At 40.3% G+C, this 288,358-nt stretch overlaps 5 protein-coding genes across 10 annotated transcripts; 2 read left to right on the top strand and 3 right to left on the bottom strand.

Moving 5' to 3' along the window:
• Positions 1-47,009: 47,009 nt before the first annotated feature.
• Positions 47,010-62,870, bottom strand: FGF6 (fibroblast growth factor 6). The gene is made up of 3 exons (XM_003410630.4): positions 62,177-62,870; positions 60,597-60,700; positions 47,010-48,328 (listed from the first exon to the last, which is right to left on the bottom strand). The coding sequence occupies exons 1-3, from the start codon at positions 62,520-62,522 to the stop codon at positions 48,152-48,154; spliced, it is 627 nt and encodes a 208-aa protein (XP_003410678.1). The 5' UTR covers positions 62,523-62,870; the 3' UTR covers positions 47,010-48,151.
• A 38,041-nt stretch (positions 62,871-100,911) lies between these two features.
• On the bottom strand, positions 100,912-161,959 carry FERRY3 (FERRY endosomal RAB5 effector complex subunit 3). 6 transcript variants are annotated; one of them, XM_010590813.3, is made up of 14 exons: positions 161,848-161,959; positions 157,960-158,162; positions 156,412-156,557; positions 150,077-150,258; positions 145,798-145,897; positions 145,208-145,329; positions 138,028-138,134; positions 137,463-137,660; positions 136,498-136,626; positions 129,878-129,952; positions 126,127-126,329; positions 102,815-102,872; positions 102,019-102,086; positions 100,912-101,167 (listed from the first exon to the last, which is right to left on the bottom strand). In XM_010590813.3, the coding sequence occupies exons 2-14, from the start codon at positions 158,135-158,137 to the stop codon at positions 101,075-101,077; spliced, it is 1,659 nt and encodes a 552-aa protein (XP_010589115.1). In that variant the 5' UTR covers positions 158,138-158,162; positions 161,848-161,959; the 3' UTR covers positions 100,912-101,074. The 6 variants fall into 6 exon arrangements, 5 of the variants coding, with proteins under 5 accessions (XP_010589115.1, XP_003410679.1, XP_023404805.1 ...); XM_003410631.4 differs by having other exon boundaries at positions 157,960-158,154; positions 161,848-161,946; XR_010321933.1 differs by lacking the exons at positions 100,912-101,167; positions 102,019-102,086; positions 102,815-102,872 and adding exons at positions 109,543-120,915; positions 121,729-121,943.
• Positions 161,915-183,328, top strand: RAD51AP1 (RAD51 associated protein 1). Its single transcript, XM_010590814.3, has 9 exons — positions 161,915-162,398; positions 165,892-165,941; positions 168,240-168,381; positions 171,851-171,960; positions 173,302-173,388; positions 173,912-174,061; positions 176,622-176,786; positions 179,852-180,001; positions 182,199-183,328. Exons 1-9 carry the CDS (start codon positions 162,385-162,387, stop codon positions 182,336-182,338), a joined length of 1,008 nt encoding a protein of 335 aa, XP_010589116.1. The 5' UTR covers positions 161,915-162,384; the 3' UTR covers positions 182,339-183,328.
• A 3,277-nt stretch (positions 183,329-186,605) lies between these two features.
• Positions 186,606-254,531, top strand: DYRK4 (dual specificity tyrosine phosphorylation regulated kinase 4). The gene is made up of 15 exons (XM_023549039.2): positions 186,606-187,355; positions 195,550-195,643; positions 230,827-230,907; positions 231,660-231,776; positions 232,495-232,633; positions 234,523-234,686; positions 237,370-237,506; positions 237,846-237,986; positions 240,693-240,831; positions 243,495-243,576; positions 244,299-244,471; positions 246,935-246,995; positions 251,443-251,572; positions 253,512-253,687; positions 254,250-254,531. The coding sequence occupies exons 1-15, from the start codon at positions 187,318-187,320 to the stop codon at positions 254,495-254,497; spliced, it is 1,920 nt and encodes a 639-aa protein (XP_023404807.2). The 5' UTR covers positions 186,606-187,317; the 3' UTR covers positions 254,498-254,531.
• A 2,082-nt stretch (positions 254,532-256,613) lies between these two features.
• On the bottom strand, positions 256,614-282,001 carry AKAP3 (A-kinase anchoring protein 3). Its single transcript, XM_003410632.3, has 3 exons — positions 281,412-282,001; positions 273,184-275,490; positions 256,614-256,769 (listed from the first exon to the last, which is right to left on the bottom strand). The coding sequence occupies exons 1-3, from the start codon at positions 281,505-281,507 to the stop codon at positions 256,614-256,616; spliced, it is 2,559 nt and encodes an 852-aa protein (XP_003410680.1). The 5' UTR covers positions 281,508-282,001.
• Between the last annotated feature and the right edge of the window lie 6,357 nt (positions 282,002-288,358).

Genomic DNA, 288,358 nt, shown 5'->3' with positions numbered 1-288,358 from the left:
ATTCTTCAGCTGTGCAACTATTCTACCCTCCTTTTTTGAGTTGTTCCTCTACCATTAACATAAACTCACTGCTCCCTAAAGTTCCTGTCTAATCTTTTGAGTTGCTGTTTTCAATTTGATCTCGTGTACAAGTTCTTAAAAGAGCATAATGCTCAAGGCAGACATTTTTACTGGTTAAGCTAAACTATTGTTTGGTTTTAAGAAGTCTTCAGGGCAATATTTTTGGTGTAAAGTTTAAAGATTATCTTATGCAATAGTCTCAAGGGTTCATCTAGCCTCCATGGCTCCAGAAAATCTGGATTCCATAAGAATGTGAAATTTTGTTCTGCATTTTCCCCCCTTTGATCAGAATTCTTCTATAGAATCTGTGATCAAAATGTTCAGTAATGGTAATCTAGTTCCTTTGGTCTCACAGCAAAGGAGAAGGTTGTTCATGGAGGAAATTAGCTACACATTCCTTTTCTTTCTCCTATTTCTGACTCTCCCTCTTTGTCTGCTGCTCCAGGCAAATAAGACACCAGTTGTTGTGCCTTGGATAGGTTCGTGCAAGCATTTTTTAAAAAAGAACATTTTATTGTGTTTTAGGTGAAAGTTTATACAGCAAATTAGGTTTCCTTTTAACAATGTTTATACAAATTGTTCCTTGCCATTGGTTACAATTTTTACAATGTGTCGGCCTTCTCATTATTTCCATTCTGTTTGTTCTGTTTCCAGTGATCTAGCTTCCCTTCCCCTTGTCTTCTCATCTTTGCTTTTGGGTAACTGTTGACCCTTAGGTTTTATATAGTTAATTGTTTAAGGAAGCACATTACTGATGGGTGATATTAGTTTTTGAGTCAATCTATTATTTGCTGAAAGATGACCTGCAGAAAAAGCTTCAATTCCAAGTTCAAAGTGTTTCTAAGGGTGATAGTCTGCAAGCATTTTTAAAAAATAATTTATTTTATTTTTGCTGTTGTTGAGAATATACACAGCAAAAACAAACATCAATTCAAGTTTCTACATGTACCGGAAGAGACAAGGAAGGATTTTCCCTTAGAATGTTTGGACAAAGCATGGCGCTGTTAAGACCCTGAATTTGGACTTCTAGCTTCCAGAACTATAAAAGGATACATTTTTATTGTTTTAAGTCACTCAGTATGGGGTGCTTTGTTGCAGTAGCCTTTCAAAACCAACATACAACCACTAACAGCTTGAGTTTATTTGGCATCTTTCTTTGGAATGGGTCTGTGAAATAAAAACTCTTCTGTAATTCCTAGTGTGTGTGTTTTGCTTAGAGGAGTCCTGGTGGCACAATAGTTAAGTGCTCAGCTGCTAATTGAAAGGGCTACAGTTGGAACCCACCAGCTGCTCCACAGGAGAAAAGACCTGGCAATCTCCTGCAAGGATTACAGCTTAGAAAACTCTATGGGGCAGTTCTAATCTGCCCTATAGGGTCCCTGTGAGTTGGAATCGACTCAGGGCACACAGCAACATGTTTTGGTCACTACATCATTAAGGTCCCTAATGTGTCTGTACATCAGGAGACGGCACTCAACCTTGGTAACAGAACGGACTTATTTGCCTTTCTCTACAGTGACTGAATGCTCTAGAGTAAGCAAAAGGCAGGAAATAAGAATTTGCTTAGAAATTCATCAGTCTTAGCTCACTTCTAGCATGAAAACAAAACAAACCATTCTTTTTATATAACAAGGCCCATAAACACGTGCCAAACTTCATCTGACACGCAACCCAAAAAAACTGCACTGGGTGAAGAGCCGGCAGAGGTGGACTTCATGAGAGACTGCAGGCTGGTCCTCAACACTGTCCTGAGGGATCACGAAGTGCCATTTTGGCTCGGCACTCTGTCCCACACAAGCTTAATTCAATCCTCTGCCAAAAAGTGATACGCAGCTGCCTTAGCCCTAGAGGCTTAGAAGGTGGGAAGGGCGGATCAGCTTGGCGCTTGGGCTCGATCATTCATTGCTTCCTGATAGTGTCAATCTCCACTGCCTTGGGGTCTGCTCTGAAGCCAGCTGCTTTTGAGAAGTGAAACTGAGAACTAAATGGCTTTCCTCTCTAGGATTTGGGAGTCCGTGCACTATGAGAGGGGAAGAAGGATGCAGTGAAGAGCCTGCCTTTATCATGGGACAGGGGTCACGAGGTCCTGAGAACCAAAGAGAGAGATGTGGCAGAGAGAACACCTTAACGCGTTAGGAGACTAAGTGTTAAAGAGACGAAGAAGCTGGAAGGAAGGAAGTGAGGTAAAGGTTTGGTTTTGGTTTGGTATGTCTTTTTTATTTTCTGTAATTACTTCTTTTCTGTTTGATCTGAAGACTTGGTAAAACTTCTTTGGAAAATGCCAACCTGCTTGAGCTGTTCTCTGGGGCACCAACAAAAGGTTTTTGTTTGATTGGTTGGTTTGTCAAAAGGAATGGCTTGGTGGTGGGGGGGGAGCCCTAAGAAGATAATCAAACCAAACCCAGTGCCATCGAGTCGACTCCGACTCATAGCGACTCTATAGGGCAGAGTAGAACTGCCCCATAGAGTTTCCAAAGAGCGCCTGGTGGATTCGAACTGCTGACCTTTTGATTAGCAGCCGTAGCACTTAACCAGTACGCCACCAGGGTTTCCCCAAAGACTATTGTGCAGTTCAAAACATTAATCTCAGATCCAGTTGACCATGCTGCCTCAATCCCACCCCCAAAGCACAGGCTAGACTTGCAGCTTGTGGGGCTGGAATTGGGAAGGCGGTGGGGTCTGCTCCTCACCAGTTCTCTCCCTGGATAATGGAGGCAGGGGAGAGGGTTATGTAAGCAGAGGTCTCCTTTTGTGGTCTGCCCACGTAGACAGTGGTGGGGTGACTCTGGCCTTTCTCTGATTTGCTCTGGGCCTGTCTGTTGCTAGTGGGCCCAGTGACATGGTGGTCTTTGCAGAGGTGGTTGTGGTTCAGCTTCACCCCACCACCCTTGTCACTGAGCTTCCAACCTCCTCTGAGAAGCTGGAAGGTAGGGACCCAGGCAAGGTGGCTGCAGAGTTGTTCAAGTTCTTGAGACTGTAGTGAGACAGTCTCAGGATGTGAAATGGGACAAGACTTGGATTCATTTCCTTGTAGTTCTCCATTAGTGTTTAGGAAATCTTTTTGAAAATGTCAGCTTATCTCAGAATGCTAAGGGGAACCCAAAGCAGGGGAGGATTCTATTTTGTTTTAAATAAGAACTTTTTTTTTTTTTTTTTTTGTACTTTAGACGAGGGTTTACAGAACAAACTAGCTTCTCATTAAACAATTAGTACACATATTGCTTTGTGACATTGGCTAACAACCCCACAACGTGTTAACACTCTCCCTTCTCAACCCTGGGTTCCCTATTGCTAGCTTTCCTGTCCCCTCCTGTCTTTTAGTCCCTGTCCCTAGGCTGGTGTGCCCCTTTGGTCTTGTTTTGTTTTATGGGCCTGTCTAATCTTTGACTGAAGAGTTAACCTCAGAAGTGACTTCATTGCTGAGCTAAAAGGGTGTCCGGGGGCCATATTCTCTGGGTTTCTCCAGTCTCAGTGAGGGCAGTAAGTCTGGTCTTCTTTTTGTGAGTCAGAATTTTATTTTACATTTTTCTCCAGTTCTGTCTAAGACCCTGTATTGTGATCCCTCTCAGAGCAGTCAGTGGTGGTAGCCAGGCACCATCTAGTTGTACTGGACTCAGTCTGGTGGAGGCCATGGTAGTTGTGGTCCATTAGTCCTTTGGACTAGTTTTCCCTTGTATCTTTGGTTTTCTTCATTCTCCCTTGCTCCCGAAAGGGTGAGACCAGTGGAATATCTTAGATGGCCATTCACAGGCTTTTAAGACCCCAAACGCTACTCACCAGAGTAGAATGTAAAACTTTTTCTTTATAAACTATGTTATGCCAATTGAGCTAGATGTTCCCTGAGACTGTGGTCCCCATAGTCCTCCGCCAAACCAAAATAAGAGCGTTTTTTAATAGGCCCATTCCCATGGAGTCAATTCTGACTCATTAAAACAAACAAACCTGTTGCCGTTGAGTCAATTCTGACTCATAGTGACCCTATAGGACAGAGTAGAACTGCACCACAGAGTTTCCAAGGAGTGCCTGGTAGATTTGAACTGCCAACCTTTTCGTTAGCAGACATAGCTCTTAACAACTACGCCACCAAGGTTTCCTTCTGACTCATAGTCATACTCATATAAGACAGAGTAGAACTGCCCCGTAGGGTTTCCAAGGCTGTGATCTTTACCAAGCAGACTGCTGCACTTTCTCCTGTGAAGCTGCTGGTAGGCTCAAACTGTCGACCTTTCAGGTAGCAACTGAGTGCTTTAACCACTGTGCCACCAGGGCTCCTTATAGACCTGTAGATATAGCCAATATTTCAATTATGCAAAAGATCATACATCGCTTTAGAGATGTCCCATGTTTGTAACGATAACATTGGCAAAACTGAATCGTATGAACATAATTTTTGGGACAATGGCACAGTTTGAGATTGGAGCTGTCCTGGAAGATCTACAATGTGAGCTCATTTTGCCTGTGGGATACAGCTGCTTCCCTTGCCCCTGTTGCTCTGCTGGGTCCTGGGATGCCAGTACAAGGGATTTGGGATCCAGAATGAAAATCGAATATCTGAGGGCTAGTGGAACCTGGAGGAGTCCCTGGGTGGTGCAAACAGTTAAGCAGTGTCTACTAACTGGAGGGTTGGTGGTTCAAACCTACCAGAGGAGCTTTGGAATAAAGGTCTGGCAATCTGCTAAAAGGTCACAAACTTGAAAACCCTGTAGAGCAGAATTCTACTCTGGCACAGGTGGAGTAACCATGAGTTGGAATTGACTCGATGGCAACAGGTTTGATATTTTTTGATATAGTGGGACCCTGGTGATTATCTAGTCCATTTTTCAGATACAGAAATGAGGACCAAAGAGAAGTGTCTTGTCTACAGTCATGTGGTTCATGAGATATTTAGATTCAATCCATGGGAATGTATACTGACTATGCATGTCTACAGAAAATAGCTAAAAAATGAGGGTCATTGACCCAATCACTCAGGTATTTGAACTACAAGACGCTCAGCAACTGTCTTAAGATTTTTTTTTTTTTTTTCCACTAGTTGTATACAGTTGTCATTACCTCTGGGGTATGATAGCATTTTAAAGTTTACAAAACCCTTTCCTATACATGATTTCATGTAATCATGTCCACATTCCTGTATTATGGAGTATCAGGAATGCATTTGACTACAAATAACAGAAAATCTAACCACATGGCTTCAAACGCAGAGGATTTGAAGAGGGTCATGTTTTTCTTGCATAATAAGAAATCCAGAAGTAAGTGCTTGCTGGGGACATCACTGTGTTCAGTGGTACAACAGTTTCAGGGCTGACATCACTGTGATTCTTTGGTCTTTACCCCATGGTCGAAAGGGAGCTGCTCTAGCTCCAGGCATCATGCTCGTTTTCAAGGCATGAGTAATGGAGAACCAGGCAGGAATAACTTCTCAGAGCCCTCTGCAGAATTCTACTTACGTCCCATTGACCCAAACAATGTCACATGATCACATCTGGCTACTCAAAGAGGCTGAGCAAGTGAATATTTCCCTGGAGCTGGGCACATCGCTTGCCCAAGCAAAATTGTGTTCCATCAGCAGGGCAACCAACAGTGCCTGCTGTAGGTGGGCCACAGATGGTTCGTCCTTTCTCCCCTGCCTGGTAAGCTATGATGTTTGGCTTTGGTGCATTCTCATTTCCTGTTTCTGTACCAGTCTATTTTTATAATGACCTTCATTTATTCCATGATTACAGAAGAAGAAAATGCTCATTCTAGAGCCTTGGAAAATGCAGGGGAAATATAAGCAGCAAAATAACTAATAATCTCATAACCCAGATATAATGACAAATGTTAGCATTTTGGGTTGCTTCCTTTCTGACATTTTCCCACACCTATGTAAATGACATTAAGGAGCCCGGGTGGTGCGACCAAAAGGCTGGTAATTTGAATCCATCCAGTGGCTCTGTGGGAGAAAGACTTGATGATCTGCAGCCAAGAGAACCCTCTAGGGAAGTTCTCTGTCACATGGACTCACTATGAGTTGGAATTGGCTCGACGGCACCCAACAACAGCAACATGTTAAACATTTGTATTGTACCATCCTTTTTTCACTGAATAGCATGTTGTATTTCCTCATGTCATTAAAGGTTTTTAAAATAATACGTTTTATCTTTATTGTTTTTCTGATCGCCAGAGTAATACATGCTTGTTGTAAACCATTCATGGTTAGTATAGGAACACTCCCTATACTCCCACCTCAAGAGATAACCACTATAAAGAGCCAGCAGTTTTATCAGAATTTATTTGACTATTCCCATGTTATTGGACATTTAGGTTGTTTCCAATTTTTCAGTAGTAAAGATAGCATTTTGATGCACATCCTTGTACGTAAATTCTATCCACATTTCTGATTATTTCCTTTGTTTGAGATTCCTAGAACTGAAATCACTGGGTTAAAGGGTATAAACATTTTTAAAGCTCCTGATGCATATTGCCAAATTGCTTTCTGGAAAGACTGTACCATTATACTCTGACCGGCATTTTATGACCATGCTCAGTGTATTCCAGCCTCACCAGGATTTCTGATCCTCTTTCAGCCCTTTTGTGAGAAAGCAATGTGGCTTAGCAGAAAGCAAAGAAGTCAGAGGTCCAACTAATTCTGATTAGTAGTCAGAAGATCAGACTTTAAGTTTGACTCTATGTGTTACTCGTGTGATCTTGGGCAAAACACTTCTCAGTTCAGTTAAAAAATATTGTGTACTGTAGTGGGCACCTGCTCAGTCACTGTTTTGTCTTTACTCCTTTTTCACATTAAAAAAAAAAAAAAAAGTAGGCCTGATTTATTCCAATATGTACCCTTCCTCTGTAAAGCCTTAGAACTTCAGGGGACACTGACCCCAACCCTCAGTGGGTGAATGTGGATTAATTTAAAGAGTGGTTCTCAAACCTTTTTGGTCTCAGGGTCTTTTACCCTCCTAAAAAGAAAAAAAAATTTTTTTTTAAAAATTATTGAGGAATCCAATGAGGTTTTGCTTATGTGGGTTAGTTAGCACTATTGCTATTTACTGTATTTGACACAAACCAGAAAAATTAAAAAAACTATTAATTTATGTAAAAAATAACAACAAGATCCACACATCTAAAGCCAATTGATTTTCAACAAGAGTGGCAAATACCTTCCATGGGGGAAGAATCATCTATTCAACAAGTGGTGCTGGGACAATTGGATTTCCACATGCAAAGGAATGAAGTTGGATCCCTTCCTCTCGCCAGATACAGAAATTAACTCAAAATGGATCAATGACCTAAATATAAAAGCTAAAGCTGTACAACTCTTAGAAAAAAACATTGGGGAAAATCTTCAGGCCTTGTATTTGGTAATCGCTTTTTAGATATGACACCAAAGGCATAAGTGACACAAGTTATTTTTTATTTTTGTTGCTTTCTTCTATTGGATAAATTGGACTTCATCAAAGTTGAAAATTTTTGTGTACCAAAGAACTTTATCAAGAAAGCTAAGAGACAACCTACAGAATAGGAAAAAATATTTAGAAACCACATATTAGATAAGGGTTTAATATTCAGAATATATGAAGAATTCCCAAAGTTCAACAACAAAAAGATAACAATCTAATTTAAAAATGAACAAAGGACTTGAATAGACATTTCTCTAAAGAAGGTATACAAATTGCCAGTGTTGTTGTTAGGTGCTGGTGAGTCAATTCTGACTCCTAGTGACCCCAGGTAACAGAGTAGAATTGCCCCATATGGTTTTCTAGGCTATAATCTTTACAGGAGAAGATTGCCAGGTCTTTCTTTCATGGAGCTCCTGGGTGAGTTTGAACCACCAGCCTTTCAGTTAGCAGCCAAGCACTTAACTGCTGTGCTACTTGGACTCCTTCAAATGGACAATAAATACATGGAAAAGTACTCAACATCATTAGCTATTATGGTGATGCAAGTCAGAACCATAATGACAGACCACTTCACCCCCGATATTACGGCTACTATAATAAAAACAAACAAGGACAACAACAAAACAAAGCAGAAAGTAAGTGCTGATGAGGATGTGGAGAGATTGGAACTCCCGTCCATTACTGGTGAGAATGTAAAATGGCACAGCCACTGTGGAAATTTTTTTGGTGGTTCTTCAAAAAGTTAAATATAGAATTACCATACCATACCAAAACCCAAACCAAACCCAGTGCCGTCGAGTCGATTCCGACTCATAGCGACCCTACAGGACAGAGTAGAACTGCCCTATAGAGTTTCCAGGGAGCGCCTGGCAGATTCGAACTGCCATCCCTTTGGTTAGCAGCTGTAGCACTTACCCACTACGCCACCAGGGTTTCCAGAATTACCATATGACCCAGGAATTCTACTCCTAGGTATATACCCCAAAGATTTGAAAGCCGGGACTCAAACAGATCCTTGCACGCTAATGTTCGATCAGCGTTATTCACGATAGAAAAAGGTGGGAACAACCCAATGTCCGTCGACAGATGAATGAAGAAACACAATGTGGTGTAGACATAGAATGGAATATTATGCAGCCAAAGAGAAATGAAGCTCTGATACATGCTATGATATGGATGAGCCTTGAGCACACTGTAGTGATTGAAACAAGTCAGTCGGACAAGGACAAACAATGTGTGATCCCACGTACTCATCTAGAATAGGCCAATGCATAGAGACAGAAGTAAAACGGTGATTACCAGGGCCTAGGAGGAGAAGAGGATTGGGGAGTTATTGCTCAATGCATGCCGAGTTCTGTTTGGAGTGATGAAAAACTTTTGGAAATAATGGTGATTGTTGTACGATATGGTGAACGGAATTAAAACACTTAAAAATGGTTAATACGGCAAATATTACGTTATATATATTTTACCACAGTATTTTTTTTTAAATACACAGAAAAGAATAAATTCAAGGAGTAGAAAAATATTTTTAAAAAGCAAAACTGTAAACCCATTATAAAAACCAATTGCCTTCTAGTCGGTTCCAACTCCTAATGACCTAGTTTGTATCCGAGTAGAACTGTGCTCCGCAGGGTTTCAATGGCTGGTTTTCCAGATATAGAGCACCAAGCCTTTCTTTCAGGATGCCTCTGGGTGGACTTGAACTGCCAGCCTTTCAAGTTAGCGCCTTAACTGTTTGCACCATTCCGGGACTGCAACCTAATTAACATATTTTATAAAAAATAATTATGTTTTGCAAAGCCGAAAAACAAAACAAGTAGAGCAGCATTGTTATACATTTTGCAAAAGACAGCTAAATTCTCCCATATGCCTTTTCTGCCTTCAGTCTATCATTGTACTACACATCATGTAGTCTCTGGAAAACTCCATTGTGAGAGAATGATCGAGAAAAAGGCAAGAGTGTCTTAGTGTTTTTATCCAAATACTTTTGGCCTTGTGGACCCCCTGAAAGGATCTCAGAGATCCCCAGGGGGCCCAGATAACACTTTCAAAATTGTCATGGTGATCTCATTCCCCTTGCCAGTGATTGGTTTCAGGTGTGACTCAGTTTTGACCAATGAGGCATTAGAAGAGGCTGCTAGTGGGCTCTGGGAAAATTCTTGCTCTCAACGAAAGATTTAAGAAAGATGTTGTCATGATGGTATATGACGCCAGGAAATGCTACAAGGTATTTTCTCCGAGGCTGAAGATGAAGCCCGTCTTAGTAATCTATTGCTGCTATAACAGAAATACTATAAGTAGGTGGCTTTAACAAACAGAAATTAATTTTCTCACTGGAGGCTAGAAGTCTGAATTCAGGGCACTGGCTCTAGGGGAAGGCTTTCTCTCTCTGTCAGCTCTGGGGAAATGTCCTTGTCTCTTCAGCTTCTATCCCTTGTCTCTTTGGTGATCTTCATGTGGCATGGCATCTAGCTTCCCCCCATCTCTGCTTGCTCGCTTGATTGTTTAATCTCTTTTATATTGCAAAAGAAATTGATTTAAGACACACCCCACACTAATACCGAATCATTAACATAACAAAGAAAACCATTCCCAAGTAGATTATAACCACAGGTGTAGGGGTTATGACATAGAACACATATTTTTGGGGGCACAGTTCAATCCATAACAAAGCCCAAACATGGAGGAGGGCAAAGCCAAGGAATGGCAGGAAGGCAGAGCAGGTGTCTCATGGACCAAGCTTGAGTCTGCCTTACTTAAAGACTTCTCATGGTGTGAGACAAAAATGTGAGTTAGAGAAGACATATAAACAGAATTTGGTCTGAGAAAGGGGAGGTGCTACAAGTACCATGCCTTCAAATGATGAGCAGGGTGAGGGGAGGAGGTGTGGGAGCAGGGAGGGTAATCCTGCTGTTCCAGGTTGGGAAGTTGGTGCCATTGTTTTGTGGTCCTGAACCAACTAGTCCAGTGACTGCCGGTTGAACGTTGGGATAGTCATTGAGCGCCCATGGAGGGTGTAGTATTAGGAGAAAAAGGTTGAAAATTCAGGATATTGGCTTGGCTAGTTTTTAATAGCCATTAATGAAATTGTATAAGAGGGAGACAAGTTTATGCCCATCTGAAAGCAAAGAAGGAGGTGGGAATCTTACTTTTATGAAATATTGGGGCCCAGCAGAGCTTTACTGTCCAGGCCTCTCCCAGGCAACTCTTTTTAAGCTTGTCCACCTGATACACTGGACAGGCTGCAGCCAAGATCAGCTTTTTGGTGATGACTCCCTGTTTGAGGATATTATGTGAATTGCCTCTGGCAGAGGTCTTACACAGCGTCCAGGGAGATTGGTTAGGAGACTCAAAGTCTATGTCCAGATACGGTCTTTGATACATGCTTACTAAGCCATGGAACTGGCCAGAAGCAAATTGATGAAAGCTTACTAAATAAAAAAAAAAAAAAGTTTTTATTGTGCATTAGGTGAAAATTTACAGAGCAAATTTGCTTCCCTTTTGATAGTTTGTACATAAAGTGTTCCATGACATTGGTGTCGTCCCCCAAAATGTGTTGCACTCTCCCCATTTCCATCCTAGGTTCCCCGTTTCCTTTCATCCTGGTTTTCTGCCCCTTCCTGCCTTCTCATCTTTGCTTTTGTGCAACTGTTGCCTTTTTGATCTCATATAATTGTTTGTTTTAAGGAGCACGTTCCTCTTGGGTGTCATTATTTTATGGGTCTGTGTGTGGTTTGGCTGAAAGATGGTCCCCAGGAATGTCTTTAGTTCCAGGTTGGAAGGGTCTCTTAGGGCCATAGTCTCAGGGGTTCCTTTGGCCCCTGTCTTACCAGTAAGTCTGGCCTTTTTTGTGAATTTGATTTTTTGATCTACAATTTTTCTCCCACTCTGTCTGGGAGAAAGCCTACTAAATTTTAAGGTAATGATGTTGCCAGAGGAATGTCCCTAGGTGACGCTCAACGGCCAACCTAAAGTTTGGCAGTTCAAACCCAGTCAGCAGCTCCACGGAACAAAGTCCTGGTGATTTGCTTCTGTAAAGATTCCAAAAAAAAAAAAAAAAAACCCACTGCCGTCGAGCTGATTCCGACTCATAGCGACCCTATAGGACAGAGTAGAACTGCCCCATAGAGTTTCCAAGGTGAGGCTGATGGATTTGAACTGCTGACCTCTTGGTTAGCAGCCATAGCACTTAACCACTACACCACCAGGGTTTATTATGGCCCAGAAAGCCCTATGGAGCAGTTCTACTGTGTGACATATGGGCATGACGTGAGTCGGAATCGACTTGCTGGCAACTAACAACAAGTTGCCAGAGAAACCCTGATCTTGGCCAGGAAGAGACATGAGTGTTTAACTTTCACAGTAATCCCCATGCCTCTGAACATGTGATTGCTAAAGCTGAGTGCCTTCTCCAGGAACCGTCTTGAATGTGTGCATTAAAAATCCATTTTTTTTCAAACTAAGGACCCACCTTCCCGCCGAAGTCATGAAAACGCAAACAACGCCCAACATATAACAATGATAATGCAAACTACTTTCTATGTACCAGATACTTTACATACATTATCACATTTCGTCCTCACAATAACCCTACAAAACTGATAATATGATTTGTTTTGCAGGTGAGGACTTGGAGGCTTAGAGAGTTGAAGAAACTTGCTGGGTTATTTCTGACTTCGGAACCTGGTGGTTTTACTCCACCAAGCTGCCAACCGCTAGTCCCTTTGTCTATATTTGCTTATCTGAGTTCTAGTGGTACAGAGAGCCTAGCAAGGACACTGAGCACAGTGAAGTCCTCCCATCCCACAGAACCTGGAAATAAGCTTGCTCTCTAAGAGCTAAATTAAATTCGGCACATAGTGACCCAAAATATTGATTCAGATTTGCTAAGACAAAAACAAAATTGGCTGGTGCTAATAATTAATGCGCTTGGCTGCTAAACGAAAGGTTGGAGGTTCAAATTCACCCGGGGACACCTTGGAAAGATGGTCTGGTGATCTACTTCTGAAAAATCAGCCATCGAAAACCCTGTGGAGCACAGTTCTACTCTGACATGCATGGAGTCGCCATGAGTTGGAATCTACCTGACAGCAACTGGTTTGTGGTTTTTTTTTTTTTTTTGGTTTTAATGGGAAATTTATAAGTAGGGCAGTTTTCAGGCAGGCTGGCAGGCAGGATGTTTTGGGTTGGGAGAAGGAGCAGAGAGTAACTTCTGAGCCACCTTAAATCACATTACTTAAGTTGCTGCTTATGCTGTCTGTTCCTGGGAGATGCTGATGCTCGTTGACTCCAGCCCGTGTCCCTAATAGCTGCTAGGCACATGTTGCTGGTCCCGATTTCCATCACCTGGCTTCCTCTCCAAGACCCAGGTAAGATTGATCTTCAAGATGCCTGCCTTGATGAGCTCAGGACCCTCCGACCATTTGTGGGCTCCACAGCATCTAGGGCTTATAGCTACATGAAAGTAATTAGGAGAGAGCCTTTAGAAACCCAAATATGGAAGACAGATGAATACTTTATAAAGGAATTCACAGTAGGTTTCTTTTCAGAACACCAGAATTGTTGAAACTGGCTCATGGGCATTTAGCCCTGTTTCGTGTTTCTTTCAGCAGCTCTAAAAGTTGATTTCTCGAAGTGGAAAAGAAGGGACTTGGAGATAATGCCGTCCAGCCCTTCATTTTTTAGGTAAGGCAACTGAGGCCCAGGGAGGGGAAGCATTGTGCCTGAGCTCTCAGAGCTGGCCAGTGTCACAATTAGGAGCAGAACCCAGGCCAGGACATACTATTCTTTTGGCTGTTAGCCTCAACTGTCAGGAACTCCGACCCTAAACATCCCCATTATGGGAGTTTATCCATCAACTCACCCAGCCCTAATTATATTTTCAATTTATATCAACATTTGGGAGTAATGAGTTATATAGATTTACCACCTGCTAAAGAAAGTAGATAGCACTTTTTACTTATTTTTTAATTTTCTAAAACTTTTATGGGTCTTGGGAGGGGTGTTTAAATTTTTACGTGTTGAGATTTGCTGTAGAAAGTTCCTATTTATACCCTACTTACACTTGACTGGAAACCGTGGTGGCGTAGTGGTTAAGAGCTACAGCTGCTAACCAAAAGGTCAGCAGTTCTATTCCGCCAGGCACTCCTTGGAAACTCTACCAGGCAGTTCTACTCTGTCCTGTAGGGTTGCTATGAGTAGGAATTGACTTGACGGCAATGGGTTTGGTACACTTAATTATTTTGTAGACTTTGATCATATCTTTTCCTTGCCTTTGTCTTAGTATTCATTCCCCCCTCCTTAAATATCTTTAAATTTAGGGTAAGATCTAGGCCGCTCTGAAAGAATCATAGAATTTTAAAGCTAGAAAGGCCTTCAGGACTTGATCTGACTGTTCTCTAGTATTGAGTGTCCTTCCTCATAGACTTTAAAAGAGCAAGTTTACTTAGTGTACCTAAAATTTTTTTGTATGAAAACTATTTTTGGATGCAGTTTTTCATGGAGATAGCTTACACATAATGTGATGTTAATTTGCACTAAGTTGTCTCCTGGAGGTGGTCTTGTTACTTCTCCCTATGTGTGTAGTCTTCCTGGTGAGATTGGACACACCGTTAAAGGACGGGGGCATGGTCTAGCTCTGTTATATGCATAACCCCCTCCATAATCCTATCACTGGCCCGAGCACACAGGAGGTAGTTGATGAATGTTTACTGAGTAAATGGACATAAATGAATGGATGAGGCTCAATGAGTGAGATACACCCTTCTTTATGGTAAGGAGGAGGCAAAGCATGAATAACATACTAATTCCAGAAACAGCAACAAGCAACAAGGCTACCATTCCAGTAAAGAGCAGAAAAGACTCGTTTCCGGCTAGCATTTGCCAAAGTCGGTCCAGGAAGGAGGACAGCAATGACGATCATTTCTCAGAAAATGTTTTTGTCCAGGCACAGATGCAATTGCCCTGGAAAATGAAACCATGCAAAGGTGCAGAGGCCAGGGGTCCTGCTGACAACCCTCCCCTTCCCTTACCCCAACTTTCCCCCTCTTCCCACCCCTATGTGTCAGCTGTGTACCCCAGAGTGTGGCTGAGAACCTGTGGAACTCGGGAAGGGCCTGAATCATTATGACAGAAGGAAAGAGAAGCAATCTCCACAGGCCTTGAATGTCACACTGTGATGCTTGACTAGTTATAAATTCTATTTCCTTGCTAATGAAGACAGGCAGAGAGATGGATCACATGGAAAACTATGAATCTGTGTATGGGATTTTGGGAGCACTTATAATTAATTTTTTTTATTTATATATTTTTAGCAGATACTCTTTTGAGCACACTTCTGCTGATGTGGAGTAGTTCTCTACAGAAATAAGTGTTTGTCATGGGGGCTGTATGTAAGAGGCCAGCAAAAAAGACCAGTTATTCAATTTAATGAGGTCTGAGTAAAAAGTCATTGTGTTAGTGTCTGGTTAACATGGAAGAAGCCCAGGTTTCACAGCAGTTAAAGCACTTGGCTGCGAACTGAAAGGTTGGTGGTTTGAACCCACCAGATGCTCCCTGGGACAGAGACGTGGCAGTCTGTTTCCGTAAAGATTTAGAGCCTTGGAAACCATATACAGCAGTTCTACTAAGTCCTATAGGGTTGCTATGAGTTGGAAGTGACTCGACGGCAACGGGTTTGGTTAGCATGGGCCGTTTGACTTAGTTTTGATTGTTCAACAAGTTGTCTTCCTATGTGTAAGTCATCAAATTGACCATTTTATGAGAGATTTGGTCTTCCTGGATGATCTTAAGGAAGACAATCACATCTCAAAATCATGTAATTATATGAATGGATGCCTAAGAAAGCCCCAAATGTTGAACAAGTTGTCTTCCTGTGTATAAGCCATCAATATGGACATTTTATGAGAGATTTGGTCTTCCTGGATGGTCTTAAGGAAAACAGTCAAGCATAAAAATCATGTAATAATCTGGATGGACACCTAAGAAAGCCCGGAATGTTGAACTAGTCTATTGCAGACCACACTTAGCTCAATGTTTGACGATTGAGATGGAATTTGCTGTACCAACTAAGATGGGAAATGTTGAACTGTTCCAATTTATTTATAAAACTTTCAGTGGCACTAATTCTTTCCTTCTCTCCACTGGCACAGGGCTTGAAGAAATTAAGGGTAACATTTAGCTTTAGGCTGCATAGAGAGAGAAATAGTGAAAGCGCAGGAGAATTCTAGCACTTCCTGGAGTTCGAAAAGGAAGTTTAAGCTCACTAGGGTATAATTACTATAGGGAATGTTGGGGGCAGCACCAACACACTGCCTCAGAAGTGCACACGTGTGAACCAGATGTTGTTGTTGTGAGGTCTGAAAAGGAGTACCTTCACCACGTAGTTAGACGTGACTTTGAGTTATTTAGCCCTCTGTGCCTCAGTTTTCTTATCTGCAAAATGCCAGGGCTACCTAGGCTGCACATTACATCACCTGGGCAGTTGCAGAATATAACAACGTGAGGCTGCACCTCAGAAGAATAAGTCAGAAAGTCTGGGGGATGGAACCATGGAACCCAGGTACCAGCATCTTTTTATTATTATTATTTATAATTTATTGTTTCTTTGGTGACAGTTTACACAGAAAATAAGGTTTTCATTTGACAATTTCTACCGAAATTGTTCAGTGACATTAGTTACATTTTCACAATGTCCACATTCTCTTTAATTGTGTCCTGGTTGTTGCCAGCAGCTTTTAAAAGCCTTCAGGTGATTCTAATGTGCAGTCAGGGTTGCGAACCACAGGCCCAAAGGATCTCTGTGGTCCCACACGGCTATTACTTTCAGATTTTCGAGCTTTGACCAGTGCAATAGCTGAACAACGATACATGCATTGCAGTTATTCTTCCCACTTTGTAAAGGACATCTGAAAGGATACTTGTGGAGATGTGCTTATTTTACAACTGATGATGGGCAAGGATGCTCTTTTTGAAAAATTTGGAGGGCCTAGATTTAAATTTGGGCTTTCTAGCTATGTAAGTTCTTTTTTACATGGAGGACATGTACATGAATATGCTTCTCATGACTGTGAAAGTGGTATTGCCAGAAAAGCATAACAGGATAAGAAAGGTATGACACACATGCACCTCCCTATACTAGGTCAAGATTTTGTGATTGCTCTGAGAGTGGTCAGAGGGATTTTACTGAGTAGATTGAGCCTTGTGTCGGTGCTCGGGTAGATTTCTCCTGCTCCGATATTGTCAATGTTGTCTCCGGGAGGATAGCATGGGTCCACCCTCTGTACCCACGTGGGCGTTTCTGTCTCTATGGAGTCACTATAAAAAAAACGAAAAACCAAACCCAGTGCCATTGAGTCGATTCCGACTCATAGCGACCCTATAGTGACCCTACGGAGTCACTATAGTAGCAGCTAAAAGTTATGAAGTGCTTATTGTGTGACAGGCATTATGCTTTACATGCGTTGAAAACCAAAACCAAACCCATTGCTGTGGAGTTGATTCTGACTCATAGCGACCCTGATTACATGCCTTAGCTTGTTCAATCCTCCCAACCCATCTAGGAAATTTGGTGTTGTTATTATCTTTATAGGCGAGAAAACTGAGGCAAGAGGATAATTAACATGTCCAAGGCCACACAGAGGGGCAGGGGTGGCTCAGTGGTAGAATTCTCACCTGAGTTCAATTCCTGGACGATGGACCTCATGCACAGCCACCACCCGTCTGTCAGTAGAGGCTTGTGTGATGCTGTGGTGCTGAGCAGGTTTCAGTGGAGCTTCCAGACTAAGATAGACTAGGAAGAAAGGCCTGGCAATCTACTTCTAAAAATCAGCCAGTGAAAACCCTATGGATCACAATAGCCTCATCCCCCACTGATCATGGGAATAGTGCAGGACCAAGCAGCCTTTCCCTAACAGTGTGCATGGGGCCACCATGAACCTGGGCCTGACTTGATAGCAGCTAACAACAACAAAGACAACATAGTTAAGAAATGAGAGTTGGAACACCAACCAGGTCTCTCTGACTTTCGAACCATGCTTGGTTTGTTTCTCACACCGGAATACTCTGACTTCTCGGGTCCTCTCTTCTGCCTCCCATCCACATCCTGCTACTCTTTCAGGATCCAGCTCAAGGCTCAACTACCCTGAGCCCTCAGCCCACTCTTGTATTTCCCTCCAGCACCATTCACTCGACACTTAATCATTCTCTGTGCTGGGCCACCTTTTTTAGGGTTACTCAACGTCCATATCGATGATTAACTTTTCATGTCTCAGGCTTGTTTCTCTAAATGTGTCACAAGCCCTCCAAGGGCCAGGACTCAAGTTTCAAACTGATCCTCCACCATGCCTAGCTCAGAGCTAGACCTGCGTGAAGACCCAGCACATGCTTTTTGATTGATCAAATAGATTGATAAGTACTCTAGGTTCTTGCTTCAAGACAAAGAATCAACCAAAAGAGCAAATACTCGCACAGCGTTGGTTAATCCAACATGTTCATTAAGCACTTATAATGTGCCCAGAGGAGGGCTCGCCAAGATTCTCTCTTCTCTATTTTCTTATTATTGTAGTAAAAACATGCATAACACAGCATTTGCCAATTCAATATTTTTTACACGTACAATTCGGTGACATTGAATACATTAATCATGTTGGGCAACCATAACTCGTACCTGTTGCCAATTTTTCCGTTATCATTAACAGACACTCATTGTTTCCTGAATAAGAATTCCCCATTTCCCCCTCCTGCCTGCTCCTGGTAACCACCAATAAACTTCAGTCTCTATACATTTGCCTATTCTAGATATTTCATGTAAGTGGGATCATACAGTATTTGTCCTTTTGTGACTGACTTACTTCACTCAGCACCAATTGTTTTTACCAAGAAAAAAAAAAAAAAACCAAACCCACTACCACTGAGTCAATTTTAACTTATAGTGACTGGTGACCCTAGAGGACAGAGAAGTGTCCTATAGGGTTTCCAAGGCTGTAAATATTTATGGAAGCAATCTGCCACATCTTTCTCCCACAGAGCAGCTGGTGGGTTCAAACCATCAACCTTTTAGTTAGCAGCCAAGCACTTTAACCACTGTACCACCAGGACTCAGTTGTTTTTAAGTGGCCCCAAAATGTACATTCCCACCCTATAAAATCAAAGAAGCAGTTCAGTGCGTTCCATGTGTAATGAAGCTTGTTGTTTCTACCATAGATGAAATCTTAGTAAATCTGAATATACAAATATAGACACTGATGCATAGAAAAGTGAAATGAATTGCCCAGAGTCTTACAGCCATTAAATGGCAGAACCAAAAAGTTTAAGCGTTTTTGCTCCATACAATGAAGGTTGACAGAAAATGTCTGTGCTTTGTGAATGGCGATTAGCAGAGCAGGGCCTTCGACTTGTGAGCCTGGCTGGCTTTGGCCTGACTAATCTGAGCATCTCCTCAGGTCCTGTCTGATAGAGAGCACCTCATCCAGCGCTTCTACCTTCACTAAGGAAAGAAGGAGCGGAGGATTTTCCCCAGTGGCATTTCTTTATCTTTTCAACTCTGCATGGTGCCCCAAAACAAACAAACCCATTGCCATCGAGTCGATTCAATTCGCGGCAACACTATAGGACGGAGTTGGACTGCCCCACAAGGTTTCCAAGGCTATAATCTTTATGGAAGCAGACTGCCACATCTCCCTCCTTGAAGTGGCTAGTAGGTTCAAACCACAGAGGTCCTAGCCACTGCACCACCAGGCTTCCTCTGCGTGGTTTAAAAAAAAAAAAAAAATTGATGTTGAGTCGATTCCAGCCCATAGTGACCCTATAGGACAGAGTAGAACTGTCTCTCAGAGTTTCCAAGGAGCACCTTGTGGATTTGAACTGCTGACCTTTTGGTTAGCAGCTGTAGCTTTTAACCACTACACCACCAGTGTTTCCTGCATGGGATAAAAAAAAAAAAACAAGGGAACAAATATTATGTTGGGAGTTAGGAGACCAAGGATCTAGTCTCAGCTTCTGTTCTTAATGGTATGACGTGGGCGAGTTACTTAAATCTCATTTTTCTTTCTCTGAAAAATGATGGGTCTGTACTAGACTGATTCTAAGATTAATCTCAGCTCCATACATTTAACTTTAGTAGCAAATAATTGTGTCTTTACTACCTCTCATTTCTGTATTTCTTTAATGAGACAAAGTGTATAAACATGTTATAATATATTGAAAATACATATTTATAATATTTATTTCTATATATTTTATGTCACACATACTTGGGACATATTATCAGGGGGGCCAGTCCCTGGAAAAGGACATCGTGCTTGGTAAAGTGGAGGAAGATCCTCAACGAGATGGATTCACACAGTGGCAACACTGGGCTCAAACACAGCAACGATCGTGAGGATGGTGCAGGACCGGGCAGTGTGTCATTCGGAACCTAACAACAACAACAGTATATTTTATACATATAGTATGTATAGTTACCTGCACATATTGGTGACTTCTTGTATATGCATGTCTGAATCCCCAAAAAAGTAGTGATAATTGCTGATGTGTATGGATTGTTTGCTATGTGCCACGCCCTGTTCTCAGCACTTCAGAGGTATTTGTTAATTTAATTCTTAGAATAACCCTATGAAGAAGGTACTAATGATTGCATTCATTTTATAGGTGGGGAAACTGAGTCTCAGCGAGATTAAGTGGTTTGCCAAAGGTCATGTAGCTAGAAAGTGGTGGAGCCATGATTTGGACCCAGGTAATCTGTCTCTAAAGGCCATGCCCTCAGGCCCTACACTCTCCTCCCTGTCCTTGGGCACAGGGACCATGCTGAGAATATCAGGAAATAGCCTGATATGCATTGAGCTGAATGGAGAAGGATATCATATAACCCCCTTATGTGACAAACTTCCTGGACAGGCGCCCCAAGGCAGCTATGGACAGTGTCCTGAAGATGTCTAAGAACTGGTCCAGGTGTCTGGGTATGTTCAACCTTAGAGGTATGTAGGCTTGTTGGCCCCTGTAGGTGCCTTCCAGCCTGAGGATTCAGTGTTCTGTCTGATTCCTAGAACTGTTGGCTGAGAGAGAAATGCTTACGATAAACCAAAGCGTGGGACTAAAGGTGACAGGAATTGTGCGTTTGGCTTGATGTTTATCTTGTGGGCCAGCCAGCGACAGGCGACCATTTACTAGCATTTCATCAGCTGTGTGAGGCACTCCTCATGAGCTTCCTTTCCAATTACTCACAACTACTGTAAGAGGGGGGTGAGGAAATGGCATGTGGGGGAAGGGAGCTCTCTCTTCTGAGTGCCATCATGGCAGAAGGCCAAAGAGGTCTTAGAACTACTCACATGTCTACTGGCTGGACTAGAAAACCTGGTGGCCCAGGTACCCACAATCCAGAACCCAGAGCTTGGTTAAGAACACACATCAAGCATTCACGCACTCATTCACCTATCTGTTCATTGTTTTACTCTCTCAACAAATAAAAAAGGGCTCACTCTGGATATTCATCAATAATACTTCTTTTCTATCCCATCCCATATGTTGTTGTGTTGTTAGGTACCATCGAGTCAGTTCTGACTCATAGCAACCCTATATACAACAGAATAAAACACTGCACGGTCCTGCGCCATCCTCGCAATCATTGTTATGCTTGAGCCCATTGTTGCAGCCACTGTGTCAGTCCACCTCATTGAGGGTCTCCCTGTTTTTTGTGGACCCTCTACTTTACCAAGCTTGATGCTGTTCTCCAGGGACTGGTCTCTCCTGATAACATGTCCAAAGTATTTGAGACAAAGTCTCATGATTCTTGCTTCTAAGGAGCACTCTGGTTGTACTTCTTTCAAGACAGATTTGTTCATTCTTTTGGCAGTCCATGGTATATTCAATATTCTTCGCCAACACCATAATTCAAAGGGATCAATTCTTCTTCAGTCTTTCTTATTCGTTGTGCATGTCTGAATCCCCATAAGAGTTGTAATAATTGCTGACTATACATCTATTAATTCACTCCTTCAGTGCAAATTTTTTAGTACCTACTGTGGGTCAGCAAGTGGGTTTAGGGCTAGGGATACAAAGAACCATCACTCAACCCCTGCCCTGAAGAACAACCAACCAGTGGCAAGGACATAGATAATGATGGAGCAGTGTGATAAATGAGTGCAGAAAATCAAGGGAGCCCAGATGAGAGGCCTTGAGAGAGGAATCTTCCACCAGGGGTGATATTTGAGCGGGCTGTGGAGATTGAGTTGGGTGGGAAAGGAAATCCAAGAGAAGGAGCAGCTCATGCAAAAAGCAAGAGCAGAGTGTTGGGGGAGACAGTAAGCTCTGGATGATGCTGATATTGGTGCACGGGGGTGCTTTATCCATGATGGTGCTTATTATGGTGGGAGGAGTGGAGGAGGCAAGGGTGACTGGCTTCTTTAACCAAGAAGGTGGTGGTGTCATTGGTGAGGAGAGAATAATACAAAAGGAGGAGCAGGTTTAGAGGAAGCGTGCAGAGAAGGGTAGAGATGTTGAGTTGGGTATAGGACTTGAGAGGGCTGGCCCTCTATGTTTAAAAAGGCCAGGAGATTGATCCTATCATGTTCGGAGCAAAGAAGAATGAAGAAAATCAAAGATACAAGGAAAATTAGTCTGAAGGACTATTGGACCATATGAACCACAGTCTCCACCAGCCTAAGCCTAGAAGAAATAGATAGTGCCTGACTACCACCATTGACCACTCTGACAGGGATCACAATAGAGGGTTCCAGACAGAGCAGGAGAAAACTGTAGAACAAAATTCAAATTCATAAAAAAAAGACCAGACTTAATTGCCTGACAGAGACTAGAGGGATTCCCGAGACTATGACCCCCAGACACCCTGGTAACTCAGACCTGAAAAAGCCCATCTTTCAGCCAAAGATTAGACAGGCCTATAAAGCAAAAAGTATCACATATGAGGAATGTGCTTCTTAGCTCAATCAAGCGTAGGAGACCTAATAGGCAAAGCCTGCCTAAAAGCAAAGACGAGAAGGCAGGAAGGGACAGGAAACCTGGATGAACTGACATGGAGAACCCAGGGTGTGAAGAGAAGGGGGAGAGTGCTGGCGCATTGCAGGGGTTGCAACCAATGTCACAAAACAATTTGTGTATAATCTTTTGAAAGAGAAACTAATTGGTGCTGTAAATTTTCACCTAAAACACAATAGAAAATAAAAAAGGCCAAGATGAGGCACACTGCCCTGTGTCATTCCCCATACATTTACTGTCTTGCTATAGGGCCTTTGCACTTGCTGTTCCCACTTGTTCTGGTAACTATTGCCGCAACCCTTAGTGGCTCAAAACAACACAATCATTTTATTATTACATCTCACAGTTCTGGGGTTTGACTGGGGTTAGCTAGATGGTTCTTGCTCAGGGTCTTTCATGCGGTTGCTGTAGACAATTGCTGGGGCCGGAGATGTCCAAAAAGCTTCCTCACTCACATGCCTGGTGGCTGATATTGGATGTCAGCTGAGATCTCAGCTGACGTTGTTGACCACTTACATGTGGTCTCTTCATGTGGCTTGGGCCGTGGTGGCTGGGTTCCATGTGGGAGAGTCCCAAGAGAACTAGTGGAAGTTATATTGCTGTTTATGACCTCGCCTTGGAAGTCACATAATGTCACTTTCAGTAAAGAGAATGAAGATCCCATCTCTGAATGGAAGGAGTGTTAAAGCCACATTGTAAGAAGAGTGTGTGGGATGGGAGCGATGGTTGCGGTCTTCCTTGGGAAGTACAGTCTGGTTCACCACTTTACCAATAACCAACATCCTCTCCTGGGGGAGGCCTTCCTTGACCTTTCAGTCTAGTCAGGTCACTCTGTTACATATTCCCACAGCCCCACATGGCAGCTGCTTCAGTTTGGAACTGCATTCCTGTTTATGTGATTTGGGAATTAATACCTGTGGTCTTTCTCACTAGCCAGTAGCTTCTTGAGGGCAGGGTTTCAGACAGTTATTGTTCAGTATTGTACTCCTGGTATGTAGCACAGTTGTTTGTTTAGCACAGTTATTCCTACAAAATAAGGGCTCAGTAACTGTTTTTGAAAGAGAGAAAGAAAAAAAATAACAAAGAAGAAAGAGAGGAAAGGAGGGAGAAGGAAGGGAAAAGGGAAGGATGTAAGGAAGGAAAGATGGAAGGAAGAAAGGAAAGGTGGAAAGGAAGGAAGGAAGGAAGAAAGAAAGAAAAGAAGGTTGGGTAGAAGGAGGAAGGATGGAAGGAAGAGAGAGGAGAAAGAGGGTGACCAATAATTCTAGAAGCTAGGCAGGTCAGGGTTTAGACTCTAGGCCTCACTCGCCGTGTGGAAAGGAGAGATCCTGAGCTGTTGGGTGGCTGTTGTCTTTTTCTGCTCCTGTAAAGGCTGTGGTACCAAAGAAGCTTACTGGAAGAACTGGTCCTGGAGTAGGTTTCTTAAGTCCCCACCCAGTGCTTTTCCATCCAGCACTTCTGTCAGTACTACAGATGACTCTGTGGACAGGTGAAGTGTGATGGTCCTGAAAGGTCTCAGGTATATGTAGAGGCCTAGCACCTATCACCAAAGGCTTCCTGAAGGGAGTGAGCCCATCCACAGTGTTGAACGAGGTTTCTCCCCCATCGCCCTTTCAGGGTAGATGTGCCCGAGTCCAGGCTGTGTCTGCATGATGTGGCACTGATTTTCAAGAGTAAAAAGAGGGGCTCATTATTGATCTGACAGACTCCTGTAGCTGTGGGTGAATGGATGGGCTAGTCATCAGAAAGGGCTCTGGGGAAAGCAGAGGTTGGAGAGTAGCTGCAGGGTTGGTCTAGGGTGAGACAGCCAGGACCAATAACAGTGCCATGCCAAGCCATACTGAAGCCTGAGGCAAAAGGAAAGTTCAGTAATACTGATAGTCTTGGTTTACAATTTTGACATTTTGTTCATCATGGATTTTTTGCATTAATTTTGAGTTTTAAAAATATTGCATTAAAATGTTATTTGTATTGATTACTGAGTTTTTTGGTACTCCCTTAGATTTTGCTCCCAAGGCAACTCCCTCACTCACCTCACCCTAGTCATGGCCCCGGAAGCTGGACTGTCCTACATAGTCTCATTCTTTCAGCTTTGATGGAAGCAGATCACCAGGCATTTCCTCTGTGGTACCTCTGGGTGGGTTCGAAATGTTAGGTTACCTTGAGGTACCAGGGCTGAACAAACTCCTCAAAACCCTACAATGTCAGGTTGCCAGAAAGTGGCCAGAGTTCAGGCCAGTCCTCACAAGGCCTTGCTGTGAAAAGCCTCTGAGGTACAGGCAGCCAACATGAGTCCCTTCACTTGGGAAATACCTCGAGTGCAGACCCCACTGAGAAACCCACTGCTTGAGCCCAGATGTGATCACTTCCGGGCCTAGCACCTTCCCAGCACTTTAGCTCTTTCCTTAGATCTTCTGCTTAGAACAAATTCCTTCCATGGGTCAGTGCTCAGCAAAGATGCCAAGATCCCCACCCTAAGGATGCTTTCAGAAAGTTACTTAGGGTCAGGGTGACAAGTCTCCTATTTTGCCACCCCCTGCCAGGGAAGTTCTATTCTGTAACACAGTGGGTCGCTGTGAGTTGGAATTGACTCAATGGAAACTAACAAGAGCAACAGAAAGGTCCCATTTGCTCCATGTCTATATAGTCTTTTATCAATCACGTAAGTAGATAATTCTTGTAAATGGGGTGGAATGGAAGTGGGCAGAATCTGTCACTCCACAATTAGAGCAAATAAATAACTAGAATCTGCAGAGAGTAGCCCTGGTGGCACAGTGGTTAAGAGCTATGGTGAGCTTTGGCTGCTGACCAAAAGGTCAGCAGTTCGAATCCACCAGCCACTCCTTGGAAACCCTATGGGGCAGTTCTACTCTGTACTATAGAGTTGCTATGAGTTGGAATTGACTTGATGGTTTTTTTTTTTTTATGTGCAAAGAATATTCACATAGATGATCTGATATTTTTTAAGACACTGACATATTTAATGATAATCCCTTGCATGTTTATAAAACATTCTCAGTATATGGATTTATTTATCCCCATGGTGACTATTATTAACACCGTTCTATGCTTTAAGCTGGAAACCCTCATGGTATAGTGGTTAAGAGCTAGAGCTGCTAACCAAAAGGCTGGCAATTTGAATCCATCAGGTGCTCTTTGGAAACCCTATGGGGCAGTTGGAAACCCTGGTGGCATGGTGGTTAAGTGCTACGGCTGCTAACCAAAGGGTTGGCAGTTCAAATCCGCCAGGCGCTCCTTGGAAACTCTACAGGGCAGTTCTACTCTGTTTTATAGGGTCACTATGGGTAGGAATCGACTTGACCGCACTGGGTATGGGGCAGTTCTATTCTTTCCTATAGGGGACTATGAATCAGAATCAACTGGATGGCAATGGGTTTTACACTTTACCCTCAGTCAAACTGGGCCAAACTGGTAAGGGCTACTGGAGTGGAGAGCTTTTGAACTTACAACGATTTAGAAGAGAATTTAGCCATTGTGTGTTTTGTCCTTTTCGCCATCAACTTCCCATTCCCCTCCCCATATCTAATTCCTAACATGCGAGATTACACAATTACAAGAAGACACCAACTTACGAGATGCTAGTTTCACTTATTTGGTAAAAAAAAATTTTTTAATAATTTTAAATTTTTTGTTGTTGAGCAAAAACATACACTAATTCAAGTTGCTACTTGTACAATTCAGTGACGTTAATTACATTCTTCCAGTTGTACAACCATTCTCACTCTCTTTTTCGGAGCTGTTCCTCTCCTAGTAACATAAACTCACTCTCCCCCTAAAGTTACCTAAGTTGTTGAGTAGCTGTTACTTTGATCCCATATACGAAAAAGAACCTCGCTGTCGTCGAGTTGATTCTGACTGATAGCAACCCTTTAGGACAGAGTAGAACTGTCCCATAGAGTTTCCAAGGAGCTCCTGGTGGATTCGAACTGCCGACCTTCTTGGTTAGCAGTTGTAGCACTTAACAACTACGCCACCACGGTTTCCTGATCCCTTATAAAAAGAAAAATAGATAGTTCCTAAAAAAGCATAATGCTCAAGGCAGACATTATTTACTAGTTAGCTAAACTATTCTTTGGTTTTAAGAAGACTTCAGGGGATTAAAAAAAAATTTTTTTTATTGTACTTTAGATGAAGGTTAAAGAACAAACAAGTTTCTCATTAAACAGTTAGCACACATATTGTTTTATGACATTGGTTAAAAACCCCACGACATGTCAACACTCTCCCTTCTCAACCTTGGTTCCCTGTTACCAGCTTTCTTGTCCCCTCCCGCCTTTTAGTCATTGCCCCTAAGCTGGTGTGTCCCTTTAGTCTCGTTTTGTTTTATGGCCCCACCTAATCTTTGGCTGAAGGGTGAATCTTGGGAGTGACTTCATTTCTGAGCTACAAGGGTGTTCAGGGGCCATACTTTTGGGATTTCTCCAGTCTCTGTCGGGCCAGTAAGTCTGGCCTTTTTGTGTGAGTTAGAATTTTGTTGTACATTAATTCTAATCTTTCTCGAGATATTTTTGGCTTAAGGTTTAAAGATTATCTCATGTAATAGTTTCGAGGGTTCATTCAGTCTCCATGGTTCCAGAAAGTCTGAATTCCATGAGACTTCAAAATTCTGTTCTGCATTTTCCCCCTTTTGATCAGGATTCTTCTATAGACTCTTTGATCAAAATGTTCAGTAGTGGTAGCCAGCCACCATCAAGTTGGGCCTCATAGCAAAGGAGGCAGTTGTTTATGAAGGCAATTAACTGCACATTCCACAATTTGATTTTGAAATCCATACTTTGCTGTGAATATTATCATCTTCCTTTCAGGCAAGGTATAAAAAGCTCAGGCAGACGTGGAGCTGAGATTCAAACCAGGTCTTCTAAGTTTCATATTCTTTTCACTTACATACTATGCTGCTTAAATTAGTAGGCATATTTATAAATCTGTAGACTGATATGGGAAAGGGAGAGTAGGAAGGCAAGGGCTTTCCAAATGGCATGGAAGGGCATTCAGATAGGTTGCCAGATAAAATACAGAACACCCAGTTGCGTTTGAATTTCAGAAAAGCACGAATGACTTTTTAGTATGAGTATCTCCCAAATATCACATGGGGCAATTTTAAATTAATGGAACAGATTAGAGAAAGGTTAGTCCAAAGGACTAATGGACCACATCTACCATGGCTTCCACAGAACTGGGTCTAGCACAATTAATTATATGGTGCCCGGTTACCACCAATGACTGCTCTGACAGGAATCACAATAGAGGGACCTGAACAGAGCTGGAGAAAAATGTAGAACAAAATTCCAACTCACAAAAAAAGGCCAGTAATGGCCTGACAGAGACTACAGAAACCCCAAGAGTATGGCCTCCGAATACCCTTTTAGCTCAGTAATGAAGTCACTCCAGAGGTTCACCCTTCAGCCAAAGATTACACAGGCCCATCAAACAAAATGAGACTAAAGGGGTACACCAGCCCAGGGGCAAGGATTAGAAGGCAGGAGGAGACAGGAAAGCTGGTAATAGGGAATCCAATGTAGGAATGGAGAGTGTTGATATGTTGTGGGGTGGTTAGCCAATGTCATACATTTATTTGTTGTTTATCTGAAATTGAATTTTAGCTAGGCATCTTGTATTTTTATTTGCTAAATCTGGCAACCCTACATAGACAGTATTAGTTGTCATCAAGCCAATTCCAACTCATGGTGACCTATGTGTGTCAGAGTGTAACTGTGCTCTATAGGGATTTCAATGACTGATTTTTTTGGAAATGAATTGCCAGACCTTTCTTACAAGGCACTTTTGGGTAGACTCAAACCTCCAGCCTTTTGGCTAGCAGCTGAGTGCCTAACCATTTGTGCCACCCAGGGACTACAACGACACATTGTTATTATTGTGTGCAGTTGAGTTGATTCCGACTCACAACCACCCTATAGGGCAGAGCAGAACTGCCCCATAGGGTTTCCTAGGCTGTAATCTTTATGGGAGCAGATCTTTCAGGAGGTGCTGGTGGGTTCGAACTACTGAGCTTTCAGTTACCAGTTGAGTGATTAACCATTGCACCACCAGTACTCCTTAACCCTACATTAAACCCAAAAAAACCCAGTGCCATCGAATCGATTCCGACTCATAGCGACCCGATAGGACAGAGTAGAATTGCCCCATAGAGTTTCCAAGGAGCACCTGGCAGATTTGAACTGCCAACCCTCTGGTTAGCAGCCGTAGCACTTAACCACTATGCCACCAGGGTTTCCCTAACCCTACATTAGGAGTATGCAAAAAATGAGCAGAAAAGTTAACTTTTTGAAGTTCAAACATTTATGTGTGTGTGAGGATGTTACAGGTCCCAGATGGAAGGGTTAAGTTGGAGGGAAAGAGAAGTAAGCGTAAGAATTCAGCCCGAGATCCTGCCATGTCTTTAGAAGAGCTCTGGAGGGGTCACAGCCAGCTACATCTGGATTGCTCCGTACATGAAAAACACAGGCGAAGCTCAGGCTGCTCCTCCTGCCTGCCCAGCATCTTCTCCGCAGGGGAAAGAGTGCAGTGCCGCAGGGTGGAGCAGAGGGTGCTGTGACTCAGTGAAAGTCACACTGTGGACAGGGGCTCAGGGAACCCAAATCTCCCACACTGTAAGTGTGGGGCTTACTCCTCTGCCTTAAAGGGATCGGAAAACACAAACCTCCCACTCCCTCTCGGCCCCTCCACCCCTGCCGTTATGAGCTAATATTGAAAAAGAACTTGGAGCTTTTCTCAGAAAGATGCTCTATAAATATGTCTTCTTGCTAGTCAGGACTCCAGGGGTGACAGACAGATCACCAGAGGGATCCAGCTGGGGAGGAAGGGTCCCCTGGGGACTCAAATTCAGCCCAGGCAATTCAGCTCAGGCCAGTGGCTGTGAAAGCCCTCTGTGCTGTCCCCAGGAGGAACCGTCAGGGGAACACTGTTTCTTCTTTGTAATTTGGGGACTTCCCCTGCCCTCAGTCACAGACCCAGAGGACCATGGATTAATATGGAATTTTGGATACACAGTATGAATTTTTATCAGCAACTGTTGGGACATCCTCCCTTGTCCTTGCTGTGAGGTGCTCAAAACCCATTGCCACTGTGTCGATTCTGACTCATAACGACCCCATAGGACAGAGTAGAACTGCCCCATAGAGTTTCCAAGGAGAGGCTGGTGGATTCTAACTGCTGACCTTTTGGTTAGCAGCCTGAGCTCTTAACCACTTCACCACCAGAGGTGCCCAGGCTCTGCTAAATCCAGACCAGACAAGGTGGCTGCTCAGACAGACCTTACAGAAACCAGCAAGACCAGGGAGGCGTGGGATAAACTCATTTCAGAGGGCGCTCCCAATCTGACCTAGTAATGGCCACCAGGGGGTTCTGGGAGCTTTAACTTCACCTTCTCTAGTTAAATGAGGTAACACAGTAATTCTCTACCCTATCATACAATATTTGATAACAAATATTTTATAATACCTCCTTTACTATCTTAAAGTGAGATTTGTGGTTAATATAATTTACGGGTTGCTGTTGTTGTATGCCATCGAGCTAATTCCAACTCATAGCAACCCCATGTGATAGAGTAGGGTTGCCCATAAGGTTTTGTAGGTTGTAATCTTTATGGGAGCAGGTGGCCGCTGGTGGTTTCCAACTGCTGACCTTTGGGTTAGCAGCTGAACACTTAACCATTGCTCCACCAGGGCTCCTTATGATTTATGTACACTCATAATTTTAAAAGAAAAAATCAACATAATGCCTTAACCATAGGAAAAATAAAGGGAAAGTAATTTAAAATAGCCTGTATTTCAGTATCTATATGAGCAGACACAACTACATTAAGCAACATAATGAAGTAGTCAGATATGTGTACCTAGTTAAACCTAGTTACAATGAAAATATAAAGAAAATATGTAACTAAAATTTTTGCATTGCTTTTTTTGCATTTGAAATATGGGTTAAATCAGCGTATCTGTGTAAATATACACAGAGAGAATTGCTGTGAACATGGCAGCTCATAGTATTGAGTCATCAGTACAACTACATCCGTAGCTGCCGTGTTCACAGTGATTCTCTCTGTGTATATTTCCAAAACGGTTTTTAAACAAAACCAAGTACACTCTTCCCTGGATTTACACCCTACTTACCCACTCCCTATAGGGTCGCTATGAGTACCAATCAACTTGAGTGTAATGGGTTACCCATTCCATACTCCTGCCTTAGAGTCCTTGCCCCATCTAAGGCTGCCTACTGCACCCAGGATACTGGTTACGGGTTACCCGTTGCCATCGAGTGGATTCTGACTCATAGCCACCCTACAAGACAGAGTGGAACTGCCCCATGGGGTTTCCAAAGAATGGCTGGTGGATTTGAACTGCCGACCTTTGGGCTAGCAGCCAACCTCTTAACCATTGCACCAGCATGGCTCTCCTGTAAAGATTACAGCCTGGGACAGTTCTATTCCATCACAGGGGGTTGTTATGAGTTAAAAATTGACTCGAAGGCCCCTGACAACAACAACGATATCTGTTGAATCAGTTCCCGTCCTTCTCCTCTCCCACCATTGCTCTGCCCGGGTTCTCTTCACTTCATACCCTGGCCTATACAGGCCTTACTTCATGCTGCTTGTCCCCTTCTCACCAGCCTGCAGCTGCACTGGGCTTCTCTCAGTTCAACTTCTCAAGTTCAAGGTGCACATGCTGCTTCCCTTCCTGGAATGCTCTTCTCTGTTTTTCATAAGACTAGTAGTGCCTTCTTTTTCTCCAAAGTCCATTTAAATCTCCCCTCCTGGGAGAGCTCTTCCATGACCACCCTTTTCTATTCTAAAGCAGACTCTTTGGTTATTCTATATCTTAGCCCCATGTTTGTTTCCTTGCCAGCCCTCTCCATGATGTGTAATAATGTGATATTGTTGTGTGGTTATTGAATGTATGTGTCTATTCTCCATTAAAATGAGTTACCAGTAGGCAGGAGCCAAATAGCTAGCAAGTTCACTGTTCTTCAAAAGTATTAGTGCAATGCCTGATACATAAACCAAGAACCAAACCCGATGCCATTGAATCAATTCTGACTCACATCAACCCTATAGGACAGAGTGGAACTGCCCCCTTAGGGTTTCCAAGGAGCACCTGGTGAATTCAAACTGCTGACCTTTTGTTTAGCAGCCAAGCTCTTAATCATCGCGCCACCAGGACTCTGCCTGATACATAAAAAAAAAAAAAATTTTTTTTTGATACATAGTAAGTTTTAAATAAATATTTAACTAATAAATGAATTAGCAGCTTCCTTGCTTCCAATCTTTTATCCTCTTCACAAGCTCTTCCCCTTACAATAAGGTCACATCACGCCACTTCCCGTGCAAAAATCTTCAGTGGTTTACCACTACCATGTTTTTACATAAATACCATGTATGCTCTATGTTTGCTTGCAAACGGAGGACATCTTGCAGAGAGGTATTTTCTTAAGCGCCACTGTGCTGATTTTTTTTTTTTTACAGCAACATGTAAAAAAAAAATTGGCATAGAGGAGCTTACAAAAATACCTGGTGAGGGGAGGGCGCAGTTGGCAAACAAAAGTAGAAGGTATGTATTATTTGCATAAAAGTACGGTATTGTAAATTTTGAGCTCCTTAGCTTAGCATTCAAGATCTGGCTCCTACTTGCACCCTCCTCCCTACCCATCCATGCCACCCACATTCTAATACACCCTGTACCACTCACCATTAGTAAAAACAAAACAAAACAAAACCCAAATCTATTGCCGTCAAATTGATTCCTATTCATAGCAAACCTATAGGACAGAATAGAACTGCCCCATAGGGTTTCCAAGGAGTGGCTGGTGGTTTCAAACTGCCAGCCTTTTCCATAGCAGCTGTAGCTCTTAACCACGACACCACCAGGGTTTCCACTCACCATTAGTAGCTAACATTTATTGAACACTATTTGTAGGCCAAGATCTATGCAAAACACCTTAGGTACATTATTCCATTTAATTTTCACTAGGACTCTAGGCGATAGGCACTATTATTATACTCATTTTTATAGATGAGGAAACTGAGGCTTAAGTAACTTACCTAAGATCATACAGATCTTGAATTGGAGACCTAGAACTTGAATTCCCACCTGTCTGCCGTCCAAATGCATACTTTAACCTCCATATCAAACTGAACTTATCTTGTGCTTTCATACCTCCAAATTTGGAGAAAATTTCATACCTGTGTGCAAGCTCTTCTCTCAGCCTACAGTATCCCTTCCACTTCTCCATGTGCCTTTCATCTTTCCAGTCCCAGCCCCAGTGACCCTTCGTCCATGACTCTTCCCACCCAATCCACTATGGTGAGTCACTTTCTCCTCCGTGGCTTCAAATGTATTCTGATTTAAAGCAGCTGTAGCCGGACAGGTGACTGTTTTCCACATAAGCAAGGACCGTGATCTATTCACTTCTAAAATCAGCATCCAATCCCAACACACAATGGCACTCATCAAAACTTCTGCGCATTTGATGATGAAATCTAAGGATGAAATCATTATTATTAAGGAAATAACCACAAGGGGGCAGTACCAACAAGCCTTGTAATGGATTGCCCTGACTGGTCTGGGAGACAGATTTTCTGTGTTAGAGGCCCTTTATGTTTAAAACAATGGCCCTGAAGGGCAGAGGAACCAAGGTATAAAATAATTGGAATTTGATCAGCCAAAAAGGCAAACAACACTGTGAAACATGGTGGTGGGGGGGTGGGGGAGGAGGGAATGGAAGAAAGGGAGAAAAAAAATCTTTATAGAAGTTTTGGAAAACTTTTCAAATTTTTTTTCAAAAAAATTTCAAAGACATGGGTGAACTAACTTTTACTGCTGAGTGTTCTTTGATCTTCTCTATAAAATATTTACATCTTTAATTTCCCAAACCCAGGTCAAATAGTCCCTACTGCCCATCTGCCATCCCTATACTCTGGAGAATTCTTTTTTTTTTTTTTTAATTTTTATTGTGCTTTAAGTGAAAGTTTACAAATCAAGTTGCTCTCCCCCTAATATTTTATATTAATGAGACAGCACAATTCTTCTCTCCACCCTCTATTTTTGTGTCCATTCAGCCAGCTTCTGACCTCTCTGCCTTTTCGTCTCCCCTCCAGATAGGAGATGTCTACACAGTCTCGTGTCTACTTGATCCAAGAAGCTCACTCCTTACCAGCATCCCTCTCCAACCCATTGTTCAGTCCAATCCACGTCTGAAGAGTTGGCTTCGGGAATGGTTCCTGACCTGGGCCAATAGAAGGTCTGGGAGCCATGACCACCGGGGTCCTTCTAGTCTCAGTCAGACCATTAAGTCTGGTCTTATGAGCATTCGGGGTCTGCATCCCACTGCTCTCCTGCTCCCTCAGGGCTTCTCTGTTGTGTTCCCTGTCAGGGCAGTCATCAGTTGTAGCCGGGCACCATCTAGTTCTTCTGGTCTCAGGCTGATGTAGTCTCTGATTTATGTGACCCTTTCTGTCTGTCGGGCTCGTAATTACCTTGTGTCTCTGGTGTTCTTCATTCTCCTTTGCTCCAGGTGGGTTGAGACCAATTGATGCATCTTAGATGGCTGCTTGCTAGCATTTAAGACTCCAGATGCCACTTGGAGAATTCTTTAAAAAAATTTTTTTTTTCTTTAAATGTGGTTTTGATGAAAGTTTACACAGGAAATTAGGTTCTCATTTAACAATTTCTATACATATTGGTTCAGTGACATTGGTTACATTCTTCATAACATGTCAACATCCTCACTATTTCCATTTTGGTTGCTCTGTTTCCATTAATCTAGCTTCTCTGTCCCCCCAGCCTTCTCATCTTTGGTCTAGGGTAAATGTTAACCATTTGGTTTCATCTAGATGGTTATTTTGAAGAACACAGTACTCATAGGTGATATTATTTATTTTATAGACCAATCTGTCACTTGGCTGAGAGGTGACCTCTGGGAGTGGTTTGAGTTCCAAGTTTAAAAAGTATCTCAGGGCAATAGTCTGAAGGTTCATCTAGTCTCTACCAGTTCTTTTTTCAGGAATCTGAGTTTTATTCTACATTTTTCTCCCATTCTACCAAGGATACTCTACTGGGTCTCTGTTTGGAATGGTTGGTAGTGGTAGCCAGGCACCATCTAGTTCTTCTGGTCTCAATGTAGGTGATGCTGTCGTTTGAGTAGACTATTGGTTCTGTAGACAGTTTCTTCTTTGAGTCTTTCATTTCCTTCTTTCTCTTTGGCTCCGGAGAAGTAGAGAACAATAGTTGTATCTTAAATGGTTGCTCACAAGCTTTTAACACCTGAGTTGCTACTCACCAAACTAAGATGTAAAACATTGTCTTTAAGGACTGCATTATGCCAATTGACAGAGTTGCCCCTTGAGACTGTGGTCCGAAATCTTCAGACCCAGTGGACCAATCCCGCGAGGTGTTTGTTTGTGTCTAGGAAGTATCTGGAGAATTCCTGATAATTCACTGCCTTTGTCACGAACCCAGAAGGACTTCTTGGGGATCAGGTACGTAGGTGTAAGGGTTGATAGTTTGAAGTTTCTCTTTATAGACTTTACATTCTAACCAGGATCTCCAGTGAGGAATAGTATAAGAATTTCAGGCTAAACAAGAGGAGTGGTACACCTTAGAGCAGAGTATCTCAATCTCAGCACTGTGACATTTTAGGCTAGATAATTACTTGTAGGAGGCTACCCTGTGCAATGTAGCATCCCTGGTCTCTATCCACTAGATGACAGTGGCACTCCTCCCCACCCCCTGGCCATTGTGACAACCAAAGATGTCTCTAGACATTTAAAATGTCCTGGGAGTCAATATCACCCTTGGTTGAGTGCCAGTGCCTTAGAGGTAACTGCCTCTTTCACCTTCTCGAAAGAATTACCAGTAACCAGTTGCTGGCAACCCCACGTGTGTCAAAGGTGAACTGCTTCATGGGGTTTTCAATGGCTGTGACCTTATGGAAGTAGTTCATAAGGCCTTTCTCCCGAAGTGCCTTTGGGAGGGTTTAAACTGCTAACTTTTCATTCAGTAGCAAAGCACTTAACCGTTTGTGCCACTTATTGTTGTTAGGTGTGGCTGAGTTTGTTCCGACTCATAGCAACCCTATGTACAACAGAATGAAACACTACCTAGTCCTGCGCCATCCTCACAATCGTTGCTATTGTTGAGCCCATTGTTGCAGCCACTGTGTCAATTCATTTTTTCAAGGATCTTCCTCTTTTTAGCTGGCCCTCTTTTTTTTTTTTTTTTTTTCCTACCTTATCAAGCATGATTTCCTTCTACAGGGATTGGTCCCACCTGATAACATGTACAAAGTATGTGAGACAAAGTCTCACCATCCTTGCTTCCAAGGAGCACTCTGGTCATGCTTCTTCGAAGACAGATTTGTTCGTTTTTCTGGCAGTCCATGGTATATTCAATATTTTTTGCCAACACCATAGTTCAAAGGCATCAGTTCTTCTTCGGTCTTTCTTATTCATTGTCCACTTTCTCATCCATATGAGGCGACTGAAAATATCAAGGCTTGAGTCAGGGGCACCTTAGTCCTCAAAGTGGCATCTTTGCTTTTCAACACTTTATTTCTATCTCTCTCTCTTTTTGATTGTATTTTAGATAAAGGTTTACAGAATGAACTAGTTTCTCATTAAACAATTAATACACATATTGCTTTTCTGACATTGGTCGCCAACCCCACAACATGTCAACACTCTCCCCTTCTGGACCTTGGTTCCCTATTACCAGCTTTCCTGTCCCTTCCCGCTTTCTTGTCCTTGCCCCTGGGCTGGCATGCCCATTTATTCTTGTTTTGTTTTTGGATCTGCCTAATCTTTGGCTGAAGGGTGAACCTCAGCAGTGACTTCATTACAAAGCTGTAAGAATGTCGGGGGGCCATACTCCAGTCTCTGTCCGACTAGTAAGTCTGGTCTTTTTTGTGAGTTAGAATTTTGTTCTACGTTTTTCTTCAGCTCTGTCTGGGACCCTCTGTTGTGATCCCTGTCAGAGCAGTTGGTGCTGGTAGCGGGTATCATCTACTTGTGCTGGACTCAGTCTTGTGGAGGCTGTCAACATTTTAAAGAGGTCTTTTGCAGCTGATTTCCCCAATGCAATTCATTGTTTGATTTTTTTTTAACAATAACATTAATTGCTGTTAAGATTTATTATAAGATCGGCTTCATAAGGACAAAGACATGGCCTGATTTGAGTGCTTGTTTGTTACCTGAATCCCCAAGGATTTTTGCAGTGCCAGGCATACATGATTGATTGGTAGATAGACAAACAGACAGCTTATTCAGTCAACGCTGATTCATGGTGACCTTATATACAACAGAATGAAATGTTGCCTGGTCCTGCATCATCTTCACAATTGCTGGCATGTTCGAGGCCACTGTGCCAATCCAACTCACTGAAGGTCTCTTTCATTCTTGCTGGCCCTCTACTTCACCAAACATGATGTCCTCCTCCAGCAAGTGATCCCTCCTATAGCCCTGGTGGCGCAGTGGTTAAACATTCGGCTGCTAACCAGGGGGTTGACAGTTTGAATCCACCAGCCACTCCTTGGAAACCCTATGGGGCAGTTATATTCTGTTCTATAGGGTCAGTAGGAGTCGAAATTTACTTGATGGCAATGAGTTTGGATGATGTGTCCAAAGCAAGTGAGTTGAACAATGTTCTGTGGTGATCCATAGATTTTGCACTGGCTAATTTTTGGAAGTAGATTGCCAGGCCTTTCTTCCTAGTCTGTCTTCATCTGGAAGCTCTGCTGAAACCTGCGTCATTTGATTTCTTGACTGTTGCTTCTGTGGGCATTGATTGTGGATCTAAGTAAAATGAAATATTTGACAACTTCAATCTTTTCTCCATCTATCATAATGTTGCTTATTGACCCAATTGCGAGGATTTTTGTTTTCTTTATGTTGAGGTGTAACCCCTACTGAAGGCTGTAGTCTTTGATCTTCCTCAGTGAGTGGTTCTAATCCTCTTCACTTTCAGCAAGCATTGTGTCACCTGTGTGTCACAGGTTGTTAATGAGTCTTCTTCCAATCCTGATGCCACATTCTTCTTCATATAGTCCAGCTTCTCAGATTTGTTCAGCATACAGATTGAATAAATATGGTGAAAGGATACAATCCTGATACACAGTTTTCCTGATTTTAAGCCACACAGTATCCCCTTGTTCTGGTTGAACAACTGCCTATTGGTCTATGTACAGGTTCTGCATGAGCACAATTAAGTGTTCTGGAATTCCCATTCTTCCCAAAGTTATCCATAATTTATTATGATCCACAGAGTTGAATGCCTTTGCATAGTGAATAAAACATAGGTAAACATCTTTCTAGTATTCTCTGCTTTCAGCTAAGATCCATCTCTCATGAGCAATGATATCCCTGGTTCCATGTCCACTTCTGAATTCAGCTTGAGTTTCTGGCATTCTGTCAACGTACTGCTGCGACTGCTTTTGAATGATCTTCAGCAAAACTTTACGTGCATGTGACGTCAATGATATTGTTTGATAATTTCCACATTCTAATGAATCACCTTTCTTTGGAATGATCAAAAATATGGATCTGTTCCACTCAGTTGGCCAGGTAGCAGTCTTCAAAATGTCTTGGCATAGATGAGTGAACGCCTCCAGTGCTGCATCTGTTTGTTGAAACATCTCCATTGGTATTCTGTCGATTCCTGGAGCTTTGTTTTTTGCCAGTGCCGTCAGTGCAGCTTGGACTTCTTCCTTCTATACCATCTATTCCTGATCATATGCTACATCCTGAAATGGTTGAACATCGGCCAATTCTTTTTGGTACAGTGACTCTGTGTATTCCTTCCATCTTCTTTTGATGCTGCCTGTGCTCTTCAATATTTTGCCTGTAGAATTCTTTAAAATTGCAACTTGAAGCTCGAATTTTTTCTTCAGTTCTTTCAGCTTGAGACATGCTGAGTGTGTTCTTCTCATTTGGTTTTCTAACTTCAGGTCTTTGGACATTTCATTATAATACTTGGTCTTCTCCAGCTGCCTTTTGAAATCTTCTGTTGAACTCTTTTACTTCATTTCTTCTATTCATTTTAGCTACTCTGTGTTCAAGGGCAAGTTTCAGAGCCTCTTCTGATATCCACATTAGTCTTTTATTTCCTTTCTGTATTTTTAATGACCTTTTGTTTTCTTCCTGTATGATGTCCTTGATATCATCCCACAACTTGTCTGGTCTTCAGTTATTAGTGTCCAATGCACCCATTCTATTCTTGAAATGGTCTCTAAATTCAGGTGGGATATACTGGAAGGTTATACTTTGGCTCTCATGGACTTGCTTTAATTTTCTTCAGCTTCAACTTGAACTTGCATATAAGCAATTGATGGTCTGTTCCACATTTGGCCCCTGGCCTTGATCTGACTGATGATACTGAGTTTTTCCGTTGTGTCTTGCCACAGATGTAGTTGATTTGATTCCTATGTTTTCCATCTGGTGAGATCCATGTGCATAGTCATCATTTATGTTGTTGAAAAAAGGTATTTGCAATGAATAAGTCATTGGTCTTGCAAAATTCTATCATGCAATCTCTGGCATCCTTTCTAACACCAAAGCTGTATTTCCCAACTACAGATCTTTCTTCTTTGTTTCCAACTTTCTCACCCCAATCACCAATAATTATCAATGCATCTTGATTGCATGTTTGATCAATTTCAGACTGCAAAGGTTGGTAAACATCTTCAATTTCCTCATCTTTGGCATTACTGGTTGGTGTGTAAATTTGAATAATAGTCGTATTAACTAATTTTCTTTGTAGGTATATGGATATTATCCTATCACTGACAGTGTTGTACTTTGGGATAGATCTTGAAATGTTCTTTTTGACAATGAATGCAGTGCCATTTGTCTTCAATTTGTCATTCTTGGCATAGTAGACCATATGTTTGTCTGATTCAAAATGGCCAATACCAGTCCATTTCAATTCACTAATGCCTAGGATATTGATCTTTATGCATTCTATTTCGTTTTTGACTACTTCCAATTTGACTAGATTCATACTTTGTAAATTCCACATTTCTATTAATAATGGATGTTTGCAGCTGTTTGTTTTCATTTTGAGTTGTGCCACAACAGCGAATGTAGGTTCTGAAAGCTTGATTCCATCCATGTCATTAAGGTCAGATCTACTTTGAGGAGGCAGCTCTTCCCCAATCGTATTTTGAGTACCTTCCAATCTGAGGGGCTCATCTTCTGGCACTATATCAGACAATGTTCTGGTGCTATTCATAAGATTTTCACTGGCCAATTTTTAGAAGTAGACTGCCAGGTCCTTCTTCCTAGTCTGTCTTAGGCTGGAAGCTCTGCTGAAATCTGTCCACTATGAGTGACCCTCCTGGTATTTGGAATACTTGTGGCACAGCTTCCAGCATCACAGCAACATGCAAGACACCATAGTATGACAAATTGACAGACTCGTGGTGGCTGGCACTCAAAGACCCCCAAATTAGCACTACTTGTGACTGTAGCAGATGCCTTGGGGGGTTTGTTAAATGGGCCAAGTGCTAATTTCCTCCCTGGAATGTTGTTAGAATGACACCAAGACTAAGATTGGATTTCCCCAGATGGGAGTGTGACATTCTATGCACTTCTCCAAGAAGGAGGGAGAGGCAATGCCCTGTCATCCTTGGAACTACTAGTAGCCTTGCCTCATGAGGAGATATGCCCAGCCTGTTGGATGGAGACTGTTCCATTAAAACCAGATGAGAGGGGTCTTGAACTCTTAGTAAAAACATCTAATAATTAATCATTGATATTTATCACAAGCAATTAAAGTGACTGTACCTTGTGACTCTTCAACCTTCTCAACAGCCTGAGGCTCCCAAATGGCCACAGTTATCAACCTCTCTTCTCTCTTGCAGGAAAACCTCAACAGGAATGCTCAAAAGAATGAAATATCTGGGTTGCTTGATTCTTCTTAACTGAGTATCAAACTCTTTTTTAGGGGGTGTTCCAAGTTTTGTATACTTTAAAAAGTATACATTTATTCCTCAATGAACACCTTTGTCAACTTTGCAGGTTTTTTTGCAGGATTTTGCAGGTCTCAGAATTTTCATTTGGAGCATCGTTTCGTAATATAGAGACTATAGCAGAACATAGTATAGACGTTTTGACTGAGTGTGAAGAGATGCCAGAGTATCCTTGAGATCTTGTTTTCACAACAGAAGTTCAACACTCAACTGTCTCCTTTGCCATGAGACCAGAAGGACTGGAGGGTGCCCGGCTACCATTACTGAATTTTTTTTTTTTTTTTTTTTTGTGGTCATGATGTATTATCCTTTCAGTATATTGCTCAATTTATTTGTGAATGTTTCTTTTTAATTTTATTGTGTTTTAGGTGAAAGTTTACAGCTTAAGTTAGTTTCTCATTCAAAAATTTATACACATATTGTTTTGCGACATTGGTTGCGATCCCCACAATGTGACAGCCACCTCTACCTTTTCTCCTTGGGTTCCCTGTGTCCATCCAGTTTTCCTGTCCCTTCTTGCTTTCTCATCTTGCTTTTGGGCTACAGTTGCTCATTTGGTCTTGTATATTTGATTGAACTAAGCAGCATATTCCTCATGTGTGTTATCGTTTGTTTTATAGGCCTGTCTAATTTTTGTCTGAAGTGGGCTTCAGGAGTGGCTTCAGTTACCAGGGTGTCCAGGGGCTATAGCCTCCCAGGTTCCTCCAGTCTCTGTCAGACCAGTAAGTCTGGACTTTTTTTGTGAGTTTGAATTTTGTTCTATATTTTTCTCCAGCTCTGCCCGGGACTCTCTATTGTGATCTCTGTCAGAGTGGTCAGTGGTGGTAGCCAGGCACTGTCTAGTCCTTCTGGACTCAGGTTGGTGGAGGCTGTGGTTCATGTGGTCCTTTAGTCCTTTGGGCTAATATTTTCCTTGCATCTTTGATTTTCTTCATTCGCCTTTGCTCCAGACGAGATAGGACCAAATGATGTATCTTAGATGCTCACGCAAAAGCTTTTAAGACCCCAGACGCTACTCGCCAAAGTAGGATGTAGAATATTTCCTTTATGAACTATGTTATGCCAAATAACCTAGATGACCCCTAAGACTATGGTCCACAGCCTTTAGCCCCAGTAATTCCGCCCTTCAAGTTGTTTGGATGTGTCTAGGAAGCTTCTATGACTCTGTCTTGGTCAAGTTGTACTGATTTCCCCTATATTATGTGTTGTCTTTCTCTTCACCAAAGTTAACACTTGTCTGCTATCTAGTTAGTGATTTCCCTCCCCACCTTCATAACCATCAAAGAATTTTTTTTTGAGTTTTTATAATAGTGGTCTCATACAGTATTTGTTCTTTGTGATTGACTTATTTCACTCAGCATAATGCCCTCCAGATTCATCCATGTTGTGAGATGTTTTACAGATTCATCATTGTTCTTTATTATTGCCTAGTATTCCATTGTGTGAATGAGCTATAGTTTATCCATTCATCTGTTGATGGGCGCTTAGGTTGTTTCCATCTTTTTGCTATTGTAAATTGTGCTGCAGTGAACGTGAATGTGCATATGTCTATTCATAGGATGGCTCTTATTTCTCTAGGATGTATTCCTAGGAGTGGGATTGCTGGATCTTGTGGTATTCCTATTTCTAGCTTTTTAAGGAGGTGCCATATCATTTTCCATAGAGGTTGTACCATTTTACATTCCCACCAGCAGTGCATAACCGTTCCAATCTCCCTGAAACCTCGCCAACAGTTATTATTTTCTGTTTTTTTGATTAGCACTAGTAATGCTGTGGTGAGATGGTATCTTATCATCCTTTCGATTTGCATTTTTCTAATGGCTAATGAGCGTGAGCATTTCTTCGTGTGTCTGTTAGCCACCTGAATGTCTTCTTTGGCAAAGTTTCTGTTCATATTCTTTTCCCATTTTTAAACTGAATTATTAGTCTTTTTGTTGTCGAGATGTTGAAGTATTTTGTAGATTTTAGAGATTAAGCCCTTGTTGGATATGTTGTAGCCAAATCTTTTCCCCAGTCTATAGGTTCTCTCTTTACTCCATTATTGAATGTTTTGATCAAAGATTCTGTAGAAGAATCCTGATCAAAAGGGGGAAAACTTGTAATAGAATTTCAAATTCTTAATGGAATCTAGACTTTCTGGAGCCTTTTGGGCTGGATGAACTCCTGAAACTAATACCTTGAGATAGTCTTTAAATTTAAACCTTAAACCAAAACTACCCCCTGAAATCATCTTTAAACCAGAAAGTAGCATATCTTAATTAGTAAAGTGCATCTGCTTTGAGCTTTGTGCTCTTTTAGAGAATTATCTATGTGAGATCAAATGACAATGGCAACTTAAAAGTTGGGTGGAAATCCTATCTGGCAGTGAGTGTAAGATAATGGTGACTGAATAATTTGGAAATGGATAGAGAATGATAGCACAACTTGAAGAATGTAACCAGTGTCACTGAGTTGTACACGTAGAAATTGTTGAACTGGTGTGCCTTTGGCTGTGTATACTTTCATCAAAATTTAAAAAAAAAATTAAGGAAAAAAAAAGAAGAAGAAAAAGAAGTTCCACACTGCATGACCTGTTATCATCTTGTTTTCTTGGCATTTTGGCTTTCTCTTAAAGCTTAAGAAAGGAGGCAAAGCAATCATTCTGGTCATGTACTTACAAATTTGTAAAATGAGGTTGTAATGTCCCATTGTCGGTGTTCGGAGCCATCATGCTTGACCTCAGGTACTCGATGATAGACACAGGTAACAGCAGGAGAGTCTGGCTTATTGGCTGAACCACTTAAGGGACATGAGTGCTCAGACAAAGAATAGGAAATCACAACAGACTCAGAATATGGTGGAGGCACTTCTTATGCCTTTTAGGAGCATCAGGTTGGGCCTCTGAAGAGCTCCCTGGTTGAGCACGGAGGTGGCCCTCAGACTTTCTTCCATTCACTGCCACTGCTCTGTCCAGTTCCTCTAGACTGGGACACTCCAAGCACCCTCAAACTCTTTTCCCTGCACACACTCTTGCCCCTCCCAGTCGCTTTACAGAAGACAGTTGACACTATCTTTCTAAAACCCCTATCTGGTCATGCTACTTCTTACAACACACAAAGGGACTCTCTTTGTTTTTAGGTTAAAATTCAAGCTCCTTCAGTAAAAAAAGCCAGATGTGAGAAACAAATGATTCTTGATGTGTGAATAAATGAATGAATGAATTTCATGGTCACAGAAACGTGGATATCTGGCTTTAATGAAGGCAGAAGATGAAGAAGGATGCTGCCTCCCTGTGGCCTTGGGCAGCTCCCTTCTGCCTCCTGGGCTCAATTCCCATTTGTAAGATATGGTGACCCACATGATTTCTTCCTGCCCCCATAATCCACAACACCATGAATATTCCCATTTCCATTTACCTGTCTCCTGAGAGGTAGAAGAGAACTGAGATGAAAATCAACCATGATCCAAAGATTTGTTGTCAGTTTTAATAAGAGGGGTGTAGTCAAAACAGTTTCGAGAAACGTATAAAAAGACCTTTTACTTTTTTTTGTTTTTTTTTTGTTGGAACATGATATGGTTTGTGCATAGCACATACATATTAAAAAAAAAAATAGAAGCATCACATCTTACAAGCAAGTAGTTGAACAGCTTCTGGGTTTTCCTATCTGTTGTACCCAGGCTGGAGGACAGCTCTGCCCTGGGACCCAGCCTGAAGTACTTATTGATTTACAGAGAGAGAAAACCACATGAGAACACAGCTGTCTGAATGCTGGAATTCCAGTAGTTCAATGAGGTATACAAACATGGTTTTGTGTCGGCTATCTGCACAATGGACTAGATTCGGAATTTGTTTTGGGCATAATCACTCTCTGTTCCCATTCTGGGACGAGGAAACCACCAACTCAGGAGTAAGTGCAGTCAGAAGGACTTCTATCTAATCTTCTGGCCTCATCACAATCATTCCTACCTTTGAGTTTTTCTGGGAGGTAGTAGGATGAATGGTTGATGCCCTGGGGAGGGGAAGATGCAAGTATTAGACACCCACTTAGTAGGCACAGGAGTGGCAAGTAGAAGAAAATACTTCTTCAATGACAACTGATCCAGAGTCTTTGGGGAAAAGCATTGATACACAAAGATGTAGGAGTTTTCTAGCTGATGTCCGCATGAAAAGAGACAGAAGGGGACAGAGGACAGAAAGGATATTCTCGTGTCTCGCACGCCAGCAAACACATTTGGTAGTTACACTTGCACCAGATAATGCATGCACCATTTTGGTACAAAATGGACAAAAGCAATGGACATCAAACACTGGGAGAAAGGACTTTTATATTTCTGTCTTGCTTTAGGACTGTCATAGAGTGAGAACCTGAAGGATCTTGGGTCTAGAACAAGATAGGGCCCAGAGCTAGCATGGGAAGAATTCCAAACTGTCTAGGATAGGACTGGGGTCGGGAGAGAATTCCAGTGATTGGCTTGGGAAGAAACATATATGTGTAAAGAGGAGAGAGGTTTGTACTGAGTATCAGATGACAAAAGAAAATATTCTCTTTCTCAAGCCGTAGAACAACGCTGACTAGGGGCTTGGAGTGTGTGCGAGGCTATGTGTGTGTGGGAGGTTTAGGAGGTGGTGGCAGAGGGGGAAGGTTGTGAAGGATAATGATAGGGAATTAATTACAAAATTAGATGCTGCTTTCCAAGGGAGGTTCAAAAACATATGGGAAGTGGGAAGAGAAGGGGTGGTGAAACCAACATAATCAGCAACTTGTATAAGGCATTTGGAGTTTTCTGGTTTTCTATGCCATCCATTCATTGCCCTAAAGAGGGTGGGGACTTAATAAGGGAGCTGAGGCACCCCATCATTTCTGTGCTAGCCTATTCCGAGCTGAGAAGCCCATCTTCAAGGATGTGCAGATATGTTACTTTCTTCTTTATCATTTGCTCTTAAAGAGGGACTAAGTCAGCATCTTGGCTTCTGGAACCCCAAGTTTGCATGGAGCTGCCAGAGAAGGTTCAGGATAGAAGAGAGGCCAATTTGTTACTCAATTCTATAAACCAGGGACACTGCTCAGGATTTGGGGGAGGGAGGCCCAAGTCATTCTTACTAGATCCTCAGTGGGAAGGTGGGGCTTGCTCTTGTTCTATTGCCTTGGCAAAGTCTTTTGTAGCCCCTTGGATCCAATGGGGCTGGGCATGGTGAGAAGGTAGGAAACAACTTCCCACACCTGTGCACAGACACAGTCGCGGGAGAGAGGGAACTGAAAAAGCCCTTTCCTGATCTCACTCTATTCCTGTTCCTTAACCTACTTCTGTGAACAGAGATGGACTTCCTTACGCCTAAGTCACTTACAGGTCAAAGAGAAAGCCCTTGGGATAATTCCTGTGGATGAGAAGGATTTTAAAGAATCAATTATATATTCCTGCATGCAGGGATGATATTCAAAATATTCAATGACTAGTGCTACATAGGCTCTGGTACCAATTAGAGCAGGTGCCCAGCAGCTCATAGTGGATGCCGCTCATAAGCTACCAGTGTGATGCTGCCTTTCCATACTGGCTGAATATTAAACCTGCTGGATCCTAGGCATCTCATAGCTTCTCCTTCTCACCCCTAGCATGAAAAATGGAGATGGACATTTGGGTAAGCTCTTTGTCAGGATTTGGCAAGCCCTTAGAGAGATGCAGGAAAGGTCTAGCATTCAAGGCCTTGTGACTCTCTTTAAAAGATTTCCTCTTCTCATACCAAGTTGGCTCAAAGATCTAGGAAGAAAGGAACTCATGCTTTTGGGACCTAAAATTTTTTCTCTTATCTAAACCATAGTCTTCCCATCCAGCCTCCCTACAATCCCACCAGATTCCACTGGGAATTGATAATACACCTCAGATTCTGAATGCATCAGTTTCTAAAGTACTGCATTAAAGAGACCCATTCGTTTAGATCAAATCTCCTGAGAGAACAATCAGCTTTGCCCCCTGCCTCCAAGCAGACGTGTACTTTAAACCATTAAGGTAGACCAACTTTCTTCCCTTCCACTTGATCCAAAGACCCTGCCTCCCTCCAGTTTCCATCCAAGGTTTGGCCATGTCCACACTTGTTCTTGAGCTCTTACTGTTTGTTCAGTCACTTTGATATGGCCTTCTCCTCCTCACCCAGCACACATTCTCCCTGATATTTTTTGGGCAGAGGAGAGGGCCAGGATGGTGTCTCTCCCTTGCATTGCCAACATCCGTCTTGAGCTCACAGTCCCTCAGCCTAGATCTATCTATAGATGGACATATCTGCAAATAGAGCAGCATGTTGAAGATGAAGGTATTTGCAGCAGATGAGGGATTGTCTTGCAGGCAGGGGCCCCCGGAGAGTAGTAGAGGGTGTCAGGTCATTTTGTAACACCATGGTTCACATATGCCGAAAATATTTGCACCCTGATCTCGCTCTCTCTGGTTTCAGATTTAGGAACGTTCCAATGGTTTAGGAATCTGAAGGCCCCAGTAAGACAACATTTATAGTCGCTTGGGGAACCTCTGCTTTAAATACTTGCAAAGAACAGGAGGCAAGAAGCTGCCTCAGCTTGGCTTTTTGATTTCACAGGATTAACACTACTCTCCTACTGTAGGGAGAAAGAGGGGGAGAACTCTGGAGGTCATGGTGCCCATTCGACTGCATCCAGGCCACTGTGTATATGCGAATGAGGACGACTAAGAAGGAAGTGAGAATATCAGATGAGAACTTGGGTGAGTTTCCTGGACATAGTTGGAGACGAATTATCATCTGGAGTCCAAAGCCTCTCTACTTCCTTCATGCCCAATTTTGCACCTTCCATGCCTCGCCAAAGAGGTTGCCATTATTAGGATCCTTGTCATCTGAGGTTAAAATAAGACCCGGTTCAAAGTGAGAAAAAATGATGGGCAAGCAGCCTGGCCCTTGCTTGTTCCTGGAGCCACACACAGCATCGAATCCTCCAGGGAGAATGGCTCTCCACAGAACATCCAGTCCCTTCTACTGCCTCCTTCAGGCCTTCATCCACTGCCTTTGACACTGCTCTATGGGGAGTCTAGGAGTATCTGCCCACTCTCTCCCAACTCCCCAACAATGCATCCCTCACCGTCAGGAAGTTTGGGCTGCCTGATCACTATCTTTCTGGGTTGCGATTAAGTCTTATTCCCTCTCATCCTGCCCTCTCCCCACTAAGAGGACAGCTGCTCCCCACTACCCATGCTGCCCATGCAGTCAGTGACCCCTGCATGGAAAGATGATTGGAAAGAGGATGAATGGGAGCACACATTAATCCTGCTGGTTTGACAAGTGACATTCTTGCAGGCAGATTCCTGCAGCGAAGATGCTGGCAGAGAGAAACCCGATGCTTTGAAATGCCTTTGCTCTGAGAATACATATCAAGATGTATGGATCTACATCGGCACACACATACTCCCATCCTGGCCTCCTCCTGAGCACGAGGGCACATTCCACGAATGTCATCTATACCTTCCCTCCTCAGGTGAGGTCAGAGCTCGGATTCTTTGCCATTCTAGGAAGCTGGCTGTAACTCCTCACTTGGGTGGGTTCCATGCCATGCGGTCCAGTGGCAGGAGGATGGGAGGCAAAGGTGGCCAAGGGAACCAACTCGGTCTCCTCCAGGACAAGAGAAGACCGAGGAGCCATGGGGGGTATGAGGAGTTGTTCATATGTGCAAAATTCCAGTAGAAAAGATGATGCTTTCAACCTATGAGCCTTCTTTTGTGGGTCCTTATATCCTGGGAAGGAAGTGGGTGACGGTCATGATTGGGGACACCTTGTTGCCCCGCTTTACCCGTCCATATTTGCTCAATGCGATGTAGGTCCCTCGGTACAGGTCTGACTCATAGGCATTGTAATTGTTGGGCAGGAGGGTTTCTCTGAATCTGCATTCCTCTTGGAAGCTGGGCTGTGGAAGAAAGAAACAAAGAGCAGAGGCTGAACTATGAGTGAGCGGAACTGTAAAATGCAAGCTGAGTCTTGGACAGTAGGCCCCTCTGCCAGTGCCCCTTCCCTTTGCAAAACTACCACCACAAGATCTAAGCCATCCTAGGTGGACAGAATCATGAAAGGCTAGAGCTGAAGGAGACTTCAGAGCTCACATGGCCCTGGCTTATCCTCCCTCCTTTAGGAAACCAAGGCTCAGGGAAGGAGAAGGATGGTCTATGTCACTCATATTGGAGCTGAAGCTATTATATCTGGGCACTCAGTAGATGAGAAGCACTTAGAAGATAATCTATTCCATTTAGAGAAAGGACACACTAGCAGTTTTCTCAAGTCCACCATGACAGTAGTCTGGTGGAGTAAGATCAAGAGCTTGTACTTCTGCATACAGGCTTTTCCACTCCCTGGTTGTGTGACCTTGGGCAGGTTCCTCCCCTCTCAGCCTCATTTCTGTTCTATGTAAACTGTGTGTAGTGGGGGACAATGGGAGCAGGGAGTGGGAGGGCTGAAGAGACAGATGATTGCTTATTTCTCTCTTTCCCATCACTGTCTGTTAAACATGTTAGCTTTTTCTCTCTACTGTGGGCTCCCCAGTCTGCTTTTCCTACCATTCTTGGTTTTGCCTTTGAGCCCAGAAGATGCCCAGTGCCTCTTAGGCATCCATGGTTCTCCAAGGGCATGGAGGAACAGAAATGGTGAGGAGCAGTGATTTTTATGGGGAAAAGAAGGAGGTTCCCTATGTGACAGGTGGTGCCATGGAGTCTGGGACCAATGACAAATCGCCCCCTTCAGTGCTAATTTGGTGGAGGAACGTGTGTGGACCACCTGTTCAGAAAATGCGCGCTGGACTTCCTGTCACACATCAACAAGTTTATCCCCAATAAATCACCCAAGCCCTCCTTTATTCCTAGAAAAAAAGTGCCATTTTCTCCCCTAGCCTGCCTGGGTTGTTCTGAGGGTAGCTGTAGGGATTTCTGTGCTATTTGAGGGGAAGCAGCTTGGAGGGTCTAGAGGAAGAGAGAGCAAACTGGGAGCCAGGATACCTAGGATGCAGTCTTAAGAAGAAATAAAGAAGGAAAGAGAGAGAGAAATAGTGGAGTATAAATTCTGACTCCTTCCTGCTGACTGAGGCCATCAGCTATAAAAAAAACCTACTCAATGGCTGACCGGCTGTGCCAGGAGTGTCGTCTGACCGTCTCTAAAGGAATAGTAGTGTGAGTGTCCTGGCCTCGCCGGCAGTGGGGGATGGACGATTGCCTCTTCCTGTTATGAACACATGGCAACGAGCTAGCTCACTGGGTCTCCCAGCCTCCCAGAGCCTATTGTGTGTGTCTCACTGGCAGCACTTCACAACATAGTACGCAATCCCTATTGACATGCTCTTCTTTCCTGTGAATTTTGCCTTGTTGGGCATGAGATGTTGAATGAATGCTGTTTTAAAAAGAACAACACTGAGAGAGGAATCCCCCGGTGGTGCAACGGTTAAGTGCTCCACTACTAACTGAAAGTTTTTGGCTGTTCAAACCACGCAGCGTGACTTGGAAGAAAGGCTTGGAGATCTGCTTCCCAAAGATCACAGCCTTAAAAACCCCATGAAGTGCAGTTCTACTCTGCACACATGGGGTTGTCATGAGTCAGAATCAACTTGATTACAACTTTTTTTTAACATTGAAAGATATGGATACCTCCCCCCCCCATATGGCTCTTTAAATGCAGTATAAGAGTGAGAGAGGTGGGAAGTATGGTTTAGGGGAATATGGTGATCCTCTCCCCCATTTCCAGTGCTAAATGCATGTCCCTCTTTTCTCCTCTCCTGCCAGTAATTTGGAGTCCCTGGGTAGTGTACTGAGCCCTGGTGGTGCAGTGGTTAAGAGCTTGGCTGCTAACCAAAAGGTTGGCAGTTTGAATCCACCAGCTGCTCCTTGGAAACTTTATGGGGCAGTTCTACTCTGCCCTATAGGGTCGCTATGAGTCAGAATCAACTCGACGGGAATGTGTTTAGTTTTTTTTTTGGTTTGCATAATGTAAAATGGTTAACATGCTAGGCTGATAACTGAAAGTTTGGAGGTTCAAGCTCACCCAGAGACACCTCGAAAGAAAAGCCTAGCAATCCACTTTTGAAAAATCTGCCATTGGAAACCCTATAGAGCACAGTTCTACTCTGACACATGTGTCACTATGAGTGAGTCAACTGAACAGCAACTGGTTTTTGCTTTTGGTTTTTTTGCCTGTAATTTATTATTTTCAAAGCACGTTCACAGATGTTAATTTGCTCGAGATGAATATGAACGGCTTCATAGGCTACATGAATTGGCTTATGAAATACCACACTAGAGTGTTTTGGTCTTCACAAGCTTCCCTTTGTTTCTCTTGATATAGGTGCTCAGTAAATATTGGTGGAATGGATGAATGAATGATTGCCCCAAAGGTAGAGAGTACAAACTAATAAATGGGGGTAAAGAGCATATTGGCACAATAGCTTTGAAGCTGAACTGAGATCATGACTAAATCTCAGCTCATCTGTCACTTAGCTATGTGAATTTGTACAAGTTAACTTCCCACGCCTCAGTTCTCTCATCTGTAAAGTGGGAACAGTATGTAGTATGCAGTATGTAGAGTTGGAGTGGGCATTAATTGAGATAATGCATGGAAAGCCCTTGTTACAATGCCTGGCAAATGGTAAAATTAAAATACTAAGTATTACCCCAAGACTATGGCCCCCAGATACTCTGCTAACTCAGAACCAAAGCCACTCCCAAAGTCCACCTTTCAGCCAAAGATTAGACAGGCCTATAAAACAAAAAATAACACAGGCAGGGAAGTGCTTCTTAGTTCAATCAAGTATATGAGATCAAATGGGTAATACCTGCCCAAAATCAAAGATGAGAAGGCAGGAAGGGACAGGAAAACTGAACAGATGGTCACAGAGAACCCAGGGTAGAAAGGCAAAGGGCGCGAGTGCTGACACATTGAAAGGATTGCAACCAATATCACAAAAAAATTTGTGTATATATTTTTGCATGAGAAGCTAATTTGCAGTGTAAAGTTTCACCAAAAGCACAATAAAATAAAATAAAACTACACATTATTACTATAATGATTCCCCAACTGAACCATAAACTATTTTATATTAAAGGGCCCTAAAGAGTTCTTGAAGGAGCCCTGGTGTTGCAAGAGTTAAGTGCTTGAATGCTGACCTAAGGTTGGTGGTTCGAACCCACCCGGACGCTTCGAGGGAGAAAGATCTGTTAATCTGCTTCCCTAAAGATGAAAAAAAAGGTTCTACTCTATCACATGGGGTTGCTATGAGTCGAAAACTGACTCAATGGCACCTAACGACAGCAACAAAGACTGCTTATCCTGAACTGTTTCTATAACACTTGGGGTGTGTTATTGGACAAGTCAGCTGTTAAGCTCTGCAGTCATTGACTGAATGACTGGGACACAGCAAGCTTGCATGAAAAGAGCACAGAGCCAGAATAAAGGGAGAGGTAGGTGCTCTGGTGCGGTGCTGTCTCATCGAACACCTCTCTGGACCATGGTTTTCACCTGTGCACGAGATGTAGCATCAGTCACGGGGTATAAGATAGTTGATGGACAAAGCTCTGGAAGCAGTGCTTCCAAAGAGATTAAACTCAGGATGGACTGCAAAAGTTAACTGAGAAATAAAGCCACACTTATTACAACTCTGGAACAGTTCAATAGACAAAATAGAGGCCATAAGTAGATCTAAACACATACGAGAAGATAAAAGTGAATCTAAGAATGAATATGAAATAAAAGTGGCATTTCAAATTATGGGGGAAAATGTGGTGTTGCAACAACTGGATAATAGGTTAAAATAATAATAAAAAGTTCAATGCAGGACTTTATTCCCTATATCAATTTTTTTCCAAATGGAGTAGTAAATGTAAACAACCATAAAAGTCTAGGAAAAATTGTTTTTTTTTTTTTTTTAATCATTTCAAAGTCAGGAAGTTTTTTTTTTTTTTGGAATATCTTTCTAAGTAGGACACAAGGATCTAGAAACCATGAAAGAAAGAAAAAAAGAAAACCTAATAAATTTGATTTCTGCCTGGAAAAAATTAAACAAAATCAAAATATAAACAGCAAACTGGATAAAAATATTTACAATGCATAAAAAAAAAATGTCAGAGTAATTCCTCACTACATTCAGAACCCTTAGCTCAATGAAAAAAGGACAAAGTTTATGAAAAACAATTCACAGAAAAGGAGATGCAAATAGCATTTAAACATAGGAAAATATGCCTGGTATCACACATAAGGAGATAAATGTACATCAAAACTCTGAGACCCCGTTTGTACTTGTCAGATTTCATAGAGTAAAACGTTTGATACTATATTTTCATTGGTGAGGGTCTGGGCATGAGAATATTTATTTAATATCTGTCAACACCTATACTGTTAAAACCTCCATAAAGAACAATTTGATATCTTTTGAAATAAAAAAATGAATATATCTTTGATCAACAATTCTACTTTAAGAATTTATCTTACTGGTTGCTGTTATTGGGTGCCATCGAGTCACTTTTCAACTCATAGTGACCCCATGTGATAGAGTAGAACTGCCCCATAGCATTTCCTTTTTTTTTTTTTTTTTAATCTTATAGGGAAAGATCTCCAGGTGGGTGGGTTCTAACTGCCAACTTTGAGTTAGTAGCCAAGTGCTTAACCATTCATTGTGCCACCAGGGCTCTTATCTTACTGGTATACTCACACATGTATACAAAAATTACTCATTGCAGCAGCATTTGTAATATTAAGAGACTGGAAACCACCTAATTGTCTATTAAAAGGGGAATGGTTAACTCCGTTATAGCCCATGCATCCAAAGGATTATACTACGCTGCCATGAAAAGATCAAGGAACCTCTCTGTGCACTGATATGAAATGGTCTCAAAGGCCACGGTCTCATTCATGATATGAAGTGAAAAAGCAAGCTTCAGAACAAAATGTATAGTATGCTACCGTTCGTGTGATTTAAAAAAAAAAAGGATGCCAAATAAGTGTGCACAAACACGCATAGGTTACTCCTGGAATGATACACCAGAAGCTTGTAACAGTGGCTGCCTCTGGGGAGGAATTTGGAGGCTGTGAGACAATGGTGGGAATGAGACTTCATTTCCATTGCATATTCTTCTGTACCTTTCTTTCCCTTAAACTCTGTTCATGTATTACCTATCCAAACACATAAATTATTGAAAAATGGAAAAGGAATTCGGGATAGAAGGGGAACCAGGAAATGGTGTGAGAAATTGGTAGTCTCCTTGCTCTGCCACAGCCTCTCTGTGCCCACTTGCTCTCCCCTGTCTTCTCACTTTATTTATCCCTGGAGAGGAATTTGCTTCTGACAGTTTCCAGGAAAATTTATTTCTGACCTGAATGGGGCTTAAGGGAGAGATTTCGTGTGTCATCTGCATAGTCCAGAGAGGAAATAAAATCTTGGCCAGGGAGTGAGGAGAGAAGGAAAGGAAGATGAAGGGGGAGGAACTGGGCAATTTTGGCAAGGAACTCCAAGGGCATTTGTCCATTCCCCCTGTCTAGAACGCATCCATTTACAAGCCCAACCTTTCCTAAATGTCTGGGTATCCTAAGACCTTGTGTGTTTAAATGGACATGAAGGTGGTTTGCATGCACTGTACGTTGTTTTCTGCTCATCAGATTTTGATTATTTAAACCTCTCACCCTTCTTAAAGTTTCCTGCTTTTGTTTCTTTCTATTCTGTCCTTTTCCTCCAGTCTAGCTCATGTTCCTAGCCTCTCCCAGAATCCTGTACAAACCTAAAGTGAAAAAAAGAGAAATCGATGCAGCAGTTTGCTTTAGAAGACCCCTCCCTTTCCTTTGTCCCTCTTTCAGGCCCCCCCCCCCGCCCCCCATGAGGCTCAGGTGTATACGAGGCTTGTGGAACTAGGTGAAGAGGATGCATTTTTCTCTGAGCTCTTTGATGTGTAGCCTGATGCCTTAGGCTAGTGGGATTTTCCTGCTGACCAGACTGGTTCTCAGGCTTGTATCAAGACCCAGGCCCTTAATTCATCTCGATTGCATCCCTTAGCTCTGAGTTCTCAAGACTCAGGAATGTTGGCTCCTCAGCTCTGGTGAGCAAAGTCCTCGAGCCAACTGAACGCTGTGTTAACAAAAGCAGCTACCGTATATTATTACTTGAACAAGTGAAAAATAATTCCACCAGCTCACATTTCCTGGGCCTGCTCGGCTCAAGCCCCATTGTGACAATGTCTTAAATTCCATGGAGGTCTAATCAGACTTACATGGAACCAAACTCTAAAGCTTTCAGCTCTCACTATGGACAAGGGCAGATCTTTGGGTGCTTCAGCATGAGTTACCTTGGGCAGAAATGGCCCTAAAAGTCTTGGGTGGACGAGACATCCATCCTTTTGTCTTTTGTACCAGTTAACAGTTGCTCGAGCCAACTCTGACTCATGGCGACCCCACGTGTGTCAGAGTAGAACTGTGCTCCATAGGATTTTCAATGGTTGTGTTTTCATTAGTAGATCACTACGCCTTTCTTCCTAGGTGCCTCTGGGTGGACTTGAATCATCAACATTTTGGTTAGCAACCAAAGGCGTCAAACATCTGCATCACCCAGGGGCTCCCCTCTTGTCTTGTTGTTGTTGTTAGGTGCCATCGAGTCGATTTCAACTCACAGTGACCCCATGTTACAGCGTAGAAATGCCCCATAGGGTTTTCTAGGCTGTAACCTTTAAGGGGGAAGTCCCAGTAGTGCAATGGTTAAGAGCTTGGCTGCCAACCAAAAGGTTAGCAGTTCGAACCCACCAGACTTGGAAGCTCTATGGAGCAGTTCTACTTCTGTCTTGTAGGGTTGCTATGAGTCAGAATCAACTCCATGGCAAGGAGTTTGGATTTTTTTTTTTTTTTGGTTAATTTTTAAGGAAGTGGAGCCGGTGGGTGGGTTTGAACCACTAGCTTTTCAGTTAGCAGCCAAGCACTTAACAGTTGTGCTACCAGGGCTCCTTCTCTTGTCTTTAAACCCCGTTGCCATTGAGTCCATTCTGACTCGTAGCAACCCTATAGAACGGAGTCGAACTGCCATATAGAGTTTGCAAGGAGCACCTGGTGAATTCGAACTGACGACCTTTTGGTTAGCAGCCGCACTTAAACACTATGCCACCAGGGTTTCCTATCTTGTCTTTTAACAGAACTAAATCACTGGACTATTCCTACCTGTAAAGTCTTTATCCTATGGATCCCTTTGGCCATTTGCCTCTGCTACCCCTGGCTGTGGGGGTGGGGCGGGCTGGGGTAGAAGGTGGAGCAGTGAGGGAAAAAAAAAGAAAACTCTTTGTCCTAGGACTCCTTCCTTCTGCAGCTTTTGCCTGCTTCTTTTTCTGTCCATAACTGAAATGGAGAAATACCTCCCAGCTCTGAAGCTAACCACTTTTCCTAACGCACCATCTGCACTGTTAATTTAGAAGCGTTTGAAAATCGTTTTCACCTGGTGTATCATTCTTCTCATTCCTGCACCACTCTTCGTAGCAGGTGGGCCACAGGCAAAGTTATTTGTAAGACTTGTCTGCAGGGTGCCTGGAGACCCCTAATTTACAGCCCAGGCCCTTAGCATCTCCCAGCACATCTACCTGTTAACATACGTATGGATCCTTTCCCATTCCCTCAGGAAGCCTGTCCTCTGCTACATGAGAGTAGCACCTAACTGAGGGAGGGAAAGACTGGTCCTCCTGTTCCAACATAACGCCCCAGATGAGAACCAAAGGCTCTCATCTGGGGCGAATGAAATAAATATAGTGTTTTACATGTTGTTGTACTATCATTTATTAAAAGGATGTTGTGTTGTTGTGTGCCATTGAGTTGATTCCGACTCATAGCGACCCTTTAGGACAGAGAAGAACTGCCCCATAGGGTTTCCTAGGCTGAAATCTTTATGGGAGCAGATCACCAGGGCTTTTCTCCCATGGAGCAGCTGGTGGGTTCGAACTGCCGACCTTTTGGTTAGCAGCTGAGCTCTTAACCATTGCACCACCAGCGCTCCTCCTAAAAGGGTGTAGGTGTTGTTATGATTAGTAAAACTAAAATCACTTAAAAATATAACTGAAATCCTAGGGCCTTTTTGTCATTATGTATTTTTCGCAACCAAGGGATTCTAATAGAACCACTGTCAGCTGGAGATCCTTGACTTTTTTTTTTAAATGTATTTTAAAGAGGACCAACCAAAACCCGTTGCCCTTGAGTCTATTCTGACTCATGGTGACCACATTTGTGTCAGAGTAGCACTGTACTGCACAGGGTTTTCAATGGCTGGTTTTTCAGAAGCAGATTGCCGGCCTTTCTTCCCAGGTGTCACTGGGTGGATTTTAACTGTCAACCTTTTGGTTAACAGCTGAGTGTGCTAACCATTTGCACTACTCAGGGACCTAAAGAGGATCAAATCAAAACTAAACCAAACTGGTTGGTTGCTGTCGAGTCGATTCTGACTCATAGTGACCCATAGGACAGAGTAGAACTGCCCCATAGGGTTTCTAAGGAGTGGCTGGTGGATTCAAACTGATGACCTTTTGCTTATCAGCCAAGCTATTAACCACTGTGCCACCAGGGCTCCAAAGAGGATCAAGGAGGTTGGAATTTACTAATTTCTGCCTCAGTTTATGCCTGAGAGAGCAGAGATCCAGACCCAGAGAAGTTCAGTGACTTTGCCCAAAGTAAGATAAGTAGGCCGAGAGTGGGTTGGGCCTGGACTAGAACTCGGGTCCCAGTCTATACCACCAAGTGCACCTGTGCTGCATGCTTTACGTGCACTATGTGCAGAGCCCCAAGGGGACAACTCTCCGTGGCTCTACTGTCCTGGAGACAGGTCTGCATACAGATTTGACCGGACCTGACACCCTGGAGAAGTCCCAGCTATTGCAGACTTGGAGACATGGTATCTGCATCCATCTGTAAAGTGAGGATAGTGATCAAATGAACCTCACAGGGCTACTGTGAGATAATGCCTGTAAAGCACTCAGCCAGGCCTGACGAACTGCACTCAATGTTAAATAACAACAAATGAACCAGTTGCCGTCAACTCAATTCCGACTCACAGCTATCCCATTTGTGCAGAGTAGAACTGCTCCAGAGGGTTTTCGTGGCTGTGGCCTTTGGGAAGCAGATCACCAGGCCTTTCTCCCGAGGTGCCTCGGGGTGGATTTGAATTGCCAACTTTATAGGTTAGCTATTTATATTGTTGGTTCACTCGGCTATTTGCTGAGTGGGGCAGAACAAACTGCCCTGAGGTAGACATGTGGGAGGCCACTTCTCCTGGTTGGGTTTTCCCAGCTCTGGATTCTTTGACCATGGATTGTTCCCTTGTCCCCCCCCCGCCCCATTGTCCCTCCAAACATGCCCACGGTCCTCCCTCTCCCCCCTGAGAAAGCCCATTAGCGGCAGCAGCAGCTGAACCACAGAGAGATGAGGCAGCTCTGGGGGCTTAAAGTGAAATAGTGTGAATGAAATCATCACCCAGCGAGAGTCTTCCTGGCTCCGGGCATCAGTTGGCAATTGTTTTTTTAGACTGTGATAATGGGCCCCTGAGGGGCAAAAGAGGGAGGGTTAGAGAGTGTTGGGAACACCTGGTTCCCAGCCACACAGTTCTGCCGGAACCCCTGCCCAGCCCCGCTTTCCGTATAGGGCCGCCTAGAAGGAGAATGTCCCACCTTGGAGAAGGTACTCTTCCGCAAGATGCTTTGGAGAAAGGGAAAGGCGAGGATAAAGAGTGGGAGGGCCTTCTACCAGAGAAGTCCCTCTTCCTGGACTCTGCTCAGTGAGGGAGCCCTACAGCACGTAAACCCTCTCGACCCCTTTTAAAGGACCCCTTTTAAAGTCGCTTGGCTAATGGAGCTGCCAGGTGAGGGGTCAGGGGTGCCCCGTACACTATGAGTCAGTCTACACACCAAAGAGATGGCGTCTTTTCATTTGCCACTTGTGAAAACTTCCCTCTCTGTGCAGTGCTTTTTCTTTGTAGCCACTAGATTCGAAGTGGAAAATGGATAAATTTATGCTATATGTGTCCCCTTTTCCTCTCTCCAAAACTGGGTTCCTTTCTGGGTAGAAGAAATAAAAAAACTAATTTGTTAATAGAGATGGCAATGATAAACCAAAAAACCCCCAAACCAGTTGCCATTGAGTCGATTCCAACTCATGGAGATCCCATGTGTGCAGAGTAGAACCAGTCCATAAGTGTCATGGCTGTAACCTTTTGGAAACAGATTGCCAGGCCTTTCTTCCAAGGTGCTTTTGGGTGAGTTTGAACCTTCAACCTTTCGGTTAGCAGCTGAGTGCTTAACCGTTTGCGACATTCAGGGACTCTGTATATTCTGACTCCTGGCAAACCCATAATAAAGATGTATTTAATTTGAACTTCCTTCTGGGAGGTTTACCTGTTTAAAAAAAAAAAAAAAAAACCCTACATAGAGTCCCATAGCCATCAACCCCAATCCCAGGGCTGTTTGATTCAGTGGGATTCCTGGCACTAGGTAGGCTGGTTAGAAGGGGCTCTTTGGGAAGATGTCCTTCACGTCACTCCACACCGGGGTACCTGCCCCCACTGAAACCGAGGTTGGGTCCTAGGCTCTCTCTTGTCTATCACTTTTCTAGAAAGTGGTAGAAGAGCGCCTGAGCATTTTAAGTCCAATCCTTTGTTTCACTTCACCCAATCCTCGGAGGAGTTTTCGGGGATGGTGTAACTCCTGGCAAAGGGTGATTCCCTGCCCTGCAGAGGTTATGCAGCCTGGTAGTTCCCACACCTGCCCGTGCCTCCAAGACACCTGAGAAACTTCAAAACAAACACAAACCAACAAACAGATTTCCAGGCCCTTGTCCCAACCCTTCTGAATAAGACTCTCTGAGGGAGGTCCCTGGAAATCTGTACTTTTAACAAGTTACTAAGATGATACTGATGTAACCAGTCCACAGAGCTGTGCCAAGACCCACTGATTTTGATCTGTCCCTATCCCCACGTAAACCAACCCAGAAGCCTGCCTCACTTGTAGGCGTTAGTACTAAAGAGCTCAAGGCAGAGGCCACCTGGGCAACCCAGTGTAGTACGTTATAGATCTCCTCTCCAGAGCCCAACAGCCAGCACCAACCCAGATCCTCAGTCTGTCCTCCAAGGAGCGGCGGGACAGCCCTCCACACCCTCTCCATAAATAACTCTGGTATTCCCTGATGGCTGCTCTGAGGTCTTCCTTTTTAGCCTTCTTATTTCTGTCCAAACAGTTCTGTTTCTTCAACCTCTTAGGGCCATTTCCCCCAACCTGTGTTTTGAAATAATCCTAATCACAGGCTGAGAGACTCAGAAATGAGCAGGTCAAAGAAACAGCTGAGGTTTTGGTAAACGGTTTAGAAGTTTGTTACATTAACCAAAGTATGGGCATCCGCCCTCCCAGGAGTGATATATGGCTGAGTAAGAGGTGTAGGAGTGGGATGGGGGGCCAGCCGAGGGTGTGTAACGGAGAGGGTGCATCTCCAGTTTGTGGGATTACAGGCCAGAGGTCTTAAAACCTTAGCATAAACTTTCAACAAATTGTTGAAGGCAAGCAAAAATAGCCTGCATTTTTACTCCACCTGTGTAAGAAGGACCAGGGAGGGGGAAGGAAAGGGCGAAGAATGGGTCATGGACGGCAACACGCTCAGGCTGAAAGACAGGCTTGCCTTCCCTGAGCCTGACTGTGAGCCTGGATGACCGTCTTATGCCAGACGCACGTTTCCTTCCGACCCAATAGCTTTCTGAGCTACCATTCCTGTTTGATTGCAAAGGTCCAGGCAGGTGGGATTAGGAAAAATAGGGCTCATGCTGAGGCCAACTAACTGAAGCTAATGAGGTATGGCAGCGGGTCAGCAAAAAACGAAGGAAACCCTCAACGAGATGGGTTGACACAATAGCCACAATGACCATGAAGATGGTGCAGGGCCGGGCAGGGTTTCTTTCTGTTATACGTAAGGTCACTACGAGTCGGAGCTGACTCGATAGCAACTAACAACAATGAGGTGTGAGCCTGTGGCCCCTCACTTGCGCTAATAATTACTTTTAAATAGATGACATGTCTATGTCCTTTCACAGCTCCTTCTTGTCTCATTCCAGATACGTTTTCACTTCTCTACTCAAAATTTTATATTATTATCTTAAATTGTATAAGCTTCCAGCCTCATAAAACCTGGAGCATTCCCTGTTCTGATGAACTCACCGTTGTGTACAATCTTCCTTTACTGTTCATGGCAATGAAGAGGGCACTTTTCACTCCGAAGAGACTCACCACACCTCGCTCCACTGTGGAAATTTCCAGCAAACCTGACAAAGAAACGGGGGCCACGTTACCTCCGTCTTGTGCAGATCGGAGTGGGAGTCAGCCTAGTGTGATCTGAAAAGAACATCCAAGTCCATCCCCTGCTTCTAGAGGGCCAGATCCTCCATTGTCTCTTTCCTTTTCCTTCTAACTTTGGGAGATCCCTGCTGCTACTAAAAAAAAAAATTTTTTTTTTTTTTTTTTTAGTAGCAGCAGGGATACTACACTGTTAAAAACCTAAGTCTGCAAGGAAAGTTCCGACATCAGGGTTAGGGAGTGAAATGGCCACCTCGAGGTTAGCTTTGAATCTGGGCTTTCATTGTCAGTGAAATTACATGAGGTCCTTGACTTGAATAAAAAAAAAAAAATTACTGCTGATTAGACTTTTTTTTTCCTATTTTTTAATACATACTCCATATGTTTCAACAAATTCCCACCACCTGATCTCTAAAACACTATAGTCACACAAAGGCTGATGGTTTGCCTGGATGCTCCCTCCCATCCCATCCTCTCTTAGATAGGAGAGCCTATCCAGGCAGCAACTCATCAGATGGTAGCAGAGGGACCTGGAGACAGAGAGGGCAGGTGGAAAGAAAAAGAATAATGTACCTTAGCTGAAAATTTTGCAAAGCACTTGCCTTTCCTTCTCAAAGAATCAAGCTGAATAAAAATAAGCTGCTGTCTAATTTGGTTTAAGTACTATTCCTAACTTGTCCTTCCCACCCTTGCCTTATGCCTTTCTAGGTGGATGGTTCCCGGTGGTCTGTAACCGGCTTGTAATGGGCCAGAAATGCTGGAGGAAGAAACCTTGGTGGCACAGTGGTTAAGTGCTTGGCTGCTAATCCAAAAGTCAGTGGTTGGAACCCACCAGCTGCTTCGAGGAAGAAAGATGTGACAGTTTACTTCTGTAAAGATGACAGCCTTGGAAACCCTACGGAGCAGTTCAACTCTGCCCTATAGGGTCGCTGTGAGTTGGAATTGACTCAATGGCACACGACAACAATGCTGAAGTAATTAGTGCCACAGGGGCTCTGTAGGGTGACGGCCAAGGAGAGCCGAGGTGCTTGGCCATTGGTACACTGAGCCTGCAGCCAGGCAGGGTAAAATTGAGTTTGGGAAGGTAGGTATTCTTATAGGCATGTCTATGCTAAATAACATTTCTTTCCCCTTTTCTGGTTCAAACAGTTAATACACTTGGCTTTTAATCAAAAGGCTGGAGATTCCAGTCCACCCAGAGGCATTTGGAAGAAAGGCTTGGCAATCTACTTCCGAAAAATCAGCCACTGAAAATCCTGTGGGACACAGTTCTACTCTAACGCACGTGGGGTCGCTATGAGTCAGAACTGACTCAACGACAGCAACCGGTTTAACTGGTTCTCCTTTAGAGTCAGATCCCACCCAGGAGAACAAGTCCCCATCATCTTTTGGCCCTGCTTGAGCCCAAGCTCCCAAGTATCCCAACGGGCTGCAACTGCACTTACTGTAGGGGTTCTCTTCGTGGGTCCCGCGGACCCGGCCGTCGGGGGGCACCTGGAGGTGAAAGCCGATGCCAACGTTGCAGTAGAGCCTTCGCTGCCGCTTGATCCCCACCAAATAGCCGCTTTCCCAGTTCACCCCGGCAATATCTCCAGCGAGCCCAGCTCGAGACCGGGACAGCAGGGTGCCCCAGCCCCTTGAGTCCAGCAGCGTGCTGTTGGCGCGGGTGCCTGCAGGCGAGGGCACCACCATGCCCACTAGGACGCCTAGGAAGACGAGAGCCTGCAGCGTGCCCTGAAGACGTCCTGCTCCCCGGGACATAGTGATGAACAGCCTCTGTCCCAGGGCCATCCACCTTGCCTCTCAGGCACGTGGTCAGAATTAATGGCCCTAAAAATACCGCCCTTCTTGTTTTTCTCCCCTCGGCATGGCGGCAGGGGCTTATTTTTGGAAGGCAGATGAAGGCTGCTGACATGAAACCAAAGCCTGCTTCGGGCACTCGGGTCGGGAGCAGAGGGACCCAGGCTGAGCCGCGGCTGGTAGGGACCATGGCTCGGGGACACTCGCTCGCCAGCTTGCTCTGTCCCGAGTTGATTATATTTGATTTGACCTATCTTTATAGTTCAGGAGCCCGGCCCTCCCCTCCACCCATCATCACCCTGACGTCAACTGGCCCAGCTCACTGATCCGGCCTGTAACATTAACCTCCTCCTGGGCCTGGCTGCCTCCCCAGACCCCCATTACCCTCCCCACTCCCCAGGGATTCTGGGAGCCACTGTCATTCCAACTATGAGGCAGGAATGAAGTAAGCGGGGAGCATCTCTGCAGGGTGGGGGGAGCTGGCTGGGGGCCCAGGGGAAGAGGGAGGCCAAAGGCTACCCAGGACCCAAATTGGGCAGAAGTTCTTGGCCTGGCAGAGCTGGCTTCCTTATTTAGAGGAGGAAAGGATAAAGACAGGGATGGGGGAAGGCTTGGTGGTGGATGATGACCACGGCCTACAAGTTACCTCCGAGACCTTTTCATGGAGAGAGCTTATGGTTGAGGGCAGGAGAGGCCAGGATGGCTCTGAAAGGCTAACCCCTTCAGCAGGAGAGGACAGACATTCTGATTCCAAGGTGCTTTAGGATTATGAAGGGGTAGGGGGGCGGGGGGGCGGGGGGGAGGAGAGGTAGGGTCAGGCTTCCTTTGCTCCCCACCCTGGTCGTGGGATTCACCCAGCCAATGGGATGCAAGTTGTGTCTGACACTCAACATAGTTCATGGGCCACTTTCCTACCTGGGCTCATCCCTGGCATCTGACCATTATTATTCCCATTTTACAGATGAGGAAGCCAAGGCATAAAGAGGTTAAGTGACTTGCCTGAGTTATCACAGCTAATAAATGGCAAAGTTGGAACTTAAAACGTCTGCCTGAGTCCAAAGCCTGTGCTATTAACCTCTACATATTTTCCATAGCAGCCATTAGATTTCCAGGCCGGCCCACAAAGTCTATTTAACTCATTATGTGCCAACAGTACACATAGGATTATTTTGTTAGTACAAAACAATCGATTTATTAAAAAAACATTTGTTGAGTGCCTTTGGTGTACACGGGAATGTCTGCATTTGCAGGTAACGTTTGCTACGTGATATTGGTTAGAACCTAGCGAAAATATTTCTAAGTAGTTATCCTCACACCTGATTTTCTTTTCCCAAATTACTTTTAAATAGATCACATGTCTGATTGAAGTAAAAATCCTTTAAAGCAACCTACAAGTTGTTATGCAAATATAAGGTAGAAGCAGCTGTCTCTCTGGGAGTGAAGTTGACAAGGGTCATATGGTGAATTAACTTGACTCAAAAATCTAGGGTTCTTGTCTTTCAATCCAGGCCTTAATCTGTTGGTAGTATTTCAAACCTTGACTGCGGGGGGATTGAAAGAGGTGTCTGTGGAAAGGGTGAGGAGTGAGTTTGAACATCCTGTGCAGAGAGGAGCAATCCTAGGTAGCAGGCTCCCTTAGCTACACCCGGCACCACATGCTTAGAGCAAGTTCCACTGCTCAGGGAGCCTTCTGGTTTACCACTACCTCCTCTTGAATTACAACCCGGCTGCTCTGGTCTGAGGTCCCAGCCTCTGGTCCGTGGCTTCTGCTTACCTTCTACCCCTCTGCCTAGCTCATTTGGACTGATGCTTTGGTGACATTTTTCATTGAGTTGTGTGTTTCAGTTTTGCCCTGTTTTGCTCTTTCAGAGCCCTTGAAGCCCAGATACCCCTCTTCATTACCCTCAGATGGTAAAATGAGTGGGAAGGGTTATATGTACCTCCACTTACTATCACCCTTACCACTGGACTTCCATGCTTCCTCTCCATCTTTACCCTCCATTGTCCTATGTCCAACCTCATCATCACAAGCGCCCCTATTTCCCACACCAATGAGAGGCCATCACTTTGTGGGCACAGAATGGGTCTACTGAGCACTCCTTTGTTGAAAATTGTTTAAAAAAAAAAAAAGAAAGAAAGACAAGAAAAGAGGCATGGAAGCGTCTTTCTGCAGAGTAGGAGGGTCATGAATAATCCAAAGACAAAATTGTCAACAAAACACATTTTCACTTTGGTTGATTTCATGTATCTAAGCTTTTATGTATGCAGGAGAGCAGCAGGGACTTTCTCTTACTGATGTTTAGTTTGGAATCCTATGGTAATTAGCTTTGGCTTGTTGTATTCACTTAGGGAGGAGGCAGCCCAGAAACATGTTGGGTAGTAAGGAGAAGCTCCCAGAAAACAAAAGGAGAAGCTAGCCTGCCATTAAAACTTGCCTTAGAGATATCTGGTATAGGCAAATATACAGTGACCAAAGTTAATTAGTGGTTACCAGGGATGGGAGGGAGGGGGAAAGAGGGAGTCACTGATTAGGGGGCAGTGTATATATATATCTCTGTTACAACCAGGTGAATTACCATCTCTGACTCTTGTTTATTACATAATGAAGTTCAGACACCTCAGGAGTAACCATATGCATATAGATAAGTAATTCATACGAAGCTCAGAAGAGCCATGCAGGGGTAGATTGTGGTGTAGTGGGTAAGTGGGTAAGTGCTACAGCTGCTAACCCAAGGGTCAGCAGTTCGAATCTGCCAGGCGCTCCTTGGAAACTCTACGGGGTAGTTCTACTCTGTCCTATAGGGTCTCTATGAGTCGGAATCGACTCGATGGCACTGGGTTTTGGGATACATATATATGTATATATACATACACACACACACATATATATATACACACTTACAAAAAAAAAAACAAAACTTGTCTTGGATAATTGCAGAAGGACTCACCAGCAGAGGTCAGAATCTCATGGTGGAATTCTTCTTGGCACCACCTTAGAGGAGAGACAAACTATAATAGACCAAAGTCTATTGGAAAATTTAAATGGAAAATCTCTTTAGATTCACCTCACTCCAGATTCCTCTCTGCAGAAGTTGTGGTTGGTGTCCTATAAATCAATGGACCTTTGAATGAAGGAGACCTGAATTTGAATCCCAGCTCTGCCACTTATTAGGTATGATGTGACCTTGGGAAAGTTTTGTACCTCTCTGAGCCTCATATTTTTCATCTGCAAGATGAGATCGTTACATTATAGGGTTGTTCTTCGTGATAAGGTATGCGATAGGCCCAGTGCAGGGACACAATGTAACTCTTCCTCCACTCCTTCTCTGAAACAGGCTGAAGATCTCTCACCCAAATGAAGGAGGACAGACCCACAGTGAGAAGGACCATCTCTCATTTTAAGGGATGAGAGAGACACGTGGGCTTCCAGCACCTAACTGCTGTCCAGCAGAGCACACGTTGTGATGGCTGTTAACATATGCAGAAGCAGGCAGCCCAGATTCCTAAAATATTCTGAAAACCAGTTATAGCCTTGGTGTCGTCCCCTGTTAAATATAAAACTTAAGTAATTCATTCTATTAAAAAGCCTGCATCTTATTTTTATCGGGTGATGTGATGAGGCCCTGTTCGAAATGCACGTCCTGTGCCCGTCTCTATAGCAACTCCACTGTGCTCATATATCCATATATTTTTCCTGAAGGCTAATTAAGTTGACAACTGCTGGGCCTTCTTGGTTTACCAGATTTGCACTTGACCCTTCTCTTGGGGCTTAGGGACCCCTACGGATGTGAAGTGATAGAGAAAAGGGTAACAGGTGGAAGAGGCCTCTCTATGGACCCCTCTCTCAAATAGTTGCCCAGCAACCTCTGGGGCTTGTCAATCACTCCCTCTGCATGAGCCAAGATTTAGTGTAGGTGGGTGGGAAAATGTTAATGTCTTTCTCCTTCTACGACGGTGTTCTTTTCCCTGAGTGGGGCACCATGAAGTATGGATTGGTCAGATTTGGTGGTACTTAGCTACACCTACTTTTCATATCATCTGCACAGTGGAACGATCTCTGTTACAACCAGGTGAATTACCATCTCTGACTCTTGTTTATTACATAATGAAGTTCAGACACCTCAGGAGTAACCATATGCATATAAATAAGTAATTCATACAAAGCTCGGAAGAGCCACGCAGGGGTAGATTGTGAAAAATCTTTGTACTTTCTACATTTGGTTTTTAAAAAGTAACATTCATCTGTTTCTATGGATAATTCAGAGTCCCTGCGGGGTGCAAACAGCTAACACACTTGGCTGTTAACTGGAAGGTTGGTAGTTTGAGTCCACCCAGAGGCACATTGAAATAAAGCCCTGGTGATCTACACCTGGAAAATCAACCATTGAAAACCCTGTGGAGCACAGCTCTAGTCTGACACACATGGGGTCACCATGAGTCGAAATTGATTCAACAGCAACTAGTTTGGCTTTTTAAACAGATAATTTGGGAAATACAAAAAATTAGAAGGTAGAAAATAAAATAACCGATTGTATTTAATGCCTTTATATATGTCTTTTGTCTCCAAGTTTTTCTTTGTGCCCCCTTGAGATAGGGGCTTTGACTTCTCCCTTCGTCTCTCCCTCCCTCTTTCTCAGACAGGCCTTTATGCATTTATCCCTGGTGTTTAATGGTAGAGGATGCTCACTGGACTTAATTGGTATGAGATGAACATGTGAAGAAGTAAAGGAATAGGAAGGATCCCTGCCCTAGATTTGGTGCTCATGAAACGTGCCAGAAGTAGGAGGATTCAAGAGAAAAAGTTTCAACCAGAACAAAGGACTCCAGGATGGATTTCCTTAGGGAAGAGTCAGGTATTATCTGGCTAGCCGATCCATGGGTAAACACATACTTTGTACTTTCTTAATGAAACTCAACTCACCCCAAGTCTCACCCACAAAAGTGGGAGCCCATAGCAGTCATACTCCAAATTTCCTTAGCTCTTGCCTCTATGATCTCATGCAGAACTTCAACCCAGTACAGATTACCCCCTAGTTATTTCTGGAATTCCAGAGGATGGCTCACATGTGTTTGCGAACACTGACTGCTCCTGTCTGGGACCACTGCTGGGCATCTGTGAACCCCTGTGCCCACAGCCCTTCCACCTTCTGCTGGGGAGCTGATAGTTTGACCTTTCTCATTACAGCTCCAGCCCTGAAGCCTCAAGGAGCCAAAGCTGCTTTATGTTCTGTTTCAAAGCAAGGAAGAATGCCTACATCCCCTTCTTCATATTATACTCTTTAGGGGATTACCTGACCAGTACTCCCTGTGCCTTGGAGTTTTATTCTTTTGAATTTTGTTTTCAGACTTCCTGCCCTGCCGAGGACTCAGTCTTTCTTATGGGCCAAGCTCATCAAGTTGGGTTCCCTTTTCTCCAGGATGGATTGTTTCCCAAGAGGCTCTTGAACTCTTAGCCAAATAGACTTCTGCTGCTGTCAGGCCCACCAGTTGTATAGATCTGTCTGGAACCTTGGCATGAGTTCAGAGTTAAAACCCTGTTTTACTCCCTGCAACCCCTACACTGGGGAGGGTGTGAACTCCTGGACTCTCGGCTTTGTATCCCCATCTGAGCCCTCCTCTTGCTGTGTCTCTCACTGTGACTTTCTGTCTCTGGGCTCTCTGCTTTTCTTCTTTGTCTCTCTGTCTCACTCACTCTTTTTCTTCTTTCTCTCTCCCCTTCTTTTCTCCCCCCTCCCTTTTACTTTCTCTCCTTACTATTCTCCAGCCATGTATACAAGCCTGGAGCGTTAGCTAACTGCCAAGGAGGCAGCACCTCAGGGCTGGCTGATCACCATGGCTGCACATCTCAGCTGAATTTGCAAAGGGGCAGAGGAGTCAGATAACTTTCTGGAGCCTCAGAATGCAAGGGATTTTGGCTCTGCTCAGAGTTTTGCGGTTTCTCAGATTTGCTTTTCATGATCATCATCTAATAATACCTACTGCGTGCTGAGGCGGGCATGCACTCTGCAAAGCTTCATGCAAAATTATGTAAAGGACTTAGCTCTTAGTGGCAGGCTCCCCAGTGTGGCACGAAAAGCCCTCTGTGTCCTGACCTCTGCTGGCCTTTCCAGCTCCATCTCCTGCCTCTCCCTCTCTGAGAATTTTTGCTCCAGCAACCTCAAATGGCCTGCTGTTCCCTAGCATACATTGTGCTGTTTTTGACTCCACATCTTTGCTCTTTGCCTTGGCTAATTGCTTTCCAGCTTTCCATCTTTAAAGACTCAGGTTAAACGTCACCTCTGAAAGCAATCCCTGACAACCTTCCACCTGTCCATAAGCTGGAGTTGGTGCCCCTCCTTCCCTTGCACCTTGTTGAATGTTTTGCACAGGTTTCTTTCACTGCCCTTTACCAGGGTTTCATAATAACCTCCTTGTGGTACTCACCTTGATAGTTGAAGCAGCAATGGTGTCTTATTAATTTTTTCAACCTAGCACAGTGCCTGCCACACGGTTTACAAAATGTTTGAATAAATGTTTTTGAATTCAAGGTTTTGAATCCATGGGTTTCACTAGGTGAATGATTCTTAACCAAGGACCAAGTCCTTTGTGACCTGAATTTTGGTGAGGGTGAGGCATATTGATTTGAAAAAATACTTTCAATGTCGTGATTTATATTTTGGTCATTAAATTGGAAGCCTGCTTCTGTCATGATGGAGAAACTTATACTGAATTTTTACTCCCATATAACCAACAAGAAAACTGGACAAATATATGAAGCGGCTGTTTTTAGACATTGGATAACAGGCAGCACAGGACAATGATTTCTGAGAGAAAGGATGCTAGTAGATCTTCTGATCACCTTTTCTTCCTGCCTAGAGGCACTTTCCAGACTACAGAATCAGAAGAGTGAACCCAAGCAGAGCCCAGAAGTCACAGTTAGTGAGTTGAGGAGACTCATATCAGAGTTTGAAGAGGCTAAGAATCTGCAGGGCTGGTTACCAAAGAGGAGGGAGTTATGTAGAAAAACAGCTCCTGAAATCTGTATAGGTTTGCCCTTGAATTTGTTGCTGAATACTAAGCCATTCAAGTATAGGATGAAACTCCATGAGGCCAGGCAAAAAGCATTCCTGGGAATCTATAAGTTGAATAGTTCTTAGAGCACACACAGAGCTGGGAGATGCTTGTACTCAGACCAGCCATAGTGGAGAACACTAGATGCTCTCAGTTGAGAACATTCAGTAGAGACTCCAGAAGCATCACACCTTTGTAAAAGTCTTCCAGCCAAGATGTAGTAACAGGAACTGGATTTACCTTTCTGCCTGAAACAACTAAAATATTGGACAAAATAAATCAGTTTTTAAGACATTGGACATCAGGCAACAAAGAACAGTGATTCCTGAGAAATGGGAAACTAATGAGGTGAATAGTAAATCTAGGCAGAGCCCAGTATACTCTGAGTTGAGGCAATGAAATTCACCAAAGGAGATAAAGGCAAAAGGAGTTTTGAGGGCAGAGTACCAGAGAAGAAAGAGTTGCACAGAGAGAGAAAACTCAGAGATGCGCAGTGGGACCCCCTTCAGTGTCAGCAGAGTGCTGATTAGCACACAAATGAGCTACCTGACGTTGGGGGAAAGAACTACCAAAAAGAATAATAATTTGTAAAGCATTGGACTGAGTACTCAGATGGATTTCACCTCAGTGGTGGAGAATAATTATTCCCAGACCAAATGCTTCTCTGGTTCCACCTAACAAATATTAAAAGGAAAACCCAAAAGGATCAACTTGTTTTCAAGTAACTTAAATGCAGTCTGGGAAAAAGCTTAAGAAGATTTAGAAAAATACAAAAATGTCCAGCCCCCACCAAGGCAAAATTGAAAATGTCTGGCACACAATCAAAAATTATCAGTCGTGTAAAGAGGCAATATAATACTAGTCATAATGAGGAAAAAAAAAAAAAAGAATTGAAACCAACCCAGAACTAAGACAGACGGTAAAATTAGCAGGCATATACCTAAAAACAGTTACGATGACTGTATTATATATGTTCAAAAATCTAGATGAAAAATCAAACTTGTTAAGTAGAGAGATGGATCATGTTAAAAAAAGTTCAAATCAAAATTTCTACAGATGAAAACTACAATGTCCGAGATGAAAAATATCTGTGGAATTAATAAGTATAACAACAATAGCACAAAGCCCAGGAGGGAAGAAATGTATGGTTCTTATCCTACACATGAAGTGGTGTAATATAACTTGAAGGTAGAATGTGAAAAGTTAAAGATGTACACTGTAAACAGTGAAGCAATCAATCACTACTAAAATAACAGAGCTAATATGCCAATAAAGGAGTTAAAATGGAATCATAAAAAATTAACCCAAAGGAAAGTGGAAAAAGAGGGTAAAGGGAACAAAGAAGAGATAAGATGAACAGAAAACAGCAAGATGCTAGATTTAAACCCAAGTGTATCATTAATCACTTTAAATGAAAATAGTCTGTCAGTTAGCAGGCAGAGGTCCTCATATTGGGTTTAAAAAAAAAGCATGACTCAATATATGCTGCCTAGAAGAAAACTACTTTAAATATCAAGATCCAAATACATGAAAAATCTGTTGAGAGAAAGCTGGAGTGTCTATATTAATATCAGACAAAATAGAGTTAAGAGCAAACAATACTATGAGGAATAAAAGTCATTTAATAATGAGAAAGGGTCAATTAATCAAGAGGACATAACAATCCTAAATAATTATGTACCTGATAGTAGCATTTCAGAAAATATGAAGCAAAAACAGATAAAACTGTAAGGAGAAACAGACAAGTCACACGTAGTCAGAGATTTCAATACCCTTCTCTCAACAGTTCTAGAATAAGCAGACTGAAAATCAGTGAGGATAGAAAAAACTTGAATAAGACTATCAACCCATCTGATCCAACTGACATTTATAGCACTCTCCACCAACAATATCAGAATACCCATTACTTTCACGGATACATAGAACACTTATCAAGATGGACTATATTATGAGCCAGAAAACAAATCGAGGATTCAAGTCATATGAAGTATGTCCTCTGACAACAATAGAATTGACTTAGAAATCAATAATAGATATCTGGAAAATTACCAGATATTTGAAGCCTAAATAACCCACTTCTAAATAATCAATGGGGTAAAACAGTGTTTTGTATGCTTACAATGTAATGATCTCAAAATCACACATGTGTGAAATGTGTTATGTGGACTTATATGTTTAGGTAGTTTTAAAGCTGACAAACTTCTCTGTCCTGTATAATTTCTGATATTATTGCCAGCTATGTCATTGTAAGACAGCTGCTTCATTATGATAAGGTGAGACATCACCTTTAGTTTGTCTATGTTAAGAACATGCACTCCTGATAATAGACCTATGACGTAGGTTACCCTGATGCCACATGAGTCAGGTACCACCCTGACAGACCATTATCAGGCAAGACAAGTGGGACTAAAATCACATACAAAGAAACTCCAGGTTTTTGCCCCTTCACTGAGAGCAAGTCAAAGGCAATTAGTTCTCCAAGTTGGTCTGTCTCTTGAGCTCTCCAAAGACTGAGTGCTGCCGGAGGCTCTGGCAGGAATAGGATTGCCTCATCTCTGACAACCTTGAACCCTGGCACTTTTGGCAAGTGCAGCTGAGTGCAAACCATTTGCACCGCCCAGGGACCTTCTGACATCTAAAGATTTGGATTCTAGCCATTGGTCTAACACTGTAATTGTTAACTGTGATTCTTTGGTCATAATTGAATGTCTTGTGTTCTTATCTGTAGCCTTGTTATGACTACCTTGCAACAAACTAAATGAGTTTATGCGTGACAAACCCGGGCATTTCTCCAAATCGATTGCTGTTGAGTCGATTCTGACTCGTAGCAACCTAGAAGACAGGGTAGAACTGCTCCTTAGGGTTTCTAAGGCTGTGAATCTTTATGGAAGCAGACTGTCACAACTTTCTCCCAAGGAGCAGCTAGTGGGTTTGAACCACCAATCTTTTGGTTAGCAGCTGAGCATTTAACCATTGTGCCTTCAGAGCACCTTTTATAAGATATCGGGGTAGGAAACAAATTTAGAAGCCAGATTGCTGAATGCAGGGGCCCATCAGCCTATGTTTTAAGTCTCGGTCCATGGTGATTCAAGGCAGCTTCTAGAAGCAGCCTCTTTAGAGTATTGTTCCTCACTCTCTTCTGACAAGATGGCTCATTGTGGCCTGGTGAAGACTTGTGAAGCACCATGTCTGTGTAAACCCTGGATTATCCACCTTCAGGGACCAGAGGATTAGGAGACTTGAAGAACTAGAAAAAGTAATGGATAATCCCCCACCAGGAGTATTTGGTTTAGAAGCATGGTTGGCCACATACACTCAGTTGTATTTGCATGTGATCATACCCAGTCCTCACTCTACCTCTTTCCTTCCTCTCTATCTGGGGAAGATTCTCAGCGGGGTTCCAGTTAGGAGACAAGTCCTTGTGGCCGTGCCAATATGTCACATCATTTTCTACAGAATCAAGTCAAAGTCATTTGGCTGGGCTTTCAAGGATACCCTTACTCTGGTATACCCTCCTATCCACATCTCAGTGTGCCCTTTCTTCTGCTTTTGTCAGTCTGGTCTTCTTACTTTCCCTGGCATCTCCACACCCAATTCCATTCCTCAACACGTCCATGCTTTCTTCTCCACCTTCCTGTCCAAACTTGACCATCTTTCATTGTTTAATTTAAGCCCCTTCTCTGCCTCAAAGCCTCTTTCCCTCTTCACTCCCCATGACAGTCTGTACCATGGAATTTCACTGGCGAGTTCAGTCTTCCAGAATAAATTGTGAACTCCCTGCAGAAATGACCACATAGTGCACATAACAGACTGATGGGAACATCAAGAAAGCCCTAGGGTGATGTGTCAGGAAGATGCGGACACCAGTGTGCTAAAGGTCAAAGACATCACTCCTTTGTGGTGTCTTCATAATACCAACCCCTTACATGTGGATAGCCCCTTAACAATAGTCAGGAAGACCCTTAGAAAATTCCCCAGGTGGACCTGAGACCCTGAAATGGCAGCTTATCCTCAGGAAGCTGGTAGGGTCAAGAGAATGAGACTGATTTTTTGGCAAGGTACACCACAGTCCTTTGCCCACATAGGACTTGAGACCCTGCAATGCCACACATCTGTCATGAGGCAGGAACTCCCTGGTCACCTCAATGCCCCCTGTTAAATACTCAGAGGGTTTATAGATCACATACATTAGGCGAAAACGTGTCTACCTGTGTCTGGCAACTATAAAGTGAGAGTATGATGGGATGCCACCATAGATTCTTTCTGCCCAAGCAAGACAATAAAAGACATAAAAAACAACTTCCCTTGCTCAACCACCATGCTCACAGAACAATGGTCTCAGGCTGCAAGGACAATCCTCGGCCATCTGTTCCCGCTGCTGAGTGAGACAAGCCCTGAGATGAAAGAGAACACTACCTGAGGGCCAAAACCTCAAGAAAACAAAAAACTGCTATTGAGTCGATTCCGACTTGTAACGACCGTGTAGGATAGAGAACTGCCCATAGGGTTTCTGAGGCTGTAATCTTTACAGAAACAGACTGCCACAACTTTCTCCTGCAGAGCAGCTGGGGAACCCTGACCTTTCAGTTAGCAGCCAAGGGCTTAACCACTGGGCCACCATAGCTCCTCAAGCATACCTCTACTTACTATAAAATAAACTCCACTCGGCAAAGAAGAAATTAAAAAAAAAAAATTAAAAGAGTGTTTTGAATTGAGTAAAAATTAAAATTCAGCTTGTCAAAATTTGTAAAATACCACTAAAACAGTAGAAATTTATAGCAGTAAATGCCTATATTAGAAAAGATCTTAAATCAAGGACCTCAGTTTTGATTTTGAGAAAAAGACAAAATTAAAACCAAAGTAAGCAGAAGAAAGGAAATGATAAAGATCAGAACAGACCAATTTAATAGAAAAAGAAAAGTGAACATTAGTGAAACCAAAAGCTGACTTTATTATTTTTTTAAATGATTCCTGCTTTCTCCCTCCGTCCCGCATAATGACAGAAACTGTTTCTAACAACCTTTGGCCTCTATACATTTTTCCCTTCTAGATATTTCATATAAAGGGGATCATACAGTATTTGTCCTTTTGTGACTGACTGGCTTCACTCAGCATGTTTTCAAGGTTCATCCATTCCGTAGCATGTATCAGGACTTCAATTCTTTTTATGGCTGAGTATTATTCTATTGTTTTTATATACCGTATTTTGTTTATTCATTCATCTGTTGACGGACATTGGGTTGTTTCCACCTTTTGGCTATTGAGAATAGTGCTGCAATGAACACTGGTGTACATATCTCTGTTTGAGTCACTGCTTTCAAGCCTCTTGGGTATATACCTAGGGGTGGAATTGCAGGATCATGTGGTAGTTCTATGCGGTTAACCTTTTGAGGAACCACTTAACTGTTTTCCATAGAGACTGCCCTAGCAATGGAGGAGTCTTCCAGTTTCTCCATATACTTGCCAACATTTGTTGTTCTCTATTTTTTTTTTTGTCAAAAGCTGACTATCTTTTGTACTTTTTTAAAAAATTTTGTTTATTGTACTTTAGATGAAGGTTTACAAAAAAAAGAATGATTTTTGAGAGGATCAATAAAATTGACAGACTCTAGCCAGACTGATCAAGGAAAAAAAAAAAAAGTTCTAGAATAGCAAAAACAATTTCAAAAGAATAAAGCTGGAAGACTTCATTATCTGATTTCAAGACTCTTTTTTTTACATAGCTACAGATGTCAAAAGAGTATGGTGCTGGTGTAATACAGATCTATAGATCAATGGAATTGAATACAGTCCGGAAATAGATCCACACATATACAGACAACTGATTTTCAGCAAAGATGCCAAGGTAACTGAACAAATGGTGCTGGAACAGTACATAGATGTTGTAGGCAGGGTAATGGACCCTTAAAGATGACCATATTCTAATTCTGAGAATTTGGGATTATGTCACCTTACATGAGAAAAGAAATTTTGCAGATGTGATTAAATTAAGGACCTTGAGATGGGGAGATTATTCTCAAAATAGACCTGAATGTAAATCCTAAGACTAGAAAACTACCCAAATAAAACATATAAGAAAATATTTGTGATCTGGGTTAGGCAAATATTTCTTAAGTACAGCATCAAAAGCAGGATTCATAAAAGAAAAGATACATTTTAAGTTGAAGTTCATCAACATTAAAAACTTCTGTTCTTCAAAAGATAAACCAAAACCAAACCAAACCTGTTGCCATAGAGTCAATTCAAAAGATAATGTTAAGAAAATGAAAAGCCAAGCCACAGCTGAGAGAAAATATTTGTAATATGTACATCTGAGAAAGGACTGATTTCCAGAATGTATAAAGAACCCTCGCAGCTCAGTTTAAAAAAATAAGCATAATTGTACATGTAAAAAAAATGTTGAATTGGCAAATGCTGTGTTATATATAAAATACTTATATTTTACTGCAATAAGCAAGTGAGCAAAAGATTTGAACAGATAATTCATAAAACAAATATACAAATGGTCAATTAGCACATGAAAAGATGCTTAACATCATTGTTTGTCAGGGAAAGACAAAAACCACAGTAAGAAACTACTTCATATCCACTATAATGGGTAAAATTAAAAAGTCTGATAATGACAAGTGGTGAGAAGGATGTAGAGCAACTTGGAACTCTCAGCACTCCTGATGAGAATGCAAAAGGATACAACCAGCTGGCAGTTCTTATCAAATTAAACATAAACTTACTGTATGACTCAGAAATTTTACTCCTAAGTATTTACTTAAGAGCAATAAAACATATGTCCACCCAAATAGTGTAAAGTTGTACACAAAAATTCAGACCAGCTTTATTTATACTTGTCCCAAGCTGGAAATAACTCAAATATACGTAACAAACAGTGGTATGCCCATACAATGGAATACTGCTCAACAATAAAAAGGAATGAACAACTCAAATGCAGTAACATGGATGAATCTCAAAAACATTTTGCTGAGCCCAAGGCAATTTACACAAAAGAGTTCATTTTTTTTTTAAATAATTTTTATTGTGCTTTAAGTGAAAGTTTACAAATCAAGTCAGTCTGTCACAAATAAGCCTATATACACCTTACTACATACTCCCATTTACTCTCCGCCTAATGAGTCAGCCCACTCCTTCACTCCAGTCTCTCCTTTCATGACCATTTTGCCAGTTTCTAACCCTCTCTACCCTCCTATCTCCCCTCCAGACAGGAGACACCAACACAGTCTCAAGTGTCCACCCAATACAAGTAGCTCACTCTTCATCAGCATCTCTCTCCATTCTCCAGTCCCTTCCATGTCTGATGAGTTGTCTTCAGGAATGGTTCCTGTCCTGGGCCAACAGAAGGTTTGGGGACCATGACCACCAGGATTCTTCTAGTCTCAGTCAGACCATTAAGTCTGATCTTCTTATGAGAATTTGGGGTCTGCATCCCACTGTTCTCCTGCTCCCTCAGGGGTTCTCTGTTGTGTTCCCTGTCAGGGCAGTCATCGGTTGTGGCCGGACACCATCTAGTTCTTCTGGTCTCAGGATGATATAAGTCTCTAGTTCATGTGACCCTTTCTATCTCTTGGGCTCATAGTTATCGTGTGACCTTGGTGTTCTTCATTCTCCTTTGATCCAGGTGGGTTGAGACCAATTGATGCATCTTAGATGGCCACTTGTTAGCATTTAAGACCCCAGACGCCACATTTCAAAGTGGGATGCAGAATGTTTTCATGATAGAATTTATTTTACCAATTGACTTAAAAGTCCCCTTAAGCCATAGTCCCCAAACCCCCGCCCTTGCTCCACTGACCTTTGAAGCATTCAGTTTATCCCAGAAACTTCTTTGCGTTTGGTCCAGTCCAGTTGAGCTGAACTTCTCTGTATTAAGTATTGTCCTTCCCTTCACCTAAAGTAGTTCTTGTCTACTAAGGAGTTCATTCCTTATGATTGCATTTTTTTTTTTTACTGTATACTTGTTTATATATTTTTTTGAATCATGTGATTTTGTTCAAAAATTAAATTAACAAGTACAATAAAATCCTCATCTGTTACTTTAAGAAAAAGAGAGTATACGAAACTGGGAAAATATATGCACAGGTGAGTTCATTGCAGTTTATGACAATGCCTACAATGGAATACTGTGCTATGCATCTATTAAAAACAACAATGTAGATCTTAATTGACATGGAAAGATGTCCACTACACTTGGTTGAGTGGGAAAGAAGTCAAAGTTGTTGTAAAGATTAAATGAGATAATATACACAAAGAACTTGGACAATGCTGGCATATATTCTCTATAAACATTAACCATTAATTTGACTTTCTTTCACCTGTAATTGTGAAACACTGGGTATCTCCTACAATGTTATTTTTTCTTTTATACCTGTATTTGTCCATGCAGTTCTCTCTCTCTCTCTCTGTGTCATTCTCTGTCTCTTAGAACACTCCTTTTTCCTTGCCAATGATTCCTTCCCCTTCCCCCTCAAGAAAAAAAGAAAACAACTAAGGTTTTCTTGTACAGGGCAAACCCATTTGTTGTCCTCAAACATACTCCTTGTTCAATGCCAAAAACACATCATCAGTTCCAGGATCTTAAACCGTGGTACAGAAATCAAATCACGCTTTGTTCTTTGATACCAGCTGGGTAGCCAACTGCTCCATTCTTATTTACTCCTTTCTCTTCTAAAGGCAAAGGAGCCCTGGTGGCTCAGTGACCAAGCGCTTGGTTGCCAGCCGAAAGGTTGATGGTTCTATTGGGAGAAAGATATGGCAGTCTGCTTCCATAAAGATTGTTGTCGTCATTAGGTGCTGTCAAGTCAATTCTGACTCACAGAGACCCTATGTACAACAGAATGAAATACTGCTCGGACTTGTGCCATCCTCACAATTGTTGCCATATTTTGAGCCCATTGCAGCTACCATATCAATCCATCTCGTTGAGGGTCTTCCTCTTCTTCTCTGACCCTCCACCTTACCAAGCATGATGTCCTTCTCCAGGAACTGGCTCCTCCTGATAACATGTCCAAATTACTTCAGACAAAGTCTCACCAACCTTGCTTCTAGGGAGCATTCTGGCTGTACTTCTTTCAAGACAGATTTGTTCATTCTTCTGGCAGTCCATGGGATACTCAATATTCTTCACCAACACCATAATTCAACAGCGTCATTTATCCCTGGATTTTCCTTATTCATTATCCAGCTTTCACAAGCATATGAGTCAATTGAAAACACCATGGCTTGGGTCAGGCACACCTTAGTCTTCAAATGACATCTTTGCTTTCGACACTTTGAAAAGGTCTTTGCAGCAGATCTGCCTGATGCAATGTGTCCTTTGATTTCTTGACTGCTGATTCCATGGGCATTGATTGTGGATCCAAGTAAAATGAATCTTTGACAACTTCAATATTTTCTCTACTTATGATGCAGAACTATTAAGTGTTCTGGAATTCCTATTTAAGATTTCACTTTTTAATGAAATACTAGAATAGGCAAAACAAAAAACAAACCTACAATGACAGAAGGCAGATTAATGGTGCCCTGAGCCAGAAAACCCTGGTGGCGTAGTGGTTAAGTGCTATGGGTGCTAACCAAGGGGTCAGCAGTTTGAATCCACTGGGCACTCCTTGGAAACTCTGTAGTGCAGTTCTACTCTGTCCTATAGGGTCGCTATGAGTCAGAATTAACTTGATGGCAGTAGGTTTGGTTTGGTGAGCCAGGAATGGTGGGAATTTAATGCAAAGGGACATGAGGGAACTTTTTGTTTGGGGTGATGTAAATGTTTTATACCCTGACTGTGGTGGCTGCACATTTTTCAAAACTTATTGAATAATATACTTAAAATAACTGCATTTTATTCCATGTACTGTACTTTGAGAAAGTTGATTAAAATATAACTTCGAAATTTTGAGTAACAAAAGGAAGGTCATAAAATCTGATTACAAGTGAAAAGGAGTGTTGACTCCTATGTTTGAGAAATACAGGGTAGTCTCACATCCAGCTTTAATATTCTGTGACTTCATGAAATAAGATGAAAGCTCCACAAAAAAGTTTCAGGGTTGACTTCAGGAAGAAATTCCTGGCAATAAATATCAAAGAATCATTGATTTTGGAGTTAGAAGACAACTTGGTGGTCCTATTTTATGTAAGTGTTCATCCTATATAGTAATTCCCATTACAGAATCTTTCACAGGGTAACACAGAGCCAATGCTTGCAGACACCACCCTGCAGAACAAATCTTCAATTATTAGATTTTTCTGGTCTTAGTTATCCAATTTCAGTCTTCACTGTTATGAGTGAAAATCCTTTGGGGGAAATGTACCCCTCCTGTAAAAACATGAGACATATTCACCTGTGTGAATTCAGAGTGACCAAGGCAGTCCCCAGTAAAAGACTTTGCTAGTACTTGCATAATTCTTGCTACATGCCAGGGACTCAGGGATTGTTCCCCAAGCAGATTGACCTCAACTTTTTACATTTCTTACATTTCTGCACTTTGATTAAATGCTGTGCCATATAGTTATGCTGCCCAAGTGAAGTTACTAAAGTGAAAGGAAATCTTGGCATACAGCTGTGTTCTTCAGATGGTATAGAAGGAATGCAAACATCAGATGGGGTTTGACTTAGTGATCTCTAAGATCCTTTAAAAGCCCAAGAGCCTATGATTCTAGGACAGTTACATATATAGTGTTTCATGTTACTCAATTCAGAGCATCACAAATGTACGTATATTATCAAGTTTCTGAGGCAAGTACTGTTAGCAGACACCCTACAGATAGTCCTTTCTTCTTTCTGTTTTTATATCTAATTGTCTAAGTATATGCTGTGAGTTGTGGCAATCATCTTGTGACCATGAAGGAAAAACCATGAAAACTGCAGAAAAGTTGCTAAGAGCCTAGTATCATTGAGCTGCTGAATAAAACAATTCTGAAAACTCCCACCTCTAGACCCTTTCTTAACTGAAATAAATTCTATTGTTTAATTTAAGGGGGGTGTTATGTTTTGTCCTCTTTCTTCAAGCAAATGCATTCTAACTAATAAAAATTCTTAGGCCATCCTAGTACAGTGAAACCCATGAAATCGGAACTTGATAGGACTGCCTTGTTTTTCTGGGTCTCACAAGTTTTCTGCCTTTGACAGCGTGCACTCTTACCACTTTTTCATCAGTCTCCATTAGTGGAAAACATTTGAGTTTTCCTTCTCTGACAGGTTTCCCACTTACACACGTTCTGGATTTTACAGGTTTTACTGTATACTTACTGTATACAGATCCTAGACTGAGGCCATAGCTATCTATATCTTTTAGCTCTCTTGGTTATTAGGGTGGTAGGCAGCCAGTTTCTAAGATAGGCCCCATTGATCCTTGCCTTTTGATATTTACATTGTTAGTTAGCCTCCCCCATATGGAATCAGGGCTGGTCTGTGTGACCAATAGAGTATGTTGGAAGTGATGGTATGCAACTTCTGAGGCTAGGTCATTAAAGTTTTGCAGCTTTTCACTTGGTTTTTTAGATTGCTTGCTCTGGGGCAGTTCAACACTGTCCTATAGGGTTGCTATGAGTCAAAATCGACTCGACGGCATTGGGTTTTTTTTGTTTTGCTCTGGGGGAACCCAGATGCCATGTTGTGAGGACCCTCAAGCAGCCCTGTGGAGAGGCCTATTTAGATAGAACTGAAGCCCCTCATCAGTGGTCAACAGCAACTTGTCAGGCATCAGTGAAGCAGATCCTCCGGTCCTAGTCAAGCTTTCAGATGACTATAGCCCTTGATGACCTGTAGACTTACGGTACCTTATGAAAAACCTTGAGCTGTATTGCCTGGCCAAGCCATTCTTGAATTCTTAACCTAAAGTAACTATGAGGAATAATAAATGTTTTTTTTTGTTTTAAGCCACTAAATTTTGGAATAATTTATTACACAGAAATAGATAACTAGTAGATTGTAGGACTCAAATTCTACTCCTTAGTTCCTGGGCAAAGCTGCTTTCCTTGTAAACACTGAAAGCTCTACTTGATGATTTCTTAAAATTCACCTACAAATTACTCAGGCTGGGATCTTTTTTCCCTGTGTACTCAGACCATAGGTCCAGATGCTCCAAGTTGTTCCCATTCTAAAAAAAAATTACTCATCCTTCCTCTCTCCTCCTTTTCCTCCTCTTCCTTCTCTTTCTTTTCTTCTCCACTTTTTCTGATTCTGCAAATACTCTAAAAAGCTCAAGATTTTTCAAAACTGGGTCTTCATAGTATTAAATCATCTAGGCTAGGGGTCAGCAAACAATGGCCCAATGGCCAAATCTGACCTTTTGCCTGTTTTTGTAAATAAAGTTTTATTGGAATATAGCCATGCTTATTTGCTAACATATTGTCTGCGTCTGCTTTTTTGCTACAATGGCAGAGTTGAGTAGCTGTAACAGAAATCATACAGCTTGCAAAGCTTAAAATATTCACTATTTGGCCCTTTCCAGAAACAGTTTGTAGACTCCAGACTTAGGGTTTCTAATGTTTCATAATGTTTACCTCTCTTCCCAGAGCTTCCATGTTACAAAACTCCAGATGAGAACTAGTCACAACATAGGGTGTCTATTACTCTTAGTTTCTCATCTCCTCGCCTACAATAAACACCAATAACCCACAGCCCAATCTCAATTCAATATTTCTGCTTTGTTCATACTGGAGTTCTCAATCCACGTGTGAAGTTGTGGGAGCGAAGGGGATGGTTCTTTCTTTTCTTCTTTCCCTTCCTCCTTTCCTCTCAATAAAGATGGACAAAATGGCAAAACCATTTTCATTCATCATTTGTAAATTGAAAAACAATGCAAGGAGATGGGAGAATTTTAGTTCTGGAAGTACACATTCGCAGACGTGCACACATACACTCACGCACACACACACACATACACACAAAACCAGAGACGGGCAAGTTTGGCATAGAGATGTCATACCCTGGTCCATAATCACAGAGCACTTCTTAGCTGCGGCCCTTCAAAGAGGAAGAGGAACAAGGGTAATTCCAGCTATTACAGGCTCCTGGGCACCAAATGAAACACTCTGCTGTAAATTGTATGTAATCAGGGAGGAAGACTTTTATTTCTTTGTGGTTATGAATGGGACTTTTCCTTCCTCTTGTCTAGGAGGAAAGGAACTGGTTTAGATCAGTCTGGGGGAGTTTCGTTTGGCCAAGATGACCAGAATGCCCTCTGGATCCTAACAGGGCTCCTGTCCTACATTCAGGACCGGTGTAAACAGGTTCTTATGTATCTTTTCTGATATCAAAATCTTCCTTCTCCTTCCCACACAATTTCTGTCCTTAGGGCCAAGTATATCAAACTACAAGGTGGTGGAAATTTTCAGATTGTTGAAAGCGATGAGTACAGAATATAAACTCCTGCTCATCCTGTAATATTTTTGCAACTCTCTACATAAAGTCCATGCTTTCTGGGAGTTCACAACTTTGTAGGGGAGATTGCGAATTTATAGAAAAATGCTGAGTTACAGAGGTTTGGGCCCTCAGGGGATATACCATCAGATACTGCATATATTGTTTTTTCTGTGCCTAGGTGGGCTGGATGACTTTTAGAGATAAACCTTCAATGGGAGATTGATGATATCCCACAGGATGGTGAAACCCTGGTGATGTAGTGGTTAACAGCTATGGCTGCTAACCAAAAGGTCAACAGTTCGAATCCACCACGAGCTCCTTGGAAACTCTACGGGGCAGTTCTACTCTGTCCTATAGGGTTGGTGTGAATGGGAATTGACTTGATGGCAACGGGTTTGTTTGTTTGTTTTTTTGGTTTACAGGATGGTGAACATGGTAATTGGACATTGTCATGCTCTTTCTATTCCCACCTCCATACCAGGGCTGCCATTTAACGTATTTTCTCTCAGCCCCACACTGTGCAGTATACCAAGAAAGTATGAGTGGTAGACAGCACTTTTGATGGGGACATAATCTTCTGAGATGGAGATAAGAATTGCGTACACAAAACATCAAGAAATCCAGACAGAAGGAAATAGATTACTGAACTGTTCAGAAAAGAACAGGGAGTTCCTAAGAGAAGGAAATGGGCAACATGGGCTGGAAGCCAGGGAAGATGGAGCTGAGCTGCATGGGAGTGGGACGGGCAGAGAGGAGTGGGCAGGCTAGGCAAGGGGACAGCAATCCTGTTCACCCCACAGACTGGAAGTCATTCAATCCCTCCTTACCGAGTCCTCACCACCACCCTCTCTTTTTCTTCCCCTTTGTGGGTTTTTTTTTCCATTTAGCATCTAACATTACTTTCTGTAGATCATTTGAGTTTATCACTTATGTGAGTTGATCTCTATCACTTATTTTTCCCTCCATTTTTCTATTTTTTCCATTATATGACCTATTTACTTGTCAGCTTTTATTTCATATTCATCAGTCTGTCTGATCATCTAATCATCTATTTCTCTATCCTTATTTAACTTCATCTATCTGTTTTTATTTTCCTGTCCTTTCACCTTTATGTCTAAATGGTTAGCTACATTCTTTCATCCTTAACATTCCCCCTCTTCTTCAGTTTTTGCTTCTTTGTTCCCCCTACTTCTTTTCTCACCTTGAATCCACACAATAGTTCTCCTCTCTAATGGTCAACACCCATTCCTCCCCACTATTTATTTCTCTCCCATTAATTACATCCCTTAATAATAACAGCTAACACTTACATAGTACCTTCTATGTTCCAGGCAGCGTTATTAGTGTTAACATATGTTAATTCATTTAGTCCCAACAACTCTGTGAAATGGTTGATTCTCATTATCATTCTAGGTTATAGAGAGATTAAGTAACATGCCGAAGGTCCAACAGGTAATAAAAAATAGAGCTGAGGCTCAAACCCTGGCAGTCAGGCTTCATCCAGATCTGTGCTATAGACTGCTATGTCATACTACGTCTCGAGGAAGTACACAGTACTTCACCTTCTTTAAATGTGACTCTAAGCCCCATCCTGCCAATCTGGTGGTTAATGCAATCTCCATCATTATTGGGGCTCCCCATGTCCAGGATAAGGCAAAATCAGAGGAATCCTGTATAGAGCAGTATACTTAGGAGAGGTAAGTCTGATTTTTCAGTCTGCCTAGTCACAGAAATCCTGGTAGCATAGTGGTTAAGTGCTGCAGCTGTTAACCAAGAAGTCAGCAGTTTGAATCCAGCAGGTGCTCCTTGGAAACTCTACGGGGCAGTTCTACTCTGTCCTATCGGGTCACTATGAGTCAGAATTGACTCAATGGCAGTGGGTTTGGTTTTTCTTTTGGTTTAGTCATAGTTGATATACTCACTGTCCAAATCCAGTGGTTTCTTGGTGCCAACAAAAGATTTCTGTGGCACTCTCAGACATAGGAGTACTTTTTGAGGCTTGAAGTGCTGGAGCTCTAGAGCCTGGGCTAAGCCTCCTAGAGCCATACCCTCTGAGGTCCCTGCTACTCTCAGAACCAGAAATCACTGGTCCTTTGATGTTTAGGGGAACCTCCTTTACCTCTCTTCTCTCTGCTTTCTCTGATCCCTTAGGTTTAGCTTTCCCTGTCACCAAAGGATCTCTTTTCACCCCTTCTCCAACATAATCCCAACATTGAGTTCAGAATTCCTAAGACAGGAGCCAGAAGGAGAGGTTGTCCATAGGCAACTTGCTTTTAGCCCAGCTCCCTAAACTGCTTAGGCTAGGAACACAAATGTCTGGCCACCTTCTTAGAAGGAGGGAGGGAAAATATAAAAAGCACAGATCTCGAGGAAATATCCTGACATAAAGCCCACTGTCATAGATGGAGTGAGAAGACCACAGAAAGGAGGTGGAATTGTGCCCTATTTTGGCCCAAGTCCCCAAACCTCTGAGCCTCTTAGCTTGCCTCCTGTGTCTAGTTTCTTACTCTGTAGTCATTCCTGCTCTGGTAGTTATGGTATTCTGCTTGAAATACAATTTTGTTCCATCAATTCTCTGTTGAAAAATGTTCAGAAGGATATTATCTGTCTGGAATTAGATAGTGGTAATGGATGACAATCTTGTGACTATACTAAAAACCACTGAATTGCCTACTTCCAAAGGGTGAATTTTATGGTATGAGAATTATGTTGTTAGTTGCCCTTGCGTTGATTCCAACTCATGGCAACTCCATGTATGCATAGGGTTTTCAAGGTTGTGACTTTTCAGAAGCAGAATGCCAGGCCTATCTTCTGAGGTGCCTCTGGGTGGCTTTGAACTAACAACATTTCAGTTAATAGTCAAGCCCTTAACCGTTCCCTACTGCTCAAAAGTATCACCACCTTGACCTTTAAAGTTAAAAGCCTGATATTCAAGGTTTCCCACAACATGATTCTTGTTTATTTCTTCAGTCTTATCTTCCACTACTCAATTCTCCTCTCCACACCCCACACTCAGTCGTCCTCCACACCTCTGCTGATGTCATTTCCTCTATCTGAATTCCTTTTTTCCTCCCCTTCTTGAGCTTCTATCCCATACTATCTTCAAGACCAGTTAAAGTCCTATCTGCTTTATGGCCCCTTCTCTGAAAACTCTAGCCTTTATTAATTTAATCAGACTCTAAACCCCCTTTGCTTTTATAATAGTCCCACTTTGGCATAAATTTTATTAGACTGACAGTTCATTGAGTGAAGGGACACTTCTTTTGCATCTTTATAAGCCAGCAGCTGGCACAGTACCTGGCACTGTGGGTAGGCACTAAAATAAGTGAATGAGTGAATGACTACATTGTATTTTTACTAATCTCTGGATGATACATATGTGCCTGTCTTGTTTTTTCAACTAGATTGTAAGATCCTGTAGACAGGGGTTGTGTCTTTACGTGAGATTTAGCACTAGTTCAGAACAGGACACTTGGTTGACCCTTCAGCTAGTTGACTCTTCAACTGTTTGATTACCTGATGACTTGCAAAGAGAGTTGCCCTTCTACACTTTATTGTGATGGGCTGGAAAGGGAGGATACTGAACAGGCGGAGACAGTCCCCAGGATGCCTGGCTGTATGGCGGTTTCTCCACCCTTAACCACAAATGGTTCATTGTCCACTGCCTTTGGCATCCACAACAGCCTTTGGAAAGAGATGTAGCAATTTCCCCCCTGGGGCTTATTTTTAAAATTGGTGGCTGAGAATGTTTGCCGGAAGAGGGGTCAGACAGACCTGAGAGTTCTGAGCTGCCTGGTGGATGGGATGGGTGCTGCCTGAAAGGAGATACAGTGGCTGGTCCTTAATTTTGGGCCTCTACTACTTTGGGAGAAGAAACCAGACCAAAGGGAAAGGATGACTTGCCCAAAGCAGATCACAGCTTCCATGAAGGTACAATCCCCTAGTCAGAAATTATTTTCCTTGGCCCTACGGTTTTAAGACTAGGGGTAGAGGACTACTGGCTTTCCATTCATTCAGTGGAAACAATAGGTTCACTGACTGCCTATATGTGCCAAGTATTCTGCTATGCAGTAGGTATTAAAGTGTGGATCTGACATAGTTTCTGCCCTCTAGAAGCTTAAAGACAATTGAGAGAAGACAGACAAGTCAACATTAGTGTGGTAAGTTCAAAAATGGAGGAAGGGGGATAGGAAATCCAGGGAACAATTCTTTGAAGAATGGCATCTAAGTTGAGATCTGATGATGGATTGAGGTTAGGCAAAGGAGGAAGGCATTCCAGAGAGAGAATAGATTATGCAGAACTCAAAAGACGTGGGGGGTGGGGGGAGTCATGTTCACAGATTTGTAGGTAGTTCTCTTTTTGTTTTAGAAAAGCACCCACAAATGAGGGCCTTTTGGCCAAATCCAGTCTAAATAAATAAATAAATAAAAGTTCTATTTGAGCACCACCCCATCCATTCATTTATGTATGGCTGATTTTGTGCTACAACTGAAGAATTGAGTAGTTGCCACAGGGAACATATGACCCTTGATGCCTAAAATATTTACTATCTGGCCCATTATAGAAAAAGTTTGCCAATTGCTAATCTTGAGCATGTAGTTCAAGTGAGGGATATGGAAACTGGGAAGAAATGAGGGTAGAAAGTAATCAGGAGGCAGACTATGAAAGACCTTTAAACCAGGGTAAAAAATTCACCCTTCATTCTAAAAGCAACTCTAAAGTAACTGAAGTATTTTAAGCAAGAAAACAACATGATGATATTTTCTTTTTAGGTAATTATGGTGGGATGAAGAAAGGAGAAGAGGCAAAACTGGAGTCAAGGAGACAAGTTTTGGGAGGATGGTATCTAGGCAAGAAATGGTGGCCTGGCTTATGGCCTGGCACCTATGAAATGGATGGAAATGGACAGACCCGAAAGAAAATAAGGAGGATTTGTTTAGACATGGGAGTAAGCATGAGGGATGGTCCAATAGGGAAACCTTCTCCTTGGAAATTTTCTAAGATGAGGAAGAGGCAGTAGTGATCTTTTGACCCTACTCAATTTCTTTCACTTACTTGAATGCAATGCACCAGAGTCTTTCTTATCTCAGGGTATTTTTTTTCTTTATAGTCTATTTAGAATCAATATTTTACTACTTCAGTGGAATGTAGAAACCTTATCACCATACAGGCCCCTTTACCCTCCTCCTTTTACGTTGTAGATGTTTTACGCATTTCATCTACATATACTGAAAACGTCACTAGAAAATGTTACAGTTTCTGCTGTCAACCATCAAACATGTTTTAAAGAACTCAAGAAGAGAATAATCTATTATATGTACCCAGACATTTACCAATTCTGTTGCTCTTCCTTTGTTTCAAATTTTCCCCTGAAACTCATTTTCCTTCTGTCTGAGGAGGTTCTTTTAGCAATATTTCCAAACTAGGTATGCTGGCAACAAATTTTCCTAGTTTTCATTCATTAGGGAATGTCTTTATTTCATCTTCAGTCCTGAAGAATATTTTTTACTGGGTATAGAATTCCAGTTTGGCAGTTCTTTTCTTTTAGCACTTTAAAAAGATTATTCCATTTTCTTCTGGTTTCCATGGTTTCTGGTGAGAAATCTGCTGTCATTTAAGTGGTTGTTTCCCTATAGGTAATGTGCTGTTTTTCTCTGGTTGCTTTCAAGATTTTTTTTTCTTTTGTTCTTTGTCTTTAGTCTTCAGCACTTTGATTATGACACATTGGGGTATAGACTTCATTGAGTTTATCCTGTTAAGGGTTTACTGAGGTTCTTGGATCTATAGGTTCATATCTACACAGTCAGGTATTGCTTAACATCCACGATACATTCTGTCAAATAGGATGTTATGTGATTTGGAAGTTGTGCAAACACCTAAGTCCATGGGGCATGAGGCTTACAGGCGCACAGGCTTGGAGGCTGCTGTGGGGCCATTGGCCTGGGTAGCTGCCACTGTGGATGTCTCAGGTGAGTTCTCAGCAAGTTCCTGTCCAGGATGCTCCCCATGAAGGTCATGGCCCTGTGAACATCATGGCGGGGAAGCTCCGGGCAAGGCCCAGGGCAGCAGGAGAGCAATCTTGGTGACCTGGTGCCCCCTCCCCCCGGGTCCTGTTATGCCTGCTGACCTTGGGTGCTCTGGAGCAAGACTTGGTGCCCACCTCTCAAAGCAGCAGGGGCAGCTCTTCCCATGGGTGGGGAGTGGCGGGGTGATCTCACTGCCAAGTTGGGCTGTAGGCTTCCCCCAGATGGCACATGCCAGACCAGGGACATATAAGCAATCAGATGTTGCCCAAATGAATGTTGTGTGGTGCATGACTGTGTATAGATTCATATCATTCACTATATTTTGGAAGTTCTCAGGCAATATTTCTTCAAATATTTTTTCTGTACCACATTCTTTCTACTCTTCTGGGGCTCCAATGACATGAATGGTAGACCTTTTGGCATTTTCCCAAAGGTATGAGGCTCATTTAATTTTTTTCCCTCTGTTTATCAGTATAGATAATTTCTATTAAGTTCACACTGATGCTTCTCTTTGTCACCCTCATCCTGCTTCTCATCCTATCCAGTGAGTTTTTTTTTTTTTGGTGATTGTATTTTTTAGTTCTAAAATTCTCATTTTGGTTCTTCTTTAGCTTCTATTTCTTTGCTGAGTCTTTCTAATTTTTCATTCACTTCAAGAGCGTTCGTAATTATTTCATGAAGCAATTTTATAACAGCTGCTTTAAAGCCTTTGTCATATAATTCCGACATTTGTGTCATCTTGGAACTGGCATCTGTTAACTGTCTTTTCCCATGCAAGTTGAGATTTTTCTCGTTCTTTGTATGAAAAATATTTTTGGATTGTATCCAGGATAATTTTAGTTTTATATTACCAGATTTTGGGTTTTGTTTAAATCCTACGGAGAATATTGATATTTTTGTTTTAGCAGGCGATCAACTCAGTTGGTTCCAGGGCACAAGTTCAGACCAATTTTGTGGGTTGTAGCTTCAATGTCAGTTCCACTTTGAAAGTCTTTTCCATACTACTCTGTCTCACATGTGTGCCACTCAGTGGAGAGTCTGGGACCTGGCTGATGGCAAATCCCTTGGTACAGTTCTCAGTGTCTTGGATATAATGCTTAGGATCAGATCCATGCTGGCACAACTCAGAGGAAGCCCAAAAGTTCATAAACAACTTTATGGGGTAGCTTTTGAGCCCTCCCTTTCTTTGAGTTCCCTGATACTTTCCGTTAACTCCTCTTTTTGGTCCTCTAGCCAGAAATCTGGAGCATTAGTTACCCTACACTGCTGCATTCTTCCTGTGACTGCTGGTTTCTTTTTCCTCAGCCTAGGAAAGCATCTTCTGCCACTCTTTGCCTGGTTAATTACTACTGATTTTTTAGGTCCAAGATTAAATGTCATTTTCTCCTAAAAGCCTTCCCTTATTCTTGTATCAATTGTGTTCTCCTTGTTATTCTCTCATAGGACTCATCATACTTTATAATTGCATATGTATTTATTGATTGATTTAATATATGTCTCTCCTACTTGACAGACATATCTGTCTTTTTGACCATTATACAGTTTTTCCTATATTTGAAACAGTGCATGGCACACAACACATACTCAGTAAATAGATATTTACTTAATGAGTAATTCTATTTTCCTTTCATCCACTCACCCACCCCTCCATGCCCTGCCTCATCCCAAAAGTGATATTAATATCTTCATGTTCAAATATGGCCTTGCCATTAAGAATCACATCTCATGTTTTTTAAACCTGCTTCTATGAAGTAAAGAGGGAATAAAGATATGAATCATACTTATAGATAAGGAAATTGAGATTCAAAGAGCTAAAATAAGTTTCCCAAAATCACATTTAGTCAGTAGTAGAGGTTATGTGTAGGGCAAGGAGGAGGGTGAGGCAAATGAGGTGCCTAGGGAGCAAGATTTAGGAAGGTACTCCTTCTCAAGATTGTGCAAGCACTTGTGAATACTTGCACAGCCCTGAGTGGGTACCTTCTTAAAATCTGCATTTTCTACATCTTGCTTACTTCATCCTTGTCTTAGCCCTGCTGGTGGTTCAATCCAGATTTGCCTGACTCCAAAGTCTTCTTCGATGCTTTGACAGAGAGTTCTAAATAACTGTAACCAGTCATGCATTCAGATTTCACCTTCATTAGTGTCTTGATGAACTTTGGAGACACAGAGATCTGGGTTTGGGTCCTAACTCCTCTACTTATTTATTTCCAGCAAATTACTTTTCCTCAGATGGAAAATGGATACATCTATTTCACAGGCTTGCTGTAAAGATTAAAATGATATAATGTAGACATGGCAGTCTGCTGGTTGTCCTTAATATCTGTTCTCCTCTTGCACAGACACAGGATCCCCCAATTTTTAGCTCAGTGTATGGCATCCAAAAAAGGACTCCATTTTTCAGAAACAGATGTTTCTCTATTAAATCTCATTAACATGGATATACCTTGAGGTTTCTTCTATGTCTGATATAAACTCTCATACCCACCAAAGTCCCATGGTACCAGGTACAGGGCAACCTGTAGAGGGTATACTTAGGACAGAGATACTGACTTTTCCAGGACAGCAACTTCAAGTCTAAAAATATTTTGGATTTAACACCTGAAAACCCTCTATCTATAAAATCTTAGGAAGATTGAATAAAATATGATAAACGTTGTTTTAAATGCATAGCCATAAGCTCACAGTAATTAAAATTTTGAGGAGCCAGAAACAAAAACGGAACAATAAAGAAAGAGTGAACTGTCTCAACTGGGGCTCTGTTGAGAAAGATTGCTAGTTTTTATTACACAGTTATATTTAATGCCCACCCAAGGATAGGAAGATGAGGTCTTGAGCCCAAAGGAGGTAGGAAGTTGGAACTGAGATTTCTGCATAAGATTAGAACTTAGAAAGAGCTATCCTCTGAGTGAAAAGGTAGAATTTAAGAACTTCAGACATGCAGTATAGGGAGATGATTATAAAACTTGAATGTCTTATCTTGGGCTCAATGTGGGAGGAAAAGTCCATGCCACAAGTAGGTTTAGGGTTCAAATTTGCACTAATCATGGGTTTTAGCAACAACTAACTGTAAAAAAAACTTAACATAAAACTTGACTCTGGGCCAAAAATACGTTTGGGCAGCCTGAAAGAAACATATGTCAAACCTTTCTAGAGATTATACTCCTAAGAACTTAAAATAATTGAATGGTTTGACAGAGATATATCATAAGCATTTCTTAAATAATTAAAGTCATAGAAAGAACATAAAACATAAGAAAAAATGATACTATGGGAAAAGACTAGGCATATCTAAAAAGAATTTCTAGAAATAAAAATAATGTAGAATTTCTTGATGAAAAATGTTATGGTCCTTTTAAATTGAAGGTAAATGGAATCGGAATAATTAAACAGAAAAGGGACAAAAATTAAGAGAAACAGTGAACTGAAGACAGATAAAAGGAAATGACTTAGAATGTAGCAGAGATGGAGAATTGGAGGAACAGATTTAGATATTGAGAAATTCTGATGAGGGAAATGATACAATCTTGATTTAAGTAAGGCAGATGTGCCAACAGAAGGACATTACACAGAGACAGTCTGTCATGTGTGCTGCATGGATGTCTTAGCCTGGGTTCTCCAGAGAAGCAAAACAAGTAAAGTGTTGTATATATAAAAAAATCAGAACCAAACCCGTTGCCACTGAGTTGATTTCAACTCATAGCAACCCTATAGGACAGAGTAGAACTGCCCCATAGAGTTTCCAAGGCTGTAATATTTACGAAAGCAGACTGCCACATCTTTTTCTCTCTCTAGAGAGAGAGATTTAAGGAAACCCTGGTGGCGTAGTGGTTAAGTGTTATGGCTGCTAACCAAAGGGTCTGCAGTTTGAATCTGCCAGGTGCTCCTTGGAAACTCCATGGGGCAGTTCTACTCTGTCCTATAGGGTCGCTATGAGTCAGAATTGACTCGATGGCACGGGGTTTGGTTGGTTTTGGGCATAGAGAGATTTATATCAAGGAAATGGCTCACGCAGTTTTAGAGGCTAGAATGTCCCAAGTCTGTGGGTTAGGATAGAGGCTTCTCCTGATTCACATAGCTATAGGAGTTGGTGAACCCAAGATTGGCAAGTCAGACAGCAAGGCTCTTGCTCACAGGTTGCAAAGACCAATGGATCCCAAGATCAGCAGGCAAGACAGCATGTAAGCTGGTAGCTCAAGTCCCAAGAACCAGAGGTCAGATGAACAGGAACCAGCTGCAGGATCCAGAGTGAACAAAAGCCTGGAAGCCTTGCAAGAAAGTCCATTTATATTTGATGCAGCCCACACCCTCAAGGAAACTCCCTTTCAATGGATTGGCACCTCACAGTAGATCCCAGCATGGAGGTGATCACATTATATCAAATCTTATCATGGAAGTGATCGCATCATCATATGATTGCCAAGCTACATCGTAACTTCCAAACCACTGAGAATCACAGCCCAGCCAAGTTGACACACAGCCTTAACTATCACAGTGGCTAAAGTCTCAAGATTTTTCAGAAAATCCATAAATAACTAACTTTTTTTCCCTGATGACTTGGTCAACTAGCTTTTGGCCTTTTACTGTTTTATATGAATAAATTACATGCTATATATTTATTCCTTTCCTTTGAGATTAAGTTTCCTTCTTCCTGAACCAAATCTTTTAGAAGTTCTTTTAGTGAGCTTTGTTAGTTGAAAACTCCGTCTTTAAATGTGGTGCAAACAGTTAGACTCTTAACTACTAGCTGAAAGTTTGGCAGTTCAAACCCACCCAGAGGCACCTTGAAAGACAGGCCTGGCAATCTGCTTCCAAAGTGTCACAGCCTTGAAAACCCTAGGAAGAGTTCTACTTTGCTCACATGGGTTGGAACTGACTTAATGGCAACTAACAACAATATCTACATATCTATTTATCTACTATCTATCTGTCTGTTTATCTACCTATCTGAATGACCTGAGTGATAGTTTAGATGGGTATAAAATTTTGAGTTGGCAATTATTTTCTCTTAGCTTTGATAATTTTCTGGCTTCTGTTGTTGTTGTTAAGAAGACTTCCATCTTTCAAATCTCTGTTTATTCTGATTACTTTTAAGATTTTTATCTTTTTTTTGGCTGTTTTTTTTTTTTTTTTTTGTGGTGTTACCCTGAAGGGTCTAGAGGTAGATTTATTTTTACTTTTGTGCTTAGATCTCAACTTGCTTTCTGAATCTGAAGAGTCACATTTATCAGTCCTGCAAAAGTTTTAGTCATAATGTATTATATTATTGTCCTCTCTCCCTTTCTCTATATTCAAATAAAATTGGATGCTTACTTCACAAACAAAATGAATACCAGATAAATTAAGAGCCTAAATAAGAAAAAGGAAAATGTTAAAACTCTTAGGAGAAAACCTACAGTTCACTCAGAAGTGAGCCCAGCCAAGGCCAGAACTGCTGAGGTGACCCATAGAGTCATGAACAATAATCAACACTTACTGTTTCAGGGGTGGTTTGTTACTCAGCAGTAGCTGATGAAAGAGGGGAGAATAGAATTTGGGAAAGATGAAAGGGGGGAGTAGTTCAACTTTATCTGTGATGTTTTATGTTTTTTTAAAAAAAGGAGACCTAAAGCAAATATAGCTAAATGTTAAGATCTAACAAATCTAGGTAGCAGGTACATGGGTATTTGCTAAATGATTCTCCTAATGTTTCTCTTTTTTTGAAATATTTCACAATAAATAAAAAAGCAAATAGAAGAGTAAATGTGCTGGAATAGCCAAGACAGCCAAAATGATTTTAAAAAAGAAGAGACGTACTTGCTCTTTTGTCTCCCAGCCCTCTCTCCCTGACCACCACACAAAATAGACTATTGATTTCTAGGTTAGAGGTGCCTGAGTCTGATCCTCTTCTCTCATCCCCAGGATATCTTCCTCTTGCCATTTAATCCTCCTGCCAACATTTACTCCTCTTGTCTAAGTCATCTGTAAGATGGGAAACATCTGATCAGCTCACCGACGAGTTTTAAGCAGAGATGAACCAGGGAAGCATTATAGGGGCAACTTCTATGTATCTGCTATGTGGGTAGGAGTCTTTAAATTTCATAACTACTTCATATTATTGTTATGTCTAAAATCCAGACTCACCTGATAAAAATGTGATTGTCCTTCCTGCTCCACTCAAATAGTTAGTCGCCTACCCTGTGACTTCCTCCTGACATTCTAACCTGCCCCGTCCTTTGTATCTGAAGCTGTTGCCACTACTGGCACAGGTGGCATTCTGTCTGTCTGCCAGGAGGATTTGTACTTGACCTATTGAGAGTGACAAGGCTACCAGAGAATAACACTGAGTCTGTCACTCTGCCCAGAGTTACACCCACTCAATGCCAGAGAAAAGCAGGACTAAGCAGTCTGCTCTCAAGGGGCTCAACATCCCTCTCAGCCTAATGCATTGCTAATGTTTCTATTTTGACTTCCATAGCACTGTGTGTACTCTTTATTCTGTACTGACTGTATATCCTTACCAGATATAATGGCTGGTACTGAGTTACCACGTATAATCTTCTCAGCTCTATTATGCTATAAGCTCCTTGAGGACATGATGTTTTGAGTGACTTTGTATCCCTAGTGAAAGGAAGGAAGGAAAGGAAGAGAAAGGTCAGACAGAAAGGAAGGAAGAAAGGTGAGACAGGAAGAAAGGAAGGAAGGATAATAGTAGCAAATATTTATAGAAAAGACTATATGCCAGGTAGTATGTACTTTCTTATTTAATCCTTCCACATACTCAATGAGGTAGATACTATTATTAATTTTTCCTAGCTTACAGATGAGGGAACATGCTTAGAAGGGTTAGGTAATATGCCCAATGTAACGAGCCACAATAACTAAGTGAGGGTGTCAATATTGAACCAGGTTTGTTTAACTCTAGGGTCTTTCTCCTAATCCATGATGCTATACTGTTGCTCTAAGTAGAGAGTTCTGAGCACAGGTGAGCTGTGGGATTCATTATAAAGAAAGAAAACGGGGAAAAAGGAGAGAAGGATAGAAAGCAGGAGAGGAAGAAAGAGGAAGAGACCTATGAATATATTCTCCTCTTGCAAATTTCACATCTGACACATGGCAGAGAGCATGATTTCTGCTTAAGTCCTAAACATCTCCAGACAGAATCTGTTTGGTTCTTTGATAATCTGTTCCAGGTCTCATTCTCCATGTGCAAAGATACCCACAGAGAAGGCACACATATATGGACTGAAGTTCAGCCAAGTCTTAGATATATCTTAGATTTGGGTATGTCAGGAAACTTGGATTTCAGTAGGAAAACAGAAAAAGAACAGCAAGAGAGATTTGAAGTGTTTCTTAATAATCTGGGAAACCCTGGTGGCGTAGTGGTTAAGTGCTACGGCTGCTAACCAAAGGGCCGGCAGTTCGAATCCGCCAGGCGCTCCTCGGAAACTCTATATGGTAGTTCTACTCTGTCCTATAGGGTCGCTATGAGTCGGAATCGACTCGATGGCACTGGGTTTGGTTTTGGTTTTTGCTTAATAATCTTAGCTGTGTATGTTTGAATAAAACATCACAAACACATATTAGTTCTGCAGGGAACTTCAGGAGGTTACTCATCCATTCCCTTGCTTTAGCTGGGATTTTGTCTAGGTCATTCCAGATATTGTCAGCATCACAGATCATAGAAAAACTTGCCAAGTCTTCTTACCATAATAAAATAGCTCATCAATTCCATTGCCTTTGTATAACCTTCTAGAGGCTGAATCTTGCCTCGCATTGTACCTTTGTGTATAAAATGAACTTGGTAAATATTTGTTATTTATTGAATGGGATTCTCAGGGCCAACCTGCTACTTACATTGTCCTTACTTCTGCCCTCCCTTTGTAATACACACTCATGTAAATATTTCTGTCTAAAGTTATGGTCCCAAAGCTTAAGATTTGTGAACTCAGTGGTCCTTTATGATGAGCTATTTAAAGACTCTTTGCAAAAATATATTTTACAAGGCTAAGACCCACCCCCGCAGTTTAATCAAATAGCAAGGTTTTGTTTTCATTTTTGCAAGTTTGTCTGGAATTACACAAATTCAATGTGATAATCAGAAGCTCATCTCCATGGACATGTCTTTGATTTAAAAAAAAACAGATTACTTCCCAATTAATTCCAATTGTTTGCTAAGCCCCAAAGTTTTCAAAACATTTCAGGAAAATATGGGGAATATAACAGAAAGGGTCTCTGAGGGTTAAAAGACAGAAAACTACTCATCTAAATGGTTCTGAATACAAAGTACCTTTTGGAGATGTTATTGTTGTTAGCTGCCACCAAGTCAGCTCTGACTCATGATAACTTTATGCATAACAGAATGAAACGATGCCTGGTCCTGTGCCATCTTCATGATCATGGGTATGTTTGAGTACATTTTTGCAGCTACTGTGTCAATACATTTTATTGAGGGTTTCCCTCATTTTTGCTGACTCCCTACTTTACCAAACATGATGTCCTTTTCTAGCAATTGGTTTTTCCTGATGACATGTCCAGAGTAATTTTTCTAGCAGTTGGTCTTTTCTGATGACATGTCCAAAGCAAGGGAGTCCAAGTCTCGCCATCCTTGCTTCTAAGGTGCATTCTGGTTGCATTTCTTCTAAGACTGATTTCTTCGTTCTTTTGGCACTCACAGTACACTCGATATTCTTTGCCAACATCACATTTTGAATACACCAATTCTTTTGTCTTCCATTTTTCACTGTCCAGCTTTCACATGCATGGGAGATGATTGAAAAACATCATGGCTTGGGTCAGGTGAACCTTAGTCATCAAAGTGACAACTTTGCTTTTTAAAACTTCAGAAAGGTATTTTGCATCAGATTTGCCCAATGCAATATGTTGTTTGATTTCTTGACTGCTGCTTCCAAGGTCATTGATTGTTCATCCAAGTAGAATAAAATCTTTGACAACTTCAGTTTTCCTCTATTTGTCATGATGTTGTTTATCAGTCCAGTTGTGAAGATTTTCGCTTTCTTCACGTTCAGGTGTAATCTATACTGAAGGCTGTGGTCTTTGACCTTCATAAGTCAGTGCTTAAAGCTGGCAAGCAAGCTTGCTTTTTATAAATAGGTGCTGCAAAAAATTCTTTTTATTATTTCATAATTAAGATAATGATTTTTTATATTGCTGTTACCACTTTTGAGAAAAGCAGTCCAATTTCATCTAAATGGGAAGACAAGTCTAGAGGAAAACAACCATCTTCACCTACAAACTGAAAAATAGCCTTGAGGCTCTACTCTTCAAGTCTTGCCCTTTCTTTCAACACAGATCTGCTAGTTGTCCTTCAGGGCCTCTAGAACAGGAATGCTTCTGTGAATTCATCTTTCCATCATGGAACAGTTTTTCTTCTTGTGAGAATTAGCCAGGATACAGCTGATATGACACAAATGGTGGTGTGCACTGTGCCAATAAGAGCTCTGCCAACTTCCTGGAAAGCTAAGTTGTTTTCTCATTGAAATTCTTTTCCATGCATTTCTTCCATTCTGGTCACATCGTCATACTGAGGAACAGCTGGTGCCACAATTCTTGATCAATGGCAAGGTTATAGCCTTGCTTCATTTGGTGCTTTGAGAGCAGAAATGGGGGAAGGGGAAGAAAGCATGGTACAAAATGGAGACTATGGGTTCAGTGGTCCTGACCAATACAATTCATTTCCAAAATGTATTTTTAAGGTGTAGAAGGCCATACTCTGTCTTAGGAACACTTAACTGTTTATACAAATAGAAAACCTCATGCCCATCCAACACTCCCCACCAATGTTTGGGCTAAGGCCCAGGGTCCTCCCCCACCCCAAAAGACTCTGTGGTCAGCTTCTCTCAAGGTACCGCCATTTCACTGCCTCCTTTTTCTATTTCTAATCCATTTGTACCTTGTACCTAGGATGCTGTTTCTATCTATTCCATCACTCAAGAAATACCTGAAATCAACCGCCTCCAAGAAGCCCTTCTCGTACGCTCAGAAAAAGGTTATAATCTCATCCTTACCTTCCCAAACATTAAACTCCTGACTTCCTCATCAACTACTGCTATCTCTACCATTTAAACGCATATAACTGGTATTCTCCACCATTTAAATGCATATAACTGGTATTTTAAATTATATATTTGCACTCAGATTCATATTTGGTGTGTTTTCATATCAGGGATATGTAACATAAGCATTTTTTTTCCAATCTTACTGCTTCTGCATATTTCATATTATAGTACCATGTGAAAAATGGGTACTTAATAAATTTACCTTAATTTCATAGACCAAGAAGTACCTTTAAATTGCCCTAGGATGAAGGCCGCTACTTTATAAGCAACTTAATAAAACAGCTCTGAGGTGACAAAGAAAAGGTGGGGCAGCATTCACCAAACTGTTCTGGGGATGAATCCTTGGTCCTACACCCTGGTACATGGCTGCGCCTTTAGGCTGTTGGCTGCGCCCTGAGATTAGCTATAGAAATCCTGCAGAAAGGTTTGCAGTGCCTCTTTGTGAGCACCTTTTATTAATCCCACTACCCACTTTTACTTGGCCTGTCATATTACAAACTATAACAGTCCCTGACGTTGATCTAGCACACCCCTAGTTTCTGCCTCTGTCTACTCTGCTTTCCATCAGGATCAGTATCGATGATAACAGTGGTACACCTAGAAGACAATTTCTACAAGGTAGAGGATTTAAGGCCAAAATACCTAACTTCTTGGTGGGATCACCAGACTCTATGACAAAGAATTTGTAAAGTTTTAGTGTAGAATGGACAAAATGTTAGAGTGGGTGTTAGGAGAACTGGGTTCTCTTTAGGGTTGTTACTTTGACACATTTCTTCCTTGAATAGAAAATGAAGACACATTCTGAATTATGGGAAAGCCTTTTGAGTGTGAGTAGCGCTTCTGTAACAGTTATATGCAGACACACTAATAGAGTGCTTTTTGTCTCTTGAAATCAAGGCATGCCATCTCATGATGAGCCAGAGGTCCTCCACTGAATTCAGCTGGCCAGTTACAACATCCACACAACTTGGATTTGATGAAACTACTGCTTTTATAAATGTCTGTAGATCTCCCTTTGTTCAAAGTAGTCACTACTCTTAGCAAATACGTCATAAATGGGATAAATAAGTGGTGTGCAACATCTGAGAAAGTAGTACCACAAGGAAAGACAATGGAAAAGGAGGGAAAACAGAACAGAGATAGAAATGTGGATGTAGTTATCAGCAAAGAAATGCAAGGGGGAAGAAAACTGGCTGAGGAAGCTGAGAATGCAGGAAGGAGGGCAGAGAAATAAAAATGATCTCCTATGAATAGTGTGGTCTGATTGTCACAATGCTGATGAGCATTAAAATACTGCCAGATGCTGGTTTAGATTTAACTTTACATCAGGCTTGCAAATGAGCACAATATTTTCCCAGCCCATTAAATGCTATTAATAGACAGGGGCAAGGTCACACAGGAAAGATTAGACAGGGGTAAAGAATCTCAAGCTTTTTTCTTACTCTAGCTTTCAAAACCTTAGAAAGAGTACATTAAAAGCTATTTTTAAATATAGAATTTAAAAGACTAAGCACATTTGTCTCATATATTTTGTGTTTCTACCAGAAGATTTTCACAAGAAATCTACACTTGCAATGTATATTTCAATGCTTTTTAAATTACCATTTGGTAAATACAGTGGAAAGAAGATTTTATTTGCATGTTCAATTAAGCCTTGTATAGACTTGATATAATTCAAACCTTGTGAAAAGTCAAATGTCTCCATGAAAATGGAGTAATTAGTTTCCTATGGGAAATGTCCATGTGTGGAAGAGGAAGTTTTAACTTTCTAATATTTACCCATATGACATAACAATAGAAAAAAAGAAGAGATATTCTTTCACGAGATTTTTTTAAGAGTAAGTGCATAAATCTGGGCCTCATTGGTCTGCACAGTACATAAATTTTGGAAATATTTAATAGACCTATAACCATGTATTACGATTTGTGGTTTGGGTTGCATGTACACCTCCTTGGCATCTTTTGATTGACAGAGTCCCAGCATAGCTCAGTTCCTGGAGAGTTTACGGTCCTCTTCTGCCAGTACGCCAATCTATAAGGTTCTAGTGCTTGGATGTCAGAGTAAGTGTTGAAGATACTCGGAAGATCTGGGGAAGCATGTTACTAAGTTGATAAAACATTTCTTCAGAAATACTCTGTAAGAGGTTAAAAAAATGTTGCATTTGTTATAGTATCATTTTTTTTTTAAGTTTAAAAGTATTTTAAAATATGGAACTAGCTCCAGATATGGAGTGTAATATGTGAAAACTGTCTTTAATGGCTGAATTAATGGCATCTCAAAGGACAGGTGGTGTCTTTCTGGCTCCATCCTCTGAGATCCTATGTTGTTTCTTTCAAATAGTAAGTTTGATTACTAGAAAAACCCTAAAAGAACATTACTGTAATCAGTAATAAATGTACTACCAGTTTTGCTAACTTCTACAGGGTTCACTGAGTTACAGTCAACTTGATGGCAATGGGTTTGGTTTAGTTTTATAGAGAACAGAGAATCATTCTCTGCTAATGCCTTTATTACAAACTCTTCATAATTTACATACCACAAATGGGGGAAAAAATGAAGGAAAAATGAGTCAGGTTTGGTTTTGGGGACAAATAAGAGATTCCTTGAGTGGAAGATGGTATCTTTGACAATAAATCAAGTACCTTTATGGCATTCAAAGGAACCCTGGTAGCATAGTGGTTAAGCGCTGTGCCTGCTAACCAAAAGGTTGGCAGTTTGAATCCGCCAGGCGCTCCTTGGAAACCCTGTGGAGCAGTTCTACTTCGTCCTACAGGATGGCTATGAGTCGGAATTGACTCAACGGCAACAGGTTTTTTTTTTTTGTTTTGTTTTAAGGCATTCAAACAATTCTCTCCTTAAAAAATAGGAAGTCGTTAGCATTTTATTTTGTTATATTTAGGACTTTGGAGCAGGGTGCCTAACTATATCTGTGAGGAATATTATAGTAGAGATTAAATTGGGGTGAGATCTATTCAGATAACATACCTGTGGTACCAGAAATTGCACAGTCCTAGAAATTCCTCCATCCCATGAAGCCATTTCCATCATGAAACCTAAAACAGAACAATGGAAAGACTGTTGAATTGAGTTCTGGTCTTCAGACTTACCAGTCACTTACTGAGATAAACTGAGCTTTCATTATGGGGCTTCATGTCTTAACTTTTTAGATAGCCACTAGCCTGTAGGAGAGGCTAAGCCTAAAGGACAGATAGTCTTCTGCAATCCCTAATTCCTCATGCCCAAAAACCCAGTGCTGTCAAGTCAATTCCAACTCATAGCGACCCTATAGGACAGAGTAGAACTGCCCCATAGAGTTTCCAAAGAGCGTCTGGTGGTTTTGAACTGCCGACAATTTGGTTAGTAGTTGTAGCTCACACCACAGGGGTTTAACATCGTTTCAACAACGCATGCATACTTAGGATTTCTCAAGTCCTTTTTGGTCTCCATACTGTGAAGCCAAAACAAGTTATTAAAGGTTAACTAAATACGTGGCTTTTTTTCCCCTTCTTCTTCTTAAGAAAATAAAAAGGCAACAGAGAGTAAGCCAGAATCAAAGCAAAGTATAAATAACATTCAACTATCCTTGTATTCTAGGAGGGCTGGGGATTTATTTTGTGACTGGAAAAAGATAAGTAAAGAAGCTCCTTTATGAAATACTTGTCACGTGAGGCAGTAGATAACAGGGATAACCCTTGTGTTCTTTTTTCTAGGTTGCTCCACTTTCAATATTTGGGAGGAAGAAATATAGGTAGTTTGTTATTAAATATAAGGCTATGCTCACCTTTGACACACTTAAACACAAGTTCTGCTCTCCTTAAGCACCAGGGTATAGTCATTTCCTAGAAACAGAAACAAATCATATGTTTTTCACAGAACTTTGTAAAAACAAATAAATAAATACAGTCAGCTCTTAATTTATTTATAACATTGACCATCTACTTCGTGAACAGACTCAGGCAACCATTTGCTCATTACAGCTGGATTTCCTCTGGTTTGGGGGCATACAACGTCTTCCAGCTGTTAGAATGCAAACTAACTTAATTAATCTAACCCAAACTTTAGCGAATATAAATATATAAACATATCCTTAAAACTTTCCAGATAATTAATATATCTAAAAAAAAAAAAGATACATCTAAATGATTTAGGAACTCTATTATTCTCAATATGTCAGCATGAATAATTATACTAAATTATATAATACTTGCATAAGCAATGCATTAAAATGTTTTTATTATACAGTATAGGTTATTACAAAAGTAATGGAAATAAACAAACACCCCGTTCCAGATTCCTAACAAACCAACTGTATTCATTTTCTATCTCCCCTTTCAATCTTTGACCACAAGCACAAACCAGTGCCAGACCACCCCAGGACATTTACAATTTCCCATGGTTACGGTCAATGATTAGGCCATTCTAAATTCTGTTTCTTTTATATCAAAATTATTTTCCCATGTTACAAGCCTTCGTAATTGTAACCATAAAAAGTTGTCCATTATTTTATTTTGGTGATTTTCAAGCTTTTTGAGTTCTAGGATCTTTTAAACTCTTAATATTTACTGAAGATTCCAATGAGCTTTTGTTTATCTGGATTATATTTCTTGATGTTTATTAGAAATTAAAAATGAGAAAACCATAAAAACATTAATTTCATTTGAAAACAATAATAACCCATTACATGCTAACACAAGTAACATATTTTTGTGGAAAATATGTTTTTCTACTATTCTTCACTTATCAACTACCTCATTATCTGACATTTCGTATTTATCACAATAGTAAAAAATCTACTATCTGACTAATTTGTGATGTACGTCTGGCAGTAACGAACACTGAGGTGTGACGCAAGAGTGACGCTGGCTGTGATGGTTAAGGTTATGTGGCAACTTGGCTGGGCCATGATTCTCAGTGGTTTGGCAGTTATGTAATAATGTAACTTGGCAGTTACATAATGATGCAATCATCCTCCATTTTGTGATCTGATGTGGTCATCCTCCATTTTTACATAATGCTGATTTTTGCATAATGACCTGGTCTTTGGAACCTAATCATGTCGATAACTGTGTGTGTACTTTCCAAAACAAAAATTTTTGGTGAGAACAGTGACACTGTTGTATATTTCCACAAATCTCTTTAAACCTGGTTTAAAGGAGACCACTAAATTCTCATATGAGCTTTTGTATTCGATCTGTTGTGATATTACATGTCACTTAGCCTCTGGAAAACTGTTACTTGCACAAGAATGAAAGTGGAAAAGACAAATAATGCCATAGTATTTTTTTTTTATTATTATGGAAATATGTTTAACTTTGTGGATCTCCAGAAAGGATCTAGAAGACTTGTGGTGATCTTCAGAATACAATTTAAAAACTAATGTTTTATTGAGTTAATATACCAAAATTTATTTAAAGAGTCCCTTACAGCTAGATATTTAGATGATTTCCTTTTTTTTTTTTTGTTAATAACGAAGAAGGACCCGGCAGTCTACTTCTAAAAAGAATTAGCCAGTGAAAACCTTATGAAGAGCAGCGGAACATTTATACAGATATACATACATATCTTTTGGAATGATTTCTTGGGATACTTATTTCTGTAGATCAGTGAAACAAATTCAGGTTCTTCCCCAAAAGGTTATACCAATTTACATTAGTCATCAGCAATGTAATGCATCATTCAGATTCACCATATTTTCACCAGAATTTGGGCATTTAAATATTATTAAAAATATTATTGAATACAAAACATTACCAAAAATGACGAAGAGAAACTGGATAACTGGGAGCTCCTAAAAATCAAACACCTATGCTCATCTAAAGACTTCACCAAAAGAGTAAAAAGAACACCTACAGACTGGGAAAGAATTTTCAGCTATGACATCTCCGACCAGCGCCTGATCTCTAAAATCTACATGATTCTGTCAAAACTCAACCACAAAAAGACAAACAACCCAATCAAGAAGTGGGCAAAGGATATGAACACACACTTCACTAAAGAAGATATTCAGGCAGCTAACAGATACATGAGAAAATGCTCTCGATCATTAGCCATTAGAGAAATGCAAATTAACACTACGATGAGATTCCATCTCACTCCAACAAGTCTGGCATTAATCCAAAAAACACAAAATAATAAATGTTGGAGAGGCTGCGGAGAGATTGGAACTCTTATACACTGCTGGTAGGAATGTAAAATGGTACAATCACTTTGGAAATCTATTTGGCGTTATCTTAAACAGTTAGAAATAGAACTACCATACAACCCAGAAATCCCACTCCTCGGAATATACCCTAGAGAAATAAGAGCCTTCACACAAACAGATATATGCACGCCCATGTTTATTGCAGCTCTGTTTACAATAGCAAAAAGCTGGAAGCAGCCAAGGTGTCCATCAACGGATGAATGGGTAAATAAATTGTGGGATATTCACACAATGGAATACTACGCATCGATAAAGAACAGTGACGAATCTGTGAACCATTTCATAACATGGACGAACCTGGAAGGCATTATGCTGAGCGAAATTAGTCAGAGGCAAAAGGACAAATATTGTATAAGACCACTATTATAAGATCTTGAGAAATAGTATAAACTGAGAAGAACACATACTTTTGTGGTTACGAGTGGGGGAGGGAGGGAGGGAGGGTGCGAGAGGGTTTTTTACGGATTAATTAGTAGATAAGAACTGCTTTCGGTGAAGGGAAGGACAATACTCAATACATGGAAGGTCAGCTCAACTGGACTGGACTGGACCAAAAGCAAAGAAGTTTCCGGGATAAACTGAATACTTCAAAGGTCAGCGGAGCAAGGGCGGGGGTTTGGGGACTATGGCTTAAGGGGACTTCTAAGTCAATTGGCAAAATAATTCTATTATGAAAACGTTCTGCATCCCACTTTGAAATGTGGCATCTGGGGTCTTAAATGCTAACAAGCGGCCATCTAAGATTCATCAATTGGTCTCAACCCACCTGGACCAAAGGAGAATGAAGAACACCAAGGTCACACGATAACTAAGAACCCAAGAGACAGAAAGGGCCACATAAACCAGAGACTTACATCATCCTGAGACCAGAAGAACTAGTTGGTGCCTGGCCACAATCGATGACTGCCCTAACAGGGAGCACAACAGAGAACCCCTAAGGGAGCAGGAGATCAGTGGGATGCAGACCCCAAATTCTCACAAAAAGACCATACTTAATGGTCTGACTGAGACTAGAGGAATCCCGGCGGTCATGGTCCCCAAACCTTCTGTTGGCCCAGGACAGGAACCATTCCCGAAGACAACTCAGCAGTCCTAAACAGGACTGGACAGTGGGTAGGAGAGAGATGCTGATGAAGAGTGAGCTAATGATATCAGGTGGACACTTGAGACTGTGTTGGCATCTCCCGTCTGGAGGGGGGATGGGAGGATAGAGAGAGTTGGAAGCTGGCAAAATTGTCACGAAAGGAGAGACTGGAAGGGCTGACTCATTAGGGGGAGAGCAAGTGGGAGTACGGAGTAAGGTGTATATAAACTTATATGTGACAGTCTGACTTGATTTGTAAACGTTCACTTGAAGCTCAATAAAAGTTAATTAAAAAAATATTATTGAACAGTTTTACTATAATTTAACAGGTTCAAAATGGTATATCTTGATTTTTTAAAAAACATTTTAGTTTTTAGAACAGTTTTAAATTTAGAGAAAAACTGAGATGATAGTACAGGGATTTCCCATACACCACTCACCCAACTTTCCCTATTATTAGCATCTCATATTAGTATAGTGCAATTAATTAATTTATGACAATTAATGAACCAATACTGATACATTATTATTAACTGAAGTCTACAGTGTATTCAGATTTCCTTAGTTTTTAACGTAATGACTTTTTCTGTTCCAAGATCCCCTCCAGGATACTACATTACATTTAGCTGTCATGTCACCTCAGGCTTCTCTTGGTCTTTTAATGTCAACTCTATCTGTAGCAATATCCCCCCTTTTTCATTACTAATACTGTTTACATGTGGTATCTTTTTTTCTTAATCAGTCTTACCAGAGGTTTATCAATTTTATCAGTCTGTAAACCAAACCAAAACCAAACCCAGTACTGTTGAGTCGATTCCGACTCATAGTGACCCTATAGGACAGAGTAGAACTGCCCCGTAGAGTTTCCAAGGAGCGCCTGGTGGATTTGAACTGCTGACCCTTTGGATAGTAGCCATAGCACTTAACCACCACGCCACCATATCCGTCTGTAGGATTTATTTATCATTTCCATATTGTGTTTGTTTTCTAATTCATTGATTTTAACTCAGTGAATTATATTCTCCCTTCTATGTTCTTTGGATTTATTTTTACTCTTATTTTTCTAGCTTCTCGGGATGGATACTTGGCTCATTAGCTTTCGGTCTTTCTTTATAATGTTTCCCTAAGAACTGCTTTTGTTCTAGCTTACCAATTCAGATACGTACTATTATCATTCACTTAAAAATATTTTCAACTTTTCATTTTATGATTTCTTCTTTAGTGCATCTGCTATTTCAAAGGGTGCTCCTTAAACTTTACACATATGCATCTTTTCTAGTTATATTTTGATTATTGATTTCTAGTATAATTACACTGTAGCCACAGAACATAATCTGTAATTTAAATACAATGACATTGGTTCAGTTTTCAGTGTATGTCCAGTTTTTGTAAATGTCGTGTGAGCTTGCAAAGAATGTATATTTTGCAGGTCCTGAGTGAGTATAACATTAATAATGCTGCTGAAATCTTCTGTAACTTTACTGATATGAGTTGGAATTGACTCGATGGCAACAGGTTTAGTTTTTATTCTATCAATTACTCACAGAAGTATGTTAAAACCTCCCACTATAATTGTGGCTTTGTCTATTCCTGCTTATAGGTCTTCCGATTTTTTGCTTTATATACTGTTAGGCTATGTTACTAGGTACATATATTTTTGGAAACATTTTACCGTCCAGGTGAATTAAACTTTCATCATTTTAAAATGACTCTGTAGTAAAGCTTTCTGCCTTGAGGTCTATTTATCTGATGTCGATATAGTTATATTAGTTTTTTGCTTACTATTTGCATGACATATCCTTCTCCATTCTTTTGTTTCCAACCTTTTTGTATCTTCATGTTTTAGATGCCTCACTTATAAACAGGATATAGATAAATCTTTAAAAAATCTAGGCTGATAATCCTCATCTTCTAACTAGAGCATCTAGTTAATGTCATTAGCAGTATATCTGGGTTTAAATTTACCATTTTATGCTTTTTTATTTATGCCATCATTCTATGTTTCATTTTCTTTCTTTCCTTCCCTCGTTTGTTTCAGACTGAGTGCTTTATCATGACATTTCTTTCCACTGCTGTGTCTATTATTTTGTACAGACAACATTTATTTAGATTCACTCACATATTTATCGCTTTCTTTGCTTTTTTATACTTTTCTGCATACCTGCCATTCAATCTAATATCATTTATCTTTTGCCCAAGGTATGTCCTTTAGGGTTTCCTTTACTTACAATTATGCTGGTGGCAAACTCTCTTAATTTTTGTTTGTCTGAAAATGTCTTTATTTCGCCCTCATTCACAAATGTTTGTGGGGTACAGAATTCTAGGTTGGGAATTTTTTCTTTCAGCACTTTGAAAGTATTATTCTGGCTTCCACTACTCCATTCAGTAGTCAGCTATCTGGGATTCTCCAAAGCAATCTGTCTTTTTTCTATGTCGGTATTTAAGACTGGTGTCAGTACGATGTTTCTAGACACAGGTTTCTGTTTATTTATCCTCTTTAAGATTTAGCTGGGCTTCTTGAACCTGTGGATTGGTATTTTTCATCAGTCCTGAAAAATCTCAGCCATTACCTCTTTAAGTATTGTTTTTTTTTTTACCTCTGAGTTTCTCTCTCCAATTAAACACACATTAGAACATCTCAAATGCTGTGTGCTTTATGTCTCTTACCACTTTTTGTCTGTTGGTGCTACATTCTGGATCATTTCTTTCTGATATGTCTTTCAGTCCATTAATTCTCTCTTCAGCCATAACTAACCTAATATTGAAATATTTCATGGTCTTCTTAATTTTGGCCATTGTATTTTAGATTTGGAAACTCTAGATGTTATTTTTATAATTTGCTAGGCCACTTTTTAAAAAATCAGGTTTATTGAGGTACAATTTAAATAAAATTGACCAACTTTAATGGTATAGTTTGACATATTTTGACAAATGTATCCAGTTTTTTTTTTTTTAATCAAGTTATATAACTACCACCACAATTAAGATACAGAGTATTTCTATCACTGCAAAAGGTTTCCTTGTGTGCCTTTGCAGTTAATCTCCTCTCCTGAATTTGGCAACTCCTGATTTACTTTCTGGAAACCCTGGTAGTGTAGTGGTTAAGAGCTATGACTGCTAACCAAAAGGTCAACAGTTCGAATTCACCAGGCGCTCCTTGGAAACTCTATGGGGCAGTTCTACTCTGTCCTATAGGGTCGCGATGAGTCGGAATTGACTTGACGGGAACAGGTTTTTTTTTTTTTTTTTTGAGTGATCTACTTTCCGCCTCTGAAGTTTTATGTTTTTAATAACTTCATTTAAATGGAATCATACAATCAATCTTTCATGCGTGGCTTCTTTCCCTTCTTATAAAGACTTAAAAAAAAATACATCCATGCTGTTAGATGTATCAGTAGGATTTCCTTTTTATTGCAGAGTAATATTCCACTGTATAGATACACCTGATTTATTTATCCATGCAACAGTTGATGAGCATTTGAGTATATGTCTTGGTCATTATGTTTTCATTTCTCTTGAGTAAATATCTAGGAGTGGGTTTCCTGGGTTATATATATGTTTAATTTTATAAGAAACTGCCAAACCAGCAATGTATGAAAGTTCCAATTGCCCCATATCCTCAGCAACACTCAACAGTATTGTCAGACTTTTAAATTTTAGCCATTCAAATGGGTATGCAGCAGTAGTCTCATTATAGTCTTAATTTGCATTTCCCTGAAGACTATAATGTTGAAAATCTTTTCAAGTGCTAATTTACCATTCAGATATCACATTTTGTGAAGTATATGTTCAATGTGCTTTTTGTCTTTTTGATATTGAGTGGTATAGTTCTTTATATATTCTAGCACGTTTTGTAAGTATTTTTCCCCAGTCCACAGCTTGTATTTTTATTTTTTAAAATTTTCCTTTTTTCCTAATTGTGCTTTAAGTTTACAATTCAATTCAATTTCTCACACAAAAACTTAATATATTGTTATGTGGCCCTAGCTGCTCTCCCTCTAGTGTGACAACACACTCCTTTCTACCCTGTATTTCCCGTGTCCATTCAACCAGCTTTTGTCCCCCTCTGCCTTCTTATCTCGCCTCTGGATAGGAGCTGCCCACTTAGTCTTATGTGTCTGCTTGAGCTAAGAAGCATACACCTCACCAGAATCATTTTACATCTTATAGTCCAGTCTAATCTTTGTCTGAAGAGTTGGCTTTGGGAATGCTTTTAGTTTTGGGATAACAGAAAGTCCGGGGCCATGTCCTCTAGGGTCCTTCCAGTCTCAATCAGATCATTAAGTCTGGTCTTTTTACTAGAATTTGAGTTCTGCACCCATCCTTTCTCCTGCTCCATGAGGGACTCTCTGTTGTGTTCCCTGTCAGGGAAGTCTTTAGTTGTAGCCGGGCACCATCTAGTTCTTCTGGTCTCAGGCTGATGGAGTCTCTGGCTTATGTGGCCCTTTCTGTCTCTTGGGCTCATATTTTCCTTGTGTCTTTAGTGTTCTTCATTCTCCTTTGCTCCAGATGAGTTGGGACCAACTGATACATCTTGGATGGGCGCTTGCTAGCTTTTAAGAACCCAGATGCCACTCACCAAAGTGGGATGCAAAATGTTTTCTTAATACACATTGTTACGCCAATTGATCTAGATGTCCCTTGAAACCATGGTCCCCAGATCTCTGCCCCTGCTACTCTATCCCTTAAAGTGTTTGGTTATATTCAGGAAAACGACTTAGGTTTTGGTTCAGTCCAGTTGTGCTAATTCCCCTGTATTGTGTGTTGTCCTTCTCTTCAGCTAAAATAATTATTGTCTATCATCTAGTTAGTGAATACCCGTCTCCCTCCGACCCCACCCTCGTAACCATCAAAGAATATTTTCTTCTGTGTTTAAACCTTTTCTTGAGTACTTATAATAGTGATCTCATACAATATTTGTCCTTTTGCAACTGACTAATTTCACTCAGCATAATGCCTTCCAGATTCATCCACGTTATGAGATGTTTCATGTATTCATCATTGTTCTTTATTGCTGCATAGTATTCCATTGTGTGAATATAACATTTATTTATCCATTCATCTGTTATGGGCACCTAGGTTGCTTCCACCTTTTTGCCATTGTAAACGGTGCTGCAATGAACACGGGTGTGCACATATCTATTTGTGTGAGGGCTCTTATTTCTCTAGGATATATTCCAAGAAGTGGGATTGCTGGATCATACGGTAGTTCTATTTCTAGCTTTTTAAGGAAACATCAAAGCGATTTCCAAAGTGGCCATACCATTTTACATTTCCACCGGTAGTGTATAACTGTTCCAGTCTCTCCACAACCTCTCCAGCATTTATTATTTTGGGTTTTTTGGATTAATGCTAGCCTTGTTGGGGTGAGATGGTATCTCGTTGTAGTTTTGATTTGCATTTCTCTAATGGCTAATGATCATAAGCATTTCCTCATGTATCTGTTAGCCACCTGAATGTCTTTGGTGAAGTGCCTCTTCATATTCTTTGCCCATTCTATAACTGAGTTGTCTTTTTGTTGTTGAGGTTTTGCAGTATCTTGTGGATTTTAGGGATTAGATGCTGACTAGACATGTCGTAGCCAAAAATTTTTTCCCAGTCTGTAGGTAATCTTTTTACTCTTTTGGTGAAATCTTTGGATGAGCATAAGTGTTTCACTTTTAGCAGCTCCCAGTTATCTAGTTTCTCTTCTGGTGTTTGTCCATTGTTAGTTATGTTTTATATTCTGTTTATGCCATGTATTAAGGCTCCTAGCATTGTCCCTATTTTTTCTTCCATGATCTTTATCATCTTAGATTTTATATTTAGGTCTTTGATCCATTTTGAGTTAGTTTTTGTGCATGGTGGGAGGTATGGGTCTTGTTTCGTTTTTTTTGCAGATGGATATCCAGTTATGCCCGCACCATTTCTTAGAGACTGTCTTTTCCCCATTTAATGGACTATTGGGCCTTTGTCAAATATCAGCTGTTCACAGGTGGATGAATTTACATCTGGAACCTCAATTCTGTCCCATTGGTCTGTGTATCTGTTGTTGTACCAGTACCAGGCTGTTTTGACTACCATGGCTGTATAAAAAACACAAACAAACCAAACCCAGTGCCATCGAGTTGATGCCGACTTATAGCGACCCTATAGGACAGAGTAGAACTGCCCCATAGAGTTTCCAAGAAGCGCCTGGCGGATTTGAACTGCCGACCCTTTGGTTAGCAGTGGTAGCACTTAACCACTACGCCACCATGGTATAATAGGTTCTAAAATCAGGTAGTGTGAGGCCTCCTACTTTGTTCTTCTTCAGTAATGCTTTACTTACCAGGGCTTCTTTCCTTTCCATATGAAGTTGGTGATTTGTTTCTCCATCTCATTAAAAAATGCCATTGGAATTTGGATGGGGATTGCATTTTATGTATAGATCGCTTTGAGTAGAATAGACATTTTCACAATGTTGAGTCTTCTTATCTGTGAACGAGGTATGTTTTTCCACTTAATGTAGGTCTCTTTTGGTTTCTTGGAGTAGTGTCTCGTAATTTTCTTTGTATAGGTCTTTCAGGTTTCTGGTGAGATTTATTCCTAAGTATTTTATCTTCTTGGGGGCTATTGCAAATGGTATTGATTTGGTGATTTTCTCTTCGACATTCTCTGTTGGTGTAGAGAAATCCAACTGATTTTTGCATGTTTATCTTGTATCCTGATAATCTGCTGAACTCTTCTATTAGTTCCGGTAGTTTTGTGGATTCTTTAGGGTTTTCTTGTATAAGATCATATCATCTGCAAATAGAGATACTTTTACTTCTTCCTTATCAATTTGGATGCCCTTTATTTCTTTTCCTAGCCTAATCACTCTGGCTAGGACCTCCAGCACAATGTTGAATAAGAGTGGTAATAAAGGGCATCCTTGTCTGGTTCCCATTCTCAAGCGGAATGTTTTCAGAATCTCTCCATTTAGGACGATGTTGGCTGTTGGCTTTGTATAAATTTCCTTTATTATATTGAGGAATTTCCTTTCTATTCCTATTTTGCTCAGAGTTTTTATTATGAATGGGTGTTGGCCTTTGTCAAATGCCTTTTCTGCATCAACTGATAAGATCATGTGGTTCTTGTCTTTTGTTTTATTTATGTGATGGATTACATTGTCTTCCTGATGTTGAACCATCCCTGGATATCTGGTATGAATCCCACTTGGTGATGGAAATTATTTATTTGATATGTGGTTGAATTCTATTGGCTAGAATTTTGTTGAGGATTTTGCATCTATGTTCATGAGGGATAATGACCTGTAATTTTCCTTTTTTTGTGGTGTCTTTGTATCAGGGTTATGCTGGCTTCATAGAATGAGTTTGGAAGTATTCCATCCTTTTCTATGCTCTGAAATACCTTTGGTAGTAGTAGTGCTAACTCTTCTCTGACAGTTTGGTAGAATTCTCTAGTGAAGCCACCAGGGCCAGGGCCTTTTTTTTTTGTTGGGTTTTTTTTTTATTGTTTTTTTTTTTTTTTATTACCTTTTCAATCTCTTCTTTTGTTATAGGTTTGTTTAGTTGTTCTACCTCTGTTTGTGTTAGTTTAGGTGGGTAGTATGTTTCTAGAAATTTGTCTATTTCCTCTAGGTTTTCAAATTAGTTAGAGTACAATTTTCATAGTAATCTGATATGGTTCTTTTAATTTCAGTTGGGTCTGTTGTGATATCGCCCATATTATTTCTTATTTGGGTTATTTGCTTCCTCTCCTGTTTTTGGTTTGTCAATTTGGCCAAGGGTTTATCAATTTTGTTAATCTTTTCAAAGAACCAACTTTTGGTCTGGTTAACTCTTTCGATTGTTTTTCTAGTCTCTATATTTCATTTAATTCTGCTCTTGTTTTTATTATCTGCTATCTTCTGGTGCCTGAGGGCTTCTTTTGCTGCTCTATTTGTTTGAGTTGTAGGGTTAATGCTTTGATTTTGGCCCTTTTTTCTTTTTGGATGTGCCCATTTATTGCTATAAATTGACCTCTGTACACTGCATTTGCTGTGTCCCAAAGGTTCTGATAGGATGTGTTTTCATTCTTATTTGATTCTATGAATTTATTTATTCTGCCCTTAATTTCTTCTATAACACAGTAGTTTTTGAGGAAGGTGTTTTCAGTTTCCATGTGTCTGATTTTTTTCCCTTGCTTTTTCTGTTATTGATTTCTACTTTTATGGCTTTATGGTCAGAAAAGATACTTAGTTAATATTTCAATGTTTTGGATTCTGTTAAGGCTTGCTTTATGACCTAATATGTGGTCTATTCTGGAGAATGTTGCATGTGCATTGGAAAAGAAAGTATACTTGGCTGCTGTTGGGTAGAGTGTTCTGTGTATGTCTATGAGGTCAAGATGGTTGATTGTGGCATTTAGATGGTCTGTGTCTTCATTGAGCTTCTTTCTCCCCTTGACTGAAAGTGGTGAAGTCTCCTGCTATTATTGTAGAGATGTGTATCTCTCTTTCCAAGGCTATTAGAGTTTGTTTTATGTATTTTGGAGCCCAGTTGTTCGGGTGCATAAATTTTTATTATGGTTATGTCTTCCTGGTGTATGGATCCTTTAATCATCATATAGTGTCCTTTCCTTTCCTTTGTGAAGAATTTTACTTTAAAGTCTATTTTGTCAGACATTAATACTGCCACTCCTGCTCTTTTTTGATTGTTGTTTGCTTGATATATATTTTTTCATCCTTTGAGTTTTAGTTTGTGTCTTTAAGTCTAAGCTGTGTGTCTTGCAGGCAGCATATAGATGGATTGTGTTTTTTTTTAATCCACTCTCTGTCTCTTTATTGGTGCATTTACATTCAGCATAATTATGGATAGGTATGATTTTAGTGCTGTCATTTTGATGTCTTTTTTCTTGCGTTGACAGTTTCTTTGTTCCACTTAATTTTCTGCACTGTCGTTTTTCTTTATGTATTTTCTTTTCCTCTTTTTTATTGCTGTAGATTTTGTATTAGCTGAGTCTGTATTTTTTCTTATTTTGATGTATAGAACTGTTAGTTTCCTTTGTGGTTCCCTTAATATTTACTGCTATTGTTCTAAGTTTAATGCAATCTTTTATTTCTTTATATTGCCTTGACTTTCTCTCCATATGATAGATCTATGACTACATTTTTTCAGTCTTTTTTTTTGTTTGTTTGTTTTAATATTGTCATATAATGATGTCTCTGTTTTCCTGTTTTGAGCATTTTAGCTTTGATCTATTTTTGTGAGTTCCCTATCTGGGTTGATATCCGGTTGCTCTGTCCTGTGTTCTAGTCTTGGGTTGTTATCTGATGTGACTGATCTTCTAACCAGAGGACTCCCTTTAGTATTTCTTGTAATAATGGCTTTGTTTTGGAAATTCCCTAAACTTCTATTTATCTGGAAATGTCCTAATTTTGCCATCATATTTGAGAGAGAGTTTTGCTGGATATACAATTCTTGGCTGGCAATTTTTTTCCTTCAAGGCTTTATATATGTCATCCTATTGCCTTCTTGTCTGCATGGTTTCTGCTGAGTAATCTTAGCTTAGTCTTCTTATTGACTGTCCTTTGTTAAGTGACTTTTTGTTTATCCCTAGCCACTCTTAAAATTCTGTCTTTATCTCTGGTTTTGGCAAGTTTGATTATAATACGTCTTGGTGACTTTCTTTTGGAAACTACCTTGTGCAGACTTTTATGAGCATCTAGGATAGATATCTTCTCATTTTTCATGATATCAGGGAAGTTTTCTGCCAACAATCTTCAATAATTCTCTCTGTATTTTCTGTTATTCCTCCCCTCCCTGCCCCCCCCCCCCATTCTGGTACTCCATTCACTCATAGATCATTCCTCTTGATAGAGTCCCACATAATTCTTGGGGTTTCTTCATTTTTAAAAATTCTTTTATCTGATTTTTCCTCAAATATGTTGGCATCAAGTGGTTTATCTTCAATCTTACTAATTCTGACTTCCAGTTCCTCAGTTCTGTTCCTATGACTTTCTATTGAATTGTCTAATTCTGAAATTTTCTTGTTAATCTTCTGGGTGTCTGTTTGCTGTCTGTCTATGGATTCTTGCAGCCTATTAAATTTGTCATTATGCTCTTTTCTGATCTTCTTAAGTTTCTCTATTGCTTTGTGTGTGTGCTGCTTGGCTTTGTTTTGCATTTTGTCTGATATCCTTCCTGATCTCTTGAAGATTTCTGTATATTAATCTGTATTCTACCTCTGGTAATTCATCTGGAAGATTTCTTGATTGTTTTGGGAGCTTGCTAAAGCCATCATGGTCTGTCTCTGTATGTGATTTGATATTGACTGTTGTCTCTGAGCCATCAATAAGTTATTGTATTTATTTGTTTTCTTATTGTGTCCTAGTTTCTTATTTTTTGTTTTGATATGCCCAAATAGGCTCCTCAAATGAGCTAGTTTAACTAATAAGCTTCGAAGCTCTATCATCCTGTCACCAGGTGGTTAGAGGTGTTACTAGGTATATAAGCCCAGGAGTCCATTTACTTTTCTTGTATGGATTCAGCTCAGGTGTCCAGGTAGTCAGTCACCAAGTATGTGGTTCAGGCTCTCACCTACAGTCCTAGACAAGCAGGCACGATCAGTGTAGGCACGGGTATCTGGCTGCAGTAGGGGGTCACGCACTGAGCAAGACAGGGGGCTAACAACTGCCCCTGAGTGTCTGTGATGAAAGCGTGCCCCTGTTCCCTAGAGTGCGCAGGTGGGTGGGTTCTGCAGCTGGACTATAGGCACCCAAGCTGTTGGCTCTAAGGACTGGGAGGCACTGCTTATTCTTGGACCCCTGTCGCAGGTAGTTAGGTGCCATGGTTGGAGCCCCCAGTCCTCAGGCCCCGGATGTGGATAGGTGAGGACCCTACTTAATAGGCAGAGCAGTGTCAATTGTCATGAACCTACCTCTCCACCGTATAGCTGAAACAGTTGAAGTTAGACTTCAGGTATATACCGCTGTACTGTGCTAGTGAGGCCCTATGCTGTTAAAATGGGCCCATACAGGTCTATGCAGGGGTGACAGGCATTCAAAGTCTGTGGACCCCTTATGCCTGTGCCTAGGCAAAGGAGCTGTTTCTCCTCTGAGTTCTGGCTTAGGGGAGCCGGCAGATTATTTTTCCGGTTTGTTAATCTGTTTGCTCTGCAAGGCCAGGAGAATGGCTCAGGGTATGTGACAGGTCCTACATCCAGCCCAGGGGACGAGGCAATCTCTGAAGCTGGCTTGGAACCAGTGTAGAGCAAGAAGGGGGCAGGTAAGTGGGAGAGAGGTCTTTCCCAAAGGGATGTTTTTTGATCTGCACAGTAGGTTAGACACAAGTGCTTATCTTTTGCCAACTGAGTGCTGCTTTCCATAGATTCTGGAGGCATGAGTAGACTCTCCGCTGCTTGGTGTCTCCTGATGTGAAATACACATCCCAAATGCCACTGCTTGCTTCACTGCTGGTGCCAGCTGATCCTGGCCTATATGGTGCTTGTTCCCACTAGGTCAGCCCTGGCAACTCCTCACTGCTTCTGAACCATCTCTCCCTCCCCCTGCTGCTCAGTCCTATTCCTCAACTTTGCCTTTGATGTTCAGGGCTCCTAGACTGTCATAGATTAGACTCGCTTGTTTTTTTTTGGGTCTTTGCTGTAAGAGGGACCACCGAAAGCATCTGACTACTCTGCCGTTTTGGCCCCGCCTCTTGTATTTTCATTTTCTTAACACTTTTTTTTTTAATAATTTTTATTGTGCTTTAAGTGAAAGTTTACAAATCAAGTCTGTCACATATAAGCTTATATACACCTTACTCCATAGTCCCACTTACTCTCCCCCAATGAGTCAGCCTGCTCCCTCCTTCCAGTCTCTCCTTTTATGACGATTTTGCCAGTTTCTAACCCTCTCTACCCTCCTATCTTCCCTCCAGACAGGAGATGCCAACACAGTCTCAAGTGTCCACCCAATACAAGTAGCTCACTCTTCATCAGCATCTCTCTCCAACCCATTCTCCAGTCCCTTCCATGTCTGATGAGTTGTCTTCAGGAATGGTTCCTGTCCTGGGCCAAGAGAAGGTTTGGGGACCATGACCGCCGGGATTCTTCTAGTCTCAGTCAGACCATTAAGTATGGTCTTTTTATGAGAATTTGGGGTCTGCATCCCACTGTTCTCCTGCTCCCTCAGGGGTTCTCTGTTGTGTTCCCTGTCAGGGCAGTCATCGGTTGTGACCGGACACCATCCAGTTCTTCTGGTCTCAGGATGATGTAAGTCTCTGGTGCCTGTGGCTCTTTCTGTCTCTTGGGCTCATAGTTATCGTGTGACCTTGGTGTTCTTCATTCTCCTTTGATCTAGGTAGGTTGAGACCAACTGATGCATCTTAGATGGCCACTTGTTAGCATTTAAGACCCCAGACGCCACATTTCAAAGTGGGATGCAGAACGTTTTCATAATAGAATTATTTTGCCAATTGACTTAGAAGTCCCCTTAAGCCATAGTCCCCAAACCCCCGCCCTTGCTCCACTGACCTTTGAAGCATTCAGTTTATCCCAGAAACTTCTTTGCGTTTGGTCCAGTCCAGTTGAGCTGACCTTCCATGTATTGAGTATTGTCCTTCCCTTTACCTAAAGTAGTTCTTATCTACTAACTAATCTGTAAATAACCCTCTCCCACCTTCCCTCCCTCCCCCGCTCATAACCACAAAAGTATGTGTTCTTCTCAGTTTATACTATTTCTCAAGATCTTATAATAATGGTCTTATACAATATTTGTCCTTTTGCCTCTGACTAATTTCGCTCAGCATAATGCCTTCCAGGTTCCTCCATGTCATGAAATGTTTCACAGATTTATCACTGTTCTTTATCGATGCGTAGTATTCCATTGTGTGAATATCCCACAATTTATTTAACCATTTATCCGTTGATGGACACCTTGGCTGCTTCCAGCTTTTTGCTATTGTAAACAAAGCTGCAATAAACATGGGTGTGCATATATCTGTTCATGTAAAGGCTCTTATTTCTCTAGGGTATATCCCGAGGAGTGGGATTTCTGGGTTGTATGGTAGTTCTATTTCTAACTTTTTAAGAAAACGCCAGATAGATTTCCAAAGTGGTTGTACCATTTTACATTCCCACCAGCAGTGTATAAGAGTTCCAATCTCTCCGCAGCCTCTCCAACATTTATTGTGTTTTTTGGATTAATGCCAGACTTGTTGGAGTGAGATGGAATCTCATCGTAGTGTTAATTTGCATTTCTCTAATGGCTAATGATCGAGAGCATTTTCTCATGTATCTGTTAGCTGCCTGAATATCTTCTTTAGTGAAGTGCGTGTTCATATCCTTTGCCCACTTCTTGATTGGGTTGTTTGTCTTTCTGTGGTTGAGTTTTAACAGAATCATATAGACTTTAGAGATCAAGTGCTGGTCGGAGATGTCATAGCTGAAAATTCTTTCCCAGTCTGTAGGTGTTCTTTTTACTCTTTTGGTGAAGTCTTTAGATGAGCATAGGTGTTTGATTTTTAGGAGCTCCCAGTTATCTGGTTTCTCTTCGTCATTTTTGGTAATGTTTTGTATTCTGTTTATGCTTTGTATTAGGGCTCCTAATGTTGTCCCTATTTTTTCTTCCATGATCTTTATCGTTTTAGTCTTCATGTTTAGGTCTCTGATCCACTTGGAGTTAGTTTTTGTGCATGGTGTGAGGTATGGGTCCTGTTTCATTTTTTTGCAAGTGGATATCCAGTTATGCCAGCACCATTTGTTAAAAAGACTATCTTTTCCCCAATTAACTGACACTGGGTCTTTGTCAAATATGAGCTGCTCATATGTGAATGGATTTATGTCTGGGTTCTCAATTCTGTTCCACTGGTCTATGTGCCTGTTGTCTTAACACTATCTTTTGATGAACAAAGGTTTTGAATCTTGATGAAGTACAATTTCTCAGGTTTTCTTTTACGGTTTATGTTTTTTGTGTCCTAACAAATGTGTGTGTAGCTTAATGTCACCAAGATTTTCTTCTATTTTTTCCTCTAGAAGCTTTACAGCATTAGCTCCTATGTTTAGGTCTATGATCCATTTTAACTTAATTTTTGCATATGATGTGACGTAAAGGTCAAGTTTATTTTAAATGAATATCCAATTCTTCCAACACAACTGGTTGAAAAGACAACCGTTTCTTCCATGGAACTGCCTTAGCATCTGCCGAAAATCAAATAACCATACATGTATGGGTCTATTTCAGGATTTTCTATTCTGTCCCTTTGATCCATAGTCTGTTCTTTTGCCAGTACCACACTGCATTGATTACTGTAGCTTTATGGTAAGTCTCGAATTGAGGTGGTATAAGTTTCTCAACTTTGTCTTTTTCAGAATTGTTTTGGCTGCTAAACCCAAACAAAACCTACTGCTGTTGAGTCAATTCCAACTCACAGTGACCCCGTAGGACAGAACAGAACTGCCCCATAGGGTTTCCAAGGCTGTAAATCTTTAAGGAAGCATACTGCCACATCTTTACCCAGCAGAGCAGGTGGTGGATTCGAACTGCCGACCTTCTGGTTAGCAGCCAAGCACTTAACCACTGTGCCGCCAGGGCTTCTGTTTTGGCTGCTAGGTCCTGTGAATTTCCATACACATTGTAGAATTATCTTGTAAATACCTACAAAATAACGTTGTATGCATTTTGATTGGGATTTAAATGTACAGGTTGTTAAATTTGAAACTGGTATCTTAATAACACTGAGTCTTTTAATTCATGAAAACAGTATCTCTCTCCATTTATTTAGGTCTTCTAAAATTTATCTCAGCAATGTTTTGTTATTTGCTAGGTTACTTTTCATAGCATCTTTCTTTTTTACTTGAAGACATTTTAAGCTCGTCTTTAAGCTCTTTAAACATAGTGATAGCCTATTACATGGTCTGTGTCTCATAATTCCAGTCTCTCAAGTCTGTATATCTGTCTCTATGCTTGGTTGTTTCTTCTGGTTCTAATTTTCTTTAGGCCTAGTTATCTTTGACTTAATTTAAAAATTTTATTGAAGAATCATATGTAGGGATAAATACTAAAATATAACTGAGCATTTGCACCATCTTAAAATATTACTCTAAAATTTATCAGTTTTTAAGATAACGTGCATTCCTATGTTTTAAATATGTGTGACTAATAGGGTGGTCCAGAGAAATCATCTGAGTCAAATTAAAAATTTCATATATTGTTTAGAATGATGTGAATTGATGGCAAGTTTCATCAATGCTATATAGAGAACACTCCGACATACCAATTTATGGTAGGATCCCAGGATATCTTTGAAGTGATAGATACATTAATTTTCGGATGATATAAACCCTCAGATTCTGATTACTTAAACTTAATGCTGCCTGGCAGCATATGAATCTGAAAGGAGATCTAGGCAGCTGCACATGGGTACATACACGCACATCCATGTTGTTTTCACATCTTCCACACACTCACCTAGAGACTCCATCAAGCATAAGATAGATGTTTGCCAGTAGGTTTTTTTCACCCTGCCTTTTTTGTCTCTAACTAAAGCCAGCACATAGAAAGACTGGCTTTGAGCAGTTAGAAAAAGTAAACCATAAGCTTTAGAAGTCAACAAGGTCACGAGAAGATATAACTTGTTGGATGTCATCATGGATGTGGCTTGCACTTCCACAAGGAGTTCATTTCTGGGAATAAATATTAGCATATATTATACAGCAAATGGAGATACAACATAGTGAGTCAGATAACAGTACAGAAAGTTCTTGCTTATGAATTCTAAGTAATGGCAAAATGACAAAACCTAGTGACACACCTGTGAGACTACACTGTAAAAAAACTCATTGAAAAACATGAACGGGTCATGTGAAACACTTTAAACTTTGGAAATGAGGCAGAAAATTGGGTTCTACTGTTACATTTTAGATTCTAAGTGGGCACTGCACACAATAAATTCTAAGCCTATGAAATTGAAGTTAAAATATCAGTTCTGACTATAATTGCAGGTAATACCTTCTATATTAGGTTAAAGGAAGCCCTGGTTGCGTAGTGGTTAAGTGCTACAGCTGCTAACCAAGAGGCTGGCAGTTCAAATCCACCAGGTGCTCCTTGGAAACTCTATGGTGCAGTTCTACTCTGTCCTATAGGGTCGCTATGAGTTGGAATTGACTCGACAGCAGTGGGTCTAAAGTTAAAAACCATACTTTAACTACCCAGTTTGAATCTTCTAATTAGGGTAAGAATGACCTGCAGAGGTGACTAAGATTTATTTGGTATACAACTGTAGGTCTTTACTGTATGTACAACTTGAAAGTTAGACAGAAAACTTACTTTCTGAGCTCATGTACCCTTGGAGGAGATTCCAAGACTATGCTTTACTTCTCAAGTATGTGCCTCTGAGGTACCTGAAACACTTGTATTGATCAGTTTCATAATCATTACTATAAAATGAGAAATAGTCTGGCTTTGTTTCCTATTTTTCACTTTCAAAAACATTACGTAGGTACAACCAGTTTGGAAAATTATTTGGCTCTATCTACCAAAGCTAAATGTATACATATATGAAGAACCAACAATTCAACCTCTAAGTATGTACCCAACAGAAATGCCAAAAGACACATACTAGAATGTTCACTGCAACACTAGACACAGTAATCAAAACCTGGGAAGACCCAAATATCCATAAATAGTAGAATGGCTAGATAATTGTGGTCTAGTCACACAGTGGAATCATAGACAACAATGAGAATGAACAGTCTACAGTCACATACAGTAATATGAATACATTTTACAAACATAATATCCAGTAAAAGAAGTCAGACAGAAGAGTGTGTACTACGATTCTTCTTATATAAACTACAAAAACAAAGCTAACTAATCTGTACTTTTCGAAGCGAAAACAGTGGTTATTCCTGCAGTGAGGATATGGTTTAAGTGACTGGAATAGGCATGAGGGTGGCTTCTGGGGTGCCTGCAATGTCCCGGATCATGATCTGGGTGTTTCTTACATGAGTATTCAATTCCTGAAAATTGAGCTGTATACTTATGATATGTGTACTTTTCTATATGTGTATTATACTCCAGCAAAAAGTTAAAAACAAATAACCAACAACTGTTCCTCAACAACAATTACAACTGAAACCCCCAAGCCCTAATTATTCAACAAGTTAATGAATGGTAAAAATAAGAGGATCAGGAACTTAGGATTCTTGACTTGCAGGTTGATTCCACATCTAAAGGCTAGTTTGACTCTAGTTATGACAGTATCTACAGATCACAAGGATCGATAGAGATAAAACTGGTAATACCAGTGTGTCTTTCTTCTTAGTGATAGATTAATTTTTCCTCTTCATTTTTCTTTCTTTTAACCATAATTTCTACAGCTCTTTTTTCTACCATAGCACATGGACTGTTTCAGATATTATCACTGTTACCTTGCACGAGTTATCTAGCACTCAGGCTTGTTAGAGGAGGAAACAACACCTGAAAATGCTCTGAGATCCTTGCATGAAAGCTAAAACAAATACTACCTCTATATCCCTTATGCCGTTGTCTGAGATTGTAGAATAAACTCCTTGACCTGAATGGCTGTTTAAGCACAACAAATGGGAGGACCATGGCTCAATATACTTTTGTGAATTAAATTGGACACTTCGGAAACAAACTTAATGTTCTGCAGCTGGCTGTCCCAATTTAAAACATGTAACTTTTGTAACATTGTGGGAGAGGGAATGCTAGTAGTATCAGATGTCTGGAAGTAAATCTGAACTTGGTGACTTTTGTAAACACTGTTTTTGAGGTTGTTTCCCACCTACATATAACCATTTTTATAAACTGGTTAACCAGGAGTCCAGCTGCAGGAATATTTGGATGTTTCCTTGCGGCAGGAATTCATCATAAATTTTCTTTGTTACTCCCCAAAGACCCTTTTATAGATGGACTAGTTAGTGATGATAACTTAACAATGGCTAAAAATTCCTGATGGAACTAAGACTTTATAAAGCTACAGTGGAAAACAAAAAACACTATGAAGTTTGTCAAACCTTTCTGATACCATATTAGGTATGACTGAGGCTACAGAAGTGAATGGAATGAAAAATCAGAAAGTTTGATGCAGCTTTCATAGAACAGTGCCAGAATTATCTTCATCAAAACGGTAATGTTTCTGGTGTAAATATAAATGGAATGTTAAGTGGGAAATCATTTAAAATCACCTTGCCTTGGATACAATAAATTAATTTTGGGGTTTATATAGGGTATTGTTGGAAACCCTGGTAGCATAGTGGTTAAGAGCTACGGCTGCTAACCAAAAGGTCAGCAGTTCGAATCCACCAGGCGCTCCTCGGAAACCGTATGGGGCAGTTCTACCCTGTCCTATAGGGTTGCTATGAGTCGGAATCGACTCGACGGCAACGGGATAGGGTATTGCATTTAAAATGAAGCCTGTTGTATAATTACTGTAAAAAGTAAAATAAAATCTTTTAGACTGCACTTGATAGTACAGCATTTACACAAATCTTTTATTTTGCTAAATCACTTTTAATAAACAATTATCAAACTTCTTTCCTAACATTTACAATGTGCACCTAACAGTCGGCAATTTTAAAAATATTTTTTATGCCACCTCAAGACAAGCATGCGCATAGTTGCTGATATGGGCTCTTCATCACCACTTGCTTCCCTGGCCGGACCAGCCTGTACCCATTTCCTTTTTTTTGTGGCGGGGGGGAGGGGTTCCTTTGCTCCTCCAGACTATTTGAAGCTCAATTTTAGTTTCTGTATTATTTACATAGCTTATCCCCCCTAAATGCTTTTTAAGTGGGTTGGGGAGGAAAGCAGGAGGAAAATCAGATACCCTTGGAGGTTTTTTCAAATTAAAAGTGTCAAGCAAAATAGAACACATAATGAAATGAATGAATGGCTATGCCACACTTTTAACTGTAGGAGCTAATACTCTATGATCCAAAGCGCGTCCTTATAAAATTTTAAACTGGGGTTGGCTTCTTCCTGTCCTCTAGCATCTCTTCCCGTTACTTCTTCATGCACTCTCAGAGAACGCAAAGTAGTTTTAATGTTAGCCTAAGCCAACTATAGGAGCCCTGGTCGTGCAGTGGTTAAGAGCTATGGCTGCTAGCCAAAAGGTCAGCAGTTTGAACCCACCAGCCGCTCCTGGAAACCCTATGAGGCAGTTCTATTCTGTCCTATAGGGTCACTATGAGTTGGAATTGACTTGACGACAATGGTTTTTTTTTTTTCTAAGTCAACTATAAATGTGGAGGTAAATCTAGTGCTACTTAAAACAAAAATGGAGGAGAGGAAGAAAGAGAGAAGGAGAAAGAAGAAGAGGAGAAAGAGGAAGTCAGACACATGCCTTATAGAAAGCTAAAGATTATCTTGCTTTTCTAGTTTACCTGCTGTAGGCCAAGGCTATAATTCTCTGAACATTTGTGATTAAAGATTATTTACTGTTTTGTGTTATACGTTGTATTACATTACAAAACACTCCGTTTTATTAACTATACAGAAGATGCAAAGGTCCTTGTGAAAAATAGAGTGTTTTTAAAACGTAAAGGGGATTGTTATTATTACAATACAATATTGAAAGTTAAAATATTCATGTTGCTACTGTTGCTAGTTGCTGCCTAGCAGATTCCAACTCATGGTGACCCCATGTGCACAGATCAGAATGGCTCCATGTGGTTTTCAAGGCTGCGACATTTCAGAAGCAGATTGCCAGGGTTGTCTTCTGAGGTGCCTCTGAGTGGGTTCAAATCACCAACTTTTCAGCTGGTAGTCAAGCACTGAACTTTTCATGCCACCCAGGGACTCCTAACATATTCATAAAATCCTGGTATTTTTCGATCTGCTTACCTCTGACATATCATGCACCAGCAAGAGAGGAATGCTTATCGTGGTGATGTCATGCGTACAGCAAACCTTCAGTATATTTCGGAGTCCCATAATGGCAGGATCACGGGCAGTGATGTTTCCTGATTTCACATTGTCGTCCACACACAGATGGAAAGCAACGTGGATTTCTGAGAGGTTAGAATGCCGTGTAATGTAGAATTCTCCTGTGAACAACAGATACAATCATGATTTTCAAACGCATAAATCATATTCATCACTGGGCTTGATAAATAACTGTAAAGCTAAAAAGAGATAAGCTAATATAGTAGAACTAGAAGAAGTGTATTAGGAGCCTATCTGGGGCTCAGGAAGCTACTATGGTTACCGCTCTTTAATTCTTGGAAGGAAAGAGACAAAAATAACAGAAAATAGCCATTTTTGTATTAAGTTCATAAGTCGGTATGAAGCGATCACTAAGAAGTAAGTAAATCCAATGAGTACTCAGTAGAAACTTAAAACGTCCTGTGTAACTCAAACTTAATATGCAAAAACTTATTACCCCGTTAGGTGTCTTCCTCATTCCCTAAATCTGTTCTTGCCCTCTCAATTTATGGGCCCAATCTCCATCCAGTTAGTTGTTCAGGACAGAAACAGAAGAGAATTTGTCCTTAATTCCTTTCTTTTTCTTATTGCCTATTCCCCAACCACTAATCCAAGCCACCACCAAGTATCTACAGTTCTATCTCCAACAAATATCCCAAATCTGTGTGTTCTATTTTAATGGCTATCACTCCAGTTCATGCCAGCATCATCTCTCACTGAGGTTTTTGCAGTAGCCTCTTAACTGACCTCTCTCCTCCCATTCTTGCCCACCTACAAACCATTTCCTCCTAGCAGCCAAAATGACATAAATGTAAACCAGATTATATCACTTCACTACTAAAATCTTCTAACAGGTCCACACTGTATTTAGAATAAAGCCCAAACTCTTTATTGTGGCCTGCAAGCCTATATGATCTGGACCACCCTTGCCTATCTCTCCAACGTCCTCTTGTTTTACTCTCTCTCCTTGTGTTCTAACCACACAGGCTTTTGTTCATTTCTTCAAACATGCACAGTTTATTCCCAATTCAGGCTGTTGCTTGAAAGGTTTTTCTCCAAGATTCTCACAAGGCTGATTTATTTTCATCAATCACGTCTCAGCTCAAATGTCACGTCCTCAGAGATATCTTCCTGAACTACCCTATCCAATATAGGACAACCCTCCCCATTCTTACATATTATCCTGCTTTTTTTCTAAGCACTGAAATACTTTGTTTGTTTATGTAGGTTATTCTTATTTTAAAGAGATCATAATTTAAGCTGCATGATTATAGAGATTTTTTTTATTTGTCTTGTTTGATGCTCTATCTCTGCACACAGAACAGTACCTGGCTCAGAGAAAGCACTCCATAAATGTTTGTTGAATGAATGATGGATGGTTTAGACTGAATGCTGGACCGGTGCTCCTTAAACCTTTAAAATCCATGCTCCCTACAATCACTAGAATTTTTTACATACTTCCACTAGCCAAGAAAAATGTCATCAGTTTTACTTTCAATGCTTAACTTTCTTAGTCACTAGTGTACATAAGCTGCTCCTATGGATACCATTGACAGGCCTAGGCAAAGGTTCTTTTTTTTTTTTAACTTTAGCAAGATAAAGGAATTAGATAAGAAGAAAAACAAATGACAGTGACAGAGAGACACAGGCATGTATACACACACACACAAACTACATGAAGAAAAAGTAATGAGAGAATTGTGAGGAACAAAATAGTTATAATTTCCCAGGAAGTCCCTAAAAGACACAAACTGCTTATCAGAACCCTGGGGGACTACATGAGCCAATATCCTTCTGAGCCCAGTGAAGTGGATTACCTCCTAGGCTCCTATCGATAACTCAGATGATGGAAGCTGTAATGTTAAATATGGCAGTGGTCCAGCAGCAAGGCAAGTTGACTTAGCGAACAGAGTCAGGTGCTGCTAATCCTCAAATTGGCACTGATTTGCTTGACCTTAAATGACCCAACTCTTGGCCTCATTTTACCCACTAGTAAAATAGGGGACAAGGAGCTGGCAGTAGTAATTAAAATAATATGATATAGTAGAAAAGGGACTAGATTGGGTGTTAAAGAAGATCTGGTCTCTAGCACTTATTAGCTGAGTGGTCTTGGGCAACACAATTCAATTTACTGATTGACCCTCTTTTACTTCATATATAAAATGGGAAAAATAATACCTATCTGCCTTCCTCATAAGGTTGTTGTGAGAACCAGGTGATATGAACTGTAAATACTTAAATAATGACAAAGTAAACTCATAAATAAAACTATTTTTCTTAAGAGTTTAAAAAGAGTTAAACAAAAATTTAAAAGAATTGGTGATTTGGGTCTTTCTTAATCTCCTATAAACTTCCTGAGGGGTATAAAAAATTTTTTTTTTTTTATATATAGGCATCCTTTAAATGGAAATTCAGGTATTTCTAGGATACCTAACTGAAGAGTTTGGTATTCCTTTTCCAACTCAGACTTATGACATACCCTCCTGATACAGCAGTAATAACGAGGTAATGGCTTTTTTCACGAAGGTGCCAAAAAGGGAAATACTGATATAGCAATTAAGAGGTAAGTTAGTAAAGAAATCAGACATCAGTACCTCCAGAATAGATAATAAGATTGGCACATTTTAAGAAAGCTACAAAATACGGATAATTTAAATTTGGATCTATGGAGAGAACTGCAACGAATCCTGTCTCAATGAAGGTATTTTTAGATGGAGAGGAGGACGGTTTCCTGTTCCACAAAGAGGAGGAAACGGCCTGTGGTAAGGCAATCCTGGCTCTAACATTATCCACTAAGGTAGGATAGCTGAAGGTGGGAGGAAATTCGGAGGCTGATGACCACAAGCTAGCTGGCTGGGAGTGCCAAGATGAGTACCAGACACGGGTATGATATTTGCCTAGATTAAATGTAATGTGACCTATATGTAGAAGAACTGGGGAAGGAAATGTGAGGAAACTACAGGAGGACAGAAACATATTAAGATCATGGTTATTTCTGAAACTGTCAAGTTACCAATTAGTTTAAAAGGCTTTTTATACTTTACACTTACAAAGTACACAAACAGGCCTTCCTTCTTATGCCCTGATAGGCCAACACTACTAAGGGTCATCAGAGTGAATTCTATCAGGAAGAGGATCGAGAGGCTGAATTTCCATTTGATAAACAACATAACCAAGAATAATAAAGGAAAAAGAAAAAAGGAAAGCAAGAAAATTTGTGGGGAAATGGAAATAAGAAAGATTCTGTATCAGATGATCCAGGTTCTTTCTACAAGTTCACCTGTGTATATCTCTATGTGCAATTGTTTATATTTCAAGAGAATGGAAATTGTTTCTTGGCTAATTTTTTAAGAAGCTAAGAAACAAAATATAAGAGGAAATTTGAAGTAGCAAATAACTAAAAAAGGCAATGCAACTGTTTGAACAATTGTTCTTGTATGGACCACGAAAAAAGTCAGTACCAGTATAAGAATAAAGATTTAAATTAGAGAACATCTGTAAAAGTATATTATATATATATACACACACACACCCCGTATATGTAAAATGTTTTTTCTAAGTGATATACTGACATTTTAAATGTCCACCATAAGAGTTTATGTTTCAGATCTATGATTTCAATGTATGTGATTATTACAAAAATAGTAATTTAAGATAAAACAATACTTACCAGGTAAAATATTTAAATAGTTTCGATCGGTATTCTTAGTTTTATCATTGCTTCCTCCATTTCGGCTTCCAGAATCTATTCATAAGACAATGCAACATAAACACAGCAACATATGAAAATACATCATTAGTACTACTCCCAAAACAATCACAACAGTAAAAAATTCCTAAGGGCATTCTGCTCCGTGCTTTACATGGATGGTCTCATTGAATTCTTAAAAACCCCTGTGGGGTAGGTACTAATATTATCTTCATTTTACAGAGGAAAATGAGAAAACAAAGGCTTAGACAACATAATCAAGATGCATAGATAAGTGGCGGAGCCAGTGGTGACCCAGATACTCAGATTCAAAATCCTATGGTCTTAACTACATTAGACTTGCCAATAACCCTTATTTTTCATCCAGGAAGCTCAGGACATTAATTTAACCACACATAAAACAACTTCACTAGATAGTTGTAGTGTGATCATCTTTATTTTTAGAATCTGAGTCACTGTTGTTGATATACTTGTTCAGGACTACAAATTAATGGTTAACAGCACTGGGGATCACTTCACATTCAGCCCAAATTCATTATTTCTTATCTGCTAGTATATATAATTTATTTCAAAGAGATGGGTAAGACTTCGTTTCAAATGTCTTTTTCAGACATTCAATGGTTTTCCTTTTTAGAAGGCATGATATAACTCAGAAGAACAATGTTGGGAAAATAAGAAACATCTCTGTTCATCATACATTATTATGGTTGGGCACAAATTATTGTACCTACGTAAACATATTTTTAAGAGAAGATACATCTAAATTTATAAGAATTTTATCAGAACTCATAAATGCAGTATGAGTATTATATATTTATTCCAATTAACTTCAAAACTATTTTGGAATTCATTTTGGAATGGCCTTCGACATCAGAAAATAACCTGAAAACAGTCAGAACTTCAACTGAGTAAACTGCAAATGCCAAGAGAATATCATAGTTTCAAAATCGTTCTGAATAAAAGTAACTTAATATTTTTACCCAGTGACTACTTTGATGAATTGATTTATAACACTGTCTCTTATAAATGCACGTATCTTATATAAAGAGACAGGGTGACAGAAAGCTATGTGTTGCCAGAATCCATATTTAATATAATACTGTTTCTAATACAGAGCCACACAAATGCTACTGAATAAATGTCTGATAATAGCACAGATAACAACGAACAATAAATAAGGACTCTAACTGTCCACACGTGGGGTCTGAATAAACAGAGGCCCTCCTGAGTAAACAGAGAGAACAGCCCATTCCCCGTTCCACATTTTAATGGTAACACCTGTCCAATAATACAAAAAGGATGGCTATTTTTTATTTTTAAATAATGTTTATAAAATGTCTGTGAAAAATAATAATTTTTTTACCTTTTATAATGAACTGTAGAAATATAAAGATGCCCAATACAACACAGTAAGAAAAACAATGGGATGTCTTAGAATTAACAAGTACTTCCGTATCAGGATACAAATGGGTAGAACAAACACGTGGGTGTGCACAGAAAAGGAAAAGACTAAGAAAATATTTCCACAAAACTCTTCTATAACAGCATGAGGGTTCCTTTAAGAAAGTTGTCTTTTATAAACTTACTTGTCTCCCTGACTCACTTAAACCACAAAGTAGTTGCTTGAACAAGAACAAAATACCACGATGTACACGCATTGCCTTAACCATATGTGGTTTAAAAACTTCCTGTCATTTACTGCACACTTTCTAGCTGTCATGAATATACTTAGAATCTTCCTCCTTCTCCCACACCTGTCATGATCTCAATCTGTATGCTTTTAGTCACTACTAAGAAAATATTAAAATGCTTCTGATCACGTTATCGCCAGTCTGAATGAGCTGGAGGAAGCAGATGGTAGAAGAATAAGCAGGCGTGCTGTTAATTCTCTAAAAGATTCTTGGTTAGGATATGCTTCTGTGCTGATTTCCTAATATTCACCTTGGCCCTGTCACATATACCACATATTGCCACGGCAAAACCACAGTTAATCCCATTGCCATGGAGTCAAATCTGACTCACGGTGACCCTGCAGGACAGAGGAGAACTGCCCCCTGGGGTTTCCGAGGAGCGTCTAATGGATTTGAACTGCTGTAGCACTTAACCACTACGCCACCAGGGTTTCCAAAAACCACAGCTCGTCATCCTTAAAACCCACTGCCATCAAACTGATCCTGACTCAAAGCAATCCCATACGGTTTCCGAGGCTGTAAATCTCTACGGAACAGACCGCCACATCTTTCTCCTGACGGGCCGCTGGTGATTTCAAACTGTTGACCTTTCAGTTAGCAGTTAATCTCTTTAAGCACTGCACCACCAGGGCTACCCTTGGTGGGAGTATAAACTGGTGGAGCCTCTACAGGGAGCAACTGCTAATGCTGTCAAAACGATACATGTATGTGTTCCTTAAACTCTGGAGTTTCTCTCTGGGTATCTCTTCTGTAGATATGCTCACCGACATGCACGATGACACATGTGCAGGTTACTCACACGTCATTACTTATAATAGCAAAAAATTAGCAACAGATAAAATGGCTGTCAATAGGGACTCATTTAATACGTACTCATTTAACATTTTCAAACTTCATTTAACATTTTCAAACTGCAGGTAACTGAAACCACGGAAAGTGAGAAAGGGGCTAAGGGGGGTCTACTGTACCTATTTAAGACATGCTTAAACAATAAATAAAACATTTTTCAAAAGTCTACCGAGTATATAAGGAAACTATAGCAAATGCTAATCATCAAGTTAAGACTAGATAGCCACATCCTAGCTTCGGGAGAAAGGGAAAAATTCTACAAATTACATTGGGAAACTGGAAGACAGACATCAAGCAAAGACACAACAATATGTCTTTGCTTACTACAAAACACAAAACATATGTACCTAAACTACTATAATGGTGTCTTTTAAATAATACAGTTGTCGGGGGTGGAAAGAAAAAAGCATCCACAGTATGTAAAACAGATTTAAAGGCTAGACCAGCTCCAATATTGAAACCTGCCATATTTTATTTCCTGGGCAGTGTCAAATTTTTATAGGAAATAATAAATTACTGAGAATGCATTCAAGCAGACAAGAGCATGATTTGTGATTTTATGCCTGTGACATAACATGACAGAAAAATATACCTTACAAATATTTGAAAGAAAGATTACCCTCATATTTGTTGGTGCTGTTGTTAGGTGCCGTAGAGTCAGTTCCTGCTCATAGCAACACCATGTACAAGAGAACAAAACGCTGCCCGTGCCATCCTCACAATCATTGCTATGCTTGAACCCATTGTTACAGCTGCCGTGTCAATCCAATCCACTGAGGGTCTTCTTCTTTTTTTGGTTGACCCTCTACTTTACCAAGCATGATGCCCTTCTCCAGTGACTGGTCTCTCTTGATAACATGTCCAAAGCACATAAGATGAAGTCTCGCCATCCTTGCTTCTAGGTAGCATTCTGGCTATACTTCTTCCAAGACAGAGTTGTTCATTCTTCTGGCAGTCCATGGTATGTATATTTAATATTCTTCACTAACACCATAATTCAAAGGCATCAATTCTTCTTCAGTCTTCCTTATTCACTGTCCAGCTTTTGCATGCATATGAGGCGACTGAAAATACCATGGCTTGGGTCAGGTGTACCTCAAGGTAACATCTTCGCTTTTTAATACTTTAAAGAAGTCTTTTGGGGCAGATTTGTCCAATGCAATATGTCCTTTAATTTCTTGACTGCTGCTTCCATGGGCATTGATTGTGGATACAAGTAAAATGAAATCCCTGACAACCTCGTTCTTTTCTCCATTTATCATGATGTTGCTTATTGGTCCAGTTGTGAGGATTTCTGTTTTCTTTATGTTGAGGTATAATCCATATTGAAGAATATAGTCTTTGACCTTCATCAGTAATTGCTTCAAGTCCTCTTCACTTTCAACAAGCAAGGTTGTGTCATGTGCATAACACAGGTCGTTAATGAGTTTTCCTCCAATCCTGATGCTCCATTCTTCATATAGTCCAGCTTCTCAGATTATTTGCTCAGCATACAGACTAAGTATGGTGAAAGGATACAGCTCTGACGTACACCTTTCCTGACTTTAAACTACGCAGTATCCCTTTGTTCTGTTCAAACAATTGCCTCTTGGTCTGAGTACAGGTGTCTCAAGAGCACAATTAAGTGTTCTGGAATTCCCATTCTTCACAATGTTATCCATAATTTGTTAAGATCCACACAGTCAAATGCATTTGCATAGTTAATAAAACACAGGTAAACATGTTTCTGGTATTCTCTGCTTTCAGCCAAGATCTATCTGACATCAGCAATGATATCCCTCATTCCACGGCCTCTTCTGAATTCGGCCTGAATTTCTGGCAGTCCCCTGTCGATGCACTGCTACAACCATTTTTGAATTATCTTCAGCAAAATTTTATTTGCATGTGATATTAATGATATTGTTTCTTAATTTCCACATTGTGCTGGATCACCTTTCTTTGGAATGAGAACAAATATGGATCTCTTCTAGTCAGTTGGCCAGGTGGTTGCCTTCCAAATTTCTTGGCATAGACGACGAATGAGTGCCTCAAGTGCTGCATCTGTTTGCTGAAGCATCTCAATATGTTTTCTGTCAATTCCTGGAGCTGTGCTTTTTGCCCATGCCTTTAGTGCAGCTTGGAATTCTTCCAACAGTACCATTGGTTCTTGATACGCTACCTCTTGAAATGGTTGAACATCAACCAATTCTTTTTGGTACAGTGACTCCATGTATTCCTTCTATCTTCTTTCGATGCTTTCTGCGTCCTTCGGTATTTGCCCATAGAATCCTTTGATATTGCAACTCGAGGCCTGAATTTTTCTTCAGTCCTTTCAGCTTGAGAAATGCCAAGTGTATTCTTCCCTTTCAGTTTCCTAACTCCAGGTCTTTGCACATTCAATGACGTATTCATTAGAAATACCTTTTTTCAATAACATAAGCAGCGACTATACACATGGATCTTACCAGATGGAATACATAGGAACCAAACCGAATACATCTGTGGAAAGAGATGATGGAGAAGCTCAATATTATCAGTCAGAACAAGGCCAGGGGCTGACTGCAGAACAGACCATCAGTTGCTCATATGCAAGTTCAACTTGAAGCTGAAGAAAATTAAAACAAGTTCACGACAGCCAAAGTACAACCATGAATATTTCCCACCTGAATATTTCCCATTTCAAGAGCAGATGTGATGCATTGAACACTAATGACTGCAGACCAGATGAATTGTGCATGACATCAAGGACATCATACATGAAGAAAGCAAAAGGTCATTAAAAAGACAGGAATGAAAGAAAAGACCAAAATGGATGTCAGAAGAGACTCTGAAACTTGCTCTTGGATGTAGAGTTGCTAAAGTGAGTGGAAGAAATGATGAAATGTAAGAGCTAAACAAAGATTTCAAAGGGTAGCTCGAGAAGACAAAGTATTATAATGACATGTACAAAGATCTGGAGTTAGAAAACCAAAGGGGAAGAACACTCCTATATTTAGCTTCTAACTAAACAAACTTAGAGCCCTGGTGGCACAGTGGTTAAGAGACTGGCTGCTAACCAAACAGCTGGCAGTTCGAATCCACCGGCCACTCCTTGGAAACCCTATGGGGCAGTTCTACTCTGTCCTGTGGGGTCACAATGAGTCAGAATCGACTCAACAACAATGGGTTTAAACAAACTTATGGCACTAATATAATTTATAAAGAAAATACATTTTCAACTTTCATATTTCAATTAAAGAAGAGCAGAATCAGTCTGTAATTTTTGTCAGAGCTTTTTATTTTACTCATGTCTTTCCTTAACTATTTCTATGTGTAGATAGAAGGCTTCTGGAGAAAGAGGCCATGAATTTTTTCCACAGCTTTAAAAATACGTTCCAGCGAATTTCCCAAATAGTTAGAATTATATTGTGAATAAATATAGAAAAAAACAATCTTTCGGGGAATTTTTTTTTTTTAAAAAAAGAACAACCAAAAACAACTCCTGTAATTGCCTTCATGCTACTTAAGTGGCTCAAAGATGAAATAAATAAAAACTGTTTATTTTGTGATACCTCCTACTCTACGATTTCAATGTTTTCTTGGTAATAATTGTGTCCATTTTAGAGATAGAAATTGATTCAAAAGACCAACTTTCCAATGGGGGCCTACTTAGTAGTGAAATTTAAAAAACAGCTTTTGTTAAGGATCTTGAAAAAAATTACACAAAAAACTTAGGAACAAATTTCAAGCTTCTGAAGATCTTGAATTTTGTTCTTAATTTTCTTCTTCTACCTTTCCACCAATACAACTTTCTATATGATTTTAATGATGACCCATATGACCCAGGGGAGCCCTGGTGGCGCAGTGGTTAAGAGCTCGGCTGCTAACCAAAAGATCGGCAGTTAAAATCTACCAGCCGCTCCTTGGAAACCCTATGAGGCAATTCTACCGTGTCCTATAGGGTCGCTATGAGTCAGAATCAACTTGACGGCAATGGATTTGGTTTGGTTTATATGACATTAGAGTGGGTAGAAACAGAACATACTGAAAGTGAAATTTAAAAAAAAATTGTGTTTTACTAACCATGTGATTCTTTCAATTTGCTGCTGCGCTGGGTTCTAGCATAAAGTACCACCTGCTGGACAATTTCCAGTTGCTCTTCAATTCGGGGAAAATGGAAATCAGTGCATTCTTGGCAGACTGTGGCAAAATCTAAGGGACCCAAAATATTTACAAACTTCTAAATGTGAACTATCAAACATATAGACTTTGCTTATATACAATGAGATCTAGTAGGAATAGAAAATAAAACTCACAAGTATGATTTCTCATATTTGTCCTTTCAATAATTATACCTTATTAAATTAGGGTATAAAAATTTTGTTTTGATCAGAAACTTAACCTCGCAATCATTCAAAAAAGTAACCAGTTAGTAGACAAAGAAATTTTAATATAATTTCAACTTCTCTTTAAATAATACTTTGATCATATTCTGGTCCCAAAAAGTACTACAAAAATGCAAGAAAGTTGTATTTTTGAAAGGAAATAAATGCTATTCAAACTTCTTTCAAAAACAGCTATACATTTCAGTGTAACTTACCTATTCAAATACTTAAAAATAATCATAAAAAGTGAGTTGCAATAAGAGGGAACGTAGCACCTTACCTAGCACATTTAAGAAGTAGATTACTAAAAAAAATAAAAAAGCAAAATGGGTGAACTAAAATTCACCGAGCCACAATCTTCTTCTAAATTGAAAAATACATTTATATCCTGATTGTTCTTTTTGCTATACCTCGGAACGAGGATTCTCTAAGAGCGTTATTTACAATATAATGGCGTTTTAAGAAAAACTAAGTATCATGAAGCACTCTACAAATGCTAAATTATGAAACTAAAATAACTAGGGCTGGGTATGTGTGCTCTTTGGTCTACTTGAATATTGAGGTGATTAAAACATTTTTTAGTGTTTCCGTAATTCATTACTTTGTAAGAATGGTATGAAAAGGAGAAATTTAATGAAGTAAATATGGATGTTGTTAACTTACCTCTTTTAATTCCACTGTATGAATTGATTCGATTATCTACTAGTAAAACCAGGCCACAGAGAGATGTGGAATAAAGTGACAGCGCTGTTTGGAGCCGATGGAGTTTCACGCCACTTCGATGATTTCGTCTGTGCTTACAGAAGTCTAGCATATCTGCTCTCAGCAATCTCAAATTATGCATGGTCTTCAACTGGGCCCCTGAAGGTGGGGAACAGTTCCAGAAAGATACTTAGGGAGCTGCAAACATCCAGTACACGATGGAAATCTCAATGGCAAGAATCCAGAATAAATGTTGTGCTATAAATAGTGATTAAAAATAGGTCTTGTAATTTCCCATTTTAATGACTATTAATATATAACCTTTCTATTTGCAAAAAATAATTCATAAGCTAAAACAGAAAACTTACGGCCAACAACCTATAGGCTTCCTTGGAGCAGGATATAATTTGGAATTCAAAAATACCATGGGTACATCCTACTACTAGGCAAGATTTTTCTCTTACAGAGCAAAAATAAGTTCTCGCAAATTATAATAAATTGTAATTTCACAAACTAATATACTTACCTAAGTGAATGGTAAAACTTTCTTCTAACTTTCTCTGTTCTTCATAAATCCTCCCATTTGTTTCTACAGATTCTCTGAACTGACTTGGCTGGACTTTAATTTCTTCACTGAAATTAATAAAAGTTATCAATATGCTTTGTTGGTACATTTGTCAAGAAACTTTTCTTAAAGGAAGGCAAGCTTGATAATAAAATGAGAGAAAACTGAACAGCTGAAAAAAAGATTTAATTTATTCCTAAATATATCCTTCATCCATGGTGACAAGTAAGACCATAAGCACCAACAGGTTCTAAAATTCCCACTTGCTCTTTCACTGCCTCACAGTATGTAATGTATATTACACTTCTCAGCCACTATACTATCAATTCATATATTTAAAAAAATTACCATTTAATATTTCCTAATGGCCTAAGGCAATGATTAAATGAAATGACTAACTCATTACTTAACAATCATATTAGATTTTAAAACATATACAGGCATACCTCAGAGATATTGTGGGTTTGGTTTCAGACCACTGCAATAAAGTGAGTACCGCAATAAAGTGAGGCAAATGAATTTTATCGTTACCCAGTGCATATAAAAGTTACGTTTACACTATACTGTAGTCCATTAAGTATATAACAGCATTGTGCCTAAAAAAAAAAAAAAAGTACATATCTTAATTAAAAATACTTTATTGCTAAAAAATGCTAACCACCATCTGAGCCTTCAGCAAGTCGTAATCTTTTTGCTGGTGGAGGGTCTTACTTCGATGTTGATGGCTGCGGACTGATCAGCGTGGTGGTCGCTGAAGGTTGGGGTGGCTGTGGCAATTTCTTAAAATAAGACAACAATGAAGTTTGCTGCATCGATTGACTGTTCCTTTCACAAAAGATTTCTCTGTAGCATGCAGTGCTGTTTGATAGCATTTTACCCACAGTAGAACTTCTTTCAAAATTGGAGTCAGTCCTCTCAAACCCTATTTCTGCCTTATCAACTAAGCTTATGTAATATTCTAAATCCTTTGTTGTCATTTCAACAATGTTTAGAGCATCTTCAACAAGAGTAGATTGCATCTCAAGGAACCACTTTCTTTGCTCATTGATTAGAAGAAATTCCTCATTCATTAAATTTTATCATGAGATTACAGCAATTCAGCCAAATCTTCAGAGTCCACTTCTAATTCTAGTTCTCTTGCTGTTTCCACCACATCTGCAGTTACTTCCTCCACTGAAGTGTTGAACCCCCGAAAGTCATCCATAAGGGTTGGAACCAACTTCTTCCAACTTCTGTTAATGTTGATACTTTGATCTCCTCTCATGAATCATGAATGTTCTTAACGGCATCTAGAATAGTGAATCCTTTCCAAAAGGTTTCCAATTTACTTTGCCCAGATCCATCAGACGAATCACCATCTACAGCAGCGATGACCTTACAAAATGTACTTATTAAATAATAAGACTTGAAAGTCGAAGTTACTCTTTGATCCATGGGCTGCAGTAATCTCCCTGTACATTTCCATCAGAGCTCTTGGATGACTAGGTGCACTGTCAATGAGTAGTAATGTTTGGAATTTTTCTTCTGAGCAGTAGGACTCAACAGTGGGCTTAAAACATTCAGTGAACCATGTTGTAAAGAGATGTGCTGTCCTCCAGGCTTTGCTGGTCCAGTTATAGCACACAGGCAGAGTAGCATAATTTAGCATAATTTTTAAGGGCCCTAGGATTTTTGGAATGGTAAATAAGCATTAGATTCAACTTCAAGTCACCAGCTGCATCAGCCCCTAACAAGAGAGTCAGCCTGTCTTTGAAGCCTTGAAGCCAGGCACTGACTTCTCCTCCCCAGCTATGAATGTCCTAGACGGCATCTTCTTCCAATATGAGGCTGTGTCATCTACACTGGAAATCTGTGTTCAGTGCAGACACCTTCATCAGTTACCTTCGCTAGATCTTCTAGATAACTTGCTGTAGCTTCTACATCAGCACCTGCTGCTTCACCTTGAACTTCTATGTTATAGAGATGTCTTCTTTCCTTAAAGCTCATGAATGAACTTCTGCTGGCTTCAAACTCTTCTTCTGCAGCTTCCTCACCTCTCTCAGCCTTCATAGACTTCAAGAGAGCTAGGGTCTTGCTGTGGATTAGGCTTTGGCTTTAGGAATGTTGTAGCTAGTTTGATCTTCTATCCAGACAGCTAAAACTGTCTCCATATTAGCAATAAGGCTGTTCACTTTCTTATCATTTGTGTGTTCACTGGAGTAGCACTTTTTATTTCCTTCAAGAACTTTTTCTTTGCATTCACAACTTGGCTAACTGTTTGGAGCTAGATGCCTAGCTTTTGGCCTGTCTCAGCTTTTGACATGCCTTCCTCACTAAGCTTAATTATTTCTAGCTTTTCATTTGAAGTAAGAGACACTTGAACACTTAGAGGCCATTATAGGGTTATTAATTGGCCTAATTTCAATACTGTCGTGTCTCAGGGAATAGGGAGGCCCAAGGAGAGGGAGAGAAAAGGGAAAACGGCTGATTGGTGGAGCAGTCAGAATGTGCATAACATTTATGGGTTAAGTTCACTGTCTTATAAGGGTGCCGTTTGTGACACCTCAACAATTACAACAGTAACTTCAAAGATCACTGATCACCATAACCGATACAATAATAATGAAAAAGTTGAAATATTGCCAGAATTACCAAAATGTGACACAGAAACATGAAATGAACACATGCTGTTGGAAAAACGGCACCAAAAGACCTGCTCAATGGCAGGGTTGCCACAAACTTGCAATTTGTAAAAAATGTAATATCTGTGAAGTGCAATAAAATGAGGTATACTTGTAACATATCCTGTACGAGGTTGAAACTTAGGCAAAACTACAAAATAGGTAAAGAGACAACAACGAAAAAATTTTTAAAAGTTAAATAAAACAAAAAATATGGTGAAATTCATTTTGATGTAGTCCCAACCTCTATTTTTACCATTTTCTTTCCCCAGCTCCCAGCATTCTCCTCTCATTAAAGAATCTCTCTCTTTGCTCTGCTCTGTTCTGATCTTGTATTCCCTGAAGGTTTCCATGGAGACTGGTATAACTGCACAACTATTCAATTCAAATTTCATGGTATACTAAAGATGATCTAAGTCTATAATAGTCATCTGCTTCCTTGAATTCAAATATTTTGGGTTTGTCCAAACAGCCTCATTAGTCTCAGCAACTGTCTCCAATAGTAAATATCATAAATTTAAACTTAAAAATAAATTTATATTAATAAAATACCTTCACCTTAGGATGTAGAAAGCTACAAGAGAATATTGTTTCTGTCCCAACAGCTAGAAAAACTCAGATAATCTACAAAATCATAATTTTCTTGAATCCATTAGAAATTTCAGGTAACAAGGCAATCAAGTAAACTGAATTCCAAAGAGTAAAAAGCCTGTCTAAGGACAGACACCCCCACACGTTTGTCAGTCTGTCGTACTGTGGGGGCTTGCATGTTGATGTGATGCTAGAAACTGTGATGCCAGTATTTCAAATACCAGCAGGGTCACCCATGGCAGACAGGTTTCTGCTGAGCTTCCAGACTAAGACAGGCTAGGAAGAAGGGCCCCATGGTCTACTTCTGAAAAGAATTAGCCAGTGAAAACCTTATGAATAGCAGCAAAACTTTATCTGATACAGTACTGGAAGATGAGCCCCTCAGATTGGAAGGCACTCAAAATACAACTGGAGAAGAGCTGCCTCCTCAAAGTGGAGTCGACCTTAATGACATGGACGGAATCAAGCTTTCAGGACCTTCCCTTGCTGATATGGCATGACTCAAAATGAGAAGAAACAGTTACAAGCATCTGTTAATAACTGCAACGTGGAATGTATTAAGTGCGAATCAGGAAAGTTGGAAATCGTCAAAAATGCAATGGAACACATAAACATCGATATCCTAGGCATTAGTGGGCTGAAATGGACTGGTATTAGCCATTTTGAATCAGACAATCAATCCATATGGTCTACTATACTGGGAACGACAACTTGAAGAGGAATGGTGTTACATTCATGGTCAAAAAGAACATTTCAAGATCTATCCTGAAGCACAACGCTGTCAGTGGTAGGATAATATCCACACGCCTACAAGAAAGATCAGTTAATACGACTATTATTCAAATTTATGCACCAACCACTAGGGCCAAAGATGAAGAAATAGAAGATTTTTATCAGCTGCTGCAGTCTGAAATTGATTGAATATGCAATCAGGATGCACTAATAATTACTGGTGACTGGAATGTGAAAGTTGGAAATAAAGAAGAAAGATTGGTAGTTGGAAAATATAATCTTCGTGATAGAAACCATGCCGGAGATTGCATGATAGGAATTCGCAAGACCAATGACTTATTCATTGCAAGTACCTTTTTCCAACAACATAAACTTTGGTGACTATACACGTGGACCTCGCCAGATGGAATGCACAGAGAAATCAAATCCACTACATCTGTGGAAAGAGACGATGGAACAGCTTAATATCATCAGTCAGAACAAGGCCAGGGGCCGACTGCAGAACAGACCATCAATTGCTCATTTGCAACTTCAAGTTGAAATTGGAGAAAATTAGAACAAGTCCACGAGAGTCAAAGTATGACCTTGAGCATATCCCACCTGAATTTAGAGATCACCTGAAGAACAGATTTGACACACTGAATACTAAAGACCGAAGACCAGACGAGTTGTGGAATGACATCAAAGACACCATATGAAGAAAGCAAGAGATCATTAAAAAGACAGGAAAGAAAGATGGATGTCAGAAGAAACTCTGAAACTTGCTCTCGCACATTGAGTAGCTAAAGCAAATGGTACAAATGATGAAGTAAAAGAGCTGAATGGAAGATTTCAAAGGGTAGCGCGAGAAGACAAAGTAAAGCATTATAATGGCATGTGCAAAGACCTGGAGTTAAAAAACCAAAACGGAAGAATACGCTCAGCATTTCTCAAGCTGAAAGAGCCGAAGAAAAAATTGAAGCCTCAAGTTGCAATATTTTAGAATTCTATGCGGAAAATATTAAATGACTCAGGAAGCATCAAAAGAATATGGAAGGAATACACAGAGTTGCTATATCTAAAAGAGCTGGTTGACATTCAACCATTTCAAGAGGTTGCATATGATCAGGAACTGACGGTACTGAAGGAAGAAGTCTGAGCTGCACTGAAAGCACTGGTGAAAAACAAGGCTTCAGGAATCAACAGGATACCAACTGAGATGTTTCAACAATACAGTGCTGGAAGTGCTCACTCGTCAAGAAATTTGGAAGACAGCTACCTAGCCAACTGACTAGAAAAGATCCATATTTATGCCTATTCCAAAAAAAGGTGATCCAACTGAATATGGAAATTATCAAACAATATCACTGATGTCACACCCAAGTAAAATTTTCTGAAGATAATTAAAGGATTGTACAGTAGTACATGGACAGGGAACCGCCAGAAATTCAAGCCAGATTCAGAAGAGGACATGGTACAAGGGATATCACTGCTGATGTCAAGACAGATCTTGGCTGAAAGCAAAGAATACAAGAAAGATGTTTACCTGTGTTTTATTGACTATGCAAAGGCATTCAACTGTGTAGATCATAACAAATCATGGGTAATGTTGTGAAGAATGGGAATTCCAGAACACTAAATTGTGCTCATGAGGAACCTGTACATAGATCAAGGGGCAGTTGTTCAAACAGAACAACGGGATACGGCGTGGTTTAACATCAGGGAAGGTGTGCTTCAGGTATCATTTCACCATACTTATTTGATCTGTACGCTGAGCAAATAATCACAAAGTAGACTGGAGACAGGGAGCCCCCTCATACATTGTTGGTATGAACGGAAAATTGTACAGTCACTTTATTTATTTACTGAGCAGGTATCACGCCTGTATCAAGAGCTGCGCACCTGTCAAGAAGCTGGGCATACAACAGTGGAAAAAAGGTTATGAGTCTTGTCCTCAAGACAAGACTAGTGGGAAAAAAAAAAAAGTGGGAGAGACTGATATTATACAAACAAAAAGCTATTTCTAAATGTTTATGGCATGTACTATCAAATGCTGGAAATAGGATTATTATACTGTACTCAGTATATTTCCAACAAAATATAGTTTAAGATTTGAAAGAATAAAGAATTTTCAAATATATGAGTATAACCCGTTAACTAACCCATTGCTGTCGACTCGATTCCGACCCATATGGACCCTACAGGACAGAGCAGAACTGCCCAATAGGATTTCCAAGGAGCGGCTGGTGGATTCGAACTGCCAACTTTTTGGTTAGCAGCCATAGGTCTTAACCACTGTACCATCAGGGCTCCATATGAGTATATATATAAAAAAAAAAAACCCGTTGCCGTTGAGTCATCTTCGACTCATAGTGACCCTGTAGGACAGAGTAGAACTGCCCAATAGAGTTTCCAAGGAGTGCCTGGTGGATTTGAACTACCAGCCCTCTGGTTAGCAGACATACCTCTTAACCACTATGCTACCAGGGTTTCCACATGAGTATACATATTCCATATGAGTATACAACCAGAAAATAACACAAGCACTGTCAAGTTCTTGGGCAATATGAGAAACACATTTAGGACAAATGGTGCCATACAAGTTATGAATTATAAAAGTCCTACAGACTATTTCTATATACATCTCTAATACTGCACATATCAGTCTATACAGTATTTATTTATTTACAAGTTGGTCTCTATGAGTCGGAATCAACTCATTGGCAATGGAGTTGGTTTGGTTTTTGGTTTGGTCTCTCTTACTAGAATATAAGCTCCACAAGGTCAGATATCTTTTTTGTTTCTCTGGTTAGTGCTTGGCATCTAGCAGAGATTCAGTGTTTACTGCACTGAACAGAAGTCAATTTAAAGAAATAGATAATACTCAGTGTATTTAGCCATATGCTTCTAAAAGATTTTTAAGGCTAAGTTCTAGGGAGAAAATCACGATTTTAACCTAAACGAATCAAGCCTCACTTCCCCCAAATAATTCACATAAAGCCTGTAACACAAGAAGTGTTTAAAAGAAGCATAAAATTACCCTGACTTTTCATCAGCAACTTAACAATACTTAAAATTTAAAAAGTCCAATTTGTAATAAATACCAACTACTACAAAAAATTAACTTTTGTATAATATGAATTACTTTTTTTATAATACGAATTGTACATGATTAATACCTGAGTGAGGTGTTATTGGGGTTTTTGAGGTCTTGATGAAGTTTTATCACCCATTCCTGATACTCTTGTTTTTGGATAGCAGTTGATTGTTTTAATTCATTTGTCCATTTATTTTCTAAGTCCTAAAAATAGACAGTATGCCACCTGGTTAGTGTTTTTACAAAAATAAATAAGTAAAGGAAAATGTAACCATATCACCCTGAGTATGGCCCCCGGACACCCTTTTAACTCAGTACTTAAGTCACTCCTGAGGTTCACCCTTCAGCCAAAGATTAGACAGGCCTATAAAACAAACAAAACACATGTAGTTCAACCACGTATATGAGACTGAATGTTTACACACTAGCCCAGGGGCAAGGATGAGAAGGCAGGATGGGACAGGAGGGCCAGACGAATGGAAATGCGGAACCTAAGGTTGGGAAGGGGAGAGTGTTGACATGTTGCAGGTTGGCAACCGATGTCACAAAACAATATGTGTATTAATTGTTTAAAGAGAAACTAATTTGTTCTGTAAACTTACACCTAAAACGCATTTTAAAAAAAGAAAGACAATGTATCTGTATAGCTAAAAGTCAAGGTATTTCACTTACTTGTTGGGATTCAAAATGCTGAGCAGCCAGTGAGTTTACATCTTGATCTGTCAATGACTTTCCTAATTCCTGCATCACTTTTTCCATTTCAATACCCTGTCTAAAATATAAATCAGTAGATCAGACATATTCATAAAACTTTCAAGGTACATGGCTACTTTAGGTTCACGGAACAATTTGTTTTTGCTGTTGGTAATTGCTGTTGAGTTGATTCCAACTCATGGCGACCCCATGTGTGCAGAGTAGAACTGGTCCGTAGGGTTTCCAAGGCTGTGACCTTTCAGAAGCAGATCGCCAGGACTGTCTTCCGAGGCGTCTCTGGGTAGGTTCTAACCGCCAAACTTTCTGCCACTGAGTGCTTAATTAACTGTTTGCACCATTCAGGGACTCCCTGAATAATTTCTACAAAGCGAAAATAAAATTTTTATTTTATAGGAATATTTGCAGGAGTGGGGACTATAATACCTGGAAAGCACTTTAAATCCTTGGAAATGGAGATATGGAACTAATGATGACAATGTCAGATACTATCAACAATGTCATCTACATAGCCAAATTTTAATCCAAATTTAATGCATAAATGAAAGCAGTCAAAATATAAAAAAAAGTGACTTGTAAATTACCCTGTCGACTTGACGGCAATGGCCTATGGCCAATGCTTAAAAATCCAGGCCCCTTTTTATCTGCAGATTTTCTCAAAGAAGATACTCCGCAATTCCAACTTAAATACATTTTCTATTTATTCTACATGAGCAAAAGTGACTTCAATCTCTGAAAGTTAGTTTATTTTATAATCAGAAGCTGCCAATTAGGCTTTAAGAAAAAATTTATTAGGTCACAATGTTCCTTTTACAGAGGAAGGCAAAATACATTCTGAAGATATGTTAGTTTTACTTTCATTTACCCAAAAAAAGGATGTGTAGAAATTAAGAATGGTTTTCCCTACTGGAAAAACTAATCTATAGTGTCAGAAGTTCAGATAATGGTTATTCATGGGAGGAAAGGGGTAGTGACTGGGAGGACATGAGGGAGCCTCACATAGGGCTGGGAATATTTTATTTTCTGATCTGAGTGACAGTAACATGGGTGTGCTCACTTCGTGAAAATGTATTGAGCTGCACAGCTACAATTTGTTCCCTTTTCTGTATGTATGCTATATTTTAATAAGTTCATTTAATAATTTCAAATGAAAAAATTACCTTCTAATATAAAAAAAAATTTGCTCTTATACATATTTCAAATCAGCTCAGAAAGAACAAAACACAGATGTGAACTAAAAGGAATTTACTATCATTTTAGTCAAATTAAGCAATTTTCACTTAAAGTGAATCTGTATTTATTTATAATAACTGATTAAGATTCTTATAGGTATATGATAAATGAAACTGGTTCACACAGGCTACAGATATCTTCTAGTATTAAATATTCAATATTGTTTCATCCCTACTTAGTTCTAACACAGGTGATTCCATTAATTATTTAATACCTATTACAGGTCAGGTAAAGATTATGCTTGCAAGTGAGATTTTTACTTAGAAACAGAAATAGCTGCTATATATTAATAAATACAAACTTAGATATAAATATGTATTAATATTTTACATTACATGTGTTCCCTCTAGTGGATAAATAATATCATTGTCATTTTTAAAGTTTAAAGAAATATCTTGAATGTGGTCGAGATATTTCTTTAAACTTAAAAAATGACAATGATACCTTTTATCTACTTTTATCACCAGTGAAGGTGAAAAAAACTTTAAAAGTAGGATTTCAATAAATAAAACTGCTTTAACATTTATTTTACCCTAAATGTGTCAGAAATGCAAGTTAATGATATGGTTAATGATAGAACGTTTTTCCTACGATTAAGATGAAAGGAATTTTTATTATATTTCATAAGAAATATTAAATATATATTGGCTTAATATGTCAGAGGTGACAATTCTGACAACTTGCATGTTATACTGAAAAGACTTAAAGAAATATTATCTACCAGGAGGAACACAGCTTATTTTTTGTTTTCAAGCTAACTGTTTGGGCATATGAAAAATAAAGCACAAAGCTGTTTTAAGAATGATGTGTTCAAACATTATGTATATGTTTAGAAAAGAACAAGAGGAAAGCCCCATCAAGACGTACCACCAAAGGATATTTCTAAAAACAAAATAACCCCTACTAAAAAACTGTTCCACAACAGGGGTAAAAAAAAAAAGACTAAAGTACTGGTAAGTGCAGATAACTAGTAAGTTAATTCAGCTTCTCAAAAGGTGAGAAGTCATGTAGAACTGGAATCATTTTCTGATTTAGAAAAAGAACAATTACAGGAATATTGACACTTGAGAGTCCAGATAGAGTCTTCTGGGAGGCACAGAGAGTAAGCGGTAGAGCAGGGTAGCTTACCAGCACTCATAATGGCTGTTGATAAAACCAAAATCCAAACCTGTTGCCAGCGAGTTGATTCCAATTCATAGCAACCCTATAGGACAGAGTAGAACTGCCCCATATGGTTTCCAAGGAGCACCTGGTGGATTCGAACTGCTGACCTTTCAGTTAGCAGCTGTGGCTCTTAACCACTACGCCACCAGGGTTTCCATGGCTGTTGATACGAAGTGTAAATAGACAAGATGGGAATTTATCAATATACCTAAATAGGCAGAATGAGTGTAGTCCCAGAAAACCTGAGGTCTAAGAACAGATTCTGAATGAGTTGAAGCTTATATTATTTGAATCTCTGGTAGGAAAAAAAAAACAAATAAATGATATTCAACAGAAGGTAATTATTATTAAGTAATTAATTCTGAATTTCTTCTTTTCAAAATATATTCAAAATTTACTGGCTACATAATAAACATGTAGATGAAAATTAAATTTTTGCCTTCCCTGGGGCACTGCTTCAACTATTTCCTTGTAGCAACTACCCACTCTGCAGGCACCACATCTGGGAAGGAATAAACTGCCTCAATACAGCTAGTCGGCAAATCCATGCCTATAAACAAAACATCAGCGTCATTTTCTTTTAGATATAGAGTTCTAATATTTTTACTATTAGATATGAGGATAAAAGGATTATTATGAAACTTTATAAATCTATGCAATGGAATAAAAATGCCAATCTGGTACAGAGAAGACAGTATCCATCAGGAAAAATGATTAAATTCATTTGCTTATGATTTTTTTTTTTTTAAATTTCCTCATCTGTGGCAGAATAGTTGTTATGAGTAACCTGTTACGGGAATAACAGATAATTCTCATTTTGCTAGTTCCAGTTTTCTAATGGGAAACTGAGAGCCAGGAGGAAATCAGTACATCATTTAAAATTATTAATTTGGTCACAAAAAATGAATGTGGTTTGGCCCTCATGTCCTCTTACAATTAGAGAAATTTTACATCAACAACACTAAAAAATTTATCCTGATGTCACGTATACCCAAAGTCTTAAATAAGTATTCTTAAGGTAATAAATATTATTAAATTCTGCAGTATGTATTAAAATAGATTATCTAGGAGAAGGAGTGTGTCCTGAGTTCATATTACAATTTATAGCACTGCTAGGAGGTAGCCTGGAAAGCCATGCTTTAAAATAAATAATGCTGGCAATTTTTACTTACTCTGAAAAAAAAACGAATCATAAAAGTATTATTTGTGTACTGTAAGTATAATCCATGTAAAATGAATTCGTGTCTTATTAAAATTTCTTATAATAATGCAAGTATCATTTTTATCTTAATGTAAATAAACTTACAAAATGGATTGAAAGAGACTGTGGACCTAATTACATAGCAGTGCAACAAACAGGTACTGAATAGGGACACATGGTAGAGGAGTTAACAGCTTTGGAATCAGACTTTCTGGTTGCAAGTTTCAGCTTGTTCCTGTACAAGTTACTTAACTTCTTTAAGCCTCAGTTTCCTTATCTGCAAAATGGGGATAACAATAGAAGGGCTGTAGAGAGGATCAAATGACCTACGGCATCTAAGACATTTTGCACAGCTCCTGGAACTAACCAAGCCTTCAACAGATGTAGGCTCTTCCTCTTACCAGAAACAAGAATATATAACTCCAGGACAATCTATTCTGGGAAAATCATTTGCAAAGTTCTGTAAATCTATGACACTCAGTGGAAATTACAAATTTAAACATAATAAAATTTATTTCTAATAACAAAAGGTTTTTCTCTGTTATTCTTTGATTTTACCAAAAATGAAAACAAATTGTTCTGCAGGCCATCATATTTGAAAATGTAACATTTAATTATGAAATTGCAAGAAATTTGAAATACCTCTCTCGTAATTTCTTCAGCTCCACGTCTCTCTCAGCAATCAGTTCTGAGACACTAACAAAGTAATTATGCTCCAAATTTAGGAGCGTTTCAGAGGCAGGCGAATGGATCAGGTCATGGTACACACCTGCAAAATCTTCATCCCAGCTGGGCTCTTCGGGCCTTGCATGCTCTAATGTGGTCTACAAATATACACATGTTCTTATATCACAATATAGTATTTTTATCGAACACATTACTAGAAAAGTATGTATTGCATAATCCCACTTTTTGTACATCAGACATGGACAGAAAGACCATATACACATGAATATGACATGTATATGTGTCAAATAGGATCATATGAGTACAGAAAAAATATGGAAAGATAAAAACTAAGTTGGTAATGAGTTACCTCAGGGACAGGGATGAGGGTGAGTTGCTACGTGGAGGGAAGGATAGGAAGTGTCTTCAATTAAAAAAAAAAAGTTAAGTATGCTATGATCCCATTTCTGTAAAATAACCCACACACACACACACCAAGGGATGGTCAATGAAATGCTAATGGTTGCTATTTCAGGGCAGTGGAGTTTCTGATAACCCTACTTTCTTTATATTTTAATGTATAATGCAATAATTTGCATGAGTTAATTATACAATCAGAAAAAAAAAGCTTTCCATTATTAAAAACTACACTGCTAAAAAAAAAGGTTTTATAGGCTACATATAGGGTTGCTATGAGTCGGAATCAACTTGACTGTAATGGGTTGGGTTTGGATGTGGTCATGTGGTGATACACTGACCTTGAAAACCCAATTCATGCATGTAGTTGCTAGTTGCCAACTCACAGCAACCCCATGTGTGTCAGAGTAGAACTGCTCCATACGGTTTTCTTGGCTATAATCCTAACAGAAGCAGATCACCAGGACTTTTCTTCCGTGATACTGCTGGGTGAGTTCGAACTGCCAACCTTTAGGTTAACAGTCAAGAACAAGGATTTCTAAATCAATATACATGTGCAATTTTCTTATTTTGACCTTTTCTAGTATTTTGCTCTTTGTTTTTTAAATGTAAGCATGTACTTTTAAGTTTATGAGAACAGTAGCTATCAAAGTGATAGAGGGACTAAGCAAGAACTGATAAGCAAGAAAAACAGAAAATAGAGACAGGCAAAAACGGGGATGTCCTCAGCACATAGAGATACATCCCAGGAGGTACAGATGCCTGTTGCAAGGACAGCCACCTCAGTCTGTCAGACAGACAGTGTTATTAAAGATAAGAAAACTGACAAGCTGAGAAATCTCTTGCCAAAGATAATACAATTTAATGGCAAAAGTAGAAATACAACAAAGACTTGTATTGCAGTTCAATGCTTTTCCCATTATTAATGTTTGAAAGTAGACATCTGTGAAGAGCTACCTGTTCTTCACTTTTCTTACCAATGTAAATGTTAGAAACTGGGACCAATGACATCAGGTTAACAACAACAACAACAAAAAAAGACTTATAAATCAAAGAAATCTTAAACTTGGCCAATCAACAGGTAAACTTTTCCCCTTGTTCTCTTTCACTTACACCTCATCAATTCCCAGTTGAGGAGGGAAGAGTTTAAGAGGACCAGCTGAGTCTAGAACTTTGGTTGTATCTACTCTATGCCTCTGGACACTTGAAGCCTCATTCTGATAACTGCTCTACATCTTTGGAATCTGGTGCTGCTCTAGGAATTATGATCAGTCCACGCGACTTATCCTCTGTTCACAATTAACTTCAAGCTCAGGCTGAAACTTTGCCTAGGTAGAAGCTACCTATATGAGAAACGAGGCGGAGTTTTCCTTGACACTCATGCCATCCCCTCAGGAGAGAGATGATACTAGAAAGGCAATCATCACAGCTGAGAGGATTGGGGCACCAAGTGAGGGACTGCAAAGAGAAACCTATTTGGTACCTGGGCTGTTATTTCTCCACCTCTACCTTCAGGCACAAAGCCCTGCTTCTTTAAGGCTTTAACCATTAAGCACCCCTTATCTCTCATGGCCATCTTCATTTAACGACCTATCTTTCACCCATCTTCATTCCTTTAAAGCTTTGGTACCGAGTTCACAGCCTCAAATCCTGCCATCATCCTGGGTCACTACAATGTCCATATAGACAATCCACACAACACCTTGCCTTCTTAGTTTCCTGAATCCCCTGTCTTTAATAACTTCTCTATTCCACCTCAGTCATCCATTCATAGTAGCATCAGGAGCTGCTCAACTCCTAGAATTCAAACCAGATTTGAATTGCTGATATATTCCCAATGCCCAGAGCGAACCCACATACAGTATTTGTTGAATAAATAAAATACATGAATGAAAAGTAACCATTGTCTTCTTTTTATCTCCACTACCACTATTTTTTTAATTTTTATTATTATTTTTTTGCCACTATTTTAGTCCAAGGTTTCATTATTTCTTCCCTCTAACTGCAATAGTCTTTTAACCTATTCTAACTTTTCTCTCTTCCAAGCCATTCTTCACACTAACACACTGAGCATCACCAAACACCTAGAACTTTCTGAAATGCAGATATGACCATCTCATTCCCTGCTTAAACTCCTTCAATAGCTGCTCATTACCCTTAGCATAAAGGCAAAACTCAAGGTGGCTTGCAAAACTTTTCTCCAGCCATTCTGGACATCTTTCAGTTTTTCTAATGTACCATGGACTTGCTCACTTCCAGGCCTTAACATATATTACACTTGCTGCCTAGAATATTCTTTCTCTACTCCCCCAGTGCGCACTTTTCACTTAGCTATTCCCAACTTTTCTTCAGGTCTCGGCTCAATTACTCTTTCCTTTGGGAAGCGTTAGACTAGAATATGTGCACCTGCTTTGTGCCCTCAGAGCGCTCTGTAGTGTGGCTCTCTGATAGTACCCCGTCATAGTAGCACTTATCGCATTCCACTGAATTTAATTATCTGTCTCCCCTGTTATGTTGTAAACTCTATGAAGGCAAGGGTTGTGTCTCTTTTGTCTTCTGCTGTATCCCAAGTGCCTAATACAGTGAAATGGGTGCTCAAAACATATTTGCTGAATGAGTGAATACAAGAGTCTGAAGAAGACAAGAATACTGAAATGGCAGATAGGGCACCACCAAAAATAAACAGCCTACTTCACAATTTTTGGAAACCCTGGTGGTGTAGTGGTTAAGAGCTATGGCGGCTAACCAAAAAGTTGGCTCTACTCTGTCCTGTAGCGTTGCTATGAGTTGGAAGAGACTCGACGGCAACAGGTTTTTAGTTTCACAATTCTGCCAAGGGTTAGCCAGGTTTGGCTTTCCTAACTATCCAATTTATCTTTCATTACTTTAAAAAAAGAATCCAATAGCAAAAGATAAAGTAGTGATTAGAAGCAACAGACTCTCTGACAGGGAACAAGAAAAGGACACATAGAACAAAGTAGAGTGGCCCTACTAAATTGGGACTAACAGCCATACACACTTCAGTAAACCATCAAAACCTCTCCTTAGACTATACAAGAATATCAGTCAAAGTACAGCTCTGTACCTCAGGGGCAATGATCCTCTACAACTTAAATCCCTCATGTCAAAGTGGCACATTTAGGACATCTGTGCAGGGATGGGACAAACAATCCTCCCTTCTCAGTAGTTCTTTATTGTATAGTATAACTTACATTTATAGTGATGACCCTGGGTCATCAAGGAGTTAGAATTGAATTTTATATACACTGTGTTTAAGACAGCAAGGAAATGCGTGTCTTTAAAAGATCTTCACCAAAAGTGGTTCATATAAAAGTTTCATGATTTAAAAGTAAGCATGTGAAATATCTAGCAAATCTATTTCTAGAAAACTGAGCTCATTTGTTTATAGACCTAGGTAACTGGTATCACCCTAAATATCATGGTATTTCACCTTTTTATTGATACTCCAATTATTCCCCTCAAGGTTACTGAATGCTCTTTACCTATAAACTGCAGACATGCTTTTGCCCCCTTCTGTCTTACCTACTACCCTATTTTGCTTCCACTATCAGAGCGTGGGAAACCCTGGTGGTGGAGTGGTTAAGTGCTAGGGCTGCTAACCAAAGAGTCGGCAGTTTGAATCTACCAGGCACTCCCTGGAAACTCTATGGGGCAGTTCCACTCTGTCCTACAGGGTTGTTATGAGTTGAAATCAATTTGATGGCAATAGATTTTTTGTTGTTTTAATCAGAGCCTGTTGTTGGTTACCCTATGATTCTTCTATCTCCATCATGCTGTAGCTTCTAAAGTCGGCTGGCCCTTGTACCATCTATAACACAGTTCCCTCTTCTCTTTCCATTCCTCCTTTTTGGCCTTTCATTCCTACATTTGTGAACTTGTACTGAGCTGTTCGGTTTTTATAACTTTCACAGCCAGTGATAGCTGAATCAAATTTTGCAGGTATAATAACACTTGGATTTTCTCAGTTATTTTCCTGTCAGTATTTCCTCTTTTACTCTTAGAGGTAGGTCCTTTGCTTTTTCTTTCCTAGCTTCTTTAAAAACCAACTGGCTACTATGGTTCTATAACTCTGAGGTCACTAGAAAGCCAAAGTCTACATAACAAGAGATATCCTCAAAATTCTTCTGTATCTAATGTGTTTGCATAGAGTAAACACAGAGTGCTTGCTCAACAGATACGTGTTGGTTTTCACTGTAAATCTGTACTCCTGTGATTAAATGAGCTAATAGGGAGAAGTGTTATTATTTCATGTTGTTATTATTACTATTGTTAAAATCATTAATCTAGAACAGTTAAATCCCTATTTTTAGAATGGCTAAATAACAAAAGAGTAAGTAAAACCATATTTTTTAGAAATATTCTGATTACTTTTTATATGAAAATAAACTTAATAAGCATTTATTAAACGAACCTGTCGAAAGTTTTCTCTTTGGTTACAAAAAATCAGGAGAGGTTTACTTTCAGATTTTATATCAAAAACAAAGTAAATCCTAGAGGAGGGAGTGCTTTCTTCAAGGACCCTTCCTTGATCCCTCCTTCCTTCCCTCACCTCTCTATGTCCTCCACTGTATATACCTCTATCTTAACGCAAACTGCACTGTGCTATAACAGTCTGTGGATTTCTCTGTCTCCTCTTATTAAATGCAAGCTCCCTGAGGGTAGAGATTTAATTTAGAAGAGAAATTAAATGATTAGTCTATTATTACGGACTTACTCTCAGCTGTACACTCAGTTCATTTTAGAGACACAAAAAATATTGGTTGAATAAATTAAGTGGAATTATACATTTTACAGCTTTATTCCTATTTATCAGCAGAAAGATAAGTTTTTTAAAAAACTATAATTATTACAGACATATTTTAACGCAATAACTATGTTTTAAACATTTAAATTAATATGTGTAAATAGCGTCATATTTTAAATGAACTAGGAAACCTTACTGGGCGTGGAGCAAACTGAAAATTTTGAGAGAAAATTAGTTTCTTTCAAGTTCTCACAGACTGAATTTGCTTAGAGTGGGATGTAATTCACTCATGACAGTTTGAAATTATTAATTTGTCTGTTTACATAGTTCTGTAACTGGCCTTCTAACTAAAACGTAAACTTTATTCTCAGCCTGCTTGTTCGCTATTTTACCCCTGAACACCTTGTTGCTGTGTGCCATGGAGTTGATTCTGAATCACAGCGACCCTATAGTGACCCTATCATAGGGCTTCCTAGGCTGTCATCTAGAAGAGACCTGCAGACCATCAGGTGGGTTTGAACTGCTGACTTTTTGGTTAGTATCCAGGCACTTAACAGCTGTGCCATCAGGGTTCCTTCTGGCATCTTAGGCTTTATGAAATAAGGTATATTATTTAAATGAAAAAATGATATATAACTGTATAACAATGATGATAACAGGACAAAAGTAGAAAAAATCTTAAAATGAAGTACTGCTGCTGATGTATGGTTGCCAGATAAAATACAGTATACATAGTTAAATTAGAATTTCAGATAAACAACAAATAATTTTTAATATGGCTACTTATTCTAAAAAATTATTCTTTGTTTATCTGAAATTCTAATTTAACTGGGTATCCTGTATTTTTATTATTTTTATTTGCTAAATCTGGCCACCCTATGCTGGTTATAAATACAAAAATAGCCTCTCATTTTACAAACGTATTACATGAAGTATCCTGTCTTATTTGCTGTTTCCGATATAGAAAGGAAACACAGAAGCAGCAACATGAAGTATATATTACGGAATAAATTTTGATATGTGGAGGAAAGATTATATTACAGTTGTTTCAGTATTACCTCAGAGATTTAAAAATTTTCATCGAAGTCCAGAATATGCTTGAAATTTATAATCAGGCCTATTTTCTTACCTCAGCATAAGCTTTGGCCCATGTACTTGCCAGCTGATGTAAATCTACTTCTCCTGATTTCACAGCTTCTAGTGATGCTTCAGCATCTCTGTCATAATCTCTGAGGGATTCTTCTTCTAGAAACTGGCTCAGAGCTTCTTTTAAATCTACAGCAGGGACAACGAATGCCATCAACAGCAAAACCAAGACATAAATAAAGAACATTTTACCTGGCTAAGCATGCCAATGTGAAATTTTATTCTATCAAGCTGATACCCTTAATAGAATGTCCAGCTAAAATAAAATCAGCTTAAGGAGTTATTTAGCTAATTTCATAATTATTTTTCTTTACTACTACAGGTTATTGCATGGAAAAAAGTCAGAATTCTTAACTCTTATGTATCACCTTGATACTAATCAAGTAACAATTTCTTATGCTTGATTCTTCAGTTCAAAGATGAATAGGCATGAGATTTTGAGGATCTGAAGGTTACTGTACTTAAGTGACAAAGAGTTTTCTACATAACGTTTAAGGTTATATTGTTATTTTCTTTGAATTTAGAAGAGAAATTGAATGATTAGTGTATTATTACTGACTTAATTCAAATGATCTACTATTCCAATCTTAAAGACACTACCATCCTCATATAATGGAAAGGGCACTGGGATAGAAGTCAGGATACCTGTGTTCTGGCCTTGACTGTCACCATGCTTGTGACTTTGGGCCAGTGGATCTCAGTCTTTAGTGTGCATCAGGCTCCCTTGGGAGGCTCTGTAAAACAGATTACTTGGTGGCTACCCCCAGAATTTGATTCAGCAGGAATGGGGTGAGGGCCTGAGAATTTGCATTTCTGACAAGTTCCCAGGTGATTCTGCTGCTGTTGGTCAGGGTCTACATTTTGAGAACCATTGCCTTGGACAAATAATTTAATCTCTTTATGTCCCAGTTTCCTTGCTGTACAGTGAGTGTGCTAGAAAATTTACAGGTTCCCTTGTAACTCTAACCGTCTATGATCCAACATATTCTCAATTTAAATTATTTTTTCCTCATCTGCAAGACAGAACATAGAGCTTTTTATAAAACCAGTTAAATACAGGTGACTTTATGGAATTTAATCAAGGCCTATTCAAAGATTATTCCTCCTTCTCTTTCATGACATCTCAGGAACTGATGACCACCATTAAGAGGGGCAACCAGTTTAGCAATGTAATTCTATAATACCATAATTAGCGATACCTGAAATGCCTTATGAATCTACCCAACTAAATTCAGAGGTTAGGAGTTCCAATCAAGACTGTGTAACTGATTTTTCATTATATAATTTAATTTTTATAGTCCATCCTTCTATAAATAGCTACAAAGGTTATTAGAAGAAGAAAACCTTGAATAAAATGAATGTCTAGGGAAGAAGCTTTATTATTTTTGGAAGGCAAAGAGGTAAACAAACACTTCCAATTTTATGGATGTTTCTCATGCTTCTTTGGTTTGTGCTTTCTAATTTACAGGTTCTAATGGCAGCGACTATAGGAAAATAAGAAAATGGTATTACTTGGAAAATCAGCCCTCACCATTTTCAATGAAGCACGGTAAATTGTGCAGCAGCATCAGTCTTCCATGCAGATGGCCGGCAGCCTCCTGAACAGGAAATCTGAGGGGCACCTTCAGTTCTAAGCACTGACTTCCTACTTGGAATTTATAGACAAATTCCTTCTCTCTGTTGCAGAATCTTTCTCTGTTTTTCTTCATCTTCTTTGGCAGGATTTCTATAAAACTAACAAAAAAGTTGTAGGTTATATAAGTACATAAAAATCCACAGTGTTTTATTACTGTTGCACCATTTCTAGGAAGGAGGTCCATCAATCAGAGATTTTATTTGTGTGACTCTCAGCCAACTATGCTAGTATTTCCCACGTGTATCTCTGTATTTTTATCTTTGTAAGGGGAGAAAAAAAGTATTTTTCTTCATGAAAACACTAAGTGCTGCTTTAGAATTTCATTAAAAAAAAAAAGATGCGCATAAAGTACTTTGCAATTACAGGCAGTGTTCTCAAGAATAGGGAAGGAACATGGAGAGAAATGCAAGAGGGGATTTTTAAGAAGAGATACAGAAGGGGCAGACATAGAGCTTATGGAACAGTTGGTTAATATAATCAAAGATACAGATCAGAGACCAAGAAGCGATCTTGGAGATCTGAGAGGTCATGAGTAAGTGAACTGATTTGGGAGGTTGTGGGGAGGTGATGTTGGGAAGGAGAGATACACAAAATAGAAAGCACAGGACTCCCCACAGGCAAAGTGGACACTATGTAAAAGAATAAAATCTAGTTAAAGGTAGTAACAATCAACATCAACTAAAGATTTATTCATCAGGCTCCTAACTGGGCTTCTTGTCTCCAGGCTTTTTCCCCATCATCCGAGTTCTCACACTGTTCTCTATATTGAAGTCATACTAATCTTTCTAAAGTACATATTTAACCATGTTTCTCATCTCCTTAAAACCCTCCTATGGCAGTCCGTTGCCCTCAGGATAAAATTCAAAATCCTTTGAACCAGTGTATGATGCCTCCGCTTATATTTCCAGGCTCTTTTTCAGTACCTGCATCTTCTGCTCCCACCACACACAAATTCACCAACTTTATCTTCCAGCCATACTGAACCTCTTCCAATACCAAACCTCTCTTTCCATTCCCAATCTTTTTTAATGTCTTTTCCTTTCCCTAGAGCACTCTTGCTGCTGTTTTTCCCTTGGCTAACAGCTACTCATATTTTGGTCTCAGCTTATTCTCCAGGAGGCCTTATCTAACTCTCTGTGACTACACTGGGTTCCCACACAGGCTCTCATCTCAGACTGTACTTATCTGAATCATGGTACTTATGACCTCTATCTCTTGCCCCCACTAGAACAACAGTCTCCTTGAGGTGGAAAGACTCTTGTCTTGTTGTATTTCATGTGCCAGGAAGTATGCTAAGAATATAATTGCAGGTGCTAATAAATATTTCTTGAATTGTTTGGTATTTTTTATTTTATGGTGCTCACTGGAAAAATAAAGAAGAGAACAAGCAATTATTCATATTGTTCTCTAAAAAGAGGTCATCTGAAATAGAAAAATAATTCATATAATACGATTTTTGGGGGGAGGGAAGGCTGATTTCATTTTCTTTATTCAGGCTATTTTCTCAAATCTACATGTAGGCTGTGCATAAAAATTTAGTGTTTATTTCACCCTAATGCAAAGAGATGGGGTACTTGTTTCATTCACAGAATTCGTTAACTAACATTTACCAAAAGTAAGGCATTGGTAATTGGTACAAATATTTTGGAAGACTGTCAATAACTACTAAAGCTAAAGCTATTTCTACTCTATGATTCAGAAATTCCACTCCTAAAGTATATATCCAAATATAGATACATGTAATTGAATATATATTCTATGTGTAGAATAATCTACACATAGACTATTATTCTATGAGTCTTTTGGTATACCATTTATATATATGTACCATTTCTAAGATTTTTTTTACCATTTCTAAGAAGCATAAGATACATGTGCAAATTATCCTGCTGCACAGTTTATATAAACATAGCATAACACATATAGACAGCATAAGATACACACACACCAAAAGACACACAGAATATTTATTGCATGTTTATTCATAAAAGCCAAAAACTAGAAACAATTCAATGGGAGAATGGTAAATTATGGTTTATTTATACAGGTGAATACTATCTAGCAATAAAAAAATGAACCGACCACTTATAAATGCAACAATTTCAATGAATCTCACAGACACCTTGAGCAAACATAAAAGAGTATATAATGTATGCTTCCATTTATATGAAGTTCAGGCAAAGTTAATTGATAGTGAGAAATGTCAGAATAGGATTTACCACTGGGGTGGGGGGTACAGATTGGCAAGGAATTTCAGGGACTTTTATGGGGTACTAGAAAATGTCTTATATATTAACCTAGTTGGTGGTTACAGGAACATATTATGCATTATGTAAAAATTCCTCAAGCTCTTTACTTAAGATTTTCTCTTTTCACACTTCACTAAATGTGTTTTCTAACATGAAGAGAGAGGGGTCGGGGGACAGAAATTGCTTTGCTCTACTAAAGAGTCACAAATCACTAGGTTTTTCCTTTGGAAAATGTAGACTCCACAAAGAAAAGATGAAGCAACATGTGAAAATACATAAGAAAAGAGCTAAAATACAGAAATTAGCCTAAAAATACGATACTGTTCAATACAACATATATGTAGTAAAAAGTAGTTTAGGTGAATGGGAAGGTCCACATTAGAAAGCTTTGTGTTGCTCACCATCCACCAATGTGCTCACAGGAAGTCTTGACCTCAGCCAATGAAGGTGAGAATAATATACATAAATGAGATATTGCCATGGGCTCTGGGTGGCATCATCATCTCTGTTCTGGATTATATTAAACAGCCTAACTGGTTTCCTTGCTGCCAATGGACTAACCCTTCCTACCCCTCCACTTAAAACTCCCAATAGTGTTTCCCCACCGCCTCCTCCCCTAAACTTCCTAGCATGGCATACAAGGCCCTAGGTGACATAATCCCGGTTCACACCTCTAGCTTCCTTTCATCATGTCCTCGCCAGACCGTGAGCATCCTGAGGACAAGAGCTGTGTCTTACCAATAGTTGAACCATAGTCCCTGACGTGGTGCACACAGACTTAAGGCAAATATTTGTTGGAGGAAGGCAGTGTAGTGAAAAGAGAATGGGCCTTTGACTTTGTAATTCTAAATAGTTCAAATTCTGATTCGGCCATTTACTTGCCACCTGAGCAACCGTCAACTGGGGATTTAACTCACAGGACTGTCATAAAGATCAGTTAAACAACAAATACGAAGCATCTGACAAACATTAAGAACAATAAATGGAAGCTTTTTTTTTTTTTTTTAGTAAGGGTAAAATAAGCTATCTAGGAAAGTATCAGTAGAAAGGGCACAGATCACTGAGTACACATGATGAAGGCAGCGGCAGTAAAGAAACATTGTAGCAGAGACTTGAAAGTTACCGAATTATGGGTTTATGGTCTAATCATTTTCGGATTCAACACTTTCAGTAAACAAAAACCATTAGTTCCGGTTACAATCAACGCAACATTTAGATTCATTGCCGTTCAGCAAATTGATACTTAAGCCCCACTTCCCCGGTTTTTTTTTTTTTTTGGCTAATAGTCTATCCGAAGACTCTAATGTTTTAGCAGGGTAGTTCTAAACAACTTCAAGGAAGGTTTCCGGTACAAATACGGGGTGGGAGGGCTGGACGAGGCTCCTACAGCCAATCGAATGGAGGCTCTAAAGCTCAAATTAGAGAAAGGGAAGGCAGTCTCCCTGGCCGAGACGCTCCAGCCGAGGGAGGGGACCAGCCCCTCCGTTAGGGGGTTTCAGTCTGAGAGGTTCCTTGTTCTTGGTTCTGGGCTCACCTCGCCTAGTTCCAAAGTCCTGAACGGTCCACACACTCCGAGCTGTCAACCAGCAGCTGCACCAGGAACATCAGCTGACCTACCGAGCTCTTTTTACAGCCAGCAGATCCGCTACAACAGATTCGCCCACAACTTTTCCTTTTTCCTGGCACCTTGTGGAAAACTCATCGTCCAAGTGCCCTTGTTCCATCATGCCTCAATTTACTCATTTGGAAATGTAGGAAAACGTTTTTCTACTACTATTCAGCACTCCAAAAACGGCCCAAAAGCGGCTGTCGTGACGAAAGTGCAGAGGAAAAGCACAAACTCCGCTAGGGTTGACCGAAGGCGGAAGAGCAATCGCCTTGGGAAGGGCGTGAACACATTAAACTCTTCGCAGAACGCATGCGCTGCCGCAAGGATGGCTGGGAATGATTGGAGGACTGCAGGCCGGCGGGCGGAGAGCTTCGAAGTTTGGTTTTGGGCGGGAATTAGAACTGCCATAGATGCCTGGGAGAACCTGAAAGCTGCAAGTTTCCAGCCTTGAAGGGGATCAATATGCGGCCTGTGCGGTGAGTAGTTAATGACATCCGGTGGGGTTAGGGAAAAAGAAAAGGAAGACGCTGTAGGCAACTTTACCTAAACAGGATTGAGGGGAGAGGACCAAGAAGGACGGAGGATGGGGATGGTGTGTGTGGTATGGTTAGAAGGAAGGTCCTGTCATGAAGAAACTCCAGTCTCCAGTGAGAGCCACTTATTCCTCAGAAGTATACTAGCATCATAGCCTTTTCCCTCTCTTCGCAGCTATTGCCATTTCATTTACCCAGCGCATCCAAATAAGACCTTAGTAGGTTAGGGTTTGAACAGGGCTTTACATTTCACGGAGCGCCTACTTCTGTGTTATTTTATTTGTTCATCATCACTATAGTTTTTTGGTATAGAAATGTTGGTTTGCAGCCGAGCTCTTAATCACTGCGCCACCAGTGCTCCGTAGAAATCTTAGATATCCTTATTTTATAGATTAAAACCTCCTAGCTATAAAGGCCAGTTTATCTAAGTCACTTATGAAGGACAATTCTCAAACCTAAGCCATCTGACTTCGGATCCTCTGTGGTTTCCATTAGACTGTTTGAAGCTATTCCTCTGCTTAACCACAATTGAAGGCAATAGAGGCTTAGGGTGGGCCATTCGTTTGGTAAAATTATTGAAGGTACACAGGTAGCCCTGAACTTAAAATGACGGGATTTACCTTGACGGGGTTCCATTCCAAGTACTACGTGGTTAATCGGTTCTGACCTAAAGAATACCTCTTTTTTTTTTAGCTTTCATTATTATTGCCTTTTATTATCAGTATCTTTGTAAATCTGATCTTTGTCTTTGGGGTTGGAAATAATTACATATAAACTTATGCTGTATTTTAATACATGCATACATAAAATAATGCATACTTCCATAAAAACTGGACAAGTTGGCATTTTATCAGTTGCAATAATAACTCCACTTGTGGAAGTTTCTGGATCATCTGGATTATCCCTGGGAATGGGGATGGCATTTCTAGTCAGAAAATTAGAGTTGTCTCTATGGTCCTTTTATGCACGTCAACGTTTTATGTAGTACATATGACTAACAATAAGATGTATCAAAAAAAAAAGTCATAAGTGCAGTTTGTGGTAACTCAAATACGTCATAAGTCGGACACTACCTGTATTTACTTCTATACTATACTAGGTGCTAAGGCTTACGTTCCACTGAGGGGTAAAAACCTGCTGCTGTTGAGTAGATTCGGATTCATAGCAGCCCTAAACGACAGAGTAGAAATGCTTCATAGGGTTTCCAAGGCTGTAAATCTTTATGCAAGGAGACTGCCATCTTTCTCCTGTGGAGTGGCTGGTGGGCTCCAACCACTGACCTTTCTGTTAGCAGCCAAGTGCTTAACCACTGTGCCACTAAGGCTCCTCTGTTGGCAGGTAGGGGACAGAAAATAAACAGCAGTGTGATAAACAGTGTTAAGGAGGAAAATGTTACTTTAAATAGGATAATTAAGATGTGCCTCTATAAGGAGATAACACTTGAGCTGAGATGTGAATGATAAGAAGGAGCTAACCAGGCAAAAATCTGCGTAGAGGGAACAATAGAAGCCAATGCCCCTGAATTTGTGCATATTTGAGGGACAGAAAGAAGGCCACTAAACCTATAGCCTAATGAGCAATAGGGAGAACTGTGGGGGATGAGGTCAGAGAAATAGAAGGGACCAGACCAGGTTGGGCCTTCTATGCCTTAGAAAGGAGTTTGGATTTTATTCTACATGTGGTGGGAAGCCAATGGAGGGTTTTAAGTAGAGGAGAGGAATCTAATTTCAGCTTTATAAAGGTCCCTTGCTTCTGGTGGAGAACGAACGGGGGAATGCAGTGATCAAAATGGGAGCAGGGAGACTAGTTAGGAGGCTTTATGTCATTGGGTAGTGGTTTGGAATTGGATGTTATCAGTGAACATGGAATAGAAATATTTGGGATATATCATGGAGGTAGTGCTCACAGCACTTGCTGATGAAGTGGATGTAAGGGAAAAAATAATCAAGGATGACTCCACAAGATTTTTGGCCTGAGCTACTTTTAAACATCCAAGTAGTGAAGACATAACCCCTTTGTTTGAAACAGCTATTCTCAAAGTGTGACCTGTAGACCCCTACAGATAACTGGGAACTTTTCAGGAAGTCCATGAAGTCAAAACTATTGTCATATTAATACTAATATAAGGAACCCAGTGGCACAATGGTTAAAGATGTTATTTGCCTTTTTCACTGTTTTGTCATTTGCACTGTAATGGTGAGTAAAACTGCTGACACCTTAGCACAGATCAAGGCAGTAGCACCAAACTGTACTCGTAGTTATATTCTTTACTGCCACATACGCAGTCAAAAAAAGAAAGAAAAAGAGAAAAAAGCCAGTTTCACTTAACTCATCCAGCCCTTGAGTATACTTTTTTAAATAAAGACTTTGGATTTTATTTTACTGTTATTCAATCTCAGAATTTCTAAAGGGGTTTCCATATTTTATTCAGCACACAAATCCTTTGACTTCAAAGAGCAGGAAAGTAACAACAAGAGCACACTTCTTTTTAATATACCGTGTGAAGAAATGGGAAGTGTGTATAAAGCCCTTCCATATACTGATAGTAGTCTCAGAGAAAAGCACTCAAGTGATTGAGTTGCAAGCTGAACTTGCCTCTTTTTCATGGATTGCCATTTTTACTTGGATGAACGGCTGACCAACAAACTAGGTTATCCACACTTGGGTATTTGGCAGACATTTTTCTGGAAAATGAATTATGTGAGTCTGCCATTCCAAAGAAAACAACTGACAGTATTTGTTGCCAGTGATAAAATTTGAGATGTCAAGCAAAAATTAGAAATTTGGAAAATGTGTCCGTCACTATGAGCTTGACAGTTTTCCAATGCTCAAAGACTACTCCGATGAGTTTGATGGTGATACTGACAAACGTGATTTTTTGATATTGTGTAATGAAGTGTATTGGAACTTAGAAGATCTGCCTAACTAGGTGAATTAATATCATCTGAGTGACCAACAAATCATGTGTCAGACAGAATGCACATATAAAACAAAAGAACACCTACAACAAAAACTTAAAGCCCTCAATAGCAATTAAACAGTATATAGATTGTGTTAATCATATGAATTATTCTTACTTTGTGGCTTATCTGAATTAATTTTCTTTTCCATTTCAGTTTTGGTATCTTTGCCTCACACCTTCATTCTAATGTTTTCCCAGCAATTTACACCACTCACATTCTGTATAGATCCCATATAAGGATAAAGGGGAAAAGATCATTTCAAAATCCATTACAGTTCTGTTTATATGTTTATCAGGAAGTATAGTTATAATTATTTCAGCTAATGATAAATCCTTACTATGAAATGCATATTGTGTTTTAAATTTAAGTATACTTTAACACATTTTCATTTACTCAAGACTATTAAAGACTTTAAGGAAGGGAGGTGAGAAGTTGACATTTGTGTAAATGAAAAATTTCTGTCTTGGTCGTAGGCATAAGAAACCAGTTAATTACTCACAGTTTGAAGACTCTGACAGCGATGGTAAGTGGAATCATCTTGCTTTAAAGATCTGAAAACTTTTTTTCCTCAGAACATATATGGTGTTGTTATTGGTTGCTGTAGAGTTGATTCTGACCCATGGTGACCCCATGTGTGCAGAGTAGAACTGCTCCATAGGGTTTGCAAGGCTGTGACCTTTCAGAAGCAGATTGTCAGGCCCGTCTTCTGAGGTGCGTCTGGGTGTGTTCAAACCACCAACCTTTTGGTTAGCAGTCGAGTGCTTAACCGCTAGCACCACCTAGGGACTCCATTATATGGTGTACATAGCTCAAATATTGAACATATTCCCCAATTGCATAGGGCATGTTTTTGTTAGTTGCCATCAAATCGATTCTGACTTAGGTTGGTTACCCCATGTGTGCAGAGTAGAACATCTCTGTGGGTTTTTAAGGCTGTGACCTTTTGGAATTAGATTGTCAGGTCTGTTAGTGGTAGGTTTGAACCACTAACCTTTTGGTTAGTAGTGAAGCGCTTAGCCATTTGCACCACCCAGGGACTCCTCGCATTTGGCATAGGTTTAAAAAGTAATTTTCTAAGAATTTTTTATGCTGGTAATACACTAACAAGAATTATGTAGATAAGTGATAAATGAACAGGACCAGGTGGAAGTGGCTCTTTAGATCTAAACTACTCTAGATCCAAGTTTCTCAAATTAGGATTTGTCTCCTTTTACCTCTTCCCTCAAGAAGGTAAACACTGTCTTTCTGAAACACAAATGTTTTAGTAAAATTCCCATTAAGTGTAAAATAAAACAAGACCTTAAGAAAGATTAGGCTTAAGTTGTATTATACTGGGTTGTATGTTCACTTGTCTCTGCTATTAAGGGAACTTAGGTCAAAAACTTTGAGAAACGTTGCATTAAATTATGTTATACTTCAGAGTAGGTTGGTTCCTCCCCCCTCCACCACCTGAGACCACCAGAGCTTTCTGTAAGTCAAATATTTCGTAATTTCTAGGTTTGAAGAAATCTATTTTTTGCCTGGTCACAAACTTAAATGTGTCTAACACTTGAGAGAACACAGTATAGAATATAACTTACAGCTTATATTACTGTCACCAGTCTGTCACCAAATATTTATAAATTGCAAGTTATATTCTGGACACTGGGAGTGGGGAGAGAGTTGCAAAAGTTCTTGTATCCCCACATGGAGAGCATAAAAAAAACAACATATATGGTAGAACCCTTGCCTTCCACGTAGGAGACTCGGTTTGATTTCTGACCGTGGTTCCTTGTGTGCAGCCACAACTCGTCAGAGGAGGCGTACATGTTGCCGTGATGCTGAAGAGGTTTCAGCAGAGCTTCCAACCTAAGATGACATAGGAAGAAAGGCCTGGCGAGCTACTTTTGAAAATCAGCCAATGAAAACTCCATGTATCACAACTATCCCTTCTGTAACTGATCACGGGGATGGTGCAGGACTGGGTAGCATTTTATTCTGTTGTACATGGGATGGCCGTTGAGTTGGGAGCTGACTAAGGAGAAGCTTACGACAACAACAACAAATTAGGTGGTAAAGACTGCATTTCCACGAAGGTATACCTACATGCATCATGCATGTGTTTAAAAGCCACAGCGGCAGTTTTATATTGTGAAGGTCAACAGGAGAACTACATCAGTTCTGAGGACTAGTAGGACAGGAAAACCTGTGAAAAACTGTAATGGACTGGAGAAGAACATCCCTTTTCCACAAATTGAAAAGTTACATTAGTAGGATCATAGGAAGCCTATGTGGTAATGGAAAGAGAATATACTACTATTTAACAATCCTTAAGTAGGAGCTTTTTTCTCTCCCCCATGCTCTGATGCTCCTTACTTTCCTTAGCTTGATTAATGTGGAATAGGTAGTAGACCCTTGAAAGAAGATCAGTTTTTATAAAAATCGTTTCCTGCAAAGTTTCAATATGGTAAAATTCTCAAGGGAGTTTTTAGTAATTTCTCTAGTGGTTTTACAGATTTTTAATCTCTCATTTTTTCTTTAACATTTATTTACTAGCTTAATTGCTTTTGTAGTTTTTAGTAGATTGGTGTTAGAGGGAGTGATGTTTTAAAAAATAAAGACCACTAAAAAGAAAGAAGTTGAAAAATCATGAATAAGAATAGAGAAAAAATATTAACAATAATTTTTAAATTGTGGAAATTTTTTAAATTTTCTTGGATGTTAAAACTTCAGAAATACATACTGTAATGAATTTCATCTGCTGAGGAAATAATTTTCTTTCCTTTTCATTCAGGAAAAGCAATTTCATACATTCTTTTATTTTTAATTCATACATAAATAGGTGATTTTGTTTCTTCAATGGCAACTTCAAACAAGAAATCCAGAACAGACCCAAAGGAGTTAAAACGAGAAAAACCAAAACCTAAAGTGAAGAATCTCCAGGAAGAAGACATCACACTACAAGAGAAAACCCCTAAAAAAAGGTGAGAGGTAAGACATATACAAAATATCCAACATTAGGTATATTAGTTTAAAACAGATAACATATTTGAACTCTTAGTTTAAATAAGAACTCTAACAATCTTATGTTATTTCATGCATGTAGAACAGGAATGTACAATCAATCCCCTTCTGACTTTCCTTCTGACTTAAAAAAAAGAAATTCACAAACGTATAAGAAAATATCAATATAAATACAAAGACAGTCAGATTTACGGAGTGGTATATTTTTGAATCGGTGAACTATTATTTAGCCATAAAAAAGAGGGACGTATTGATCCATGCTACAAGGATGAGCCTTGAAAACATTATGCTTAAGGGTCGCTATGAATTGGAATAGACTTGGCGGTGATGGCTTTGGGTTAAGGGAAAAAGTCAGACACAAAAGGCCGTGTATTGTATGAGTCCATTTATATGAAATGTCCAAAATAATCAATAAATCCTTCAAAGTGCTTCTCAGTGCTTTTTTCCTTCATGTAACCTTTCCTTATTTCCTATCTTTGATTTTTTTTCTTCTTGCACACCATAGCACGTTAGACCTCCTTGATTGGGTTTACTACAATCTGCTTTATATGGGATAACTATTAGTATGATTATTTCCCCACCTCCCTTGTTAAACTGAAGACTGCAAGAGGGCACTTTTAGTATCCCATCTAGTGTAGTGTCTTGTAAGTGCTTGGCAAAATGTTTGTTAAAGTCTAGCTTGGGGGAACAGATGTTAAAAAATATATATATTGCCCCATATCTTATACCATACACAAAAACTAACTCAAAATGAATCAAAGACCTAAATATAAAACCTACAACTGTAAAGATGATGGAAGAAAAAATAGGGACAACCCTAGGAGCCCTTATACATGGCATAAATAGTATACCAACCATAAATAAAAATGCACAAATAGTAGAAGATAAACTAGATGAATGAGACCTCCTAAAAATTAAATACTTAATGCTCATCAAAAAACTTCTCCAAAAGAGTAAAAAGAGAACCTATAGACTGGGAAGAAATTTTTGGCTATGACATACCTGACAAGGGGTTAATCTCTAAAATATGTAGAAAACTTCAATACCTCAAGAAAAAAAGACAATCCAATTGAAAAATGAGCAAAGGACATGAACAGACAATTCTCCAAAGAAGACATTCAGGTGGCTAACAATGTATGAAGAAATGCTCGTGATCATTAGACGTTAGAAAGATGCAAATTAAAACTACAATGAGATACCATCTCACCTGCACATCAATGGCACTAATGAAAATGACAAATGCTGATGAGGTTGTGGGGAAACTGGAACTCTTATATTCCCACGGCTGACATAGAATGTAAAATGTTACAACCACTAAGGAAAACTGTACCGTACTTCCTTAAAAAGCTAGAAATAGAAATGCCATATAATCCAGCAATCCACTCCTAGGTATATACCTTAGAGAAATAAGAGCAGTGACATGAATATATATATGCACACCCATGTTCATTGCAGCATTATTCACAATAGCAAAAAGATGGAAACAACTTAAGTGTCCATCAGTGGATGAATGGATAAACAAACTGTGGCACATACAATGAAATACTATGCAGTGATAAAAAACAATGATGAATCTGTGAAACATCTCACAACATGGATGAATTTGGAGTATGTTATGCTGAGTGAAATAAGCCAATCAAAAAAGGACAAATATTGTATGAGACCACTATTATAAAAAAACAAGAAAAGGTTTACATACAGAAAAAACACCCATTGATGGTTACCTGGGAAGGGAGGAGGAGGGAGGGTAAATTACTAAATAGATAGAAGACACATAATATTGGTGAAGGGAAAGGCAATACACTATTTGGGGAAAATCAGCACAACATGACAAAGGCAAAGGAAGACACTGAAAGGAATACAAGAACAAAGGGCAGCTACCAGAATTGCTATAAAATAGACAATCCTGCAACAACAGTATAAACAAACAATAATTTATGAAGGGATACATAGGTGGATAGGTATGCTAAAGAGGTATGAAAGGGTATAAGGGAGCACACCCACCTGAAGATACAGGTTAGATTGTGGATATCTCTACATACATATTTGTAGATGTTACATATATACTAACACAATAGAGCACACAAGGGGCGCAGTCATGGAAATTTTTATGTACAACCAAACACTTCCCAGGACAAAGAGATTAGGTTTGAAGGCTAAGGACCATAGACTTGGGGGACATCTATGTCAATTGATATAATATGGTGTTTAAAAGCTTGCAAGCAGCCATCTAAGATACAACTAGTGATCTCTTTCCTTCCGGAGTGAAGGAGAGTGAAGAAAACCAGAGTCTCGAGAAAGCAATTAGTCCAAAGGACTAATTGGCCAGATGCACCGCAGCCTACATGAACCTGAGACTAGAAGAACTAATTGGTGCCTGGCTACCACTACTGACTGCTTTTACTAGGAACGCCATAGAGGGTCCCTGACAGAGCGGGAGAAAAATGTAGAACAAAAAATCAAATTCATAAAACAAGACCAGACTACTGGCCTGATAGAGACTGAAAGGTCTCCCCAGACTATGACCCTAAGACTTCCCTCTGACTTGGAACTGCAGCCATGCCTGGAAACCACTTTCCAGCCAAGCAACAGAAAGGCCTATAAAATTAACACTTGAAAAGAATGTGCTCCGTAGAACAAACACTTATAAGAGACCAAAAGGGCAACATTTGCCCAAAAGTAAAGATAAGAAGGCAAGAGGGGGTAGGAAAACCAGGTGAAAGGTCACGGGAAACCCAGGGCAGAAATGGGGAGAGTGTTGACAGTGTGGGAGTTGCAACCAATGTCATAGAACACTTTGTTTACAGTGTGTTGAATGGGAAACTAATTTGCTCTGTATACTTTCACCTAAGACACAATAAAATGTTCAAAAATATATATTTATCTCAATTTAGTATGGTCCCTGAGTAGCACAAACGGTTTGCACTCAACATTGCAACAGAAGAAAGGCCTGGCAATCTGCTTTCGTAAAGATTACAGCCAAGAAAACCCTTTGGAGGAGTTCTACTTTGGAATACATGGGGTTGCCATGAGTTGAATTTGACTCAACAGCAGCAGGACTTGGGTTTGGTTATAATAGGTGTCTAAAGGGGGGAGGTCAGGGAAGAGTCCTAAGTGGAAGTGATATTTGAGCCAAGTCTTTAAGATTGAGAAGGCGCTTCCCAGCTGGACAGAGCTGGTAGTAAGGAGAGGTGTAACAATGAAAGACAACAAGTGCAAAGACACATACTGCTCCTGTTCAAATCTGTTACACTAGGTACGCATTTAGGAGCCTTACCAACAAAGGTCAATTAATGGTGATGATTATAATTTAAAAACATTTTTGTGAGTTTAGAGAAGCTCTAAAATAGTAATTCAGGAAAATCTCAGACTTTGCTCTCCAGTTGAGACTGATATTTTAAAAACCTTATTATTGTGTGTCTGTTTTAGGATGGCTTTAGATGACAAGCTCTACCAGAGAGACTTAGAAGTTGCACTAGCTTTATCAGTGAAGGAAACTCCAACAATCACCACTGATGTGCCGGAGTCACAAGATAAAAGTAACTTTATTTTCTGTGTATTTATCTTTAAAACCCACTTACTGATTTTGTAACCGTTTCTTTGGATGGGCCTTCACGGAAGAGAGAAGTTTGAATACTCCGGGTATTAATAGAGCTGTAAGTAGAGGATGCAATTGGATTCAAACGTTTACTCAGCTGCATAAATCACGTACATACATATTATGCTTAACACCCAAAGTGAGCTTAAGGCTGTAGACTACGAGCATGGGTGTTCAAATTGTATTTTGGTATACTGTGAAAAATTAATTTATTTATCAAATGAATTGATCTGCACAATCCTAGCAACCCATATCCTGTCCAAATCAGTTGAATATGATCTAACGATGATAATCTTTATTTTTGAAAGTTAAAGGTACTAATTTGGTTAGCAGTCTCAGTAGATTTAAGAGGTTTATGACTTCCGGATTTCTCTGAATTTTTCTCCTTTGATTTTTCTGGTGACTATGCAGCAGATGGCAATATTGACATTCTGGAGAGGCAGAAATCATTCCGAGACGTGACACTTCAACTGCTAAAATGTTTTTCGGATTAAATTGTTTTGGCTTAAACTCTTTTAAGTCGGGCGTTATTTTAGTCTACTATGTTATTTAACGGTTTTGTTTTGTTCTTTTAATCAGTATTGCCTCCCATTTGAAAATAAATGAGAGAGATTAGGGAGGCTTTTAGTTATCAGGAATCAGAGTTTAAAGAGACTTGTCATGTATTGTATCTACAGTTGAAAAAATGAAATTCTTCTCATAAAAAAAAAATAGTGAATTTTCTTGTAAGCACCGCTTCTCATAAAATAGTGCACTTTATAGCACTGGGATTTAATAACACCAATTATCATGACTTGAAGGCCTCTTAAAATACCATAGATTGTTTTCAGAGTAATACAATGATTGGAGACTGCTTATATTAGCAAAAGTGTGGACTTGCCTACACAGTAATGATAGCTAGTATTTATTGACTGTTTCCTATGTGGTAGGCACTGTGATAAGTAATTTCCATGTGTGAACTCTTTAATCTCCCACAATAACCTTATGAGACACTATTTTTATCTCCACATCGTAGATGAGGAAATTAAGTCTTTGAGAGGATAAGCAACTTGCTCCTGGTCATATAGCCAGTTTAAGTGTGTCTGAGTTTGAAACAAAGTCTGATTTCAGAGCCTAAACTCAACCATACCCTAGCCCCTTCAAGTAAAATCACTGTGCAGCTTGAGTTTAGATCATTTATTTGTATCCATATGCTATTAGATTTTAGCATTAACCTTTTCTATTTCTAGACATTGTTTGATTGGGGTAAATCTAAATTCTCTTTCTTATTCCTTATATTTAGGTATTAAAAAATGTGGCAATAGTGAAACAAAAACAATCACTAAGTCTCCTCACATCTCTAATTGTAGTGTAAGCAGTGATTATTTAGGTAAGTTTTTTATATTAATAATATTTTTTATTTTCATCAATAGCACTGGTTTTTAAGCTTTTGTTTTACTTCCTGAAACTGTAGCTAGAACCAGGGTCTTTAAATTTGTTAAGGTTCTCGTCACTTCTTGACCTTTGTTTCCTTTTGTTCTAGTGTTTAGTTTTTTCTCTTATTGCAGACCCACGTTCTTCCCTGCTGGAAGGTCATGACTACCCATGGCTTCTAGTCTACAGCAGTTGATCACTGAAGAAAGGGACTGCTTCCCAGCTCCAGTTTGAAAATTCTTGGGGAAAAACTGTCTCAGTTTGAGTCTTAGACTTTTCCGTAAACCAGACTCTGTTGCCAGGGGAGTGATGCTGTAATATTGATCCAGATTGGGTCACATGGCTGGGAAATGAGGCTTATTACCAGAAACAGGGGAGGAATGGAGCTGGACAAATAAAAACAATAGATGTAGTATGTAGTTCTTTAAATATTTCATGTCACAGAACATTTTTTCTTTGTTTTCATGCTTCTCCTAAAGACTTGGATAAGATTATTGAGGAAGAGGATATTCATGAGGTTCAAGGGAAAAGAAACGCAGCATCTAAAGCTGTGCTGCAACAAAGGAAGATTCTTTTGGAAGGCAGTGATGGCGATAGTGTCAATAACTCTGAACCAGACTTTGAAACTAGTAAGTTATATCCTGCTTCAAAATTAATTCTATGGGAATTCAGTAAAAAGTTCTTGGCAGTCACTAATGTACGTAAACCATTATGCTAAACATTTGGGATATGCGAACTTGAGGAACACACAGGACAGTAAAATTTAGCCATGGCAATTAGGGGAAAAGCTTTGTCTAAGAGATGACCTTTAAGCCATGCCTTGAAAATGAGTATCGTTAAAAAAACTAAAGGGGTAAAATGGCATTCCTGGCTGATACCAAAAAAACCTGTTGCCATTGAGTCAATTCTGACTCATAGCAGCAACCCTGTAGGAGAGAGTAGAACTGCACCATAGGGTTTCCAAGCAGTGGCTGGTAGATTTGAACTGCTGGCCTTTTGGTTACCAGCTGACCTGTTAACCACTGTACCACCAGGGCCCCTCCTGGCTGATAAAAGCATAAACAATGGAATAGGCAAGTATGCATACATGGGTTCAGTGAGGCTTGCAAGGAGAATGTTGTAGAAAGGGCTAAAAGGGCAAGATGACACCAAATCACAGAGGGTCTCAGACCCATTTTAAGAAGTGTAGACTTTTTGTATAGGTAGTAGGAGTTCACGAAATATTTTGAGGTAGAAGTAATATGATAACCTGTATTTTATTATTACAGTTGTTTTCAGACTCATTCAGAAAACAGGGCAACTGGAAATCATAGTGACCTTGATAGAACATCAAGATATATTAATAAAAACTAAAGTGAATAAATGCATAAATTTATGCTAAATCAGATGATATATTTTGATAGATTTTAGCACACAATAGGCAAACAACAGATTTATTCATCAACATTTATTTAACATATATTTGAGTCCCTATTACGTACATAAAGAGCCCTGGTGGCACAGTGGTTGAGTGCTTGGCTGCTAACTGAAAGGTTGGCAGTTCAAACCCATTAGCCACTCCATGGGAGAAAGATGTGGCAGTCTGCTTCTGTAAAGATTACAGCCTTAGAAACCCTATGGGACCATTCTACTCTGTCCTATAGGGTTGATATAAGTCATAATCAATTAGACAGCAGTGGGTTTGGTTTTAGTTTATTACGTGCATTGTTTTCTAGACACACAGCACTGAACAAAACAAAACAAAAGCTCCTGCCTTTCTGGAGCTTAAATTCTAGACAATAAACAAATACATAATGTGCCAAGTACTGTGATGGAAGAGCTATGAAGAAGAGGAAAGCAGGGTAGGGGATAAGAGAATGATGGAGTTGGAGTAGAAGATATTGTTTTAGGTGAGGTGTTCAGGGAAGACTGCTTTGAGGTAACATTCAAGGGTAGAAGCCGTGTGGAGATTTGGAGAGTGTTCCATGAAGAGAGAACAGCAAATATAAAGGTCCCAAGGCAAGAAGGTACTTAGTGTGTTGAGGAATAGCAAGGCCCTTGTGCCTGGAGCTGAGTAGGGGATAAGGAAACTGATAAGAGATGAAGTTAGAAGAAATCAGACCAAGTAGGACCTACTAGGCAATGGGAGGTATTTGGAGAAGATTGTGATCTGAATTAAAAATTTAAGGGATTTCTAAAGCTACTAAGTTGAGAATAGACTATAAGGGGAGCAAGGGCAGAGGTAGTGATACCAGTTAGGAGACTATCTAAGTAATCTAGGTGAGAGGTGATGGTAGCTTGGACCAGAGTGGTAGCGGTAGAGACAGATGCTGAGAAGTCCTCAGATTATATATGTTTAATGGAATAGCGTATAGAATTTGCTGATGGATCAGCTATTGTTAAGAGAGTAAAAGGCAGGCAAGAATGAGTTTTGGTCTGAGTGACTGGAAGTTTCCAATTACTGAGATGGAAAAGACTTGATGGAGGAGCAAGTTGGCTGAGTGAAGGGGTGGTAGTGACTGGTATCAAAAGCTGGGTTTTGGACATGTTGAGACACCCCTGACATCCAAGTGGAAATGTCAAGTAGACGGTTGAATAAACAAGTTTGGAGTTCAGGAGTGAGGTCTAGGTTGGAAGATAAATTTGGAAGCATCACCATATAAATGGTATTTAGCCTTAAGACTGAGATCGCTTAGGGAGTAACTGTAGGTATAGAAGGGAAGAGGTCTGTATTCTAAGCTCTGGAATACTCCAACATTTAGAGGTCAGAAAGATTAGAAACATTCAGCAAAAGATTGAAAAGGAATGGCTAAAAATGTAAGAGAGCCAAGAGAGGAGTATTGAAAGGCCAAATGGAGAAAGTATGTCAAAGATAAGTCAGTAATTAAATGACTTGTTATCTAATAGATAAAAACAAAATTGACCAATGTATTTGGCAAGGTCAGTGGTGAGCTTGATGGAAATGAAAACCTTATCAAGCTGAGTTCAAGAGAATGGGGAGTGGTGAACTCAAAGCTGAAAGACAACTTTTTAAGGAGTTTTGCCATAAAGGGTAGCAAAGAAATGGAATATTGGGAAGAGGCTTTTTTGGGTGATGTTTCCTTCATGTTTGTAGGTTCATGGAAATGATCTGGTTAAAAAGGGAAAAAATAGATGTCAAAGAGTTAAAGAAAACTAAAAATTGAGAAAATGCTATGTAATCTATTTTAGGTAAAGATTCTGAGGATGACTCTGATTTTGGTGAGAGTGAAGATAATGATGAAATCTTCACTATGAAAAAAAGTAAAGTTAAAGAAACTAAAAAGAAAGAAGTGAAGGTAAAACCCCCAGTAGAAAAGAAAGAGAAGAAACCTAAATCCAAATGTAGTGCTCTGGGTAAGCTTGATCCAAAACACTTAATTTTATAAAGGAAATGTATGTGGCTTGTTTGCTGTATTTTTCTTATCTTTGCCTTTGTTCTCCTTAAAGTTTTGTCAATGTTTATTTCTAGCTAAAATACATAGAAGAAAGCAGGGTGGGGTGGCGAAGGAAGAAAAGTGGATAAACATGCTACCATATTTTTTGCAAATAAAGCACGTGTTATTTATTTATTTATTTTTTGCCAACTGTGCAACCACCTCCCTGGGTTATTTTCATAAGTGCACTATGCCAATTTTTTTTTGCGTTATTTGTGAAAAAAAATATAGTAAGCCCCACTATCTATGCTAGCACTTAGTGTCTAGTACTCACAGCCACCTTCTGAGGTAGCTATTATCACCTGCATCTTACTAATGAAAAAATGGAAGCTCATAGGGGCTACATATTTGTTGGAATTCTATAAGTGGAGAGCTGGAATTTGAGCCCAGGCTTGTCCATTCAAAGCCTAAGCTCTATTCACAGGACCACATTTTCTTCAGGAATTACTTGCTTTCCTGCTTGACCATCTTCAAAGCCAGCAGTGTTGGAGTCTTTCTCACATTGTGTCACCCTGATTCCCATTCCCCTGCCTTCCCTCTTTCACTTATAAGGACCCTTGTGATTACTTTAGGACCACTCAGATCATCAAGGACAACCTCCCCACTCAGAGTCCTTAACTTAATTACATGTACAAAGTCCCTTTGGCATGTAAGGCAGCATATTCCCAGGTTCCAGGGATTAGGACATGGACATCTTTGGGGAGCCATTATTCTGCCTACCACAAGCTGTAATATGAAAAAGTCATTAACAATATGAAAATATTTTATGTGTCTTTTAGATGCTTGTATATGCTTCCATACCAAGACACACTAAAAAATAAAAAGAAAATTTCAGTTTCCAAGTTGGAACTTACCAGTTAAAGTCTTTTCTTTATACCTTGGAGTAAGTTCTTCACAAAGGACATAAATACCGAAAGCCTACTGCCATCTAGTCAGTTAGACTCATAGTGACCCCACAGGGTTTCCAAGGCTGTAAATCTCTACAGAAGCAGACTGCCACATCTTTCTCCTGTGGAAGCACTGGTGGTTTTGAACTGCCCACCTTTTGTTTAGCAGTTAATGGCTTTAACCACGTCGCCACCAGGGCTCCTTAAGGAGATGAATAAAACCAAAAACCCACTGCCGTCGAGTCCATTCTGACCCATAGCGACCCTAGAGGACAGAGTAGAACTTCCCAATAGAGTTTCCAAGGAGCACCCGGTGGATTTGAACTGCTGACCTCTTGGTTAGCAGCTGTAGCACTTAACCACTAAGCCACCAGGGTTTCCAAGGAGATGAATATGTATATTAGAAGTAAAAAGTAACTGTTAAGTAGTAGGATAATGAATTAGGAAAGTGGAATATATTTCTAGTCCCACTAATAATTTATTGGGTAACCTTTGAGAGTCTTTCAGCTCACACATGTAATTTTCCCATTGATAGAGAAAATATCAAGAGCAGTTATGTCCAGTATGTTAGCTAATAGCCTATATTGTGGCTATATTTTATTTACATTAATAAAATTAAAGTAGAATTCAAAAATTTAGTCCCTCAGTCACTCTAGCTGTATTTCAAGTGCTTAGTAGCTATATGTGGCTAGTGGCTACTGTATCGGACAGTTCAATATAGAACTTTCCATCATTACAGAAAGTTCTACTGGGCGGTGCTAATCTAAGGGATACAAATGTTAACATAAAGAAGAGTATGTGGTGGAAATGTTTGTATTTATCTGCATTAGAATACCTTTTAGGTATCTCAAAGCAAGCATTATCTGAAATTGAACTTACCTTCTCATCTCCCTGTTACCTCTCTTGCTCATCCCTCCGTTTCTCCTCTCTCCTGACCACCTCCCCGCCCCGGCCAAAAAAAAAGAACCAGAACCTACTCCCATTTTTGTGTTCATACTCCGGGTAAATGGCTCGATCAGGCAACGTACGCAGGACAGAAACTTGCAAGTCATGGATTATCTTCATCACCACCATATCCAATCTGCTTTCCCTCCATTCTGCACCTTAGTTCAGACCCTTACACCTCCCACCCGGATCACAGTAGTAGCCTTCTAAGTCATCTACTTGCCACATACTACTATCAGAAAGATGTTTCAGTAATGCAAGTTACTCCTGAGTAAGAATAATACATGATTGTGAATGTTTTTCATACATCATCTGCACGGTATTTCTTTTGCCTTTCCTCCCTTTGAGATCCCTCCTCCAACTATACTGAACAAGTAACTGGTTCTGAAACTTGCCGCATTCCCTGTCTTTGCACTTTCTACTCCCTCTGCCTAGAAAACTGCCCTCTTGCTCATCTTTATGTTTCAGCCTTGATTCGGCTCAGACCGTCCCCTCCTCACTCCTCATCCTACTGCTTCTAAACATACACAGATAAACACGGAGATTGTAGGTGCCCTTCCCACTGCGCATGCTCTGTAGTCTGCCCTATCCCTTATCACACTGCATTATGCACATCTCTTTAACTTTCTTTCCTTCCCACTAGAGCCTAGTGCCTGGGCCATAAATTCCTTGGGAGCAGGATCTATGAGTTACACTCTTTGTAACCCTACAGCCTAATAGAGTGTGTCACTATTGTGTACTACACTAATTGTGTGGTGCTTATGAGTATGGAGTTTGGAGTCAGACCTGGTTTCTAATCTTGGCTCAGACATTTACTGTCTATCAAGCTACAGGCAGATTGCTTAACCTTTCTGTTTCCTCGTCTGATGATGGGAATAGTGGTTATCAGTATGAGATTTGGAGTAAGGGTTAAAAGCAATGTATGTGATATGTTTACCACACTGCCTGGCATGTAAATACTCATAAAAGATGGGTGTTGTGAGGCTCTCAATAAGTGCCTGTTTGTTGACTAATAAGAATTTTTCACATTTGTGATATTGCCTTTTTATTTTTTTAATAAGTTGTGTAACTTTATAATTTTTACACATACATGTTCGGCTTAAACTTTCTCTCCTTATGTGACAAACTTTTTTATGTATATTTTTCAAATAAGTGACTTCAGTAGACTCTGCTCCTGCTGCCATCAAATCAGAATCTCAGCCCTCACCAAAACAGGCCTGTCTGTCTTCAGAGGCCATGAGGAAGCCATTACAAATGTGCAGTCCTTCAGCCGAGAGCAGGAGACCTAAGTGGGTGCCACCAGGTATGGTATATTTATTGATCAAGGGCAGAGGCTTGGAAAATTACTCTTGGTGGATTTTGTTCCTAGTTATAAATGTCATATGTGAGCATTTGCCCATATTATTACATAATCCTCAAGACCAGGACTTTTATTTGTTGCATTTATTCATCATTTAACTATTCTTTAATACTGGGCATCTAGGTGGTTCATGATTGTTTTCAGTGTTACAGCTAAGGTTGCAATAGGTATAACCATCCTTTTTTTTTTTTAGAAATCTGTGACCACGTCTCTGATTATTTTCTCTAGAATAATAAATTCCTAGTAGTAGATTTACTGTGTCGAAGGGTATAAACATTTAAGATCTCTGGTATATAATTCTGGCAATAAATCTGTTTGGTCAGGCTCTGCTAATCTCCACAGTCTGACTGAAGCCCCTGGGCTGTACCTGGGAATTCCAGCATTCAGCAAACATCCTAGCAAACTCAGCTTCTGGCTCATACTCTGTTTTCTTTTGTTCCACAGCTGAATCTCACTGATCTTCAAGAATTCTTTCACTTTCACCCTTCTTGGCATTAAGAAAACCCTCATCCAGATCCTTTTCATTTCATACCTGAACTATTGCTGGCCTCCTCATTAGTCATCCTGTATCCACTTTCCCTCAGCCAACCATACCAACCGTCTATTTGAAACTGATACGGTTTTTTTGGCCCCTAAACACATTGTAGGTATCTTTTGCCAGGGCCTTTCTTTATCTAGTTTCCTATGCCAGGTGTGTCTTTCTTCATTTGTTCCGTCTTCTTTTCTAAGCCCTTCCAAATCTACCCAGGTTTTACCTCTTCTGAGTGGCCTTTATTGGTTAGGTTACTCCCCTAATGGTAACTTGGTATTAATAGGCAGAGTTAGGCCTGAGCTATGGGACTCCAGGATTACTTAATTCCAGTACTGTCTGGGTTGAGGGTAGCAGGTGTAATTATTTATTGCTGATTTATTATCTTTTAGAGAACAGCTTGAGAGGAGATAGAAAAGTAAACCCATCCTTTGACCTAGTGTCTTAGTTATCTTAGTTTCTGCTATAACAGAAATACCACAAGTGGATGGCTTTAAGGAACAGAAACTTAGTCTCTCACCGTTTAGGAGGCTAGATGTCTGAATTCAGGGCGCCAGCCCCAGGGAAAGGCTTTCTGTCTCTGTCTGCTCTTGGGGAAGGTCCTTGTCCCCTTTCAGCATTTGTATTCCTTGGCTCCTCGATGATCTTCATGTGGCTTAGTATCAGTCTTCCCCTGTCTTGGCTTGCTAGCTTGCATTTAATCTCTTTTGTATGTTGAAAGAGATTGACTCAAGACACACCCTACACTAATCCTGTCTCATTTATATAACAATGACAGCCCATTCCCAAGTAGAATTATAACCACGAACATAGAGGCTAGGATTTACAACACATATTTGGGGACACAATTCAATCCATAATACCTAGGAACTACTCTTGGGAATTTATTGTTACAAGAAAAGAAAAAGTAGTAAGTAGTCAAATTTCTATAGCCATGTTATTAAAAATTTAAAATGTAGAAGCAAAATGCGTGTTGTAGGAAGTTGATCAAGATGTGGCACATATGTGTAATTTAGAATGATAAATCAAGCGATTAGAAACATGGAAAGGTTTATAAATCTTGAATGAAAAAAGAACACACAATTGTGCTTATTATGAATGCACTCATCATCAACTATGAACATTTATATGGATAAATTTTGAAAATTAATACTACATAATTGCTGTGTTAGGGTGGTAATATAAGTAAATAAAATCAAGTCTTTGCAATGTTTAAAGCTATTTAATAATTGAAAAAAACTGTACTCTTTTAAGAATTTCTTTTAAAGATTCCAAATTTTAAAAAATGCATTAAATTTGTCCACCACCTTAGAAATTAAAATTGCATGCATTTCTTTATTCCTTTAGAACAAATGTTATTGGCTGCCAACCTTCTGTTTCAGCTTTCACTATTGAAGTTTTGGTGTCATCTTGGATTCTGGGGATGTTTGGAAGTAGGCAATACTATTGTCTTTCTGCTCTTCCGTACTTTCCATTCTTTTGGTATAGTTTATAGCTTGATAGACTCCGTATAGCAGAATAGTGCTTAACTACTTCGTTTGCTTCTTCTGTTTTAAAAATTAATCTTAAGAGATTTCTGACATCATCATCATGTGATATGTTTTCTTTCAGCATTATCTGGAAGTAGCAGCAGCAATAGCAGAAGCCCACTGCCAGGAGTGTCTGTTAAGTCTCCAAGTCAGAGTCTCCGCCTCGGCTTGTCCAGATTAGCACGAGTTAAACCTTTGCATCCAACTGCTTCTAGTAGCTGAGTGTGGGTGGTAGCAAAGAAACTTTTGATCAAGAAAATCACAGTTTCAAGTTTATATATTTAAGTTGCATTATTATTTGAGGAGGGGATTGTAACATAAAAGTGTCATTTAATATGTCATATAAATGATCTCAACCCATTTTGTGATTGTTCTCTGAAAACCTGTTCAGACTTCAATAAGGAAATTGTAAAAATTATCTTCTAATTGCATTTTTTTCTGAAGAGCATATTCTATTATTTCCTTGTTATAAGTCATTATCATTAAGTGATTCTCACTTTGACAAAAAAGAAGTTCAAATCACATACTGTTCTGCTTTGCTGACATAATGTTCCTTACTAGCTTTGTCTGGTTCATGGCAGTTTAACTGGCAAAGGGAAAAGCTCCCATTTCCTTCAAGGGACATTTCTAAAATCTTATAGGCTTCTAAGCTACATTGTCAGTTTTATTACAAAGATGTTTCATATTTTAGCCAATCATATTTATAGTAAGAATTCAGAATTTTTTACACTGTAAAATGGTTGTTGTACTATATATAACATGTGTCCCTACTTAGAAATAGATGCTTATTGTATAGCAGATAGAATTCCATGACAGTTTATGAAGGTTCATTGTCAAAAGCCTTAATAAAAGTGAAAAAAGTTTGAGATGCTCTTTTCCTCGTTACCATCGTATCCATCTGTGTCTGATAGTCTAAAATTCATGAGAAAATGAGAGCTTTTCAAAGAATTTTAGCCTTTGTGTTGTAAATGTAAACTGGGGGAAGGTGTTCCTTAAACATAATCACTTTTTGTTAGGCAAATGCTTTAGAGAGTGGCTCTCAAGCATTTACTTCGTCATCCCTGTTATACTAGGTAATGTAGCTTTTTAGGAAGCTTAGATCTGAATTTATTGTGAATAAAAATAGTCACGGATATTTTATGTTGAGAATTTCAACTAGCTCCTGATCATTTTCTAATAAAAAAATTTTCAAATCATGTTAACCATTAAAAATGTATAATAGCTTAATTCTTGGTTTATGGAAACATATATGTTATTGTGAAAATTAGTAATTTAGAAGTATGATTAAACTCAGCATTTGCCTTACTTCAATTGTACATTTTTTTCATATCTAATGTATGTTTTAAAGAGCCCTAGTGGCACTGTGATTAGGCACTCTGCTGCTAACTGGAAGGTCTGCAGTTCAAACCCACCTGCCGCTCCATGGGAGAAAGATGTGGCACTCTGCTTCTGTAGAGACTTACAGCTTGGAAATCCTATGGGGCATTTCTACTGTGTCCTGTAGGGTCACTATGAGTCGGAATCGACTCAACAGCAACAGGTAATATATATTTTATACTTTCATATTCCACCTCACCTGCCCCACCTTCTTTTTAAAAACATATTTACCAGTTATATAGTATCAGGGTATTGTTGCAGTTCAACAGTAAACATTTACTAAGAGCCTGCTCTGTACTAGGTACTGATACCATTGATAATCATCTAATACCAGCTTGATAAACCTGTTTTCTCTATGTTATTCATATTAATAATTTCTGTCTATTTGAAAATTAACTAAAAGTATGTTGAAAGTAGCCTTAAAAGCTGAAATCACTAATGACCTTTATGTTGCCAAATCCATTGTACATTTTTCTCATCTAATCTTATAAAAAAAATCTTATAGAACCGATTTATCATACCCTGGTTAGAACACCTTATTTCCTTGGCTCATGTGACACCATTCTAGTGTAATTTTCTCCCCGTGTCCCTGCCTATTCTTTATTATTTTGCAGCTTTCTAATCTTTTGTGTTCCCTATACCTACTCCCACCACAATATCATCTTTCGTGGTGTTGCATTTTTGTCCCTCTGCATTTCCCCCCCCCTTTTTTTTTTTTTTTAGAGCTTGGATGACTTTAGGCTCCAGTGATAACCTACATGCCAAGTCAGGATCTTTACCCCAGACCTTGCTCTTGACATAGAGTTGTTGCCTGGTCCATTGACAATTTGATGTCACTAAATTTAACAACATCTTCCCTTCCCCCAATCTTTTCCTGCCTGTATTTTCTGTTAGTAAATGGCACCACTATCAACCCAGGTGCCTAAGGCCTAGGATTTAGTCTCTTCATTCTCTTTCACCTCTCACTTTTTCAAAAAAATTTTTTCAAAACTGCTCTTTCCTTCCACTTTCTTTCTTTTACTGTAAAACATCATCACTTATTACTCCTAACAGGCATCCTTGCCTTGATGCTTAACCTACTCTAGTCTACCCTCTATACCATTATTGCCAGAGTGAGTTTCCTAAAAATAAAATCTGAGCATGAACACCCCCTGCTTAAAATCCACATACATATTCCTTAGCCCCTTCAGCTCTGAAGTTACTTTGAGATCTGACTGGCCCCTGCCTGCTTCTTCTGTCTTATCTCATGCTGCCATGTGCACCTTTGATCCCAGCCGTAACAAACTGAATGCTGGCATGAAAGGGTACCCAGCTTTTCCATGGCCCTGGGCCTTCATATAGGAGTCCCAGGGTGGTGCAAACGTTAAGTGCTGGGCTATTAATCGAAAGGTTGGTAGTTCAAGTCTACCCAGAGGCACTTTGGAAGAACGGCCTGGTGATCTACTTCTGAAAAATCAGCCATTGACCAACTGCTGCTGTTGTTGTTGTTGTTGTTAGGTGCTGTCGAGTCGGTTCCGACTCATAGCGACCCTATGCACAACAGAACGAAACACTGCCCGGTCCTGCGCCATCCTTACCATCGTTGTTACGCTTGAGCCCGCTGTTGCAGCTACTGTGTCAACCCACCTTGTTGAGGGTCTTCCTCTTTTCCACTGACCCTGTACTCTGCCAAGCATGATGTCCTTCTCCAGGGACTGATCCCTCCTGACAACATGTCCAAAGTATGTTAGACGCAGTCTTGCCATCCTTGCCTCTAAGGAGCATTCTGGCCGCACTTCTTCCAAGACAGATTTGTTCATTCTTTTGGCAGTCCATGGTATATTCAATATTCTTCACCAACGCCACAATTCAAAGGTGTCAACTCTTCTTCGGTCTTCCTTATTCATTGTCCAGCTTTCACATTCACATGATGTGACTGAAAATACCATGGTTTGGGTCAGGCGCACCTTAGTTTTCAGGGTGACATCTGCTTTTCAATACTTTGAAAGGTCCTTTGCAGCAGATTTGCCCAATGTAATGCGTCTTTTGATTTCTTGACTGCTGCTTCCATGGCTGTTAATTGTGGATCCAAGTAAAATGAAATCCTTGACAACTTCAATCTTTTCTCCATTTATCATGATGTTGCTCATTGGTCCAGTTGTGAGGATTTTTGTTTTCTTTATGTTGAGGTGTAATCCACACTGATGGCTGTGATCTTTGATCTTCATCGGTAAGTGCTTCAAGTCCTCTTCACTTTCAGCAAGCAAGGTTGTGTCATCTGCATAACACAGGTTGTTAATGAGTCTTCCTCCAATCCTGATGCCCTGTTCTTCTTCATATAGTCCAGTTTCTCAGATTATTTGCTCAGCATACAGATTAAATAGGTATGGTGAAAGAATACAACCCTGACCCACACCTTTCCTGACTTTAAACCAATCAGTATCCCCTTGTTCTGTCTGAACAACTGCCTCTTGATCTATGTAAAGGTTCCTCATAAGCACAATTAAGTGTTCTGGAATTCCCATTCTTCGCAGTGTTATCCATAGTTTGTTATGATCTACACAGTTGAATGCCTTTGCATAGTCAATAAAACACAAGTAAACATCCTTCTGGTATTCTCTGCTTTCAGCCAGGAGCCATCAGACATCAGCAATGATATCCTTGGTTCCACGTCCTCTTCTGAAACTGGCCTGAATTTCTGGCATTTCCTTGTTGATATACTGCTGCAGCTGTTTTTGAATGATCTGCAGCAAAATTTTGCTTGAGTGTGATATTAATGATATTGTTCTATAATTTCCACATTTGTTTGGATCACCTTTCTTGGGAACAACCATAAATATGGATCTCTTCCAGTCAGTTGGCCAGGAAGCTGTCTTCCATATTTCTTGGCATAGATGAGTGAGCACCTCCAGTGCTGCATCTGTTTGTTGAAACATCTCAATTGATATTCCATCAATTCCTGGAGCCTTGTTTTTTGCCAATGCCTTCAGAGCAGCTTGTACTTCTTCCTTCAGTACCATCGGTTCCTGATCATATGCCACCTCTCAAAATGGTTGAATATCGACTAATTCTTTTTGGTATAATGATTCTGTGTATTCCTTCCATCTTCTTTTGATGCTTTCTGCGTCGTTGACCAACTGCATGGAGCCACAATTCAGAATTGGGTCCATGGCAATTGGTATGGTTTTTGGGGGGGGAGGGGAGAGAGGGTAGTGGGGAAGTTTGGGCCTGCCTATGGGTTCATACTTGCCTTCTTTACATGACTGACTCCCACTTGTTCTTGAAGACTCAAATTAATTTCAGTTCTTTCAAAAATCTTTATTCGAATGTCTGTTTTCCTCCCTAGACCAGACAGTGAACTTCTTCAGGCCAAGGTACTGTCATTCATCTGTAACTTCCCTTACTTATCATGCTTTCCTAATACCAGGTACAGAATAGGTGCTCAAAAGTGTTCACTTGATAAATTATATCCAGAATTTTTGCTAGGTGCTTCTGATAGCCTTGTACCTCTCTTGAAGAGGGAGTAGGGATAATTTCATGTTTTTGGTCTGCTCAGCCAACTCTAATCTCTGTCCTCAAGACTAGATTCACTTCTTGTCCTAACCTTTAAAGAACTGGGGCAAGAGAGTAGGGGTAGGAGGAAGGGCGATGTGTTCTTTAGGCTGATGTGAAAGGTGGTCTGGGACTGGACCAGAGCCTAAGCCCTTTCAGCTCCGGAGTCACAAAAAGGGCAGGAGTAGTTTCTATAGCAACGGAGGGAGGGTGTGGTCCTCCACCTGCTAGACTCCACAGATTATCAGTCCTAGCTCCCTGCAGCAGCCGGCCTAGCAGGCTGCGCCAGCCCGATGCAGCTCCTCCCACCTCTTAACTACACCGGAACCAAGTAAGGACCAGGGAGGCGCAAGGAGCTCGCCATAGGGCGCAAGTCTGAGATTACTGGGTCTGACCGAACCCTTCAAGGGGAAGTGGCATCTGGGGTAATGAGGGGTGAAAGGGGGGAGGGAGAAACTAAAGAAAGGTGTATGAGTGCAGAAAAGTAGAAGGGAGTTGTGGGACAAGGGGGGGAAAAAAGGAGGTGGAGAGTGAACGGTTTGTGAATGCAGAAGAGTACAAGGTGGTACGAGTCGGAGAAGAGTGAGAAAGGCCCACAGTGTGGGTGCAGAGTGAAGGAAAGCACAACTGTAGATCTTGCTCTGAACAGCTGCATCCTTAGAACCCAACATCAGTATACTTTTCTGTTAATGATAGAATGTTGCATCCCTGGCTCCAGCTGAGCGCAGAGAGGGGAGAGATGGATTTTAGGGAACTCGTAAAACCTATCCTGAAACCGTGCCTCCAACACCTGACGCCGACAACTTGGGACATGAGACTTTTCTTCCTCCCTTTATTTTCATGCATGTCCTCTTGGTAGTCACAGGTGGGACTACCCTCACATGCCTCACGCTGATGAGGAGCTTGCCTGTACTAAGCATATTCTTGCTCAGCCCATATGCCTGTGGTCCTCCGCCCTCAACTAGAGCCCAAACCCTTAGACACAAAAGCACGTTAAGGTGCGTGAGGATCATACACCGGGAGCAACACTTTCATCTCAGGGTGGTACTTGCTCCCACTCTGGGGTGATTTCCAACATTAGCAAATTTCTCCTTAAAATGGAGTTGAACTATCCAAATTTTGAGAAGTTTTTAAAATCTGTAGTTAATTAGTGGTATTTCAAAACCACTGCCGTCGAGTCGATTTACTATCTTTAAAACGTCCATCAGCCCATTCTGGGCTTAAATAACTTGTGACCCTTCTAAGTTTTAAATGACTCATGTAGTAACCAATCTTAATGCAGGCCTCACTGTTAAGGCTTAATGGAGACTTGGCAAAAGTATGAGGCCCTTTAAGAATGGAAAAGCTCAAAATGTGCAAACCACAAATGTAAATGTCCTTTGTAGTCGGTATTGAGGAATTTAATCACCTATATGTGGTAGGTATATAAAATCCAGGAGTTCAGTGTTTCTTCAAGCCAGCTAGAATATGTCTAACTGGATCTGTGAATTAGTCTGTTCTTTCCCTTCTGCGTTAGTCCTTATCTAGAGGAAAGAGAGAAACCTAAAGGGAATGTCAAGCAGTATGCCACACTTCCCTGTCTTTGGCTTTCTCCAACTCAATATTTTTGTCAGCGAATTTGCCAGAATGCATGTTTCTCAAAGTGTGAAGGGCCCTGTGCTGGGAGAGTTGGTTTTAGCTGACTCCAAACCCAGTCTGAGTGTGTTGTAACAGCTTGGCTGCATTAACAGAAATACAGCAACCAGATCAAGGGATGTGAAGGTCTCACTGCCTGACTTTGTATTGGTCAAAACATAATCTTGATTCTAGAAAACTGGAGCCATTTTAAGAGGGACCATAAAAAAGAAAAAAAAGAAAAAAAAAAAAACAGCTAGAAAACAGAGAGTGACAACAAGGATGTTCTCTCCCCACTATGCCCGGATGCTCTATCACATAATAGGGGTTTGAAAAAAAAACAAAAACTGCAGAATTCCTAGAGATGAGCAGATTCAGGGGAGTGAAACTTGCTGCAGTTCCAAATATTCAGGTAACAGAGAGGGTAGGTTCGTTGTTCTGCAGAGGATAGATAATAAGGATCAGTAGAGGAGGATATTTTGCTCAATATGATTTATTCTTTCAGTAAACATCTATTGAACACCAAACATATGTACAGGAACAGCTGGGTGTGGAACGGGTTACCTGGAACAATGGAATCCTGGTGTGGAAATATTCAAGCAGAGCAATTGTCAGGAATACAGCCATCCCTCGGTATCCAAGGGGGATTGGTTCCAGGAACCCCCCCACCCCCCACATACCGAAATCCCTTCTATAAAATGGCATAGTATTTGCGTGTAACCTATGCACATCCTCCCATATACTTTAAGTCATCTCTAAATTACTTATAATGCCTAATACAATGTAAATATATAGTTATTTAGGGAATAATGACGAGATGTGAGGCGAACAATGCTCAAACAAGGAATGCTAGAGAGAGACCGAGGGTCTGTGAGATGGCAGGAGGTTACAGCATGTTATTGGCGTGGATTCAGCATAGTGCTTGATACACATGGCAAATGCAAGTTTTGCTTTTTGGAACTTTGTTTTTTTTCTTTAATATTTTTGATCTGTGGTTGGTTGAATCCGCAGATGCAGAACCCTCAGATATGGAGGACCTACTGTATTAAAGAGAGGATTCCTGCCCAGGGTAGAAAAAGGGGCAAGATGGCCTCTAAGACTTCTCCAACTCTTAGGAGTTTGTGTGTCAGGGAACAATTAAGAGTTTCAAGAATAATATGTCAATCCGAGGATTTCTCTTTGGCAGTTGTTAGGTGCTGTCAAGTTGATTTTGATTCAGAGTGACCCCATATGACAGAGTAGAACTCCCCCATAGGGTTTTCTAGGCTGTAATCTTTATGGGGAGCCCTGGTGGCACAGTGGTTAAGAACTCAGCCGCTAGCCAAAAGGTTGGCAGTTCAAATCCACCAGCTGCTCCTTGGAAACCCTATGGGGGCAATTCTACATTGTCCTATAGGGTCACTATGATTCGGAATTGACTTGATGGCAACAAGTTTTTTAATCTTTATTGGAGCAGGTCACCAGGTCTTTCTCTTGCTGAGCTGCTGGGTAAGTTTTAACCTTAAACCTTTTGGTTAGCAGCCAAGCACTTAACTGTTGTGCCATCAGGGCTCCTTCTTTTTGGCAGAAATGAGTGCAATTAAAGTCTATTATCTGCTGTTCACATAAATGCAAAGGGAGTGCCTGCAAGCCCTGCACTGCCACAATGTCTGCTGAAAGGCAGCCCCCGAGGACATAGAGATCAAGCTACTGACAACAGCAATAGAAATACTGAAATCATAACAGGTAAATCTCAAAAGATATGTTTCCTTTCTAGACATCGAGGCACTGTGTACATAGATGATGCATAGATATCAAATACTATGCAATGCAGTAATACTAGCACCACTCTTTGTGGGTCTCTCTTGCCCCCAGACTTTGAACTCCTTGAGAGTAAGATTCTTATTTATCTTTGAATCCCCCATGCTTAGCACAGGACCTGGCACACAGTTGATGTTCTGAATATCCTTGATAAATTGATCTTAGATTTCTCTTCCTTTGGCAAATTTTTGCCGGGAGCTATCAATTGACAAGACACTGTCCTGGCTTCTCTGAGGAATATAGAAAAATACAAGCTCACCATCCCTGTCCCTAAGAGACAATCAGGATGATACAAAAAATATATATACCCAAGATAATCAAGTAACACTAAAGCTATCGACCAAGTGACAGAATGAGTCCCAGAGGCAAGAGTACTGTTGAAATCTAGAAGAAAAGGATTGCTGTGGGCTGGAGAGATAGAGAAACTTTGATCTGCATATAAGGAAATAAGGAGGAATTTAAAATATTTAGTTTCAGTTCTCAAAGCAACATTCACTTTAGCTCTGGGTAGTTTATTAGTTCTCTTCAACCTTCATGCAACAAAGTCCCCCAAAAATCTTTTTAAAACCCTTTTCCCTTATTCAACATTGTGCTAGAGGTCCTAGCCAGAGCAATCAGGCTAGACAAAGAAATAAAGGGCATCCAGATTGGCAAGGAGGAAGTAAAATTATCTCTATTTGCAGATGACATGATCTTATACACAGAAAACCATAAGGAATCCTCCAGAAAACTACTGAAACTAATAGAAGAGTTTGGAAGAGTCTCAGGTTATAAGATAAACACACAAAAATCACTTGGATTCCTCTACATCAACGAAAAGAACATCGAAGAGGAAATCACCAAATCAATACCATTCACAGTAGCCCCCAAGAAGATAAAATACTTAGGAATAAATCTTACCAAAGATGTAAAAGACCTATATAAAGAAAACTACAAAGTACTACTGCAAGAAACTAAAAAGGACCTACTTAAGTGGAAAAACATACCTTGCTCATGGATAGGAAGACTTAACATAGTAAAAATGTCTATTCTACCAAAAACCATCTATACATACTATGCACTTCCAATCCAAATTCCAATGACATTTTTTAATATGATGGAGAAACAAATCACCAACTTCATATGGAAGGGAAAGAAGCCTCGGATAAGTAAAGCATTACTGAAAAAGTAGAAGAAAGTGGAGGCCTCACTCTAGCTGATTTTAGAACCTATTATACAGCCACAGTAGTCAAAACAGCCTGGTACTGGTACAACAACAGGCACATAGACCAATGGAACAGAATTGAGAACCCAGATATAAAACCATCCACATATGAGCAGCTGATATTTGACAAAGGCCCAATGTCAGTTAATTGGGGAAAAGATAGTCTTTCTAAAAAATGGTGCTGGCATAACTGGCTATCCATTTGCAAAAAAATGAAACAGGACCCATACCTCCCACCATGCACAAAAACTAACTCCAAGTGGATCAGAGACCTAAACATAAAGACTAAAACGATAAAGATTATGGAAGAAAAAATAGGGACAACATTAGGAGCCCTAATACAAGGCATAAACAGAATACAAAACATTACCAAAAATGATGAAGAGAAACCAGATAACTGGGAGCTCCTAAAAATCAAACACCTATGCTCATCTAAAGACTTCACCAAAAGAGTAAAAAGACCACCTACAGACTGGGAAAGAATTTTCAGCTATGACATCTCTGACCAGCGCCTGATCTCTAAAATCTATATGATTCTGTCAAAACTCAACCACAAAAAGACAAACAACCCAATCAAGAAGTGGGCAAAGGATATGAACACGCACTTCTCTAAAGAAGATATTCAGGCAGTTAACAGATACATGAGAAAATGCTCTTGGTCATTAGCCATTAGAGAAATGCAAATTAAAACTACGATGAGATTCCATCTCACTCCAACAAGGCTGGCATTAATCCAAAAAACACAAAATAATAAATGTTGGAGAGGCTGCGGAGAGATTGGAACTCTCATACACTGCTGGTGGGAATGTAAAATGGTACAACCACTTTGGAAATCTATTTGGCGTTTTCTTGAAAAGTTAGAAATGGAACTACCATACAACCCAGAAATCCCACTCCTTGGAATATACCCTAGAGAAATAAGAGCCTTCACACGAACAGATATATGCACGCCCATATTTATTGCAGCTCTGTTTACAATAGCAAAAAGCTGGAAGCAACCAAGGTGTCCATCAACGGATGAATGGTTAAATAAATTGTGGTATATTCACACAATGGAATACTACACATCGATAAAGAACAGTGAGGAATCTGTGAAACATTTCATGACATGGAGGAACCTGGACGGCGTTATGCTGAGTGAAATTAGTCAGAGGCAAAAGGACAAATATTGTATAAGACCACTATTATAAGATCTTGAGAAATAGTATAAACCGAGAAGAACACATACTTTTGTGGTTACGAGGCGGGGGGGGGGGAGGGAGGGTGGGAGAGGGTTATTTACTGATTAGTTAGTAGATAAGAACTACTTTAGGTGAAGGAAAGGACAATACTCAATAAACGGAAGGTCAGCTCAGCTGGACTGGACCAAAAGCAAAGAAGTTTCCGGGATAAACTGAATGCTTCGAAGGTCAGTGGAGCAAGGGCGGGGGTTTGGGGACTACGGCTTAAGGGGACTTCTAAGTCAATTGGCAAAATAATTCTATTATGAAAACATTCTGCATCCCACTTTGAAATGTGGCATCTGGGGTCTTAAATGCTAACAAGCGGCCATCTAAGATGCATCAAGTGGTCTCAACCCACCTGGATCAAAGGAGAATGAAGATCACCAAGGTCATACGATAACTATGAGCCCAAGAGACAGAAAGGGCCACATGCACCAGAGACTTACATCATCCTGAGACCAGAAGAACTAGATGGTGGCCGGCCACAACTGATGACTGCCCTGACAGGGAACACAACAGAGAACCCCTGAGGGAGCAGGAGGTCAGTGGGATACAGACCCCAAATTCTCATAAAAAGACCATAGTTAATGGTCTGACGGAGACTAGAGGACTCCCGGCGGTCATGGTCCCCAAACCTTCTGTTGGCCCAGGACAGGAACCATTCCCGAAGACAACTCATCAGACATGGAAGGGACTGGACAGTGGGTAGGAGAGAGATGCTGATGAAGAGTGAGCTACTTGTATCAGGTGGACACTTGAGATTGTGTTGGCATCTCCTGTCTGGAGGGGAGATAGGAGGGTAGAAAGGGTTAGAAACTGGCAAAATTGTCACGAAAGGAGAGACTGGAAGGGCTGACTCATTAGGGGGAGAATAAGTGGGAGTATGGAGTAAGGTGTATATAAGCTTATATGTGACAGACTGACTTGATTTATAAACCTTCACTTAAAAAAAAATTTTTTTTAAGCTCAATAAAAATTATTAAAAAAAAAAACCCTGCATATTTCACCACATTTTGAGGATGAAAAGTAGTGTTTGCAAAGCTTTGAGTACAGGCTAAGTGTTTTTGTTGGAAGGCAGGTTGAACCCATAAAGAAAGAAAGGTAGAAAATAGAGTCTTTGATAACCACTGAATTATCCAGGGGAGGGGAGCTATGGAGTAAGTCACAACAGAATGTTTTGTTTTCATTGTGATAATGTCATGGATTGAATTGTGTCCCCCCAAAACATGTGTCGACTTAATTAGGCCATAGTTCCCAGTATTATGTGGTTGACCACTATTCTGTGATTTTTCTATGTGATATAAATCATAATCTCTGCCTGTGGTTAAAGAGGATTAGGATGGGATGTAACACCCTTTCTCAGGTCACATCTCTGAGCCAATGTAAGAGGAGTTTCCCTGGGTTGTGGCCTGTACCACCTTTTATCTTACAAGAGATACAAGGAAAGTGATGCAAGCAGAGTTGGGAGCCTAAGAAAGAAGCACCGGAACAGAGCGCGTCCTTTGCACCTGGGGTTCCTGCGTGGAGAAGCTCCTAGTCCAGGGGAAGATTGATGAGAAGGACCTTCCTCCAGAGCTGACAGAGAGAGAGAAAGCCTTCCCCTGGGGCTGATACCCTGAATTTGTTCTTCTAGCCTACTAGACTGTGAGAAAATAAATTTCTCTTTGTTAAAGCCATTCACTTGTGGTATTTCTGTTATAGCAGCACTAGATGATTAAGACATGGTATTTTCATGGAATTCAAATCAAAGAAGCTTAGAATTAGAAGGGACTTTGGAGGTCATCTAGTCCAGTCTCCTCATTTATAAACTTGCTTTAACTCTATTCCATAAAATGAGCCGACTTGTTTTTTTCGTCTTACAGTGAGTTGAATAATTATAAGGCTGTGCTCTGAATGAAGGAGCCCTGGTGGTGTGGTGGTTAAGAGCTTGGCTGCTAATCAAAACGTTGGCAGTTCGAATCCATGAACTGCTCCTTGGAAACCCTGTGGGGTGGCTCTACTCTGTCCTAAAAGGGTAGCTATGAGTCAGAATTGATTCCACAGTAATGGATTTGGTTTTGGTTTGGGCTCTGAATGAAGAAGGTGCAAAAAGGCAGAATTGTCCCCCTTTCCTTTTTCTATAGGCATTAAAACTGTCCAAGTAGCCATTCATATATGTATGCTTTAGGGAAAAGGGTGTTTGTGGCAAGAAAATGTGGTTTATATTGCATGTAAAAAAGCCCTTTGCCATCGAGTCGATTCCGGCTCATAGTGACCCGATAGGACAGAGTAGAACCGCTCCATACAATTTCCAAGGAGCACCTGGTGGATTCACACTGCCAGTGTTTTGGCTAGTAGCCGTAGGTCTTAACCACTACACCACCAGGGTTTCCAAATTGCAGTTAGCTAGGGGAAATAGGTCTTTTTGCTTGGTGTCCTAAACTGCAAACTACCTCATTATCTCATCTTCCTTTCCCTGCTCCTGTCTCTCCCTCTGCCCTGAGCACAACTGCCAACATGTCCCCTCACCTGACTTCATCTGACTGCCAGAAGGGAAACAGAAAGAGAAGCAGAGACTCCTCATTGCGTGTGGGCCTGCCGCCTTCTTTCCTCCAAGCCTGCCCTACTTTCTTCCCATACCTTGATGTGTCGACCACTGTATTTTACTTCTTTTGCCAACTTATTTTTTATTGTCCCTCTTGCAGGACTAAAATGGACACTAAAAAGCCAAGGAAACCCAGTTTGACAACCTTTCCAATTTTGACAGCAAGAAAGAAACAAAATTTCTCTTCTGTGAAGGTAAGGATCCTTGAATTTTAGTTGGAGAAGAGAGGCCTCATCATGACTTGGGTTCCAGGACTCAGTGGGGATTGTTGTGCCCCAAGCATGTTTGTCAGCTCTTTGAGGGACTGGTATGAAAGGACCAGGCTGTTTGGCAGAGCCAGGTTTGGGCGAGCTTGGAGATGAAAGCAACTAGAGTGCCTGAGTGTAGTTCCTGAGCTTCAGAACTGCAAGGCCTTACTTTGACAGGTAACTTGTACTTGAGGAGCCCCTGGGTTAGTGTAGGAGCCACAGTGCAAATGGTTAAGCACTCGGCTGCTAACTGAAAGGTTGGAGGTTCAAGTCCACCCAGAGGTACCTTGGAAGAAAGGCCTGACACTCCACTTCTGAAAAATCAGCCATGGAAAACCCTATGGAATGCATTTCTACCCTGACACATGTGGTGTTATCATGAGTTAAAATGACCCTATGGCAACTGGAAAAACAAAAAGCAAAACTAGGCTAATGTATCTTCCATAGTATCTTATATTCTGCTCTCTATATCTGGAACCACACCTGAAGTTTCCTGGAATAGTTCTGAATAAGTATTCAAGAGCGTTTCCAGAAAAGGTCTTTTTTTTTCCCCCCGACACGGACATGGGGGTAGTATTAAGTGTCCATCTTTTCACTCAGATTGTTTTAAAAACTAGCCAAGTGCTGCCACTCTGAGGGTAATATTGTGATGTAGTGGTTTGAAGGTGACCATTTATAAACTCATCTTCTGTTTCAGGTGTATTTTTAATCTATCAGCCCTCAGTCTGAATTTCACAGATTGTTCAAATGATCATCTTGTTTGACATCTTCCGAAAGTTTTGCAGCCAACTTTAGCCCAAAGAGTTCAGGTTTGACTTTCTGAATCCTGCCTGCATCACAGTTGGGAGAGCTGGACTGAGAACCATCTCAAGGCCTGGTGAAAATTCTCCTTCCTGTAGACTACACGCCACTCCTTAAAATGATGAGCCCATGTCACCTCCTCCAAGCGGTGTTCCTGATTTAACCCCTCAAGGGTATAACTCATAAAAATGGACCCTAATGCAAGTCCATGTTCCCCACCTCTACCCCTGTCATCACCAGGTACAACAAAAAAAGTTTATTTTACCGTTTGTAGATGCAAAACATTATTAATACCTAAAACATATTTCTTTGGATAAAACAAAAAAAAAAAAGTCCGTAAAACATTTGAAATAGTGAATTTACAGAAAAACATGCTAATAATAAAGATAACACTTTGTTAGTTCAAATTTTTAAATAGTATGCAAACAGATTTTCATCATGACTTTTCTTTAGCAAAATCATCAAGGGTTTTGCAGCTTGCTTTTTTTTTTCCCCAGCTGCTTGAACTCACATTTATTGAATGCCTGTATGACCCTCACATGAACCTTAGGGGCAAGCCCTGTATTATCCTCATTTCACAGAGAGAGAAACCGAGATACAAGTGAGGTTAATTAGCCCAAGGTCATAAGCCGGTGAGTGGGGAACAGAATTCAAACCCATATTCTTAGTTGCTCTATTCCATGCCTTTCTGCTGAGTAATGGCAGCTCTGTTAAATGTTGTCCTATAAATTTCCTTAATACATTTAAATTAATTTTAAGGAAAGAAAATTCTGCTGCAGTTATAGTGACAGGAATTGTCATAAATAAAATAAAAACACGACATTCATGATGTTCTATTGTTATACTTAACCAGAAAATTCACAATATCATTATAAAATAACCATTTAAGCTTATGTCTATTGTCTGTACATTGCTAATTATTCTTTTTTTCCCGTCTTTTTTTTTAATTAATTTTTATTAAGCTTCAAGTGAACATTTATCATTCCAATCAGTCTGTCACATGTAAGTTTACATACATCTTACTCCCTTCTCCCACTTGCTCTCCCCCTATTGAGTCAGCCCTTTCAGACTCTCGTTTCGTGCCAATTTTGCCGTCTTCCCTCTCTCTCTATCTTCCCATCCCCCCTCCAGTCAAGAGTTGCCAACACACTCTCCAGTGTCCACCTGATTTAATTAGCTCACTCTTCATCAGCATCTCTCTCCCCCTCCGCTGACCAGTCCTTTTCATGCCTGATGAGTTGTCTTCGGGGATGGTTCCTGTCCTGTGCCATCAGAAGGTCTGGGGAGCATTGTCTCCGGGATTCCTCTACTCGCAGTCATACCATTAAGTATGGTCTTTTTATGAGAATTTGGGGTCTGTATCCCATTGATCTCCTGCTCCCTCAGGAGTTGTCTGTTGTGCTCCCTGACAGGGCAGACATCGATTGTGCCTGGGCACCAACTAGTTCTTCTGGTCTCAGGATAATGTAGGTCTCTGGTTCATGTGGCCCTTTCTGTCTCTTGGGTTCTTGGTTGTCGTGTGACCTTGGTGTTCTTCCTTTGCCTTTGCTCCAGGTGGGTTGAGACCAATTGATGTATCTTAGATGGCCGCTTGTTGGCATTTAGGACCCAGATGCCACATTTCAAAGTGGGATGCAGGATGTTTTCATAATAGAATTGTTTTGCCCATTGACTTAGAAGTCCCCTCAAACCATGTTCCCCAGACCCCAGCCCCTGCTCCGCTGACCTTTGAAGCTTTCGTTTTATCCCCGAAACCTCTTTGCTTTTAGTCCAGTCCAATTAGACTGACCTTCCTTGTATTGAGTGTTGTCTTTCCCTTCACCCAAAGCAGTTCTTATCTACTGATTGATCAATAAAAAACCCTCTCCCTCCCTCCCTCCCTCCCCACTTTGTAACCACAAAAGTATGTGTTCTCCGTTTTTTCTATTTCTCAAGATCTTATAATAGTGGTCTTATACAATATTTGTCCTTTTGCCTCTGACTAATTTCGCTCAGCATAATGCCTTCCAGATTCCTCCATGTTATGAAATGTTTCAGAGATTCGTCACTGTTCTTTATCTATGCGTAGTATTCCATTGTGTGAATATACCACAATTTATTTACCCATTCATCCGTTGACGGACATCTTGGTTGCTTCCCAGCTTTTTGCTATTGTAAACAGAGCTGCAATAAACATGGGTGTGCATATATCTGTTTGTGTGAAGGCTCTTGTATCTCTAGGGTATATTCCGAGGAGTGGAATTTCTGAGTTGTATGGTAGTTCTATTTCTAACTGTTTAAGGTAACGCCAGATGGATTTCCAAAGTGGTTGTACTATTTTACAATCCCACCAGCAGTGTATGAGAGTTCCAATCTCTCCGCAGCCTCTCCAACATTTATTATTTTGTGTTTTTTGAATTAATGCCAGTCTAGTTGGTGTGAGATGGAATCTCATCGTAGTTTTAATTTGCATTTCTCTAATGGCTGATGATCGGGAGCATTTTCTCATGTATCTGTTGGCTGCCTGAATATATTCTTTAGTGAAATGTGTGTTCATATCCTTTGCCCACTTCTTGATTGGGTTGTTTGTCTTTTTGTGGTTGAGTTTTGACAGAATCATGTAGATTTTAGAGATCAGGCGCTGGTCAGAGATGTCATAGCTGAATATTCTTTCCCAGTCTGTAGGTGGTCTTTTTACTCTTTTGGTGAAGTCTTTAGATGAGCATAGGTGTTTGATTTTTAGGAGCTCCCAGTTATCTGGTTTCTCTTCATCATTTTTGGTAATGTTTTGTATTCTGTTTATGCCCTGTTTTAGGGCTCCTAGGGTTGTCCCTATTTTTTCTTCCATGATCTTTATCGTTTTAGTCTTTATGTTTAGGTCTCTGATCCACTTGGAGTTAGTTTTTGTGCATGGTGGGAGGTATGGGTCCTGTTTCATTCTTTTGCAAATGGATATCCAGTTATGCCAGCACCATTTGTTAAAAAGACTATCATTTCCCCAATTAACTGACACTGGTCCTTTGTCAAATATCAGCTGCTCATACATGGATGGATTTATATCTGGGTTCTCAATTCTGTTCCATTGGTCTATGTGCCTGTTGTTGTACCAGTACCAGGCTGTTTTGACTACTGTAGCTGTATAATAGGTTCTGAAATCAGGTAGAGTGAGGCCTCCCACTTTCTTCTTCTTTTTCAGTAATGCTTTACTTATCCGGGGGTTCTTTCCCTTCCATATGAAATTGGTGGTTTGTTTCTCTATCCCCTTAAAATATGACATTGGAATTTGGATTGGAAGTGCGTTATATGTATAGATGGCTTTTGGTAGAATAGACATTTTTACTATGTTAAGTCTTCCTATCCATGAGCAGGGTATGTTTTTCCACTTAAGTATGTCCTTTTGAATTTCTTGTAGTAGAGCTTTGTAGTTTTCTTTGTATAGGTCTTTTACATCCTTGGTAAGATTTATTCCTAAGTATCTTATCTTCTTGGGGGCTACTGTGAATGGTATTGATTTGGTTATTTCCTCTTCGGTGTTCTTTTTGTTGATGTAGAGGAATCCAAGCGATTTTTGTATGTTTATCTTATAACCTGAGACTCTTCCAAATTCTTCTATTAGTTTCAGTAGTTTTCTGGAGGATTCCTTAGGGTTTTCCGTGTATACGATCATGTCATCTGCAAATAGTGATAGCTTTACTTCCTCCTTGCCAATCTGGATACCCTTTATTTCTTTGTCTAGCCTAATTGCCCCGGCTAGGACTTCAAGTACGATGTTGAATAAGAGCGGTGATAAAGGGCATCCTTGTCTGGTTCCCTTTCTCAAGGGAAATGCTTTCAGGTTCTCTCCATTTAGAGTGATATTGGCTGTTGGCTTTGCATAGATGCCCTTTATTATGTTGAGGAATTTTCCTTCAATTCCTATTTTGGTAAGAGTTTTTATCATAAATGGGTGTTGAACTTTGTCAAATGCCTTTTCTGCATCAATTGATAAGATCATGTGGTTTTTATCTTTTGTTTTATTTATGTGATGGATTACATTAATGGTTTTTCTGATATTAAACCAGCCTTGCATACCTGGTAGAAATCCCACTTGATCAGGGTGAATTATTTTTTTGATGTGTTGTTGGATTCTATTGGCTAGAATTTTGTTGAGGATTTTTGCATCTATGTTCATGAGGGATATAGGTCTATAATTTTCTTTTTTTGTAATGTCTTTACCTGGTTTTGGTATCAGGGAGATGGTAGCTTCATGGAATGAGTTGGGTAGTATTCCGTCTTTTTCTATGCTTTGAAATACCTTCAGTAGTAGTGGTGTTAATTCTTCTCTGAAGGTTTGGTAGAACTCTGCAGTGAAGCTGTCCGGGCCAGGACTTTTTTTTGTTGGAAGTTTTTTGATTACCGTTTCAATCTCTTTTTTTGTTATGGGTCTATTTAGTTGTTCTACTTCTGAATGTGTTAGTTTAGGTAGGTAGTATTTTTCCAAGAATTTATCCATTTCTTCTAGGTTTTCAAATTTGTTAGAGTACAATTTTTCGTAGTAATCTGAAATGATTCTTTTAATTTCATTTGGTTCTGTTGTGATGTGGTCCTTCTCGTTTCTTATTCGGGTTATTTGTTTCCTTTCCTGTTTTTCTTTAGTCAGTGTAGCCAATGGTTTATCAATTTTGTTAATTTTTTGAAAGAACCAGCTTTTGGCTTTGTTAATTCTTTCAATTGTTTTTCTGTTCTCTAATTCATTTAGTTCAGCTCTAATTTTTATTATTTGTTTTCTTCTGGTGCCTGATGGGTTCTTTTGTTGCTCAGTTTCTATTTGTTCAAGTTGTCGGGACAGTTCTCTGATTTTGACTCTTTCTTCTTTTTGTATGTGTGCATTTATTGATATAAATTGGCCTCTGAGCACTGCTTTTGCTGTGTCCCAGAGGTTTTGATAGGAAGTATTTTCATTCTCGTTGCTTTCTAAGAATTTCCTTATTCCCTCCTTGATGTCTTCTATAACCCAGTCTTTTTTCAGGAGGGTATTGTTCATTTTCCAACTATTTGATTTCTTTTCCCTAGTTTTTCTGTTATTGATCTAGTTTTATTGCCTTGTGGTCTGAGAAGATGCTTTGTAATATTTCGATGTTTTGGATTCTGCAAAGATTTATTTTATGACCTAATATGTGGTCTATCCTAGAGAATGTTCCATGTGCACTAGAAAAGAAAGTATATTTTGCAGCAGTTGGGTGGAGAGTTCTGTATAAGTCAATGAGGTCAAGTTGGTTGATTGTTGTAAGTAGGTCTTCCGTGTCTCTATTGAGCTTGTTACTGGATGTCCTGTCCTTCTCCGAAAGTGGTGTGTTGAAGTCTCCTACTATAAATGTGGAGGTGTCTATCTCACTTTTCAATTCTGTTTAAATTTGATTTATGTATCTTGCAGCCCTGTCATTGGGTGCGTAAATATTTAATATGGTCATGTCTTCCTGATCAATTGTCCCTTTTATCATTATATAGTGTCCTTCTTTATCCTTTGTGGCGGATTTCAGTCTAAAGTCTATTTTGTCAGAAATTAATATTGCTACTCTTCTTTTTTGCTTATTGTTTGCTTGATATATTTTTTTCCATCCTTTGAGTTTTAGTTTGTTTGTGTCCCTAAGTCTAAGGTGTGTCTCTTGTAGGCAGCATATAGATGGATCGTGTTTCTTTATCCAGTCCATGACTCTCTGTCTCTTTATTGGTGCATTTAGTCCATTTACATTCAGTGTAATTATAGATAAATAAGTTTTTAGTGCTGTCATTTTGATGCCTTTTCATGTGTGTTGTTGGCCATTTCATTTTTCCACATGCTTTTTTGTGCTGAGACGTTTTTCTTAGTAGCTTGTGAGATCCTCATTTTCATAATGTTTAACTTTGTGTTTGTTGAGTCGTTACATTTTTCTTGGCTTGTTTCTTGAGTTATGGAATTGATATTCCTTTTTGTGGTTACCTTATTATTTACCCCTATTTTTCTAAGTAAAAACCTAACTTGTATCCTTCTATATCGCCTTGTATCACTCTCCATCTGGCAGTTCAATGCCTCCTATATTTAGTCCCTCTTTTTGATTATTTTGATCGTTTATCTATTGATTTCCATGATTTCCTGTTATGTGTATTATTTTGTTTATTTATTTATTTTTTAGAATTAGTCTTAATTTGTTTGTTTTTGTGCTTTCCCTATTTGAGTTGCGTTGATATCAGGACGTTCTGTTTTGTGACCTTGTATTGTGCTGGTACCTGATATTATTGGTCATCAGGCCAAACAATCTCCTTTAGCATTTCTTGCAGTCTTGGTTTAGTTTTTGCAAATTCTCTAAGCTTGTGTTTATCTGTAAATATCTTAATTTCGTCTTCATATTTCAGAGAGAGTTTTGCTGGATATATGATCCTTGGTTGGCAGTTTTTCTCGTTCAGTGCTCTGTATACGTCATCCCATTCCCTTCTTGCCTGCATGGTTTCTGCTGAGTAGTCTGAACTTATTGATTCTCCCTTGAAGGAAACCTTTCTTTTCTCCCTGGCTGCTTTTAAAATTTTCTGTTTGTCTTTGGTTTTGGCAAGTTTGATGATAATATGTCTTGGTGTTTTTCTTTTTGGGTCAATCTTAAATGGGGTTCGATGAGCATCTTGGATAGATATCCTTTCGTCTTTCATGATGTCAGGGAAGTTTTGTGTCAGGAGTTCTTCAACTATTTTCTCTGTGTTTTCTGTCCCCCATCCCTGTTCTGGGACTCCAATCACTCACAAGTTATCCTTCTTGATAGAGTCCCACATGATTCTTAGGGTTTCTTCATTTTTTTTAATTCTTTTATCTGATTTTTTTTCAGCTATGTTGGTGTTGATTCCCTGGTCCTCCAGATGTCCCAGTCTGCATCCTAATTGCTCGAGTCTGCTCCTCTGATTTCCTATTGTGTTGTCTAATTCTGTAATTTTATTGTTAATCTTTTGGATTTCTACATGCTGTCTCTCTATGGATTCTTGCAACTTATTAATTTTTCCACTATGTTCTTGAATAATCTTTTTGAGTTCTTCAACAGTTTTATCAGTGTGTTCCTTGGCTTTTTCTGCAGTTAGCCTAATTTCATTTGTGATGTCTTGAAGCATTCTGTAAATTAGTTTTTTATATTCTGTATCTGATAATTCCAGGATTGTATCTTCATTTGGGAAAGATTTTGATTCTTTTGTTTGGGGGGTTGGAGAAGCTGTCATGATCTGTTTCTTTATGTGGTTTGATATGGACTGCTGTCTCCGAGCCATCACTGGGAAACTAGTTTTTCCAGGAAATCAGCTAAAAAAAAAATGCAGTCAGATTCCTATCTGAATTCTCCCTCTGGCTCAGGGTATTCGGATGTTAATGGAGCCGCCTGGGGAGGGTGGGGGAGGGATCAGAGAGCTAGGAGTGTAACACCTCAGAATATAGCGCTGATCCCCGTGTTCACGCCCCACCGGTGCCCGCCAAAATCCCGGTGCGACGGCTCCCCGGCTGGGACGCTGCTCTCCCCGCTCTGAGACCAGTCACTTCCTCCCAGCGACTTCTCCCTCTGGTGCGCCGCACCGCTTGTGCGAACTGGGTGGGCGTCGCCCGCATGAACGGCTGGTCCCCCCCTCGGGGTCAATTCAGGGGAATATAGCTTGTCCCCGCGCTCACGCCCCGCCCCATTGCTAATTATTCTGATGGGCCCAAATAAATGTCTTTTCACTGTCTGTCCATTTTCCCTAATGGACTTCTCATCTAGTGGACCCAAATAGGTTTAAATACGAAAATACAAACAAATCAATAACTGTCCCCAGCTCTTGACATTTTGGGTTACAATGGACAGTTATGATATTAACTGGAGGATGAAAAGAGTGAATTATTACCCTTTCACCTAAAAACCCACTGAAGACCAGAGAGCTATGGTTCTCAACATATCAACAGTTCCAAGTAGGTGTTGAAAAAATATTTTAATTATCATTGAATTTTGGTAAAATTTCAGCTATAAGGGAGTTTTTTTTTTTTAATTTGATTTAAAAAAATTGATTCTACCTTTTTATTCCTAGGTTCCTTGGCGACGGTGTGTATCTTCCCCTCTGTTTGTGCTTGCTTAATCTGCTCTTTTATATCTCAAAAGAGATTGATTTAAAACACACCCTATACTATACTGCCTCATTAACATAACAGAAAAGTCGTTGCCAAATGGGATTATAACCACAGGTTACTGGTGGTGTAGTGGTTAAGTGCTACGGCTGCCAACCAAAAGTTCAGCAGTTTGAAGCCACCAGGAGCTCCTTGGAAACCCTATGGGGCAGCTTTACCCTGTCCTACAGGTTCACTGTGAGTCGGAATTGACTCACTAGCAATGGGTTGGGTTTGGTTTGGATAGAAATTAGGATTTAAACATATATTTTGGGTGGACACAATTTAATCCATAACACTTTCCTTTAAGGCAGCAGTGTGATCCTGGCCATATTAATATATGGTTCTTTTAAAAGTGCCCCCATTCTTTTGGTTAAAATGTAGTAAAATGTTAAAGAGCCTTGTACCACTGAGAGAGTCTTTGATACCTATGGAGATTTCCCACGCTTCTAACTTAGCTGGCAAGGATCAGATTGCTCTCACAGTGGCTCTCAATTACACATGATCACTCTGCACTGCAGGAAAATGCTTGACTGTTGTAGTTTATTATAATTGCCAGCAGAGGGAACAGTGGCCCTGTCTGGACCTCTACTATTTCAGCTACTAAAATGAAAGATTTTTGGCTATTCTGCAGCTCAATTCAAAGAAAAGATGTCCTAGTGTCACAATGGTTAAGAGCTTGGCTGTTAACTGAAAGGTTGGAAATTTGAACCTACTAGTTGTTGCTCCAAGGAAGAAAAGACCTGGTGATTTGTTTCTGTAAAGATTATAACCTAGGAAACCCTATGGGGCAGTTCTACTCCGTCACATGGGGTTGTCATGAGTCAGAATCAACTCAGGGGCACACAACAACATTCAAAGAAAGCAGTGTTGCCTTGCAGCCAGTTCTTCAGGAGCCAGCAGAGCTCCAGCCAGGGTCTCAAGTTGGGCCATCCCAGGAAAAGACCTTGGCAGAGGGCCCCAAGAGGAGAGCCCTTTAATTTAGGATGTTATTTTACAGAGTCTCTGGCAATGAATGAGTAGGTACTACAAAGTACGTCCTAAAGCATACTAAAGACATATTTTCTATTTTCAATACTGGAAGGCCAGATACTTTTTCTCTGTTTTTTCTCTTATACCCTTGCCATGATTCAGTTGCTGAATTTTGTCTCCTTAGACAGGCCTTCCTTCACCACCCTTTCTAAAATAACTTACTTCAAATTCTATTGCTTGGGTGTTTGTTTACCTTTTTATTGTCTGTCTTACCCTCTAGAACCGCACTGCCCAGTACAGTAACCCCTGGTGGTGTGAGGCTATGGTGCACTTGACACGTGGCTAGTCCAAACTGAGGTGTGCTGTGAGTGTATACTATGCACCAGATTGCAAAGACTCAGTGCTAAAAGTGAATGTAAAAATCCCACTCAGAATTTTTAATAATTGGGTGAATTTTATAGTATGTCATTTAGTAGTTCAATAACAGTGGTAGACTTTTCACCTTCCACACCGGAGACCCAGGTTCTATTCCTGGCCAGTGGACCTCATGCACAGCCACCACCCATGTGTCACTGCAGACTTGCATGTTGCTTTGATGCTGAAAAGGTTTCAGTGGGACTTCCAGACTAAGATGGACTAGGAAGAAAGGACTGGCAAACTACTTCTGGAAATCAGTCAGTGCAAACCCTAGTGGTCCAATCTACAGTCAGTCATGAGGGTGGTGCAGGACCAGGCAGCATTTTGATCCTTTATATGCATGGGGTCACCGTGAGTTAGGGGCCAACTCAACAGCAGCTAACAACAAAGTTGTAAAAATATTTTTTATATCGATTGCATGTTAAAATAGGATTCTGACTATATTGTGCTAAATAAAATACATTATTAAAATTAATTTTATCTGTTCCTTTTTTAATTTTTTTAATGCGGCTACTAGAGAATTTAAAGTGACACACAGGATTTATAATATATTTCTATAGGACACCGCTGCTCTGGAATGGAAGCTCCAGAACAGCAGAGATACTTTGGATCTGATTCAGTGCTGGATCCCCAGCACCTAGGACAGTGCCTGGCACAGATATGCCCTTGCTATGTGCTTGTGAAATAAAAGCCAAGAGAGTGCTTGTTCATTTATTCCATCTGTAAGTACTTATTGGGAGTCCTGATGGTGCAGCAGTTAAGCGTTGGGCTGCTAACCGAAAGGTTGGCAGTTCACATCCACCAGCCACTCCTTGTAAACCCTATGGGGCAGTTTTACTCTGTCCTGTAGGGTCACTATGAGTTGGAATCAACTTGATGGCAATAGCTTATAGCTGTAAGTACTTATTTAGTACCTACTCTTCTCAGGCCTCGTTCTAGGTGCTCAGGATACAATGGAAAACAAAACACCCTCATGTACCTTAACATTTGGATTCTTTGTAGGAAGACTAGATGTTGCAGTTAAATACTGAGAATGGTGATGGCCAGACCTCATTTTCCTCATCTGTAAAGAGTTGGAGTTAAACTAGACAAGTGGTTCTCACCTGCGTTTGGACAATAGAATCGCCCAAGAGATGTTAAAACTCTTGATTCCCAGGCTACATTGCAGACCACTGAAATCAGAACTGGTGGCCCTGGGGGTCACGGGCATTTTTTAAAAGAAGTTATTTTTAAAAGACATTTATTTAGATATCAGCTGTGGGACCTTGCTTGCTGTTGTAAAACTGGAATAATTGTGCCTACATTCTTTGATTGTGGTGGGATTAAATAAGAGAACATGAGCTCTCTGGCTGGAAAATGCTGGAAATTCAATAAATGTTGGTTGCTTTTGCCTTTCTTCCTTCTCTCCATTTAACAGAAAGGGGTTTCCTGTATGAGACAGGCTTATAAGTGACTCACACAGAAAAGGGTCTCTGAGGATCATTTATTCTGTCTTGTTTCTGTATCTCATCAATACCTTCCCCCCCACCCCCCACCCCACACACGCAAAATAATCTGACCGTTTGGTATTGCACAGGAATCGAGTAAACAGCCAGTTACAGCTGAGGAGAGAACCCAAAACAGAGATTCCAGTGGCCAATTTTGTCTAGGCTTTTAGTGTGATACACTATTATTTATGTAACGAATTTATCTTTTAAATGCAAACGGAGGCTCAGACTGAAAGAACTTGCATGGATCACAGAATTAAAATACCAAACCATTTAAAATATAGCCATAAGCAGCCAATCTAGAATCGGTGGCTCAATGAAAGATAGGCACATAATACCGTATATAATAGCTATGTTTGGGGACGGATTTGGTGCATTGTTGGCAGGTCTTTTTAAACTAAGAGCATGCAATTTTCTTATGAAACAAGTAGCACACCTTTCCCTTCTTACAGTACACAGGCTTTGTTTGGGTCCTGAAGGAGAACACTTAGATACTTTTTTCCATTCTCTCCTAGGGCCCCACTCTTCCTCCTGAGGTCTACATGGTAAGTACAAGTTTCTTTGTCTGCATTCCCACTGGTGCTCTCAATGTGGAGAGAAGGAAGAACAAAGACTTGAGATCTGCCTTCAATCATTGGAAGCAAGCAAACTAGGGGGAATGCCTCTGAGGACTGGAATTAATGGCAGATCGGCAAGATACTTTAGATAAAATCTTCCTCAGGGCATGAAAAATAAAATCTACCTATTTGGCATTGAAAGTGGGGATGAGGAGATGTTTGTAATGCAAACCCATATGATAAAGTGTTTAGCTTTTTACATTTGCTCCTTTCAGCAATGTTGAGGTAGCTATCATCCCCATTTTACAGAGGTGGAAACTGAGGCTCAAAGAGATTAAACAAGTTACCCAAAGTCACTCTGCTAATAAATGCTGAAACCAAGATTCAGATTTCATCCTGTAATTCATTAATCCTTTAAAACAAAGTTTATTATTAAATGTTCAGCCTACAAAAATAATATTTAAGGAATATGTGTAAGATATTAAGAATGTAATACAGTGAATACCCTTGTGTGTACCCAGCACACAGTTTAAGAAATAAGTGCCCTCTGTGTCCTTCCCCCTTCTCATTGTGTCTCATCTTGTTCATTGTCCCTCTGAGGTAACCATTCTCCTGACTTTTACATCTGTTATTCCCTTGCTTTTTGTTATATGTTTCTGAACTTCTGAACTATGTATTGTTTAATTTTGTATGTTTTGTTATATGCAAAATTAAATATACATGGAATCTTACTGTTAAATATTCTTCTGCAACTTCCTTTTTTTTTCAGTACTGCATTCCTAAGCTAGCGTGTACTGCTTCAGCATTCAGCCGACTTTCACTTGGACGGATCAGCCTACATTCTTTTTTTTTTTGATTGTGCTTTGGGTGAAAGTTTACAAATCATATCAGTGTCTCGTACAAAAACTTATATACAACTTGCTATGTAACCCTAGCTGCTCTGCCTCTAATGTGACAGCACACACCTCCTCTCCTCCCTGTATTCCCCGTGTCCATTTAACTAGCTCCTGTCCCCCTCTTCCTTGTCATCTCCCCTCCAGACAGGAGATGCCCATATAGTCTCATGTGTCTACTTGAGCCAAGAAGCTCATTCCTTATCAGTATCATTTTCTGTCTTATAGTCCAGTCCAATCTATGTCTGAAGAATTGCCTTCAGGAATGATTCCAGTCTTGGGCTAACAGAGGGTCTGGGGGCCATGACCTCTGGGGTCCCTCCAGTTTCAGTCAGACCTTTAAGTCTGGTCTTTTTATGAGAATTTGAGGTCTGCATCCCACTGCTCTCCTGCTCCATGAGGGACTCTCTGTTGTGTTCCCTGTCAGGGCAGTCATTGGTTGTAGCCAGGTACCATCTAGTTCTTCTGGTCTCAGGATGATGTAGTCTCTGGTTCATGTGGCCCTTTCTGTCTCTTGGGCTCATAATCGCCTTGTGTCCTTGGTGTTCTTTATTCTCCTTTGCTCCAGGTGGGTTGAGACCAATTGTTGCATCTTAGATGGCTGCTTGCTAGCGTTTAAGACCCCAGACGCCACTCTTCAAAGTGGGATGCAGAATGTTTTCTTAATAGATTTAATTATGCCAATTGACTTAGATGTCCCCTGAAAGCATGGTCCCCAGACCCCTGCCCCTGCTACGCTGGCCTTCGAAGCATTCAGTTTATTCAGGAAACTTCTTTGCTTTTGGTTTAGTCCAATTGTGCTGACCTCCCCTGTATTGTGTGCTATCTTTCCCTTCACCTAAAGTAGTTCTTATCTACTATCAAATTAGTGAATGCCCCTCTCCCGCCATCTCTGCCTCCCCCCTCTCATAACCACAAAAGAATGTTTTCTTAGTTTAAACTATTTCTCAAGTTCTTATAATAGTGGTCTTATGCAATATTTATCCTTTTGCAACTGGCTAATTTCACTCAGCATAATGCCTTCCAGGTTCCTCCATGTTATGAAATGTTTCACAGATTCGTCACTGTTCTTTATGGATGCGTAGTATTCCATTGTGTGAATATACCACAATTTATTTATCCATTCATCCATTGATGGGCACCTTGGTTGCTTCCATCTTTTTGCTATTGTAAACAGTGCTACAGTAAACATGGATGTGCATATATCTGTGTAAAGGCTCTTATTTCTCTAGGATATATTCCAAGGAGTGGGATTGTTGGATCATATGGTAGTTCTATTTCTAGCTTTTTAAGGAAGCGCCAAATCGATTTCCAAAGTGGTTGTACCATTTTACATTCCCACCAGCAGTATATAAGTATTCCAATCTCTCCACAGCCTCTCCAACATTTGTTATTTTGTGTTTTTTGGATTAATGCCAGCCTTGTTGGAGTGAGATGAAATTTCATTGTAGTTTTGATCTTCATTTCTCTAATGGCTAATGATCATGAACATTTCCTCATATATATGTTAGCTACCTGAATGTCTTCTTTAGTGAAGTGTCTATTCATATCCTTTGCCCGTTTTTAAATTGGGTTATTTGCCTTTTTGCAGTTGAGTTTTTGCAGTATCATGTAGATTTTAGAGATCGGGTGCTGATCAGAAATGTCATAGCTAAAAACTTTTTCCCAGTCTGTAGGTGGTCTTTTTACTCTTTTGGTGAAGTCTTTGGAGCTTCCAGTTATCCAGTTTTTCTTCTACATTCTTAATAATGTTTTGTATACTGTTTATGCCATGTATTAGGGCTCCTAACGTTGTCCCTATTTTTTCTTCCATGATCTTTATCGTTTTAGATTTTATATTTAGGTCTTTGATCCATTTTGAGTTAGTTTTTGTGCATGGAGTTAGGTATGGGTCTTGTTTCATTTTTTTGCAGATGGATATCCACTTATGCCAGCACCGTTTGTTCAAAAGACTGTCTTTTCCCTCATTTAACTGTTTTGGGGCCTTTGTCAAATATCAACTGCTCATATATGGATGGATTTATGTCTGGATTCTCAATTCTGTTCCATTGGTCCATGTATCTGTTTTTGTACCAGTACCAGGCTGTTTTGACTACTGTGACAGTATAATAAGTTCTAAAATCAGGTGAAGTAAGGCCTCCCACTTTGTTCTTTTTCAGTAATGCCTTATTTATCCGGGGCCTCTTTCCCTTCCATATGAAGTTGGTGATTTGTTTCTCCATCTCATTAAAGAATGTCGTTGGGATTTGGATCGGAATTGCATTAAATGCATAGATCGCTTTTGGTAGAATAGACATTTTTATAATGTTAAGTCTTCCTATCCACGAGCAAGGTATGTTCTTCCACTTATGTCAGTCTCTTTTGGTTTCTTGCTGAAGCGTACTGTAGTTTTCTTTGTATAAGTCTTTGACACCTCTGGTAAGATTTATTCCTAAGTATTTTATCTTCTTGGGGGCTACTGTAAATGGCCTTGATTTGGTGATTTCCTCTTCGATGTTCTTTTTGTTGATGTAGAGGAATCCAACTGATTTTTTATGTTTATCTTGTATCCCGATACTCTGCTGAACTCTTCTATTAGTTTCAGCAGTTTTCTGGAGGATTTCTTAGAGTTTTCTGTGTATAAGATCACGTCATCTGCAAATAGAGATACTTTTACTTCTTCCTTGCCAATCTGGATACCCTTTATTTCTTTATCTAGCCTAATTGCTCTGGCTAGGACTTGCAGCACAATGTTGAATAAGAGTGGTGATAAAGGGCATCCTTGTCTGGTTCCTGATCTCAGTGGGAATGCTTTCAGACTCTCTCCACTTAGGATGATGTTGGCTGTTTGCTTTGTATAAATGCCCTTTATTATGTTGAGAAATTTTCCTTCTATTCCTAGTTTGCTGAGAGTTTTTTTTCATAAATTTGTGTTGAACTTTGTCAAATGCCTTTTCTGCATCAATCGATATAATTCATGTGATTCTTGTCTTTTTTATTTATGTGGTGGATTACATTAATTGTTTTTCTAATGTTGAACCATCCCTGCATACCTGGTATGAATCCCACATGGTCATGGTGAATTATTTTTTTGACATGTTGTTGAATTCTATTGGCTAGAGTTTTGTTGAGGATTTTTGCATCTACATTCATGAGGGATATAGGTCTATAATTTTCATTTCTTGTGCTGTCTTTACCTGGTTTGGGTATCAGGGATATGGTGGCTTCATAGAATGGCTTTCGGAATATTACGTCCTTTTTTATGCTCTGAAATACCTTTAGTAGTAGTGGTGTTAACTCTTTTCTGAAAGTCTGGTAGAACTCTGCAGTGAAGCCATCTGGACCAGGGCTTTTTTTTTTGTTGGGAGTTTTTTGATTACCTTTTCAATCTCTTCTTTTGTTATGGGTCTATTTAGTTGTCCTACCTCTGTTTGTGTTAGTTTAGGTAGGCAGTGTGTTTCTAGGAATTCATCCATTTCTTCTAGGTTTTCGAATTTGTTTGAGTGTAGTTTTTCATAGTAATCTGATATGATTCTTTCAGTTTCAGTTGGGTCTGTTGTAATATCGCCCATCTCATTTCTTATTTGGGTTATTTGCTTTCTCTCCTGTTTTTCTTTTGTCAGTTTGGCCAATGGTTTATCAATATTGTTGATTTTTTCAAAAAACCAGCTTTTGGTCTTGTTAATTCTTTCAGTTTTTCTGTTTTCTATTTCGTTTAGTTCAGCTCTAATTTTTATTATTTGTTGTCTTCTGGTGCCTGTGGGTTTCTTTTGTTGCTCTCTTTCTATTTGTTCAAGTTGTAGGGATAATTCTTTGGTTTTGGCCCTTTCTTCTTTTTGAATGTGTGCATTTATTGATATAAATTGGCCTCTGAGTACCGCTTTTGCTGTGTCCCAAAGGTTCTGATGGGAAGTGTTTTTGTTCTCATTGGATTCTCTGAATTTATTTATTCCACCCTTAATGTCTTCTATAATCCAGTCTTTTTTGAGCAGGGTATTGTTCAGTTTCCAAGTGTTTGATTTCTTTTCCTGTTACTGCTTTCCACGTTTATGGCCTTATGGTCAGAGAAGATGCTTTGTAGTATTCCAATGTTTTGGATTCTGCTAAGGCTTGCTTTATGACCTAATATGTGGTCTATTCTAGAGAATGTTCCATGTGCACTAGAAAAGAAAGTATTGGGTGGAGTGTTCTGTAGATGTCTACGAGATCAAGTTGGTTGATTGTGACATTTAGATCATCTGTGTCTTTATTGAGCTTCTTTCTGGATGTCCTGTCCTTCACCGAAAGTGGTGTGTTGAAGTTTCCTGCTATTATTGTGGAGCTGTCTATCTCACTTTTAAATGCTGATAGAGTCTATGTATGTTCCAGCCCTGTCATTGGGTGCAAAAATATTTAATATGGTTATATCTTCTTGGTGTATTGTCCCTTCAATCATTATATAGTGTCCTTCCTTATCCTTTCTGATAGATTTAACTTTAAAGTCTATTTTGTCGAAATTAATATTGCCATTCCTGCTCTTTTTTGATTGTTGTTTTCTTGCTATGTTTTTTTCCATCCTTTGAGTTTTAGTTTGTTTGTGTCTCTAAGTCTAAGGTGTGTCTCTTGTAGGCAGCATATAGACAGATCTTGTTTTTTAATCCATTCTGCCACTCTCTGTCTCTTTATTGGTGCATTTAGTCCATTTACATTCAGGGTAATTATGGATAGGTATGAATTTAATGCTATCATTTTGATGCCTTTTTTTGTGTGTTGTTGGCAGTTTCCTTTTCCCACTTGATTTTATGTGCTGAGTAGATTTTCTTTATGTATTGTCCTTTCCTCATATTTGTTGTTGTTGATTTTGTTTCTGCTGAGTCTGTATTTTTCCCTTGTATTTCATTTTGATGAGTAGGATAGATTGTCTCCTTTGTGGTTACCTTATTATTTCCCGCTATTTTTCTAAATTTAAAACTAACTTTTATTTCTTTGTATCGCCGTATCTTCCTCTCCATATGGAAGGTATATGATTACATTTCTTAGTCACTCTTTATTATGCTAATGTTGTCTTCTTTTATATAATAACATCACTGTTACCCTGTTTTGGGCTTTTTTTTTTTTTTTTAATAATCTTGCTTTGTTTTTTTGGATTTCCCTGTCTGGGTTGACTTCTGGTTGCTCTGCCCAGTGTTCTAGTATTTGGTTGATACCTGATATTATTGATTTTCTAACCAAAGAACTCCCTTTAGTATTTCTTGTAGTTTTGGTTTGGTTTTTACAAATTCCCTCAACTTGTGTTTATCTGGAAATGTCTTAATTTCACATTCATATTTAAGAGAAAGTTTTGACGGATATATGATTCTTGGCAAGCAATTTTTTTCCTACAATTTTTTAAATATGTCATCCCATTGCCTTCTTGCCTGCATGGTTTCTGCTGAGTAGTCCAAGCTTATTCTTATTGGCTCTCCTTCGTAGGTGACTTTTCGTTTATCCCTTGCTGCTCTTATAATTCTCTCTTTAATTTTGGTTTTGGCAAGTTTGATTATAATATGTCTTGGTGAGTTTCTTTTAACATCTACCTTATGTGGAATATGATGAGCATCTTGGATAGATATCTTCTCATCTTTTACAATACCAGGGAAATTTTCTGCCAACAAACCTTCAACAATTTTCTCTGTATTTTCTGTTATCCCTTCCTGTTCTGTTACTCCAGTCACTCGTAAGTTATTTCTCTTGATACAGTCCCACATGATTCTTAAGGTTTCTTCATTTTTTCAAATTCTTTTATCTGGTTTTTCTTCAAATATATTAGTGCCAAGTGATTTATCTTTAAGTTCAGAAATTCTGGCTTCTACTTGCTCAATTCTGCTCTTCTCACTTTCTACTGAGTTGTCTAATTCTGTAATTTTATTATTAATCTTTGGTTGCTGTCTGTCTATGGATTTTTCCAGCTTACTAAACTTTTCATTATGTTCCTGAGTAATCTTTCTAATTTCTTCAGTTGCTTTATCTGTGTGTTCCTTGGCTCTTTCTGTGTATTGCCTCATTTCCTTCCTGATGTCTTGAAGGGTTCTGTATATTAAACTTTTGTATTCTGCATCTGGTAATTCCAGGAATGCACTTTCATCTAGAAGATCCCCAGATTCTTTGTTTTGAGAGCCTGTTGAGGTGATCATGGTCTGTTTCTTTATATGACTTGATATTGACTGTTGTCTCCGAGCCATCTATAAGTTATTATATTAGTTTATGCTTGCTTACTGTGTCGTGGCTGCTTCCTTTGTTTTGTTTTGGTTTACCCCTATGGGTTGCTTGAGTGAGCTAGCTTGATTATTTTCAGCTTTGGAGCTCTGGTGTCCTGTCTCCAGCTGGCTAGAGCTGTTATCAGGTATATCAGTCTAGGAGTCCTTTCAGTTTTCTTGTATGAATTCAGCTCAGGTTTCCAGGTAGCTGATCATCAACTGTGTGGTACAGGCTCTGTCCTACAGTCTTAGAGGGGCAGGGGTGATTGGCGTATATACCAGTATCTGATTGCAGCAGGGAGTCATGCTCTAACAAGGCAGGGGGCTGAGAACTGACCCCCAAGTGTCTCTGAGGAAAATATGTCTCTGTTCCCTAGAGCGTGCTGGTGGGTAGGTTCTGCAGAGGACCATGGGCACTCAAAGTTTTTAGTTGTAAGGACTGGGAGGTACCAGTTATCTTTGGACCCCTGTCGCAGGTGGCTTGGTGACCTGAGTGGAGCTACCAGTCCTTAGGCCCCTGATGTGGGTAGGTGAGGACCTTGTTTAATAAGCAAAGCAATGTCAAACATCAAACACCCACCTTTCCACCACACAAGGGAAATGGTTGGAGTTTGTCAACAAGGGCCTATTCTCCCAAAATAGGCCCACACAGGTCCATGCAGAAGGGAAAGGTGCTCGGGGTCCATGGACGGTTTATGCCTGGACAGGACCCACTGCTGTCCTGAGCTCCCCTGGTTAATGGAGCTAGCAAATTAGCTTTCCCCCCCAATTGCAAATTTTTTCCTTCCCCAAGGCTGGGAGGATGGCTCTAGATGCTCACCAGGGTCTGTCTCAGGCCCAGGGATTCAGCTGCTGAGGCCAGCTTGGGAGTGGGGGGGGCACTGTTAAATATACGCAAGTACTTAGCTTTTGCCGAGAGCACCGTTCTCCTCAGGTTCCAGAGGTGTGAGTAGGCTGTGTGGCTGGCTGCTTCTCTCTTAGGAAACTGCGGCAGAAAGCTAGTACCAGCCTGCCGCTGCCGCTGCTGCTGCCACTCTGGGAATGCTGCCTGAGGGCTCCCCGCGATTCAGGTCCGGTAACTCCTCTCCACTTCTGAATGGTCTCTCCTTCCCCCTGTCCCTCAGTTCGTTGTCTAGGCTTGCCTTTTATGCTCAGGGCCCCCAGCTTGTCACAAATATATTCATTTCTCTTGTTTTTTCTGGTCTTTGTTGTAAAGAGGGCTCCCTGGAAGCGTCTGTCTATTCTGCCATCTTGGCTCTGCCCCCTTCTTCTTAACTGAAAGTAGATAAACTTATGGTATGCACTTTTTATCTTGTTAAAGAAATAATTCCCTACTCTGAAATCAAGAAGTTACAGCTTTTGTCTTCTGAAAGTTTCATAATTTTGCCTTTCATCACTTATGAAAAATTCTCCGAGCTATTTGTCTTTATGTCTGCCATATTCTTTCTTTCCTTCTGAAACACTAATTGGATGTATGTTGGACCTTCTCATTGTATCCTCCATGTCTCTAATCTCTGACCATATTGTTCATTTCTTTGTCACTGTGCTTTTTGCTGGATAATTTCTTCAAATCTGTATTTTCCAGTTCATGAATTCTGTCATTTGCTTTTTTAAAAATATTATTAAGCCAATTGAGTTTTAAATTTCAGTTATTAATTTTTTTATTTTTGAATGTTCTAATTTTCTTGTTTTAAAAACTGGTCCTTTGTGTTATAGCTTACATTTTGCTCATATTTTCTGTCTCTTTTATTTCTTTACACATATTAGGCATAGTTATTTTATATTAGGCATGGTTATTTTATAACGTGTACCTGATAATCTAATATTTTTGGACCTGATTCTGTTGTCTATAGTTTCTGCTCGTTCTCATTCATAGTGCCTTGTTTCCTCATGTATTTTTGTAATTATTTTGTTTGTTTACTCTGAGGTTACTAGGATTGTTTTGCAGAAGAGGAAACAGCCTGAGAAAGGGTAAATGACTTGCCATGTTCACACAGCTAGCAAGTAACAGAGCAGGAATTCCAACCAAAGTCTGTCTGACTACAAAGTCCATGTACTTTTCTCTATTCTGTGATGCCTTAGAGGCTCTTGAGTAATGAATTCTTTCACAAATCATTCCATAAGTGGTTATTGAGAACCAACTTTAGACCAAGCATTGTCCTTGGCGCTGGGGTGCTCCTTTTTGTAAAAAATGGATAGTCTCGTAGGGGTCCTAAACATGTAATTAGACAAGTGACAGTAAGGCATGGTAAATGTACTCACTGAGGTAGAAACAAAGCTCTCTGGGAGCCTAGAGAAAATTTTCTTCCTCCATTGACTAATGCACAAGGGGCTACTTCATGCTTCACTGAAGAACGAGTTAGCTACAGTACCATCACATGGCATAGTTACAGGGTGTGCTATTCACATTCTCTTCTAAGTAAATGGTGCTTCCTGGAGTTGTGCAAGGAGACTGCCTGGTGGGCTGGAGGGAGGGAGATTCAGGCATAAAGAATAACATATGCAAGGGCATTAAACTACATTATTGAAGAGCAACTAGACTAGTGTTTGGCCAAACCACTGGAAACCATAGCCTAGCCACACTGGCACATAAAATTAATCAATGGGAGTAGAGATTTATAAATAATCTAATAAAACCCTCCTACATGATGCATAAATTTACTTTTTATTACAGGGAATTTGGTGTCTAGTTTATAGAATAAATACTTGCTTTCTACATGTTTCTATTGTTAACTCTATTCAGGCACCATCAGAATAAAAGCATGATTCTCTTTGCGGGGGAGTACTTCCTAGTACCTTCCCTTTCAGCTTCATGGCAGAACACAGAGGTCAGAGATCATCAAGTGGCATCATGATTTAGTAAAAAGGTACTAAGGGGCTTAGATTCCAGACTCAGGTTTGCTACTGTTAGATGTGTTATCTTGCACAAGTCGCTTGGGCAACCTTATTAGCCTCCCTTTCTCCATCTGTAAAATGAGGACATCATACTATAGATTCCCTAAGGTCACTTCCAGCATCATTATTTTCCAAGATCCATTTGTCAGAGGTGCAGAAGGAAAGTGTCTCTGCCAAGGCCATGCACTATGTGCGTTAGAAAATGGCTCAAAGTGTCTGGACTTTCAGGCTTGTGCTCTTGCCTTTCCCTCAGGCCCAAAGGATGGCCAGGGTCTCCTTCCTTCACCTCCCTGAGCAGCAGAGCCTGGTGGGCAGGACCTGAGGGAGGACACTGCATGAGTGAAATGAAAACCTAGCCCTCCCAAGTGGCTGGCCAGCTTTCATCCTGCTAATGGGTCTCCGGAGTCCAGCTTTGGCTGTGTGTGTAATCAGGAGGCAGCTCCTCCCTGTCTAGGAAGCCTGGGCTTCCTCATGCACATCAGAGAAGCTCTGTGTGGAGACTCTGCTAGAAGTGGCAGTGGAAGAGATGCCGTGGTTTGACTAAGGTCTGTGGCAGGGATGGTAGCTTAATCCCTTAACTGGGGATGTGAGAAGACCAGGAAAACCCTTCTATCTTCCTGCTCTCTGCAGCTCTCCACTGGGCCTAATTGTCTAACCTGTTGTGTTCTTTAGAGTCTCCCCAAAGATTTTTCCTCTCTCTCCTCACCACACCCCCTCCCTGCATTAATGCATTTGTTTTGAACTCTTGGTCTCTCTGATCTCTTGGAAGGAATTATGGAACCTGCAAGAAGGAAGCTGTGATTTGGTATCACAGAACTTGAGCTTTATCTGCTCATCCAACCCCACGCAGGCACTGGGGGATTTTTTTGTTTTAAACAGGGAGGAGGAAAAGACAAGGGAGGAGCCAGCTGAGAAAATAGGAAGGTAGCCTGTGAGGTATGATCGAGGCGGGGCCATTCAGTGGAGGTGTGCCTTTTTGAAGGGGCGGGTGGCAGGGAGGCAGGGGACGAGGGTAGCCCTGGTGCCTCCTGAGAGTCCAGTTGCTTTCCCGTCAGCACTTTTCAGATGAGAAGAACATCAACAGCCCTGTCCAAGGTATTGAGGTAGTGCCACTCGGGGTTCTGCTCTATCTAGCCCTAAATAAGGACGAGGAATATTATCCTTTAGCTATCAGAGTGAGGGGGCAGGAAATAGACTCCCCTGTGACCTATGGGCAGATGGTACTGAGCTTCTTACCCAAGGTAAAGGAGGGGCAGGTGCCTGTTTGGGGTAGGAGCCTGGCATGACAAGAAGGCATGAAAGGGGAAAGGAAGATAGAAGTGTCCCAGGTGAGGGGACACTGATCTAGGACACAGGATTGGAGATTTCACCCTTCTGTAGACCTCGTTCCTCCTCTGTGACATAGAGGTGACATGGTTGGGTTGGCATGATTCATAATTGGGATGGGATCCTACTTGTTTGAGGATCTTCTCTTTTGTCTAGTTCCCCAGCGCCTGAAAGTCTTCCATGAGTAGAGATTTATTTATCTGGGACAAAGTGTTTCCTATTCCAGGCATTCTCTTTGAAAATGCAGTTTCCTTTGAGAGGGAGGTATGGGCAGAGGGGATTCTCTTGAGTGAATTAACCAATTAGGAGGCTTTCTTTCTAAAGGAAAGTGCTGGGGGGCAAGAGAGTACTGGTCCCTGGTGGGAGTGGAAGCCATTAGGTGTGGCAATGATGCTATACTGGGGAAAGGCTGGACTAGCAACTGGAGGGGAATGCTTAAGTCAAAGCTCAGCTGTTTCACAGTGTGACCAAGAATTGTACTAGCTTTTCAGGATAAGAACTATGGCTTTCTGTTCCCTCTCTCAACTCCTCCTTCTTTCCTTCCCTCATGTCTTTGTTCTTTCCTTCCTTCCATTGGGAAACCCTGGTGGCATAGTAATTAAGTACTACAGCTGCTAACCAAAAGGTCTGCAGTTTGAATCCACCAGGTGCTCCTTGGAAACTCTATGGGGACAGTTCTACTCCGTCCTATAGGGTCACTATGAGTCAGAATCGACTCGATGGCAGGGGGTTTGGTGGTCTGGGTTTCCTTCCATTAGCAACCATTACTTAAGTGCCTATTATATGTGAGATGGAAACCCTAGTGGCATAGTGGTTAAGAGATACGGCTGCTAACCAAAAGATCAGCAGTTCGAATCCACCAGGCACTCCTTGGAAGCTCTATGGGGCAGTTCTCTGTCCTATAGGGTCACTTTGAGTCTGAATCGACTCAACGGCAATGGGTTTGATTTAATTTGGCTGTATGTGAGATACCATTTAGGCTTGGGGATTCTAGCATAAGACCCAGGTCTTTTATTAAAAAGTCTTATAGTCCAACAGCAGAAGACAGGTGTACAACAACTTTGTGCAACAAGCCTTTGCAAGTGCTATGATAGGAGCGAGTACAAAGTATGGGGTAGTGGGAGGGTTAGAGATGCAAGAGGGAGTGGTCACAGAGGCTAACGGACAAAGTGGCACCTTGTCCACGACTCAAATGTGGATACATTCACCATGTGAATGGCAGAGGCTTGAGGTGGAGGAAGTAGTTGTGGGGTGGATAATAGAGCATTCCAAGAAACAGCAGAAGCAAAAGTGCTGAGATGTGAAACAGCACGGTATTTGAAAACTATGAGGCATTTACAATCTCTGAGGCAGAACCTTGGACAAGGGATGAAACTGGGGAAGGGGGCGTTTGTGTGCCAGGACTTCTACACCCTTGGAAGACACAGATGAGTTTTAAGCAATGCAGTAACATGATCGGATATGCACGTTTACGTTGTAAGGCCACTTAGGCAGCAGAGTAGAGGATGGATGGGAGCAGGGTTGGGGTAACTGCTCAGGAGACCATTGTAATAGCTGTCTGAACTAGGGATACAGTAGGCAAGGGGCCTTGAAGGAATATCTTCATTTTCACAAAATGATGTTACTTATGGTGAGAAATTGTGGTGACAATTTTCACGTTTGGAAAAACATTCTCACTCTCACTACTGAAAGTGAGAGGGTTGTGCTTAGCACAGTCAGTTTGTTTTGGCTAATCTGGATTTGCAATTGAGGCGCTTCCCTATGATAACTTCCCCAGCAAGGAAGATAGCACTTAATGAAGTCCCCAACCCCATCTCCAGAAAAACTCCGGACACCCTGCAAATCCAAGGTTGACTCTGGAGGTGGTCCCAGCCCAGTACAGGCTCTTGTGGTAAGCCCCATAGGAGCCCCCAGATGAACCAGCCAAAGGGTCTGCTCTTGAGGTCCCAGTGCTAGCACATCATGGACACCTAGTGTTTGTTGCCATAGAATTTCATGGGGGCAGGCGAGAGGAATTCGTAAATAATTAGGAGGGATACACAAACATCAGTGGCATAAAGGAAAATAAAAGTTCAGAGGTGGGTGAGATTCATTCTAAAGGAGAATAATGCATTAGATTGTGCCTCCTAAACCAGGTTACACAGAAACTACTTGGAGCTTTAAAAAATACAGATTTCTGGACTCCACCACTAGGAGTCTGGGGTCACTTCTGAGACCTTGCATTTTCAAAGCTCTTCAGGGAAATTTGGAAACTACTGGACATGTGCCTTTCTGTGCTTGGCATACTGCCTGCCACTAGCTGTGCTTAAAAAATGTTATGAGTGGCTCTCCAAGGTCCACCCCACATCTGTGATTCCATGTATCCTGGCTTGGGGAGGTTGGAGGGGGGATGTTGCTGGAAGAATCCTAGAGGCAGTAATAAGAGCCAGGCCCCAGGAACCTGTAAGTGAAGCAGTTTGGCGCGTTGGCAGCTATTTTGCACAGATGCCAGGTATGTGCCTGGGAGACAATGGGGAGCTGGTTTCAGCTTTCTCACCTTTCTCCTAATCAGCTTTTAAACTGAACTCTGCTTCTGTGTGAGAAAGGTGAGCTGGCTTTTGCAGAGCATTGAGATGGAATTGCCATTTTGGGCTGAGAAAACAAACAAGGTATGCCCAGTGAATACTAACAAGCCAGCTCAGAAGACTAAGGCCAGGAGAGGCTGAGGAGGGGCCCAGGCTTAGGACTTGAGACTCCAGGCTCTGATCACCTGGCTTTGTCCCAGTGCCTGCCAAAGCAGTGTCACCTAGTGATGGCAAACACAGCTGGAGCCCCCCAGGGAAATCCCTAGATTCAAATGTAGGCATAAATGTGGGAGAATCTTTATATTTTAATAACTTATTTTATTTTTGTTGTTGAAAATATACACAACAAAACATACACCAATTCAATAATTTCTGTGTGTACAATTCAGTGGCGTTGACTATATTCTTCAAGTTGCGTCACCGGTCCCATCCTCCTTTTCCAAATTATTCCTCCCCCATTAACATCAATTCACTGCCCCCTAAGCTTCCTATCTAACCTTTGGGGTAGCTGTTGTCAGTTTGATCCCATGTGGATAGTTCTTTAAAAGAGCAAAATGGTCAAAGCAGGCTTTTTTTTTTTTCACTAATTAAGTTAAACCATTGTTTGGTTAAAGGAGGCCTGGATGCACAGTGGTTAAGTGCTTGCCGCTAACGGAAAGGTTGGCCGTTTGAACCCACTAGCTGCTCTGTGGGAGAAAGATGTGGCAGTCTGCTTCTGTAAAGATTTACAGCCTTGGAAACACTATGGGGCAGCTCTGCTCTGTCCTATAGGGTCTCTATGCTATTGACTTGGTAGCAACGGGTTTGGTTTTTTATTGTTTGATTTAAAGAAGACTTCAAAGGATATTTTTGATTTAACGTTTAAGGTTTAAAGATTATCTCAGGGCAATAGTTTTGAGGGTTCATTCAGCCTCTATGGTTCCAGAAAATCTGGATTAATGTGGAAGAATCTTAATGACCTGAGCCTACTTCTGAACACGGGGGTTTCCGGTCCCTTCTTTTGATCCTATCCCTGCTGTTACCATACTAAGGCCCTCCTCAGCCTAGGTCCCTTGATACCCTCTTTTAAAATGTAATAAGTCATTCTGCTCCAGGCTCTGATGGAAAAAGAAATTTTCCTGTTATTGTCTTTTCTCCTTTTCATTGTGTTGAACCATTTATTATGATCTGTTATACTATTTTCAGGTTTTTTTTTTTGCTTTAAAAAAATTTTATTTTGTTGTTGTTGTTGAGAATATACACAGCAAAATATACACCGTTCAACTGTTTCTACATGTGCAATTGAGTGACATTGATTACATTCTTCGAGTTGTGCAACCATTCTCACTCTCCTTTTCTGAGTTGTTCTTCCCCCATTAACATAAACTCATGGCCTCCTAAGGTTTCTATCTAATTTTTTGAGTTGCTGTTTGCACTTTGATCCCATATAGTTTTTTTTTTTTTTTTATGTAGATAGTTCTTAAAAGAGCATAATGCTCAAGGCATTTTTTACTAGCTAAGCTAAACTATTTGGCTTTAAGAAGACTTCAGGGGGTATTTTTGGTTTAGTTTTAAAGATTACCTTGGACAATAGTTTTGGGGGTTCATCCACCCCCCTTGGCTTAAGAAAGTCTGGACCCTGTGAGAATTTGAAATTCTGTTTTCCATTTTCACCTTTTGATGAGGATTCTTCTATAAAATCTTTGATCAAAGTGTTCAGTAATGGTACCTGTGGCACCATCCAGCTGTTCTCATGGCAAAGGAGGCAGTTGTTCACAGAGGCAATTAGCCTCACATTCCATATTCTCCTCTTATTCCTGACTTTCCTTATTCTTCTATTGCTCCAGGCAAATAGAGACCAGTTGTTGTGCCTTGGAGGGCTTCTTGCAAGCTTTTAAGACACCAGGCTGTATGCAACAAATGAGGAGGTAGAACAGAAACACTAAACAAGTTACTAGGCCTATTGACTGGGATGTCCCATGAAACAATGACCCTAAACCTCCAAACCAAGGAACCAAAGCCTGTGAGGCTTTTGATTGTATATAAGCAATCTCAGCAGCTACACTTTTTTTTTGGGGGGGGGAAGCTCATTTTTGTTGTTGTAAAGATATCTATTGTACTTTTGCCAATTCAACTCTTTACAGGTGTACAAATTCTTGACAGTAATTACAGTAAATGACTGTGCAACCGTACCCTTAATCAATGCAATTTTTTCCATCACTGCTAACCCCCTTTCCTCCTCCCTGCCACCCCTGGTAAGAACAAATAAACTCTGGTCTCTATACATTTGTCTTTTTATATAAGTGAGGTCATAAGAACATTTGTCCTTCTGCGACTGACTTATTTCACTCAGTGTAATGTCTTCAGGCTCCATCCATATTGTAGTGTGTATCGAGGCTTCATTTCTTTTACTGGCTGAGTAGTATTCCATCATACGTATGTACCACATTTTGTTTATCCATTCATCTGTTGATGGACATTTAGGTTGTTTCCACCTTTTTTTTGGGGGGGGGCTATCGTGAATAGTGCCTCATTGAACACTGGTGTACAAATCTGTTTGAGTCTCTGCTTTCTAGCCTCTTGGGTATATACCTAGGAGTAGAATTGCTGGGTCATATGGTTGTTCTAATTTTAGTTTTTTGAGGAACTGCCACACTGTTTTCCACAAGAGTTATATCATTTTGCATTCCCTCTGGCAGTGGGTAAGGGTTCCAATTTCCCTACATCCTTGCCACCATTTTTTATTTTCTGTTTTGTTTTGTTTTTCAATCTCAGCCACCCTAGTGGGAGTGAAATGGTATCTGACTGTGGTTTTGATTTGTATCTTTCTGATGGCTATGATGCTGAGCATCTTTTCCTGTGCTTGGGGGCCATTTGAATGCCCTCTTTGGTGAAACGTCTGTTTAAGTCCTTTGCTGATTTTATGATTGGGTCATTTGCCTTTTTGTTGTTAAGTTGTTGAAGTTTTATACGTATTTTGGTTCTTTGATTCTTACTGGATATATGGTTTTCGAAGATATTCTCCCAGTCGGTAGCTTACATTTTCCCTTTTTTGGTAAAGTCTTTTGATGAGCAAAAGTTTTTAATTTTTATGAGGTCCCATTGATTTGTTTTGCCTTTTGCCATTTGTGCTTTTGTTATTGTATTAGATAATACATTGTTAAAAGCTAGACCCAACAGCATTGCCCCTGGATTTTCTTCTAAGAAAATGCTGTTTACGGTTTACATTTAAGTTCTTAATCCATTTTGAATTTGTTTTTATGTGTGGTGTAAGGCATGGATCCTATTTCATTATTCTGCATGTGGAAATCCAGTTTTCCCACCGCTATTTACTGAAGAGGCTTTTTGTTCCTCATTGAATGAACTTAGCACCCTTGTCAGAAATCAGTTGACTGTAGATATGTGGACTTAATTCTAGACTTCTCAATTCTATTCCATTGGTTTATGTGTCTATTGATACACCAGTACCAAGCTGTTTTGATTCCTGTAGATGCATAATATGCTTTAAAATCAGGGTATTTTTAATTTTTAGTTTTTTTAGTTTTCAATAATGGCATTGTTATTTTCTGGATTGTAAAAGCAGTACATGCTCAGGTAAAAAGGTTGGAAATAAAGGTACTTCTCAGTTGAGTAAAAGAGCCCTGGTGGCGCAATGGTTAAGTGCTTGGCTGCTAACCAAAAAGTTAGGAGTTTGAACCCACCCACCCACCCACTCCATGGGAGAAAGACCTGGTGATCTGGTTCCGTAAAGATTACAGCCCAGAAAACCCCATGGGGCACTTCTACTCTGTTACACAGGGTAGCTAAGGGTAGAAATCTACTCGATGACACCTAACAACAACACAGTTGAGTGCAGGATGTTTGGATGCCTCCGAGATCTGTGGTTAAACACAAAAAAGAGTCCTGATTAGGGCGCTGTTGGCTTCCTGTGAGACCCCGCTTTCTTATCTCCCATGCCCTCCATAGGGCCTTCTCCAGCCACTGTCCAATGCCCAGGTCCTAGGCAGTACGGGAATCACCACCTATGCTGTGAATACTTATGAACAAAATCTTCTCTTTTTTTTTTTTTTTTTTAAACATAGACTATTATACATTTGACTACAGAGCTCAGCACTATTAGAGATTCCTCTTATGTCAGCTCAGAGGTCAGTGAGGATATCTCAGAACAATGTCATGAAGCTGGCTGTGTTAAAGGAAAAATTCAGTTTTGCCGTTGTTAGGTTGGAAGATCACATCCTCTTCTTCCTGCCTCCTGGGGATGCTGTGGTAGAATGAAGTGTTGTTATGGAGTGTGTCATATGTCTCTTGAGGAAGCTGCTGGAGACAACAAGCAATCAGCAAATTCATGAACTTATGCAGCATACTGGTATCTGAGGATGGGAGATGGACGTGCAGAGACAGAGAAGACACCAGTCATTGGGGTGGCCTGGTCGAGCCTGGGGCAGCTGGAATCCTGAGCTAGTGGCACCTGGTGTGAGCTGCCTCCTTTCTTTAGCCCAGCTTGCTGCTATACCAATATTATAATTTTCTGTGTGTGCCATGATGTGCCAAAGGTTGAGAAGGACTGTTCTAGAGCAATGGCTCTTGGCCTTGGTTTCCCAAGAGGATCAAGATCGTATTCAAGATACACTCCCAGGGGCACATGAGTGAATCTTAGAGGCAGATGGGACTTTGGGAGGTCACATCTTTCCCAACCCCCATCCCACGCACATTTCTCACAGACGCTTTTCAGGTCTGCATTGGTGCTTCAGTGATGGGATCTTATGATCCCACAAGGATCACATCCATTTTATGACAGGGCTAAGATTTAGAAAATCCTCTCTCTTATTGATCCAGAGGCTTTGGCCTGATTTTGTCCTTTGGGCCATGTGGAATAAGTTTATACTATGCCATAAGAGACAGCCCTCTGACGTTGTTCCCCTTCTGCAGAGGTTTTTGTTTATTTTACTAACAGACTATTTTTTAAAACAGTTTTAGATTTACCAAAAAAATTGAATATAGTTTTCATATATCTCTATCCGCACCCTGCACCCAGTTTTCCCTATTTTTATATAAAAACGGGTTGCCATCATGTCAGCTCTGACTCATAGTAACTCTATGTGTGTCAGAGCAGAACTGTGCTCCATAAAGTTTTCAATGGCTGATTTTTTAGAAGTAGATCACCAGGCTTTTCTTCCGAGGCACCTCTGGGTAGACTCAAACCACCAATCTTTCTGCTAACAGCCAAGTGTGTTACCGTTTATTTGCACTACCCAGGGACTAGGTTAATGAATCAATATTGATACACTGTTATTAACTAGCATCTATATTTTATTCAGATTTCCTTGGTTTTTACCTAATGTTCTTTTTCTGTTCCAGGATCTCATCCAAGGTACCACGTTACATTTAGTTGTCATGTCTTAGGTTCCTCTTGGCTGTAACAGTTTCCAGATTTTGCTTGTTTTTGATAACCTTGAGGAGTACTGGCTAGGTGTTTTTAAGATGTCCCTCTGTTGGAATTTATCTGTTTTTTTCATGATTAGACTGTGGTTATGGGTTTTGGTAGGAAGACCCACATAGATACAGTGCCATTTTCATCATATTACATCGGGAGTACATCATATCAACAGGGTTTATGACTGTTGATGTTGACCTTGATTGCCTGAAGTAATGTTTGTACAGTTTCTCCACTGTAAAGTTACTCTTTTTTTCACCCTTTCCATACTGTACTTTTTGGAAGGAAGGCACTATGCACAGCCCACATTTAAGGCGTAGGGAATTATGCACCCCCTCCTTTAGGATGGAGTTGTTGTTGTTGTGTGCCATCTAATTGATTTTGACTCATAGTGACCCTATAGGACAGAGTAGAACTGCCCCATAGGGCTTCCTAGGCAGTAATCTTTATGGGAACAGATTGCCAGGTCTTTTCTACCATGGATGCGCTATTGGGTTTGAACCACTGACCTTCTAGTTAACAGCCAAGCACTTAACCATTGTGCCACCAGAGCTCCTTTAGGATGGAGTATCTACATACTTTACTTGGAATTCTTCTGCATGGGAGATTTGTCTCTTCTCCCCCATTTATTAATTTGTTCACTCATTTATTTAGATCCGTACGTACTCAAGATTATTTATTTTATATTTTGAGTTATAATTCAATGCTATTTTATTTATTTGGTGCTTAAATTATTCCAGCTTTAGCTTTTAGGGGCTCTTTCAGTTTGCTTCTGTGCCCCTTTGACATACTCCCATCAATGCGGTTTTGTTTTAGTACTTTTTTACTTTCAGTTTCTACAGATGTTCTAGATACATCTTTTGTATTTTCTGCCCCAGTCGTAGAATCAGCTATTTCTCCTAGGAACTTTTGTCTCTTTTATTGGAGAATGGTATTAGAAACCAAGATCTGGGTGCTAGGTGTACTTGTTGCTATTGGGATATAGTTTCTTGTAAGCCCTCTCAGCTGGTAAAGAAAAGGAATAGTTGTGTGTATAAACACACATATATAAATATTTCTATAGGCAGCCATCTGTATCTATATTAAGCTAAACATGAGTTCTTACTGATGTCTCCAACTCTAATCCATTACCAAGTGGAGCACTTTAGCCTCCTTCCCTTCCTGATCTGTAAATTTCTACTCCATCAGTGAGAAACCTGGCTCCCACCATCCACCATCCATTTATTTGTTAAATTCCAGTATACATGTATAGCAATATCAGAATTGTTAACTCCCCAGTAGTTTTCTTTTTTCTCAGATTAAACATCATCAACTCCTTTAACCATTTTAGGAACCACATTATCATTCTCATCTTCCATCAATTCTGAGTCCATGTTTTTAACTGTGTCATTCACTTCATTTTACAGATGAGGAAAATGAACTTTGAGAAGTGAAAGAAAATGATAATAGCACATGCTTATCTTTAGCACATGGAAGCACTGCTTTAAGTTCTTTATATGTATTAACATTTAATAGTTAAAAAAAAAAACCCTATGAGGTTGTTTTTTTGTATAAGCCCCATATTACATATGAGGAAAGATTAATAACTTGGCCAAGATCAAACAGTGAATGAGTAGTGGAGCTGGAATTTAAAACCAAGGAGTCTGGCTCCAGAGTCCATACCTATGAGCACTATTTTTTTAATGCCACGCTGTTGCTAGTGGGATCTTTCCGAAACGTTGTTTTGCACATATGACTCCCTGCCTTACAAACTATCAGTGGTTCATTATTGTCCATAGGATAAAGACCAGTTAGCTTAGCATTAAGTACTTTTAGGGTCCACAATCCATGTTCTGCTCTAGTTCAACCAACATGAGCAGCAAAGGTCCCTGGAGCACGCCTGAATACTCTTGCTTCACGTAATTAGCATGTTCTCTGCCCTTCCTCCCAACTAAAGCCCAGACCAAAACCCACCTCTCCCAGGAAGTTCCAAAACTCCCTCCGGGCTGACAGCATTGACAGTGACTCAGAGTCCTTCCTTGGTGACACTCATTGCCTATATCATTTGCTTGGCATTTTAAAGTCTGAGCTGTATTTTGTTAATTGAACTTTTTCTGTATCTATCCAGTCTTCCCAGCTCATGCTCAATGCCAGCTTGTTATTGATGACGGTTGTTGTTGTGTGCCATCAAGTTGATACCCACTTGTAGGGAATCAGTCTTGACCTCCTGACAGGGAGGTAGTCTTGGGGACATTGTGTAGACAATGTTGATATCTGAGCAAATCCTGCAATCTCAAATTTTGGTGTGAATCTCAACTTTACATCAGGTTGGTTAGTTGGAATTAAAACCTATAGCCATCATCATCATCTGTCATCTAATACAATAGACAGCCAGATCCTGCATGTAGCGCATCTTAACCAATCAAATTAGCTTGGTTCAAAGCCATGGCGCATACTCTATGCCATTTCCTTGCCCCAAGACCACCTCCCTATCAGGAGGTCAAAATCGACTATTCTAAACATTCGCATCATTACAACTCTGTAGAGTGCTTGACTGATGCTGGGTGATATTAGGTTGAGGTGTTGAGCCCAGATCCTATTCCAATGTGGCCAGTTGCATTGAGTTTTACAGAGGTGGGTCTGGCCCCAGCTGGGTCTCAGCTTTGGATAAATGCCTTTTAATTCCCTGGCGGAGGCAGGGGGGAGGGAAGCTGGAAGGGGAGGGCTTCAAAGAGCAGAATCTAGATTTGAGCTGTAGCCTGTTTTCCACCACACTTTAGTCATTCTAGTGTACCTTTATGATTTTTGCCATAAATGCATTGTACTCACATTCCGTTTTTTTACTTAAATTTTAGTCTCTCATCAATGATAATAACCACAAAATTACAGCTTCATTGTGCTAGTTACTGTTTTTCAAGTGAATGTTAAAATAAATTCATGACAATTAAATGATTTTATCTATATACTGTAAACAATTAACTCACATTCCTCCATGATGTATTTACAATACTTCAGGACACACTGCTCTAGTGTTTTGGTCTTCCCCTCCCCACTCCTTTCTAGATGCGAGGTCTCTTCTTATCAGGTCACTAGTATCAGGCTGGGTTCCTATATTCCAATGGGTTCCACTAAGTCACCTTTGGGGACACTGTAAGGGTGAAAAGAATTCCTTGGGCAAGTTCTTTGGGCATTATCTTCTCTTCAGCAAGAGCAGTTCTGCTTTTATCTCTTCCCATGTCTGGAGCTTTCATGTAAGACTTTATTTGAAGAAAGGCTTATGTGGAGAAAAAGTGTGAAAGTCATAGTACAAGTTAATTGAGAATTAACCCTGCTGGAAAATTCATTTGGGTGTTCATTAATTCATGTGTTCATTCAGTACTTCCTTGAGATTCTCTTAGCTATTCCTTGCTTTGGGATCAGGAAAGCTGACTTCACAGGTATTTTTGTTATACTGGAACAAAATAAATGTCCATGTGACTTGGGGTGAAGCCATGCCAAGCATTATCCCAGTTCTCTTGCACTTGATTCAGGTTGAGAGTAAACCTTTGGTTCAAGCCCAGAAGCCACCTTCTAAGGTCAAGAACCTCAGAATGACCCGATTCTTGCATAAGGTAGGAAGTGATACTTAGTACCTTTTGTCTAGGAGAGAATGGGGGTAGGGGGTGGGGGTGGCTAGGGCAGCTTTTGACAGGCAATTTTGGTCTTTTGGTCAACTCAACATAACATACTCCATCCACATCACCATGCCTCATCTCCATAGAATTTTAAGTTGCTATTAATTGATAGTCATACTACCTCTCCCCTCACCAAAAATCAACACATAAAGAATTGAAATAAAGCAATAAAGGCAGGGGCCAGGATGAGTACTTGAAATGAGTAGTTCAACTCAATAATGTAGATTAGAGGACATGAGAGTTTCTGCTGCAGCAAGGAAGATTTGTATGTGACAGGAAGGACTTCCTCATGTTGGGGTGATAAGATATTAGAATGATAATATAATGGCTGACATTTATGGAATACTCTGCATAGATTGCCTCACAAAAGCCCTGTAAGGTAGTCCCATTTTTGTCCCCACGGTAGTGATGAGAAAATTGAGACTTAGAAGCTAGGTAACCTGTCCAAGGTCCACAGTTAGTAAGTGGTAGAGCAGGGATTCAAATCCAGAGGCCATCTGCTTGACCACTCTGCTGCTCTGGAATCTGCATTTCTCACTAAGAACTTTTAGAATAGCCTCAGGCCTGGATTTGAGTCAGGCCTCCTTTGCTGTGAGGGGGGGGCTGGAGGAAATGACCCCTCCTCACCCCCACTGGAGATATCTTCTTGCCTGAAACTTCTGTAACTTATCCAATTTCTCCTTCTGTAGAACACAAACACCAGCATTACTTCACTCCCTTTTGTGGACACCAAGGGGAAGAAGAACATGGTCAACTTCCCCCGCATCAGCAATAAAGTCCTGCTGAAGCCATCATTATTGTATCAGGTGAGTGTGGGGGCTGTGAAAGGCAGGTGAAAGACCTGGTTTCAGCCCAGAACCAAGTTTAGAAAGGTAATCCAGGAATGGTGGGGAAAGTACAGCATCAGCTGAAGAGTTGAATTCTCATCCTGCTCTCACTCTTCACAATGAGTGCAAACTTGAGCAAATAAGTCATTGGCCTTCTCTTAGCCTTGATTTCTTTATATGCAAAATGTGTGGGCTTTCTATTGGATTGTCTTGAGGACTCACTGAGAAAAGGAAAAAGGAAATGAGAAATATTTGTTTTCCTCTCATGTCCCCTATCTTTTGGTGTGAGGACCAAATGAGATAATATGTGAGAAAGTGCCAAAAGAGGTGTTATACATATATAAGTTCAAGTTTATGTGCCTTTGGGCAAGTCACTTTGTCTAGGTAGGAATTGGCCTTCTCAAGAGCAGAGACAAGAAACCATTCCCATCTCTTCCCACAGTGAGAGGTCACTGGGGTTACTAACTGAATAGTGTAATTTACACGTGTCTCCCAGAGAATAATGTGATCATCAGTCAGATATTGTCTTTAGGAGAAAGATGAAGAAAATCCACTGTCTCATAATTACTGTTTTCTTCCTAGACAGGAAAAGGGAAAGGACCTGGATGGATGTGGGTGTTTGTGGTCAGAGAAATAGTTTATGACCCTGAGGAGAAGCCTAAGTAGCACTTTAATACAAATCTCTTTCCCTGGACAGGAGAATCAAACTCATAGCCAGGTATCAACCTCTGAGCTCAAGCCTTCGGAAGTACTTTCCCATGCCAGCATTAAAGCCCAAGATTCCAAGCCAGAGGAGAAACCACCAAGGAAGCACAAAGTGCCTCTGACACCTGCAGGTATAGCTTTGGGGGCAGTGGCTGGGTGTGATAGGGGTGGATATGAATGATTGGGCTTCATAGACTCATGGTCTATTAAGATTTCAAAAGAAGAGCATTTATTATGTGCCAACATTATCCAGGGCTCAGAGCACTTCTACAACTGCTTTGCCTTTGGTCTTCTCTCCCCTTCTTATACAATCTCAGTAACTACCCACGAGCAGATAATTTTAGTTCTAAGCTAGTTCTGCCTTGTCCTTGTACAGAGCTGATATCTACCTCCCTACTGTCTTTAGAGAAAACCCTGGTGGCATAGTGATTAAGAGTTTGGCTGCTAACCAAAAGGTCAGTAGTTTGAATCCACCAAGCACTCCTTGGAAACACTATGGGGCAGCCTATAGGGTCGCTATGAGTTGGAATTGGCTCAATGGCAAAGGGTTTTTTTTTTTTTTTACTATCTTTTTTAAAGAAGGAGTCCTGGTGACACAACGGTTACATGCACAGCTGCTAACTGAAAGGTTTGGCAGTTTGAACCCACTCTGGCTCTGTGGGAGAAAGACCGGGTGATCTGTTCCTGTAAAGATTACAGCTTTATGGAGCAGTTCTACTCTGTCACATGGAATCGCCATGAGTTGAAATCAACTCAATTATACCTAACAACAACAGCAACACCATGTTTAGGCCCTGGGTCTGTCCTCTTGGCAAAAAGCATATCTTATCCAGCTTACACATGCCTGCCCTTCACATATTTGAAGACAGAGGTCATGTCTCCTAGAAGTCTTTTTTTCTCCTGGCAGTTCCTTCTTCAACTCTTTAGCAGTTTGTTGAATCACATGGTGCCGCCCTCCTTAAATCCTATTCCTCTTCTCTGAGCACTCTACCCAGTGTTGTCTTAGTTACCTAGTGCTGCCATAACAAAAGATACCGCAAAGTGGGTGGCTTTAAAGAACAGAAATTTATTTTCTGACTGTCCTGGAAGTTAAAGTTCAAATCAGGGACTTGGTTATGTCAGTTCCTTCTGTGGGCCTGTCTCCTTGTTTCAGGTGCCTCTTGGCAATCCTTGGCCTTCCTTTGTTGCTAATAGATGCGTCTGTCTCCATTGTCACATGGTGTCTCCCCCCTGTGTGTCTGTGACTATTCTCTTTTTATAAGACATCACTCAAAAGGGATTAGGTTTAGCACCCAACCTACTCCAGTATGGCCTCATTAACATAACAAAAGAAAACTCCTATTTCGTAATAGGATCACTGCAACATAACTTTTTGGGGACACAATTCAACCCGTAACAAGTGTATATTTCTTTATCTCTCTCTGAAAGTGTGAATCTCACCCCATGTTCCAAAGTACCAGACCCTTGATGGGTTTGGGCCAGTAAGGAATAGAGAAGTACTAACACACGTTCCCTCCTTATAGTCTGAGATACCCACTGGCTCAGCTGAAGACCTGAGTGGCAGTACCTCCCGGGCCTTCACAGTCACATTGATGTTACCTACCTGGTCCCTGAAGATGCTAGAGTTTGCAAACCTTCTCAGCATAGCCTGTCTGTTTGTGTAACCTAATACCATGTTAACTTTAGTAAACTCCCACCATACCTACATACTACTGTTGACACTAAGTTTATTCTCAAATTTGTTTACCCATGCTGCTATAACCATAACTCTTTGGGGGCTGAATTTTGCCTTTTATTTTGTGTTTTCTTTCTAATTTGTTGAAATCAAACACAAGACATTAACATTTATCCTTGTCAACCTTTCTTTCCATGAGATTCAACATGCTTGGTCCTTAGTGAACCACCTGGTCGAAGAAGGGGCTGGCTGGTTCAGGAACTAGAAGGGATGCCATCATCTGCCCCCTGGGGAAATCCCCATGCTGCCTCCGCCCAACTGACACCTGCAATGCTTTTCACACAGAGGCCCTAAAGCTTTTTAAGCATCAGCTGTCTCTATATGAGCAAAGTGAAATCCTGGGCTACACAGAGCTATGGTTCCTGGGGCTTGAAGCTGAGAAGCTCCACTTGACTTCAGAGAAATTCAGCAAGACAAGTTTTGATGATGAACATGGCTCCTATATGAAGGTGATGGGGGAGTAGCTCATGGTAACCACAGGGGGCTTGGTACTTGGGGATAAGAGATAGTCTAGAAAAGAAAAAAGTGAGGAACGTTTTAAGCATTTAGTGATGAAACACCTGGGGTAGGGGTCCTGAACTAGTAAGTGCTAAACTAAAGGAATATAGTATTTAAAAAATGGGGAAACATGCACTTAATGTGCAAAATAGTCTAACAGAACACTAATTCTCTCCAAGAGTATTCGGGATAACAGATTTGCATGCTGGGTGAACTCTTACATGCTGTCCTCCCACACATTCCTGGACCCATTGGAAAGGGCTGAACTATGGAATAAGAGGCAGTCTCCCCAGCGCCCCTTTTTTTTTTCCTCCAAACAACCTCATGCATGGAACCCTATCTATTTTATAATAGATGTTATTTTCCCCACAGATAAAATAAGATTTTATATTGTAGTCTGTTGACTACCTTCAGTTTTCCAAAGATTGATCCCAATGACTCCTCCTCTTCACCTTCTGACATACCTCAGGGGTTCCCCAGCATGGTGCATTTTCCCAGCATGAAGGAGAAATATGGGCAGTGATAGGTGTCCCTTTTCCTTCAGGACCACTTTTGAGGACCTCCAGATTATATAACGCTTAGTCCCCTGGGCTCATGGGCTGTCAAGAATTTCCTCCTGTGGACATTTCCTCACAACTTCATTAGTTTCTTAGGATATAGGATAGGTCTTTAATGGCTTCATAGAAGAGGAAGGATTTCTTAACACTCAAGGGGTGTTTCTCAAGCTTTACTGTGCACATGAATCTCCTGAGGATCTTGATAACATACAGATTCTTATCAGGCAGGTCTGGGATGGGGTCCAAGATTCTGCATTTCTAACAAGCTCCTAGGTGATACCAATGCTGCTGGTCCACGGACCACACTTTGAGAGTGAGTATTTAGAGTTTTTTTGCACATAGCCCCCATTGAGAACCCTGGTTCTCAACCACTTTTAGGTCAAGGATCCATTTGAGAGTCTGATAAATGCTAAAGATCCTTGCTGCAGAAAAGGCGCCCTGAACATACACACAATTTCAGGGGATTATTGGGTCCTTGGTTAAGAATCCTCAACATAAACTTTACCTCCAATTTAGGTAGACATCCTCAACTCCCACCCCTACCTCACCTGGGCCTAGATTCTCTGGGAAATTCCCTAGGGATGTCGGCACCACCTTTAGGTTAATTCACTGGGACTTAATCCCTCAGTCTCAAATCTTTGAGAGCTATGTTTTTGGTGGAAACTGGGGTAATATGTCCCCTCTGCAGGCTGGGGTCTCCATCTTTATTGCATTCCAATCCACATACAGATGAATACTCAGTACACATAGCCAACTATCCAAACAAGCAACACAGCTGCATTCTCACATTTATTCTGTCAGCAGGTATTAATTCAGTACCTATTTATTAAGCACCTGTTGTGTGCTTTGGCATACGCAGAACTCTGGAAATATAAAGGAAACTCTCACAAATGAGTGGGAGAGGGCCCTTGCCCTCAGGTTATCACAATCAAGGCCAAAGTTGACATGTGAACAACTAATAATGATACAACCAAACTGGTGGTATATAGAAGGTATGTACAAATGCTGGGGAAACATACATGTACCTTCACAAACAGGTGTGCTGGAACCTGTTCCTTGTCCTTTCCCCATGTATTTTCCTGGGACACCTTTACCAGTAGATGAACCCCTATATCAGTAAAGTTGTACGTGTACATGTTCGTGGACATGATTACTACTGTACTCACAGACCCCTACAATCACAAACATATCCTAAGGACTTGTACACAAACGCTTACCTTCACCTCTCCTGAATTCATGAGTGTGACGCTAGGAATTGGAGATTTCCAGAGTTGGAAGACCTTAGGGATCATCTTATCCAGATCCCTCATTTACAGATGAGAGCCTTGCAGCTCAGAATGGGCAAGTAGCTTAACTGAGGCCACCCAGATAAAGTATTTCTTAATCTAAAAGTTCCTGTGGCTTTGCCTAAACATGTGTTCCCTGGTTTCCAGCACAGGGAGGGATATGAGTGTTTCTGGCTCTTGGAAAATAGTTCTCTTCTTAGGTGAGGAGGGTCTAAGTCTGTACTGCTAACACCGAAAAAGGTAGGGTTAAATCTGGGTAAGTCAAAAGCAGAATGAGATCTGGCCAGAAAGGGGAGCACCTTTCTGTGATTAATGGGAACCGTCCAGGGTCAGACCTGTAACGTCCCCCAAACTACAGTTGTTAACCAATTGCATTCAAGAATTGTGGAATGTCCAAACTAGAAGGAATCTTTAGGGCCACCCTGTCTAACCCTTTTACTTTACAGATTCTAACACATGCAGAAAACTAGAGCTGGTGGCAGGCTAAGGACTAGAACCTGACTTTCACAAAGACCATCCAATGTTCTTTGCACTGTCTGACATAGGGCAGAGTCTGTGGGACTTTCCCTGGCATCACACACAACATGGGGGTGGTCTGGCATCTGGGCACCAACCTAATCATAGTGGTAGTGTTGAGATGAGGGTGGGACTTGCACTAGTGCCTAGTGCAGTTCACACAGTTTTCCCTCCAGGAATCAGCCAAGAGCTGGGGTTGATATCCAGGGGCCCCACTTTCTGGGCAGCTCCAAAGCCCATGGCTCTGCTCTTCACCCCTGGCCTGGCTTCTGCAGGTCCTGCATGACCACATTGCCTACCGCTATGAGGTTCTGGAGATGATCGGGAAAGGGTCCTTTGGACAGGTGGCCAAGTGCTTGGATCACAAAAACAATGAGTTGGTGGCCCTGAAAATCATCAGGAACAAGAAGAGGTATGGCTTGGCGGGTGGCACAGGCCATAGAAGAGGGACTGCATGACTCTTGCCCCTTCATAATGCCAACTCCTCCTGACTCTGTCTCTTTCTCTGAACCTCCTCTTCCTTTTCTTCTTTTTCTCTCTACCCAAATGACTCCAAGATGGGGCAAAAAGGAGGCAAGGGCATAGAGTTGATAGTGCTTTCTGCCACCCCTAGGCAGTCTTTTTGGGATCATGAGAAGGGGCTGAGGAAATGGGCTAACTGCTGCAGTATAACATCGTGTGTTTTCTGTCCCTGTCCTCACCTTCCTTGCCCCTGTCCCTCACCCTCCCTGCCCCTGTCCAATCACCTTAGGTTTCACCACCAGGCTCTGGTAGAGCTGAAGATCCTAGAAGCTCTCAGAAGGAAGGACAAAGACAATACCTACAATGTTGTGCACATGAAGGACTTTTTCTACTTCCGCCATCACCTCTGTATCACCTTTGAACTCCTGGGGTCAGCTACTTTCTCTTTTTAATTCATTTTCTTATGAAAAGTTGCCTAAGTAACAGAAGAGAAACTTTGAGGTCAGACACTAGATTTTTCTGGATGTGAAGATTTAATGACTATGATGGGCTCAACAGCCACTTAGTTATCTAGAAGGCCCAGGAGCAATGTAGCTGGGACCAAAAACAGCCCATCTCTCTCCGTCTGTCATCTTCAGTCATGCCTGTCACCTGCCAGCACACTTATGATATACTAGCCAGGTGCTGGACACTGAACTGTGTGACATAACCAAAACAAGTCCCCTGCCCTCAAGAGCTAAACTGAAATATGTTGAAAAGGACTTTCATTTGCTACCATATCTCCCACTCACTGGTTTCTCAATCCCACGGCAGTGGTTGGGACCCACGGGAGCAGGCAGCTGGCTGCTCAGAGTGGGAAAGGTTTTAATTTTGAGCAAACAAAGACCAGGGCAGATATTTTGATGAGCGATCAGAATCTGACTTAAATAGATTGACATTGCCTGGCAGAATACATTTATGAGCTGTACAATGTCTGTTAGGGCAATGTCTGATCGCGTATACTTCTGTGGTCCCATAAAGCTATAATAGAGTTTAGACATCAGAGAACAGGACATAGAAGATGTAACCAAACATATGTAGCTTCCTGCAATAGCTTCCTGAATGCAACACGTGTATCTCATGTCTCTTGTATACAAAGCGACTGTGTATAATGGTACAGCACGTATATAACCCGTAATACATATGCCTTGATAGTCATAATAAACACCTGTTACTGGCTTATGTATGTACTGTACTTTCTATCATTATTTTAATGTGAATTTTCCCTACTTACAAATAAAAAGTTTACCACATAACAGTGTATGCTTCAACACGTAGGCAGCAGCATGCAATCTCATTCACACAACATCCAAATCACATAACATCCCATTTCACAGGTTGTATCATAGATGTCACGTGATGCGTGACTGTATTACAACTGAAGGAACATGCTAATTGAAAGGGCTAATCCTGTTGTGTTTCCCTCTGAGAAGACAGTCTGATGCAATGTAAAGAAAGCCAGAAACTCAGAATGCATTTATCCATGGAGAATGATCAGGGGCTCTTAGAAGCCCAGTGTTATTGGGTTCACTGGGCTGGGGGCTTTGTGCTCCCATGACACCATTGCGAACGATGAGATCCAAAAACCAAACCAATCCCATTGCCGTAAAGTCAATTCTGACTCATAACAACCCGACAGGACAGAGTAGATCTGCCCCATGGAGTTTCCAAGGAGCTCCTGGTGGATTCAAACTGCCCACCTTTTGGTTATCAGCGGTAGCACTTAACTACTATGCCACCAGGGTTTCTTACACCACCAGGGTGAGATCTGGGAACCAGCTAAATTCCGGTCAGAAATTAGCCTTTCCTCACCATCTCTGATGATATAAAATATGCTCCACTCTCCAGTATGCTGAGGTGGGTTATCTTCCCTGCAGTCAAGCAGACAACCCAGGCTGCCTTTCTTGGCCATTGATCACAGAGCACGGTTAGGATACCATTGTACTTAAAAGAGCTCTGAGAGGTCAGGAGAAGCAAGCGTATGTCTTCAGTTGTATGGAGGGAGAACCTAAAGCCCCGAGAGGTTGAGGCATTACCTAGGATCACACAGCTAGTCAGGATAGGGCCAGAGCCAAGTCCCTCACATCTCCATTGTACCCCTCAAGAATGAGTGGCCTCCTAAGTACTGCCAGAGTTAAGAGAAGGCTTAGAGATGGAAGATTAGGAGAAACCAGGAAGAGGTTGATATAAAGTCATTTCTGAGTGATTACTGCTCTTTCCCTCTTCTCATCTTACAGTTTGCCCAGAGGTTGCAAACTGGCAGCCCACAGACAAATGTTTTTGTTTGGGTCACACAACGTTTTAAAATGCTTTGTGTTACTTTCCAACACTTGTAAGTCAGTGGATTTCATATAATAGAGCAGACTCTTTGGCTGTCTAGAAAATATAGGATGATCTAGCAAGAATGATCCCTCATTTCTGAAAAGTGATAGTTAGCCGGAACCAAGCAGCCAGACTCACTTTAGGTGGGGTAGGGGTTCTCTATTGTGCCTCAGTCCTCATCTGCCCACTTTTCTGTTCCCTCACTGGTCAGTGACCTGAATTCTTTAAGACAACCCTTCATGTTTGGCAAGTAGAGGACCAGAGATGGATTGGCACAATAGCCTCAATGATAGACTTGAACGTGCTGACGATTTTGAGGATGATACAAGACTGAGCAACATTTCATTCTGTTGTACATAAGGTTGCCATGAGTTGGACATCCAACGGCATCTATCTATCTCTCAGGTCTAGGCAGAAATGGCTGCTTTGTTGAGTAACTGGCAGGCTTTCTGGATCCCTTCCAAGGGTCTGAAGAACTATGAATATTTCAGAAGTTTGGTCCAACCTTTTAACACCCATGTGCTGGAGAAAGTAATTAAGTGATCTTTTCACATAAGAAATGAGGGGACATCTGAGAGGCCAACACAGCTGAGCTTTACCTTGGGTTCACCATGAATCAGAGGAAATGTTGAGTTTATTAGATACTACAGCCCTATCTCCTGGTCCCAGGCGTGACTACTACCCGAGGGAACCAGGTAGTATGGGATTGCTTGCAGGTTCAAACTCAACATTATACTTTTTACATTCATCACCTCACTTTCTCTCTCTTTCCCAGAATCAACTTGTATGAGTTGATGAAGAATAATAGCTTTCAAGGCTTCAGTCTGTCGATAGTTCGGCGTTTCACCCTCTCTGTTTTGAAGTGCTTACAAATGCTTTATGTAGAGAAAATCATTCATTGTGATCTCAAGCCTGTGAGTATAACCTCAGTCCTGCCATGGGGGCTGGTCCCCATCCTCAAGAACTGCTTATTCCATTCTGTTCCCCAGGGGTAACTTGGGAAGACATCACGACCGGGGTTTTCAGGGTAGAAGCCAAACCAGGCATCTTTATATGCTTTATAAGCTGAGTAAGATGCTGTGAAGACTCAGGTAGAATAATTGGGAAAGGGAAGATAGAGACGCTTGTTATAATTGAGGCAGATAGGAACAAGATCTGACAGCTTCCCTATAGAAGGCCTGGAGATGGGTGGATGGTTTGGGGGTGGGTAGGGGAAGTGTCTTGAGCATCGAGATGTGTAATGAGAAGTCCTGGGAGTATGAGTTTACCCTTTTGTACCCTTTCTTAGTGAGAAAATATAAAGTCATTTGTATTACTTTGGAGTTTTACCTGGGGGCCTCAAGATCTACCTGGTCTGCTCTGCAGAGATGTGTGCTCTGCAGAGATGTGTGCCATGCAGAGATGTGTGCCATGCAGGCAGGTGGATCACTCTTCTCTTCTAAACCCATACTATATCCATTCTACTCTGAGTTGGTTCCAGGGTACAATAAATCCCTGGCAGCTTTCTCTCTCCCAATGGATGTGTCTCTCTGACATGTCCTGCTAATATTCTACACTGTTGTTAGTTGCTGTCAGGTCAAGTCCAACTCATGGCTGTGTATGCAGAGTAGAACTGCTCCATAGAGCTTATGACATTTTGGAAGTAGATTGCCAGGACTGTTTTCTGAGGCACCTCCGGGCGGGTTTGAACTGCCAACCTTTTGGCTAGTATTTGAGCACTTAGCTATTTGTGCCACCTAGGGACTCATATTCTATACTTACCCCTATTATTGCACTGATTGCTTTGTGTAGGGATTGTTTATTTATCTGTATGGGCCACTGGAATGCAAGCTCCCTCAAGGTCAGAAACCATATCTTCTCACCACTCTATTGTCAGGACCTAATGTGGTACCTGGTCATCATAATGGCAGATAATAAGTACATGCTTGTTAAATGAGTTAGTGATTACAAATGTGAGGAAATAATACAGGGAGGTGCTGACCCTCAGAGATATGTAAATATACCTTAATTTTATTTACTCCCTTCTACCTGACCCCCAAATTGTTAAAAAAAAAAAAAAAAGGGTTTTAGAAACTAACTCATTGGGTAAATTTGAGATGTTTTTACAACAGATTGTCAAAATAGGGATTTTCTCTTGGAATTACATGTAAAGGATCACAAGGATAGTGGTGCTTTGATCTACTCTCTATATCCAAGTTTCTAATCCTCAGCTTTGTAGCTGAAAGGTTCCAATACCTGTGGTCTTTGGGCTGACAATCTGCAAGCAAATTCACAAGACACTTGGCAGCCAAAATACCGGGTAGCAGATTACCTTGAGAAATAGAACAATCAAGTAGACTGGAATATGTGTGCCCATCTAGGGAAGTATACATGGGAATTCACACAACTAGGAGAGTGTTTTGTGTGGATTCAAGAGTCAGGCAATTATTCTTAAGGACTTAATGGTGGGTATTGATGAGCCGTGACTGTCTGATTCATTCACCCCCTCTGAGAGCAATACCTGCACCATCTAGTTAAAGAACCTTTCATTTGAGCAGAGCTAGAAACACACTGGAAATTCTTGCTCTTCAAAAGCCCCATTTAAGACTTTTACTGATCACCCTCTTAAAGTTAACACAAGCACTCTTTGAAAAGTATTATGGACTCAGTTTTACACTTTCTTAGTTTGTGGTCTCAGAGACTTAAGACCAGGCTTGTTATGCCGTATCGAGAATGTTAGGGTATTCAGTAAGTGATCATATAATCATTCCATCTAATATTGAGACCCTTGAAAACATAATTAGAACTTTATTCTTCCAGCCCTAGCCAGTACACTCTCAGACTCTGAGAGGAGAACCCAGAGCTCTTCCGTCTTATCTATGACCCTGCTGAAACACTTGGATACTCAGGTTCTACATTCTGAATGCTTTCACATTTTTACCAAAGTCAACATAAAAATCACAAACCCCAATCAAATTTACCTTTTTGGTTTTTTTTGCACCCTACGGTCACAGCAGTATGTCAGCAGGGACACTTAATGAAATGTCAAAAAGTTTTATTCAGTGGCATTTCCAAGGCCTTTTGCTAGCAAGATATAAAACCAGGTGCCAAAGAAGATTAAAGTAAACCCAAATTTTCAGGAGTTATAATCTACATGGGGAAATATCAAAATATATGTGAAAGAAACACTGCAAAGCAGTGAATTCTGGGTCCAAACAAGAGGAACAAACCACGAGTAGAATGTAAAGTCAGAGGAAGGGGAGGACAATGGGATTTGGAGACGATATGGAAAGAGGCCGGAGCCCTGGTGGTGCAGTGGTTAAGTGCTACAGCTGCTAGCCAAAAGGTTGGCAGTTCGAATCCACCAGCTGCTCCTTGGAAACCCAATGGGGCAGTTCTATTCTGTCCTATAGGGTCACTATGAGTCAAAATCAACCCAACGGCAATGGGTTTTTGTGTGTGGAAGGAGGCCACCTAGAGGTGGTAGCATTTTGAATGAATTAGGCCCTGGAGGACAGTGAGCATTTGGGTAAGTGGAGAGACCAGGGCTGGGGCAAGATTATTAAAACATGACTTCTATCTGATTTCTTCTGTCTAGGAGAATATAGTGCTATACCAAAAGGGCCAAGTCTCAGTTAAAGTTATTGACTTTGGATCAAGCTGTTATGAACACCAGAAAGGTAGGTCGCCATGAGTCAGAATTGACTCGACGGCCATGGGTTTGTTTTAGTTTTTTGTTCTACTTTACCAAGCATGATGTCCTTCTCCAGGGACTGGTCCCTCCTAATAACATGCCCAAAGTACCTGAGACAAAGTCTCACCATCCTCGATTCCAAGGAGAACTCTGGCCATACTTCTTCCAAGACAGACTTGTTTGTTCTTCTGGCAGTCCGTGGTGGTATATTCAATATTCTTTGCCAACACCGTAATTCAAAGGCATCAATTCATCTTCCTTTATTTGTTGTCCAGTGTTTGCCTGCATATAAGGTGAATGAAAATACCACAGCCTAGGTCAGGTGCACCTAAGTCCTCAAGGTGTCATCTTTGCTTTTTAACACTTGAAAAGAGGTCTTTTGCAGCAGATTTGCCCAATGCAATATGCTGATTGATTTCTTGACTGCTGCTTCCATGGGCGTTGATTGTGGATCCAAGTAAAATGAAATCCTTGAAAACTTCAGTCTTTTCTCTGTTTATCATGATGTTGCTTATTGGTCCAGTTTTTTGTTCGTTTGTTTATGTCGAGGTGCAATCCATACTGAAGGCTGTAGTCTGATCTTCATCAGGTGTTGGGGAGGCTTAATTATAACCCACCCTCATCTAAGAAGGTATCCTGGAGAAGGATGGTCTGGGGGAAGGGGGAGGTTTTTCCCATACAAGATTTCTCTCTTTCCCTGCCCTGCAGTATACAGCTACATCCAAAGCCGATTCTACCGATCCCCAGAGGTGATTCTGGGTCACCCCTACAACATGGCCATTGATATGTGGAGCCTGGGATGCATCATGGCAGAGTTGTACACAGGCAACCCTCTGTTTCCTGGGGAGAATGAAGTGGAGCAGTTGGCCTGCATCATGGAGGTGAGGGCAACACCAGGCCACAGCTGGGTCTGAGATTTGCAGGATAGCTGCAGCTCTCCGACGTTGGGCTGCATCAGACTAGCCTAGGGTAGTGGCCTGCAAACTTTTTTTGTTGTTGTTAGATGTTCCCTAAAAAGTATTTTTTGAAATCAAGTACCCACTTGCACATTGTTGAGTTGACTTCTTACATTTTCATCCTCAATTTAAATAGTTACAAAAGGAACCCTGATGGCTCAATGGTTAAGTGCTGAGCTGCTAACTTAAGGTTCTAGTTCTAATCCACCCACTGACTTGACAGGAGAAAGACCTGGCAATCTGCTCCCATAAAGATTAAAAAAATAAATAAATAAAGATTACAGCCTAGAAAACCCTATGGGTCTGTTCTATTCTCTCACATGGGTTCGCTATGAGTCAGAATGCACTTGATTGCACACAACAACAAAAATAGTTGCAAAGGGTATAATTTCCAGCATATTGTAAATAGTGTCACTTTAAACCTGGTATACCACTCTTTCAAATATATCCAAAAGAATCTGAAAACAATAATGATGTCACATACGCCAAAATCCTCTGAAAAGTACATGAACAAGTTCTTCTTTAACAGTTTCGTGTTTCTTTTGCTTGTTTTTTTTTTCCTCGAATTCATATTTTCATCCTACTTCCTCCACAGAATTTTATCCTAAGTTAATATGGTCTTATATTTTGAAATCTTTTATCAATCCTATACCTTTAAATTTTCTTTTCAGTTGCCATAAGCTCCATGTGTTAAAAATGTTTTTTTTCCTGATGAGTTATCCTTAAAATATAATTAGTGCATATATTTTGATAATTATTAAGCATAAAATATAAAATTTTATTGGGCATACAACTCTTGGAGAAATGCATGGAACTGGCATTTCTCTTTTTCCAATTAATTCCTGTTCCTGTAGATAAACATTACTTATTGCTAGAAAGAAAAGGTTCAGGATTGATTCCATGCCAATCTTTTGGGTGTATATAGACGTGAGTGCTGGAAGGAAGCCTGTTCTAGCCATGTTGACTAATCCTTTGACTCCTTTTGACTAACTGTGTGGTAAAACCAAACTATGATCAGTCATCAAAAAAATATTTTAAACAATCAATCAGCTGATACACTTATTTCAATTTTGTTGAAAACAAAGAATTAAAAATTATTTGACTTATATCTTTATTGTTCGATCATTGGTCATTCAGTGTCTTAACTCATATGATGATAGCCATACCCCGCCCCCAAAAAAACTTAAGCAAGACTCATCAAATGAGTACTAATTATATATATTACTCTTTCACTTAGAGTCGTCTTGTTATGGAGTAAAATTAGACAAAACAGGGAAATAATCCTAAAAATTTGGAAATTTCACATTTTAGGATTTTCCCTGTGAACAAAGATATTTTGACTTTGAACGAAGATCTATCTATCTATCGTCTATCTATGCCAAATTTCTCTTTTCTAGATTATTTCAATGTCACAGATGGTCAGAGAGACACACCCTTAAAAAAAAAAAACCCTTAAGAATTATTAAATATAAATAATTTCATTTCATAGCTGAAACTAACAATAAAATGTTAAAATAATTCAGGTAATAATAGCTATAAATGGTAGCTACAGTGAATGAGCACTAGCCTGGGAATCAGTAAACCTGGGCTCTAGCCCTGCCTCTGTCTCTTTGGCAAGTGACTTCTTTTCCCTGAATATCTGTAAAATGAGGGGATCCAAGTAGATGGCTTCGAAGGTTGATACTGAATAATTTTATGATGCATCGCTGAATCATTCCCACTTCCAGTACGAACAAGAATGGGGTGTATAGGATCTGGGTTAAGGTTCCTTCTGCCCTAGAACAGAGTCAGTTTCCTCTTGACCTCAGTGTCAGTGGGACTGAGGAGCAGGGGGGTGAGGTCAAGCATAGATTATGGCTCAGATTCCAGCTGCAAGGACAGGTGATCCACTACTGAGGGTGACTATAATTTCTCTATGTCTGTGCACACCTCTGGGTGGTAGTGGAGAAAGGTGAACAAGTGGGTGGTATGCTTTTTTTCAAGAAGGTATTTTGCCTTACAGTAGTCTGAGGCCCATCTGATGATTCCCATCTCCTTTACTCTCCTCTTTTCCCAGTGCTCCATACTGAGATATGTCATTCTAAAGTCAGGTATGGCCAGTATGTACACTGGTTTATTTGCTCTGTCATCAAAAGTGGCCTGCTTCTAGTTGGCACTGAAGTCTATTTAGAATAACATGGCCAGTGTTGGTTCTCAGGATACTGAAGCGGCCCTGGATTAGGAGTTTAGAGACAGGCTTGGGCCTGTTCAGCCACTGACTTGATGTTATCACTTAATATTCTCAAGTCCTTAGCTGTAGAAGGAAAGTTTGACCAAAGTCCCACCCAACTCTAACAGTCTGTGACTGATTCCACAAAGAATGAACAAACTGCATTGTACTTGTTGAAGGTGCTGGGCCTGCCACCAGCGCGCTTCATTCAGACGGCCTCCAGGAGACAGACATTCTTTGGTAAGTCCCCTGTTCTGTCTTTTTCCCATGGTGACTTATGAGGTGTCATAGGCCTTAAAGACACCTCCCATACCCTAAACCCCATTTGGTGGTATTCACTTTGCCTTATCTCAAAGGGCAAGCTGTGATTAGGATTGTCTTTTAGAGAAGTAAAAAGATGCTGAGAAGTGGTGCCAGATGGCATCTGGAGAATGGGCTGGGGTAGGGTGTGGGGAGTCACATTGGGGATGGGGTTTTAGCAGTGAAAATACATAGGATTAGGAGAAAACCAGGTTCCTGCTTCGAAGATCTATCAGCACATTTTAAAATCTCAAAAAGATTTGCCCAAAACAATATGTCATTTGATTTCTTGACTGCTGCTTCAATGGGCATTGATTATAGAGCCAAGTAAAATGAAATCCTTGACAGCTTCAGTCTTTTCTCTGTTTATCGTGATGTTGCTTATTGGTCCAGTTTTTTTTTTTTCTTTATATTGAAGTGTAACCCAAAAGATTACAATTACGCCTTCTCCTAGAAGTTCCCCCTGCCTCTCCCAATCAACTTGCCCTCTCACATTATTATGTCTTCACCTCAGTGTGCAGGGAAATCAAAGAGCAGAACCTTCTTTTCAAGAACAGTGGATAATTCCATTACTACATTCTGTCATTAATGAAGCATTATTCTTCCTTACTGAAAATCTCTTAATCCCCCAAACCTTTATCATCCGGGTTCATTGCAACTCAGGACTGTCTGAGCAGTTTTGCTGTGGGGATGTTTTGGTTGATCAGTTATATACAGGTCATCTGTGTGGTTGCTGGAATTAAGCCTCATTCCCAGTCCCATGCTGCTTCCTCCTGAGTTCCCAGGCTCTGGATTTTGTGATCTTTTGCCTTTCTGTTTGAGTGCTGCTGTACAAGATTGATAGGGCTTCCAGGGCACTGTGCACCAAAAAGATGAAGTCCCAGATCAGAAATCCCTCTGAAGAACCAAGAGAAATTAAGGGATTCCCAGCTAGGAAAAACCATAGTGGTCAGAAGTTCAGGCAAGTGGAGCAAAGCCAGACATGAGGGGAAGGGGACTCCACAGGCACACTCCTTGCCCTCTAGAACATTTCTGACCAGCCATGTGGTCATTCTAGTTCATAGGCTCAGGCTGCCTGTCAAATCCCAGTTAATCCTGGTCCTTCTTCCATCTCTTATTTTCAAGCAAGAGTGACCTCAGAGTGAGGGAGACAGGTCACATGAAGGATCCTCCACAATAAGCAAAAGGGGTTTAGTCATGTGAGCAAAGCTGATGATCATTCAGCATGTACTGGTTCAGCCATGTGGCCATTACAATGTTGGACCACTTCCATACCGGATGGTAAATAGCCACAGCCCTGAGCCCCTGCCACAGCCACCGCCTCCCTGAACCCTCTCGCAGAACTCCTTTGATCTCTTTATGATCCAGAAACTGAAAGGTTAATGCCTGGCAAGCAAAGGTCTTCCATGATCCAGCTTCAGTGCCAAGGCTGGCATCCATTCTGATTGGTTGGTGTCCACACCATACCAATGGTTAAATCTTTGAACATCATGGCCAGAGCTCTGAAGACGTTGTCTGTAAGCAAGGACAGTGCCCTGGTTACCTTAGAACAGTACAGCCCCCACCCTAGTTTGGGCAACCACCAGGTAGGCATGTTGAAATAACTACGATCTTTTTTTTACTATATCTCTGACTCTGTCCTGTTCTCCTCATCTGTAAAATTGAGGCTCCCTAGAATACTGTCTTCTATACATGCCCGTCTGCTGAAATTTTTTTTGAGTTTGACTTTCTATAGTTTATATTGTACAATACAGTGCACATAATATATTGAGTATACATTTTCAAATAATACATACTTCCTCCCAGATTCTGAGGTACCTCCTTCCTGGCCTTAGAACCGTGCCCCCGTGCTTGCCTTTCTTCCAGATCAGTCTGATTATGGGCAGAGGACATGGCTGGCCCTCTGTTCTAACTTATAAATGAAACAATGGGACTGGTCTCTTGACCTTAAATAGATGTTTCCCTCCCACTACTTACAGTTTGGAGCCCTTGTGGTGCAGTGGTTAAGAGCTTGGCTGCTAACCAAAGGTCAGCAGTTCAAATCCAGCAGCCAGTCTTTGGAATCCTACGAGGCAATTCTACTCAGTCCTATAGGGTTGCTATGAGTTGGAATTGACTCAATGGCAACGAGTTTTTTTTCTTTAACTTACAATTCAGCCTTCTGAAGGATTTTAGGAAAGGAAAGTGGGGATATTAGAGTTTCCTTTTGCTAGACACAGACATTGTGGGCAGTCACATCTTAAGACTATAACACTGAACTCATGAGGTAGCATTGAAGTGAGGAGTAGAAGGGACTATAGGGCAGCTAGGTAGGAAGGTACCAAAGACATGCATGCCCACTTCGTAGAGTACCCAATTTCTATCATGCCCATTTCGTAGAGTACCCGATTTCTATCATCAGCCTTAGGCTTTTGGATGGTGATGTGGCTTTGGTAGTAACATCTACATGTCTTCAATTACTGTGTAAGAAGTGACTGCGTAGGGAACTGCTTCCTTTTTAGTGTTTCCCAAGCTTTATCCGATCTTAAGAATTATTTGGCACTTGGTTGTTGTTGTTGTTGTTAGGTGCCATGGAGTTGATTTCGACTGATAGCAACCCCATGTGACAGAGTAGAACTGCCTCATACAAGTTTTCTAGGCTGTAATCTTTACAGGAATAGATTGTCAGGTCTTTCTCCTGTGGAGCTACGGGGTGAGTTCAAACCACTAAATTTTCGTTAACAGGCGAGTGCTTAACTGTTGTGCCACCAGGGCACTTGGGAAAAATGTTAATTTCAGGCACCTCCTCTATAACTGTGATATTGCAGATTGGAGTGGGACCCAAGATTCTATGTTTTAACAACACCTTCTTGTGATTCTTATGATAAGGTGAATTTGGGAAACACTGTGTCCACTTCAGCTCTTGGCTCTCCCTTTCCCAGGTTCAGGCCCCTGCCAACTGCTCCTCAACCCCCAGCCTCAACTAGCTAATACTCCCAATTAGTAGCAAAGTGCTGTTGCCCCCAAGTGGTAAGATACTTAGGTGCCCAGGCAGCAAAGAGGGGGAGAACAAAAGTAGGTATTGGGGAGGACCAGAGGGGTGAGAAAAACTTGTGCAAGAAAAATAATTACTTAATATAGCTTTAGAAGCTATGTTATTTATAAGCCTGTGTGCTTGATTCTTCTGTGGCCATTTGTAAGAAAGAACACAGGATAAGGTGGGAGCACTGGGGACACAATCAAAAAGGAGGTGGGAATTTTTATGACCTCACAGTTCCTTTACCCTACACAATACCCCTGCCCATTTTTGTCCATATAAACACGCAGATACCTGTGTTAGTATGTCTGCACATACACATTCATGGAAGTCTGTCTTCCAGGAATACAATAAAAGCAGAGTTTTTGAGGGGAGGCCCTGTAAATGGCATGGTTATAAAAGTAATACAAGCACTTTGTTGTGTACTTTCTAGACTGTCCATTAAAGAACCTCACTGAGTTTTTTGGGGAATTCAGTTGCATGTGTAAATTGTGTGTGTGCTTATACACCCATAAGCATGCAGATTTGCAAGGTGTGAACGAAGTGACCAACTTTTCTCAACATGCAAACTAGAATCTAGACATCCAAATGAATGGTATCACCTTCAAAGCAATGTGAGAAGTATTCTTGGGAACCTTTGAAACTGCCTTCAGGGCTTCTTTTCAGGGACGGCAAATCATACATTTGGTGAGGGATTTAACCTGTGGAAATGGCTGAAAGCCATTTGAAGCCATGTCCTATGCAACCAACCAAGTTTGATCACTTCAATTATGGACAAAATTTTTGGTGTGAGTATAAAGATGTAATGAGGTTAATTTTGTTTGTGTGGCTTATGAGCTCTGAAAGCAAATCCTTAATGCTGAAATGGATTTCTTGTTATACCCGTGAATGTCCCAAATTCTCACTTTATTGGGCTAAAGGGGAAAGAGTATGGGCATAGATAATCTAGAAATGGACAATATCCTTTTTGATCAGAGCTGAATGCTTTTGTCACTTCAGATTTATTCTATTACTATTATCACTACCATTGCTGTTGCTAGTACCACTACTACTACTTTGGTTAATGCTAAGCCATTTAAACCATCTGATTGGGAAAGGAGGTGGTGGGAAGGAGGCTCAAAACATGCAGGGTAGTAGGAAAAATTGGTTTTTAAGTTTAATTGTATTTATTGCCTAATCTACATGTGGTTGTTTAAACTAACTGAGACTATGTGTGTGCTTGTGTGGGTTGGGGTGTGGGGGAGTGTAAGACAGAGAGTGAGACAGCTGCCAAAGACCACGCCAAGAAGCAGCAGGGCTGAGTGAACAGCTATGATATGACCCGTGGATATTCACACCTGGAACTAAATACAGAATGTTGTATTTCTAAAGATTCCAAAGGTTTTCCTAAAAATATAACCAACAACAGGGGGAAAAAAAGATACCCGGACTCCAAGGATCTCACGATGGTGCTGAAAACCTACGACACCAGCTTCCTTGACTTTCTCAGAAGGTGTTTGGTGTGAGTTGGTTGGGTAATTTTTGCATCTGGGCTTCCTCTTAAATACTGTCCTTTCACATATGTTTGCTGTGAAAGCTGAGGCTGGGAGACAATTATAAAAATAACAATAAATCTTCTTGTATTAGGAATGAAGGGAAAGGGTAAGCTATAAAATATGCTGTGCAACTTTTTAGAATCCATATGCATATTTTGAGTCTTAGAAATTAGGTTCTTTACCTTAGTCAAGTCCTAGTAAAAATGGAACTATCATATAAAGCCCCCAGCCAGCACCCAGTTTAGAAGACATTTAGAAAATGTTAGCTATTTTTTTTTTTTTTATGGGGTTGCTATTTTACTACTATTAAAGAGGTTTTCCAAGCCAATCTCCACTGAGTGGCCAGTAAAGCAGCTGAGCAATATTTGGCAAGTCATCATTGCTCTCTGGGCCTCAGTGTCTTTTTCTATAAAATGAGGTACTCCGAAGGTCCCTTCTCACTCTGTCAGTCCTACAGTTGTTTAGTATTTTCAGAAGGCAGTATATTTATATTCTCTCATTCTTCCAGTGGGATGGAGTAGCTTTAGCAAATTGCTCTTGTGGCATTGGCACATCCTGGAATTTAGTTGCCAGCTCAGATGGTAAACCATCATTTACTGCTGGAAGCTTTGCCATCTGGGGTACATGCTACTCATCTGAATAAAGGGGGTAGAAAAGGATCCTGTACTTCATCTTTACTCCTACCCTACCCCAGCCTCTTGTCGAGGCTGTAGACAAACTCACCACTGAGGCAGAGGTGAGTTGTCCAAAAACCTTAATCATCCAGAAACATCTCAGAACCAAGAAAAAAAAAATTTTTTTTTTAGGGCAAAGGTCTGGTTGTTCACAACTTGCAAGAGGCAGTCAAGCTGATACGGATTGTCACCTTATTACTCCATATGTTGCTAATTAGCTGTTGTTTGGAATGAGAGGCTAAATGTTTTGAGTTAAATTTAGTACGGTAAATGGAAAGTCCTGTGTCTAGGCTTTATAGGCTAACTCTAGAAGTTCAGGAAAGGGAAGAGGTAGCTTAACAGCAGTTCATTTCACATAGAACTGGGAGCTTGAGTTGTTTATAACCTTAATGAGTCTGTGATGTTAATGCCATCTACCTGCAGTTACAATAGGAGATATTCCCAGTATGATGGACACCAGTTAGGCAACAGCTGATATTTCCTATCTCAGAAGGTGGAAACCCTTTCATGTGATCAGTAGTCAGTAGCGATGTGAATGTCTTTAGCTAGCTGAAGGACTGTGATATAAAAGGATTAGTTGTCTTACTCTGCATAATGCCAATAGGTAGAATTAGGGCTTGGGTAAAAGTTACTAGGATAAAAATGGCTAGGAAGTGAGTTTTGGCTCAACGAAAATGAAGAACTTTTAAAGAATTGGGGTTTATCAAAATGAGAATAGGTGGCACTTTGAGATGGTACCTTGTCACTGAAATTACTCAAAACAGGAGAAAGATTCCACATTATAGCTCTGTCAGATGTGTTTGGTTTTAGAAGTTTGGCTGAATTATACCCGAGTCCCATTATAAATCTTAATATTCTTGCATTTTCCAGTTCTGTTTGTGATATATTTGGAGACCCAAATTCCAGAGTATGGGAGTTGAAATTAAGCATTTCTTTGTTGTGATCTTAGTTTACTGACCTCCAAGGAGATTTATTATTTATTGTAAGAGAGTTTCTAGGAATTCTGGAAGACATGGGCTCTAATGTATTTCCTAGCTTGGTATTTACTTTTTCTACAAAAAATTATTTCAATAGTTGTTCCCCAGTACCTTTAAGTTATATGTTATAATCTCTGTTCTATTATATCTTTGAATTATATCTTAAATGAAACATTTATTAGGTTCTTAAAAATGTCTTAATATTAAAAAGGAAAATAGAACAATAACCACTGCTGGGCTTTGTTGGTGTGTAGATGGGAACCTTCTCTTCGCATGACCCCTGACCAGGCCCTCAAGCATGCTTGGATTCATGAGCCACGGAGCCTCAAACCCCGGCCCAGGCCCCAGGCATTGAGGAAGCCCAGTCTCAGTTTCCCCTTGGAGGGAAAGAAGAACAAGGTTCAGGGGCATCACCACTTGGGCAAAAAAGGTACAGCCCCTTCAATAGCCAGTCTCATTTCCAAAGGCCAGGACACTAGGCATCTATGGAGGATTTGTGCCAATTTCTCTGAACTTGAGTTTGGATAATTATTCGGGCTACATCACTGCAGGCTGTCACTTCTTCTCTGCCTTTTGAGATTTTTCTCCAGGACTTTTGGCTCCAGCTGGGTCCTCATGTCACTTTTTGCCTGTTATCCTTAGGATTTTCAATTTACTCTTACGTTTTAACTCCCTAAGGAACCCTGGCAGTGCAGTGGCTAAGCGCTCAGCTATTGACCCAAAAGTCAGTGGTTTGAACCCACCAACTGCTCCATTAGAGAAAGATGTAACAGTCCTCTTCCATAAAGGTTACAGCCTAGGAAACCCTATAGTGCAGTTCTACTCTGTCCTATAGAGAGTCACTATGAGTAAGAATTTCCTCAATGTCAATGAGATTTTTGTCTTTTTAAATATCATTACCACCAGGATTTTCTCAAAGCCCTTTACTGCCTAATGGACAATGTAGTTCATATCTGAGTGCAGCTTGTTCTTTTTTCTCTCTCCTTGTGCAGATGAGATCACCAAAGAAGAGTCTACAGACAAAATAAGAGATGTAGCCAGTTTGAAGCCGGTTCAGAACGCAGGTGATCGGCAGGGCTTTCTGCAGCACAGGGCTGACGGTGTCCAGCTGCCTCATCTAGCAGAAGCTCCAGGAAAGCCAGAGGCACTTGTTGGGCCAGAGCAGTCCCCAACCTTCGCAGGGGATCAAAGCAAGAACTCCTCCCCCAAGAACACAAACATTTTACCACCCATTGTTTGACCTTGGCTGAGGGTGTGTCCTTTTTCTTGACCTTTGACCGATGATTTGTATTAGAGACAGCACTTATATTGTACAGTACTCCAGATTGTTGTTTTTTAACGCATAAAGGTTTGTTTTTTTAAAAAAATAATTCACACGACCAGTTGGCATGATTCCTCTTAAGAGGGATGGGGGAGAATTTATTTGCACCTAAGTTCCTTCCCTCTGCTTCCAACCAGACAAAACAATGAGTGGTTGTTATACTTAAACAACGTTATAGCTAGTTTAGTGGTTCAAAAACAATGGTTTTTATACTCAAACAATGTTACAGCATCATTAATGGAGCTCTAAATAAAATAAATCTTCCTTCTCACTCAAGACTGCCACTCTTTGTCAGTCAGGATTCTTGTTTGAAAATGACAGAAGTTGAATTCAAACTAGTTTAAGCCACAACAGACATCTGTTACTTTATGTAATTGGAAAATCAGGAGGGGTGGATATAGTTTCAGGTACAACAGGAGCTAGGAATTCAAACAAGGTTGTAGAGGTCAGACTCCCTTTCCATTTATCAACTCTGCTTCTCTTTATGGTTAATGTCATTTTGATGATGGCTTTTCCCAGAATGGATGACCACCAACATTCAGCCAACAGATGCAGTGTTCCTTGCCAGCAGGAAAGTCCCGGAAATGACTGTTTGGATTAGGCACATATCACATGCCTGTAAGTGAAGCAATCACTCTGTCTGAGAGATTGGAATTATCTGATTGGCCAGCTTGGGTCACAAGCCCACATTGTGGTGTGGTGGTAGCTGCACCATGAGTGATGTCCTTCTAGGGCCATGTGGAGCAGGGGAGGGATGCTTTCCAAAGGAAGGGAAATGGATTCAACAAGCAGGCTATGTTCACATGTTCCCCACCCCTGCATCTAACCAATTTGATTTATTCATTTCCCTTCCAGTCCTTATCTACAAATTATAAATTATAATCTGTAAATTATGCATCCATAATTTATATGATTGCAATCATAGTATATACTTTGACATGAAACTTAAGATAATAATGTCATAAATAACATGGAAAATATACCAGTCTTTATATTTTTCATTTTAGTGGCTGAATAAATTCTACCACGGGAGACACTAGGTAACTGTAGCTATGGGTTCATTTGAGATCACCCAGGGAAGATGAAGCAGAATGAGACTAGCAAAGGATTAAGGGAAAGTCCTGGGAAAGACATATATGCGAGGGGTTGACAGAAGTTGAGTAGACTCCTTCCTGCAAAGGCATCCAGAAAAGTAAGAGGAAAATTGAAAGCCAAAGAAGTAGAAAGTTTCCAGGAGTGAAAAAAACAAAAAAGGTCAAGAAAACAAAATTCCACAGAAAGTTCTGGATGAGAATGGAAACCTTCTTAGGTGAGGTGATAGGGATGTTAAGTCAGAGCAGGGGGTGTATCAGGCGACTTGTCCAAGGTCCTATAGCTAGAAAGGCACAGCACTGGCAATAGAATTCAGGTCTTCTGGATGTTTTTACTTTGACACCAGCTATCTTAAACCATGGATAAAGTGGGAGGTGGACAGTAGTTCTGCAGCTACACAGACATAGGACAAGAAGCCACATCCTTGACGTCATAAAGAGAATGATTTAGGTTCGATATTATAAGCGTTTTCTGATTTTCATGGTTGTAAAAGGCTGAAATGAATTATTGATAAATTGTGGCTTCTTATTCTGAGAGAATACTTTAAAGGAGGGGAGCTGTAGACTGTGGCACAGATGGACACGGGGAACAGGCTGAATGATCTTGGCTTCTCAGTCCAGCACTATTTCACCTATGCTCTCCATCTGATCATATTTTCCGTCCTGAGATTTCTTTACCTTATTGTCTCATTGGACAATAGGGTAAATCTTAAAAAAACCTAAGGTAAATCTTAAGGAAACCAAACACCTTGACCCCTTTAATTGTAATTTTTTAAATTTTATGTCCTTGCTCGCATGGACAGGAAAATCTGCAAAATCCAGTGACTAGCATAAGATGACATGTCTTTCATGTGAGTGGTATGAAGATAACGTTAGGGCTCTGAGGATATGAAGAGAGAAGCTGGGCTCACTGCTAGGAAAGATGACGCAGTGGGTGGCACCAGTTACAGGTTCACCATCAGCCAGTCCAGCAGCTGCAGCCGCGTCACATTTCCCACTGCCTCGTCCAGCTGTCGCTCCTTCTCATAGCGCAGCACCGACTGCAGAACCTCACCCACGCTGCGTCCTTTGTCCACAGCGGTAGCCGAGAGCTGAAGTAGCTGTGGAGAGGAAAGAAAACAGCAGTGGAGGGGCTGAGCATCCCACAGCTGGCCATGAAGAGCCTGCCAAGGTTAGAACAAAGAGGTCAGGTAGACTCTGGAGAACTGCATCGGGGGGACTCTGATGGGGACACAAGAAAGTTGGCAATATCACCCTTATTTTAAAGAAAAGATGTTAACACCCACCTGTCCATGATGCGGAGAATATGATTTCTCATTAAGACCAAAATCTTCCGATGATTTTTCCCTATAATGCTCTACTTCCAGTGGGTGTATGGCCAATGGTGTTCTTGCTTTCTAAGAATTCTAGAGTACTAAACTCACCCTGATCTCATAAAACAGCTTCTACCATTCTCCTGTGACCAACAAGGGCAAGAGAGAAAATATTCAGTGGAAAAAGTAGATGTTGCCTTCCATACTCCCATAGACTAGAGAAGCCCAGAAAACACCTCAGAGGTTAATACAATGTCCTTGAAAATGTCACCCAAAAAGGTGAAGAGACTTGTCAGTAGAACACTGCTGGTAATTAGCAGAGCCAAATCCACACCCAGGTCTCTGAACCCTATGTTCTGTTCTTTCCATGCATAAAACCCAAAAAACCCATTGCTGTCAAGTCAGTTCCAACTCATAGCAGCCCTGTAAGGACAGAGTAGAACTGCCACATAGGGTTTCCAAGGAGCACCTGGTGGATTCAAACTGATGACCTTTTAGTTAGCAGCCACAGCTCTTAACCACTATACCAGCAGTGTTTTCGTCTATGCATAGAGTAATGAAAAAAAATTAACCAAAGTAGCCATTCTAATGTGAACATAGTACATTATCATTCATCTGGGATCCTAAGGGCAACAAGCTATCTCAGCAAACCAGATTTTTATTTTGTGCATTCTGCTCCTGAATTTTTATAAGAGTCAAAGGGCAAACAAACAGGTCAAATATCAGGAGCTTTAGAAGGGGAAATTTCCATGCAAGAAGCTGTGTGCATGTCTGCACACCTGTGCCCTTTCCAAATGTATCATGATATTTCTATACAGACCAAGTCTGAGGGTTAGTACATATTCAGACCAGTTTTCTTTTTTTCCAAATTTATTGTTCTACCTAAGAAGAAATAATACCATTAGAGTAATATCAAAACACTACGAGATGTTGGCTTATTGTCTGTTTGTCTTCATAATTATGTTTTAATGTAACCATATTGTTTGAAAATTGGCAATGTCTCCATAGTATAGCTAAATATTCAACTAAAGCTGTAATGACAGGACATTGAATAGATGTTAGGTCGGCTGTATGGGATGCTGGTAAGGCTATCTTATTGAGGCAGCCAAGATTGGGAAGATGGGCACTGGAAGGTAGAGGAAACTCCAGTTTCTCTAGGTCTAGCTCTCTTGGGAATGGACTTCAAAGCGTCTAGACATGCCTGTAGGTACTGCTGTGTACTAGGGAAAGAACAACCTCTGCCACATGGGAGTGGCTAGAAGCCAGGGAAAGAAGCTCTCTATTGGAAATCCAAAGTTGGGGACAAGGGAGCTAAACAATGTGAGCCAAATTACCAAGATGATTCTCTCCTTTTTTCCAACTTCTGTCACTATAGGGGAAACCCTGGTGGCGTAGTGGCTAAGTGCTAGAGCTGCTTAACCAAAGCGTTGGCAGTTCAAATCCACCAGGCACTCCGTGGAAACTCTATGGGGCAGTTCCACCCTGTCCTATAGGGTTGCTATGAGTTGGACTGTACTCGACGGCAATGGGTTTGGTTTGGGTCACTACAGGTAGGGAAACCTACTGGCTATCTTAAAATATTAAATCCCAAACCTCTAAGTTAAACTTTTAAGTTTAGCAATGGAGAGATACTCTTCATGTGAGGAGATGGGTGCCTGAAACTCAGAGTCCTGGATCTTATTCACTGATTTTCTTCTACTCTCACAAATTATCTCTGCCTCACCTCTAACGTGGTCCTAGGTGTGTTCCTTTCTCACACCACAGGGCTTCGGACTGGTTCATTCCGGTTTGAATCCCTGCTGAAAATTTGCATTTCTAACACATTCCCTGCTGGCAATTTGCATTTCCAGCCAAATATACTGAATCAGAATCTACAATTTAACAAGATCCTCAGGTGATTCTTATATATAATTTCCTGGGAAAGCGTTAGAAATGCAAATTCTCAGCAGGGGTCTGAACCAGAACAAACTGGTTCAAAGCCCTGGTTCACCACTCTTCCCTCAATTCTGCATAGCACAGATAAGACCAATAAGAACAGGTAAACCCAAAACTACTAGGAAAAATTGAAAGAAGGATTGTTAGTCTACCATTGGTAACAATACCTGTCAAAAGTTCCTGAGAAATGCCTAAGAGAAAAGTGAATCTCAGGTGCAAGAATCAGAAATGTGAGCTTTGATTCTTTTCTGAGGATTCCCCAACTGACCAATCTTGAGGCGGTTTGCTAAGGAGCACAGTTTATTTACCATACCTCACTTAGTATTTACTACTAACCTATAACCTATCCCAGTGTTATGTTATTAACCTATCCCATTCCCCAAAATTTTCAATATGTGAAAGGTTGCAGCTCTCTGCAGTTTTCCTAGGGAGCCTAGGGAGAATCTCAGTGTGTTACTCCTTCTATCTTTACCTTCTTTATTTGGGTAAAAATGGATATAATGAACATCAGGTATAAACTACAAGGTGTTAAAAAAAAAAAAAAAGGAGGAAATACATGACATCAACACCACAGCCAGTACTGGGTTACCAGATGTATTAGTGCATGAAATAATTTTTAGCACCATTGTTTTTTTTTTTATCTGGCTAGATCATCATCTCCTCTAGTTTCTTCTACCCTCCATAGATGTCTCTGACACACCTCCATCATGTGCTTATGTCCACCTAGCCATGATGGGCTTGGATGATAACTAGCATATATACAGTATCTTTAAAAAAAATTTTTTTTTTTTATTATCAGAGAACTTTTACACATTATCCTTGCAATGTGTGGAGATGATGAAAGCCTATGAAATCTGTTTTGTGGATGAGACACAGATGAATGGCATGACATAGCTTGGACTAGAGATAAGTTCTAAGGGAGTCATAGAAAATGTTGCTACATAACTGTCATGCCTTGTTTTGGAGGAGCAAGTCTTAAACTGAACTTTGAGAGAGATGAATGGGAAGCTGGCCTTCTCCTATTCCTATGCTAGCTGCTTCCTTGCTCTTTCCTCTGGAGTTTTAGAACTTGTTTAAATTTCAGTGAAGAATGATGCAATCAGCATTTCTCCCTTCTTTGTTCAAAGAAGGGGTTGGGAATCTTTGAGTCATGCCACTGGATAAATGTGAAGACATGTCTTACTCATCTTTATTTACCTCAAACCTTTTTAAATTGAGGCAGCATACAAATAAATGAATGCATCAATAAAATGTTGATATTTGAGACTTTTAGGTATACTCAAAATACATTGACTGATCTCCCTGATGAAACCACATTAAAATGGCAGTATAAAATAAAAAAATATTCCTGCATGCATTGATTTATGAAAGCTGGGAAATGGATGGAGAAGCAATAACTGATTTAGCAGAGGATACTGCAATGTAAGTGTCCACAGAGAGGGATAACGACAAGAAGGGAGCTGATTCATCTTACACAGTTCTGGAAAGATCTAGGCCTTAGAGGTACTGGGTCCTGGAGAAGGTGGAGGTAGCACATGGGCTGAAAAAGGGGGCGGGGGCGTATGGGGGGAGCTTGACTTAAAGGTTGGTATAAAGGAGGATTAGAATCTTGGTTTGCTCTCATTCTGCAGAGCCAAATGGCCTCCACCCAACTCTTCTCCTCATCCAGATGAATGAGGCTTTATTCTTGGTAGAAATGGAAACTGAGAGGCTCTAGACTTGGAACCTAGGCGCGATAGGCAGGAGAGACACGGAGAAGGAAGGGGGGGGTTCTAGTGAGAGTGTGCATACTGAGCAGGGGAACCCTCTAGTTCCCTGACTTACCCTGCTCCCAGAATAATGGAATGTCAGCCAGGTGTGCACCACTTAGGTAGGACTGAAAGAACCTAGGTAAAAGTGATACTTGGGGATTCTCTTATGAAAAAGGCAGCTTGTTGGCCTCAATCACCATACAGAGTATCCTACCAATCAATAAACCCCGCTCTCCATATGGCTTTTCCTAATAGCTTTTTGTACCTCATTCTTAAATATGAACAATAACTAAGAATCACCATACATTAAAAAAAAAGTATGAAACTAAAAAATGAAAAGTTGGAAGAAGCAGAGGCAATGCAGGTAACAGAAGAAAATATCAAAATAAAACAGGATTTATAGTATTATCAGAAAAAAAAACCTAGAGAACATGAGTTACTGAAAATTAAAATCATGATAGCTCAAAGAAAAAAAAAATCCAATAGAGGGTTTGGAAGAAAAAGGCAAGTAATTTTTCTCATAAGTAAAACAAAAAGATAAAGAGATAAAAAACAGAAAAAGAATGATTAAAATAAAATACAGGTTCATTCCAGGAGGACATATATTTGATTAACACACAATTCAGAAGGCGATATTATCAGAGAAATAGCACAAAGAAAATGTAGACCAGAACTGAAGACAAAAGTTGTTTAGATTAAATAGATCCTCCCTTCATAAAGCAAATGAAAAAAGGCCACATACCAAAGCACCTCGTTATGAAGCTTCGGAACTATAAGGGTTAAAAAAAAGATTATAAAAATTTTGGGAAGGTGCTGGTAACTAGGTCACATACAAAGGACTGGAAATCAGAATGACGTCAGAGCTTCGAAGGCAAAAATAATCAAGCTAGCTCATTCAAGCAACCTATTTGGGCATATCAGAACAAAACAAAGCAAGAAGTTAGGATACAGTAAGCAAACACAAAATAAACTAATACAATAACTTATAGATGCCTCAAAGACAACAGTCAATATCAAATCACATAAAGAAGCAGAACATGATAGCTTCAACAATCTCTCAAAATAAAGACTCAAGGGACCTTCTGGATGAAGGTGCCTTCGTGGAATTACCAGATGCAGAATACAAAAGATTAATATACAGAACTCTTTAAGACATCAGGAAAGAGATTAGGAAGGAGATCAAGCAACACACACAACAAGCCAAGGAACACACAGATAAAACACTGGAGGAAATTAAAAAGGTTATTCCAGAACCTAATGAAAAATTCAATAAGCTGCAAGAAAACATAGAGAGACAGCAACCAGAAATTCAGAAGATTAACAATAAAATTACAGAATTAGACAACTCAGTAGAAGGTCAGAAGAGCAGAATTGAGCAAGTGGAAGGCAGAATTGGTGAGACTGAAGATAAAGGACTTGGCACCAATATATTTGAAGAAAAATCAAATAAAACAATTTGAAAAAATGAAAAACCCTCATGTGGGACTCTATCAAGAAAAATAACCTACAAGTGATTGGAGTACCAGAAGAGCGAGGGGTAACAGAAAATACAGGTAGAATTGTTGAAGATTTGTTGGCAGAAAACTTCCCTGATTATCATAAAAAGTGAGAAGATATCTATCCAAGATGCTCATCAAACTCCACGTAAGGTAGATCTTAAAAGAAATTCACCAAGACATATTATAATCAAACTTTCCAAAACCAAAGATAAGGACAGAATTTTAAGAGCCCCTAGGGATAAACGAAAAGTCACCTACAAAGGAGAGTCAATAAGAATAAGCTCAGACTACTCAGCAGAAACCCTGCAGGCAAGAAGGGAATGGAATGACTTTACATAAAGCATTGAAGGAAAAAAATTGCCAGCCAGGAATCATAAATCCAGCAAAACTCTCTCTCAAATATGAAGGTGAAATTAGAACATATCCAGACAAACACAAGTTTAGGGAATTCGTAAAAGCCAAGCCAAAATTACAAGAAATACTAAAGGGAGTTCTTTGGTTAGAAAATAAAAAATATCAGGTATCAACTCAAGACAAGAACACTGGACAAAGCAATCAGATGTCAACCCAGATTGGGAAATCATAAAAATAAATCAAGATAAAAAAAAAACACTCAAAACAGGAAAACAGCAATGTTGTTATATAAAAGAAGACAACATTAAAACAATAAAGAAGGACTAAGAAAAGTAGTCATAGATCTTTCATACGGAGGGGGAGACAGGGCAATATAAAGAAATAAAAATTAGGTTTAAACTTAGAAACATGGGGTAAATACTAAGGTAACCACAAAGGAGACTAACAATCCTACTCAACAAAATAAAATACAAGAAAAAAATAGAGACTCAGCAGAAACAAAATCAACAACAACAAATAAAAGGAAAAGACAATATGTAAAGACAAACTACTCAGCACAAAAAATTAAGTGGGAAAAAGAAACTGTCAACGACACACAAAAAAAGACATCAAAATGACATCACTAAACTCATACCTATCCGCAATTATGCTGAATGTAAATAGACTAAATATATCAATAGACAGAGAGTGGCAGAATGGATAAAAAAAAACACAATCCATCTATATGCTGCCTACAGGAGACACACCTTAGACTTAGAGACACAAACTAAAACTCAAAGGAAGGAAAAAATGTATCAAGCAAACAGCAATCAAAAAAGAGCAAGAGTGGCAATATTAATTTCTGACAAAATAGACTGTAAAGTTAAATCCACCACAAAGGACAAGGAAGGACACTACATAATGATTAAAGGGACAATATACCAGGAGGATATAACCATATTAAATATTTATGCACCCAATGACAGGGCTGAAAGATAGCACAAAAAAAACTTAAACGGCATTGAAAATTGAGATAGCGAGCTCCACAATAATAGAAGGAGACTTCAACACACCACTTTCAGTGAAGAACACAACATCCAGAAAGAAGTTCAATAAAGACACAGAAGATCTAAATGCCAAAATCAACCAACTTGACCTCATAGACATATACAGAACACTCCACCCAATAGGAGCAAAGTATACTTTCTTTTCTAGTGCACATGGAATATTCTCCAGAATATACCACATATTAGGTTATAAAGCAAGCCTTAGCAGAATCCAAAACATGGAAATATTACAAAGCACCTTCCCTGACCATAAGGCCATAAAAGTGGAAATCAATAACAGGAAAAGCAAGGAAAAGAAATCAAACACTTGGAAACTGAACAATACCCTGCTCAAAAATGACTGGGTTATAGAAGACATTGAAGATGGAATAAAGAAATTCATAGAATCCAATGAGAATGAAACACTTTCTATCAGAACCTTTGGGACACAGCGAAAGTGGTGCTCAGAGGTCAATTTATATCAATAAATGCACACATCCAAAAAGAAGAAAGGGCCAAAATAAAAAATTATCCCTACAACTTGAACGAATAGAAAGACAGCAACAAAAGAAACCCTCAGGCACCAGAAGAAGGCAAATAATAAAAATTAGAGCAGAATTAAATGAAATGGAAAACAGAAAAATAATTGAAAGAGTTAGCAAGACCAAAAGCTGGTTGTTTGGAAAAGTTAACAAAATTGATAAACCATTGTTGGCCAAACTGACAAAAACAGGAGAGGAAGCAAATAACCCAAATAAGAAATGAGATGGGCAATATCACAACAGACTCAACTGAAATTAAAAGAATCATATCAGACTACTATGAAAAATTGTACTCTAACTAATTTGAAAACCTAGAAGAAATGGATGAATTTCTAGAAACACACTACCTACCTACACTAACACAGAGGTAGAACAACTAAACAAACTCATAACAATGGAAGAGATTGAAAAGGTAATCAAAAAACTCCCAAGGGGGAAAAAAAAAAAGCCCTGGTCCAGACAGCTTCACGGCAGAGTTCTACCAAACTTTCAGAGAAGAGTTAACACCACTACTACTAAAGGTATTTTAGAGCAGAGAAAAGGATGTAATATTCCGAAAGTCATTCTATGAAGCCACCATATCCCTGATACCAAAATGAGGAAAAGACACCACAAAAAAAGAAAATTACAAAACAATATCCCTCATGAACTTAGATGCAAAAATCCTCAACAAAATTCTAGCCAATAGAATTCAACAACATGTCAAAAAAATAATTCACCATGACCAAAGGGGATTCATACCACATATGCAGGGATGGTTCAACATTAGAAAAACAACTCATGTAATCTATCATATAAATAAAACAAAAGAATCCCATGATTTTATCAATTGATGCAGAAAAGGCATTTGACAAAGTTCAACACAAATTTATGATAAAAACTCTCAGCAAAATAGGAATAGAAGGAAAATTCCTCAACATAATAAAGGGCATTTTTTATACAAAGCCAACAGCCAACATCATCCTAATTGGAGAGAGCCTGAAAGCATTTCCCTTGAGAACGGGGACCAGACAAGGATGCCCTTTATCACCGCTCTTATTCAACATTGTGTTGAAGGTCCTGGCCAGAGCAATTAGGCTAGACAAAGAAATAGAAGGCATCCAGATTGGCAAGGAAGAAATAAAAGTATCTTTATTTGCAGATGACTTGATCTTATACACAGAAAACCCTAAGGAATCTTTAAGAAAACTACTGAAACTAATAGAAGAGTTCAGTAGAGTATCAGGATACAAGATAAAGATACAAAAATCAGTTGGATTCCTCTACACCAACAAAAAGAACATCGAAGAGGAAATCACCAAATCAATACCATTTACAGTAGCCCCCAAGAAGATAAAATACGAATAAATATAGTATAAGACCACTATTATAAGAACTTGAGAAATAGTTTAAACTGAGAAGAAAACATTCTTTTGTGGTTAAGTTACAAGACGGGGGAGGGAGGGAGGGTGGGAGAGGGGTATTCATTAATTAGATTGTAGATAAGAACTACTTTAGGTGAAGGCAAAGACAGCACACAATACAGGGGAGGTCAGCACAATGGGACTAAACCAAAAGCAAAGGAGTTTCCTGAATAAACTGAATGCTTCGAAGTCCAGCGTAGCAGGGGCAGGGGTCTGGGGACCATGGCTTCAGGGGACATTTAAGTCAATTGGCATAATAAAATCTATAAGAAAACATTCTGCATTCCACTTTGAAGAGTGGCGTCTGGGGTCTTAAACGCTAACAAGCAGCCATCTAAGATGAGTCAATTGGTCTCAACCCACCTGGAGCAAAGGAGAATGAAGAACACCAAGGACGCAAGGTAATTACGAGCCCAAGAGACAGAAAGGGCCACATGAACCAGAGACTACATCAGCCTGAGACCAGAAGAACTAGATGGTGCCCGGCTACAACCAATGACTGCCCTGACAGGGAACACAACAGAGAACCCCTGAGGGAGCAGGAGAGGAGAAAAAAAAAAAAGTGGGATGCAGACCCCAAATTCTCATAAGACCAGGCTTAATGGTCTGAGACTGGAAGGACCCTGGTGGTCATGGCCCCCAGACCTTCTGTTGGCCCAGGACAGAAACCACTCCTGAAGCCAACTCTTCAGACATGGATTGGACTGGACAGTGGGTTGGAGAGGGATGCTGGTGAGGAGTGAGCTTCTTAGATCAGGTGGACACTTGAGACTATGTTGGCATCTCCTGCCTGGAGAGGAGATGTGAGGGTGGAGGGGGTTAAAAGCTGGTGAAACGGACATGAAAAGAGAGTGTGGAGGGAGAGAGTGGGCTGACTCACTAGGCGGAGAGTAATTGGGAGTGTGTAGCAAGGTGTATATGGGTTTTTGTGTGAGAGACTGACTTGATTTGTAAACTTTCACTTAAAGCACAATAAAAATTATTAAAAAAAAACCTATGGATCATAACAGAATATCGTCCGGTATAGTGCTGGAAGGTGAGCCCCCTAGACTGCAAGGCGCGCAAAATATACACAAGAATGGACTGAGAGCGCAGGACGTAGAGACACAGCCAATGTTTTGTTCTGTTCTACGTGGGGTTGCCATGAGTCAGAGCTGGCTCTATAGCAGCTAATGACAACAGCAATGCATTGTTTTACTAAGTGTGTAAATTGGTACAAGTTCTATGGCAGGAAATTTAGGAACATATATCACATAGACAAGCGTGCCTTCTCTGTGGTCTTGCATTCCTTTTCTAGGTGTTTAGCACCTATAGATATGTTTGAATCTGTGAAAAATGATGTCTCTTCATGGATATTCATTGCAGTATTGCTTATAGCGGTGATATACTGAAACCTGAGATGTCCATAAATAGGAGAGTATCTAAATAAAATCCACTGCCATCAAGTCAATTCTGACACATAGCGACCCAATAGGACAGAGTAGAACCGCCTCATATAGTTTCCAAGGAGCACCTGGCGGATTCAAACCGCCAACCTCTTGGTTAGCAGCCGTAGCCCTTAACGACTACACCGCCAGGGTTTCCATAAAACACTTACACTGTAGTGCAGGGAAGTTTGTTTGCCTGTAAAGTAATATACAGCCATTAAAAAGAATGTGGCAGCTCTATATACTGCAGAGCAGGATGCGTATCGTGCTAACACTTTAAAAAGATATACATACGTGAGTATTTCCTTGCACATGCAGAGATAGTTTTGGGAAGATGCAAAAAATTAATCAAATGGTTTTCTCCAGGGAGGGCACTGAGATATGGGATACGTATAAGCCCCTAATTTTCACTGCATATGCTTTCATGCCTTTGAATTTTGAACCAGGTGCACATATTACCAATTTAAAAAAATGATTTAAATGAATTGGGCTCACAGGCATCCCAATGTCACTGTGTTTAGTCACCACATCAGCATAATATATGTCTGCGTTAATTAAATCTCCTGTCAAAACAAGTCTCAAATCCTTCTTAGGTAGCTTCTTTGGTGTAAACCTCATCTAATTGTTCTTAAAAACACGCTATTATATTTAATTTTAAGTAGTTGACACTTGAATGTGCTGCTGTTTCTTTTTCCACTTTTTTTTTTAAATAAAATAGATAATTGTTTTTATCTTTAGAGTGTATGTGTGTGTGCATGTTTATACGGAAGGGGACTGCAAGCCTTTTGTCCCCATTTTAGATAAATACACTGCAGACATTCAAATGCAAAATAACCCAAAACCAAAATATACTGTCTGTTATGTATGAGTAGTTTGACTTAAAATATGGTCACAGACCAAAAACCTTTTCCACATACTGTATACACATGAAGGCCTATTTTTAGATTTTTTTCATCAGTCTAAAGTTTTTGGCGGAATATATAGCCCCTCTGCTAATTTTTTTTTTTTTTTTCTGCTAATGGCTATGTTCCAAAATAGTAGTTTGTTTTATAGATCAGAAAAACTGTAAGGAGAGAGAGCTTTCAAAGAATCCTTAGGGATATAGCTGGGACTTGAATTTCATGTTTTGTCCTCTACCCCAAATCTGAATGCGCACATGAATCACCTGGTTGTTGTTGTTGTTCTCAGGTGCCGTCGAGTTGGTTCCGACTCATAGCGACCCTATGCACAACAGAACGAAAAACTGCCCGGTCCTGTGTCATCCTTACAATTGTTGTTATGCTTGAGCCCACTGTTGCAGCCACTGTCAATCCACCTCGTTGAGGGCCTTCCTCTTTTCTGCTGACCCTATACTCTGCCAAGCATGATGTCCTTCTCCAGGACTGATCCCTCCTGACAACATGTCCAAAGTACGTAAGACACAGTCTCGCCATCCTTGCTTCTAAGGAGCGTTCTGGTTGTACTTCTTCCTAGACAGATTTATTCCTCCTTCCGGCAGTCCATGGTATATTCTTCATCAACATCACAATTCAAAGTCATCAATTCTTCTTCTCCTTATTCATTGTCCAGCTTTCACATGCGTATGACGGGAATGAAAATACCACAGTCTGGGTCAGGCACACCTTAGTGTTCAAGGTGACATCTTTGCTCTTCGACACTTTAAAGAGGTCCTTTGCAGCAGATTTACCCAATGCAATGCGTCTTTTGATTTCTGGACTGCTGCTTCCATGGCTGTTGATTGTGGATCCAAGTAAAATGAAATCCTTGACAACTTCAGTCTTTTCTCCGTTTATCATGATGTTGCTCCTTGGCCCAGTTGTGAGGATTTTTGTTTTCTTTATGTTGAGATGCAATCCATACTGAAGGCTGTGGTCTTAGATCTTCATTAGTAAGTGCTTCAAGTCCTCTTCACTTTCAGCAAGCAAGGTTGTGTCATCTGCATAACACAGGTTGTCAATCAGTCTTCCTCCAATCCTGATGCCCTGTTCTTCTTCCTATAGTCCAGCTTCTTGTATTATTTGCTCAGCATACAGACTGAATAGGTATGGTAAAAGAATACAACCCTGACCCACACCTTTCCTGACTTTAAACCAATCAGTATCTCCTTGTTCTGTCTGAACAACTGCCTCTCGATCTATGTAAAGGTTCCTCATGAGCACAATTAAGTGTTCTGAAATTCCCATTCTTCACAATGTTACCCATAATTTGTTACGATCGACACAGTCGAATGCCTTTGCATAGTCAATAAAACACAGGTAAACATCCTTCTGGTATTCTCTGCTTTCAGCCAGGATCCATCTGATATCAGCAATGATATCCCTGGTTCCACGTTCTTTTCTGAAATCAGCCTGAATTTCTGGCAGTTCCCTGTCGATATACTGCCGCAGCCGTTTTTGAGTGATCTTTAACAGAATTTTGCTTGTGTGCAATATTAACGATATTGTTCTATAATTTCCACATTTGGTTGGATCACCTTTCTTGGGAACAACCATAAATATGGATCTCTTCCAGTCAGTTGGCCAGGAAGCTGTCTTCCATATTTCTTGGCATAGACAAGTGAGCACCTCCAGCACTGCATCTGTTTGTTGAAACATCTCAATTGATATTCCGTCAGTTCCTGGAGCCTTGTTTTTCACCAATGCCTTCAGAGCAGCTTGGACTTTTTCCTTCAGTACCATCGGTTCCTGGTCATATACCGCCTCTTGAAATGGTTGAAGATCCATGAATTATTTTTGGTTTAATGACTCTGTGTATTCCTTTCATCTTCTTTTGATGCTTCCTGTGTCATTTAATATTTTCCCCATAGAATCCACTATTGCAACTAAAGGCTTGAATTTTTTCTTCAGTTCTTTCAGCTTAAGAAACACGAAACGTGTTCTTCCCTGTTGGCTTTCCATTTCCAGCTCTTTGCACATGTCATTATAATACTTCACTTTGTCTTCTCGAGAGGCCCTTTGAAATCTTCTGTTCAGTTCTTTTACTTCATCAGTTCTTTCTTTTGCTTTAGCTGCTCGATGTTCGAGAGCAAGTTTCAGAGTCTCCTCCGACATCCATCTTGGTCTTTTCTTTCTTTCCTTTCTTTTCAATGACCTCTTGCTTTCTTGTGTATGATGTTCTTGATGTCATTCCACAACTCGTCCGGTCTTCGGTCACCAGTGTTCAATGTGTCAAATCTATTCTTCAGATGGTCTCTAAATTCAAGTGGGATATACTCAAGGTCATATTTTGGCTCTCGTGAACTTGCTCTGATTTTCTTCAGTTTCAGCTTGAACTTGCATATGAGCAATTGATGGTCTGTTCCACAGTCGGCCCCTGGCCTTGTTCTGACTGATGATATTGAGCTTTTCCATCATCTCTTTCTATAGATGTAGTCATTTTGATTTCTGTGTGTTCCATCTGGCAAGGTCTATGTGTATAGTCGCTGTTTATGTTGGTGAAAGAAGGTATTTGCAGTGAAGAAGTCGTTGGTCTTGCAAAAATCTATCATTCGATCTCCAGCATTGTTTCTATCACCAAGGCCATATTTTCCAACTACTGATCCTTCTTTTTTGTTTCCAACTTTCTCATTCCAATCACCAGTAATTATCAATGCATCTTGATTGCATGTTTGATCAATTTCAGACTGCAGCAGCTGATAAAAATCTTCTGTTTCTTCATCTTTGACCCTAGTGGTTGGTGCGTATATTTGAATAATAGTCGTATTAACTGGTCTTCCTTGTAGGCGTATGGATATTACCCTCTCACTGACAGCATTGCACTTTAGGATAGATCTCGAAATGTTCTTTTGACGATGAATGTAACACCATTCCTCTGAGCTGTCATTCCCAGCGTAGTCGACTATATGATTGTCCGATTCAAAATGGCCAATACCAGTCCATTTCAGTTCACTAATGCCTAGGATATCGATGTTTATGGGTTCCATTTCATTTTTGACAATTTCCAATTTTCCTAGATTCATACTTCATACATTCCAGATTCTGATTACTAATGGATGTTTACAGCTGTTTCTTCTCATTTTGAGTCATGCCACATCAGCAGCTGAAGGTCTCGTAAGCTTTATTCCATCCACGTCATTAAGGTCGACTCTACTTTGAGGAGGCAGCTCTTCCCCAGTCATCTTTTGAGTTCCTTCTAACCTGGGGGGCTCATTTTCTAGCACTATATCACACAATATTCCACTGGTATTCATTTGCTAATACTTTTCAGAAATAGACTGCCTGGCCCTTCTTCCTAGTCTGTTTTAGTCTGGAAGCTCAGCTGAAACCTGTCCTCCATGGGTGACCCTGCTGGTATCTGAATACTGGTGGTGTAGCTTCCAGCATCACAGCAACACGCAGGCCCCCACAGTATGACAAACTGACAGATACGTTGGGGGAATCACCTGGAGATCTCAGTAAAATGAAGATTCTGATTTAGTCAGTCTGGAGTGGAGCCTGAAGTTTTGCATTTCTAGAATCTCCAAGTTATACCAATCCTGTTAGTCCGCAGACAGCACTTTGAGTAGCAGGACTATAGATCACAGATTTGTTGTAATCTCATCTGGATGCTATAAAATCCTGCGTCTTCCCAGCTACCAGAGGATAGGCAAGTTACAAGGGTTACTAATACTGCTTATTAAACAGAGAAACCCTCTTCCTTCATCCTCTGGTTTATATGATGATGGATTTTTCTAAGTAATCCCAGCATTTTGAGCCTACCAGTACTACTTAACTGGTAACAGCCATTGTTCCACTTTTCTCAATAGAGAAAAACAGTTGCTGTGAGTTAATACTGACTCGTGGTGACCCTATGTGTGTCAGAGTAGAACTGTGACCCAGAGTTTCCAATGGCTGATTTTTGGAAGTAGATCACCAGGCCTTTCTTTTAAGGTACCTCTGGGTGGACTTGGACCTCCAAACTTTTGGTTAGCAGCCAAGTGTGTTAACTGTTTGCACCACCCAGGGACTCCGAACTAAAAGAAGATAATAAAAAAGCCCTAAGTTGGCGTGTGTGTGTGTGTGTGTGTGTGTGCTTTATGAAGATAGCGATGGTCTCTCTCTCTCTTTTTTTTTTAACTTCCCTGCACTATGGTATAGGGAGCCTTGGTGGCAGAGTGGTTAAACGCTCAGCTGCTAAGCAAAAGTGCAGAACTCATCAGCCACTCTGCAAGAGAAAGGTTGAACAATCTGCTTTTGTAAAGAGACCCTACGGGACAGAGTAGAACTATTCCATAAGGTTTCCAAGGCTGTAATCTTCACAGAAGCTGATTGCCACATCTTTCTCCTGCAGAGCAGCTGGTGGGTTTGAACCATTGACCTTTCAGTTAGCAGCCACATGCATAACCACTGTCCCACCAGTGCTCTTCCATAAAGATTACAGCTAAACCAAACGGGTTTGGTTTTTGGTTTTGCACTAGAGTGTGAGGCAGCAACTTGAGAAGTGTACATGCCCTCCAAACTCAAACTTGCCCTTCAATGAGGGGTTCCAAGGTCTAAGCAGAGAGAAATTAGAAGGCATATTTACCTTTATCAGTAATAACAGTGACAGATTGATTTTCCATCTACCTTACTTCTTGATAGAATCAGAACTTGAGGCAGGGGAAAACCAAAAAAACCAAACCCAGTGCCGTTGAGTCGATTCTGACTCATAGTGACCCTATAGGACAGAGTAAAACTGCCCCATAGAGTTTCCAAGGAGCGCCTGGTGGATTCAAACTGCCGACCCTTTGGTTAGCAGCTGTAGCACTTAACCACTATGCCACCAGGGTTTCCAAGGTGGGGGAAGAGGGGTATTATTTATTAAATCCCTTCAAATCCCCAACACTTCCTAGACAACTAACTGAGACAGTAATGACAGATTTGAAAAGATCATAAATCTAGACCCTATGCCCTGCACTTCTCCTCCCAACATATCCCAGGATGCTTCCCAGCAGCACTGTCTCATTTTGGGCCATGTTGTCCTAGTCAAAACTCAGCCTGTTGCCCAGGCTCTGATCTAATCCTTTCACCAAGACTTTCAGAGCTTCCTCATTTGTGTGTTCTCACCAATGAATGCAAACAACAGAGAAAAATTAAATCTATGCCTCTTTTTCCCCTTTGATATACCTCTTACTGAGCAAATCTAATTTGGCTGTATTATCTCTGCCAAGAGGCATGACCCTCAAATTCTTACTGTCCCCATTCTACTTTTCCTGGGTCTCTCTTTTCATTCATAAAGGTAACAGAACCTAAAACCCTAATTAACCTTTAATAAAGCTTTCCAAATTTCTCTGACTTTTCTCCCTTACCTTCTCCTGGATGCCTTCATCATCACCAGCGAAGTACAAAATAGGGACGTTAAGTTCAGAGGCTGCTACCCATTGAAGGACGGCTTGGAGTTGCTTGTTCTGAACAGTATCAGTTAGGTTCTGATTGCTGACAACCACTTTTGGGGCCGCACAACCTTCAGGGGGGTGTCCTGATATACCTCTCAGTTCCTTATGGATAGCTTGATAAGCATTCTGCAGGAGAGCCTCTGCCGTCCCTGTGCCTTTGACAGGTAGACACTCATATAAATTGTCTGGGAAGGCTGAAGTTGGTCTGCTTGCATCCCCAGACTTATCGTCTCCCAGCTCTGCCAAGGGAGAATCACAGGACTTGGCAATAATGAGACACAACTTCATCACTGAATCCATTAACTGCTCTACCATCTGCCCATTCATGTTGCCATCCAGCTGGTTGGTAACCATCTTGGTCAGCCCAGCAAAGGCACCTCCAGCCTCCTCACCATCACATACTTTGGTGGGAGAAGGGGTTATAGGTCTTTCACACTGGTTGATATCTTCCTTGGCTGGATGTTCTGGCTCTTTGGGTTCAGAGCTATGGTCACTCTTGAAAATGGTTTCACTAAGTAAATTCCGGATAAAGTTGAAGAACACACTCATTAAATCTTTCTTTTCTGCTGCTTCTTGGTCACCTCTCACAAAATGAGGAGTCTTCAGGGCAGACTCATCAAAAGCCGCAGGGGACTTGGTGGCAGGCAAGTTGGTGTTGGTAGCAGCTTCGAGGAAGCTCTGTGCATCCATTCTTCCTCCCTGGGCCAGATGGTATTGGATCAGAAGTAGGGCAGACACGATCAGGTCCTTGGCCCAAGAATCTGAATCATACATAAAGTTCTCAAATTTCTCTGGGTGATGCATGGGGGGACTGTTGTAAGTCTCCTGAGTATATTCAGCAGGAATGTCTGGTGGAGGCTGATACTGTTTGTTGGGAGCTTCAAATGTTGCACGTTGGAAACCTGGAGATTTACAGTCTTTCTGTTGATTTTTATGCCACAAGGTCAGTCCCTGTTTGATAATGTGTTCACCCAGTGTTTCAACACAAGACTTCTCTGGTTTGGGTGAAGGGCAGTACATTTTTTCCCTGAATTTAGCTTCAGATTTCATTGTTGCAAAGTTTACATTTCGGTGTTTAGGGTCACCCATTCCTTTCATGGAGACAAGGGAATAACTCTCAGCCTTGTCCTTGGATTTCCTGACATTTTCGGGCACTTTCTTGGCAAACATCACAGTGTATAGCTTGCCCATCATGGCATCCATGATATCTGTGGCCTTCTGGCTTCCATGAGAGAAGAGACTTCTTTTTACAGCTGAGACAAAGTCTGTATCAGTCATGAGGGTCCCTGTAACATTGTGGAGGTTCCTCATGAAGGAGTCAATGAGATCTGAGACCACCTCTTTTGCATGTCTGATCAGTACCTTCTTCAGCAGGATGGTGGCAATGGTTGTGTCCTTCACCTGGATCCTCAGTGTCTTCATGATGGAGACCATCATATCAGACACCACACTGTTAGCATAGGTCATGATCCCTTGACTAACAGAAGCTGTAAAATCATCAGGCCTTTCTACCCCTCTGAACATCTTTCTCTCCCCAGGTAAAGACCTTCCACTCTCTTTGGCATCACCTGCATTACGAGATTCAAACACTTCCTTATAGAAGAAAGACTTTCTAGAAGCAGGCTTGTCATCTGGATTCTTGCTTTCCTTGGTGCTCTCCTTGATCTTCAAAGTGCTCTTATATTTCACATTTGGGGGACTCCGTGATGATTCTAAAGCTTTGTCTCCAGAGCCAGGGGCCTTGTCTGAAACAGAATTATTTGAACATGCAGTGACAGTCTCATTTACCAGGTCTGATGCCACCTTACTTAGGCTTTTATTGGGTTTGGGTTCATTACCCATGTACAATGATTGATGAACACATTTGTTTTCAGAGCCATCGATCTTCTCATTGATCTCCTTGCGGGCCATGGCTATGACTAGATTTGTGAGGCGGTTAGCATAGAAGGAAACTTCATCTACTGAACGGTCATTACCAGTGGAGCCCTGGGGAGGGGTCTCTTTATGAGTCATTTCAAAATGCATTCTCCCTGGATGGCCCTTGGTGGTGGTGTTGTAATAGTCTACACAGAAACTCTTGCGTGGGTCTCCTGAGTTGGCAATTTCCCTACCAAATGATGACTCTCCAGGCTTGAACTCAGCATCTTGGAACTCTGCTGTACTTTTTTCCAGGTCTCTTCTGAGCCAGCTGAGCACTCTGACGGGATCAGTTGGGACTTCCTTAAAAACAGACAAGAATTCACCTGACTATAACAAAGTAAAGCTATGTGATATTTGGCACAACCTCAAAGATCAGTTACAAAAATTGTCACTCCTTTTAGGCCTTAACTGCTTCATCGTCATAATAAAACAACCAGCATTTATTGACTGCTTGTCATGTATCAGGCACTATTGCAAGTGTCTTAAGACGACTACTCATTATCCTCTTTTTACAGGGGAGAAAACTGAAGAACAGAGAAGATAACTTAGTTACTTAAGTGAGGCTATACATGTAATCCTTGATTCCAGCCTAGGCAGTCCAACCTCCAGAGCCCATTCTTTTGGTCACAATACTACATTATGTCTAACAATCTGTACCCTTAAGATCTGACAGTCATCAGTTATATAGAAGAGTTAGCATTTGAACTGAATTGGTAAATTTTTCCTGTATTAATATTGCTATTTTCTATGGCTTATCTGTTTTTATTTTATTTAGGTCTCTTATTACAAGTATAGTTTTAGGAAAATTAAAAAATTCAGGAAATGGTGGGCATAGTTAATCACTTTGCCAGACTCCAATGAGGACAATCTTGATATGCTAATGGCTTCCGAGGGACTATTTCACATCACTTAAATTAATAATCTGATTTAGAACTGAGGAGTTAATATTTATGTACAATTTATATTAACGCAGATCTGCATTAATACAGATAGTTTGATGGGCATGAGAAAGGATAAGGACATGCACATATTTCCATGCGTATAGGTTGTAGTCTATGTATGGGAAAAAAACTCTTCCCTTGAATACAGGATAAAATCAGATAATACATGTAAAAGTGTCCCATTTGTTATCAAATGTAAAGTATTGTTATAATTACAGAAGTTTGTCTACCTGGAAACGACCACAAGTATTGCCCATCTTTAAAGAAGAATTTAGTATTTTATTATCAAGTGTCATAGTTACCAGGTAAAAAACGAACAAACAAAAACCAACTGCCGTGGAGTTACTGCCAACTCATGGTGACCTCACGGGTGCCACAGTAGAACTGTGCTCCATGAAGTTTTCAGTGGCTGATTTTTAAGAAGTAGATTGCCAGGCCTTCTGGCAAGGTGCCTCTAGGTGGACTTGAACCACCAACCTTGGTTAGCAGCAGAGTATTTTAACTCTTCACACCACCCAGGGACTCCAATTGTGTTGCGGTTGGGTGCCGTTGAGTCGATTCCAACTCATAGGGATCCTACAGGGCCGAGTAGAACTGCCCCATAGGGTTTCCTAGGCTGTAATCTTTATGGGAGCAGATCACTTAGTCTTTCTACTGAGGAGCCACTGAGTGGGTTTGAACCACCAATTTTTCAGCTTAACCATTGTGCCACCAGAGCTCCTTAGGGACTCCATCACTAGGTAAACCAAAAAAACCAAACCCATGGCCATTGATTTGATTCTGACTTATAGCGACCCTGTAGCAACTCTATAGGACAGAGTAGAACTGCCCCGTAGGGCTTCCACGGGGTGGATGCTGGTTTCAAACTACTGACCTTTCAGTTAGCAGCTAAGGGCTAAGCCACCAGGGCTCCAGTTACTACGTAACCAAAACCCAGTGCCGTCGAGTCGATTCTGACTCACGGCCACCATATAGTTACTAGGTACTATTTGTTAAATAGGAGCCCTGGTGGCTCAAAGGTTAAGCAGTTGCAAACCAAAAGGTTGGCAGTTCGAACCCACCCGCAGCTCTGTGACAGAAAAGACCTGGCTATCTGTTCCCATAAAGATTTCAGCTTAGGAAACCCTATGGGGAAGTTCAACTTTGTCCTACAGGGTCAATATGAGTCGGAATCAACTTGATGGCACACCACAACAACAACATTTGTTACATGCTTACCATGTGTTGCCAGGAACTGTGATAAATGCTTTACACACATTATTTAATTTAATCCTTACACTTACCGGTAGGGTAGGTATTATGCTGAATTTAGCTTTTTGCAGTTTTACAGGTGAGAAAACTGAAGCTTAGCGAAGTTGAATACTCTTGTTAGCATCTCATAGTTAGTAAAGGGGGCTATTCAAATTCAATTCTGACTCTAAAATCAGTGCTTTGCACATCCGGTATACACTGCTGTGTTTTGATGGCTGGGAAAGAAGAGAAAAGCAGTTGTCCTAGTCTTCTGCAAGGCCATTTAAGCTGGTTGTTACCATGCCCAGGTTAAAGGCCAGAGTGCTTGTTTCAGAATTCCCTTAAAAGGTTCTCCTAATTTGAATAATAGCTACTGTAGGGAAAACATTGTGCTTCAGTGGAAAACTATTCATTGTCTCTATCATACTCTTCCACATTATCTGATTCTAGTTTTCTTGGAGCTATTTTACAACTCTGTAAGCTGTGGAAAACATAGCACTACAAAAGAATTGTCTATGTAAATTCTGCTCAGACTAAGTTCAATTGACTTCCTCTCCCACGTGGAAAAGGTTAGCTTTACCTACATTTTTACACTTATTTCAGTGTTTCTATCTCCACCAGGCGCTCCTTGGAAACCCTGTGAAGCAGCTCTACCTTGTCCTATAGGGCTGCTATGAGTCGGAATCAACTAGATGGCAACAGGTTTGGTTTGGTTCGGTTATCTATAAACGGACCTGGGTTTTTGTTTGTTTGTTTGTTCCATTGAACTGGCAACATTTTACCAATTTCCTTTTTAAAGAGTTACATAAAATCTTTAATGTATTATTTTGTATCCATATGGGAGTCTTGGTAATTTTTGATAACTGAGTTTTTTTTTAGTTTATTCCTTATTACTACCTAGCTATTTACAGATAGGCACACCATCTGCAAATAGGCATGTTTCCATACTTCTATTAATAAATAGACCAAACTAGGTTTTGGACAAATAGAAGATGATGAATCAGGTAACATTACACACAAATAAGTGTTTGATAAATGTTAATACTAAGGATGAAGATTACAATAGTGATTCCATTCAACTATGGGATCCTTAAAGAATACTAGAAAGATTTGTTATGGATTGAATTGTGTCCCTCAAAAATATTTGTCGACTTGGTTAGGCCATGATTCCCAGTATTGTCTGGTTCTCCTCCATTTTGTGATCTGATGTAATTTTCCTGTGTGTTGTAAATCCTAATCTCAGCCTGTGGTTAATGAGGTGAGATTAGGTTATGTTAAAGAAGATTAGGGTAGGATGCAGCACCCTTACTCAGGTCGTAGCCCTGATAATACGGAAGGAGAGTTTCCCTGGGGTGTGGCCTGCATCACCTTTTATTTTAAAAAAGATAAAAGGAGAGAGAAGTAAGCAGAGAGCGGTGACCTCATGTAAACAAGAAAGAAGCATCAGGAGTGGATCACATCCTTTGGACTCTGGGTCCCTGCACTGAGAAGCTCCTAGACCAGGGAAAGATTGATGACAAGGACCTTCTCCCAGAACCAACAGAGAGAGAAGGCACTTCTCAGGAGGTGGTGCCCTGAATTCAGACTTCTAGCTTCCTGGACTGTGAGAGAGTAAATTTCTGTTTGTTAAAGCCATCCACTTGTGGTATTTCTGTTATAGCATCACTAGATAACTAAGATGGATGTTGTGTCTTACTGACTATGCAAAGGCATTCAACTGTGCTGATCATAACACATTATGGATAATGTTGATAATGAGAACTCCAGAAGACTTAATTGCGCTCATGCTCATGCCAACAGGCAGTCGTTTTAACAGAACAAGAGGATACTATGTGTTTTAAAGTCATGAAAGTTGTGTGTCAGGGTTGTAGTCTTTCACCATACCTATTTAATCTGTATGCTGAGCAAATAATTCGAGAAGCTGGACTATAGGAAGAAGAACTGGGCATAAGGATTGGAGGAAGAGTCATTAACAACCTGCATTATGCAGATGACACAACCTTGCTTACTGAAAGTGAAGAGGACTTGAAGTACTTACTGATGAAGACCAAAGACCACAGCCTTCAGTACGGATTGCACCTCAACATAAAGAAAACAAAAATCCTCACAACTGAACCAATAAGCAACATCATGATAAATGGAGAAAAGTTTGAAGTTGTCAAGGATTTCATTTTACTTGGATCCGCAATCAACACCCATGGAAGCAGCAGTCAAGAAATCAAATGATGCATTGCATTAGGTAAATCTGCTGCAAAGGACCTCTTTAAAGTGTTGAAAAGCAAAGATGTCACCTTGAAGACTAAGGTGTGCCTGACCCAAGCCATGGTATTTTCAATCACGTCATAAGCATGTGAAAGCTGGACAATGAATAACAAAGATCGAAGAAGAGTTGACATCTTTGAATTGCGGTGTTGGCAAAGAATATTGAATATACCATGGACTGCCAAAAGAACAAACAAATCTGTCTTGGAAGAAGTACAGCCGGGATACTCCTTAGAAGCAAGAATGGTGAGACTGCGTCTTACATACTTTGGACATGTTGTCAGGAGGGATCGGTTGCTGGAGAAGGACATCATGCTTGACAGAGTACAGGGTCAGCAGAAAAGAGGAAGACCCTCAACAAGGTGGATTGATACACTGGCTGTAACAATGGGCTCAAGCATAAAGATTGTGAGGATGGCACAGGACTGGGCAGTGTTTCATTCTGTTGTACATAGAGTTGCTGAGTGAAACCGACTCAACATCGCCTAACAGCAACAACAATGAGACCCTTAAGAGAGAAAATTCTCTCATTTATTTTTATATTTCTGACGCTTAGATCCAGCATTGTCTGTGCCAGTTATCAGTTTACTGTCTCTCCACTCCAAATTCACTCTTCTTTGTCCTGCTTTGCGACACTGGAGCTGGACCCTATAAACATTTCTCTTCGGCCATTTTTTTTTTTTTTTTTTTGGTCAATAGAGGGCACAGGAGGGACACTGCGAGGTCACAGTTTCTCTTCCTGGTTCTGGTTGTGTGTGTGTGTGTGTGTGTGTGTGTGTGTGTGTGTGTGTGTGTGTGTGTATGAGTGTTTTCCACCATAATAGCAAGTGGATTGGTCTGGCAGGGCTCATCTCAGTAGCTTAGTTGGGGGAGGAGGGAGTTCTTCCGAGTTCTCGGTTCTTTCCTTATCTACTTTTCTTCGTTCTAGAAATTGTTTTCTGAATTTCCTACTTCTGGAACTCTTAAAAGTCCTCTTTTATCACTTTTAGTGGCTAACTGCATTTTACTAGTAAACAACTTTTTTTTTTTTTTTTGTATTAAATTATTGCTGTGGTTTTCATCTCCTGACTGGATTCTGACTGATATGGTGGCTGATACAAAGTAAGTATTTAATAAGTGTTTATTGAATGATGAAGGCAGAAACGATGCTACTTAGATAAAAGTTTATTTTCTGAGGTTTTTAAGTATCTTACATTTCAGGAATTATTTTCTATGAACCTTGGAGACATTTATTTCTAATCCCTATCTGTTTGAGAATTAAATAAGATTTTATTGCTGTTTTTTTTTTTTATGGCATATGTCTCATATTAAATACCATATGACAGGATTTTTTTTCAAAATATGGAGTTTTTTTTTTGCATTGATGGAAATTTTTGGTACTACAGGAGTTCATTTTCCCCTCAAGAATCCCATCTTCTGAAACAAGAGGGAGTAGTGGTGGTGAAGAGAATAAGGCTACTTTCAAAGTACCCTACATTTTCCTAACCTAGGCGCTCCTTGGAGACTCTAATGGGCAGTTCTACTCTGTCTTATAGAGTTGCTATGAGTCGGAATCGACTTGATGGTACTGGGTTTTTTTGGGGGTAGTATTTATAAAGGAAACTGCAGCAATTAAGAACTGCAGCTGCTAACCAAAAGGTCAGCAGTTCGAATCCACCAGGCACTCCTTGGAAACTCTATGGAGAAGTTCCGCTCTGTCCCATAGGGTCACTATGAGTCACAATTGACCTGACGGCAATGGGCTTTGTTTTTTTTTTTTTTTTTTTTAATAAGGAGGTTGACCCTTACCATTCTCCAGTCCTGGGATTGGCCATCTTCAGGTGAAAAAATATCAACTTTGCATACTCCATTTTGGCTTTGTAACCAGTCAACCCTATCTGACATCTGGAAGTAGAAAAAAATGAGACAGGCTCATCAAAAGGGCAGTTTACATAAAAATAAGAAGAAATCAAGTGAATGGTTGTGGTGTGGAAAATAGCAACGATGCTTCCAGTATAAACCTGAGCCACTTCAGACCCACTTTAATTCTGGATACTTTCATCCTTAACTCCCAACTACAGGAAGATACCCTAAACACATTTGTATTGCTAGTGCCTAGGCTACCCAGCCAGCTGCTTAGTATATTTTTGTTACATGAATGGACCTAAGTAGCCATGTCCTGCTCTTTGTGTTCTTATTTGACAGCCCCCTCCCCACCCCTGGGATTTTCAATAGACACTCAGAACTCAATGTGATCAAAATAGAATTAATTTACACCTTCTTGTGCTACCAACTGGAAACCCTGGTGGCATAGTGGTTAAGTGCTATGGCTGCTAACCAAAGGGTCAGCACTTCGAATCTGCCAGGCGCTCCTTGGAAACTCTGTGGGGCAGTCCTACTCTATCCTATAGGGTTGCTATGAGTCAGAATCGACGGCACTGGGTTTGGTTTGGTTTTTTGGTGGGCTACCAACTTATTCTTTTAAGTAATATATACTTCAATTTTGAATTAATTCTAGAGCAACAACTTACTTGTGTTAGCAATAACTCTAGTAGCTCACTCTTAAGACCAATCACTCCTCCACTATCCAAGGATCCTGGGGGATTTCTCATTCCCCAAGGTTCAGCCGAACTTCCAAATGCCAGGAGAAGAGATGTAATTATGCACTGTCGAATGGGCCTTTGTCCACAGACGCAGTGGTGCCCTTGTTGGTGTGGATTCTTTCATAGCCCTCCCAACACTTTGCTATGTTCCCTAATCTCAGTATATGGCACCACCATTTACCTGAACTTCCAAGCCAGAACGCTAGGGTTCATTTTAGTCAGTTGTCTTCTTTAACCTCAAGCCTCCATCTAGCTACTAGTTTCTGTCTTTTCCCATGTTTAGCCATTTTTCTTGAAAGAATTGCCTATACTTGCTGCTTCTTTGCCTTATTTCAGAATTGAGCACAATAGCCCCTATTCTATATGCACCTTTGGCCTTACTCTCATTCACTTTCCACGACATTGCATCGTACTTAGTAGTTTTTGAAAATATGGTCAACTGTCATGATGACTAGAGGCTCTGACCTAGAGTTGCCCGTTGATAGTCTACAAGTTTGTGATGCTTCCCTTCACCCTCTTTTTCCATGCCATACTTTCATTACCCGGCTTCCACACCAAAGTTTCACTTCTTTCATTACCACCTTTGCGCAAATCTATACCTCTCATTAAGCAAGGTGAAATAAGGTGGCTAGTTTTTTGTCTTCAATGTCCCTAAACATCTTTGTGAAACAGACATACATCTTCATATTTTAATTCCAACAATATACCAGTTTAAAAATCTGTTATAATGAAGTTCAAAAACATATCCTAGTTTTTTACAGTGAAATTGTGTTTTATAATTGCTTGAAGTGGGGCATTATTAGGGCTGAACATCTGTTAATTGGAAATATTTGCTTAAAAGGACTTTGGTCTGTGGTAGGGATGGACATCTTCCTCAAAATAAAGCACAAATCAAAGACAGACTAAACACACTATTTAAGCTTATATATAGGTGGACATATTATTTTTGTTGCACAGAACATTATGGATAATTATTTAAAAGAAAACATAATGTTTCAATAGCTACTGTTCATTGCCACATTGGTTTGTACCCAGTTTCACACCCCAATCACTAATTCAGACTATTGAGCTAAGGAAACCTTTTTTTTTCTCTTCCTGACACCACAAGACAATAGATTCCTTGGGTAAACAGTGGGTCCTCTACCCTAATTACTTCTTAGAATCGCTGAGAGAAATGTTAAAAAATTACTGAGTCTGAATTTCTATCCCCAGAGAATCTTATTTCAGTTTTTTTGAGGTGATAATGGGGTGCTTAGGCATTGAATTCCTAAATGTACTGAGGTGATTCTAATGTACTTTCAGAGTTGGGAATCCCTGGGCCAGGGCTTATTTGGAGAGACCCTCTCTGAGATAGACTGGACAGCTCCAGATAGATACTTACTTATCCTTTTCTTTAAACATTTTCTAAGTCCGATATTCTAAACTTCTTTGGTATATTTTAAAGTTCCATTACCCTAACAAAGTTGTTAATGCCTAAGAAATTTAAATCCATTTCTCTTCATTGTCTGTCAGCAGCTCATTGTTGTATATAAATATTCTTATGCTTGCATCATTACTATCCAGAAGAAAATGGAATGTACTATGACTTGGGCAGAGAAGCGGTAAGACTTGGAAGCAGGTTGTGCTAGATAGTTGACAGTGCAAGTGAAAGCCAGAAGCTTGGGTCTCTTAATCTCCAGTTTACATTTCATCCTAATGAATTACTTCTTACAGGAAAGGAAAAAGTCAGAGTAACTGTCTTACTTAAGCTACATACCGAAAACCGAGCCCACTGCCGTCAAGTTGATTCCGACTCATAGCAACCCTATAGGACAGAGTAGAACTGCCCCATAGAGTTTCCAACGAGCGCCTGGTGGATTTGAACTGCAAACCTCTTGGTTAACAGCCATAGCACTTAACCACTACGCCACCAGGGTTCATACCACAATTAAAAAGCAAGGATGAGAATTTAGTGTAAAACAGTAAGGAAATTATGTGACTACTTACTCTTACTGAAGACAGATTCTGAAATATAGGGAAAGCTCTTGATTAATTTGTTGTTGTCTTCACTATTTCTAAATTTACCCACCCCTCCTGCCATGTAATATAGGGAATCTGCAACAAAAAGACACAAATAAAAACTAATTTTACATATGACTCATATCACTCTTACTACAAGATGATTTTGACTTATTATTTTTTACATGTAGCATACAAGTGGTGAACACAAAATGGCATTCAAATTTCATGGAGTAAGTCCAGATCTTTTTTCTTTTTTTTTTTTAATTATACTTTAGATGAAGGTTTATGAAGCAAATTAGTTTCTCATTAAGCAACTAATACACATATTGTTTTGTGACATTGGTTGCTGACCCCACGACATGTCAGCTCTCTCCCCCTCTCGACCTTGGGTTCCCTGTTACCAGCTTTCCTGTCCTCTCCTGCCTTCTTGTCCTTGCCCCTAAGCTGGTGTGTCCATTTAGTCTCATTTTGTTTTATGGTCCTTTCTAATTTTTGGCTGAAGGGTGAACTTGAGGAGCGACTTCAGTACTGAGTTAGAAGGGTGTCCGAGGGCCCCATACTCTCAGGGTTTCTCCAGTCTCTGTCAGACCAGTAATTCTGGTCTGTTTTTGTGAGTTTGAATTTTGTTCTACATTTTTCTCCAGCTCTGTCTGGGACCCTCTATTGTGATCTCTATCATAGCAGTCAGTAGTGGTAGCCAGGCACCATGTAGTTGTTCTGGACTCAGTCTGGAGGAGGCTGTAGTAGTTGTGGTCCATTAGTTCTTTGGACTAGTCTTTCCCTTGTGTCTTAGGTTTTCTTCATTTTCCCTTGATCCAGATGGGATGAGACCAGTGGAGTTTCTTAGATGGCCACTCACAAGCTTTTAAGACCCCAGATACTACTCACCATAGTAGGATGTAGAACCTTTTCTTTATAAACTATGTTATGTCGGTTGAGCTATACATCCCCCAAGACCATGGTTCCCAGCCCTCAGCCCAGTAATCTGGTCTCTCAGGGAGTTTGGATGTGTCTATGGAGCCGCCATGACTTTGCCTTGGGAGAGTCCAGATCTTGGTGCATAGGTTGGTTTGCAGAGGACAAAAATCGTCCTACCTTTTGGTCGATAATTTCTTAAATGACTATTGTTATTCTCTACTTTCTAATCATTGGTATATAGTCAGATTTAACAATGAGGACACTGAAAAATTTTTAGCCTAATATCAAACTTGGTTGAATGGGGAATCAGAAGAGAAGTAGCTGGAGTGGAAAATAAATGTTCTGAATTTATGGATCTCAAAACACTTCGTAAGCATTTATCCTTTGAGGACTTGAAAGAAATCTATACTCTGGTGTTATAATGGGAAGGAGCCCTGGTGGCATAGTGATTAAAGCACTCAGCTGCTAACCCAAAGGTCTTCGATTCGAACCCATCAACCAATCCACAGAAGAAGGATGCAGCAGTCTGCTTCTATAAAAATTTACAGCCTTGGAAACCCTGTGGGGCAGTTCTGCTCAGTACTCTAGGGTTGCTATAAGTTGGAATTGACTCGATGGCGATGGGTTTGATTTTGAGTTATAATGGGAGTTCATAGTTAATGTCAAAACCTGTCTTCCAGATCAATTCTCTTCACTTATGCTATCTCTAAGACATTCCAACAGAATGTCCACCCAGCCCTCCAAATAACGTCTCTCTAACTCCCAGTGCAAGTCAAAAGTTGCCCCATCCACAAAATATTTTCTAAATACCCAAAAGAACGAACAAATCTGTCTTGGAGGAAGTGTGGCCAGAATGCTCCTTAGAGGCAAGGATGGTGAGACTGCGTCTTACATGCTTTGGACATGTTGTCAGGAGGGATCAGTCCCTGGAGAAGGACATCATGCTTGGCAGAGTACAGGGTCAGCGGAAAAGCGGAAGACCCTCAACGAGGTGGATTGACACAGTGGCTGCAAGAATGTGCTCAAGCATAACAACGATCATTAGGATGGTGCAGGACCAGGCAGTGTTTCGTTATGTTGTGCACAGGGTCACTATGAGTCAGAACCGACTCGGCGCCGCCTACCAACAACAACAATTGAACGTGATTGCTCCTCTAAGTCTCCATCACATTTCGTTTGAACCTTTACATTCTATTTAATAGTTTAGTTGCTTGTGTGTACGTCATCTTCTGTATTAGAGGCCTTCATGAGGACATAGGCATTATCTTATTCGTTTTGGTATTCTTCATAGTAGCTAGTAAGTTAAAGTTGGTGCTTAATAATTCTATGATAAAAGAACAGGTATACCAATATTGCCTATTTCTAATAGCAGATAGCTCAATTTTTTCTTAAATTGGAGACTCTAAGAACAAAAAAGAAATGGTTTACTTGAGTTTGCTATGGTGGTAAGCCATATATTCAGACCTTCTTGAAGCTTGACTCCTTATGGGGTTAAGTTTATGATAGCTCAGCTGCTTACCCAACAATTTACTACCTTCCTACAACAATAATACAAATAAAGTGACTTCTCAAAGTGCTCTTAAAATTCCTTTCACAAGCACAAAGTGCATGTAGTAGGCATATATATCCAGCCTACACTTGCAATTACATATGTCCTAATGTTTTTATCCTATTTTTTGTGCCCCCTGCATGTTTAGCTGTATCCATTAAGCTTGTTTTAGATTTTAAACCCCTTAAATTATTGTAGATGGCATATATAGTTACTTAATGCTTTTTGATGATGATGATATTCAGACTTCTGAATCACAGCACACATTCCCATACTATATATATTATGCCCATGTTGTCGAGTCCATTCCAACTCATAGTGACCCTATAGGACAGAGCAGAACTGCCCTATAGGGTTTCCAAGGAGTGGCTGGTGGATTCGAACTGCTGACTTTTTGGTTAGCAGCCAAGTCCTTAACCACTATGCCACTAGGGCTCCTACATTGGCATAGTGAAGTGGAAAAGGAGAAAGGAAAATCTAAAGTGGTTCCAATGAAACCAATGAATGAATGATGTCCTGGAGTTGAGGTGGACAAGTGAAAGAAAAAAATGATGCTTTGTGTTATTTTTTTAAATCTGATGAGGAAAGTGAATTACATACTTATATAAAGATAAAATGGACCTTAGAAATTATTTATTCCAACACATTAATTTTACAGATAAAGAAATTGAGGCCCAGAAAGGGAATATTGGAACTAGTGGATGTATTCCTTAGATATTCCAGCCCTGCAGTTTGACATCCTGGAAGCTATGAAATTTTCCTATGGTTAATAGAGGGATTGACCTAAAATGTTTCCCAAAAATGCCAATATGATTACTACCTCAGCAAATCATGAATGTCAGCTAGGCAGGGCATGAACAATACAGGAGGTTTGGTTATGGTTGCTGTAGCCCAGACCATAGCTCCATCTCAAGACATTTTTCTCCTGTATCCATCTTAAGCAAGGGGCCCCTGTTTTGCTCAAGGTTCCTAACCTCATGGAAAAGCTCAAAATGCAGGCAACATAAATAGAGCTCTTGCTATATTGAAACATATCTGATCTAGTTTTGAGGTTTATTCAATCACCAGTGCAAACTTTCATCCAGGTTTTACTACCAGTTTTAAAAGGGAAGACCATGGGGTTGCCATGAGTTGAAATTGACTCATATGCGACAAGTTTCTCCCTTTTTTTTTTTTTAAATATTGTATTATATTTATTCTCTTTTTCTCCTTCCTTTCTGTAAGTGCCTGGCACATTGTAGAAACAATATTTAGATGCTGCTGAAATCAGAGTTTCAAATCATTTTGCTTAAATAAGTTTGTGTGTATGTATTTAAATTTTTTTCTCTAAGTGCACTATTCATTGTTAAACTTTCCTGTGGATCTCCTTAATTTGCACTTTCCCTTAGTAATAGCTTCTTGCTTTAAAGGCATGTTAATTAATACAGATACTTTCTCCACATTCTTATACATTCTGCCCTTTCCTAGGTCTCTGTTATAGTCTAGCAAAAGCTTCAGAAATAGTGAGTGGATGAGAATTGGAATTCTGAGCTATACCAGTCTGATTTTGGTATTAGGATATCGGAAAGAAAAGAACTTTTGGAATAGCCACACAATGAAAAGGAAAAGTCATAGGTAATCAAACTTCCTTTCTCATCAAATTGGGAAGCAGAGAGTAAGACCCCTCCTGTTCCCAGAAGGGTGGC

Source organism: Loxodonta africana, chromosome 4, assembly GCF_030014295.1.
Source record: "Loxodonta africana isolate mLoxAfr1 chromosome 4, mLoxAfr1.hap2, whole genome shotgun sequence".
Lineage (NCBI taxonomy): Eukaryota > Metazoa > Chordata > Mammalia > Proboscidea > Elephantidae > Loxodonta > Loxodonta africana.
The sequence above is the reverse complement of the archived record's forward strand: the minus strand, read 5'-3'. Positions and strand labels throughout refer to the sequence as shown.

Bases quoted from the DNA above. Each gene is read 5' to 3' on its own strand.
- FGF6 (XM_003410630.4), bottom strand. From the start codon at position 62,522: ATGGCCCTGGGACAGAGGCTGTTCATCACTATGTCCCGGGGAGCAGGA. The intron at 60,701-62,176 runs GTAAGTGCAGTT...TTTCTTTGTCAG, and splicing joins CCACGAAGAGAACCCCTACA to GTTTGCTGGAAATTTCCACA. The intron at 48,329-60,596 runs GTGAGTTCATCA...TTTCTTCCACAG, and splicing joins AAGGAAGATTGTACACAACG to CCCAGCTTCCAAGAGGAATG.
- FERRY3 (XM_010590813.3), bottom strand. From the start codon at position 158,137: ATGAAGAAAAACAGAGAAAGATTCTGCAACAGAGAGAAGGAATTTGTC. The intron at 145,898-150,076 runs GTATTTCAAATT...TTTATATTTTAG, and splicing joins CTGAAGAAATTACGAGAGAG to ACAGGGTATTGAAATGGAAA. The intron at 145,330-145,797 runs GTAAGTGAAATA...GTCTATTTTTAG, and splicing joins AGCATTTTGAATCCCAACAA to GACTTAGAAAATAAATGGAC.
- RAD51AP1 (XM_010590814.3), top strand. The intron at 171,961-173,301 runs GTAACTTTATTT...CCTTATATTTAG, and splicing joins GCCGGAGTCACAAGATAAAA to GTATTAAAAAATGTGGCAAT. The intron at 176,787-179,851 runs GTAAGCTTGATC...TTTTCAAATAAG, and splicing joins ATCCAAATGTAGTGCTCTGG to TGACTTCAGTAGACTCTGCT.
- DYRK4 (XM_023549039.2), top strand. From the start codon at position 187,318: ATGCAGCTCCTCCCACCTCTTAACTACACCGGAACCAA. The intron at 195,644-230,826 runs GTAAGGATCCTT...CACTTGATTCAG, and splicing joins AAAATTTCTCTTCTGTGAAG to GTTGAGAGTAAACCTTTGGT. The intron at 237,987-240,692 runs GTCAGCTACTTT...TCTCTTTCCCAG, and splicing joins ATCACCTTTGAACTCCTGGG to AATCAACTTGTATGAGTTGA.
- AKAP3 (XM_003410632.3), bottom strand. From the start codon at position 281,507: ATGTCAGATAGGGTTGACTGGTTACAAAGCCAAAATGGAGTATGCAAA. The intron at 275,491-281,411 runs GTAAGGGTCAAC...TCTGTTTTTAAG, and splicing joins AATCCCAGGACTGGAGAATG to GAAGTCCCAACTGATCCCGT. The intron at 256,770-273,183 runs GTAAGGGAGAAA...TCCTCTCCACAG, and splicing joins ATGAAGGCATCCAGGAGAAG to CTACTTCAGCTCTCGGCTAC.